Raw genomic sequence first — 288358 nt, forward strand, 5'->3', positions numbered from 1 at the left:
CTTTGTTAAAAGCTGATGTTTTAGAATAAACTGGCTTCTCTCCTTCAGACTTCAAAGGTTTACTCTCAGCACATCAATTTACCAAAATGAAGGCATTTGGGTAAAAATCCAATTCATTCTACTTCTGTGCCGAGATAAGGCAGCCCAACTTGTTTAAGAAGAACAGTTGTCTAGACAGCTATGATGGGAGTTAGTCTTCTATAGGAACATAAATGCAAGAAGCCAAATTCATCTCTGGTGTAATTCAATTTACCTCAGTAGAGCTAGGCGCAGGTTGAATTTGTTCCTGTGCATTTAGATTCCTTTAAAATTAAATTAGAATAAATCTTCATTTTATAATTTGTTTTCAGTTTTTAAAAATATCAACCCATTTACTGATAATCATGATCTGATTTTAAAATATTCTAGGCAAAATAGCTCCAAGAACTTTACCAAGGATAAAAATGGCCCTCTGTTTTATGTACTCTGTAGATACATTTTGACTGTATATATAATACCTTTTAAATGAGTAATAATCCACTTCCAGGGAAATCCTCGCAGAAGTCACACAGTTTTGGGGTGCTAGACAGCTTTGACTTGCTCTCTTCCCATGCTCCTCAGACATCATATCTCACTCCGGCCCTACACCCTGTCATGTGGAATTCCTCACTCATTCCTCAGCTTCAAGTGGAAGCACCTGCTGCAGACATCTGTTACTGTATGCTCCATTTACAATTAGATGAATAATGCATCCTTTATCAGACATTGTCACACCAGCAACTTCAAACAGAGCCTTTGCGTGAAAGAGATGGAGAAGCTATTTTAATGACTAAATAGCTCACATTTATTTTGCAGTTCAGCAATGGCTATGACTGACATCCTTTCTGCTAAAGATATTCAAGCTGCTCTTACCAGCTGCCAGGGTAAGGAATGGTCCCTCTGCAATGAGGAGACATACATTATTTTTACATCTTAATATGACATGGCTAACATTTTCTCTGTAGATCCCTTCCCTGTAACATCTCTTTGTAGCTGCATTACAAGGTAGCCGCCTGAAGTCAAAAAGACCTACAACAGGTTATTTTATGGGTACCATTCCCTTAAATGTGCAGCAGCAAACTGGAGTTAAAGGGCCAAATCCTCAGCTGGTATAAATTTGGTGTCGCTCCACTGATTTCTATTGCACTATGCCAATTTTAAACCAGTTGAGGATTTGTCCTTAAGTATTCATTCATTGAGGTCCTGCCTTGCAGGATTAGGTCCACATTTATGTATATTCCATGAGACAGTTGAAGACCCTGGACGAAATTTATTTTCTCTTGAAGCCTTTGCCTGTGTAAGGACTGAGTGAAGCTGGAGTAAAGGCTTCAGGGTTTGGCCTAAAGGCTTTATGTCAGAGACACATACTCTACATGTTTACTGACAGGTTTCAGAGTAACTCCGATGAAGTGAGCTGTAGCTCACGAAAGCTCATGCTCAAATAAATTGGTTAGTCTCTAAGGTGCCACAAGTACTCCTTTTCTTTTTATATGTTTACTGTAATTGCCTGTGAGGTAGATTGAAATAAGTTTCAGGGGCTTTGCAGAATGTCCATTCTAACAGGAAACACGAATCTCGCCACAGGATATCCAACCATAGGCCTACAGTCGTTAGAAGGAGAAGTTCCTTTTAGATCATGTCTAGTCAGGGGTGAAAGTAACTTAAAGGATTTACCGGTATGCCAGAGTCCTGATTGGGGGCGTGGCCTCAACAGGAAAAGGTGTGGCCTCAACCGGAAGAGGCAATTTAAAGGCCCTGGGGCTCTGGCTGGGAGCCATGGGGCCTTTAAATCACTCAATTGCAGAGGCAGCTGGGAGACCTGGGGCTCAGGGGTGAATTAAAGGGCCCAGGGCTCCAGCCACCGCAGAGCTCCGGGCATTTTAAATCCCTGCTAGAGCCCGGCTGCCAGAGCCCCGGAGCTCCGGCAGCCAGGCTCAGGCAGGGATTTAAAGGGCCCGGTGCTCCGGACACTGCAGGGAGCCCCCACCCGAGCCCCACTGCCAGAGCTCCAGTGGTGCTGTAAAGGGTCCGGGGCCCCCCACAGTGGCAGGAGCACTGGGCCCTTTAAATCCCCGTCTGAGCCTGGCTCCGGCAGCTGGGCTCCGGCGGTACTTTAAAGGGCCCGGGGGTCTTGCCACTGCGGGGAGCTCCAGGCCCTTTAAAGTGCTGCCCAAGCCCCACTGCCGGAGCAGCCGGTCCGGTCCGGCACGGCATACTGGCTCTTGCCGGTACGCCGTACCAGACCAGACCGGCTTGCTTTCACCTCTGTGTCTGGTGTGCTGCACTGGGAAACAAAAGCAACAGGAGCTGAATTGGAGCACTGAGCCTGGCACACAGATATTATGGGGATGGGTGCTTTAGAAATACGTACAACAGTAATAGCCTCAAGAGAAAAGGTTTTAAACAACGGGTTTTTGTTTCTTCCAGATGCTGACTCTTTCAACTACAAGTCTTTCTTCTCCAAAGTTGGTCTAAAAGGCAAGTCTACTGACCAGGTAAAGACAATTTTTGAAATCCTTGACCAGGACAAGAGCGGCTTCATTGAGGAAGAAGAGCTTAAGTAAGTATAGCTTAGCTAGTGTTACTTGTTAGAAAAGGTAGGCTTCTGGATGTTCTCTGCATCCTGTTCTCTGCTGCTTTTAAATAAACTCGAGCATCTTGGCTGTCTCTGAACATGGTCTTAACATTGGCTTGTGAAATAAATTTAGGAATTTCCAATATATTGATTAGACTTATTCATTTGTGGGGTTTAGGCTGTTAAATTAGGTGAGAAAGAACTATCAAAGCCATCTCAGAGAACAGTGTGTCACAGAACTCTGTGTACGGCACCCAGAAAGATGGGGCCACATCCTGACTGTGGGCTCTAAGCACTTCCCTAATACACATAACACTTAGTAATGTCTCTGTTTTATTTCAGGCTGTTCCTGCAGAATTTCTCCTCAAGTGCCAGAGCTCTAACTGTTACTGAGACCAAGACTTTCATGGCTGCAGGTGACACTGACGGTGATGGCAAAATCGGAGTGGATGGTAAGTTTTTCAATGTGATCTTCAGTAAGTTTTGGTTTCTTCAAATATGTATTTTCAGGCTGAAAGTAAATTTACAGTACTAATAATTAGGTGGAGTAATAGGGCCCAATTTCCACCTGAAACAGGTTTTACAAAAACGTAGCTTCATTGGCTTCAATCAATTTACTCCTATTGTCACTATCCATGGCAGAAGAATTAGGCCCTAGATGGAGCCTGATCCTGCATCCACTGAAGTAAATGATAGCTTTCCCATTGCTTTCAGTGGAGGCAAGATCAGGCCCATTGACTCTAGGGGCCTGATTTTTCAGAGGTGCTGAGGACCAGCAGCTCCTATGGACTTTAATTACAGTTGTGGGTGCTCTGCACATCAGACCACAGGTGAACACTCGACCTATACTCAGTAATACAGTAAAAAGATTGATTGTGATTTTTTTTTAAGGATGCTACAAATGCTGTAATGCATTTAAACACCCAGCACTCATTCAGAGTTTGTCTGACGATATTTGTGCTAGACAATAATCTGATCAGTGCAGGTTTCACTGGGCAGCACTTCTATGGGAAACTAGACCAAATTACTCTTAAAAAACCCAAGAGGAAAGATATGGGCTGGCTGGGCAATTTCTTTTTGAACTTGCAAAGAAGCAAATAGGGCATCATGGATCATGTACTGGAGATAAAGTTGCTGAAAACTGGGCCAGACTAAGACAGGTGGCAACAACCCGAACAGACACACGTGCTAATCTTAGCTGGAGTTCGGGAGGAGAAGCAGGAATGTGCTTCAGCAGCAGCTCTTGTAGCTTCTACTTATAAACCCCAAATAGGACATCATCTTACACAGATCTCAGGCAGCGCCTTAACGATAACACTTCTGACTCTGAAACTATGTCACTGCTAACATTCACTTGGAATGTTAGCCTCATTTGGAAGCTACAAAAGCAAGAAAATTCATACTGAAAGTGACAATCCTGTCCTAATCCACCCTCTTTCGTTTTGGCTATTGCTCACACTCCAGCTGGAAACCCTGGTACAGTGGATTAAATAAAATTCAGTTTTAACTCAGGATTTCCTAAGAAATATGAATTTATAGACATTCCTCATCTCAGCAAACAATCTGTTTTAAGGAATGAAGATCTGCTACACGCTCTGTGTTTCAATTTAGCAGTAGCTTCAAGTAGTTTGTTTCGACAACATGGTGGGCCCTCGTTTAGGATTTTTGGACAGTTTTCTTTCCAAAGGCTTTAATAACCACTTTCATCTAGTTTTATTCCCTGCTTTTCTCGTTTTCTTTCTCTAACAGAATTCGAGGCTCTGGTGAAGGCATAAAGAGCATTAGACCAAAAGCAACAATGGACAGTCTCTTCCAATTCCCTCCTCCAACAAGCACCTCACACTCAGCACATATTTGTACATTTTTATATTGTCTCATGGCATTAGTAAAATGCCTGTATGTTAACTCCACATATGGGACTGTGAAGAGATCTTGCAATGTACATGTATTTTGGTCATGTGGCATTGTTTTCAGTGTAAAAGCAGGCACTTTGTGATTTTTCGACCACTCACAATGTTGAAGTTGTGGCTGGAAGAAGGAAAACAATTATTAAAAAATTCTGCAAAAAAACTTCGTCTTTTATTTTCTCTTCTCATATCTTCCTTTCCCAGTTCCCCAGCCCCACTTTCCAGTCCACCCACCACAGACACACTTTTGATGATCTTAAACAATATGACATCTTTTAGCGCTTAATTGCTCTGATTTGGTTGAGTTTTGTTTCTGCTTAATTCTATGATCCTTGAGGAAAAGGGATGCTAACAAGATATCTAAAAATAATCTATTTTCAGTCCCAGCTGTGAGACTTTTAGAGAAAAAATGTAAGAGGAGTTGACACATGGCTCATAGCAGGGAATAAATTCCTGGTTAATTTAAAAAGCAAGTGGTAGGCTATAGCCTATATTGTCAAAAAGTGCTAATGGCCTAAAATGTAACTCTCTCAAGAGGAATTATCTTCCTTTATCTTTATATTAACATCTACTGTGCGGCAGCCGCATTTTAGCAGGATTGGGTAGCAGGAAAGCTAGGTATTAATCCCAGCTCTGCCAGTATCAAAGGCCATGATCCTGCAACGAGCTACATGTGGGTGGGCCACAGGATCAAGGCTTTGCTGTGTAACCATGAGCATGTCACTTAATCTCTCTGTGCCTGTCACCCAGCTGTAAAACTGCTATGTTAACCATTTCCTGCCTTGTAAAAATGCTGTGCTTGCTACAGATGAAAAAGTGCTCAGCATCATTCCTCAAGTCTGTTATCCAATGCCAAATGGTAAAAATATCACCAGTGATACACGAATATAGAGTGGTTATTACCCAATTCCTTCATTTATCATAATGAACACTGACTGATGTACATTAATATTAGTATCCTTAATCGTATATCCTTAATATTAGCAGTTTAGCTTATGTCTGAAAATGACTGAAGCTACTCATTCCTTTGATAAATGTCTTACAGCACATGTACTGGGATGTTGCTAAGTCTCAATTATTTACTTAGTCCATTGATAAAGTGTTATGGTTAAATACAGGAAGAGGAGCATTTTTATATTTTCAGAGGGGTGCGTTAAAAATTTCCCCACCAACATTTAGTTACTTATTTTCCCATGACTTGGTTCCAGACCAAAAGTACACTGCGGTTTTAATATTCCTTGCTGAAATCGGATGATAACTATCACCTATTTTTGGCAGCTGTTTTGAAAAACTGCAGAAACAGAGCATGTTGGAACTTTTATGTAATTTTTGGTGCAGGCATCTCCATAAATTGCAAGCAAATCATGTAATGCATAGCATAGCTCACTTACACCCAGGCATGTAACTGAGCTTTTTGGCAGATGTTAAGACTGACTGCAGAAGAGGAATCCTTGCAATCAGTCTTGCTGATGCATTGGCAGTCGAGCATAACACAAAGTTATCCTGAATATAAATCCTAATTCTATCCCCAGTTGCTTTGGTGTTAAATCTTGGTTTAAATTACTGCTGGTGTTAATTGCTAGATGGCAATATTGCAAATATTGAAGAGACTACATAGACTCCTTCTACCTTTATTCATTCACCTATCTATGGAAGACAAAGTGCATATCCATATCTGTAGTAGTCCATAGACACAAAACTGGCATTACTGTTAATCAGTACAAGTTAATGTACATTTTTCATAAGCATAATAGACATATATCACCAGCATACACAGATCAAGGGCCTGCTAATGCATTCCTTGCCTGCCAAATCTCCCAGTGGGTACACAAGAAATGCAGGTTTGAGCCTTGAGCTAACCTCAATTTCAGGGGTCCTGAGCAACAACAGCCTTCACTGAATTCAGTGGCAATAAGGGGTGCGCAGCACCACTGTGAATCAGGCCACTCGTTTATATGCTCCTACTCCATGTCAAAATTCCTGCCAATGTAATTGTTTTCAAGAGAAAATCTGCTGCAGTTATATAGTCATTTCTGACAATGTGGCAGATTTTAAACATTTAAAAAATGTTAAGTGGCCATGCCACCACTTTATCAGTGAGAAATCAAAACAAAACGCCAAGAAGCCATAGACACTGTGCATGCAGGATCTACGCAAAATTAGTGCTTTATTCTCTACTGACTGGCACTGGGATCGGTATTCTCAGAGCTATGTTAATAATGCAGGTCATGATGCCTGTTACCTATCTACCTATTGATAGAAAAGAATCATTTCACTGAAATACATGGATAGACAATTACTGATTGACAGACGCATTGACAACTGACAATGCTGCACTCAGATTTCATATTCCCAAGTACCTATCAATCTGGGCACTAGAGAGACCTGGGTAAGTACCAGCAGCAACTAAATGAATAGAAATTAGAGGCAAATATAACTGAGCCTTAGGTTTCATGCTTTGCGGTGCACTCAATGCATGTACTAATAGCTTATTGCTACATTAAAAAGCTAACTGCAAGATCTGAAGGGAGGGATCATGTCTTCTTCCATATCACAACGGAAATGAATAAAAGATAAAGTAAAATAGTCTTAAACGGCCTCTTTCAGTGAGTTTCAATTCAGCCCGTGACAGACTCTAATTTCCTTAATGGGCGCAGGAGGCAGCGCTCTCCAAATTGTGGTGACCCAAGATCTCTGGGGAAATCACATTGATGGCAGGGCATCTAAGCAGAGGACCTTCCCCTCTGAACTGCTTCCTGAGCCCTTTTCAATGCTGGAAGTATGACTTCCACAGAAGTCCTTACAAAGAGATTTTCTCAAATTGTAACAGGTTGCAGAGGCTATGCCTGACAACCAGTGAAGATTAAACTCCTGCTCACAACTCACAGAGGTGCATGAGGTAGGGAAACTAAGTAGGGCTAAGCCCTCAGAGGGAACCCAGAAAACTATGAGCAGAGGGAGAGGAAATCCAGAGGAGACAGAGCTCCCCACAGTTGTTAGACAGTTGGGCTGTAGCACAAGAAGAACTCTTTCTATGTGATTCTATCCTTATGCAGTTCCAGGGTAGTTCAGTGTTGGGGTAGAATTGTACATTAGGTAGAGTAACCAGAGCAGATCTGTGTTCTTGCTATTCTTCTCCATTGAAGTGGTTGATAGTAGCTATTCCATCGAAAGCACAAGTTAGGGCTGCCCTAACCTGTTCTGGGGCACTGCACCAGCCCCACAACTCCTGCAGAGGTGAAGTGGAAGCCACCTCCTCTCTAACTCAGCACCAATTACTGCACCAGTGTAGGGATTAATCTGGTCCAGGGTCTTAAAGGAACTGTGCCTGAGAAAAGACCTGTTTTATCTGCTAGACCAGCTGTCCCACTCACCAGCATCCAAAAAAATGTTTATCTTCTTAAATAACATACCCAACATTTCCCTTATAAAATTTATTCCTTCTGAAATATAAAACAGTACCCCAGTCCTGCAAGCCTTCCTCAGTCAGGGCTCATTGGACTGTAGACTGCTGCCGAAAGGACAATTGGGGAGAAAAGAAGAAGGACCTGGTGTCTCCAACTCAATGGGAATTTTGCCTGAGTAAATACTGCAGGTTCAGGTCCTATGTTTATTCATTTGTGAGGAATAGAGAAGTGAACGTTATTGAAAAGAATATGCATTAAATACATAGCACCATCCTGTACTTAGATACATTTTTAGCAGTGCCTTTTCTCAGTGTATTTTTAATTGTTTATCTGTCACAAAACCGGAAAGGATCGATCCACACACTCCATAACACACTGATAGCCTGTTCTCAGCCTTTGAAATCAGGCCATACCACTGCCTAAGACACCTTTCTGTGGGCCCCAGGATAAAGGATGTAAAACCATGGTCTTTATATTTTACCAAATAAGAAGCAAAAGTGGGCTGCAAGATACAGATGACAGATCTGGATTTCAGACACCTTAAAGTACAGGATCTAGCTGTCTTAAGGCACATCTATACTTCAATCTGGAGATGTGAATTCCAGTTTGAGGAGACATACTTACACTAGCTCTGACTGAGCTAGCACTCTAAAAATAAAGCGGAGCTCCAGCGGTGAGAGAGCTAGCTACCCTGAGTACGTCCCTAGCGTCTTGGACAGCATCATATTTGAGGCAGCTAGCCCCTCCCACTGCTCATGCAACTGGGGCTACATTCTATTTTTACTGCACTGAATCAATCAGAGCTATCACAGGTATGTCTCCTTGAGCTGGAAATTACACCTCCAGTTCCAGTATAGACATACCCCTACGTACTTATATGGCCCCTGTTACCATACTATCTGAGCACCTTAATCTGTAATCCCTCACAACACCTCGGGGAAGTAAGGAAGTGCTATTATCCCTAGTTTACAGATGGGGAACTGCAGCGCAGAGAGATTACGTGACTTGCCCAAGGTCATACAGGAAGTCTGTGATGGAGAAGGGATTTGAACCCCGGTCTCCAGCTAATGTCCACTGAACTATCCTTCCTCTCAATCCACAATTTGGGGGCCAGGCTTTTCAAAGAAGTATAAGGGAGTTAGGGGTCCAAGCCCCCTTGAAATTCAGTAGGAGTTGGATGTCCAACTCCCTCAGGCTCCTTGGAAAATCTCAGCCAGGGGGTGTTTGAAAAGTCAGATCCAGATTTGGATCTCCAATACCCATAACATTTGGTGGCGTTTTGCATGGGACTCATCTCTAATAAGAAGAGAGGGGAAATAATGCTAAAGTGTTGAGCTGAGGAGAAGAAGAGAAGAGAAATAGAAAGAGTATCTGAGAAAATTCAATCCACATTCACACCCAGAGTGGTAGTTTCCTCTGCATCAGCAGCCTGCCCATGTAAAAAAGTTTTGATGTAGCAGCGCCACAGAAGCCTGGATCTCTGCATACAAACAGAGGGGACAGAAGGATCAGAGGGTTGGATTTATTTCCTGAAATGAGCTACTGAAATAGATACATCTTGTTTGAATATTAATTCTTTGAATGGAGACAGACTTTACAGAACTGTTTTCATGCTTGTTTACATATGTTAAACATTTTAATAAGCAGAACCTGTGGAATTGGGACTAATTTAATGTTTCAAATTTTATAAAACCCTCTGTATTTCTAATTCCAAATTATTTTACTTGCAAGCACACAGAGATTGCATAACAACAATTTAGGGTAACTGGTAGCCTATTTGTACATCACTTCCACTGAGTACACTGACTGAGATAGTCAATGGGAAATGGCTGCTCCACAGCTCAGGATTTTCTTCTCCCGGTGTACCACACCCTAGGTAGCAGGAAAAGGAGGAGCTGCTGTAGGTACAGAGGGACTGTATCAAGGCCCAGTGGAGATAATCCACATACCATGACAGTTACATTACCACTTGGGAGCCTAGTAGATGCCCTTTGACAGTTACTCCTATTAGGAGTCTGAAGGTATTGCTGTTCATATAGCCTTTCAGGCTGGTTGTGATAACCCTGGCAGCATCCATGGGGGAACCCAGACCAGATTCAGGAAGTAGGAATGTCTGCCTTCTGAAGGGAGAACACTGTTTAATCAGATAGAAGCCCTCTGAAGACCTCCCAGGAGGCACTAGAACTGCTGGTTAACTAACTAATGGGCTTCTAAAACAAATCAACCTCCTGCTTCCAGTGATTTCCCTTGGACGGACCTGTACACCTCCTAGAGCATCTTCAGTATCTTGAAGAAAGGAGTCTGGCTGGTCATTCTGTGAACTTAAGGGGACTTTTTTCTTTTCAATCTAAATCCTCTAGTCCACTTTGTATTCTCAATGCTGAATTGTTACAATTTGAAAATTATGTATCCCCTATGTACTTAGGGCTTAATTTGAAATGAAAGAGGTGCCGGGGCTCAAGCAATTTTTTTAACTTTCATAACTGACATGGCAAACCCAGAGGTGCTGAGGCTATGAACTGCCAAGCCTAGAGGTGCCAGGGCCCAGCCCTGGCAAACCTGGCACAAATTAAACCCTGTATGTACTGCCCAAATCATACAAATTGGTTTTATTTTGTTTACTCTCATCTTATTTTTTCTAGACACTTTTGGCATACTTTAGAAATGCAGTTCCCAAGTTCTTCCATCTCTTATTTAGGCTAAATGTTCTCCAGAGAGTTTGTGGGACAGCTGGACTTGACTGCCTCTGGTGCCACCTACAGGGCAACTGGAGTTAGTCACTAACCTTGTCTCATCAAAACATGACTTTACAAGCTTTATTGGTAAATGCTTCTTTTTTAAAAAAGAAACAAAGACAGTGGGAGTCAACAAAACTTTGCAGACTTACATCACATTTGACTTTTTGTTTCAATTACAATCCCTAAATAACAACAAAGGTTCTAGTGTTGACAGGAGTTCTCAACCTTTTTCTTCCTGAGGTCCCCTCAATACGCTATAAAAATTTCATGGCCCACCCGTGCCACAACAACTGTTCTTCTGCATATCCAGTAGATTAAAAGCCAGGGTAGGCTTTAGCGGGCAGGAAGCAGGGCAATTGCCCGGGACCCCATGCCACAGGGGGGCCCTCAAAGCTAAGTTGCTCCAGCTTTGGCTTCAGCCCCGGTTGGCGAGACTTGGGGCCCCAGGCTTCTGCCCCACATGGTGGGGCTTCAACTTTCCACCCTGAGCTCCAGCAAGTCTAATGCCAATCCTGCTTGGTGGACCCCCCGAAACCTGCTCACAGTGCCCCAGGGTGCCCCGGATCCCTGGTTGAGAATTGCTGGACTAGAACTCAGCTGCCAGATCTAGGGGCACTCACAGTTCTTGTGTAGTGTGAATTCCAGGCAGGAGTGGTACAGTAAGTTCCTTCTTGAATGATAACCAGCTCCTGCCATTACCCCAGCTCTTCCCTGAGCACATGTGTAATTCCAATTACTGTTAACAGGAGCTGTTAGGACAGGACTAGGATTATGGAAGTTAGAGACAGGGAAGACTGATTAGTTCTTCAAATTCATCCCTCCTGCCAGTTCAGGACAAGATGCCTGAGAAAGGACACATTCAGTATTAAACTGATACTACAGAGCCCCCAAATCTTTGTTTCCAGGATGCTAACTGTGCCCGCAAGAGCAGGGGGGAGATACCAGCGAAAGGAGGACACTCAGGCCTAAGAATAGTAAACTACGCTTTATTGAAGGAAGGAAGGAAGGAAGGAAGGAAGGAAGGAAGGAAGAACTTACGCTCCAAACTGCGTGAGGAGCCCCTAGGATGCGCGGAGGGGCTGCAAGGGACTCTGGCCGTCCGGGACAGCTGACCAGGCAGGACTCCGCCGTGGGGCGAGTCCTCTGCGGCGCTATATTCTCCGCGCTTATCTCGGGGTTAATTGAGGTCACAGCTGGTTACATTCTTATATGTATGATTTATACTTATTACATAAACTAATTTGTTTACAGGCAAAAATATGCTGAGCTATGCTACAATATCTTTTGGCCGGGTCTGTCGGACAAAGTTCATTGAAACTGCCTGCATCCTCCGCTTACATCCAGTCATGTACTCAGTCCACCACTTAGCTCCTCGCCAATCTTCCACAACCTTGCTCCTACACTTAGTTTGCCACATAACATGGTTTTAGAATTATACAATTAGCTCCTTTTTAAAATGTAAACAGCACTGCAGAGGTAACTAACACAAGCTGACAAATGTAAGGTGAAGTTTCTGTCTCCGTCTTTGACTCATGCTATTTTAGAAAGAGGTTGAGGGGGCAACTTCATGGGATAACAGATAAGTGTCAGTCTTTATTTTACCGACTCTTCCCAAACATCAAATTATTTTCACTCCCTTTCTTAAACTGCTGTATATTCCTGTGCGACATTAAACAACTGACACACACCACCTCCAGAAGTGGCTGCATTTATTATTGTTATTATTATTTAAAGTGTATACGATGCAATGAATTTGCACTGACCTTTACAGAAATGAAAAGACAAAGTCTCTTCCCCCTGAAGAACTTACAATCAAAATGACATGTTTCAGTAACAGATTAACGGAACTCTGTATCTAGCTTGTTAAAAAGCATTTTGGGATTCTTTAGAAGGAAAGATGCTATATACACTTTACACACAAACTTTACTCGTGTGAGCAGTCTCACTTAAGTCAATAGGACTGCTAACAGGAGAACCATTACATACATAAAGGTTAGCAGGATCAGGCCTTAAGACTTCAAAGTCTAGCGGTACAGACATATCTATCATTAACTGTAGCCTAAGCAATATCACATTGTTGAAACCTTTTTCATCTGTAGTTCAAAAAAATCACTTACTTTGCTAAAATTAGGTACAAGTGACCAGAGTGGGTTTACCTTGTATGGCTCTAAACCTTATAATATTGTCTAAAACACCATGTACAATCCTCTATGATATAAATATCAATCTGATTAGCTAGCAGCTATAGTATCTCATCCCCTCTGACATCTGAGTCCTGACATGGTTCTACTACTTCTGTGAAAGGTCTTTCAGGTCTAAACTAAAGCCTGTATGTCAAGGTCTCTGCCAAGCAAAAAATCAAGCCAAGAGCACTATTATTTTTCTGCCTCCTTCTCTTCTCAGCTTGGGAAAAATCCATCAGCAGGGTGCATTGAGCTTTTTGCCTGTTGTTTTTGGGTTTGGGTTTTTGTTGGTGGTGGTGGGTTTTTTTCCCCAGGCCTCACACTGACCCAGTCAAAAAAACCTACTTGGATATAACTGTGTATCTCAAACTGAACCTCAAAAGCTGTAGTTTTTACAGGGTGCTTGGCTTTGTGCTGGCATCATCAACCTGAAGGATCAACTGGAGAGAATCCACTACAACCTATGATGAAAAACACGTGGCCAAATGAAAGGACTTGCTAAAGGAAAGAACCACATTCAGTGCTTCAGGGGAACACCTCCCTTATGCAAGACTGTGGCCTGTGTTGCTGCTGCCTCCTGCAGATCTAAGGACATGTCCCCATCTGGTAGTGGCAGAGACCAATACGCCAAGATCAACATTCAGTGTCTCTGCAGGCCATTGCTGGAGCTGCAGTCTTATCTCACACTAAGCTCTCCAACAGCCTGTACTTGAAAATAGTACTTGCCCATCATCACGGTTTGTTTGTATTAGCACCAGCTTATTTTGTTTTCCTCTTCCCTGTAACTTTGACATGGCCCTCACTGGTCTCCTGAATGATGTTGAAATCGCTGCTGGCCTACAGAGCTGGCACAGTAATGCCTGCCTTTTAAAAGCCTCCTGCCTTTTCTCTTTGCCTTTCAAATTCCCATTTCCCTGCCATCCAATCACTCAGTTCCAGTAGAAACAGAAAAGGCAACCGGATAGCCTGAAATACCCTAACATGCTTTATCATCTCTAGTGTCCATGACAAGGTTCTCTCTCCACATTTGTTTTACAATCTACATTTCTACTTGTATTCTCCCCCCAATAAGGCAAGGAGGTAGAATACATGTGAGTTTTAACCTGTGCTCGGCCTAGGGCCTAATTCCCCCAACACTTATGCATGTGAGTCACTTTAATCAGAAAAATAGTCACAAGGGAGGAAATCCTGGGCTCAGTGAAGTTAGTGATAAAACTCCCATTGACATCTGTTGGGTCAGGATTTCACCCACTGAGTTCAGTGAAAATTACTTATATGAGTGACTTCACTACTTGAACATGTAAATCTCTGCAGGAATGAGTCCAGAGTCATTCGCTTTTCTCCCTAAGCTTAAGAGAGATCAATGATTGAAATGTTCAGCTCATCTGAAATAGACTAAAAAAATCAATGAGTTATTGAGGAGCTTCATTGTGCTGAGTAGCAAAACAGTCTCTTTGCAGTTTGGTGAATATAACAAATGGAAAAAACTGGGGTGTCTTTTCAGGTTCCTAATCTCTAACCTCTCTTCTCCATCACTTCTTGCTGACCTCCCTCAGATGCAGATTCCTTCAGTTACAAAACCTTTGTCATCAAAGTGGGTCTGAACTCCAAGTCCAAGAACAGCTGGCCAAAGTCTTTGGAATCCTTCCCCTTGATAAGAGTGGCTTCATTGAGGAAGATGAGCTGAAGTAAGTGGATCAAAACACTACAAACAAGTTTGGCCTTCACAATCACAAAATGCACTGCAGCATGGGATTAGAAATAGACTTATTCTGATCTGTATTTTTGAAACCTAGGCTGCAATTACTCACTTTTTTCCATCTATGTTTGGGCTGAAAACCACAAGAAAAATATTTAAGAAAAAACACTTGGGTTCCTGGTTTATTTTATTGTCTAGTGTCCACTGCAAGAAGAGAACAATAGGAAGTCCAAAAAGGGTGGAGCACAAGGACAAGTCAGTTACATAGTTCTGAAAATATTTATTTTGTATGAGGATAACTAACAGGCTTTTAAAAGAATGAAAAACAGTGGTTCTGCTGCAGTTTGGCTTTTGTGCTCTAAATTCTAATGCTACTGACTTCTTAAATCCCTAATCTTAAAGAAGCTAATCATATGAATCTCATTTTGAAATAAAAGTTAGGATGGCTAAATTGTTACTGGTCATATCATCAGTCTAAATTTCCAGGGATGATATCCTGACCCCCTGAAGTCAATGGGAATTTTGCCATTGAATTCAGTGGAGCCAGGATTTCAGCTAAGGACTTTTCATACTTGGATGCAAATAGCCTCTTCCTCCCCTAAAACACATTTGTAATTAAGTTTCACTTCTTTTTTTTATCATTGCATGGTAAACTTCTCAGGCAGACATGTAAAATTCTGTTCCAACTGAATTCAATAGGAATTTTGCTATTGACTTCAATAGGAACAGGTTTTCACACATGGTGTTTTCCTCTCTGTTTTGTATAATACTGAGCACAGGGATAGAGGTCCACAACGATAACACATATTAAGTCCGTTCTGCTTTGGGCATATATCTCACTGATTTGTCCTCTCATCTTTGACAGGCTCTTCCTGCAGAATTTCTCCACAAGTATCAGAACTTTGACTGATGCTGATGACTGACTTTCCTTGCAGTTGAACTCTGGTCTGCTGTGGACCATGCTAGGTCCAAGCACCAGAACTGAAAGCAGAGAGACTTTCCTTCCTGTGCTTTCAAAACTCCTTTTGCTGAGCCCATGCAGCCGCTGCATTCAAATGCAGAGAGGTGAACCTGGAGGTAGAGAAGACCTGGACAAAGTGTCTTGGGGCGAGGGGGCTGAACCTGGAGGCTAGCAGGAAAGAGAAGGAAACTGGGACTGAGAGTTGAGGTGGAGGGGAGACTGACATGGGGAGCCAGATTGGGGCAGACAAACTGGCTGGGCAAGGAGACTGGGACTGGGAACCAGGCAGGGGGAATGGTAGGGACTGGAAAGAAAGAGAGATACCATTGTAGTTGTTTTTCCTTATGAGAGGCACTCAGATGCTAGGGTGATGGGGATCATACACAAACCCTAATGGATAGCTAATTCAAACATAATCAATCTTTTGCTGACTTTGTGTTTAGTATTTATTTACACTTTTTTCTTTTACTGTACCACTGACCATATGGATCAGTACATTTCAGCATGATGGTTACTCCTAAATACATCTTTTCACTTCAGAAAGTCATTTGATCCTGCAAACACTTATGCACATGCTTTACTTTACCACTGTGAGGAGTCCCATCATGGTAACAAAGTTGTCTACTTATGCTAAACAATCAGTTCCACCTTGTATTGAGCTGTGACACTCTCAGTACCTTTCCCAGACCCAGACCTTTTGTGTAGCTCAAAAACTTGTCTCTTTCACCAGCGGAAGTTGGTCCAATAAAATATTTTACCTCACCCACCTTGCCTTGGCAACAAAGTTAGACATGTGCAGAAGTGTTTGCGAAATCAGGGCTTTAATATCAAAAATATGTTGCTGCTAAAGAGGGCATTGGAGCAGGACAAGAGATTATCATCATACATTCTGCAGAAAGAGGAAAATGATTAGAAATAATAGAATGTTAGGAGATCATCATCATTAATGAATCAAGCAATCTGACTGGCTAATGTATAAGGCATTAAATGCGTGATCCAATGCCCATAAAAGTCAATGGGAGTCCTTCCATTGACTTCAATGGACACTGGATCAGACTCTAATATTTTAGAATTTTCCTGTACATTTAAACAGCATCTTTTGTCACACAAACTTATGTGCATTATTCCTTTGCACCTCAGGAGAGTAATATAACTGAAGTGTTGGTATCTCCTAAGGATCAAAGGCTACAGGCAAATCATGGGGCCAACAGCTCTTTCTATGCAATCATTTATCTCCAGGATATGCCCTATATCTCAGTCATTATTATAATTTATGCTTCCAGTACCCAGCAGTTATTCTCTGAAGATCTCACAGAGCTTTACCAACATTCGAACACCTCACAATGCTCCTGTATTACCATCCCCATTCTACAGCCAGGGTAACTAAGGCACAGACACATGAAGTAACTTGTAAAAGGGGCACACAGTGAGACAGCAACAGAACTCGGAGTAGAACCAGAACTTCTGACTTCCAGTCCTGTGCTATCACTTCTAGGCAGCCTGTTCCATTGCTTAACTATTTACATTTATTTCCACACAGATTATCCTGCTAGCAATATAAAAATCTGAGCCAGTTTCACCACTTACCATTCCATTAAGAACTGTGAAAATTGTATGATGACAGGTCCAATATCAGCTTTAGTGATCATTCCAGAAAGTTAAGAAGAGCAAAGAAGAGCTATAGAGCAGTTTTCAGACCTTTCCTTCTTTTAACCAGGTTTCAGAGTAGCAGCCGTGTTAGTCTGTATTCGCAAAAAGAAAAGGAGTACTTGTGGCCCCTTAGAGACTAACCAATTTATTTGAGCATAAGCTTTCGTGAGCTATAGCTCACTTCATCTTTTATGCATCCAATGACGTGAGCTGTAGCTCACGAAAGCTTATGCTCAAATAAATTGGTTAGTCTCTAAGGTGCCACAAATACTCCTTTTCTTCTTTTAACCGTATTGCTGAGCAGTTAGTGGAGAAAATGTTTGATTTGTTTTTTACAAAGACGATCTTGCTGTCTCTCTTTGTTCTGAAAGCTGCCAATTGCTGCCTTCAGAGTGCATCTCAAATAAGCCCCATAGGCCCCACACCTGAAAGGAATTCTGCATGAGCAGGCTCCTACATACGCAAAGAGCCCCATTAAACTTAAGGGGGCTCTGCATGAGTGCTGGGGTCTATGTGGGCAGAACAACTTGTAGTATTGGGGCCATAGACCCTGATTCAGAAAAGCACTTAAAACGTGTAAATGTATCCCTATTCAGCATGTGCTTAACTTTAATTTCACTGGCACTTCAGCACATGCTTAAAGTTAAGCAAGTGCTTAAGTACTTTGCTGAATTGGAGCCATAACTGAGCACTATTTTGCTCCACTGTTATTACGAGACCACATCTGTTAGCCAAGTGATTTTTGTCAGCTCTCTGGGTGATTACTTATGACATTGGTCACTATATAAATATAGGGTATTTTTTTACATTATACATCATTTAGGATCTGAGCCTGGTCTCATTGCAGACAACAGGATTTTTGCCAGTTATTTCAGTGGGAGCAGGACTGGTTAGTTAATAAGGAAATAGCTGGAACTACTGCAGTGGCATTTCTTTTATTTACCACCGTTCTTTATATTGTTGGTCATTGTGAGATGGAACTATTTGGAGAAGAGAACTGGGTCCCCGCAGAAGCAACTAGAAACAATATACTGTAGCTCTCTCTATATCTGTTACATATACTAAAAAGCAGAGTCCAGGCTCTTAAACATCTTCTAACCTTTAGGGCAACATTACTGTTGAAATACAGGAAAATGTGAATAATGCAGGAATGCAAGGATCACACTACCTGATTGTGCAGCTGACAGCAACCAGAAACATCTTAAACCATCATGTGTAGTGTCAGGGTTATAATATAGCATTACTTGGTCATGATGACACTAGACAATTTGTTTAATGATAATCATAGAGCATATCAAATGTTAGCAGAGACGGCATCTTGAATTGCTTCCGCTTTTTAAATGAAAAAGCACTCTGGACTAAAATATTTAGGAAATAATTCTGCTGAAGTTCATGAAAGTATTTATTCTGCTATTATATTTTATTCAACAAATTATTCTTTACTAGGAATGGGAAAGTACATAACCCTCATTCTTACCACAGGACAGTAGGGGAAAAATAAACTTCATTCTTTAGACATTTCAACTCTTCAGAATATATCCTCCATTTGTCACACACCCTGAACTGCCACTCAAAACTTTGGCTGATATCCTGACCACATCGTAGTCAATAGAGGTTTTGCTATTGATACCTGTAGGAGTAAGATTTCATGTTTGATTTTTCAGTGCATTGTCATAGTGGTCATAGCAGAAAAAAAATCGAACATAAAATAGTTTATTCCCCAAACGTCTCTGGTCTATTTCCTTGAGGGTCCATACCAAGTACCAAATCCCACCTGATGTAAAGGCTTTTGGAAACTTCCTCGATGGGACTGAATATTTATTTCCTTATAATGGAAACGGATGCCCTGGGAGAGCACTAGAAGTGACATATTATTACTTGGTTCATTGAGGGCATGATTCTCATTTACTCTATGGACCCTTCACACTATAAGTTACAGTTACATCCACTATTAGTTACACTGCCAGAGTTGTGTATAAGGCTTTAGTGTAAACGAGGACCAGACCCTATGGACTGCTGAGCTTCTAACTCCTCGTGACAAAAGGGAGAGCCTCTTATTGAGGATGATGATACCACAGCACCACCTCTGACATGAGTGGAGTTTGAAGATGGAGTTGTATGGATTTTAGAACGGCTGTTAGAGCATCCATTTACACTATTGTGGTCAGTCTCAGATTAACACTTCTCTAGTCTCACCTGAGACTGCTGTTGAAGCTTCTCTTGTATCTGCTGGTGTTAATGTCCTAGTTGGCTGTCACTTGCTAATTAATTCTATGTAGCTTATAACAAACAGAAGACAAAGAGTAAAGGAACAGCCTGAAGAGTGTCAGTGTTTTAGTGTAATGCAAGTTCCCCTATGCTTATGGAAGAAGTTAGTGGAATTAGATTAGGAAATAGCTCTGTAAATATTTTATCTACATATGCTTTAATACTTTTATTTAGACTATACTGCAAGCAGATTCATTTCATGGTTAGAACTTCACAATATGAATTGCTTTGTATTTGTCTGAATTGCACTTTTCAATTTAATTCTGAAATTTTGAAGCCAAAAAAGCAGTTTCTTCCCAAAAGCACTGTGTTTAAATCGGTGCAGACAGTAAAACAAATGTGGAGGGAAAGTTATGTACCAGGTAACTCTCCAGAAAGACAAGCCAATGGGGGGTTTGAAATATACCTATTAAGCAAAAGGAAACAACTAACATTTCTTTAATTGTTTTCTGGACTTAATAAGAAAACTGGCCAAGCACTTCTGAAAACAGAATTCACTGCTCTAGGGCCAGATCCTTAGCCAATGTAAATCGCCGATTGCTCAGAGATAGTTTCATTATTTAAAGTGTCATATGTCCACTCTATACTTGTACGCTGACTGCACATTATTTTTATAAAATATCTCCCTTTGTCCTTTTGGTTTAGTTCATTTTTATAAACACCTTACACTACTAAAATGTAAGCAGTTGGGTTAAGAGAAAGAGATATCAGATAATCTGAAAACAACAACATATTTGGGTATTGTAGAGTAATTTATTTATTTAAAATACCTCTTTATATGATACACTCCTCCATGATGATTTCATTCTAACTGTAGTGGAGGGAAAGCAAATGAAGAGTGTCATTAATAAATAAATAAATACCAGTAACTCTAGATTTTCACCTGTATCACTATACAGTGACATCAACTTCATTCTGAAATTCAGCTCTTTTAGGCTTTTGTAACCCATCTTTCAGACAGGATTAGCATCACATTTGGTCTCAGTGTTGAATTTCAAACATTACAGAATCCCATCTTTAACTGTTGCAGTCACTCTGTGTTAGCCATTGCCCTACTTTTATTTTATATCTTTTACTGCGCTGTACAACTCATTTCAATTACTTTACTGCTTATGAATATTTTGCTTGGGGTGAATGGTTTTTAAATGTTGTGTTCTCTAAGTGGCAGAGTTTATGAGACAGCCAGGCAGAGTCCTTTGAATTTTTGGTCCTTAGATGTGGAGTTGAACATGGATGTTATACAAGCAAATGTCTATGTGGTGGTCTCCCTAAGAAATTTAATCCACTAGTATAGTGTTTTTGCTAACTGCAACATTAAAATAGATTTGGTTGATTTTTTACACTAGCTACATGACATAATTCAGTGTAAAGGTGGGGAGGGGAGAATGTTTGATTTGGTAGCTGTCAGAACACCAGAAGTCTTCCAGATCTTGTCAGGTCTTCCATAATAGCCTTGGTCATGATGTTGTCTTCAATACAATTTATATTTCCTTTTCCTTGCAAATTAGTAACCACAGGCAAATCAAATGCTTAAGAATAAAAGAGTTCAGCAAGCAGCATATTAGGAATCCAAATGGAAACAAAGGAAGCCCGCAATAAAGTCCCGAGGTCAAATCCTGGCCCCACTGAAGTCAATGGCAACACCTTAGCAGATTAAAAAATACGGTGTAAGTTCTAGCAAGAAAATGCTTGGATGCTGAAATAGATCCAAACAAGATTTCAGAAGCAACCCACTAGTACATGAAGAGAAGGAAGCTCAGCAAGGAAGTTATAATGTGAAACTTCACATGATCTTGAAAAGACATAAAAGAGGACCTAAAATGGAAGATACAGAAGAGGATGCAAAACCCACCTGAAAGGGAAAGGGACAATTTATGAGAAAAACCTGCAGAAAATACATAGTACATCAGTCCCAGCTTCCTTTGACAGATGGACTATAACAAATTTTAAATGGAAGACTAACATGAGTATGAAATACTGAGCTAAAAGGATGGATAGGCAGACCACAAAATGCCACGGGACAAGATCTTCAAACGGTGAAAATCAGCATAACTCCATTAAAATAATTTGATATACATTGATTTGCACCAGCTGAGGATCTGACCCATGTTTCAAAGTGTGAGCCATGATTATTACGAATAGCTTTCCAGTTGACCAGAGACAGGAAAAGAGCCTGCTGACTGCGTTCAGTATTTGGTATAGTTCATATGAGACCCTTTTTATGGAGATGAATCCTGAAATCTATATTCAGTTTTACTTAGTCCTTATTGAGGCAATATTCTCACTGACCTCAAGGGGAATTTTCACTGAATATGGATTGAGTAAAGGTTTCAGGATTTAGCCTACAGTGCAATTGTTCATATTCTAGCCATGGTGTATAGAACTGACCCTGTTTATGCAAACAATAAAATTAGTCCCTATACAACAATATTTGAGTAGATACTTTGGGTTAGATCCTCAACTGGTGGAAATGGGACTTAGGTCATTTCATATCAACTGCCCCTATTCAAGCTGATAGATCTTATTTTGTTACTAATTGTGCAAAATTAAAGAGGCATTTAAAGCAAGTGTCTAATTATTAGTGATTTTAAGACTTCTTACAAAATGTATGGCAATAAAGAAAGGAAATGACTATTAAAGTATTATTACTTTTTTATATTGGTAACACTTTATATTTCTTGATTCCAAATTCAGGTACACAAAAATTATAATTAATTATATAAGTCTAGGCTTGATTCTCATCTCATACTGGTGTAACTTCATGAATGTCAGTGGATTTACTAGTGATCTACATAGTATTAGTCAGAAGAGTATCAGGCCAGAGTAATTGCACCATAATTTTTGTGTACCTGAATTTGGAATCAAGAAATATAAAGTGTTACCAATATAAAAAAGTAATAATCATTTAAGAGTCATTTCCTTTCTAATGTATGACTTTTGTCTCCTATGAAATATATTCTCTGCTCAGCATGTTAAGCAATTCCTACCAATACTAACAAGAGTAATGCATGCACTTAAAGAGGATAATATATGCATAAATTAATTATTGTACTAAAATCTGACAAATCTGTAAGTACAAACTAACACTTCAAGTGCTTTTACTGTGGTCTTCATCCTGTAACCCTTGCTCACATGAATAATCCTTAATCACATGAGCAGAATCTTGCTTGAGAAGTGTAACCTGAATTCTGCAGTTCCAGGTTTTCTAACATTTGAGAGATTTCTTTTCAACTCTAATGTTCTTGAAAGTTAATATGGACTCAAACCACTATGTGCCTGCAATTCTAATTTCACTTTAAGGAAATTCCTTGTGTTGTTTTTTGTATAGGTCTATAGGCACACTAAGATCCAATCTGTCATTTGTAAAATACATCTGTTATCTATTCCATGTGTTTAAAATGATTTACATATGGATTATTTAGATAGGCCATCCTGTCTTGCAAGGAAGAAATGGATAACAAACTAACCTGTTTACTTTTACCCTGGTTTAGCTGGCTTTTGCTGTCAGGGATGGTTTTGGTCTCCCCGCTGTCCCTTTCCAGGGATAGCACTGTAATTCAGAAATGGCTCGGACATGTGAAAATCCAGCTTGCTGTGGAAAGATCATCCCAAAGGACGTCTTCCTTTCCCCTATCCTAGTGAAAAGTTCTCTTTGTCAGACTGACACATCACTTCAGTTCTTTCATCTCTCACTTCCTCTGAGCCTCCCCAGAGTCAACAGACTTAGGGACACCAAACTGGCTTTTCTTTTCTAAGGATCTGACAGTTGGAGTCACCTTCCAGCGGGTGACCTTAAAATCTGGGTGCTATTTGGAAACCCCAAGTCCCTGGAGTTTATAGACTATGTCTTGATAGCAGAGTTGAAAATTTAATTAAGCACATATGTGGATTTATTAAAAATTTGCTGCTTTTGTTTGTATTCTCTTACAATATAAATAGAAAAAAAGGTTATTTAGTTAGGCAGGAAATTGGAGCTCGGTCTCAAATCGAGCATTTGATCCATGACAAGGTAACCTAAGTAGTGGTTATTGTCACCTTTTGAATCCTATATAAGACAGGCTGGCAAGCCAGACAACACTACTGTTTTGTCTCATATCTCTTCAGCTATTTTTTCTTCACCTACTTGGGAAAATCAAAAAGGTGAGCAGCCAGCTAGAGATTAAAGAGCAGATCTCTGCAAGAGTGAGCCAGTAGCAAGTACAGTAGCTCATGGTGTAAGATGTCCAGTTTTATCTCTGGAGGTTCTATAAAGATGGAGCTTATGTAGATAAGTACTGGGTTTTGTTTTATTTTTTAGGCTTGCTGGTGGAGGAAAAAAACTTCTTTTGTTTCCTTTTTCTTCTGCATGCCCTATTATTGTGTATTGCTAAATGCCACACATTCCAACAAACTAGTGGTTAGGTTACTTTGACTATTACATGGAGAGTTTCAATCCGTCTGACCTGCCTCAATATTAAGTCGGTAACAGATAAAAATGTGTCGCCAACTTAAAATGATGTTCATGCAAGCAAATTGATTAAAATAGGGATATAAAAAATGTTAAGTAACAGTAGCTTCCATGTTTACTAATTAGCTTCTCTTCCCTTAAAATACCCCTGTTACAATATTTAATTTAAAAATGGTCTGTTATAAAACTCTAAACAAACAAGCTTACTGGGGGGACGTATTTACTTGTGTATGTGTTTGCAATTCACTTGTACTTGTCTATAATACATTTTTTTTTTTTTTGGTGACCAGGTTTAAGATGAGCATCACTGACCTCCTCAGCCCTTCTGCTATTGCTGCTGCCCTGAGGGACTGCCAAGGTAAGAAAATCTATAGGTAAACATAAACCTATTATTCAGTAAAATATGTAACAAATTTAATTCAGTCTTCAAGGAATATTGAAGACATGTTTCCAGAGAGTTCACGATGAACAAGAGATTTTTTTTTGTTGTTGTCTTAGTGGCTGGCTGAGTTAATTTGTTACTGCTCAGGTGGTGGGCTTAGTTTATATGTTATCCACACATGATTTTTTTCATGTTTCCCGACGCTCATTTATTATGTTGTAAGATTAACTAAATTGTCAGGGCACCTAGAGCTTCTTGTATTGGCAGCCCCCCCCCCCCGCCCCTTTTAACTACTGTTTACATCTAAAACAATAAAATTAAAATATCAAAGTAACATGATCAGACTGTTCAGGATCTGAAGCTAATACAAGGAGTGCTAATGGAAATGACCTGGGTCATCCTGGCTTTTATTGTTTATCTCCAGCCCCTGATTCCTTCAGCCACAAAAAATTCTTTCAGCTCAGCGGAATGTCCAAAAAGAGCAGCAGTCAGATCAAGGATATCTTCCGGCTCTTAGACAATGATCAAAGCGGCTTTATTGAGGAAGATGAACTCAAGTAAGAGTTTTCTTTGTTTCTTTGACTAGTAAGAGACTTTCACAGAGGTCAGCATTACTTTGTGTGCTAAACCATCCTCTGCTGAAGCTGAAGGCGGGTCATACTGAATATAAGTATGGTAAATCCTTGTACTGATTTTGAATGATGTCCTATGGGAATCTTTAGAGAGAAAACAATAAGGTCTAAAAACTAGCAAAATGGAGAGAGAAGGTACAGAAAATGTCATTCCTCAGGGCTGCGCTTTGGCAAAGCGTACAATCAAACATGCCCAGACTGCACTTATCAAGCAGAAATGTATTAAATGAAGCTTTAAATTCCAAAACAATACAGGCTCTTTTTGGATGACTTGGCAACAAGGTGTAGATAATCTGTTTATAGAAACTGACTGGCTTGATAATGCACTTGGCATAAAAAGAATTGTCTTCCATGATAAACACACCCAAAGGATATTTTCTTCTAGGTATTTCCTCCAGCGGTTTGAGTGCGGAGCCAGAGTATTAACTACTTCAGAAACCAAGACTTTTTTGGCAGCTGCAGATCATGATGGGGATGGCAAAATTGGGGTTGAAGGTATGAAGTTATTTACATATTGAATAATGTGCAGGAGAATGTGTGATTATGGTGCCTCATTCTTCTCTCACTTACTCTGGTTTTATATCAGTGTCACTCCACTGACTTCTGTGGAGTCACGCGTGATTTAGAACCTGTGTGAGGGGAGAATGAGGGCATGATGTTGGAGACCCATCTTTGAAATCTCTTCTGCAGAAGTAGGCTGAAAAGACCAGACCACACATCCTATGGAACCTAATAATTACTGCTCACTCAAAACTCCTGTTTACTTCAATGGGAATTCTATGTTCAGAACAGTGGATGATTCTCTTCCCACTTAAACTGGTGTGAATCAGGAATGACAACATTAGTGGACAGGTTTCAGAGTGGTAGCCGTGTTAGTCTGTATCAGCAAAAACAACAAGGAGTCCTTGTGGCACCTTAGAGACTACACTGACATTAATGTAAAACCTGAGAGGAAGACTCAGACAATGGCAGGATCACCACAGTATCACATACAAGTGGGCTCATTTACACTAGCATACACCAGCAATAACTCCATTAATATCAGCAAAATTATTCCAGATTTGCAAAAGTTTAACTGAGAGAAGTATTTGAACCATTGTCTGTTTTGCACAGAAGAAATGCAGGGTGAGTGTAATAGAGGGCAGAGACAATCAAGTAGCATCATCTCCCTTCCCCAGATCCCACAAAAGGTCCTCTATGTGTGGGGTTTGGATGCTGTGGATTTCAGGTAGAGTGTCTGGGTGAGGATGGGGTCTGACCTGGGGGAATGATCACCCTAGGCCAGAAGTTCTCAAATTTCATTGTACCGCGACCCCCTTCTGACAACAAAAATTACTACACGGCCCCAGGAGAGGGGACCGAAACCTGAGCCTACCCAAGTCCTGCCAAAGCCCAAGCCCCACCACCCCAGGCTGGAGGACCAAAGCCTAAGCCCAAGGGCTCCAGCCCCAGGTGGGGGGCCTGTAACCTGAGCCCTACCACCTGGCTTTGGCTTCAGCCCTGGGCGGTGAGGCTCAGGCTTTGACCCCAGACAGTTCAGCTCAGGCTTTGGCTTCAGCCCCAGCAAGTCTAGTGCCAGCCCTGGCAACCCCACTAAATGGAGTCGTGACTCACTTTGGTGTCCCAACCCACAGTCTGAGAATCGCTGCCCTATGCAGTAGCATCTTTCCCCAATACCTGGAGATTCCAATGTGATTTAATGCCCAGTGCAGCAGTAACTTCCACATGTCCAGGTTCTGTGTCTTCTATTCCCCTTTTGGGACAGGTGGTGCACAAAGATGGACAGGTATCTAATGGCAGCTTGGCTGAAGAAGAGGACAGGCTGCCAAGGAGAAGGGGCCCTAGAGAGCAACATAAAAGGAATATCCTTGTGTGCAGGTTCCCCAGCTTGCTGCATGATGGGAGAGCCACAACTCTCCCGTTCCTTCCCGTGGAGCAGGGATGAGCAAACTACGGCCCACGGGCTGGATATGGCCCACAAGCTGTTTTAAGCCAGCACAAGCTCCTTCTGGGGAGTGGGGTCTGGGGCTTACCCCACTCTGGCGCTTCAGCCGGGGCGCTGGGTCACGGGCCACACCACGCTGCTAGGCCCTGCTCCGGCACTCCAGCTGGGGTGCAAGGTTGGGGGCCGCACCACGTGGCTCCCAGAAGCCGTGGCATGGCCCTCTCCAGCTCCTACGTGCTCTAATGGCCCCTTCTGGCACTCCAATGGGAGCTGCAGGGCAGTGCCTGAGGATGGGTCAGCGTACAGAGCCACCTGGCCGTGCCTCCATGTAGGAGCCGGAGTGGGGCATGCCACTGCTTCCGGGAGCTGCTTGAGGTAAGCGTCGCTGGGAGCCAGCACCCCTGAGCCTCTCTCCACACCCCAACCCCCTGCCCCAGCCCTGATCACCCTCCCGCTCTCCAAACCCCTCGATCCCAGCCCAGAACACCCTCCTGCACCCCAAACCTCTCATCCCCAGCCCCACCCCAGAGCCTGCATCCCCAGCCAGAACCTGCACCCCTTCCCACACCCCTGCCCCAGCCATGATCCCCCTCCCACCCTCCAAACCCCTCGGTCCCAGCCCAGAGCATCCTCCTACACCCCAAACTCCTCATACCCAGCCCCACCCCAGAGCCCGTACCCCCAACAAAGCTCTCGCCCCCTCACACACCCCAACCCCAATTTTGTGAGCATTCATGGCCCGCCATACAATTTCTATTCCCTGATGTGGCCCTTGGGCCAATAAGTTCGCCCACCTCCTACCCTAGAGGGAATGAAAGCTAGTACCACAGAAAATATGCAAGGGTAAGATCAAGGGATTTCATGAATAGTTTATCTAGTCCCATGTGGATGGGACTGAGGGATCCCCACAGAATCTAAGGGCCTGCAAGGTTCTAAAAGCTGTCATGTTTCTCTGAAGGCCCAATACTGTATATCAAACCCAGGCAAAATTCTAGTAGGATTTTTGCCCAAGGACTGAAATATCATGCTCTAAATGAACTAAAAAAAGTCAATTAAAAAATAGGGGATGGTTGAACTTATTTTGCTTCATTTAAAACCCACTCAAACATCATGGCTTCAGACGTTAACTCAAACTAACATATTATTGGGTTCCTACTTCATTTAGAAGAGATTATGAAAAAGAGGGACAGAGGGAATTGGGAACAATATTAATATAGTATAAATACCACAAAGAGGACATTCAGTTGTGCCAGCCTAGCTCGTGGTGGCTTTAATACATAACACAGATTTTCCTTGAGATAGGAAAACGTGTATTTCTTTTAAAAACGAAAGCAACCTTGGGGAAAAGGTGTGGGTTTAAACTACAGGAAAATGGGCTTGTGAAATTAGTCTGGTGAACCCCCCAAACAGTCCAAAAGGTCCATAAAATAGTGAACCTCAAGAGAAAATTTTCATAACTGTTTTCTTGGACGCATTAATCTGAGAGAAACAATTTAGGTAATAAACCCCAGTACTGGTGACTATGGTCCCAAAATTACATGACTCAGGATGATGCTTGTCAGTTAGTCTGAGATGGAGGAGAAACCTACTTTATAACGATCAGGAGGCTTGTTCAAAAACTTATATATTTATTCTATTTTTTTACTTCCCATCTAGGCTCCTTTTACTTGATTGTTTTATGCTCTTTTCAGTTGCAAAGCTCTTGAAAAGGCTGTAGTGTTCAGTTTTTTTCAGTGTAATGTTTTTATTAATGCTACTGTTACTTCTCCATTATTCTTTGGTAGAATTCCAGGAAATGGTGCTCTCCTGAAGGACTGAAGGCAACAGAGAAAGAAACAGAAAGGGGAGGGGGGAATGAATCTCCAAGAAATGATACTCTAAAACTCTGTAAATCAGAGAGTCCCCTTGTTTATTTATTAAATCTTCACAGTGTCTGTTATTTGTTTGCTGCTCTAATGAGGTACCAAAGCACCAGTTAATAATGATTTTTGGTAACGTGGACCATTTTACCATGTTCTAGGAACACATTTCAGCAGACACTGCCCTTAAAATTATCCAATAAAAATAAATTTCTCATCACATGCTGCTGCCTGTATTTGATCTTTCTGACCACCACACTGGAACATGTGTGAATTCTTAAATTAAAAATGTTAATCTCTGAAAGATACTAATTCCCACTGCCCCACCAGCCCTCCATGGGCAGCCCTTCTGTTGAAGTCAATGGAAGTTCTCTTGTTGGGTCAAGCCCAACATTTTCAACCAAACTGTTGACTGTCAAAAACTTAGTCCTGGAGCTTTTATTCAGGAGGACATGGGGAAAAGAAATCTTAGACTGACTTCCAATTAAAAAACATTCTTGGACTTTTGCCTAAGAAAGAGTTTCAGGATGGGGCTGTCACAATACCATGCAGACCCTTGATAAGGACAATAAACTATCCAAATAGGAGATAACAGTTTTCTGCTTGATTTTGTTTCAGTAATTTAGGCTCAGGACCATGTTCTCCTGAGGAAGGGACAAAGTCAGAAGAAAACATACACGTACTTGAGGCTGCAGAGAAATTGTCATATCATGGAGTCTTCAAAATCACAGAGAAGGCAAATGGCCCTCCTAATCACGGATTTGTGAGAAAATCCCTCAGATACAGCCCTGTTGTACACTACAAACTTATGTTGGCATAACTATGTCGCCTAAGGCTGTGGAAAGTCCAGTGTTATATCAACAGGAGGTCTTCTCCTGTGGACATAGCTATCACCTCGTGAGGAGGTGGAGTACCTATGCCAACAGGAGAAGCTCTCCTGTCAGGACAGGCAGCGCTATAAGTGTAGACAAGCTCATAGAAGCCCAGACTGTACTCCCTACCTTTTACTCTAAGGCTGTAGTGCTCCAGTGCCTTCCCGCTGGTGGCTGGCCTTTAGTTTTCTCCAGGGAGGATGGCTGAATGTGTGGAGGAATCTATGGGGAATTACTGCTGACATGGCTCAGGGCTCCTGTATACCAATCACAAGAGACTTTCAGTCTCTGCCTGCAGTGTCAGAAAAATGCCCTTCCCCAAGCCTGTTATTTTATGCACTGCTAGAGAAATACTTTTATGAACAAAAATCATCCATTCTTTAGGAAAACAGGACAGATGGATTAGATCGGGGTTCTCAAACTGGGGATCGAGGTTATTACGGGGGGGGGGTCACGAGCTGTCAGCCTCCACCCCAAACCCCGCTTCACCTTCAGCATTTATATATTTTTTTTTTAAAATTAATTTATAAAGGGGGTCACACTCAGAGGCTTGCTGTGTGAAAGGGGTCTCCAGTAAAAAAGTTTGAGAATCACTGCATTAGATGGAGTATATCTGATGGACTCATTGACTTTCACAACTCATCCGGTTCAGTGTGGCACCTTTTTCTTCAGACTTGAACTGTAAACCTTTGTCTTATCTACTCAAAATGCTTAACATTCAAAATTAGTAATAGATTAGGAACCAAATTCTATCCACAGTCATATCTTCGAAGCCTCACTGGAGGCTGACCTCAGCAACTTCAAAAGGGAATGTATGAGTGGGGCTGATAAAAGAATCAAGCTTAAAATTACATATTTGTTTATATTTTAGAATCAACTACTGTATTTGCAAATCTGTTCCCCACTTTACTGAAAAGACCTGAGTTCAGGATTCCATGCTTTCCCCCCCGATGTCTGCAATGGTTGATGACATTACCAATACCAAATACATTGAGGGAAAATGCTGGCTAGAGCATTTGTGAGGTAGTCAGTTGTTGCAGAGGAAGGAAATACAGAATCTTTGACAGCACCTAGGAGAGGGAGCTTTGTACATCTTACAGCAGCAAAGTCACAGAAACTATCAAATTAATCCAATTTACAAGCACTTCTACTTACTATTATTGGGATGTTGTTTTGGGCCACACACATATTATCTTTCCCTCCAAGCAGTATGTTGCCAATCTAAAGTAATATACTGGAAAAAATCCCAATGGTTTCAAATGCATTTCACACTGAAACACAAACTTCTACACAAATTAAGCTTTTCCTGGTACTACATGAAGGTTTTTTTCTGGAGTCATCTCATTCACAATGTCCTAAACCAGCAGTACTAATACAAATTCAAATATAATGCACTTTTCCAGTGTTCCTTTTTCTCCCACCTCTCTAATCTCTTCTTCCTTTGGGAGCACAGTATCATACAACCAAAGTCATCTTATCCTTTTTAAACAGGCACACAAATTCAAAGTGCTGCTTATATGGTTGGCTGAACAGCAGAATTATTATCGCAGCTTCATTTAATTGTTTGAGCAGCTGGACACTGTGTACACATGTGGAGGGAGGATAAGGTTGCCATGTTTTCCCCTTTATTGTTAATACATTGTACTAATACATTCAACAAGAAATGGACATTTATTTAACTAAAGCACTAGCATTACAATATTAAGAAATGTGGGACCAGATCCTTACCTGGCCACCACAGCTTCATTGACTTCAACTGAGCTACTCCTATTTACACCAGCTGAGGATCTGGTCCATGGAGTTTTTGATAGCATATGATGAATGCCACATGACAATCACAAGAAAAAGAAATGTGTCTTGGCAGTGGAATCAGTCTGATGACAGAAGAACACTGGACTAGTTCACATGTAAGTAACAAAAACAAACCCATTCTCCATTTTACTGGCAATAAAGTAAAGTGCCCTGATGTTGAATAATCATATTATTCTGGCCCAAGCAATAGATGTAAAATAAAGAACATACCCTGCTGCCATTGCAGGCCCCAGCTCTGGTTCATCTCAACCTGTAGGATATGCATTACAGACCCAGACCAGAAGAACCTGAGGGCACAGTAGCAAATCCATTATTCCCCTCCAAACTCAAATGCAGGAGAGGATCCCTCAGAACTAAATGCTTTGAGTGTGTCCACATAATATTTGAGCCCAGGGACAAGACCAAGCTCGTCAATCTACAGTCATTCAGACACCAAAGTCTTCACAGAAGAGCTGATCAAGACAGTGTCTGAATGATGACAAAGTTTACCAGGCTTGTGGTCTTTGGGGATGTCAGCATCCACGCAGACAATATCTTTAACTCTGTGTCACAAAATCTCCTACGTGAGTTCCCCAATTTAGGTTTTTGACATGCAATTTCCAGATCCTCACACACATAGCTGACCATATTCTAGACCAGCTGTTTCCAAACTTTATTGGTTCAAGTAGTACAACCTGAAAATTTCTCCTTTTTGTGCACATTTATTTAGGCCTTAATAGACTTAGCCTAAGTATTTCCAGATATTACAGTAAAATAATTGCCTAAGGAACACTAAAATGTTCAATTACATCCTTTTTAAACACCTCAGGTTTTTAGACAGTACATTAAAAGAAAACACAATGGTTCACCCACTATTATTATTTATGTCTTGGGTATTATTCAGATCACAAGGCACAACTACATGTTACAAATGACATCTTGTTATATTTTGATATGCCACTGAACTACATTCAGTGGCTTGACTCTTTAAACGTGTCTCATGTAACTTCAACATTCCTGCTAATTCATTCTCTGGATTATTGTGGCAGATGAGCAAAAGTGCCCTTTGCTTCCCTTTGTACAAAACTGAAATCAAGAAAAATACGAAACATTTTGAGTAGCCCTTAAAGAAAGTAAAAAAATAGCGCCCTTAAGGAGAAGTAGGTGCCTGGGTCAAACGGCGGGGGTCTGGGGTGAGTACATGAAGGAGAAAGAGGAGCTCAGAAAGGAGGGGTGCAAGTGGGGAAGTCTTGGCTGCAAGTGAGGCTTTACCTGGGCATCAGGCAGCTTCAGCTCCAGGCCTCTGTCTCCTCAGCTGCTCCAGCTCAGCCCTATCCCAAGCTTGGCCCGTGGAGGCCTGCACTGCTGGGCAAGCTGCACATGGGAGGGCTGGGAAAGCTGCTGGGAGGCAGCTCAACCGGCATCCAGCCAGCTACCCTGCGGCTGTAGCCAGACTTTTATGGTGCTGCCAACCCGAGTGATTTTTTGTGACTGACAGGATTTCAGAGGGTACTGGAGCCCCTCTGGTGATGACGCAAGAGGCATCAGCCCCCTGGCGAATTCCAGCCCTTGTTTAGAAGCCATCAAAGTCTCTCCTCTCTGCCTTTCCCACAGGAGAGAGCAAAGAGCCCAGCTCAGTTCCCTCCTTCCCGACTCTGAGAAACCTGGACAAGACAGCGACTCAGCTCCTCCCCCATCCAGCACCTCATCTGTGAAGGAGCTGAATAGGAGAGAAGAGCAGCTGGAGCTGCTTACCAGCTTGGGATGTGGGAGAGGGGACCCTGCTGTAGCCCCGCAACAAAGGCCTGAGGGGGGGAAAAAACCCAGAAGGAAGAGAGATGAGGCTGATGGGGGCTGAACTGAAGAGGGGAGCTGATGGAGGCTTGAATTGATGGGTGGTGAACTGATGGTAGGGGCTGAATTGAGGGACAGAGGGGATGGCAGGGTGGGAAGGGGTAAATTGATGGGGGGACTGAGGGACAGGATTAATTGCTGGGCAGGGAGCAGGCAGATGTGTGGGTGATAGCTCCTGCAGCAGGGGCCAAAATCAGTTTACCCAACACACTTGGGAGAGTGGACAACACTAACTGCCACATAGCCTGGGGAGGGGAAGATGGAATTCAAATATCAAAAGACAGACTGGAAAAAACACAATCTAATCTTTATTTATAAATCATTTTTTTTGAACCAACCAAATGATTTTGCAGTGTTCACCTCATGATTTTTTATCTCTTGAGATTGTCAACACTGCTTTTACCTACCAGACCCAACCAACTGCCTCCACCCTTCAACTTCCCTGGAGAGACAAGAGGGAATTTCCCATACATCCCCCGACTCCCAGCCCTATAAGGAACAGACTGCAGCCTCTGCAAACCAAAGAGCTCAGATGGAGCTCCCACTTGGCAGCAGCTTCCTGTGTGGGGGGCCCTCTGACGTCAGGGCTCCCTACCTAGTCGAAAGCCAGCCAGCTGAGTGCCAGATGAGAGTACAGCACCCATTTGCACTGCCACAGTGCACAATACATCGCTAAACACGACTTCTATGGAACGGTTGATGAGACTTATTCATTATGTCTGAAAGCAGCCATTAAAGAATATTTTGCATCTTGGCCATTTTCTGGTGCTCTGCAACCTGCGTGACAACCAGTGGTGAGCTGGAGCCAGTTCGCAACGGTTCACACGAACCGGCTGTTAAATTTTGAAGCCGGTTTAGAACCGGTTGTTAAAGGGGTGGGCAAACTCCGTCCTGTCTGACCCGCCTGAGCTCTCAGCTGGGGAGCCTCCCCTGAGAATCCCTTTTTAATTTTTACTCACCTGGCGGCGCTCCGGGTCTTCGGCGGCAGGTCCTTCACTTGCTCCGGGTCTTCAGTGGCATTTCGGCGACAGGTCCTTCAGTGCCACTGAAGACCCGGAACGACTGAAGGATCTGCCGCCAAAGTGCCATCGAAGACCCGGAGCGAGTGAAGGAACCGGTTCTTCAGTTTTTGGCAGCTCATCACTGGTGACAACTGTTCATTTGAAACAAGGGTTTTGTCTTTGTCTGTTTTTCAAGAGTTTTGGGTGTACCGCTTCCACCAAACACCTGTACTACACTTTGGGAACCCCTTCTCTAGACTAGATCCTTAGCTGTACATGCATGTAAGACACACAAACTACCCAGGGTCCTGGTCAGACTGCTCCCTTCTTCAGGTGGGAATCAGAACTGTCTGTGCCTCCAGGTAAGAAGCAGCTATTAATATGGTCCACACCAAAAGCTCACCGATGCAGTCAAATTTCCAAATGTACTTGTGCCCAATTGAGAGGCCAAGGAGTAGAAAAATTCATGAAGCACTGCAAGCTCTGCAACCGCTCCTTGATTATTGCTATTGAGAGCAAGCACTGAAGTGTGCCCTCCCCTTGACCAATGTACCAGGACTGTGAAATGTCTGAGTGTATAATCTTGCTCGGAATTACCAAATGAAAACTTACTTTTTAATTTGATCATATGCTTCTTAGTAGTTCTAATTGGATATGGCTCACAGGACATTAAGACACCAAATGAGAGAGGATAAGATACAATATCTCAGCATACTCCGAGACTATCTCCAAATTCCAGTGTTCAAGGCATAAGCATTCAAAGAAACCTTTGTATAACATTTCTTTGAAAAATCTCTATAGTATTGTTTAGTGCAACCACTGTGTCTTCCATTTTGAGAAACATTACTGGTTCCAGTGGGAGCCTGCATTTTACGTAAAGAGAAACTGGTAGAATTTTTTGAAATGGAGGAAACTTTTAAAGTCGGATCTCTCTATCACAGTTTTACATCCTCTCCAAATCATGCTATTTATTGCTGTAACTTCATAGGGAAGGATGATCTTGTGTCTAAAACAGGGGTTCAGTGCCCAGTAGTACCACAGACCCACTGTGGGACTCTTAGACAAGTCACTTAAAATCATTCTGAGCCTCTGTCTCTCAACTGTAAAAGAGAAACAACACTACTTCCTTACCTCACGGAAGCATTGTGAGGATAAATTAATGTCCATAAGGTGTCTGAATTTTGTTTACCTGTTTGTATTACAAGATTACTTCTTTTCTTTATATAGGCTCTTGATTCAGCAACGTATTTAAGCACATGCTACACCCCCAGTTAGGACCATATTGTGCATTCTCTCATTGAATATTGTTGGCATTCTACTTAAATGGGGGAAAATGAATGCAATATACCAAAGGAGAGAGAAGAAGCCCTTCACCTTAATATTAGTAGACAATCCGACTTCCTCCAACCATATCCGAGAGAATCTAAATATTGATTTATAAGCAACAATTTATAAGCTTACTGGATTTTCTTCTTATCATGCAAACACGAATTTCAGTTGTCTTCAGACATATACTGGTTGACTATTTTCACTTCTCCTGAATATATCAGATGGTTAGTATTACTGATCAGTTGTCATTTAGAATGGGACAATTTGGGTTTCAGATCTGCATGTCCAACTCTCACTGAAGTCCACTCCACAGAAGATACATGCAGGTGTATGGGGTTAGAATTTGGTGCTGCAGTCATACATGATATTACAGGGGTGGACAAACTACAGCCCGAGGGCCGTATCCAGCCTTCCAGACGTTTTAATCCGGCCCTCGATCTCCCGCCAGAGAGCGGGGTCCGGGACTTGCCCCACTCCGGCACTCCAGCGGGGGAGCAGGGTCGGGGGCTTGCCCCACTCCAAGCAGCTCCCGGAAGCAGTGGCATATCCCGCCTTCGGCTTCTATGCGTAGGGTCAGCCAGGGGACTCCACGCACGGCCCCTACCCCAAGTGCCGCCCCTGAAGCTCCCATTGGCCAGGAACCACGGCCAATGGGAGCTGCAGGGACAACGCCTGCGGACAGGGCAGTGCGCAGAATCGCCTGGCCGTGCCTCCACGTAGGAGCCAGAGTGGGGACATGCCGCTGCTTCTGGGAGCTGCTTGAGGAAAGCACCGCCCAGAGCCTCCACCCCAACCCCCTCCCATGCCCCAACCCCCTGCTCCAGTCCCGATCCCCCTCCCACTCTCTGAACCCCTCGGTCCCAGCCCAGAGCAACCTCCTGCACACCCAACCCCTCATCCCCAGCCAGAACCCTTCCCTCCCGCATCCCAACCACCTGCCCCAGCCCGGAGCCCCCTCCCGCACCCTGAACTCCTCATTTCTGGCCTCATCCCAGAGCCCACACCCCCAGCCAGAACCCTCCTGCACCCCAACCTCCAATTTTGTGAGCATTCATGGCCCGCCATACAATTTCCATACCCAGATGTGGCCCTCAGGCCAAAAAGTTTGCCCACCTCCTGTGTCTTGCATGTGTACCAGATTAAAACTTCATGCAGATTTGTTTTAGATTTCATGTATAATTATTACCAATAAATTGTAAATCTGTCTTAAAAGCAACTAGTGCCAGATAAACATGAAACAAAAATTAAAATAAATATAGATTTGGATTCCTTAGACACAGAAAACAGGATATATGGATTTACGTCAGTAAGTAATTTGTTAACCTTCTGAACACACCGCAAAGCTCATCTTTATTTCCTCTTTGTTAAGGCTGCTGAGGAGGGTGTGAGCTGAGGTGAATATATTGAAATTTATATTGTAATTCTTAGTCTACTACATAGGGACCCAGTGCACTGGATGGATACCAAGAAGGGATTTTAACATTTTGAAGAGATAATTAGTGAACAGGAATAGCAGTTATATAATTTATTAAACAGTGAGTCATCAAATTAGAATGATGAACATTTATTGGAGATGTTATAAGGAACAATTTTGTATACCACAAACACATTACACTGTTTAATAACTAAATTTCACTGCCTGAGACTGGATTCTTACATTTGGGTCTTCTTCCTCAATACTAAGCATTTATATAATCATGACAAAGCTCTGGTGTTAACTCACTGATAAGCTTAAAGAGAAACATATAATGGTTTTACCCTCTATCGACTTCAGACTTGTAAAGAGATTATATAATATGAGCATTATTATGAGCAATACCTAATAAAGACCCTTCCTTATGTGATATAGTCAAATGGCTGTTTTTAAATCCAACAACCCCTAATTCAAGCTCAGTCAGCCATGATAGATTTAATACAAATTCAAGCTTTTTCCCTCCACATTAACAAAGCAGCAATTCATTGATTTGCACAGTGAAGGATATTTTTGTAGTATAAGCCAAAAACTACATTTAAAAAAATATAAAGTGAGGATTTTGGAGAATGAAGCAAAATTTGTTGGAAGACTAACACTGTGAAAGCCCACATATTTCTACACCTGAAGATTTCTGTTGCTCATTATCTTTTATCTCCTAATTTCCTCAGAACAAATGTCACAGAAATCAACAGAAGGGGTTGGAATGACAGATCAGCCCCATATTGGGCTTTACAAGGGAAACAGGAAGGTTTCTGAATATTTCTTTTCATTATCAATATTTTTCTTTTTACTTTATTTTTACAGCTTACCACTTCCATCTTAGTAAAATTAAAATCACACTTATGCAAAATGTTGGGGAGGCAATATCAAACTGCTGACTCACCCACTTTTGGTTATACTTTTAGCCCACAGACTGTCAATTAAATAACTATTTGACCTGTCAGCTGTATTTATTTACAGCTGTCATCTCCAACACCCAGAGTGATTTATAGTATTCTTTTTGTTAAGTCTGCTATTATGCAGCTGACAGAGATGCTCAAAATAGTAGCAAGAAACAGTCAACAACTCTAAAAGTATGACATGATAAAAAAGATTCCTATTTCCTATATCAGACTAAAGGTTGTGTTTTTTTATGTATGGTAAAACACAGATAAAGTTTTTAATTATTTCCCCATGGATGCTGGGATTAATCCACTGTCACATTTAACTGCAAATGCACTTGTACAATAGTTTAATTTTATGTAATGAAGGGCTAGGAATCAGATTTCAAACTCACAGCTATCTAATAACACACTGCAAATGCCAAGGAGTGGTATTACTGTGCATACAATTAAGAAGATGGAAACTATTATTGTGGTTCCAGTTTCATCCTATCTGCCTTGTTAATGTGTACACTAGGACTGTAGTAATTTACATTATGTTTTGACCATTATCACAGACTCAACATATATTTTGATAAATCCCTCACAAAAAACTTTGTTGAGTTATAGTTAAGATTGTGGAAGTGCATTTCCTGTCAATACAATCACTAGACATCTAGAAAATCACTAGTTAAGGAAACATTAGTATCCATACCACTCACATGCTACCTATCTCAGAAATCACACATAACCATACATACCCACATTCCTATCCTATATGCTTCTACAACATAGTTCCTTCCAGTATTATTATTAAATATTTGTATTGCTATAGTGCTTAGGAGCCCCAGACATGAACCTGATCCCCATTGTGCTAGATGCTGTACAAATGCAGAACAAAAACACAGTACCTATCCACAATCTACTAAACTTTTAATAATTGCATTGGTGGAAAATGCACTTGATCATACTTCAGTGTGAGTTACCAAACATATCAGCATTGGAATTTCCATTTTTATTTTTAAACAAGCAATAAAGGGAAACGTTCATCCCATCTGACTTGCTGTTCCAATCTCCACCACCACCTACTATGCTCCTTTGGGATGTTTTTTTGGAAATATTTGATTCTGACTATTTCTAGGCTGTGTCAGATCCCTCAAATGAATTGGCAGCTGCAACATTTTGGAATGAAGTTTTTAATGTTAATTTTTTTTATAAGTGGAAGAATAAGGAACTGGAATGATCAGCCTTTTTGATTACTTACATTTGGTACTGGATATCTTTTTCATATGTTTGGCCAAACTCTCAGATCCTTATTCGTCTTTACTCTGGCAACTCTACTCAGTGCCACTCAATCCCTGAGTGTTTCTGTAGCCCTCATGCCCAGCTTCCTCTCCTGCCAGTACTGAAACATGCTCAAGATGAGCTGAGAGAGAGAGATCTGCATGGAGGACCTGGCATTGGAAGAAGTCAGTCTCCCCTTGCTTCTGCTTCTGTAACACCACAAACAGCAGTTTAAAAATCTGCTGAGGCTCACTGGAAGTCTTGGGTCCTTTGCTAAGATTTGGGTGTACCAGAGCATTACTACTTCTCCTCTCCTAATTGCAGCCTCGACTGTAGGGAAAATATGGTCACAACTCTTTAGTACCTCTGGTGAAATATTTTATTGTGGAGGTGTCAGTAGTGACAACATAGTTAAGTTTGCATTAAGATTTGCACTTCTAATGGATATTACATTCCTTTCTCATATATAAAAAGTAATGTGTATTAATACCACATTTACAACACTTACTTAGGGTCTTCTTCTTAGCGTATATGCAACATACTTCAGGTGGCACATGACCAGGATTCATCACCGAATTTGGTCCGCTGGTTAGATCATTAGCTTCCCCAGCCCGGGCACTAACGGGGAGCGCAAGGTGAATGCTGATCCATGCCCCTTACTTAGGGTAAAGACCGAGGACTTGATTTAACACTACATTACTGCAGCTTTATGCCTGCGTAACTCCACGCTGGACTAATGAAATGGTGAAACAGCTCCTGTATTTTTAGGGAAACCATCACCTGCAGTTGAGCATGACTAATGCTATCCAGACTCACTCTGACAAGTTAGACAATCTGGACAAAATAGTAGAATAGATTAAGACAGCACACTACACAACGATGAAAGTAACTAACTGAGAACTTGAGGGGAAACAGACACAGAAAATATGATCTTCTTCCAAATTTAATCCTGCACAACTTGCTTGCAAACTTACAGTGCAGTACTCTGTAAAAATGGCATTGTGGGGTACCATGCTTATTTTTGTTTACTCCAGATCTGCCTACAAGCAACAAAGTGGGCTTTTTTTTAAATGCCTGACTCCTGAACACAGCTTGATTAACTGAAGCTGGGATTTTGCCATCTCAGGCATCATCACACGTAATAAAGAAACTGGAAAAATTCTGCTCTTAATTACACAATTAAGACCAGAAAGGACCATATGATTATCTATTCTAACCTTCTGCAACTGCAGAGTCTATCAAAGAAATTTCTGCATCAAGCCTAATAATCTGTAGTTGAATGAGAGCATCTCTTAGAATAGCATCCAGTCTTAATTTAAAGACTTTAAATAATGGAGAATCCACCACATCTCTCTAAATTGTTTGAGTAGTTAATTATCTTCACTGTCAAAATAGTCCCTTTATTTGCAGTTTAAGTTTGTCTAGCTTCAACTTCCAGCCACTAGATCTAGTTCTGCTAGATTAAAAAAAAAAAAAACCTAGCTTCAGATATCTTCTTATACTAACACACAGTGGTCAAATCATCACTTAATCTTCTCTATAAAATATACAGATTGAAATCCTTAGTCTGACATTGTAAGGCATGTTTTCTAGACCTCAATCATTCCTGTCGTTCTTTGCTGAACACGCTCCAATTTCCAACATACTTTAAAAAGTATGACTATCAGAACAGGACACAGTATTCCACTTCTGATGTCATCAATATTGTATATAGAGGTAGTATCAAGTCCCTTCTCCTACCTGATATTCCCCCCAGAGATAGGCCAGTGTGGAAACAACAGGGTTCCAGAAGTGTACTTGAGGACAGGAGTTGGCTCAGCACTTTCGGAACTTACTAATCACATTCATGTGTGAGGACAATATTGTAAGCTCCTGACTGGAAGCTGTTTGGGACAGGGACAGTGTCTACTTGTACATCTAGAGTGGAGCTCAGTGGTTTTAATAGGAGCCTTTGGCCACTCCCACAATATAAATAATTAAAAGAGGAGAAGAAGAAATAAAACCACAAAGACCTTTTTCAAATGTTCAAGTTCATGAAATCCTGGTCCTGCTAAATAACGGCAAAACTCCCACTGACTTCATTGGGGCCAAGACTTCACCCTCTATCTTTATCAAAGCTTAACCAGGGTTGACTCTAGAGCCACCCGACCGTGCGGCTCTGGATATTTTTAAGCTTCCTTAGTCCACACAAAGCACATGTCAAAATCCCTGCTATCCCTGAAAGCGCCACGAAGAAATGCTCACCCAGAGATCCTCACCATCCCACGACAGCACGAAACGCCACTCTCCAGCTGCGCTGCTCAGGCCAGTCCCCCACCTGAACAACCCTTACCAAAGCCACACACAGAGAGAGAGAGGGAATCGCTCTTCCCGGCAATGCCACTTTTCAAGACCAGCACCACGGCCTGAGGCAAACGAGCCCGCCCGGGGAGCATCCCCCGCCACCTCGGTACTTAGCCCCCCCGCCCTGTCGTGCCCGAGCCCCCCCCAGCCCGTGTTTCACAACAGCGATATGCCTCTTTCCGGGCGGCCGAGAAGGGAGCTAGCTCAGCTCGGGCTTTCTCCGTTTCCTTCGTCAGGGCCTCACAGCCCAGGAAAGAGACAACAGGAGCCACTGGGACCCGCTGGCTTCTGCTGAGCTGCCCTTGGAAACGGAGCCTGCCCGCGCAGCCGCTTCCAGCTCGCTGGGGATCCCGCCCTCGCAGGGGCCCGGGAAGATGCTCGGTTTCCGCGGGGGCTGGGCGGGGTCCCCACTGAGGAGCCCCGGGCGAGGGGACGCCGGCTGCTGCGGAGGGAGCGGGAACGGGGAGGCCTCCGGCAAGTGCCCTCCGCTCAGCGGCGGTGGGGGTGGCGGAGCTGTGAGGGGGTCGCGCTGGCGGCTCCCGGCTGTGCCGCCCGCGGGCGCCGATAGAGCGGGTCCGGGTCGGCGCCGTTCCCTTCCGGGGCAGGGGGGAAGGCGGAAGTGCCGTGTGGGGCTGGGGTTGGTGCCGGCTGAGGGCCCCCGGCTGCTCCCCGATGGTGTGTGGCGGCTGCCAGTCCCAGACTCTCTCGCTTCGGGCCCAGTATGGCGGCGGCGGGGGGAGCCGGGCAGGAGAAGCAGCTCGCTCCGGCCCTGCTTAGCTTCTTCATCTACAACCCCAAGCTGGGGCCCAGGGAGGGAGAGGTACGTGGGGCAGCCTGGGCTCGGTGTGTGCGTCCGCGCAGGTCTGGCTGGCGTGGGAGGGGTGATGCCTATCGGAAGGGGGGGTGTCTATCGCTGCAAGGGAGCGTGTGGGGGTGTCTGCTCCTCTTCACTTGAGGTCGTTGTCTGCCGGGGGGGGGAGGGGAATGTCTGTGTGTCTGGATGGGGTAGGGAGGGGCTGTCTGAGGGGAGAGGAGTGGGCCACATCTGTGTGTCTGTCTGAGGGGCGGCGGGGGGGGGGGTTCCCTCACCCATTGTTCCCTCACCCATTGTTCCCTCATCTTTCTAACATTCACGTGGTGATTCCCAGCCCCACTTTCCGCAGTTCTAGGACCCCGGTGAAACACCAGTGATGTTGCCTTGCGACGCAGCTGCACCACCAAAAGACATTCTGACTCTCACGCTTGCACTGTCAGGCAGGCTAGTGCAATACAGCTGTCAGGTTTCCGCTCCAGCCGTTCTCTTTATCCCTTGACACTGGACAACAAAATGTCCTGTAATATTAATATCCTTATTTATGGAGCACCCATGGAGAAGGGCTGTTCTTAAGTGCCTCACAAGCTATAAAGGGACGCTTTCAGGTGAAAAGTATGAGCTAAAAGTTTCCAGTATTACAACTGTCCTTGAATCACCTTACCAATATTTGTGGTTTTACAATGACATACTTCTGTTTTTAAAATGATTTTTCCTCTGGTTTGTTGCCCTGTAAAAGTCCCACACAAAAGACAGGGGAAACTGAAACTGACTAAGCAGGTGCAGCTTTGAAACTGACTAGACACAAAGTATGGTTTCAAAGAATAAAGTAAACTGAAAAATAGAGAAAATGCAGCTACAGTTATCTTAGGTATTTACTCTAACAATACATTAAAATATTCAGGGAAAAGTATGATTTTAAGATGAGGGGTTCCTATAGCTAAAACTTTAGCATTTAGAAACAAGGCTGCTTGACCCATTAAATTCCTGCAGCAACAAGGTTAAAAAACTCTCAACATTTCCCAACATAAAATAAATGCATGCACATAAATGCATATGCAGATAAGTGAGTTGGGATCCATGGCACAGAAGTTGTTCTGAGCACCTGAGCTTGCAGGATCAGGGCTTTAGAATTTTAGGGTTTTTAAAAGATCCTTCAGAAGTCTTTCATCTGCTTAGATGTTCCAGGTGCATACAATAATGCTAAATGTTTATACAGCACTTTTATTTACAAAGTGCTTTGTAAACATTAACCCATTAACCAACATCCCTGAGAGTAGGTATGCACATGATGAATCCTTTCTGCTTTCACAAAAGGTGTCTGTTAACAACAGTGTTTATGTACTACTTCTGAGTGAGTCAAATTGATATCAAGATGTAAATATACATACTGAGCATTTGAGCAGCTAGATGAAGCTAGTAAGTTAACTGGCAATAGTAATGGAAGACTGATCTACCAAGCTATCACAGATCAATACAGATGACATACTATCTTTAAAACAGCCATCTGATATGTTGTAGTCTATGTATCTATCTTCCTGTAGTTTCATTTGTTAGATTTAGGATACTGATTTAATCTATGTAGGTACTTGTATGGCCCCAATCACTATATCTGATGAACTGTTGTGGTGTACTGTTAAACAACTGCCACATATCTCCAGATTTGTCTCCACTTCAACAGTAAATGAAGTAATACCTTAGTATATTTTGTGCATTGGTTATAAAGTGCTGTGGGGTGTAAGCTGCTATATTAGCAGTAGTCGGTTATTTTTGTCAATGCAATGATTTGTTATAAGGTACTTTTCCAAATATTTACAACAAAAAAAGTGGAGCATTTAACTTTATTAAATTTAATAGTGTCCACCTCTAAAATAATGTTTCTAGAATGTACTTGTTTACTAGAATTTATTTGAAATGTCTAAAATCGAAAATTGTAGACAACAGCAAATTGCATGGCTAACATCACAGTACTAGCTTTCTGTTTATAAATTCTGCTGAATCCTGAGGCTAACAATTTAAAATAAGTGTGCTTAACTTTTGTAGTGCACCTGAATTCTTTGCTAGCTAATGAGAAAAATAAAAAGCTTTCTTCTGAGAAACAAGGCAAACTTTAATGTTTGAAGGGGTCTATTTTCTTCTCATTGTGAGTGTGAGTTAAATATACATATTGAGAAGCAAACTTATTTTAGACTTCCTGCCTTAAATATGTGGTGTTCCTGTGTACAACTATACAGTTGCATTTCACTTCAGCTAAATTCCAAAGGAAAATGAAGTGATTCTTGTGCGTAACTTGTATAACATACTGCATTTGTAAAGAACTTTGAGATCTTTTTTGATGGCAGGCCTTGTTAATGTGCAGTGTATGACTTTTATTTATTATTATATAAGCCTGTTTGGTAATAAGACAATTTTTAAACTCTGTTCAGTAAACTTAAGGAAGCTACAGTTTATTTTGAAAAATTACTTTATTTTGGATCTCTGCTATTCTATTTAAAATTTAGTCATCTTTATTCTTATTTCAAATTGTAGGAGGAAAAGAAGATTCTCTTTTATCACCCAAATGAAGTAGAAAAGAATGAAAAAATTAGAAATGTTGGATTATGTGAAGCTATAGTACAGTTCACAAGGTAGTAAAGTATTACTGTTTGCATAGTTTATTACAGTATAACAAATTGTATGTTTCCTAAAATTTTGTTCCAAATATATTATTTTTCCAGGACCTTTAGTCCATCAAAACCTGCAAAATCTTTGCATACTCAGAAGAATAGACAGTTCTTCAATGAACCTGAAGAAAATTTCTGGATGGTCATGGTATTTATATGCATGATATATACCTTCCTAAAATGTTAAAAATTGCTAAATACATTCTGCATTGTCTGATGCCAGTTTGTTCCACTTTCTAGGTAGTACGGAATCCCGTAATAGAAAAATACCACAAAGATGGAAAACCAGTCATAGAGTATCGAGAAGAAGAGTTACTGGTAATGTTTAGTTATTCTTTCTTTCTAATTTCCCATTACTTTTCTAATTAAATATTTTAGTTGTAAATTTAAAAAAAAATATAGCTAGCAGTGTCTTTTAGGTCAGCTTATATCTATAACATTTGGCTGTTGTAAAACTGATTTAAGAATATGACTGCAAACTGGAAATAAAGTAGAACAGAGCATTTTGCAACAAACTCTAAAAGGGAAGAAAGAGACAAAGATATAGGAAAAAATATCCAAAAAGGAATTTAGAACCACACAATAAGAACAGCAGTGAAATTATGTAATGAAATGTCATTAAAAATAACAAATTGAGAGATCTATTGAAATTTCAAGGAACAGGCCAATACAATTAATGATCCAACATTGATTTAATTTGAAGAGTTTATAAAGAAATCTTCCTTACTACATTTAACTATAGCAGCTTCTGTTACGATCCTAAGATTATTTATTGATCATCTTTGTTGGAAAATCAAACATATCATGTCTGCCAGGAGGCTTCATTTCAGCATTGTAATATCATCATTTCACTTTAACTGTAAGCAGGCAGAGTAATTGGCCAGATGGCATAATTTTAAAAAATGTTTGTTCAGGCTTCCTGTGTTCTTTAAAGTTTGTGCATCATGTTTTTATTCCTCATTGTGTTCTTAAAGAAATCATTCCAATAAAACAAACCAGTCTTACTCCTCTTGCCAGAAAACAAATTAAAAACCTAGTCTGGGTCAACATGTCAGCCCAGTGATGACTAGATGTGGAGTCCTCCCCTACTCTTAACTCCTCACCTGCCCTGAATTCCTATGCAGAGTGAGGGGAAAGCTGATTTTGAGCTAACTACTCTTCACTAATGACCAGCTAGTGCCCAGCACTTATCACAGTTATAGGTTGTTACTTTAGTCATATTCCTTTTTCAGTACATATTATGGTTTAATAATAGTAATACTGTTAGGTTTACATTTTACAAGGAAAGAGAAGTAGAAAATTAATTCATGTGTATACTGAGAAAATACTTCATAGGAGTACTGTCTATAGTTACTTTTTTCAGCCATAGCCAGTAACTGTTAGGAGCTTTTGTTTTTGATTTGTGTAAGAGATGTTCCAGTCTTTCTTTTAACTACCACATGTAAGCCAGAATATAGAACGTGCATGGCATTTGTAGGTCAGTCATAATATTTGGAACTGTGCCTATTCTTGTAATGATGACCTATTATTGGCTGTTTTACAGGACAAGGTTTACAGTTCAGTCCTACAGCAGTGCTATAGCATGTACAAGGTAAGGGTAATAGATTTATAACAAGATTATCCTTTGAGAGAGGGAGATAGACCACCCTCTGCACCCTACTATCTGAGCATAAACAAATTACTCACTCCTTATGGGGTGCCAGTCTGATCCATACTGTCCATTTCTTTCTGAGTTGTAGTAGTGGCAGTGGGGAGGATATGACAGAGTGCTTTTGCGGTCCTCAGTGCTGTTCTTGAGTTCACTGTAATAGGAGTAGTAAAACCATTCCCAATTTCTGTGAAAACTTAAATTAATTCCTTCACATAGTTACAGATCTTGATTGACAGGAGGTTATCTCAAATCTGCTGAGGCTACACGTCGTCTAGGTTAGTTAGTTTGTATGGAATTGGGGAAACAGGAATTATGTGGGTAGCAGTTTAGTTCTTATTTTTCTGATTTTAATCAAGTTATGAGTAACTGTTGTGCTGTATTTACACAATTGCCCAACTAAGATTGCTTTTTTTTTTTTTTTTAACCTATTAGCTTTTTAATGGTACATTCCTTAAAGCCATAGAAGATGGAGGTGTAAGGGTTCTAAAAGAGAGATTAGAGAAATTCTTCCATCGGGTAAGTTCTTACTGTTTATTATTAGAGTACAGACAATGTGTTTGATACCAAAGAGGAAACAAAATGCACAAGTGCCTGCACGGAAGAGCTTCTACTCTGTGTGTGTGTGTGTGTGCGCGTGTGTGTGTGTCTCTGTCTCTCTCTCTCAGCAATGGGAAGACTAGAGTGAATGACTAAGAATGTTTGAAAAATGTTTTGTTTAATATTATTATTGTCTCGCATCATGGAAGACTCTTTAGAAGGGATTTGAATAAACAGAGTGATAGCTTGAAGGACTAGAATAGGATGATCATCTGTTACAGATAAAATCATCTTAATATCCATGTTTAGAAAACCATTAAAACCTTAATTATAATCAAGTATGATTGAACTTTTTCTTTAATAGAGTTATTTGCATGACATAATTACAAAGCCTTTGGCAAATCACATCCACTTAGTTTTGTCGGACAATGGCAAAGTGTGTCTCAAATCCCCATGTGGAAAAGAACACCATACTACTGTTACCAGTTAGTCCTCTAGCTCCAACCTTGCTGATAATACATGCAGTGATGGAATTTCACTGATGGGATTTTTGTTTTCAGATTACTTTCAAAAAATGTGGGAGAGAAGAGACAGAATGTTCCCTTCAGTTTAAGGCACTGGACCAGGACTAAGGAGAGCAGTTTTCAGTTTGGCTCTGCCACAGACTTCTTACCTGATGCTGGGCAGGGCTATCTTAACACATGGATGGAAGAGAGGGGGGGCTATGTACAACTATAACTCTTGCATCCCCTACCTTTGTGTATTTGATTTTTCAACTTTAATGTTTATAGTGTAGTTTTTTGGATTTCATATAATACAGCATTAGATGTGATGTAGAACATCATGTGTATGCTGCAGGGTTTCCCCAAATAATACTTCTGAATATCAATAACTAGAAGAAATGGTAAGGTAGTGAAATAACTTCTAGGATCATAGAATCTTTTGTTCCTTGTGAGTAAACGGAGCACTGCTGTGTAACTTTCAGCTGTGTACCCAATTTTTTGTGCCGACTAGAACAGTCTGTGTGTTTTCTCTTGTGATAAATGTAATGTGCCATATCCCAAGCACTTCTGTAAGTATGACATTTTGTATGCATTTACATATTTGTTTTTATACCACAGAACTTCAAATGAATAAAACAACTTCAATGTATAACATGCTTAAGTGCATTGTGGGATAGTTCATCACAGACACAATTGTCATCAGATCCATTCACCTGCTAATGTGGAATATGTTGGCGGATTGTTTTGTAGTGCAGTTGGTCATACTGTTGGATGCTCTCTGGTTCCATGCTACCTTTGTATCACTGTTCTCTGGCTTTTCTGAAGTACCCTGAACAATCTTAATTTGGCTTCTTCATGTGATCTTAGATCAGCACCATTACTCCCTACTTTGTCTTTTTAATAATATGGATAATAGAAATGCTGAAACAAAGATGCATATAGTGCTTAAAAAGTAACCAACCACTTCTTGTCAAGTCTTCGCATGCCAGTATTTCTGTATGGTTTATATCATAATCCATTATTCTAATGTATGACCTGCACACAACACAACTAGAAGAAAGAAGTGGAGATTCACTCAACACCAAGCTCTTCCAATATTTTTCCACATTTTCAAAAATACGTACAGTAAATAAATTTTGTTCTGAGCCTTCTATATGTCTTACTCCAGCAGGTTTCTCTTATGTTTATACAGTAGAGGAGTTGCAGTGGACAGCACATTAGGGTTTCAATTCCTTTAGGATTATTTTTAAGCAAAAAGAGGAAAAATGTTGCTTGATGCTTTTCGAGGTCAGGCACTTAGATTTCAGTTTGCACAAGTTGTTCCAAGCAGGTGGTCCCCTGCACCTGCACAGAACCCCACTGAAGTAATTGGGGGCCACACATTGGTACAGGGGAGAACTACATACAACAACTTACAGGATTGGGGCCTTAGATTTTTGGATTTTTGGGGCAGGGAGTCTGTCTTTTTATTTGTCTGCAAGACATTATGCACATCTTTGCTCCTCGCTAAAGATTCTGGTTATCATTGATCACACTGAATGTGTATAAATGAGATTTAGCTAGGCTCTATTTTCTCCATGCCCCCAAAATGGATTTGTGAACTAACATCGTAAATAATTGTGTCAACGTGCAGTATGATATATAGGCTATCACTTAAGGTTTTGGTACAGAGCAAAAGCGCCCAAAAATTAACACAGAAAAGGTTAAGTTGAAATGTTAATTTTAAAGGCTTTATTATACCTTTTAAATATTCAGAAAACCATTAACTACCCTCCTTTCCTTTATATTTGTTCCTTCAGTACTTGCAAACACTGCATTTACAGTCATGTGACCTGCTGGATGTTTTTTGTGGAATCAGCTTCTTTCCATTGGATAAAATGACTTATTTGAAAATCCAATCATTTATTAATAGGATGGAGGAAAGCCTAAACATAGTCAAATATACTGCCTTTCTCTACAATGATCAGCTCATCTGGTAGGTATCAGACTAATGGGTGGGGGGGGGGGGGGACGTAATATGCATCTTAAAATAAATGACAGTGCTGTATTTATTATTAGTAGTATTTTCATAGAGTGCCGAGGAGTCCTCATCATGGCTCAGGACTCCATTGTGCTAGACACCAAAAAGACTGTCTCTGCCTCCAAGGAGCTTCTGTAGGGCAGACCTTTCATGTTGTGGGAGAAGATAGAACTAAGATTGCTAGTGATAAATGAAACTAGATTCTCCACGTACGTGGGAGTGATAAATAGTGAAGAGGACAGGTCACTGACTGAGAGCAATCTAGATTGCTTGCTAAACTGGGTGCAAGCAAACAATATGCATTTTAATACAGCTAAAAGTAAATCTATACATCTGGGAACAAAGAATGCACATCATACTTACACAATGAAGAACTCTATCCCAGGAAGCAGTGACTCTGAAAAAGATTTGAGGGTTGTGCAAGGTAATCAACTGAATACGAGCTCCCAGTGTGATGTTGTGGCCAAAAGAGCTAATGGAAGCTGGGATGCATAAACAGGGGAATCTTGAGTAGGTGTAGAGAGGTTATTTTACCTCTGTATTTGACGCTAGTGTGTCTGCTGCTGGAATACTGTGTCCAGTTCTGAGGTACACAATTCAAGAAGGATACTGTTGGAGAGGGTTCAGAGAAGAACCATGAGAATGATTAAAGAATTAAAAAACATGCCTTATAGTGATAGACTCAAGGAGCTCAGCCTATTTAGCTTAGCAAAGAGAAGGTAACAGGTGACTTGATTAGTTTATTAGTATCTACATATGGAGCAAATATTTAATAATGGGCTCTTCAGTCTAGCCAACAAAGGTATAACACAATCTAGTCTCTGGAAATTGAAGCTAAACAAATTCAGATTGGAAATAAGACATTTTTAATGGTGAGAGTAATTAATTGTTGGAACAGTTTACAAAGGTTCATGGTGGATTCTCTATCACTGACAATTTTTAAATCAAGATTGGATGTTTTTTTAAAAACAGCTCTAGGAATTATTCTGGGGAAGTTATGTGGCCTGTGCTATTGTGCTAAATGATCACAATGATCCCTTCTGGTCTTAGAATCTATGAATATAGAACAGGTGAGTATAGAACCTTTCCTAGTAGTTGTGGATAGTTTCCATTTTGAGAAACATGCACATTGAAATTGGAAGAGCTGGCCACCCATGGAAAGGTCTTTCACTTACAATGTGATCTGGAGAATAAAAACTGTGGCAATAACTCAAACAATGTGAACATATTTGGAGAGGACAAACAAGTTTTTCTTGTCAAGCAATGTTTTCTACAGAATTATTGAGACAGAGACGCAGTTTTAACATAGTTCAAGCTCACTGTGTAACTTCGTAGGCATACTTTCTTTATTTTTTTAAGACTTCTGTAATTTTCTTGGAGAAAAATCAGTGATGGTTAAATATTTGCATTTATTCACTTGTCAAGAATGTCACAGTGGACAATTTGAGTGTCAACAAGAAAGAGAAGCTGAGTTGCTTTACGGATGCTGGAGATTACAGTTGATAAGTGAAGAGACATGGAATTAATATTTTAAATGGTTTCCCTTTTTTTCCTAAATATTTAAGGCCCACGCAATCTTTCCTGAAAGGAGGATCTTTCTCATAGATTGGAATGACCAGTTAAAATGTGCATCCACATACAATGTATAAACAATGTGTCATCCCTTTTAACAGTACCTTATAGTCATTTCATCTAAGCCATAATGATTTCAATCAGTAATGATGGGCTTAAATCCTGGGGCTTGGTCCAACTGAGTGGCTGAATCAATGGGAGGTGATGGTAGTCAACACCAGAGAATTTTTGGTCTGTTACCTTATAGTCAGCGTCTGCAGTGAGGATGTTGATTGCAGTTGAAACAGATGTTGCATAGTTCACTAATGCAGAAACCTTAAGCACACAATATGTAGGGTTGCCAACTTTCTGATTGCAGAAAACTGAACACCGTTGCCCTGCCCCTATCCCGGGGCCCCGCCGCTGCCCTGCCCTTTCTCTGGGGCCCCGTCCCTGCTCACTCCATTCCTTTCCCTCAGTCCCTTGCTCTCCCCCACCCTCACTCACTCATTTTCACCAGGCTGGGGCAAGGGGTTGGGGTGCTGGAGGGACTGGGGGATGCAGGCTCTGGGGTTGGGCTGGGGCGGAGGATGAGGGATGCAGAAGGGGCTCCAGGATGGGAGGTGGGGCCGAGGGGTTCAGAGTGTGGCAGGGGGCGCCGGACTGGGGCAGGGGGTTGGGGTGTAGAAGGGGGTACCTTCTCTGGGCTGAGGGTGCAGGCTCTGGGGTGGGGCAGAAATGAAGAGTTCAGGTTGTGGGAGGGGGCTCGGGCTGGAGCAGGGGTTGGAGTGGGGGGGGGGGGGGAGTGAGGGCTCCGGCTGGGGTTGCAGGCTCTGGGGTTTGGGGTACCAGAGGGGGCTCCAGGCTGGAGCCGAGGTGTTCAAAGTGCGGGAGGGGGCTCAGGGCAGGGGGTTGGGGTGCAGGAGAGGGTGTGGGGTGCAGGCTCTGGATGGCGCTTCCCTTAAGCGGTTTCCGGAAGCAGCCAGCATATCCCTCTGGCTCCTAGGCGCAGGAGCGGCCAGGACCCGGGGGCTTTGTGCACTGCCCCCATCCGCAGATGCCGTCCCTGCAGCTCCCATTGCCCGCAGTTCCTGGCCAATGGGAGCTGCAGAGCTAGTGCTCAGGGAGGCGCCTGCGCTGCAGGCAGGGACAGCACGTGGAGTTTCCCTGGCCATCCCTGCGCCTAGGAGCCAGAGGGACATGCCAGCCGCTTTCGGGAGCTGCTCAGAGCCAGATGGTGCAGCAACTGGACTTTTGTATACCGGTCAGCTGTGCTGACCAGAACTGCCAGGGTCCTTTTTCAACCAGGCGTTCTGGTCGAAAACCAGATGCCGAGCAACCCTAATAACATGGCCAAGGGAAAACACTATGAATAATAGGAGTTTTAAATGAAGGGAAGGAAAGTTTTGAGAAGTAATTCATAAACCTCATAAATGTGATAATCTGACATTAGCATTCAACATAAATACACTCATTATGTTAAACTGCGTGGGGCCATATTCTGAGCTGACTCACAATTTGTAGATCCCTTCTGACTTCTGTGGAGTTGTAAATCAGAGCAAAATTTGGCCACATGCTCTTAATGTGATGTGTGTGTTTGTTACAAAAAACAGAGCTGACTATCACTTTCTAATGGATGGTTTCTTTCTAATAGTGTGAACCAATATACTAAGTTAATAATTGCTGAAGATTTGAAACTGATAATTTCCATATCAAAAGTGAAACATATAATGGGGAAAAGGACCTAGTCTGAACAAGATACTACCAGAATTACCATAATGTCTGAATTATTTTGTATTGAATCTTATTAATCATTAGGGTTCTTAGTAATTATTCACATCGTTAACACAATTAGCAGCTTTTAAAAATACTTTTTAAAACTAAAGACAAATTTACGAATCCATATTTGATTTTACAAGCAAGTTATATACAACCAAAAAGTAATATTGAACAGCAGTACGTTTTCAGCTAATCAGAACTACTTTTGATGCATCCTGACTTCATTTGCAGAAAATATTACAACAGATTGCATTTTTAGTGGAAACAAAGAAGTTTATGGAGTTTGCTGCATCAATGTAATTTAAAACGGACAACTCCTCTTCAGCTGTGTTTGATTTTAGGGTGTTTATTGACATGGCATACCTGCTTTTAGCATACTATATCACTTAAGAGTAGCGAGGCAAGGTTTTCCTATTCAAAGGCTCTTAAGAAGTGAGGAGAGAATGTGCACAATGTTTAGGTGAGAAATAATTTATAAACTATTATTTTAAAAAATCAGTCTTCCTATATTTGTCTAGATTCCAGTATTTACTGCACATAATTTGCTTGTGAAATCAAATATGGATTCATAAATTAGGAAAAGCCTTCTTATAGCTCATGATTTTATCTCTTTGTTAACTTGGATATGTTATTAGTATTGTAGGGGAATGAGCATTCTATTAAAAATTAAACATATACTGGGACTGTCTGTACAAAAGAAATTGGTGTATTGTCATGTAAGAGAACTGAGTTAATTCTCCCAGAAAGCTCTAAATTGTGGTCTGTCCAGCTCTTGGTTAGAAAGGTGTTGGCCATGAAGGAAGGCCATTAGAGAAATTGTTTTTCCTGCTTTGCGATCTACATTTTAACTTTTTTTCCCCCTCTCTCATTCCAGGAGTGGATTAGAACAAGATGACATGAGAATTTTATACAAATATCTCACAACATCCCTCTTTCCAAGGCACATAGAGCCAGAGGTATGGATGTGTGGTTTTTTTTAACAGCACATATACTTTGCACAGATTTCTTGTACCGTATACACTATAGCAATAAGTACTTGAGCTGGAGCTCCTTTGATATAGAAGAGGGGAAGTTTCTGAAAGTGGTTTCTCCAATTTAGGAATTAATTCTTTATGCATACATTCCAGTCCAAAAAAAGCCCAAATTGATTGGCCTTTAGGGCACACTACAAAGTCTTACTTTTTGAGCAGGTATTTTTTGGGAGTGCTTTTTTTTGTAATTTGAAGATGTAGTGATATATTGATTTTGTTTTGTAATGACTCTGCCTAGTGGTTGCATGTAGCCAGTGGAGATCTGCTGCTGCTCAGGTTCTCTAATGGTTTTGTAATATATATTTAGCGGATGGTAAGTGTACTTCGAGTCCAGGATAGGTAGTTCTTTAGGGTATGTCTATTTAAATCTGAATAAATATTGTCATAGAACTGTCAATACAGTTCAGTTGGTAACACTCTAGCTTCCAAGCCAGAACATCGTGGATTCTAATCCTATACCAAAGCTTGGGATCATATCAAATGCTAACCATACAGTGAACTAATATAATGCAGTACTGTATTCATATAAACTTCTTTTATATGAGGCCTTAATTTTGCCATTTTTGGTGACTGGCCAGGTGAATGTTAAAGAGCTCACAAACCCCCCTTTTAAAAAAAAAAAAAAAAAAAAAGTTAAAGTGCAGAGCTTGGGCTCAGAAAATCTGAGTTCGCTTCCTGTGTGACATTGAGTAACTCATACCACCTCTGTGTCTTGGTGTTCCTGTCCATCAGATAAAGAAGGTGATATTTACTGTATAGTTGTTGGAAAGATTAATCCATTAATATTTGCATAGTGTTCTAGCTCTTAAAATGGATGGTGCTATGGAAATTCAAAGTGCTGCGATAAGATTGTGATCCTTGCTCACATTCCCTTTCTCAGTAAAGTTCATGCCAAGAGTGTGAGCTGTGATGGAGTGTGTGTGTATATAGATATATGGTATATTTGCCTATCCCGTTGATGCACTCTCAAGTATTTAATTGCTTTCTAGTAAAGTGCTTTAGTATAGATGGAGTATAAAAGGCACTAAATTAAATCAAGTTCAGTTCTCAATCTAGTCATGATAATTGGTTAATAGCAAAAATACAGTAAACAAATAAGCTTTTACTTTTTTAGAATAGGTCTGAACAGAGGCATTGTTAACGAGCAAACTAGAGAGCAGCACATGACTGTTGCCAGTGATCCAAGCCTTTGTCACCTCCAGCATGGCTGTGTCTGAAGACCGTTTAGAAACTTCAGCTAATGCAGAGTTTGGCTCCCTGCTTAATAGGTAGTATCCTACAGGGAACTGCTCATGCTCTGTAGTATACAATAGTTTCCAATTGGCTACTATGAAACTCTAACTATTCGTTTGAGACCTGGCTCCCTCAAACTGCCTTTCTTCTCATATGATGTCATCTCAGTTACGATTAACAGATGCATTTGTTCTAACAGTCCCCTGCTTTTGATAAGAAGGTACTGGTGTTTTCAGTGAATTGGACTTGCTTCTCCCCTTTGTCCAGGTTTGCTGACGTTCAATATTTCTATGCAAGAAAAATTATCTGTGTTTATAAAATTGTATATGTGCCTAGGTGTTATATGCATTGAGAAAATATCCAAACAGACAATGCAAGTCTGTAGATTCCTTACAGCAGAACAGTTTCTGAATAGCAGCTCACGTTGTCTGCCAAGTGGAAATCAATCTTCTTGATTTTCATTTGTAAATCATTCGTCATGTTTTTACAACTACCACCTGAATTAAAAAACCATTAAACTAATCAGATTTGAATTTTCTATATAGAGAGAGCAGAAAATACTCCTTTTGTACTGTTACAGTACGAGTTGCTGCTAGTAATTGCTGTGTCTCCAGTTTTGCAAAACCATCTCCATTCTGTAATCCCCTTGTTTCCACACACTTGTAATTTTCCAAAACATTCATCTTTGGGGATAGAGTTTTCCATCCTTGGCATCACCATTAAGATGACTTGTTTTAACATTTTAGTGAAATCCATTCACTTGATTTTGATTAATTAGAAGATGAAAAATATATTAAAATTTTCAAATACATTTGAAAGGTCAGCCTTAACTCTGCCTCTTTGCGCTTAAAATGTGTTTTCTTTATGGGCCAAGTTATACTCCCACTGCATCCAGTGAAAGGAGGAACAGTCCCAAATCATTTATAAATGATCAGTTAGTACAGTATGTCGTTTATCTTAAACAGATTTTCATGCAGTAACTTTAAATATACTATGTGTAGTCTTCATACTTTGCATGATATTTAAGTTTCAGTGGGATGCACAAAACAAATCTGCAAAGATTTCTTATTTTGCTTGGACTTCAGCAACTGTGAATGAGTTGTTCATTTCTCTCCCCAAGAAGGGGGGGGGGGGGGAAGGTGGCCAGTTTTGTCAAATGAATTCGATGGTCTTGAACATCTGTTCATACACATGGTAAAACCACCACACTTATGTGCGACCTGCTGATGGCCCATGAGCTGTGCAAGGTACTGCTGTGCAAGGATTGCACAACACCGACCTGCATGCTCCATAATTATCTCTCTCCTTTTTATGAGGACTAAATTCACTCTAATATAAACAAATAAAGTAAATCCTTATTAAGAATGGCTAATGGGACTTAAATAATTTGCATTTCTACTGATCTTTTTTTGTATACTGCAATTACATGTGAGAACAGCATGTCATTGAGCATAATTTTCATGTGGAGTTGTTAGCAAATAACATGCACTTAGAGTTAATGCTGCTACAGATTAATCTGATGCTATTGTTTTCAGCCACCTCTGAGATTTTAATAGGCGTAATGGTTATATACAAAAAAGTAATATGTAATTATATAGGTACATGGACAGGGTATAGTGAAGAGAGTATAATTTAAATAATACTTTACATTTTGTATAACATGAAAAATATATAGCCTCCTAGGCTCAATACACTGCACAAATATTAATTGACTTTAGTAGAACCTTGCCCAAAGCCTGTGGCAGGGCCATGCTAGCATACAGGTCTCCAGACTCCAGTTCTTGTACCTTCACCACAAGACCATCTTTCCTCCGATAACTGAATTAAATGAGCTCTTGTAAGGTTTTAGAAATTACAGAAGTGAATGTTTCAGAAAACTACAGATTCTGCTTTATTTAGGTTCCTTGTGAGTCTGCACTACTGGCATCATATTAAGAAAACGAGAGCTGGGATAGCCCAGTACTTTCCCAAAGGAGTTTCAGAAAGGCTGCTTATCTGGGCCTTGGATGTCACTGTTGGTGTTCACAAGCGGAAAAGGAACAGTATTCCCTTAGCAGTAGAAAACCTGAATGTTAGAAAGCAGTAAGGATTCAAATTGTGCAGCAGGTTACAACAGGTACCTCAAAAGGGAGCCAACTCCCCTGCAGGCAACAAAAATGTTGCAAATATGTAGACTTGACTATAAACAACAAATAGGAAAATAACGTAGAATATTCAACAACTGAAAATTAGAGATGGATAAACATTATGTGGATGTTGAACTACAGCTATATTAAAACCACATCTGTATTAAAATTGCAGTTTTGAAATCATTTGAGGGTTTCCTTTAAGAGCTTTAGTTAGGATGGTTGACTAGTGACCAATGTATTACCTAGATAAAATGCAGTTCAACCGTGCACAGCTTTACCAGTGTGAGATGTAGCCTGTGCTGTGGTTAATATAAGAAATGTTAAGGTATTAATGAGGAAGCAAGGATGGTCTTGTAGTTATGGCACTAGACTAGGACCTAGGAAGTGTGGGTTCAGTTTCTGGCTGTTCCACAGACGACTTGTGTGACCATGAACAACTCACTTAATCTTCTTCTGCCTCAGTTTCCCACCTGCATAATGAAAATGCTTATCAACCTGACAATGGTGGTGTGAGGATAAGTTCATTAGAGTTTGCTCAGATACCATGATGACAGGAGCCATAAAATTACATTAAAAGAGCTATATATCAAAGTTAAAACTTAACTCATGGAACTTTTTTCAGATTAATAAATGTAAAACCAAAATGCCCAATTTTCTAAATATTGTTGTCATTTATTCTTGCCCCACCCATTATGCATTAATGGTGTATTTCCTAGCAAGAGAGGTATAGTCTGCAGTCTGTCAATTGTGGACAGTTTCTTTAGCTACTGCAGAACAAAGAGAAATGGAAAGAAATGTCCCAAACTGTTTGTTTCCTGTTTGTTTTCAGTTAGCAGGAAGAGATTCCCCAATACGTGCAGAAATGCCAGGAAATCTACAACACTATGGAAGGTAGTTTTTATCATCTGTCATACGCTATACTGTTTCTTCGCTTCAGAAGGAAAGCTAGGCTCTTGGTGCACAGAATAAAAACTGAATGGTTTGTTTAGGTAGGAGTGTAAATGAATTCCTGAGACTAATTTCTACACCCAGTTAATCCCATAGGCTTCAGTGGGGTTGCACAGAGGATAAATCCATGTAGATTTTTGGCCTGTGATGTGAAGAACCTGCTTTAGATCTACTGCATACCTATTTCCTTCTTGCTGTTCTTAGCATGTTGTACAGAAAGTATTTTAGTATTTCTCCAATTCCTTTTCCCCAAGCAATAAGATTTGTCATACAGGAGCAAAACAATGGTCTGTCCAGTGACTTGCGTATCACAATGGCCTATATATTAAGTGCATCAGGGGGAGACTTTTTGCATTTGGCCAGTGTGTGACCTTATTCTGAATGAAGGGTTAGGTCCTTCTTGGCCCCCTGTTTCCAAAGCACAAAATGTTGCTTTCTTTAATAAAAACCCCGGTTTAGTGTTTTCCACTTCTTCAGCGTGAGCGTAAAATCAGGGTGGGTTCTAGCTCGCTTCAGTCTTGCAAAATTCTGATGTTTTTCACATTTGTATATATTGTTAGGGAGCAGAAGAGTGAGGTTTACCAGAGAGTACATTCTGTAGTCATCACTGATAGGGTATTCCTTTTGAAAGCTACTGGAGAATTTATTGGGTTTCCCTGATCATCTACGTATTTTTTATCTTTATTTTTCTAGCTCCAAATTATTTTGGTGCTAACATAATAAGTTTTTTGAGGTTTTTTTTGTGGGCCTGTTGGTAAGTACTGTTGCTTCCCTGAGCAGTAGTCACCTTTGATCAAGAAAAGGCTGTTGAAAGGCCACTGATCACTTGCAATTCAGTCTTGAATCACAACATTCTGTTTATCTTGATCTAAAAGAACCCTCTTTCTGTGCATTCTCACAAAGTTTACTCTAGACTAAGGCCCTGATCATTCAAATTCTTACTCACATGCTTAATTTTAAACATGAGTAGTCTCTTTGAAGTTGGGACCTAAGTCTTTCAGTTAATTTGAAATTAGTAATTTGACATGGACACATGTTCAGATACTACGGTGACAGGGAGTTATATAAGTAACTGGGTAGACAGAAATTCTTTGTGTTCAAATGTATGCATGTATTTAAAAAGTTGTTTTAAAAAATTGTTCATGTGCTCATAAATTGTTTTTTTATTGAATATAAAAATGAATTATATCTGTCGTGTTTAATTCTGGTTTTTAGGTTTCTTACTGGACCTTTAAATCTTAATGATCCAGAAGCAAAATGCAGATTCCCCAAAATATTTGTAAACACAGATGGCACTTATGAAGAACTTCATTTAATTGTTTATAAGGTACGAAATTCTCTCTATTCCAGTGTATTATGAATCCAGCCAGGAGGAAAACACTGCTGTTTTATTTCTGAATCCATGCAGGAAGGTGCATATGGCACGACCAGCTTAGAACAGTGAGAGAGGGAGCTGTCTGAAGGTTCAAATTTAAAACTTCAAATATTCTTTTTTCTGAATTCTCTGGGTGTCTTTTGGAGGCTTTGGTTTAATCCAAATGATGCAAACTTGGCAAAAGTCTGTCTGTATTCCTTCCATGTTGCTTTACCAGCAGTGAACTCAGAAAGCAAAATATGCTAGCCATGTGTAATATTTTCTCAGAGCTCCTTACCCTGGTTTCTGGCTAGTGCCAACCCTAAGCTAAAAAGGTTATATTTGTGTTATAAAAAGGTTTACATGTGGGTTTGGACTGGTTTAACTAAATGGATTTTAAAACTGATTTTACTTAAAGATTTAGTAAGATTAAGTGCAAATTTTGTGTGTAGGCAATGCCCTAGCCAGGTTACATTTAAATTCCTGCAGAGTAGCACAGTACTTCTCAAAGCCCTCATGAATAGCTGATTTAAAAACCTTGTGTAGGACTGATGTAATATGGAAAATTGGGTATCATATATAGGCTCATGGGAGCAAAGGTTTTACTGTTAACATGCTAGCTTTACTGTGACTTAAGGCATTTTCAAAATTTAACTGGTATACAATAAATGACTTCTACAGTGAATGTATTGGTGAAGTTGAGGGAAGAAAATTTATTTTGTAATTGTTTTTGTTTCGGTTTGTTTCAGGCCATGAGTGCAGCTGTCTGTTTTATGATTGATGGTAGGTATATATTTGTATGATTTGAAATAAACCATGGAGATTAAATTCTTTTCTTTTGACAACTTTGTTTTTCTGTACTATCTCCTTACCAAAACATTATCAAACATAAATCTAGCCTGATTTTGCTATTGCAAACTATTCATTTGTTATAGTCTTGTATGTTAGTTTGCTCTGTGTGGATGCTTTCACCAACTTCTTAGTCAATTAGATTATTTATACTGTGTTTTGCTTGATGGTATAAAAGGGATGCTATTTTGCCCTCAGTTACTCCATGGAAGCCCCCTGGATGTTGATGAGATTTCTTGGGTGTAACTGACAGCAGAATATGGTCCAAGATTCTTATAAATGTTTAAAGTTAGCTACAAAAGAACATGTTTGCCTTTTTGGAACAAAATAGTATAGACCTCATGTACTGTTAGGAAAAAACTCATTATCTTTTTAAAACTGCTTCATAGCCTCAATGCAACCTACACTGGATTTTTGCCGTAAACTGGACAGCATTGTTGGGCCTCAACTCACAGTATTAGCATCAGACATATGTGAACAATACAACATCAACAAAAGGATATCAGGGTTTGTACTATCTTTATGTTCCTATTGCAAACCTTCACCAGGTAGCTCAAAGTCTGTTTTAATGACTGCTTCAATAAGGGTAACAATATGAGTATATATTTTAAGAGCATTCTCTTTGAATTAACATGTATATTTTATAAGAAGTTATATCTCTCCATATGTATCTTAGACATTTATAGAGCATCCATTGTCACGTATTTAAGTGCCCTGGGGGAACTGCACTAGTTTTTATAAAAGTAACAATTTTATTTAGGTGCTTGTGTGGTTAAGGTTCATTTTGCTTTTGGCAAGGCCTTTTGCACATGTTTATTCTTACAATCTTATAATTGCTACTCTTTTCCTACCCAATTAATTATCAAAGTATTAACCATTTTAAAGGAAACCTGCAAATAATTAAAAGGAAAAGTCCAACAACTGTAGAATATACTGCCTACCCCAAATAGCTAGGGCAGAGGGGCATTCAGACTCAGTGGTCAGGCAATTCCTGTGAGGTTTTGTGGTAATTTTTCATGTGCAAACAGAAATTACCTGATCCCAATAGTCCATTTTTAGTCTGCAATGAGGGTTCTGTTGGGGTGTGCAACATTAGCAGCATAACAGACATTGATGTATCCTCTCGAGTGGGAGCAGGAGAACGAGGACTTATTTTTCCCCCTTCCCATGTCTTGCAAATTTTAAATTGAGTATGCATCTCCCCATTCCCCTTGGTGGAAGTATCTAGTATTTAATTCTAAGGTCCTATCCACACTGGATCAGAACCAGGACTCTGGTTGTACCTATTGTTGTTCTGAAGCTAATGTGGACAGGACCTAAAGTAATTGGAAATTCTTCAGATCATTTTTAACAAGGAGTCTAAATAAAAGTAGATTCTGTAACTTCCGAGAAAATCCAATTACTCTGAAGGAGTTTCTGTCTCTGATTCTTTGCAATAGGGCCCATGGAATGCAGCAAAGGGGGGGGCAGGGGCATTTTAACTTTGATTTCCTCATAAGTTTGAAAAAAATAAAATTGCTGAGGCTTAGGTGCTACCTAATCTTTCAAGGTCTTAGATATACAAAATAAGCAGTTTATTGGCACCTTTTACTAGAAAATATACTTGCCCAAAGGCTGCTTCAGCTGTGGGGCCCCATCATTATTTGGGCAGACAAGAGGAGGTTTTGTTTAAAAGGTAAAGGTGATAATGCCTTGACAATCTTATTTCTTCAGGCACCCGACTCATGGGCTTGATAAGAGAGTATTGCCTCCGACTCCTATCCTTCTATCCAGCCAAGCTGTGTTAAGTGTAGGGCCCAACTGGGAGCAGGGTAGAGGCATTTTAAACCACTTTTGTATTCCTCTGATCCTTTGGGCTGCTGGGTAACATTTGACGCCTGCTGTAAATTACAATAACCATGGTACCATTACACCAGCCGGAGTGCAGCAATGTTCTGGCCATCCCTGTGGCTGAAGGGGATAGAGTGTGTCATAGAGCAGCTGATGCCATCTCTGTGCTTCCAGGGGAATCCCCAGCTGCCTGGCTAAGGAAGCTTTAAGGGCCCATTGTGCTGCCTATACTTATTCAATTCATTTTCCTCTACTCCACCTGCAAAAAAAAAAATGGAACTGCTAGAGAAGATGTACTGATGTGGCGGGGTGTTTTCTTGCAAGACTAGAATTCTAAATGGATCATACAAATAGAGATCAGTGTAGACGATAATCCTCTGCTCCCTCAATGCGCTGCATAACGCCAGGGTCACTTGTAGAAACTTATAGACAAAGAGTGAGAGGATTTTCTTGCATGGGCCACATGCTGTACATTTATTGTCTTGTTCCTCCACTTTGTGAACATTTTTGGCTGACTTCAATGAAAACTTAGTTTGCCACTGAAACATTGTGTGAGGATGGCTTGTTCTTGAACATCTTCCCAAAGGCTAACCCCAAAACTGGAAAGGAGCCTTTCTGATTACCTACCTTCATCACACTGCCAGTGTGACTGGTCCCTTTAAGTGGGAGCAGGTTCCAATGCATCTGAGGCTGATTAGCTGCTGCCCAGCTGGGCTGAAGGGTAGGCACCCGAGCCTTATAATGGAGGAGAGAGCCGCAGGGGAAAGGCTGCTACCTGTGGACTTCTCTCAGCCCAGGGAGGTAGACAGGAGAACAGCTGCTGCTGTCTCTCCCTTTGTAAACCCTTCCCTTCCTTTCGCCCAGCAGGTGCCTTCCCGTAAGCCCAACTGGGCAGCAGGTAGTCAGTCATAGCAGACTATAGACAATGTAACAAGTTTTGTGGTGACCTTCCTCTTGACTTTCTGAGACTTTGTTTTTCCCAAACTGATGGTGTATAGTGTAAAAAAATACACTGGGATGATATTTTTCATTTAGGTAAATAAGGGCCATGACATTTATATTTTTGAGTAGACAAGGTGAGGACTTTCAATTTAGGTAAAATATATTGGCTATGTAATTTAATTTATTACAAATCCATGGATATGCACATGCAGACAGTGTAGTATGCAGTATCAAGATCAGAACCTGGGACGTTCCTCTCTACAGAGAGGAGGCATAGCCTTGTGAAGAAGGCACCAGGCTGGGACTCAGGAGACCTCAGTTCAATTCCCAGGTCTGCCACAGGCTGTCTTGACACCTTAGACAAATCACTTATTTATTTATTTTTTGTGCCTCAGTTCCTTATCTGTAAAATGAGAATTATACTTACCTACTTCCAAGAGGAGTTATGAGGAAAATTCCTTGTATGTATCAGATGCTCAGATATTATGATGTGGACCACATTGATATTAGAAGGACCACTGCCACTGGAGCTCAAGAAGAATATTATCTCTGAGTAGTATTAGGCATTACCCTACATAGGTCAGTCTCTCAAGGGTGGCAGCTGCAGATATCTGACATTGTATGGAGTAGAAAAAAGCAGCATGCACATTAGCCAGTGCATTACATAACCTTTCCCTGTATATTGTATATCATGTAGACACAAAAAATCGATGTTAAAATAACATTATTTAGGTGGCAAGTCAAGCACTCAAAAGTTAAGAGATGCCAGAATTAAGGTTGCCTCTGCAACCTTAATTCTGCCCCTTGTACGTATGCATTATGCTACTGTCTTTAATTACATGATCACATACTGTTTTTTCCACAGGCCCTCTACCCCTTTTCCTAACTGTTTAGTGCTTGACTTTGCAGCCTTTAATGTTCTTTTAGCATTTCCTAGGTCTTTAAAAAGCAAACTGAAAAAAGAAATTCCATCATGTGGCATCCTATTGAAAACTACCTGGATGATCGGCAGGATTGGAACGTTTAGATCCACAACACAGGCCATGTGAGCTAACAGAGTAACAGATAGCAGTAGTAGTTTGTCATTTTGTATGTGAATCAACATTAGAGGGAGGTGGTAAGCTTTGCCACTGTGTTTCATGTACTTACTGCCAGCAGAGGAATGGTGAGACTGAGGACTCTTAGGTTCCATTCCAAGCTCTGGATGGAGCGTGTCTAGTGGGTTTGCACTCTCTTCTGCCCGTTCGTCCCTCCCCACTCCTCAGGCTTGAACCCTTCTACTCTATCCCCTCCATCTTGTCCCAGTCCTGTCTTCTCCCTGCCTGTGGCTCCTTATCCCAGTCCCATTTTTCTCATTTAGCCAGTCCCAGTCTCCACTCCTCAGGCTTCTCATCCCAGTCCTAGTCTCCTTGCCCAACCAGTCTTAGTCTTACCCTTCCAGGCTCCCATTCCAGTTTCCTCCCACTCCCAGTCTGTCTCCTTGCCCAGTCATTCCCAATCCTCCCCCCCAACCCCCTTAGCTCCTTGTCCTGAATTTCCTTATGCAACCAATAACAGTTCCCCTGCTCTCGCTCTTCATCCAATCTCTCTCTCTCTCCCATTCACTGACCTCTTGCTGCTGCTGCCACCTCCCACATCCACACTTGGCTCCAAGTCCCAATCTCTCTCCCTAGACTCCTTGTCCAATCTGTGTCCCATTCTCCGCCCACAGCCCCGTGTCCCAATTTCTTTGCTCTGCCAATCTCATTTCTTCCCCCACACCCTGGCTCCACATTAGATATGTCTCCCTTCCCCCCCTCACCTCCTTCCCTTCACCTATTGGCTCACAGTCTCTTTCCCCTCCCTGTTTTTTCCTCCCTGGCTCCAGGTCCTAGTCCCCTTGCCCAGCCAGTTTGTCTCCCCCTCTCAGCTTCCTGTGGTCTTGTCCAGCCAATCCCAATCTTTCCCGTCCAACCCCATCAGCCATCTTCCCTCCATCCCACGGCAGGCCCAGCTCTTACCTACCCTGCATTCGAGTCACAGCCTCCTCCTCCGTGCTCCCTGAGCCCAGCAGGGGTGGTCACTGAGAGCACAGGAGGGACAGTCTCCTTGCTCTCTGTTCATGTGCCCAGACCCAGCATGGCCCAGAGCTGCAATGATGTGGAAAGTCCAGCTTCACTCCTTCAGCCCTGGACTGGAGCGTGCCCAGTGTGCAACTGACTCTTCAGGGAATTTAGCTGCTAAAAATCTAAGCCTCTTTTGAGCATATGCAAACCACAGTTTTTCAAAGGCTTATAACTTGGTCAAATTTGGACAGATCTTCATGGGGATGGTAAAAAGCACATCACTAACACAAAGACCATTCCCTGCCAAATTTCAGTAATTTCTCAAAGAAAAGGTTTCCAGAATTATTTTAATGTGGGCAAAACATTTTTTCCATACCCTCTTTCTTGGAAACAGCTGAACCAAAATTTTCCAGTGCAATTCAGATTGAGGCAGACACTTGACGTAAAATTTCAGTCCAAATGGTTAAAGTTTGGCAAAGTTATAAGCAACTTAAAACAGCATGTTATAATGGGAAGTGTCAGGCAACCTTAATATGCAGCTCTATAAGCCTCATCTATAACAACATGCACACTAGCTCAAAAAATTTAGATGGTAAAGTATAAGACTTGCAGCTGTATTTTGCTAAGAGTACTGTGCCATCTTGCAAGAAACTAACAGTTAAAGGCTATAGAGGTCTGGGACTCTGTTATTGAAATATTTATTCCTTTTGTCTAATTCTTAAAAGCCCAGGGTAAATCATTGCTGGATTTTACATAGTGGGTTTGCTTTTCTCTAGTTCCTTTTGTGTTTTATGTTAAAGAAAAGTGCTGTTTTATATAATAGCACCACTCTAATCTACTCTAATGGAGTATTTGTTGGTTTCCTACAGTATTGCTGTTCTAAGGATGACTCAATCATACCAAAGATACATACACACTTACTTTGGTGTGTGGTGACTGTACTAAACTGGCAGAATTGCAGTGAGTCAAATAAAATATGCTTGCAATGGTGCCAACCATTTAAATCATTAAATACTTGTTTTTTTGTGTCATTGAGGGATTAAAGCAAAGGAAGATCATCTTATTAACTCTCCCTTAACATTTTAATGCAGCAGTGCCCTGATAACCTTATATGGTTTCTTTTTACACTAATGCAGTTGCGTGACATAATAGGGATCAAGATATCCAGATGTTTGAGCCATTTGCTGGTCTGCTAAGGTGATAGTGAGTAAACTGCCATATGACGCCTAGCCTAGATGAGACAGTTCCAAACAATTGAATATGTAACCTGAAGTGCCAACTGCTGCAGCAAACCTTCCCTGATTATAATTGTTGAAGCCATCACCAAAACCAATATCAATGACTTAAATTTAAGTCTTGACTTACCAAACTGGGAAAGGGAGATCATCTCATGCCCGAATCCACCAAGGAGGGTGAAAAACTCTCGTTGGCTTGGCCATTCTGGGAAGGAGGGGAAGCTTTTCCTGATATCAAATATGAGAGTCAATGAAACACTGGTACAGTTCTAGGGAAATCCCTTATGAAACAAATTAGTGACACAGCACCCAACCAAGTCAACAGTTGACTCCTCTTTAGGGAGGCAGCAAGGATCCCCACTCCCTATGCTGTCTCCCCAGAGTAGCCAACCAATCCAGCAACCAGCTGGGGTTCAAACCCACCAATGGTGTGAGATCATGGGCCCAGTGGGAGAACTCAAAGAGCTAGTGAAAGAGAAAGGGAGATGTTCTGATGTCCCCCACCGGTGGGTGAGTCCTGGTAAGAGCAGAAAATGCCATTAGGCAGACGTAATTTTATTCTCTTTCCTGTACTAGGAATTTATGTAGGTCTCTCTTATGGTGTCAGTGTTTTGGAGGTCTAAATGTTTTTTCATTTCAATGGCTATTCAAAAACAGTCTGTCAACCCTGCCACTGGTCTTGAAAAGTAGTTAGGCATGGCAGGATTCAATTTCAATTGATAGAAGTTGGTAAATCAACTAAAAAAAAATATTGATCACTAAAAGTTGGCAGAATTGCAGCCTTGCCCCCTTTTTCCCCGTCACCAGCACTGTGGCAGCTCAGGGGGCCCTCTGCAGCCCTGCTGTCATGTGACAGCAGGGCTGCGGGGAGCTCCCTGAGCTGCCAGAACTGGTGACACCCGATCCCTGGAGGCACAAGGTGTGGGGAAGGGTTCAGTTCTGGTGGGGCAGAGCAGAGACCCCCAGTCAGGACTGTGGTGAGGAAGAAGCAACAGACCCTGGCCATGGGGGAGGTCACCCTGCTGCTGAATGGCTCCATCCCTGGTCCGGAACTGTTCAGCAGCACCCTGTGGCCAGGGTTTTGTCATCCTCATCACAGCCCTGGCCTGAGGTCTCTGCTCCCCCGAGCCACGGCCGCAGCCTCCCCCTCACCTTGCATCCTGGTGTCATGGGCCTCTCAGTTGTGCAGGGAGCCCCCTGCCAAGCTGCCCTAACTCCAACCCTTCACACATGCCCCCTCAATTTCCAGCAACAGTTAAAAAAAAATCTTAAAAATAAATGATATAAATGGTCAAAATTAGAAAAAAAAGTAAATCAAATTCTGCCAAGCCTAATGGTAATGTATGCACAATGTCTCAGTATGATGATAAGGTACCTGATCATGGATTTCATGTTGTGCATGGATTAGTGATCTGTGACTTACGTACACACATTTCACAAAGACCACGTAGTCACCATTTTCTTTAACTTGTTTTCCTAGGTCTGAGAAGGAACCTCAGTTTAAGTTTATCTATTTCAATCATATGAACTTGGCAGAGAAAAGTACAATTCATATGAGGAAAACACCCAGTGTATCCCTCACGTCCGTTCACCCTGACCTCATGAAGATTCTAGGTGATATCAACAGTGATTTTACTAGGTAATCTTATTTACATTTTTCCTTCTGTCAAATAGGCCTCAACTTTTAGCAGTGTTCAACTACTGAATTATCCTGGTTTTTCATTTATGTATATATACATACAATTACTGAATATATAAAATTGGGGAATAAGTGATATAGAACAGATTTTTCTTTTATCTGTATCATTGTAGCCAGTTTGATACATTGAAATGTCTGTCCTATCCCACCCTTCTGGTCTGTTTCTTTCGTGAATTTTCATGTCCCTGAGATGTTGGGCTAGATTTCAAAAAGGGATTGGATACTTCTGTGGATATCAAGAACATCCACAGTTATAATTAATAACCAATTTTGGAAGGGATTTAAACCTTATGCTTCAGGCTTTAAGTCAGTCTCTGACTATTAGAGATCAGGATGAAACCTAATTTTGAGGGTATATTATCCCACATTTGCCTACTAATTAACATACAAACTCTTTAAAATAGTGCTTATAATAAAACACTAAATCCAAGTATTTATTTGAAAAAAATGTATTAGTTTCTCCTGTGATGGTGGAATCAACGCTTCTCTGTGTTTGGTGTTCTGCTGTTCCATGTGTTGCTTGGAGCTATTGTATTCCATGCTATATTCCCATCAATGCTCTTGAAGAAAGCAGGCCACAGGTAGGAGGGAACAAACAGGAGCAAAATTTACATGAAAGAGGAGTGTGAAGAAGAGACAAAATGGGGAAACACTAGCTAGCAGGTGGGCAGCAGAAAAGAGGAGAGTTTTTTAGAGAATATGTTCTTACGATTTTCAGAGTTGGGATGTTCACATACAGCAGAAAAGATGGCTGGAAGATAAGAATGTCTCCACATGAATAAACGGTGCAATTAGGATGACCAGATACCCCGATATGGGGAGAGGGATAGCTCAGTGGTTTGAGCAGTGGCCTGCTAAACCCAGGGTTGTGAGTTCAATCCTTGAGGGGGCCATTTAGGGATCTGGGGCAAAAATTGGGGATTGGTCCTGCTTTGAGCAGGGGGTTGGACTAGATGACCTCCTGAGGTCCCTTCCAACCCTGATATTCTGTGATTCTATATTAGGCGCTTTATCTTATATAGGCAACTATTACTCCCCACTCGCCATCTGGTCACCTATGTGAGATGGATTTGAAAATAATGAAGAGGAAGAGAGGTGGTGTATTATAACTGGCCTTTCTAAGTCTACAATTACTGTAGAAAACTATGTTGATTAACACTGTGTCGTATGCCAGTCTTGTGTAAGACTGTAACCAGCATCCAACCTGCTTTAATCCTGGTTTAGCGATAGAAAATTCTTGAATGCTTATTTGCTTTTTTGTCTCTTCCCTGTTCCCACTATCCATATGAAGCTGATATAATGCTGTGTATTGTATACAGCAAGCACTGTTTTCCTTTTGGCTGTAGAGACACCAACAGACACACCAAACCCATGAAACCGCGGAAATTGAGCTTGTTTTTGGCTTAATTGGCTTGTGAGGTTGTAGCTTGTTCCTTCGTTTTTTTGATCGGCTCCCGGCAAGCAGAGGCGTGGGGGGCAAGTAGGGGCTAGGGGGGAAAGAGTCAGGGATGCACAGCGGGGATCCACAGTCCCAGACTGCACGCCAGGGGGATCTAGTCACATAGAGTGTTGGGGTTCTTAGGGATTGGCTTGTTTTGGCCTTATTGTGAAAGTCAGAGTGCTACCACGTGAAAGTTGGCAACTGTGGACACCAAGCAGCTTCCTTCAAAGCACTGATGTTTGGTTGACTAGTAGACTAAATAAGTGATTGGCTTACTTCCTCGTGATTAATGCTGGCACTGGCTTGCAGTATTTATATCTCCTGAGTTGAGCACACCTGCTCATTTTTGATTTTCTATCAATTATACAATGTCACAGCAACCTGCGAGATCAGCTATTCAGTTCACATATAGTTTATTCATAACCCTTAGGACAGTTAAACAATTACTAAAGCTGCTCTGTTTGCTGGTTTTCTTGTTCTTTACCTCAATATTGTTGCTTGTAATGTAAGTTATTTATTTTGCCTATCGAGTCCATTATTTTTGATGTCGCTACAAATTTTCCTAAGGTTTGTTTTATCCAATTTCTCTCAGAGTTGATGAGGATGAGGAAATCATTGTGAAGGCAATGAGTGACTACTGGGTGGTTGGGAAAAAGTCTGATCAACGGGAACTGTATGTTATTTTGAATCAAAAAAATGCAAACCTGATTGAAGTTAATGGTAAGGATTTTTTTTATTTTTGCTATTTTTAAATACTGTTGGTGTTACTAAAATGCTTATCAGTGGATTTGTAGTTTTCCATTTTATATAAGATACACTTAATGTGGGATTTTTTCTATGCTAGACCAGATCAGCTTGCCTAAGGCTTTAAGTCTCTCTCTTCCATGTTTTGCATGGCAACGAAATCATCATAAATATTCAGCAGACTTTAAGTTGATGTTCTTAACGATGACTCAATGCCCATTATTTTATTCCTTGCCATTAATGGGAGTGCTCTGTTAAAATTTAATTTTGGAATATTTAATAAATGAAGTGCTTTATTATATTTCCAGGAGGTTCAAATGCCTACTTTTCTGAATTTGTCTTTTATAAGTCAAGGCAAAATATGTTCACAAAGGGAATTCGTCATTAAGATTATTAGTATTAAAATTCTGTTTTTCTCCCAAAGTGCTTTTCTGCTTCTGTTTTACACTGTAATTTAAGATATACCAAGTACATGAAGAAACATGCATCAATATTACCTTTAGCCCAATTTATTTGGATAAAAAATGAGAACATTATGGGGCAATATCAACTTGAAAACTAGACAGGTTTTTTTATGAGATAAAAATAGTTTGTTTCTACATCTGCCCCTGCCTGACCTTCCTGCTAATTATTCTGCTTTTACAGCCCTACTTCTCTATTTATAATTGTTTTTTCCTCTCTCCTTGCTTCTGTGCGGAAGATGCACAGAAATGAGGGAGACAAACTTGCTATACCTAAAGTGCTGTCAAATGCACAAAGTGTATAAATGATCTGGGAAAAGGGGTAAATAGTGAAGTGGCAAAATTTGCAGATGATATAAAATTACTAAAGATAGTTAGGACCCAGGCAGACTGCAGAGAGCTACAAAAGGATCTCTCAAAACTGGGTGACTGGGCAACAAAATGACAGATGAAATTGAATGTTGATAAATGCAAAGTAATGCATATTGGAAAGCATAATCCCAACTATATATATAAAATGATGGGGTCTAAATTAGCTGTTGCCACTCAAAGAGATCTTGGAGTCATTGTGGATAGTTCTCTGAAAACATCCACTCAACGTGCAACAGCAGTCAAAAAAGCGAAGAGAATACTGGGAATAATTAAGTAAAGGGATAGTTAATAGGACAGAAAATATCATGTTGCCTCTATATAAATCCATGGTACGTCTACATCTTGAATACTGTGTGCAGATGTGGTCGCCCCATCCCAAAAAAGATATATTGGAATTGGAAAAAGTTCAGAAAAGGGCAACAAAAATTATTAGGAGTATGGAATGGCTTCCGTATTAGGAGAGATTAATAAGACTGGGACTTTTCAGCTTGGAAAAGAGACAGCTAAGGGGAGATATGATTGAGGTCTATAAAATCATGACTGGTGTAGAGGAAGTAGATAAGGAAGCGTTGTTTACTACTTCTCATAACACAAGAACTAGGGTTCAACAAATGAAATTAATAGGCAGCAGGTTTAAAACAAATAAAGTATTTCTTCACACAACACAGTCAACCTGTGGAACTCCTTGCCAGAGGATGTTGTGAAGGCCTAGACCATAACAGGGTTCAAAAAAGAACTAGATATATTCATGGAGGATAGGTCCATCAATGGCTATTAGTCAAGACGGGCAGCAATGGTGTCCCTAGCCTCTGTTTGCCAGGAGCTGGGAATGAGCAACAGGGGATGGATCACTTGATGATTACCTGTTCTGTTCATTCCCTCTGGGGCACCTGGCACTGGCCACTGTCAGCAGACAGGAAACTGGGCTAGATGGACCTTTGGTCTGACTTTGGGGGCTGTGGGAAGCGGCGCGGGCCGAGGGATGTGCTGGCTGCTGCTTCCCGCAGTCCCCATTGGCCTGGAGCAGCGAATCGCAGCCAGTGGAAGCTGTGATTGATCGAACCTGCGGACGCGGCAGGTAAACAAACTGGCCTGGCCCGCCAGAGGACTTACCCTGGCATGCCTCATGCCAAAGGTTGCTGATCCCTGGTTTATACCGTAATTATAGTGCTGCACCTAAATTACAAAGCAATCGCTAAAAATATTGTACTGGAAATTAATCTTCTCTGTGAGAAGGAAGTAGGGGAGCACAAAACAAAAGACTTAAATCAATTTCCTTACTGAAATAATATTGATTAATCAATGTTTCTTCTAATCCAGTGGTTCTCAAACTTCGTTGCACTGCGACCCCTTTCTGACAACAAAAATTACTACATGGTCCCAGAAGGGGGGACCAAAGCCTGAGCCCCGCCCCGGGCTGGGCAGCCTGTAAACTGAGTCTCACCACCCAGGGTGGAAGTCCTTGGGCTTTGGCTTCAGCCATGGGCCCCAACACTCTAATGCCAGCCCTGGCAACCCCATTAAAACAGGGTCATGACCCACTGTAGGGTCACGACCCACAGTTTGAGAATCCCTGTTCTAATAATTAAGGAAGTCTTGTTTAACAAGAAAAGTTCTTTTTTTCTGTGAAAACAGGATAGAAGCTAACTCCATATTTGGCATGAAAAGACTGATATGTGAATTTTCAGACTGGGCCTGCTGAACAAAATTGACCCACCCTTCTCTTACTAAAAATAGAAATAAGGAGTTGATATGCACCCGGACACTTTTTTTTTTTTTTTTTTTTTTTAAGAGTGAGAACATGCTTTAAAAGCAGAAAACCCTAACAAATGTAATTTTTTCCCCTGGATACAGTTAGTGTTAAGTCTTCTTTCAAAATCAGGGTGTTTAGATAATATGTTGTGATAGTGTGTGCAGTTTCTGAAATCCCTCTCTCCTTTTTTTTTTTAAACAGAAGAAGTAAAGAAGCTTTGTGCAACACAGTTCAATAATATTTTCTTCCTGGATTGATCTGCAAAGGGCTGATTTAGTGAAAAAAAATCTACAAATGTCAGACACATTTTTGTTTAACATGAAGGGTTATTAGTCATATTATTGACTGGAATAATGACAATAGTAAAGCAATACTTGCTTTGTAAGAATCAAATTTCTACTGAAGCTGTAAACTCTGATCATAAGATTTTTAGATTTTAAAATATTTATGGGCAAACTAATTAAAACCAGTCTGATAATTCAACTGTACCATTCCATTTCTCTAATATTGTTATGTTAATATTTTACTGGACAATAAAATTAATAATTGTTACAATTTTAAGGGCCCTTTTGTTCCCCTTCTATGCTCACTTGCATAATAGAGTGGACTTGAGTGTGGGGATTTAAATTGTTTTTCTACACATTAGCATGTAAAAGAGAGGGGGAGGTACTTGATGTTAACTCTATCATCTGAGTCTGAAGTGGCACCCACAGTAAAGGATACTGAGTTACCTAAAATGATGGTCTCGGAATCATAAGCATGTAAAAGCTACACTGCACCAGTTCTTCCATACTACACGAGTAAACTAACCTGTTCCTCTCCCTGTATAAGTTGACAGAGGCTGCTGCTTTAACAATAAAAGAAGTGAAAAGGATAAGGGCCTGATCTTAGTAGTTGTCCCACTGAAATCACATGATGCAGGATTAAGCCCAAAGGTTTACTTTACATGAGTGAAATATCTGGGTTCCTTACATGCCAGTGTACATAAAATCGGTGTAATAAGCAAAAACCTCATGCAGGTTGTATAGTTTTAAATTCCATTCAGACTATGCAGACACATGGTTACAAGAGTTAGCCAACAAACAAACTTGAAACGCTAATGATCTTTTAACTTTTAATGGAAAAATGTCTCCTAATATGGCATATAGTACATTTATGGAATGGCTTTGTATGTTCAAAAGGCATATAATCACACTCCCCAATTTCTAGGGGGCTCAGGATATCAGTAAATGGAGGTGTGGGGGAAGTTTGGATGTGGGGGAAGACTATGGAGAGTTAAATTTCCCTCCAGTGTAAACAAATACAAATAATTGTATTGGCCTTCATTTCTTGGAACCTATATTTTAATGTTTAGATTTTACAGACCTAGAAAGGAAATCTAATACTTAAAAATGTTAACAAGCACAGACTTTACTATTACAACAGTCAGCCTAAGTTACTTTTTCTTTTTCTTCACACCTGCAGAAACCTTGCTAATGACTGGCTGAGGCAGAATCACTACTTCTTCCTTTGCAGGAAGTGGAATCTGTAGAGCTGAATCCTCTGGCTCTTTAACCACTCCATTATCCGTCTCTGCTTTTTCTGCAGCAGCGGCTTCTTGTTTTTTGGCCTCTTCTGCTTCCCTTATGGAGATAAGCCTAAGATCACACACACAAACAAAAGTTTATACTTGTTTACCACTGCAGCAAATTCATGCAAACTTATCCTAGGCTAAAATGATTTTGTTTTGCTTAAGTAACTATAGCCATACTGCAATTACATGCAGAATGAATTACCTAATGAAAAATGTGATCCTTTTAATCCTTTCCTAAAATGTGTGTTCTGTGTAGTTGCTACTTCACAATCAACTATTGTTAAGCTTCATGTATCATTGCATAATCCAAATTTTTCTACTCAAGCACATTCTTAAAAGGAAAAGGAAAAAGTTATTTCCCTGTGATCCTGGTTCTCTGAACATACCATCTCGTTAGCACAAGACTGCCACCCTAGCTCTCCAGTTGCTGTTTGACCCTTGAAGGTAGTGGTAGCTGTGGAACATGTGAGGTGGGCTTCCCTAATAGTCATCCTGTGCTACCCAATGTAGAGCATAAATACTACTCTCTGAATGGTCCAGTCAATTCTTTTGATTATGCAGAAGGCAAAGCTCCCATAAAAGAAAACTAATGCCAGATCAGTATAAGGGCTTATCTCCACTCAAAGTTGCATTTGTTTAATTAAATTGTTTGATTAAACTAGTGTAACTGTGTAGACAGTCTTCTGTGGGTTTAACTTGCACCTGTAAATGTACAGTTGCAAGCTGAACCAATATAAGCAGTTTTAAACTAAAGTGTCCACCTGGTTATGCTGGTTTAACTAAATCCCCATAAAAATCACATTAGTTATCTCAGTGGTTAGCCTGGGCATACTTTTTTTTTTTTTTTTTAAGTGCTTCAGTAAAGAAAATGAAAAAGGTACAAGGGAAAAAATGTCAATAAGTAACCACCAAGTTCTGAGAGGAAGTCGGCAGATGAGTGACAATCCTGCAAGATATTTTCAGGGAAGCAGAATTACAGGTAAGTAATTTCCCCTTCTCTAAAGAGACCTTCTGTACAGGAGTCTCACTCCTTGAGAGATGTTCCAAGAGCCAGTGGACCAGGAGGGCTTTTTGGGAGAGAGGACTATTACTTCTCATCAGGCACAGACTATAAAGCTGTAGAATAAGCCCACACCACAGAAGCAAATGCCACGCAAAAATATTTGACCAACTGAAAATGAAGGATGTCCTGAAATTAAAAAAATTTCTTATGAAGGTTAGAGAGTTTGGTCTCTCCTACCTTGGAAACAAGGGCTGGAGCACAGAGAACCTCAAAAGAGAATCCCTTTTGGAGCCTTAATTCAACCAGTAATGCTTTGCAAACGTATGAAGAAAGGAATGTGTAGTTGCTTTGCCTATGTCTGTGATAGGCACACCTATTAGGCAGGTATGGTGGACATAGACTCTAGGTCATGCCAAGGCTCACTCCATTTCAAACCAGTTACGTCATAGCAATGCAAAGCACTGAAAACATTGGGTAAAATTTTCGTAAGTCCCTAAATTCCATTTTCAAAAGAGACTTTGGTATCAAATTGAAAATTAATGAGACTTAGTGACTTAGGAGCTTTAGGCACTTATGAAAATTTTACCCATAGTCATTTCCCACTTAACAGCTGTAAAAAGAAAAAAGTTGTGTGGGCTTTCTCGGTGCTTTATAGAATCATCAAAATGTATGGCTGGAAGGGAGCTTGAGAAGTCACCTAGTCCAGCCCCCTGTGCTGAGACAGGACAAAATAAACCTAGACCATCCCTGACCATTATTTGTCCAACCTGTTCTTAAAAACCTCCAATGATGGGGATTCTATAACCTCCCTTGAAAGCCTATTCCAGAGCTTAATAACTCTTACAGTTAGAAAGCTTTCCTAATATCTAACCTAAATCTTCCCTTGCTGGACATTAATTTGTGTCCTACCTTCAGCAGAGACAGAGAACTGATCAAAGTCCTCTTTATAACAGCCCTGAATAGGCTGGAAGATTTATCAGGTCCCCTTAGTCTTTTTTTTCAAGACTAAACATACCCAGTTTTTTTTTAACCTCTCCTCATAGGTCAGGTTTTCTAAACCTTTTATCATTTTTGTTGTTCTCTGCACACTTTCCAATTTGTCCACATCTTTGCTAATGTGTGGTGCCCAGAACTGGACACAGGACTCCAGCTGAGGCCTCACCAGTGCCAAGCAGAGTGGGACAGTTACCTCTTGTCTTGTATTTGACACATTGGTGAATACACAGTGTTTTTTGCAGCTGTATCACACTGACTGCTATTCAATTTGTGATCCTTTTCAGCAGTACTATTGCCTATCCCATTAGTCCTCATTTTATAGTTGTCCATTTGATTTTTCCTTCCTGAGTAAAGTACAGTACTTTTCACTTGTCTCTATTGAATTTCAGCTTGCTGAATTCAGACTGATTGTCCAAAGGGCTTGCAACCACTCCCAGTTTGGTGTCGTCTGCAGATTTTATGAGCATACTCTCCACTCCATTATCCAAGTCATTAATGAAAATATTGACTAGTGCTGGACCCAGGACTGACCCCCTGTGAGACCCTCCTAGATACACCCTCCCAGTTTAACAGCAAACCATTGATAACTACCCTTTCAATCAGCTGTGTACCAATTTATAGTAATTTAATCTAGCCCACACCACCCTAGTTTGCTTATGAGACTGTCATGTAAGACTCAAAAACCTTACTAAAATCAAGAGATACCATAGCTATTACTACCATAGGCCAGTAACCCCATCAAAGAATGAAATTTGGTTGGTTTGGCATGATTTATACTTGACAAATCCATGCTGGCTGTTCCTTATAACCCTGTTTTCCTCCAGATGCTACAAAATTGATTGATAACTGGAAAGATACTGGAACAAATTGTTCCCCTCTTTAAAGATAGTACAATGATTGCCTTTCTCCAGTCTCCTGGAACTTCACTGATTCGCCAAGTGTTCTCAAAGATAATTGCTAATGATTCTGATATTGCTTCACCTAGTTCCTTAAGTACTAGGATGAATTTCATCAGGCCTTGCTGACTTGAATACATCTAACTTATCTAATTATTCTTTAAACTGGTCTTGCCCTATTTTGGCTTGCATTCCATCCTCCTTGTTGTTAATATTAATTGCGTTATGTGTCTGGTCAGCATTAACCTTTTCAATGAAGACTGAAGCAAAACATAGAATCATAGAATCATAGAATATCAGGGTTGGAAGGGACCCCAGAAGGTCATCTAGTCCAACCCCCTGCTCGAAGCAGGACCAATTCCCAGTTAAATCATCCCAGCCAGGGCTTTGTCAAGCCTGACCTTAAAAACCTCTAAGGAAGGAGATTCTACCACCTCCTTAGGTAACGCATTCCAGTGTTTCACCACCCTCTTAGTGAAAAAGTTTTTCCTAATATCCAATCTAAACCTCCCCCATTGCAACTTGAGACCATTACTCCTCGTTCTGTCATCTGCTACCATTGAGAACAGTCTAGAGCCATCCTCTTTGGAACCCCCTTTCAGGTAGTTGAAAGCAGCTATCAAATCCCCCCTCATTCTTCTCTTCTGCAGACTAAACAATCCCAGTTCCCTCAGCCTCTCCTCATAAGTCATGTGCTCTAGACCCCTAATCATTTTTGTTGCCCTTCGCTGGACTCTCTCCAATTTATCCACATCCTTCTTGTAGTGTGGGGCCCAAAACTGGACACAGTACTCCAGATGAGGCCTCACCAGTGTCGAATAGAGGGGAACGATCACGTCCCTCGATCTGCTCGCTATGCCCTTACTTATACATCCCAAAATGCCATTGGCCTTCTTGGCAACAAGGGCACACTGTTGACTCATATTCAGCTTCTCGTCCACTGTCACCCCTAGGTCCTTTTCCGCAGAACTGCTCAGCTTTCTTGATGTCATCAGTTATTAGCTCTCTTTCCCCACTAAGTAGAGGACCTACACTTTCCTTTGTCACTCTTTTGCTTCTAATATATTTAAAGAACATCTTATTGCCTTTTATGTCCCTTGCTAGAGGTAACTCATTTTGTACCTTAGCTTTTCTGATTTTGTTCTTATGTGCTTGTGCTATTCTTTTGTACTCCTTAGCAATCTGTCCATGTTTTCACTTTTTGTAGGATTCCTTTTTGATTTTCAGGTGATTAAAGAGCTCCTGAGGGAGCCATATTGACCTCTTATTATATTTCCTTCCCCTCAGGATAGTGTATGTTTAATATTGTCTCCTTGAGAAACTGCCAGCTCTCCTGAACTACTTCTTGTCTTAAGTTTTCTTCTCATGGGACCTTACCTCCCAAGTTCCCTGAGTTTGGTAAAGTTTGTTTAGACCGGTTATACGCAAAGTTTGAGTGGGCATAACTATTTTGGCTAGGGGTCTGATCTTTTTACCAATCTAGTGTAGTCCCTAGTGTAGACAGTTATATTTGTGTACAGGTCCTTGTGTACAGGTAGAATATACAAGTATAGATATGCCCACACATAGGGGTTATATCATCTTAACTGTACCTGTGTAAAGTGATACAACTTGTGTGTGTGTAGACAAGCACCTAGTCTGCTCTAATTAGAACACCAGTGACCTTTCAGCACAGAACAGGGCCTCATCATGATCTATGTGGGATGAACATTGGCAGGACAAAAGGTTCATTAAAGTGAAATGTTCACATGGCCATGGAAGGAAAGTCAGCTGGATCTGCAATGCCCCCTTATCCTTAGAAGATATGATACAATGTGGATCAGTTGCTAGGGCCTGAAACTCATTCCTTCTGTGAGCTGAAGTCACTGCCATTGGGAAAATAATCATCCATGTAAGAAACCTAAGCCCTGAGGAACTGACTGATGTCAAAAGTAGCTGAGTGTTCTACAGAGGGGTTTGAAAAATGTTAAACCCCATGTGAACCCCTGCTGACAAGGGGCTGCTGTGATATATTCAGATTGCAATGAGCTAGGATAATTGAGACTAGCTCCTGATAGGCAGAAATAGCTGCCAAATATGCTTCAGAAAAGAAGAAAGTAATCACAGAGTTCTTATGCAGGGCCTTTCCCCTAAGTGCCAGGGGTAGTTATGTGTTGTACGTAAGCATTTTCTTTTTCATCTCAATTTCTTTCTGAGGAAACCTTGGTAACATTCTATGACAAATGAAAAGAAACTGATTACTGTAATCTACTGGTTGCACTATATAAATCAGTCATCCAATAGAGTATTTTGAAAGTAGCTAGTGGCTTTGATTTATCAAAGAGCAGAGTGACAATTTCCTAAATCTTCAAGAACATGGTATTCGTGTAGGGCCTTACTCTAGATGTCTCTAGGTGTAAAATGAAGCTTTTAAATTAAGACTCACTTTGCTTCCTCTTTGATTTTCAACTGTATGGCTAATTCAGCATTCCGTTTCCTATTTTCTTCTACATTTTCCTTCACCACTTGAGCATGCTTGTAGGCAGCAAAGAACTTGTTCACAAAAAAGATGTACATCTGATTCAGCCACAGGTTGAGTTTTTCCTTCTGTTCGTTTTTTGCTTTCTCTAATTTATCTGTAACAGAACCAATTACATTTTAATTGTAGTTTAAACCTACTTAAGAATATATTTGGCTCACTCTAAATTTTAATCAATATATCCCAACTCCTCCCCATCCAGGATGTTCCAGAATTCTGATATGGCTACCACAATAAAAGTGTGTTCTGTATAGCTGCTAGGCTACTATCTAGGTCTCCAGGCTCATAAAAGGCATATGCTTTGTTCCTCTGCATGGTATGGAAGGGAGCCATGTTGGAGGAAATGTTCAAAAACACATGGGGTAGACTGTGGCAGCTATATGGGTCATTCCCTTTGCTGCATAATTGCCACTTGCTGACCTCTGTACTGAAAGGCCATGAATAGAGTCAGACCCTATTGTTTCCACTTGAACTCCAGTATAAATGTGTTAGTTTAGTATTAAATTACTGCTAAGCAATTCCATATCTACAGCTGTTAAACGCACGAGAGGTGAGTAGGAAAATTATTGTGTTAGGATGCCAGGTAAGACAAAGTGTGGTAGGTCAGAAGTGCTGCAAAACAATGGACATAACTCTGTCTTCAGCTGATCCTATAGAGCCCAGCCTCTGTTCCTTTAAGAGGCAAATCCCCTTTTCACTTCTGCAGGCATTGGGTCCCAGAAGACACAATGTGGCATGGAAGAGCAACTGCTCTTTTCAGGCAAGTACCATCCCTTTCTGCACATTCTTTTGTGAGAAGGAGATAGTATGGTCCAGGATATGGTGAAAATCCTGGTGGCTTGGTGAGGTCAGTTTTTCTCCTGCTGGCACTTGCCCCTCTAACAGCAGTGTCCTTCCCTTAAAAAAAGGTATATAAATAAAAACATACGGAGAATTCAAAAACACCTAAAGCAAAAGTAAAATTAACACGGATGCTGAGTTCTTACGACAACACAAAATGCACCATGCTAATTTGGGATTCTGGTATCCAATCTCAAGTCCAACTTGACTTGCTCATATGCAATAACATGCTACAGCTGTTATAAAAAGAAAACAACAGAGATGGTTGCTGAACCACCTTGTCTGCTTGTACTTTTGGGTTTATGCCCACTCCCCCACCCATCCGTATAAGACTTTTATAGTTAGGAAGAACAGAGATAGGACTCCCTAAGCAGGCAAGAGGGAGTCAATGTAGGCAAGTGAGAGATGCAAGGATCAAGAGCGGCTCATGAGAAGTGCCATGTGGTGCACTAACTGTAACCCCACATACAAATTATTCTTTTCTGTCTGACAGATTATGTAAATACTGTGATACAGAGACCCCCTGGCAAAAAGTCCTCCATTCTTTGTAAACAGCTCTCACTTCAGATCTGACAAACTCATTGCACCCAACACAGATCTTGCAGAGTTTTCATCTATATACGATATCATGTGAGATATCTACAGAAAGCTCATAACTTGTCAAGACAATCATTGGGCAATATATGTAATGGTAATATTTAAGGAATAGTATATTTATACTGAAAGTATGCTTTATGGACTTGGGTATAGAAATGAAATAACAAAGGGGTAATGTGTCTGAGGCCAGGTCTAAACTAGTTATAGCAGTATAACTGTGTCATTCAGGGATATGAAAAATCCACATCCCTGAGCAACATAGTTAGCGCTGTCTACATTGGGGGTTAGGTCAGTATATGTCGACGGGAGAGCTTCTCCCGTCAGTATAGCTACGACCTCTCACTAATGTGGATTAACTACACCAACGGGAGAGGCTCTCCTGTCAGTGTAGGTGTGTCTTCACTTAAGCACTACAGTGGCACAGCTGAGCTGATGCAGTGCTTTAAGTGTAGACTTGCCCTCAGTGATGGGGCATTCAAGCAAGATGGAGTTGTCACTCTTCCTTAATCAGCTGGTGAGGTAATGAAAGGCTCAATTCACTACCCTTGCTCCCTCCTACAACTATCAATGGAAAATCATTAGCAGCACCACCAAACAATCAAAACCCGTTGGAGGTGGTGAAGGAACATTACAACAGACAGAGCCTGGCCCAGACCTTGAACAGAAACAAAAGGCTGTTTTCAGTACAACACAGAGAGGGAGAAGTACTCTGGATCCAACGCTGAAGAAACCCCTGGGGAGCAAGGCTGCTTTCATAAACGTTTGGGTCCTGGTTCTTGTGAAACCAGCCAGCTCTGCAGAAGACTGAACTTTTGGGGGAAAATCTACTTTATTAGCTAGGAAAAGTAACTATTGATACGTGTAGACCCAGGCTTGCGTTTTATGATTCTTTTGTAAACACTTGTTTTCACCACTCTCTCTTGTTTCTAGTTAAATATTTATGCTCTCTCAAATAAGCCGCCTTCTGTTTTATTATACATGGTCACAAGTGCTATGTAGTTTACAGGAGGAATGGCTTAAGGCAAAACTGGTGAACTGGGGTGAAACACTTCACCTTTGGGTGCAGAGGATCTGTAATTTCGGTGGGTAGCCAGTGTCAGGGGCTCGATAATACAAGAGTAACAATTCAAAGGGACTCAAGGATTAGGGTGCACTTATTGTTAACCTGCAAGGTGAAGTTAGCCCAGAGGAGAGTGCTTGAAGGGCTGGTGGTGTCAGGGAGCTGACAGCCAGCTACCACAAGAAAGACACCGTTTTGCTAGAGGCAGGGGGTGACTCTCAGTCCTGGGTACCCTGAGAACCACCACAAATGCCCTTGGGTTTCTTATATGGATTTTCTTCCTCTAGACAATGATGATAGAACAGTCCTTTACGTGTAAATAACAATATATTCCTTCAGTGAGAATGGCAACATTTTAGGTAAGTTTGGAGTACTCTTCTTTAAAATGAAAACTAGGATTTTTTAATTGTGGAAACTTTAAAACATGGAAAGAGAACCTTAAACATCTTATTTCTTTTTTTTTTTTTTTTTTTTTTAACAGTGAAACTCTCTCTATTGTGTTAGGTGTTCTTTTACTGCCCTCTTGTGACAACAACCTAAAGGATTAGGAGCTATTCAATTAATTTTTTTTTCCATTGGTACCAGATCTTCAAAACTACTTTACCTGCAAATTCTTTCATGTGGTTGCTGAGCACTTGGTCATGTTCTGCATCCAAATCTGGCAAAGCCTGAACTAACATTTCATCTTTGTCATCAGCAGACAGCTGATACATTCTGTTAGAGGAGAATGTGACATTTGGAACTGCAAGGGAAGAAAATAAAATTACATACTGTGACCCAAGAACCCCTGCTGCCAACTGGCAGAGGGCACTGGGATACACAACGCAGGTTCTGTCAACGCAAGGTCTTTAATGGTAAACTGTGGAACACTGCTCCTTTGGGAACAGAGGATCTGGGATTTCTGTGGGTATCCAATGATTGTTTAGGGGTTGGATACCAAAGGGGGACACAATGAAGGGACTCAGAGACTGGGATGCATCTGTTGTCAACCTGCTAGGCTGGTGCAGTCCACAGGAAACGGCTTGAGTGGCTGACAGGCTGGTTGTCTTAGGGAGCTGTCACCCAGCTAGTACAGACAAGATTCCCTCACATTGGAAGCAGGTGGTAACAAGAGGACTCTCAGCCCTGGATGCCCCAAGAAACATCACATATACTAAGTCGTCATTTAAATACTTTAAGAACCTTTTATGTCTCGGTATTAGGTAAATATAAACTGCCACCTATCAGTCCAACTAATGCTACGGTTTGCATAGAATTTTGTACTGGGGAAAAGCTAATTTCTCTCAGAAAACAACTGTGCTGGTTTTACTTCTGTTTTCATCTCAAAGTGGCTGGGACAGAGAAAGAGGAAAAAAAATTTTCGCTTGAAAAGTATATTATTTTACAATGTGCTATTTTATCGTTAATCATGAACCTTACAATACTATTTATGAGCACAAGCTTCAGCTCTGTGATGCTCAAGAGCTGAACTGACAACAGAGTGGTACAGAAGGCAGTCTCAAACTCAGGAAACACTTGGAGGACATTTAGCTATAGTATTTGAACAAACTCTTGCAGAGTATCCAGATGTGCTCTTGCAAAAGGCTTTACTACTACTCGTTCCAGGAGGTCAGTAGGTGATGTAAACTGTAAGTAAAGCATGTCCTGTTTGTATTAGGGATCTGTGTGTTTTTTGATGGAAACAAAAGCGTTGTAAAGATTTCTACACAAACAAATTAATGCAAAGTTAACGTTGCTCTAGTGAATTTCCTAGCAACACAATCCCTGAAAGTCAAGGAAACCACCAGGTAAGCCAATGTGACCATTCAGACCAGCCCTTTTTTCATAGAGCTTACCACCCCATCATCAAACAGATTCAAACACATGCACTTGGACTAGTCACTTCTGTAATATGTTCCCTTGCCCTTCAGACAACCACCCACGATGCACACATCCAGCCCTCAGTCGCACTGAAAATCTTAACTCTGACCCCAACCAGATTAATATATTTGATCAATACATTAAAAATTCTGAAGTCTTGAGTTAAGGGTGTGCATGCAAGTATGATTCAGAGGATGTGTGCCCGTACAGGTGGCTATTTGCTGCAAGCGAGAGGGTGGGGGGGCATATCAGTTCAGCTGGCTGGTTAAGGTATGTCTAGGCTGGTCTAGACGTTAACGGTGCCATTAACTGCCTATTTCCTGGATTTTTAGTGTTTTGGTAGGAAAAAAATGGTAAAAGTATGCTGGGTAAGAAAAATCAGGGAGGGGGGGAATTCAAGAGTGCTGGCGGGGCTAAGGGGGCAGAGCAGCACCTCCAGGCACCAGAGATGATCTCTAATGGCTTGCTGGAGCGTGATGCGGGCAGGGGTGGAAATACCCTGTGCTGTGAACCATAGCAAGCAGTGGAGGGGCATTTTAATCTCCAGAACCTAACAATTCTCAGGCTCCTCAGACAGCTCAAGCTGCAGCCCACAAGCACTACCTAGTTCATGGACTGGCTTGTGCATAAGGAGCCAGGGACCTGCTAGTTCTGCAGAAGGCATGCCCACTGCCACCCACCGTGCCCAGCTCAAAACATCAGGACTCCATGGGGTTCCACTCCAAGTCCCTCAGGTGGAAAAGGCAGGGAAATGTTAGTGTTTCCCTGCGGCACAGAGATGTTCCTCAGCCCCACCTCCACTTGCCCCCTCCTCCTCCCTGCATACTCTGTGGATTTGCCCCGGCACCCAGCTGTACCTGGCTCCACGCCCCTTTCCCTTAGGTGGTCTCTCTCCCTAGATGTCCAGACAAACCTCTCTCCAGACAAACCACTGACCAGCAGTAGACCTGAGGAAAACTTCCCCAGTCCTCCACCAGCACCTGCCCCCACCTTGCTGCCCATAGCGAGCCTTCCTCTCACCTGTTCCAGCTCCTTCCTTTGGTGCCCAGAAGCCTATGGCGGAAGCATGTTCTACAATGGCTTCTAAGGTGAAGATGAAAACAGTAAGTGTGGTCATTTTGTCTAGACAAAGGCACACTGAGTTGGTGCAGGATTAGCTAGTGTGGGGAACGAGCAGCCTGGAGTTGTTCAGACTCACTCTAGGGATCTGAAAGAAACATTAGACTCACAGGGAAAAGTTCAATAAGGAGGGATAGGATTCTGAAATCACAACTCAATGTAGTGTGAAAAGGAGCTTGGAAATTCAGGCTTGTCCTCCTGATTGAAATGGTACAAATGTGTGAAATTAAATGTTAGATTAAAGGATTTAAACCCCACTTTAAATGTAAAACTGAATGCAGCCTTTCACTCCATAATAAAATATACCCCACTGTACGAAGTCTAAGATACATTTTTAATTAACTCGGGGGTGGCGGACTGTTCTTGTGAGCGCCATATTCTCTTTCCCCCACTATCAGTAATAGATGCTAACAGCTATTCTGTAGTACTCACCTCTCTCTTTTTCAGTGGATTTAAAAGTCTGTCTGGAAGTTCTGTATTCTACTGCAGAGTCCTTGGATTTAAGCTTGTGTTGGAATGAAAACAGAAATCACAAATATAATCCATGAATTTCTACATTTTTCTCGCACATGTTTCCAGCCACAAAGCATTTTGGAATAGCGGCAGCTACTACATTAAGACACAAGATGCCCCCAGTACAGCCAATTCTGCAATCCTGCCTGCTGTAGTCAATATTTAATAATACTTGGAACTATACATGTAGTGTTTTACATTTTCAAATTCTTGTACAAATATTAGCTAATCAAACCTAACAATATCCCTGTAATATCTTACAAGGAAACAGGATTATACCTGTTTTACAGAGGGGGAAACAGAGGGATTAAGGCCCCAGTCCTGCAACTGGCTCCATGTGGACACACCCCAGTGCCCATAGGAGTCCCGCTTAAATTGCAGGGATGTGTCTGTGCCAAGCCAGTTGCCAAATCAGGGCCTAAGTGACTTGTCCAAGGCCACACAGTAAAACAGTGGCAGAGTTACGAAGAAACCACAGAAGTACCTGATTTCCAACTCTATCCTCAGTGCACTAGACCATGCTACCCTACCAAAGCAGCCATCTACAGTAGCTTTTTCATAGGCTTTTCAGCTGACTCTTCTTGAACCACAGGCTCACAGAAGATGGCTGCCATGTTCCTTGGAGCCCTATTGAAAATAGAGGTCCTGTCCTTACACATGTCCTTCTGAGGTAACTGATTGATACCATTAGTCGTCCTGTCCTGTTGAAGTAAAATAATGAATCTCCACTACTGATTATATTACTCAGTAGGAGAAACTGCTGTCTCCAGAAACTCTTTACAAGTGCAGCTAAGGAAAGAGAGAGATTAGTGGAGGATGTGAAGAGAAATAAAGTGAGTGAGAAAATATGATCTTCCTCCTTCCAAATTTCATATTATGCAGCTTCTTTATCTTGCAGCCTTACATTATTGTCCTCCCCTCTGACAAGCAACTGTAAAATGGCAATGAGGAGTTCCATGTCTATTGTCTCTCAGTGACTCTCTATGAAGTTTAGACTGCTTACTAAATGCCAGAGCTGCAAACATACCGTAGGATCCGAGAGTCAAGTGGAAATTTTTCCACCTCATAATATAGGGGGAGGGGTTATTATTATTACTAAAACTCATACTCATACATCTTTACATGAACAGTAATAAAAATTCTGCAAGCCAAATTCTGCCCAGTTACAGCAGTGCAACCGCATTGGAGACATAGCTTTGTGCAGTAACAACAGAGTTGCAGAGGTTTTCTGGGGCCAGAATTTGATCCCGCCATTTTGGAATGTAGTTTTGGAATTCCTTCTCTGAGAGAATGAACATACTCCTGCATGTGCACCTTTATTAACTCTGTAGTGTTAACAGGAGGAAAGAATAGTAAAAGCTTATTTTTTAATCATTAAATAAGCAGCTGAGACCCAAAATATACACAGGAAACAGATGTGGTGAGAAGGTCCCATTTTCAGAAATTAAACATTGAAAATGTAATATGTGCTATCAGAAAGACCAACAAATTAAAATTAGGGTGATCTTACTTGATGCCTCCAAGTCTCTTTGACTAGTTCCCAGCTCCCTGCGTGCAACTAAATCTAAAGCTTGGCTCCCCAGTGCCACACTAGTCCCAGCTATAACTTCTGTGCCCCACAAAGGTTTATCTATAATTTAACTCTTCAATGCTTCCTTCCTGCTTTAGTTATTATGTCATCAGCTGCTCTAGAGGAGACAGTATTCTAAACACAGGTCTTTGGAGGTAGTAATGGAAGCAAATACTTTGTTTAACAAATGTAAATGTATCTATTTTAGATCTACACATGCACGCAGGCCCACACGTATATTCTATTAACGACAGATGAAATCCTGGCCCCATTAAAGTAAAGGGCAAACTCACTTTGACTTCAGTGGGGCCAGATTTTCTTCAAATATGTTTTAGATCTCAAACTACATACAACTTTTAAAAAAAAAGAGTCAAGCCTGTCTGCCTCCTGCCTGAAAAGGCAAAAAATGATGGTCCTTTCACTTTCCTTTTCAGAGCACCTGTTTTACCGACCTCAGGTTTTTTTATTCTATTATTATCAGGTGACTGTGCTAGCTTGCTTGAAGACCTTGTAGAAATGTAGCAGTGATTTGTCTCAGAGGGTTCATAGCTTACCTCAGCACTGGTCATGCTTCTGCTATGAATGGACTAATACAAAACAAACACAAAAGAGATGGTGTTTTCAGCATAATCCAGTACAGTTTTGAAAATGGTATTGTAACTTTATCATGTTAGAAATCAAACTCAAGCATGAAATTACATGGGCAAATGGTTTATACCTTCTGAAGCTAGAAACAGCTATGACAACAAAGCATCAAATGGCTAATGGAAGCAATAAACATTCTGTGTGTCTAACGTAGCTATTGTGTTTGGGTATTACATACAGTAGAACCCAGGGGTGCTGGAACAATTTGTATAGTGGGGATGCTGAGCATAGGCGCCAACTTTTCCCAGTGCCGGTGGGCGCTCGACCCCCCGCAGATCCTTGGCCCTGCCCCGACACCACCCCTGCCCCAAAGTTCCCGCCCCAACTCTGCCCCCTCCCTGCGCCTATTGGACCCTTTCCCCAAATCCCCGCCCTGGCCCCACCTCTTCCCCAAGCGTGCCGCGTTCCCCCCTCCACTACCCTCCCTTCCAGCATTTGCAGCCACGAAACAGCTGTTTCGCGGTGGGAATTGCTGGGAGCTAGGGGGAGAAGTGGGGAAGGCGCACTCAGGGGAGGCAGAGGCAGAGGTGTGCTGGGGCGGGGAGTTGCTGGTGGGTGCAGAGCACCCACCAGTTTTTCCCTATGGGTGCTCCAGCCCCAAAGCACCCACGGAGTCGGCGCCTATGGTGCTGAGAGCCACTGAACCAAACTGTAAACCCTGTATATAATGGAATCCACTTCAAGCCAGGGGGTGCAGCAGCCCCCCCAGGACCCCTAGTTCCGCACCTATGGTGGAACCCTATTCTGGTGAAGTCCTTTTTCACAACACTCTCTAAAAATGTTATTGTGGATTCCATATTCATGGTCTCCCACTAATTTCCAGGTAGAAATTGCTCGCTTTGCAAGTAAAGAGGGTTTGTTTGTTTTTTCCTGACAGCATTGCAAATTCAGCCTAGGCTCTGAGAATCAAGCTGAGTTCCTTCTGCATTGTGCATCATTGCTAGTAATAAAAGATTCTACAGACCAAATTATGCCCTCTACCAAATTCTATAAACCAAATTATGCACTGCTACCCCAGGCCATCTCCACTGCTGTCAGTGTTTTTGCACAGGTGTCACTGAAAGCATCATTTGATCTGTAGAATCTTTAACTGTTTTCTAAAAAAAAACTATCTAGCTGTCTGTGTAACAGTGAGACTAATGCCATTTTTACAGGGTCACTTTTTAGAACAGAGCTGCACTTTACGGAAGATAAGCACTTGTCTCTTGTCATGTAAACTTCACTCTCCAACAATGTCCACCCATTTGTCAGCTGCCCACACAAATATCTGTGCCTTTTTCCATGCTGCCAATTACACCCTCTCTGAACTAATCTGAAAGGCCACTTTCCTCTGCCAAAATATAGGAAATCAGCCAATTAATAGTGGCTTAAGGGGCAGATGGGCTGCACATACTTTACATATGCAGAATTTATCAGGAAAAAAGTGTAAGTGTATATAAAAATTGTATACATTTGCTTGGATCCCTTTCCTCCCAGCCTTTGTGTGTCACTTATTTTCTTGAACTGTAACCTCCTTGGGCAGGGACTATATGTTTGCATGGAATAGAGGGATCTACTTCATACATGTCTGCATGGAACCCAGAACTATTTGGTCCATTAATGAGACCTCTAGATGGGTACTGTAATATAAATATTAAATTATAACATAGCATACGAAGTTCTACATCATTAGTACCTGAAATGAGGAGTATTCTGGGTGCTGCAGAATATGCCGTGCCCCTTCTGTGTAATCTTCAGTTCTATAACCATTTCCTTCTTGATTTACAAGATCTAATTGCTGCTTAATCATATCATTGGTAACATATAACAGGGCGCAGTCAAGGAGAGCTTCAAAGAATTCAAGAAAAACCAACTAGAGTAAAATAATAATAATAATAATTACTTCATTTCTGTAGAATCTCCTCTTTGAGGACTAAGCATCTGATCCAGCAAAGCATTTGAGTAGATGCTTAATTTTAAGCACATTAGCAGTCCCATTGACTTAGAATCATAGAATATCAGGGTTGGAAGGGACCTCAGGAGGTCATCTAGTCCAACCCCCTGCTCAAAGCAGGACCAATCCCCAATTAAATCATCCCAACCAGGGCTTTGTCAAGCCTGACCTTAAAAACTTCTAAGGAAGGAGATTCCACCACTTCCCTAGGTAACGCATTCCAGTGTTTCACCACCCTCCTAGTGAAAAAGTTTTTCCTAATATCCAACCTAAATCTCCCCCACTGCAACTTGAGACCATTACTCCTTGTTCTGTCATCTGCTACCACTGAGAACAGTTCAGATCCATCCTCTTTGGAACCCCCTTTCAGGTAGTTGAAAGCAGCTATCAAATCCCCCCTCATTCTTCTCTTCTGTAGACTAAACATCCCCAGTTCCCTCAGCCTCTCCACATAAGTCATGTGTTCCAGTCCCCTAATCATTTTGGTTGCCCTCCGCCGGACTCTTTCCAATTTTTCCACATCCTTCTTGTAGTGTGGGGCCCAAAACTGGACACAGTACTCCAGATGAGGCCTCACCAGTGTCGAATAGAGGGGAACGATCACGTCCCTCGATCTGCTCGCTATGCCCCTACTTATACATCCCAAAATGCCATTGGCCTTCTTGGCAACAAGGGCACACTGCTGACTCATATCCAGCTTCTCGTCCACTGTCACCCCTAGGTCCTTTTCCGCAGAACTGCTGCCTAGCCATTCGGTCCCTAGTCTGTAGCGGTGCATTGGATTCTTCCATCCTAAGTGCAGGACCCTGCACTTATCCTTATTGAACCTCATCAGATTTCTTTTGGCCCAATCCTCCAATTTGTCTAGGTCCTTCTGTATCCTATCCCTCCCCTCCAGCGTATCTACCACTCCTCCCAGTTTAGTATCATCCGCAAATTTGCTCAGAGTGCAATCCACACCATCCTCCAGATCATTTATGAAGATATTGAACAAAACGGGCCCCAGGACCGACCCCTGGGGCACTCCACTTGACACCGGCTGCCAACTAGACATGGAGCCATTGATCACTACCCGTTGAGCCCGACAATCTAGCCAGCTTTCTATCCACCTTATAGTCCATTCATCCAGCCCATACTTCTTTAACTTGCTGGCAAGAATACTGTGGGAGACCGTGTCAAAAGCTTTGCTAAAGTCAAGGAACAACACGTCCACTGCTTTCCCTTCATCCACAGAACCAGTTATCTCATCATAGAAGGCAATTAGATTAGTCAGGCATGACTTGCCCTTGGTGAATCCATGCTGACTGTTCCTGATCACTTTCCTCTCCTCTAAGTGCTTCAGAATTGATTCCTTGAGGACCTGCTCCATGATTTTTCCAGGGACTGAGGTGAGGCTGACTGGCCTGTAGTTCCCAGGATCCTCCTCCTTCCCTTTTTTAAAGATGGGCACTACATTAGCCTTTTTCCAGTCATCCAGGACTTCCCCGGATCGCCATGAGTTTTCAAAGATAATGGCCAATGGCTCTGCAATCACATTCACCAACTCCTTTAGCACTCTTGGATGCAACACGTCCAGCCCCATGGACTTGTGCACGTCCAGCTTTTCTAAATAGTCCCGAACCACTTCTTTCTTCACAGAGGGCTGGTCATCTCCTCCCCATGCTGTGCTGCCCAGTGCAGTAGTCTGGGAGCTGACCTTGTTCGTGAAGACAGAGGCAAAAAAAGCATTGAGTACATTAGCTTTTTCCACATCCTCTGTCACTAGGTTGCCTCCCTCATTCAGTAAAGGGCCCACACTTTCCTTGACTTTCTTCTTGTTGCTAACATACCTGAAGAAACCCTTCTTGTTACTCTTAACATCTCTTGCTAGCTGCAACTCCAGGTGTGATTTGGCCTTCCTGATTTCACTCGTGCATGCCCGAGCAATATTTTTATACTCATCCCTGGTCATATGTCCAATCTTCCACTTCTCGTAAGCTTCTTTTTTGTATTTAAGATCAGCAAGGATTTCACTGTTAAGCTGGACTTAAATTGGATTGTTCATGTGCACCATGCTTAAAGAGCTTACTGAATCAGGGCCTATCAATCAATAATGATCATGACCCTTCTTCTCTGTGGAAAACTAATCATAACCAAAGTCCTATTACATTACTATATTCCATTATGACATTAGCAAGTAATATACAGTATTTCACATTGCATACAACTGAATGATAATACAGTATTGCATCATCCTCCTGGCTAAGTTTTTGCTACACGTGGCATTAAGGCTCAGGGATATTTTTCTATCTGGTGGACAGGGGAATGGTTATATTTTTGTCTGGAATGGACGGTGTTTTGTTGTATGCATTGTGCCTAGAGTCTACAGTAATGGGCATGTAATGGATTATTTAATAATAAAACAAACTACGGCCACCCAAGCCACCACAAACAGGTATTTATAACAAATTCAATAATGTAGATTACAGCAGACTGCCGTTGGGTGAAAACTAATACCTTAGGGGAGAAATTCACCAACCCTGCACAACGCTTGAGTGCAAAGATTTCTACAGGGATTGAGGGGATGGAAGTCTCTACCTGCAGGCTGGCTGACAGCCTCCACAGCCACTACTCCAGCCTTGTAGGCTGGAAGTGCAGGCACTGCTGCTTCACACCCCATGTTGAGGGTTCCTGGGCCAGCAGATCTGCATGACTGAGGATCTCACCACTCAGGTGATGATCCAGTCTAAAGGCTCCTAAGTAGCAAGAAGTCCAGAGACCTCCCAGTGCAGCCATTCCATCTGTGCACTCCTGTGCAATTCCCCCGTGGAAAATAAGTGGTGCAAATAGTCCTGCACCAGACTGAGCTGAATTTCATTCTATGCACGGTTGTACTCTCAGAAAACATCCCAGACATCCAGTGTGCAGTCATAGGGCGTAGAGAACACACTTGCAGCTAACTGTTCAGTAATTGGAAGGGCATGATAACGAGCAAACCATGGAACAATGAGAAATATGTGAGATAAAATAACCCAGATGATATATGATGAACAAAGGAATATCAAGATGGGATGCTTAATGATCAGCTCCATTTCTTGAATATAAACAACACTATTTTTTTTCTCTTCTGGAAGGTATGATGGTACAATTCTACTTGCTGACAGCTTCTAAAAATAATTGTAATTGATCCTGTAGCAATTAATTACCTACTGACGATTTGCATCATGAACTGTTTGTACTTTTTTCCTTATATACCTCATGCTGTAAGTTGCTGTCATCTCCGTCGCGTACAAAAGGATTGTCCTTCACCAGTATTTCCACAATTTTTGTAGCAGTTAATTGTTTGCTTAGCATATTTAAATCCTGTATGTCAAAAAGGTCAAAAATTACTAGTATTTGAGACATTTACAAATATGGACCTGATCTGGCTCCCTTTGAAGTCAATGTCAAAATTCCCCTTGATTTCAATGGAAGCAGGATTGGTCTCTCACAAAGTAATTCATGCTATACAGGATAAAATCGGGGCCTCACTGAAGTCAGTAGGAGTTTTGCCATTGACTTCAATAGAGCTAGTACTCACTTATACAGTATGTTAAACCCCAAATTCAGGGAAGTTCATCAATTAACTATCCCCTGGCACCTGCTGACTTTGATACACCCAACAGCTACCCATTTCTCTGTCTGCCAGTTTTATTTTTTTTAATTCCACTCTGCATAAAAGAAGGGGTGAATCAGTAAGTGTTCCCCATAGGAATGCAGAGGAGTCTTGCAAGCATGCAGCTGATTTCCAGAGGTGTAAGCAGGCTTGATTTTTAATCATTAAGGGCCTGATCCAAAACCTACGGATATCAGTGGGAGACTTCAATGTGATTTGGATAAGTCCCTAAATTCCAGGGCTCTGGGAAATAATCCTGTGTCAATGATGCTTTACCATACTTCAAATTACATAAATACATCATTTAAAAATATTGTTTATTGAATGTTATTTTATTTCTGAATCGGTCAGCCTTGGACTTCTGCAGACATTAATTTTTAATCAGTAATAATTAGTATCTACATTTAAAAAAGTGTCAGTGAAAATATTTAAATTAATTAAAAACATTAAATACTCAAAATAGGTTTAAGACATAGAGGAATCAAAGAATTTGGAATTGGATCCTCTATACAGTTAAGCATGTGAGCAACTTTATTCTTGTGAACCATATCTTTGAGGCCAATAGGATAACTTATATGAATACAGTTACTCAAGTTCTTAAGTGTTTTCAATGGCAGGCCATTAGTGACAAGAGTTTAAAAATGTCATTTTGAACTAGACAAATAAATTAGTACCTAGACACACAAATAAAAGTATATAAGATTGTTACTTTCAACATCCAGAGGAAGTGTCTCATTTTCATTGTGGGTTCATAAGGAGGTATGGTGCTTGGTCTACAATAAGTCCTGTATATCTCCCAGCATTTATCTATGTAATTAATTGCACAGACAGTTTGTTGTTGTTCACAGAATAAAATGCCTGTAGAAGTGAAGTGGGAAAATACAGAAGTTCAAATAAAACTTGTTTAATTACTTCTAACAGCAATTGATTCTGCTTAGCACACAAAGATGTTGCATTACTTACCTTGTATATGACAGGCATTGGGAATAATGTTCTTCATCATCATTTTTGAGAAACACTTAAACAGATATGGACCTTTATCTCTACAGTTAAAACAAAGTTTTATATTACAACTTCCTTTTTTGCACAGTACGTATTGTTTGAACATTGTTTGATTCCCAGGTGCAACACTGGATATTTATCCAGTAAAAGTTATACTGTGGATTTTTCATTGACAAATTCTTCAGTGAACTATGTTCTGTCCTTAGGGACTATTTGCAATGCTGTCACATTGTGAAGCTCCAGAAGATTTATTTATTTTCCTGAAGCCCAAAGCAATGGATGTCTTTTATACAATTTACACGCATATCCGATGGGATTTTCAAAAATGCCTAAGTATCTTAGGAGCACAAGTCCATCTGAAAATCAGTATTTTCTTTTTCCTCCCTTCCTCTGAACAGATTATCTACTATATTTTACATAAAGCAATACAAATTAAATTTTGTATGATTACCCATTATGAAGTATTACTGACCAGCCAAAGGCACTCATATGCCAATGATATTCTGGGACTTATACTATATCTGTATGAAGCCTGTGCTCCACCACCCTTAGGAGTAAGAATTTTAAGGTAAGCTGGGAATTTTTTTTTATTTTATTTTTTGAGGGGAGGGTTGCATGGCAGTGCCACGGACTGAAGCCAAATCACAAGGCCAGACTCCACTATTCAATTGAAACTGATGTATGCATGCCATGTACCGTCCCTAAATAATTCAATAATAGCAAAAAAAAAAAGTCAGAAGAAGGAGGGGAGAACTTTCTCCTGAGATCTGAATCCAACCACTCACCCCAAGGAGCTGTGGACAGGGCATTAGCAGAGGAAGGAAAGAGAGAAAGGACAGAAAAAGGAGAGGGGGCAGAGGAAGAATAAGACTGATCATGCTTATTCTGAGACTGGCTACCATCTAGCAATTATATAATAGTCAAACACTGAAACTCGGGCAACTCTCACTAAAACTAAGTAAAAGCACTTACTTGTGGTCTTTGTCATAGATATGGACCGCTAGATGAATAATGTAAGTCAAAAATGTTCTTAGCAACAAAGTCTCATATGGAGAATGCACCTCCTCAGGTGATGTTTTATCTTCTAAAACAACAAGATAGAAGAAAAGAATCTCTATTATCAGTCCTAACTGAATCAGTTTGATCTACAAATAACAAAAAGCTTATCACCACGTGTGCCAGTATGCCTCTCTCATCTTCCTATGATCTCCCACATTGATCCAACATTCACAGAAGAAACAGATTAGAGGTAGCACTACTTCCAAGTCAGCAAGCCAACAGGGCATCACCTACCAGGGTCATGAGGGAGGGGAGAATTCAAAATGCCCCTGTAGTCTTGGGCAAATCACTCAGGACCTGGTCCTGAAATTGGACTTGGATGGGCAAAGCCCCATTGATTTCTGCCTTTTCAGGAACCCTTCTTAGAGCTCTTCCCGTAGGCACATGAGCATAGGGCAGGGAAAGCAAAGCTAGAGCTAACCCCTTGTGTAGCAAGGATCAGGTTGTGCCTCTGCAACTTGTCACAAAGACCCACAACAACAACAGGTGAAGCTGACCGATTAACTGGCTATGCAGGAGAACAGTGACACATACGATACTCAAATTGGTGTTGAACACACGAAGTAAACAAACTGAACAAAAAAAGAAAAAATAAGATTTCTTTCTTCTTTAATCTCTTTCAGTTATAGTCACCTTAAGTGTTACTTGTAACAATAACAGGGAATATAATTCAGACAGAAGTATGATTTTTAAGATAACGCTTTAAAACAGTTTTGATGAGTGTTATTATTTTGTGCTTATTTTTGCCTGAGGATCCCAAAGCACATGAGTGAATCTTCTTATGCCTATTTCACAGATAACAGGTAAATTGCCCAGGGGCACCGAACAAGTCAGTCACAGTGTTGTGTACAGAACCCAATTCTCAGACTCCTAGTCCCTAACTCTAACCATTATATGCTTCTGATAGTCAATCTACAGGCATACAAACCATTCAGTATCCTGTCCATATCAGCAAGGGTTATATTGTAATGATGAAACCTGCAATCCTTTAGAAATCTCCAGAACTGGAGTTTAGTCATCAGGAAGGTGTTGTCAAGAGATTGATCACAGCCTAAACTGCTGTAAAAACTGTAGATTCTTCTCAGTTCTGTAATATGTCTCAATACGGCATATTCTACCTACACAAAACAGTAAATGGCATGCATTAGTTTTAATCTCATGACAAGTAATAACCTCAGCTCAGCTGATGTATTTACTAAATCCAGCCAGGGACAGTACTGCCAGAAGTTGTTAACATAGGATTGCCCTTTGCTGTCCTATGAGAAATGAGTTTGATCCTCTTAGTCCATTTCCCAGTGGAAAAGTATCCACATCCCAAAACCTACCACTGCTATCTCACTATCTGGCAACCTTTCTGGCAATTGCACCATAAAGACTACAAACTAGGTAGGCATGGAGCCTGAACTATCCTCTCGCCGCCACAGGTCAGGGACAAGAGACTTTGTCAGGGAATTGTGGGGAAACCTGCCCTGCTGTTGCCTGAACTGCACCAGTTTTGTGGATAGCTACAGGACTTTGTGTTATTTGTATGCATTTCAGAAGCCCCAATTAGGGACCACAGTCCCACTGTACAAACACAGAATAAAAGACAGTCCCTAACCAAAAATTTAATATTCAAATTTGTCAATCTGACATAACATGGCTGACCGTGTGGAGTTTTATGCTCCTTTGGTACCATTATGGAATGTTACCACAAAGGCCCCAACCTAACCTCTCCCATGTCCTGTAAGGGAAATATTGAATGCCTTTTCAGTAAATTTAATGTGACCTGTTTAATTGCCTTTTATGGGACATTCAACAAGACAGAACACCACCTCTTTGCCATTGCTCTGTCCATTTGCTTCTGTTTTGTTTTTTATTGCCTGCAGACTTTCAGATCAGAGCTTAATAAAAAGACTTGTATAGAACACACAAATAAAATAAAGTAAATAATGTGAAACATATCAGCAATAAAACTGAAAAAATATCAGCAGTGTGCAGGCTCTTACCTGTTTCATTTCTTCCTGTCTGTCTTTCTCTGGAAACAAGTTCAGCAATGAAGATATGTCTAGTTCAATGTTTGATCCCAACACAGAGGTATTTCCTGGGCCATCAACTATTCTGATGGTTTCTACCAAGTAACAAAAGTAACAATTTATCTTTGGCTAATAAAATAAAAATAAAATATATACAAAGATAAAATAATATCCTCATTTATCTTGTTCCCAGTTCCATTGACTTAAAGAAAAGAAGAATAGTACCCCCAGCTGGTAAAATTTAACTGTTTAGCATTATCTTAACAGAATACATATTAAAGACCCACATCCACCTTCCATAAGTGCAACAGAACATGTTAACATCATGTCTTGTTAAATTTCCATGTTGCAGTGTTTCCAAATGCATCTAGATGCATTAAGGATGTGGCTTGGATGAGAACTCACTCATTTTAAAGAATTTTCCCAACGCCATGGTATGGAGCAAAAAAAGCATGGAAGTAAAGAGGAATACATAATTAAACAACGTCATTTCCTAGGTGTAAGCTGGGTGGAAGAAGTTGACCTTGTTAAAAAAATCTTTGTTAGGAAATCGTATTTTAGAAAACTATTAAAAGGGAACTGCAAAACGTTATGAAAAACAAAACACTGTTTACACTCCCACATCACTGAGAGAATATAGGCATAGACTCAAAAAATACAAATTTATCTGAAGGGGACCCATACGTACACAGCGGCTGCCAAATCAGGACAGTGCAAAGATGAGCTTTAAATCACCTTTGCACGCACATACTGACCTTTGCCCTATCCAGTTTGGCCACACCTCAGGATTTCCCCCCCTAATCTTATGCATGTGTGTTACATCATTCTCTATCTAGGCATTGCAAGGTCCAGAACAGAGTGGGAGCCTTAGGCCTGGTCTACACTTAAAATTCTGGTGTACATGAAAAATTCACACCTCTAAGTGCTACAGCTATGCTAAGCTCTGGTGTAGACACGGCTAAGTCAATGGAAGAATGCTTTCACAAACCTAGCTACTGACAGTCAAGGAGACAGATTACCTACAGCAATAGAAAAACCCCTACCAGCCTTGTAGGAAGCATGTACATGACAGAGCTACAGCGGCATAGCTACAGAGCCATAGCTGTGCTGCTGCAGTGACCATATAGTACAGACAAGCCCTTACTTTTCTATTTCTTAACTGAGCAGCCAGCCAAGTAGCACTTTTATAGGAGGAACGATAACATAAGAGCTTTGCTTTTTCCTGTCACCACTGTCTGGGCTGGTACAAAGGAACTTAGAGAAACTAAACCAACAGGAAATCAATTGTCATTTATGATGTTAAATTTTAATTCTTTTATGAACACATTACGATTTAAAACTGCAATTTCCTGTGAAACCTTGTGTTAGTAATTAAAATTTCTCATGTATCTATCAATGAGCCTTCACAGGGAAATGTGTATGACTCTTCCGTGAATACAGAACAGTCTCACACAATAAATGTGTAACTTTTATAAAATGTGAACTATCCGACTAGAAATTATCTACTTTCCTCACCATCACTTCAAACTGCTTACCAGTGCCAAAGGGACTTTGTGTACGAATGCCACTCAGATCCTGCGTATTCATTGCATCCACTTGAAAAGCTGGGTACTCTGCTATTTTATCATTTATAAACTCTCCTTCAAAAATACGCCCATTCTTGAAGACGAATCTCCCCTGGGGGGAGGGGAGAAAGAGGGAGGGAGGGAGAGAGACTCTTTTGTTTCATTTTGATATAAATCTGCACATTTAGTAAAAGATCATTAGAAAAGAAATATGTTTGCAAGCACTTGGATTTCCTTCTGATCTAAATCAGGTTTAAACTGCAATATATGAGATAGTGCAAAGTGAAGGATGAAACTTATCTGCATGTGTAAAGTACTTTGAGATCAACCAATGAAAATCTGCTGCTGTGCTATATAAGTGCTAAATGTTTTACACTGAAACATCTGAGGAATAAGGATCTTTTCACTATGCTTAAAATTGTTTGCAGCTTTTCAACGTACTTTAACAGTCTGTCCCCAGATTTTTTCCCTTTGTGACCACCATAGCTGGAAATGGAAACACCCTATTAGCTGGAGTCCACCCCTGTGCACAGGCAGTTTGAAGTCCCCTGTGAGAAGGTGCATCAGACATTAAAAGTGACCTTAGCCAGAAGGCCAACAGAAGGCAATGGTCATTTATCAGCCAAAAGGCTGATAATGTCAGAAACACCTATTACACTGAAAAGCTTTATGTTAAAATACATTTCACCATATACAAGCCATGCTCCTCCACTTGGAACTTATCCAGTGTCCAGTGAGGTCAGTGGAAGGGCTCCTATCAACTTCATTGGGCATGGACATCAATGTGTGCATTCCAATAAACTAAGGAAAACATGGTTTTCCTTACAGAAACCTAGACTTTTGCTATACAGAGCAGACTGAGACCTAATTGCATTTTAATCTTTTTCTTCCATCACTTGTCGATACTCACAAGGCCATGTTTTTTATTGCAAACCCATTCTCCATCATACATTGCTCCACTGGCATAGAAGAACCTTCCACGTCCATGACGATCCCCATTTACAAAATCTCCTACATATTCATTCCTCAAAGGATACTGAGACCCAGGTATTCTCTTCAGAAACCAGGTGTGAGTACCATAGCCATGCTGAAAAAAGACAAGCCATTACAAGAACTTTCCAAAGAGCTACTATTGGTGCAGATCTAAATTCATACAAAGGAATGGAACTACCTAGACTTTTTTTTGTTTTGTTTTAGGGTGACTGTTGCTAATTCAACTAAATGGGCTTGATTTAGCCCCAGGTTACCTTAGCTCCTACCAGGTAACTCAGGGCACAGAGTCCACCAGGAGGCATGGTAGCAGCACTCGGGATGAACTAATTCAACACATCCTGGTCTCCTATAGAAAATGGGCCACAGTTTAGAGACACCATTCCCTAGTCCGTGTGCCCTGCCAAGCAGCCAGGGCAGGGTCCCAGAACCAGTTCTTAGGAGACCTGCGCTGCTCTGGAGGCCAAACTCCCTGCTCATTTTATGTGCGGGTGAAAAAGAAGCAGCTCACCCCCACGCTCACCCCAACAGAATGACGGGGGAACACTCGGTGAGGGGAATCTAATGGAGTTTTACACCAACCCCAGCCTACTTCCATGGGTTCTTTCACAGGAGGGGACACTGGAGAGTTAGATCTTCAGGTCACCGCTTAGACTAGGTGATATTTTCACTTTTAACAGTCTTATAGCTTAGTATATAAATTCAGTATTTTAAGAATTAATTAAGTGAGGTCTACATTAGCATAAATAAATCAGCTATACAAATGACCTATATATGTAAACAATTTTATTTTCACTGAAGTTTATATGAAATATAAAAACCTGTTTCTATATAATTAACTGGGGGGTGGGGAGAAACATCACCGGGTAGACTGGCCCTGTAAGAGAGTTAGGCTCAGACCCACCTTGCCAGCTGCCTCCCCAACATAATAGGCTTTAAGACTGATAAAAGGGAGTTTCAGTTCAGCTCAGTTCAGGAAGGGAGGGAGACCTGCAGAGAGTATGAAGACTCCTGAAAGGGACCCAGGGTCCGGGGAAAGGACTTTGAAGGGGGCACTCCACACCAGCCAGATGGAGAGGCAGGAGCAGAAGTCTCCCAGGGAAGAGGTCTGAGGAAACATCAGGCAGCAGAAGCTGGGTTTTGAGAAAGAACAGTTGAGTCCAGCCTAAGGAAATGTACAGTCAGGGAAATGATTTGTTTTGATTTAAGTTGATATTTTATGATGTTGTTTTAATAAAACAGACCCCAAGAAGAGGTGTTATCTGACTTCTGAATGGCTGGGTGCAGTTTTAGGGAAGCCCAAGAAGGGGTAACTGAGGTAGTAGCAGGGTCCAGTGCTGGATTGGGTAAGGCCCTCCTCTTACACCAACCCTAAGCTTTCACTTTAAAGCCTCTTTCTAAATATCCTGCAGCCAAAAAGATTTGATTTTTATTATGGGAAGGGTTTATATTTTTTTTTGGTTGGTGTGTAAAATTAAGTTACCTTTTCATAAAAACAAGTCAGCAGCTTGGTTTAATATTGGACTTTTGCTAGTTATAACTAATAACATGAAAATCAATTTATGAGTAAAACACTCCTGTATCTACAATTAGCAGAATCACACAGAGCTTCTTTACTTCTGTATGAATCAATGCAGCTAAATCGTACCAGTGTGAGAGTCAGGTATTGAATTAAAGTGGTGTAATACCTGTATGCCATTTACCCACTGCCCAGTATACTCCTGGTTCGTCGTCAGCCACCGCATCCTGCCTTCCCCCTGGCGCATATTTTCTTCCCATTGACCTTCATAGATATTTCCAGATTTATAACTACAAGAAACCAAATGAATCAGGAAGTTAATTACTCAGCTATCATATACACAAACAATAATGGACAAGATTTTCAAAGGTACAATGGCAGTGAGGTGCCTAAATCCACCAACTGATAACGAGAGTTACCTGTTGTTGCTGGGGAAAAAAGAGTAATACTGGGAAAAAGAACAGGAGGACTTGTGGCACCTTAGAGACTACAGCTCACTTCATCGGATGCATGCAGATGCATTTTTCCACTGAATGCATCCGATGAAGTGAGCTGTAGCTCATGAAAGCTTATGCTCTAATAAATCTGTTAGTCTCTAAAGTGCCACAAGTCCTCCTGTTCTTTTTGCGAATACAGACTAACACGGCTGCTACTCTGAAACCAGTAATACTGGGATAGATTTTCAGTGTTGACACTACTACATTCTGATTTTTCCTTTGTTTATGATTGCAACATATACTACCTAAAGGAAAACATTCCCAGTTGACTACACTTAATAATAAATATCAATGATAATACATTAGGACTCCAATAATTTAAAGGTCTCAGGGGACAAGCAAAACTTCAGGACAGCTGGCTTAGCAGACTTTGAAAACTGGACTCAGTGTGTATCTTTTGAAGTCAGACTCCAACACACACAAAAATAGGGACTGACATCCTGCTTTGTTGGCATGTCTTGAGAAAGCTAACTCGCTGCCTATAACTGGAGAAGGTGTCCAGTAGGTTTAGAAGTCTGTGCTCTGGATCAGCTAACAGAGTACAGATGTAAAAAATGTAAACATTGCTGATTAACTCCCCCAATTATCAATTTATCCACATCAGCATTTGTGCGGTGAAGTCTGACGTCAGTGCATGAAGATTTCACAATCTGTCAAACCTCAGAAGATAGTACCAAAAATCTCAAGTCATCCTAAAATTTGTCTGAGGAGAGCATGCCATAAACAATCAACCAAAACACTCTCTCATGCACAATCCCACAAAAGAATTCATTTGTTTGTGACGAGGGGGTGTTGGGAGGAAGGGGAGCGGGTGTTACCATGCAATCAAGAAGAATTCTTTTAAAAAGATGTTTCAGTTTACTGCTGCCAGCCTTTGATTGTTTTATCTTTAATTGTTTTCTTTATAGGAACGAAGAAGAAAAAGGTTTACCCAAGTAAAAATTAAAGCCATATACGAGGAATGGTTCTTCACTGTTCTTGCACTTTATATAATCATTTACTCCTGTGCAAAGAAGGGCAAGAGAAATATAAAATTCTACCATTCTGAGTTGGTAGCATTTTCACCTTTTTGTATATCTCTGAATGACTACACAAACTGCAAGGCAGTAGAGAATCAGCCCAGTACATGGAACAAAGGATTAGACTGTGTGCCAAATAAAAATAAATTAATTCTAAAGATGTGCTGAACAAATATGTTATACCTACCATCTTATCCCCCAGCCAGCTCTGATGTTGTTTACCCAGTCACCTTCATACCAGGAAGTACCTTCCTGATTATAATAAATGGTACCCTGAAACAAAGAGTATGAGCGGTTTAATTAATCAATACCTAAATATTCACATGAATGCTTTCACATAACATTATATACCATGGACGTAGACAAGTGGGAACTTGGGTGGGCTTCAGCTCACCCCAAAATTTAGGGATTGGATTAAGAAAGAAAAAGCAGAGTTTGAAATAAGAAGCTTGTTTTCCCTCTCTTTATTAAAAGTGGACACATTTAGTTATGGTACAGAACTACCCAAAGTGATATTCAAGAGCTATAATTTTATTATTTTTTAATTCTAACCCCTCCCCTGCCATAAAAAGTTGTCTTCACCCCTGTATATGCCAAATATACCAATTACCACTTGTATTCCAACATTCTCTCCATAGTCGCTAAGAAAAGAAGACTCAATTTATGTTAAAAGCAACTGAGAGTCTAAAATATAAAAAAACTAAATCCTGTTATTTTCACCAACATTAGCTACATGCTAAGAGAGACCAAGCATTCAGATGTTCAAAAATGTTAAAAATTACATTTAGCCAAACAAAAATGGCAAGTGTCCTCAAACCCTTTGGAAATGCTTTCACCAATCTATTCTATTCTATATACTGCAGGTTCTTATACTGCCCTTATCACCACAGAGCAGCTTTCAGTAACACATCAAGTGATATGAATGACATTGGTTATGTGTTTGTTCTCGCCTCCTCTCCCCACCTGGAGAAGCATTTGCAGTGCAACGTTTTCTTTGGGTAGGGTTTTTTTTTTTTAAACATGTGTTACTATGATTTATGTTAGAGAAGGCAAGGTCAAAGGTTTTGCTTGGAGCAAAACGATGATCCTTAGTTCCTGGGGGAGTTCAGTCCACAGCTACCAAGAAAGTTCTGTCTCCCACATAGACAAGCTCTACTCTTACTCAAAGAGTTCCACTGTGCTCGAAGAGACTATGGTCTGCATCCCAGAGCTTTAGGCATTGTTTAAATATCTTAGGCCCAGGCCATGGAGCGCCTTCAAGATAAGGACCAAGACCTTGAACTTAATTCAAAATTCTGTAGGAAGCCAGCATAGAAAGTGAAGGACAGGTCTGATGTGCTTGCAGTGACCTATGTTGTGGAGGAGACACTCTGTACGGTTCTGCACTAGTTGGAGTTCCTACGTGCTGAAAACTTCATGCCCAGGTTTGTCACACTGCTGTAGTCCAGCCGAGAAGCGAGTAAGGCATGAATAACTGAGGTCAGATCATCATCTGCCAGTCTCCTAGCCAACTGGAGATGACAGTGCAGTGAGAGTGCAGCATCAGCAAGTAACCCAAGAGTATTCCTAGACTACAGACCAAATTGACTATTTGTGGGTGTGTATCTTCAACCAAAAGAGATTACACCATGGCTACGGGCTCTTCCAAATGCTTTCCTCTACCCACCAGCATCACTTGTCTTGCTTGGGTTCAGCTTCAGCTGGCTGTTCTTCATGAGTTGAAGGCCATCTTGGTGGTAGTGGTGTAGTTGTATGTGGTGAAGAATAGGTAGAGCTGTGTGTCATCTAGATATTGCTGGCACCTGAGTTCCTGATATCTGACCACTTCACCTAGTGATTGCATGTAGATGTTGAAAAGGACTGTAGAGAGAGAAATTATCCTTCTGGGACTCCACAAGCAAGAGGACTAGTGGCTGGAGGTGCAGTTTCCCCATCACTACACGGTTTGAGTCCTCCAGGGAGAACTCAAACCATATCAGCACATTACCCTTGGCCCCTGCAACGTCTCTCAAGTGAGACAGCAGTACCTCATTGTCTGTTGACTATTGCAGACAGGCCCAGGAGGATGAGAATGGACATCTGTCCTCTGTCCACTGACAGGAGGAGATCATTCATCAGTGCCACTAAAGCGTTTTGAGTTTTGAATGAAGTCGTATGGCCCGTGTTATGCAGGAGGTCAGACTAAATGATCACTGTGGTCCCTTCTGACCTCAGAATCTATTAACTACAGTAAGCAGACAGAGAGAGCAGCTATACTCTGACTCATCCAGAGTTCCACATTAACTTCTAGAGCCAGCTCTGCAATGGCATCCTTCGGAAGGCAAAGGACACAACTGGGATGCTGCCTTAATTGTTCTGTTCTCCTTCTCTGGACAGTTCTATCAGTGTCATTTCTTCCTCCATTATGGTGTTTCTGGTCTGCTCAGTTATCTGCAATAGGTACTTTTAATAACAGATCTCAAATGTACCCCAGAATCCTTTGTACCAGTTATAGACGTGCTTCAAATGAGGCAACATGACAAATGTCACAAAGGATTCTGAGACACATCTGATACTCAAAGATTCTCATTGCTCATGACTGAGCAGAAACAGGGACAACATTCTGGAAGGTTGGATAATAAATAAATAATAAAATGTAGTCCTTATAGAGCTTTACATATTTCAAACTCTGTACAAACATCCACTGATACATTGTTGTAACACCCTCAAGAAGTATGATTATGATAGACCAAAAACTCCACAGCCATACAGAAGTGAGCGTCCAGATTGGCCTGTTGGTAAACAGCTAGAGCAGCCTCTGCTATTCAAGTGCCCCTTAGAGATGATGCGCAAGGGCCTAAATTTTCAGAAGTGACCAGTGATTTTGGGTGCCTCAACTTATTGGTGTCCAACTTGAAACATCTTAAAAAGGCCTGATTTTCAGAAAGTGCTGATTTTCACCTCTTACAATAAGGCCAATTTAAGGTATCTGAAGTTGGACACACAAAATCACTAGCTTTTTTGAAAATTTAGGCCTGCATGCTAATCCCACAGTACTTAGACTAAAGACTTAGCTATTGTCATAATTATTATTAGCATACTTAAGCTATTATCTTCAGCACATTTGAGGAGTGGGATTTGGCTAACTGTTCTTTCAGCAAAGTATTTTGTGCCATTATTGCCACTATTTAGGAAACAGCCTCTGGTTCTTCACCTCTTGATCAGCTTGGTGACCATCTAATTAGAGATTCCTAAAAGGGCAGGTAACATATATATTTACTAGTTAATATTAAAGCAGAAAGTTAGGGTGTTGCCACAAATTATCCCTTTTAATACAAAAGAAGGCCTTGCACCACCAGGACCACTAATTTTAATTAACATATTCTCCATCAGAGATATTTCATTAGGATAATTCAAGGCTTATGTACCAACTGAGTTCCACTTAAGTTCCCCACATAAGTGATGCAGAAGCCCTGTGCTAGCCCTCTGTATTGACTTTCATCTTAGATGCCACTGGTCCAGATGATACTTTCATCAGTGCTTTTCTTATTTACCTTTCCATGTCTTTTGCCTTCACACCATTGGCCAATGTATGAAACTGGATGGGTGCCACACTTGTACATGCCAAAGCCATGCCTGACTGCATTCTTCACCTCTCCTTCATACATGCTGCCATCAGGCCATGTGTAACGACCATTATACATCTGAACATTCTTAACAAAGTTCCCCTAAGAGATTAAATTATAAATTGATTACTCGCTCAAGTGAGACAGCAGTACTCGTTACGTTTGCAGGAGAGAGTATCTAGGGTGTGGGCTGAGCTGTCCTAAAGGAGGGGCCCTAAGAGCAGCCAGGCCCAAGGAGAAGTTCTGAGTTGCACCGTATGTTATCTTATTGTTGATTTTTTTAAAAAAAAAGCCAAACCACAGGAAGGAGGCAAGTTTGGACTTTACAGTGCATGCCCTGTGTTTGTAGAGCAAGCTGGGAAAGGCACCTGTTCACAGTGCACAAACAAGAAAAACACAAACTAACTCTAGTTACATTTTGTGTGTTCTTTAAATTTAATACACAGCCTCTACAATATGTTTGCTGTTGCCACCTGCAATCATCTAACCTACATGCTTTCCTATAAATTGCATGTATAGATTGTAATTAGCTGTATGATACTTTAAAATTATTTACTTTGCACTTTACCTCATACTTCACTCCATCAGCCCATGCATAAGTCCCGTGTCCATGCATGAGTCCTTCGGAAAACATGCCCTTCAAAATAATACACATACTATTGTTTTTATTCCTGTATCGCAACTTACATCTATAGCTATTAAGTAGTTTGAGGAGAAGTAACATGTTCTAATTAAAACCCCTCTAACTATCAGCATTAAAAGAACTAAGTTTTGAATGTCTGCAGCCCTTAGAAACTACGGAATCCACTATTCAATACACATAAATTTTAGCTGTGCGGTTCCCAATGAAGTCAAAGGGAGAAGCAGTATGTCCTCTTCCAGGGGAAGAATTTGTCCCATTACATTTTGGGTACATTTACACAGCAAGCAGCAGCAAGTCTCCAATCCTGGGTCAACAGACTCAAGCTCACAGGGCTTGTGCTTCCACACTAAAAATAGCTGTGTAGACCTTGTAGCTCAGGCTGGAACTCAGGCACTGCAACCCATGAAACCCACCCCTCCCGAGGCTTCAGGGCCTGAGCTGCAACGTCTACGCAGCTACTTTTAGTGCTGTAGCACAAACCCCGCAAGCCCAAGTCTGTTGACCCAGGCTTGGAGCCTTGCTACCACAGGCTGTGAAGTCGTACCCTTAGTGCCTTGCCACAGATGTACCCATAAACAGAATGCTGATCTACTCACTCTGTATGTATTTCCTCCCTGAAAATGCGCTACACCTTCTCCATCATATAATCCATGGACTTTTTCTCCTTCATAGCTACAAAGAAAACAAACTAACGATGAAATAATCAAATCACTACAAGTAAGCCAGAAACAACAAAAGTTAAAAAATGATGACTATTACCAGTATTTTCCGACAAAAGCCAGATTACATTGTTAGCACCTGTTAGCTCCCATTCTGGAATAGGTAGGGTGAAAGCATATACTGTATCTTGCTACTGGGTGGAACATCAGGCTTGCTCCGCTTTCATGACCAAAAGTACTGGCAGGAAGTGGACACCCCCATGCACATTATGCACCGCACGCTAAATGTTAAGCAGCACCAAATATTATGTAATTACACTAGTGTATTCACTTTATATAGAAAACTGCATGTACACTTACAGCGAAATTCATTTTACCCAAATAAAGCAAGAGGAATCAGGCTTTATGCAAGTGAAGTGTGAATGAGATGGGGAAGCAAGATTCTAGAGCCAGGGCACAGAGCTGCAATACAGCTCTCCATCCATGATGAGCACTGCTATTATGGGGTATTAAGGCCACGTGAACTATAATCATGTGGACCAATCCCCATGGGCACTCCCTTTTCAGTAACTTATGCCAACACCCCTTGCACAGCCAGTCTGCTGGTGTTCTACCACACTGTGGGTCTTAAATGGAGCAGGCGACTTTGTGCATACACACACATCCTAAGTTACCACTACCCTTTGTCTTGCAAGTGCATTTGTGTCTGATGTCTATCTGCCTTTTAGACTGTAAACTCCACAAGGCAGGAGCCATGTCCATGAGTATGTTTTGTATAATACCAAGCACACCACAGGTACTTAAATTGTAAATCCTCAGCTAGTGGATGTGTTTTTAACTAAACTGACATGTTTTTAACATACTTTTCTACAATAAGTTGAGTGAGAATAGGCTCCTCATAATACTGAGCTGCTTCTTGGATCAGAGGTTCTTCCACCTCTTTTGATTCTTCTTGGGATTCTAAAGGGCTTGCTTGTGCTTCCTCCGCTTGATTCAATGATGTCTGGACATATGACGGCTGAACTGAAGAAATACCTTCAAATGAAGTCTCAGGTGCGGAAGGAGGGGCAGGTGCCAACTTTTCTGTTTTTTTGCCATCTTTCTTCTTATCTTTAGCCATTGCCACTGAATTGCCTCAAAGCTACGTTTTTCTGAACAAAAGGCTTTAGCTTCTTTTGCCTGTTTTTTACGTCAGAGGTTTAGTTTTCAAAATCTGAACTCATTTAACTGAAAAGAAAACATAAAAAGCAAACATGATAAAAATCTGATTTCTCCTCCCTCATTGCCCCCCAAATAATATTTTAAAAGTTTTATTGCTGTATGGTAATGGCAACAATTTCCTAAAAGTATTCCAAGTAAAAGTGTTAGATATTTCATGAGCTTCTTGGGCAGTGGTTCTCAACCAGGGGTGCCCTAGGGGTACATATAGGTCTTCCATGGGTACATCAACTCACCTAGATATTTGCCTAGCTTTGAAACAGGCTACATAAGAAGCACTAGCGAAGTCAGCACAAACTGAAATTTCATACAATTACTTGTTTATACTGCTCTATATACTATACACTGAAATGTAAGTAAATATTCATATTCCAATTAATTTATTTTATAATTATATGGTAAAAATAAGTAAGCAATTTTTTAATAACAGTGTGCTGTGACACTTTTGTATTTTTATATCTGACTGTGTAACCAAGTAGTTTTAAAGTGAAGTGTAACTTGGGATATACAAGACAAATCAGAGTTTTGAAAGGGATACATTAGTGTGGAAAGGGTGAGAGCCACTGTTCTAGGGAAATGAGGGTGGCAGGAACGCACTAGATTCCACTAATACTCTTTGGGAAAATAATGGGTTACAGATTCACCTGATATCTGTAACAGACAACATGACAGTTTACGGAAATAAGGTAATGCCACCACATATTTGTGACCCCAAAGGATTATGTGAAAACCACGGAACAATGTGGTTGTCTAGAATCATGACTCCATTGTTTTGTGGTTAAATCTTCATGGCTTAGTATTCCTGATTCGGTAAGGCGGTAATATTACACACTCTATTAGGTAGGAATGATTCGGGAGGAAGGGGGGGATTAAAAACCCACTCATTAAACCCCCATGGGTATTTGGTTAAAGCAAGTGTAAAATTATATTAGTTAAAACGATGGTGGTGGACTGAACACAATTACAAACCTCCTGCGGTTCTGTTACAGCTAGCGGGGTGTGGAGATTCCGGGGACTAATTTCTCCAAGCTAGAAAACTTCTCTGGAAGGAGATGGCAATTTAGCCACGACACCTGAGGCGACTGTATCGTCACTGGATTCTCCGTCCTCCCGCACCCACAACAAACCGGGAAGGAAAATTATGACGGGGTGCCTAGGAACAGCTGCGCCCGCGGGTCTCTGGCGGGCGCGCTCCGCACGCAGCGGCCCCCAGGACGGCTGGCCGGGCAGCACGACGCTCCGGGCTCCCCGCCACGCTGGCTCGGTCGCCCACCACCCAGCGGGAAGCCAGGGCCCCCCCTGCTCAGTCCCCAGCGTTCCGGCCACCGCCCGGGGGCGCCTCTGGGCAAAGCGGAGGTGGTTTCGGCGCCCGTCCCTCCGGCTGCTGCCACAGCGTCCTACGTCCGGCGCCTGTAACCATAGTAACCGCCCGCAGGGCAGAACGCCATTCACTCGTCATCTTAAAGGGACCGCCGCCCACTTCCCCCTCCTGCAAGTACCGGGACAGTACAACCCCCTCCGGCGGGCGGGCCTACGACAGCGGCCCCGGCCTGCTGCTGGCATGGCCACGCCCCAGCCTGCCGCTGCGGAACAGCCCCTCCCTAGGTGCCCCGCCGCCTCTGGGCTGCCAGCTGGCAGCAATGCCCAGGGCAGCTGCGGAGGCACGTTTTTTTCTACCCCGGAGACTGCAGCACAGCTGGTGCCAGACAGGCGCCAGGGGAGGTATTTTTCTTCTAGAGGTCCCACATTTCCTTTTGATTTGCTTGCACCACCCTGATGGTTTTAGATTATTTCTGCAATACAGGGCAGGAGGCCTGAAGTTCTACAGTAAAGGAAGCTGGCTCTAGCCCCCAACCTGCCTTTTGGAAGAAGTTTGGATGGATTATATTCTCCCCCCTTTAAACTGTTCACTGCTTACCCTGATAAGCTCATAGTACTTATTCATGGTACCGCATCATGCCCACATCATATGCAGGGAAACTTGTATATAAGGTGCAATAGTATATAAACTTCACACAATTCAATAATATAGCTACAAAGAGAATGCACTTCTTCTCCCTTGCATTCCCACATGCTATCCATTAGCAAGGACATAAGCAAGGTTGCAAACATCCTCCTCTATAAATATAACAGATATCTGCGTACTAGCACACTGCTGTAAACAGAAACACTATTTTCTTGGTTTCAGAGTAGCAGCTGTTTTAGTCTGTATCCGCAAAAAGAAAAGGAGGACTTGTGGCACCTTAGAGACTAAAATTTATTTGAGCATAAGCTTTCATGAGCTACAGCTCACTTCATTGGAGAGTCAGAGTTTTGTCATTGACTTTCAATAAGCACAGGATTTGGCCTCCTGGCTCCAAAGTAACCAATATAACAACTGCTTTGTTTCTATAGTGAAAGAAGCTCCAAATTTTAGAATGTCCTTACTTATTCCTTTCCATTGGTGGTGGGGGGTCAGATAGATGGTTGCTTGCTTTCATTCTCAGAAAAGGAATATTTTCTTGAAAGAATGTTGATGGAGTAAGGCTCAGTAAGATGCTGCTTAAGAGGCAGAGGCAGATGTCAGAGGACCATAATTCATACCATAGAATCATAGAATCATAGAATATCAGGGTTGGAAGGGACCTCAGGAGGTCATCTAGTCCAACCCCCTGCTCAAAGCAGGACCAATCCCCAAACAAATCATCCCAGCCAAGGCTTTGTCAAGCCCTCCCCCACTGCAACTTGAGACATCCTCTCCTTAATACCAGTGTTTAACGTTTCTCACTACTAAACATCAGAAAAACCTTGACACTGAATTGCAATTAATAGTGAAAAGAGAAAATATGATTTAATACTTTCACCTATACATCAAATGTGATTTATCTGAAACGGTTACACAAGAGGCACTATAGCCTAAGATATATAATTTTACTTTGTCATACCATAATACACAGTCTCTATAAAGAGTGTTCACCTAAAGTTTTGAACTTCCATATAAAAGAGTTTATTTTTTAAATCTCAGCTACCAAAAAAAAAAAAAAGTAATATGCAGGGCCAGCCATGACAAAAGGAATGTATTTACAAGTAAATTCTGGTATGTCTTTATATAGGAGTAATAAAGAAAGATTACAGGATACCTGTGTTGTTCAGGTAACATTTAAATATGCAAAATGGTAATATTTAAATATGCAAAATGATGGCTAAAACTGTCACTTCTTTGACAAAATAAAAAAGTTTTATGATAAAATCTGTAATTCAAAAAGAAGTGGATTAATAACATTGCCAATGAATTAAGAGTAAAAAACACGAATAAAATACACACAAGGGTCTGCTATTATTGAGAAATCATATCTAAATTGGCTATGTGCCTCATAGTTGGCCTTCCATGGGGACAGTTCCAAGGATGCTCAATCTCACCCATGTGGGTGATCAGTTTCTTCATCTCATTTACAGTAAGTGCAGTTCCAATCATCACCTGTGAACAAAAATGCAAACAAAGTTTAACAATGATATTTTCTCTTTCTCCCTTATGGCAAATTGCTCACAAAACCTGTACTTCTCCAATTACAGCAGCAGACAAGATACTGTGCAAGACATTAAAATAAAGAGACCTAGAGGACAATCAAAATCTCATTTAAGACCATATACAAAGGGCCCAATTCTGCCCTTAGCTGTACTAGAACTGGTCTAATTAGAGACTTCAGTGAAGTTACTCTTGATTTACACTGGAACAAAAGAGCAGGATCAGGACCAAGGGTGTTAGGTGTCAAAATCCACTAGCAACATACAGTCCAATTAAATATACAGTGTATACTAGTAAATATACATCAAATGCAGCACTTACAGATTTTCTACAAGCTCGAGAAGCAAACATCTGTCTGACCCTAGAGGGCCTACACATGACTCCTGGGCAATCACTTAACATGAAGATCAACTCCTCTATGTCCTGTGGACCAAAAGTCCAATTTTTGCTTGTTGGCAAGGAAATCAACTTAACCCTTTCAGTTACAGGAGCTGAAAGATTTTTTTTTAAAAGCAAGATAGTTTATCAATGCAAGTGAACATTTCATTTTGTTTATTGTTTGACAAATAAGTAAAAAATTAAACATGCTCCTTCCATAAGTCAATCCATAATGATCCCTATGTGAGTACTAAAATTTAATTAGCAAACAGTCTTTTGAGAGATTTTCTAATTTTACAAAAATTCTAACATTTTAAAAACTGGACAGCTTGAAAGAGCTGACTGTCTAAAGTTTCTTTTGAAGTTGTGTAACTAAAAATAATCATCAAACTTTTACAAACAAAATCTAATTACCATGGCTATTTTAGGCAAAAACAAAATAACAACCCTTGAAGATTTCTGAAATTTAAAAATGCGTAATGGTGAATGGCATGGCCTGTATGTTCTTGAAAAATGCCACAAGGGATAACAGACATTTTCCTCTACGGCACACAATACTTTACACTACATAGTGCTTTTTGTTCTGAGACTCTGAGATAAACAAGTATTATCCCCATTTTTACAGATAAAAAATTAAGCACTTAGCTATTAAGTGATTTGCCCAAAACCACAAAGCAAATTAGTACTAGGGCCAAAAAGAGAACCCAATAATCCCAACTGTTAGTTCCCTTCTCTATCAGATCATTTGTTTGCCTATATGTAACCCTGTTACATATAAAACAAGGGTTTTACTGATGCAATGCAAGAAGAATAAACTCAATATCTCTTAGAGTGGCAATTGGGTCTGTTAGGTCACTACCACATGCTAAGAAGAATTACTGGAGGAGTCTATATAATTCTTTATCAATCCAATTTCTTAAACAAATATGCATTCTATAATTTTCCACTAAATATTTTCAAGAATCATAAAAGAAAAACAGTATGCATTGAATATGGCAAGTCAATATTTAAGACCTTATTTTGCAATACTACTGACAAGTTCTATCAACTTAATATTGTTTACTGAGCGAGAAGAAGAAAACTGTAAACTTTTCTAGTTCCAGTGATTCTGGATCCAAACTTACCATCTTCATCAATGACAAAATCAAACCCATTTTTTCTAAATATCTCCAAGTTTTCAATCAATATAGTTTCATTTACAGCAGTTAAATTAAGATTTTGTGGCCTACGAGAGAGGAAAAAAATAAATATATATTTTAAACCAAATTACAAAGTTGTGTAATATGACAACAGAATTAAAAACAATTAAATCCTGGCTCTGACACTTAGGCACTATGTCCTTAACCATGTCCCCATAGTTTCTCTGGGTTTTACCCAGGTTTATGTTCAGCACTTCTAAGAGTGAGCCTGGCCTATCTTAAAGGGTGTTGTAGGAATTAATATTGATAACACATTTTGAATATGTAAGGTGCTACATAAGTATGATTATTAAAATTCCTGTGAAACATTGCATTAAGCTTATAAAATTCCAAAATTCTAATAGAGAGTGACCAAGTCTGAAATTCAGCAGAAATTTGGTTCTGCAACTGCCAAGCCATGACAACTGCTATAAAGCCTACTTCAGGAGATTTAAAATTTTTGAGAACTGCAGAAACACAGTACCAGCATTTGGCTTGCCTTATCCTCTCTAAAGGCCTGACCAAAGGCAAATGAGTTCAATGGACAGACTCTGAGGACTTTGAATCTGGTCCTATAATTCCAATTCAGCAAAGTACTTACACACATGCTTAAATTTTAAGTATGTGCTTAAGTGCTTTAATGTATTGAAGCCTAAAACTCCCCTTTCCTCATGCACACTTCTCTTCTGTCAGATTCCAGCGAGACTTTTCTATAAAATGTTCATACCAAATGTTTCTTTCTTGACGTATTTACTTAAGATTCTGCACTAATCTTCAGCTAAACTTGTCCCTTAAGCTTCAAGGCTTTTCTCAAATTATTTACAACATTTTGATATCCACCAGACAACCGGCCGTCACAGCCTTGATGGGCCATTAGGAAGAAACAATAAGACTGTGAAGATACTAATCTCTCTCCTTCCTGAGACACTACCAGGTCAGGTGATAAGAACACCTGATACAAAATACCACCTTGGACACTGCTGGTACTTTTCATCTGTAGGGGGATGGGGATCAAACAAAGGTTTCCCCCCTTAGGAAAATCCCTTTTAAGGCTGGGGAGGAGGTTCATTTGGACTCTCCTCCATTGCCTACCCAAGAAGGACTGCTGAAAGAACCTGAAGGGACAAAGGAACTAACCTGAAGGGAAAGGCAGGGGTGAGTCCAGACTGAGACAGGAGTCCAGTCTGTAAGAAGAAATAACTAGAACTCTAAGCTACTGGAACTCTGCAACTTACCTAAAACAACATTTACGGTGAGAAATTACTTCTTGAAACCGGTCTCTGAGATCTTAAGCTTAGTATGCGTGTTTTGTTTTATTTGCTCAGTAATCTGCTTTGTTCTGTTTGCTATCCCTTATAATCACTTAAAATCTGCCTTTTATAGTTAATAAATTTGTTTTGTTTATTATTAAACCCAGTTTGTGCAATGTCTAACTGGGGGTGGGGGCAAGAAGCTGTGCATATCTCTCTTCATATTGAGGGAGAAGGTGAATTTTTATGAGCTTGCACTCTTTTTATACAGTGCAAGACAGTATTATTTTGGGTTTATTCCCCAAAAGGGGTGAGGACGTGAGTGCTGGGTGAATCCTCTCACACAGCGCTGACATCAGTCTGTGTCTGCAGCTGGGTTTGACCGTACCTGGGTGTGTGTGCTGCAAGAGGCCGGAGAGCCTAATTCAGCAAAACAGGGAGAGGGAATCCAGGCTGGTGGAACAGGTGCAGCTCATGAAACCCCAGGACATCAGGTGGCATCCCCGAAGGGATGCCCATCATACAGAAGTTCAACGTGACTAAAACTGTACTTGACACACTGAAAGTTCCAGAGCATTACAATCTACTTCACTGGAAGTGGAGTTTCACTACATCCATTTACTATACTAGGTTCCAGCTGTTTCAAACCAATGTTAATAGTAACACACTAAAGACACTTACGCTATCAGCTTCTGACCTTGGAGAATGTTGTGCTGTTGTAACATCTCAAAGTTGTATTTTTCATCAGTAGCATGTTGGTCAATTATGAAGAGATCAGAGTTCAGCTTGGCTACTATAAACCCTAAATTGAACTGACCTATGATTTCCATTTTTGCAAACATCTCTTTACTGTATAAAGAAAAACAAATAAACAGATTATAAACTATAACTCACATGTAAAGATTTTAGAGCTATCTGCCTCCTTTTCAATAGGAAGGGATAGGCCTCTCTACACCACTGACAACCAAAATATTTACTGTCAAGAATATCTGTGTCTCAGACCCTCACTGTCCAGTCCCCATCTGACTCAGTCCACCTCCAAAGCTGCTCCACCCCCAAACTTTACAGTATTTTAGAAGAGGCAACATGAATAATGGGCTCCACTCAGCAGAATACCACCAGAGAAATACCTCAATAATTGTAAGTTTGGTGTTTTTTTGGATACACCACTTAACATACTCCAGATTATTACTAAAGAGGAGTTTATAAAATGTGAGGCACTAGCTGTTTATTATGCACATTACCATATTCTACATGGACCTATATGTTTGCAGAAGCTTGAGTTACCTGATGAAACAAATTGCCAAAAAGGTGCTGACACAGTAATGTAGGTTTGTCATTCATATATAAACCTACATCTCCAAAATTAACAAACAGATCAAAGCTCTCTTGTAAATACTGTTAACCTATATTTTTCATCAACTTTGTTTATCATTTGGTTAACATACCTTAACAAGAAGGTGCAAAATACCTGATTTCTTTTCTTAATTCATCCTCTGCTGTTTTATTGTCTCCAGGGCTAATCTTTGCTCTAAATCTTCTATAATTCTGTGTTTCTGCCTTTTTCTGTTGCTGCTGTATTAGCCTTTTTACTCTTTCTGCTAAAGAGCTCATAGAGAACTCAAGTGGCACAGTTTTCTTTTTAATTTCAATTGGTACATCAACGTGTGGCACTGATGCACTGTTCTCAGCACTCCTCAGTTCTGGACAGCTGGCTGCCTTTAAATTAGCTTGCTCACTTTTAAAACGCTTCACATTTGGGGGAAAACTATTGGCTTGCTGAGGTAACTCACTCAGTTCATTCTGTTCACCCACTTGGGTCAATTCATGTTCAACCCCTGAAAATTTGGCATCATATTCCAATGATTCCTCACTAAGTTCGACAGTTTCAAGACATACACTTTGAAGCTCCTCTTTTGAAATAATGAACTCTTCTTCAGGTGAACTGCCTGCACTTTCATTGCTGAGGCAGCTACCAACTTCTGGAGTACTAAAGCTAACATTTGACTCTGCAGAGGTGCTACCACATTCAGAATCTGTGTCATTTTCTAACTTCCTCAAATCTCTGCTAGTAACTGAGTATGTATTTGAGTCCATCTGCCTCCAATGTTCAGACTCCTTGCTGGAGATGGACTTTTGACTCTTTACAGGACTTGAAGTGTTAAGAAATGACATAAGTTTTCTCTTCCCCGGGGAGTTGTGTTGATTTCCGACATTGTTAGGGCTCTGAAAGCTGCTCTCTGTCATTTGATGGAGAGAGAATGACTCTCTTAATTTGACAATAGTCATTGCTCTTTTCTCTTCTCTCTTTGGATTCTGGGCTGCAGAATCAAGCAGCATTCCTGTCTGAGGCTTTTCTGTTTCTTCTGCTACTATCTTTTTGAAGTTACCTAATAAAATATGAATGCAGTAAATTGTAGATTTTCATTAAATGCAATTTAAAAAAACAAAACAAACATCGAATATTTGGGGGACTGAATGACTCATTTGGGGGAAGGGATGTGGAAAGGGAGAGATTGGTAACAAGCCACTATAGACAAACCCTTAATCTCTGGGTCACCAGATTGAACGTAGCCCTGGTTAGCAGTGCTGAAAGCTGTTACCATTTGATGGCTGTTCAGTAGCTTTTTTTTTTTTTTTTTTTTTTTTTAAATAAATCTCATATCCAATGGAGGGCAGTGAGGAATCTGGCACCACAAATGCTTGTGCTACACCTGATCAGTGGATAATTAAGGGACTTCATCTCCCGAGATGCAACTAGGCCAGCACCAAATTTACTTAAAGGCAACCAAAGGAAAATATAAAAAAGAAACTAGGCTTGCACCCAAAGCTGCTTTTTTATTATGTATAAAGGAAGCCTGAAAAGCTTTTGTGTGATGTGTATGTTTATGGTGATAGTGGTGGGGTTTGTTTGTTTGTTTTAAACTAAGGGCAGATCAATCTTGACAACATACTCTGCATTGCTGGAGTCTGACTACAAACTGTGGACTAGAAATCTGGTAATAAGCTTGTCAGTTTCATTAGTAGGCATATTTGCTATCAGAAAGTTAAGTTTAAAAATACATCTTTTTCATCGTTCTGAGCTCTCCAACATCTGCCACACCCACAGGGACTTCCAGAGTTGACATTAATGTACCTGTAATATCCAGCAGTTTTTGATTGATGTTAAGTTTGTTGACATTGCTACCAAACATTCCCACAAGAGAGGTCTTTAAAATTGCTAACAAAACCTTCTCCTGTTGCAGTAAAATTTGCCTCTTGTCAGGAGTTACATTGATGTCAACACACTCTAAAAATAAAGAAAAGCTATTAATTATATTTCAGATTAAATTATACTATATTTTTGTTCTTTCCATCCTTGGACTGAAGTTCCCTTATTTTTGCCCTCTTTATTTCACAGAGTAAAACAAAAGCCACTGGTAATATGGATAATATGGCTGCAAATACAACACTGCAAAACTACCAGTAGATCCAGCAACCGTGGTGAAAAATACTGCTTCTGCATAGCAAGACATTTTAAGTTCCACAATATTTAATACTACCCAGCAGACTGCCTTTTTCACCCTGGTCTAGACTGGCATAGAAAGTTACTTCTGGTTAGTGTGCAAACAATAACAGAACATGTTCCGATAGATCAGAAACATCTTCACAACACAATAATAAGTACTCATCTAGGTAGTTCAAAAGCTACCTAAAACCCCAATGATTCTAAAGCTATGCAATTGCATATGTTATATATTTATTATTTCTAGCATTTTACAAAGGTTAATGGAGATTGATTAGAAGAACTCACCAGAATCTACACAAATGTTAAGAACGATAAATGGATATTGGTGCTTATTATACATGTGGTAAACTTCATTCACAACTTTGGAAATCTGCACAGAACACAGAGAACAAGTGATACCATTACTTACTTCTATTCTTTACTGATACATGTTATCTAATGCAGTAATAAACAGACTTCAAGCATGATCTCGCAAATTCTTATTCACATTATTAGACCTTTACTCACACAAATAGTCCCACTGTAGACAAAGAAGCTAAAGTGAGTAAGTATTTGTAGGATAAGACCTATATGTACAAGTTTCTAATCTGGTCATTTCCTGGGACTCTTGACCAACCACCAGACATTTATGTCTTTCCTTTACTAGATCAATACAAAACAAAGAAGTAGTAACAACAATTACTAGGTCTAAACTGGAAAAGAGAAACAAGGAAATCAAGCAACTATAAGCAGGGTTGGCAGAAATTGCTTTTTTAAAATAAATTTTGACACAATATTATTGATGTTTATTTTAAAGTATTTAATTTTTATCGATTAAAATTTTCACAGTTATACAAAATTAGGAGTTTTAAGCATTTATTTAGATTTTGAGCTACTTAAATTTTCACATTTGCAGAAAGTTATGGGGGGGATCAGACAATTATGGGAGAGTGGAGGCTGAGATTTAAAAACTTAAAGCTTCATAACCATTAAAACACAAACTGTCAAAATATATGAAGTAAATATCTTTAAATGACACTAAGTTCTCAAGCAACATTTTTCTTATTTTGCCTATCTGTAAATTCTGATTATTTTTTACGGAGTTTTTTGTATTGGTTTGTGTATGATGAAATCAACGTTACCAGCTTCTACTGATAAAAATCTAATCCTTCCAAGCCTAACTATAAGCAATATTATTAAGAATTGTACCTTTGATTGGTCACATGGTCGCTGATTGACAAAGAAAAATTGTCTCTCTGTTGTACTCCTTCCAACACCATGATCACAATGGGAAACGAAGCCTGTAATACTGTTTAACATTAATATTGTAAGGGTAGGGCTCAATAGAAGAAAGGAAGAATAGAAACTTTTGAGTCAATGCTAGTTCTATAGAGGAACATTTCTGACCAGACTGAAAGCCAAAACTATTACATGTTTTCAGTAAATACTTACATGTCGCTTTGCTCCTCACCCCAGCTTAGCAAAGGCTAATAGTTTACCACTAGCAAGCTCTCCAGCCAACTGAAAGAGTAGCATTCACTGATTTCAGAAAAAGCTGCATTCATACTTTTTCTGCCTTAAGGAGAGTCAACTGTGACACTGATTTTGAGGACACGGTAAACCCAAGCATTTATATGGCTGTTCACAAATCTCTTGTATATTAACCATTATAAATTCTAAAAAACTGCACTTTTTAATTTAAAAGAACTTCTTTACTCAAGTTGGACCATATTCTACCTTGTCTTACACCCAGGCAATTGTACTGACTTCAGAGATGATGTACAGGTATAACCGAAGGCACAATTTGACCCATAATGTATAATTATTCAGAAACTACATGTGGTGACTAATTCAGCAGAAAATTAGGGTAAACCAAGAAATATTAGCCCCATCCCTCCCTCTCCACACACATTTAACTGGTTACATCTTAATCCTGAGTTGTAACATGGAAACAAACTACGTAAAACAAGCTAGATTATTTATTTCCACAGTTGTAATGTGATAGGTATCAACTGTGCTTTTCTAAGTTTTCTAGTCACTGCAAACCACCTGAAACCTTGGATTTCCTTTAAATCAATTACCATCTCAAAATGCATTTCTGACAGCAGTGGCTTCCTACTTACGTATAAAGATTCTGTGGCATATCAGTGGAGTTGAGGCCATATTCTTCACAAACAGCTTCACTAGGAGGTAGTTGAACAAAGGGAATGAGGCTTTGCAACTGAAAGAAATTTAAATTCATAGCTATTCCTTGGTGCAAGAATATCAAAGATCATTTTAGTGATTTAAAGTCAGTGGGTTTTTCATTCATTTTTGCCTTTGTTAAAGTTTAACTTCAGTCAGAACAATTATAACTATGGCCTTCTTTTCAGTTCCTTGTTTTATTGTCAGGATCACAACCAACTTGGCACATGGTAATTATATTTTTTAAAAGTTGACTGGCCAGATTGAACGAAGGAAGTACCCTCAAGCACACAACAGGTTATAGTTACACTGTTAAAGAGCACATGCAAAAGTATAAATCCCTAACAAACTCTTCCTCTTAACCTGTATTTGACACACAACTCCAATGTTAAGTGTTCTGGTCCCCGTTTCATGCCAACACTCACTCACTAAACCTATTTAAGACGGAAAAAATAGTATTATTTATTCAGCTTCAAACTTCCGAGCCATAAATGAGCCAATCAAGATTCATGCCATATCAGAAGACAACGTCATCAGATAAATTTGTATGTTCTGAATGAATGATAATACAATTGATAAGACATCCCATTTGAAACACAAGGTACCTGAAACACAGATATAATTTTCTTCAATAAAAAAAAATCTTAATGTAATAAATGGGTTAGTCTCTAAGGTGCCACAAGTACTCCTTTTCTTTTTGTGAACGCAGACTAACACGGCTGTTACTCTGAAACAAATCTTAATGCAGTTTCTCAGTTAGGACACACATACTTTTTTCTGTTTTTGATTCAGCACTTTGGTCTTAAAGATGCAGTAGTATATAAATAGATACATGTAACTTAACATTTTAGTTGGCTGACCCATGGAGGACATCCAATTACATTTTGGTCTGGACACTCACTCTCAGGAGGAACAGGAGTTAGCAGCATTGCATGGAATAGCACAAATGGGCCCCAGAATAGGAGGAGATACTTAGTACAATATCACTCATTAGCAACCCCACCAGCCAATGGAGTAAAAATGCTTGATAGCTATGACATAGGGCTGGGGGCAAGAGTGCATTTACTGCTTTTGTCTTCCTTTTTCTACTTCTTTCCACAAGACTGAAAACTGATAACTGTTTTATTTATAGCAAACATTTATTAAGCATCAAGCTGCAAATGTCTACATCTGCTGACTGCTATTCCAGTTTGGAAGATAGCCCACAACTTTAAAGAATAAGCTTCTAAATTTCATAGCGAAAGGCTGCAAAACTCAGACATCTTTCTACTTTCCACCCTGCAAAGCGAGTCTTCCACAGCACACCATGCTAACATTTTTATAATTATGCTTTTGAGGATTGGAGAGGATACCTGTGGTCCATATGTCACAAAAATTAACAGATAACCAAGCTTAATCTCTCTCAAGCACTTATTAGAATACTAATTTTACCAGTCTCAACAGAGGTATTAAGATTTACGCTCATCCCACCATTCTGTATCTCTCTTTCTGCAAAGAAGATAAAACAGTGACAACAAACAAAAAAAGCAGTCTGTGGAAACTGCACTCTCTTATTCAACCTATAGGGTGTGCTAGAGCACAATGATTATTACACCCTTCCTCCTATACCTTAAGACAGCTTCCTGCATAATGGTTTATACAGCATCTTTACTCATACTGTATTTAATTAGATTTTAACATATTCTTGCAGCTGCTTTTTCTCCCTTTCCTACAGTATTACCTGTTTTTGCCCAAATATTGCTCCAATGTTTTCCTTTAGACTACAGCTTCCAGTGGTACACACCACTGAGTGTTTTTTCCCTTGGCCAACCTGATTGGTGCAGTTAATTCGAACTCCCGTTGAAATGATACAGTATGCTTGTAATATTTGGACCATTTTTGCATATTCCTATTAAAGAAACAAAAATTGAATATTTTTATGAAACAGAAAACACATTAATAGAGTATCCTATTTAGACATTTTAAAATGTCTATCTTTGCGTACATCACATTTTTTTCCTCATTTCCAAACCGGGTTGTATAGCTTTATTCTGAGATTCAGCTACAACTTCCAGAAACCCTGCAAACAGTTTGATTTTTACATGCGAAAAATAAGAGGAAGATTAAACCATATTTACAAGATATATATTAAGTAGGTAATTTAAAACACTACATTTTCAAATTTTAATTATGCAATGCTCATTCCTATCTTGCTTTCTTTCTCAAATTTGAAAGTTTTGTTAATGTAGTTCTACATAAAATCTGTGTAAAATACGTAAGGAAGGCAAAAGGGAGAGTCCATTTTATTATTTCACAAAGATCTGTATAATTTTATAATGTAAATATAGAGTCAATAGATGAAAAAGTATGCAAGATTTAGATGCATCAAACCAACGCTTAAAGTAAATGTTAGTACCACTAATGAGAAGTTAGATTGAAAAGAGAAGAATCTTAGACCACATCTTATTACTTATGTTGAAAGAGATAAAGTTCTAGAATAAAATGTCTGAGCTAATCAACTCTCTCTAGCACTAAGGTATACCAAGATATAAAGGAAAGAATGATTTAAATTATATGTATTTATTTTTTACAAGGTTTAGATTTGCAGGTTATCACATTTTTTAAAAGCAGAATTTCCAGTTCACTACACCTTTTTAATATTTCGTTGAAATTCCTTGTGCCGCACTGGCAGGGTATAAAACAATTGCTGCACGCTAACAGTTGTTCCCTGTTGTCGTGGGTAAGGAGTTTTCTGAGTAATTTTTCCATTGTGATCAAATACCAGACGAGTTCCAACCTTTGCAGATTTGTGACAAGTAAAAATGGTAACATCACTGGAAGAGGGAAAAAGAGGCAATAGGATTATTAATTAAACAGTAGCTTTTCTTTATCCCGTCTATAGTACCGAAAACTTCAGGTATTTCTATTCACATTATGCCAGCACCATTCACACAACTTTAATTAAGGTTAAATCAGAGTTTACATTATTAACTCCCTTTTGTAACAATTTTTAATAGATAAATATTTGTTCTGGATTGAAACTTCGTACCACAAATAAGTTCTCTAAGAAGCAAATTTCACTTCCCCTTCAAGATTTTTAACCAAGAGTATTCATAAAAACACAAACAACACTGTGCAGACCTTCCTAATTTTCCTAGTTACAATGCAAAAATCTAAGTTTTTATCCCTTACATACATCTTATAGATAGACCATGATGTTGGGCTTTTGATTTTGATTTCATGCTACTTGGATACTACTTTTCTAATGCAATCACAAAACACTGTAATATTTGTGATGCACAAGACTGTATGGGAACACTGCAGTTATTTCCAATACGCAGCTAATTCAAGAGAAATTATAAAACAAAGTTTTAAAGAATTACAAACTACAAAAAAGCAAATGTTTGAAGAATAATACTTTGCCTTTGCACAGCACCTTAGGATCAAAATGCATTGCAAAACATAGCCCTTGCAAAACCTTATGTATGTGCTTAACTTTAAAACTGTGAGTTTAATAAGACTAATCAGATGCTTCATGTTAAGGAAGTGCATATGTCTTTGGAGAATCAGGGCATCAGTTATGTGTTATCTGAACAATTTGTTTCCTTTATACAGAACTTACAGCTAAAAAGGATTGTGGATGCTGAATGGATTCAGGCACTCTTTGCAGTTTGGGATAAATCTATGTCAATTTCAAAACATTATTTCATCAATCACTGATATTTGGATCAATTTATTCAGCCATGTAGGTTTATACAGAATGCTTTGCTGAGTCCTACATATTTCAATAGATTCCTGTAAATTGCGAAAGTTGACCACTTCTAAGTTAATAGGAGGTTATTCACAATTAAAGTGTCTCTGGATGCTGGGAGATCACAATAAATATCTAACTGTTATAACTGCAGGAGTCAAGATACTCAGTCTTCAATAATTGCAGAAGCCTCCACTAATTTGTTATGTTTACATGATAAATCACTGTATTTACAATGAAGGATACTGCACATTAAAAGAGCCAAAGGACATCTTGGGGTTTTTTGCAACTAGAGTATGAACAGTCTTTTTTTTTCTTAATGTAGGCCTGGATTCAGGAATGCACATCCACACGTCCTTCAGCACTTTACTAGATAGGGATGCTTTAAAAATTGACAACCTTCCACCTAACCATAGCTACTGCTGTTCTAACATTGTACTACTTATTGGATTTTCCATTTAAAGTTATAGTTATTTGTGGTAAGAAGAAAAATCACTGCTTAAATGGATTGTCCCTGAACATATATTCCATAGAATATCTATACAAAACAAAATAATTTTAACAATTGTTAATTTGGTTGCAGCTCAACTGAATAACATGAGACCCAGCAGAGTTTGGTCTCATCCACGTGCATTGTAACCGCGTTACAAAAATATTCTTTAAACTAGGCAGATTACTATATCAAGGTAAACTTGTTTTTAACCAAGTTATAACACAATTTAATCCAGCCAGATTTGCTGGGTCTGGATCATTAATAAATTAAATATTGTAAGTAATAATTTAACAATTTAATAAATTAATAATTTAATTAATACATTAATTAAACTGTTATTTTTGTATTGCAGAGAGATCTTAATTCCAACAAATTTACCCAGTTAAAAAATAAGATAATAAAGGAGAAAAACAAATAATTGGGTTCTTGTTTAGTTGAGAAATAACCCAATTACAAGTTTCCAAAGTCTTGTTTCATTAATAACTAATGAAGGACAATATTATTACCTTAACGCACACAGTGAACTCAGAGCTTCACCTCGAAATCCAAATGTTCCAACATGCATTAGATCAGAGAAATCTTGTATCTTGGAAGTATAATATTTCAGAGCTGGAAAAATGTATTTAAAATATGTGTAATTGTATCATATCTTTCCAAAATGACATTGATGTATGAAGGTATATTTTGTATCTTCCCAGAGAAACAAAAAACTTTGATGCTTATACTATATTTTATGTAACTATAGTAGAGTCAAGTAGATAATTAACCAACTATTCACTATTTTTGCCCCCGTTTTCTGCTTGCAAATAATCTGCAAAATTCTCCAATGTAATTCCAAATTATTTATGCCTTCAGTAAATAAATTTTAGTCTGCAGATTCTTTGCAAACAGTTTGTTGAGAATATTTGCCATTTTTGAAGTGTTGGTTAGTTACATAAGTCACATGGTATTGTTTCTGCTTCCTGTTTGGATGACTTAATCTACAAATTGAAAATTTTACCGTCAAATATACAATTTCAAGCTCGCTTTCAGCAAATATTCAAGCTTCAAATTCATTTTTCATTAATAGTTATACTTGTAAAATGTGACTGCTTGAACTTTTAAAGAAAGTGAACATGAAAGAGTAATGAACACAGCTGAATCAAAATTTCCTTGAGACTCTGAATAAGCATATGCAACAATTTCCCCCACCCCCCTCCACACACACTGTTCACCCCACTCTAAGGCATAATTAGGTTCCGGTCTTCACATGTTACATACCATAATCATAATGACACCAGGATGGATAATAAAACTAGTTTTACCACAACTCTTGCAGGAACATGTGTCATTCTAGAAAGGTTAAGTAACATCTTAAAGAGATTAAACTTGAATTTTATAAGAAAGAAGTGGTTTTCTCACTGCAGTTATCAGTTTGACAGATAAATCATAGTTTATACATAATATAAATATTGTCAAACATTTAGAACAAACATAAATTGTGAAGAATTTAACTTACTTAAGCCCTCAAAGTTTTCTTCCTCTACTCCACAACCATTATCTGAAACTTCTATAAGATCTGTTCCATAATCTTTAAGCTTTAGGTCTAAAAATTGTAAAAAAGATTGTTTTCATTCAGTGTTCATGAGCAATATTTAGAATGTATAGCATCACAAAGTCAATAATGCATTGTAAACTCTTCAACAGCCATTTGTTTTCTGAATCAAATTAAACAAGATTCACAGCTTTCAAGAGTTAAGTTATTCAATTCCAAATCAACCTGTGCTTTCTGCTAGATTAGCTCAATTTTTTAAAATTTTCATGCACGTATTAGAGTCTTCTGCTCATAAAAGTTGCCAGCCTGGACCCTAAAATCCTCTATTTCTTGGAAGAGGTTAAGAATAAGCAGCAACACAAGCTTCCTCATGCTGCTTTGTTAATATGTCTGAACTCTAACATGGAGGAAGCACTTCACACATGATAAACTAATAGTTGAGTCTCCATCTCCATCCAGATCCCTGGCCTCCTTGCAGAGACTTGAAGAAGAGCTCTGTGTAGCTTGTCTTTTTCACCAGCAGAAGTTAGTCCATAAAAGATATTACCTCACCAACCTTGTATCTCTGATGAGAGTATCAGTTAACGTTAATTACGGCTGTAATTTTTGTGATGCGGAAACTTGTCCATTGGGAACTAGACTTAAACCAAACTAATTTCTGATAGTCCACTGAACAGCCATCAAATGGTGGTAACTAGGCTGGACTCCATGTCAGATTCCGATTACATTTGGTTTTCTAGCAGTGTAGGACATGCTGCAGCAAGCTTCCAAAACAGGCCTGATCCCGCAAACTTTTATGCCTATGCTTAACTTTACACAATAGTAATCCCATTAATTTTATATAACATTGGGTAACTCCACTTTGGACCCAGCCATGGAAATAAAGTAGTGCAGCCTCCACAGATCCAACTGTAGAACTGGGACCCCCAAGTGCTCTATGCCTTAGTTTTCCCACCTGTAAAATGGCTATAAACATACCTGGTCAAATGCAAAGCATTTGTCCTGAACTGTTTGCAGGTGCAGAGCACTCAGAAGTTACAAAGCAGTATATGAGTACCAAGTGATAGTCTCACATGAAATTAAAATAACAAGTTTACCAATATTAGTAGCTCCAGCATCTACACTGTTTTCCACCAATTCCTTCACCGCAGTGCCTAGATTCAGTACAACCTGTCCTGAACAGATCTGGTGAACTGATTTATGATCTATAGGCTTGATGGCTTTAGCAGGCTGTGCACTAAAAGAAAAAAAGCGATTAAGAATTAGATGTGAAAAAGGTTGCTATCATTCAGTACTACTTCCCTCACCACAATTATGGCAACTAAAAACACACAGTTAAGAACCAAGTAAGTAGAGGCTGCCAACTACAGTGCAGTCTCATGAGTGTTAGGGCTTGTCTGCGCAAACATTTAGTTTGCAGCAAGCTAGGCTGTGAACAGACCCTGCACTAGCCTACCACAGACTAAGGGTATATCTATATTTAAAACATTTACAGCAGCACAGCTTCAGCAACACTACCTACACCAACAGGAAGGCTTCTCCCATCCATAGAGGTAATCTGCCTCCCTTAGAGTTGGTAGCTAGATCAACAGAAGAATTCTTCTGTCAACCTAGCACTGTCTACGCTGGGGGGTTAGGTCAGTATAGCTATGTCTCTTAGGGGTGTGGATTTTTCACACCCTGAGAGATGTAGCTATACTGATATAAGTTTCTACTGTAGACCAGCGCTAAATAATTAGATTGACTCAGGGCTGTGAAAAATTTCACCGCATGATCACCATAGTTAGGTCAACCCAACCCCAAACTAGAAACACCTGTGTCAATGGAAAAAATCTTATACTGATCTATCTACTGCCACTAATGGAGATGGATTAACTACACTGACAGAAAAAGGAATTCTGTAGACATACTGAGCATCTACATAAGAACGACCACACTGGGTCAGAACAAAGGTCTATCTAGCCCAGTATCCCGTCTTCCGACAGCGGCCAATGCCAGGTGCTCCAGAGGGAATGAACAGAACAGGTAATCATCAAGTGATCCATCCCCTGTCACTCATGCCCAGCTTCTGGCAAATAGAGGCTAGACACCATCCATGCCCATCCTAGCTAGTAGCTATTGATAGACCTTTCTTTTTTGAACCCTGCTATAGTCTTGTCCTTCACAACATCCTCTGGCAAGGAGTTCCACAGGTTGACTGTGCCTGAGGTGAAGAAATACTTCCTTTTGTTTGTTTTAAACCTGCTGCCTATTCATTTCATTGGGTACCCTCTAGTTCGTGTGTTCTGAGAAGGCGTAAATAACATTTTCTTATTTACTGTCTCCACACCAGTCATGATTTTATAGCCCTCTCTCATCTCCCCCCTTAGTGTGTTCGTCTGACTGGCTGATGCAGCTTTAGGGTGCCAGAAGGGCATAGTGGGAGCACGGCACGGCCGCGCGCCGCCGGAGGAGGGCCCCGCGCGCGCCTCCCCCGAGGGGAAGATGAAGCCACCTCCGGGTGCAGGGAGAGGAGGCCTCAGACGCCTCCTAGTCACGAGCACCTCCCCCCACCGCGGGGAACGGGCCTCACCAGGGTGCCGGGGCCTCCATAGAGTCTCTGCTCCCGGCACGCAGGCGGCCAGGCAGGACTCCTGGGACACAGGCCAGCAGCGCGCCAACGTTAAGCCGCCTGGGCCAGAGCCCACAGCAGCACAGCTCCTGTAGGCTCCACCCCCGCGCGATCATTGGCCACTAGGAAATCATATTCTCCAATCGGAAGCAAGCTTCATTTTCCCGCCTACCGATTGGCTGACCGGTCTGCCCAATCGGCAGAGGGATCTCTGCTCTTCGCCCTATTGAGATCCACCTGGTTGCATCAGTCACTCATTCTGACCAGTGGGATGAGGGTAAAGGTGCGGGGCGGGGGTTCTAGTTGGACCAATAGCTTGTGCTTTGGTGTGACGGACTTGTCCGTGGCCCAATGGAGGACAGGTTGAGGTGGGCGGGCAGCTTCTGGGCATGTGCGTGCTGCGGTGGCAGCGTAGTGTGATTGACTCAGTCAGTCGGGGTCGGCGGTAGGTGCGGGGCTGTCGCGATGCCCATGTACAAGGTGAGGCCCTTTCACGGGGCGTCCGGGGCGGGGCGGGCCGAGCAGCTCCCCACCTGTATGTACCCGCTGCAGAACCTGCACCGCGGCCCCGCGGCCGCTGCGCCGCTGCACCAGGTAGGAGCCGAGCGGGAGGAGGGCTCCTGAGGAGCGCGGCCGCCGCACGCGGGCGGAATGGAGGCCTCCTTGCGGGGAGCGGCGGGGGGTGGGCTTCTTCTAGGCTGGGGCGGGTGGCAGCCATGGCGACTGCCTGTCCCTGCGCCGAGAGGGAGCGGTCTCTCGGCCCGCTTCCTCCCGGGAAGGGTCTAAGCGGCCCCTGGAGCTGGGCCCTGTGGACTCTTCCCCGCAGGGAGGGACCCGTCTCCGTTGGGGACGGGGGCGAGAATCCAGGCAGCCCGCGGAACCCTCAAGCCCGGGGGGGGGGGGGGGTCTCCTCAGTTTCTGCACTGGGGGAAGCCAACCGTTGCTTTGTGTGGCCACTTCCGGGAAACCTTCGTCTGGTGGAGCTCTGTCCCGGCCTGCCCGGCTGCGTGCTCTGCAGCGCCTTGATAACGCCGGGCCTCCTTTGTCAGCAGTGAAGTTTGCCTGCCCGTAGTCGCACGGGGTCTGACTGTGTGAACGCTGAATGTTGTGGGACCTGTACTCTCAAAGCCCTCTGCGGATCGTACTAGTCTCTGTTTTACTAGTGGGGAAACTGACAGAAGAAGGTAAAACGTCTTTCTTGGGGCCACAGAGAGTCATAGGGAAAGCCTTTGGCGTTCCTTGGCCTGGACTCCATCTCTCTTTGTGGAAGGGTGTTTCAGAGTCTGTTTTATTTTTTGAAATTAAGATGTTGTGTCTTGTCTTTATGGCTGTGAAGGTAACCATAGAATGTGAATCAAGTGTAAGGTGATAGCATTGTTGTCCTGAAAAAAGAAAAGGAGTACTTGTGGCACCTTAGAGACTAACCAATTTATTTGAGCATAAATGTCCTGAGTTTGGTACCAGTCTGCAACAATATGTTTGAGAGATGTTAATTCCCTGTGCATCTTAATGGATTATCTACTCAAAACCTAAATATGGCAGTATAAATGTCAACATTGTCAACTATTTGCTGATTATTTTAGCAGACATCAATTTTATGTTCTTTATGCACAGTCTCAACCAGCTTGCCTACATGGGTGCCAAAAGTTCCAGCTCTTCCTTTCCAGTTGCCTGACCCTTCTGTTTCCCTGACATCTACAAAGCAGTTATGAATTGTCAGTACAAAAGTCTGTGGCATAGCAAAAATGGGACAGTGTAAAATAAACATAGTAGTATGTAGATTAAATATTAAACCTGGGGAGTCATAGGTGGGATGTGTGCAAAGGACCAGCTGGTTCATGAGGGAATATTTCAGCGTTCTGCAGAGCAGAAAAAGTTGGAGAATTATTAGTTTATTTACTGTACCTCACCCTCTCTGTTTACATGTCCTCTACAGAAATGCGGTATTACTACACATACTTGAAATAGCTATTTTTATGAAAATCAGATTTAATTGTTAGGTTTGGTGTCCACTTGCACTAAAATACCAACAGGTATGAATTAAAATCAAAATATGGGTGTTTTGGTGAAAGGATATGCAGACCAGCCCATACAATGTATTTCATACTGTTCTTGGTGAAACCTCACTTTTAGTACTAATAGTAGCTTTTTCTTTCCTCATACTTAGAAGAGTTAAGGGCCACACCTTAGATAACACACAAGGATATACATTAGATGTTTGCCTTTAGCACCAAAGTACTTTCATTATGCATTGTGTAGGCTGCCTGTTGCCATTTCGCTTTTTTTAACCAGTAATCTGGATTAAAAATTAACATGAAACAATCTTGCATATCTTGCCTGGTAATAACTAAAACTTTTACTGACACTTTTTTTAAGGATCTTCAAAGTACTTCACAAAGATAGGTATTATCCAGCTACCATGGATGGGTAAAATAGTTTGCTCGGGTTTGTATAACAGTTCTGGGAAGAACCAGATCTGACTTCAAGCCTTATGTTTGAGCACTAGAACTCACTTTTATTTAAAGCTTTTTGATATTGTAACATCAGCATGAGTTTCATCACTATGAAAGTCACTTGGTGAAGTAAGTGGCTGGCAAGTCATTCTTGGTTCTTTAGGCTTCTGTATTCATGAAGTCCTTAAAATCTTTAGGGTTTAATTTTGAATTCTTATATGTAGATTTTCAGTTTTTTTATCTGGTTTTGATTAGATCTTGGAATCACTGTTTTGTAGATGGAGCTGTAACATGTGGATCAAAAATCGTTAATAAACGACTTAAGATATTTTAACCAATAGGATTTTAGTAAACCCCATCCGTTGAAGTGAGCTGTAGCTCATGAAAGATTATGCTCAAATAAATTTGTTAGTCTCTAAGGTGCCACAAGTACTCCTTTTCATTTAAATAAGGGGCATATTTACAATTCATTTTGCAGTCATCTGTTCACGTAAAGTCAGTGGAAATTACATGGGGTACTAATAAGCTTAAGAATTTCCTTTAGGATATTTTTAAAACTTCTCCATAGTGTGTTAAAATGAAAGGTTTGATGTGACTAGTGTCAAAATAAATTCCTATGAAACTTGTGCCCAGTTCGTTCAATGATACACATTAATTGTATTGATGTATTGGATTTGAGTGAAAATTAATTTAATCTAATTCTTTCCCTCTAGGAAGAGGTTGACCCATCACTTCTAGCACTTGAATCCCGCCAAGAAGAGATCTTAAAACGCTTGTATGAACTTAAAACTGCTGTCGATGGGCTCTCAAAAATGATACAGACACCAGATGCCGACTTTGATGTAACGAATATAATCCAAGCTGATGAATGTGCTCCTTTGACCGCAAACACAGCAGACCTAGATTCAATGCTTGGGAAGGCAAGTCCAGACTGGTATATTATCAATATACATGTGTCCAGTGAATGAATTACCTTTCATGAAGAGGTCTCTGTGATCAGTAGTTAATTTGTTTTGCATCCAGGTTTGAATAAGAAGGGTAAAAAACTGCAGGCTAAGTAAAATTTGGGATACTCAAAACTGATATGTACAAAGACCTACTACTGCTCTTTAAAATAAAATCTGTTCAGTTTGGGTTATTTGAAACCTCCGGATCACAGAACTGTAAGCTGGACTAGTTGATCTTGAAATTATGGCCATGACACTAAATCTTAGTTCTGCTGAAGTTAATGGACTCTTTACCTTGGACTTCAGCTAGAACCAGGTTTTGACTCATAATGAGCACTGTTTTTTATTTTAGAAATATTACTCCTTGGTAAGGAAGTTGCTTAAGCAGATATTGTAAATGTTAAAAAATAAATGGAATGCTATAAGTTTTACAATATACAACTACATGGCCTGATAAATTTCTTGTTCCACACCAAAATGTACTTATTGAATGTCTCTGCAGTGCAATGAGGAGTTACACATTAATGTCTGCTAAATATTATTTACTTTTGATGCAGGATTATGGTGCTCTGAAAGATATTGTGATCAATGCAAACCCTTCTCAACCTCCATTGTCACTGTTAGTACTGCACAGTCTGCTGTGTGAGCGTTATAAGATTTTATCAGCTGTTCATACACACTCATCAGTGAAATGTGTGCCAGAAAATCTCTTGAAATGCTTCGGTGAGCAGACTAGGAAACAATCACGTCACGAGTACCAGTTGGGCTTCACTCTCATTTGGAAGAATGGTAAGAACAGCATCTAATTTACAGAAGGGGAGTGTTGGCTTGCAAATGGTTAAATAGTTCTAATTTCAGGCACTTGCTTCAGATGAACACAGCTTTTAAAGGGTCATTCAATTTGAAAAATCACACTTCCATGTGAATTTTCTACCTACTATTGCTACAAGTAATTCCTAGGGTTACTAAAAGAGAAGTATCGGAGCCTTTTTTCTGTGTTTCCTTTTGACAGCAGTTTGTGTACGCTCAAATGTGTGTTGTTCAGGTGTATCCCTCATCTGCTGCTCTGGAAGGAGCTTCCACGAGCATGCTCTTCCTCAGCTAGGAAAGAAATGTAGGTTTCGCCAGGAGTCTCCTGGAATCACACTCGATCTCCGGAGGCTACTTCAGCCAAACCGGAAGATTTTGGGCACTAACAGTCTGGCACGGCAGCAGGGATAAGGCAGGCTCCCTACCTGCCCTGGCTCTGCACTGCTCCAGGAAGCGGCTGGCACCATTCCTGTGCCCCTGGGGTTGAGGGAGGGCAGGGGGTCTCTGCGTGCTACCCCCGCCCCAGGTGCTGACTCCGCAGCTCCCACTGGCCAGGAACTGTGGCCAATGGGAGCTGTAGGGACGCTGCTTGCGGAGACCCACTGCAAGAACGATGTGCTGGTCACTTTTGGGAGCCGCCCGAGGTAAGCTCTGACCCCCTGACCTCTTCCTGCACCCCAATCCCCTGCCCCAGCCTAGAGCCTGCACCCAAACTTCCTCCCAGAGCCTGACCCCACACCCCCTCCCTCACCCAAACTCCATAGGTGCTGGAACTAGTAGTGCTGGGGGTGCTGGTGCATTATACACATTATATACAGGGTTTAGTTTGGTTCAATGGCTCTCAGCACCCCCACTATGCAAATTGTTTCAGCAGACCTGCCAAACTCCCTCCCAGAGCCTGACCCCACACCTCCTCATGCATCCAAACTCCCTCCTAAAGCCCAGGCTCCCTCCCACACCCTAGCCCCCTTCCCTAGCCTGGTGAAAGTGAGTGAGGGTGGGGGAGAGCAAGTGATGGAGAGAGGGGAGGATGGAGTGAATGGGGGCGGGGGCTCAGAGAAGGGGCGGGACAGGAGCATGGCCTCAGGGCAGGGGTGGGGCAAGGGTATTTGGATTTTTGCGATTAGACAATTGGCAACCCTATATACCAGTAACAGCAGCAACAAAGATGAAACAGCAGAGGCAGGTGTGTGCACACAGAAAAGTTAGGAAGGAGTAGGCTTGAGTTGAGTGCTGCTCTTGAGCATGCATGAAAGATCCTTTAATAGAGCAGGTGAGCAGAATTTTTTTGTTTAAAGAGTGATTGAGCTCATAAAATGCATTTTGCCCTCACTGTTACTTGATCTTATCCATTGATGGACTAGTCAAAGGAAATGAATTTCACCATTTGGAGCCTCAATATGTGGTCTGCCACTGGCTATGTAGAGCTAAAGTTAGCTTCTAACAGCAGGTATTTGCCCCACTCTTGTTAGGGGCAACAAGGAACCTCTCAAGTGGGTCCTAGACTATCCTAAATTAGATGACAGCAGGTGTAATTGCATCTGCAACTGAACAGGGAGCTATCCAGAATGAGCACGGGTTCTGTTCATCCCAGCCCATGCCTCTCAGCTGTTTCTGCTCTAGCTGGAAGATTCCTGAAGTAATGCTTATTGCAGTAATCAAATCTGGGAGTAAAGTTGTATGGGATAGGAATCCAGAAGAAGAAATTAATCCAAGAGGAGCCAAAGACTGCAAGCCTTATTAGTGATATTATTTTATACCTTCAATAAATGAGGCATAAAAGCCTACTCCTCTTCCACCACGAACTTCCATTTTAGCCAGGCTGAGTTGGAGCTAGCTCCCTTTCAGTTCGTATTCTTATCAATTTTACAAAAAGTTATTAAACTAATTTAATATTTTCTTGTTATTCTGAAAGTCTTTTTTGTAGTGAACTGCATTCTCATTTGATGATTCTCTAAATATGAATAAGGGTCAAACCCTACTGCAATAGTAGCATTATCCAGTTAGGGAGATGGTGAAACAATGACAGAAAGTAAACTTATTTCATACTACACAGAAACTACATTAAAAGAACATTATTAACATTGCAAAGTCAAGCCCTTAAAAGTTAGGAATTTTGCATCGGCAGCCTTAATTTGGCCCCCTTGTGTGTATGCATTTGATGGTCTTTAATTGCATAATCACATACTACTTTTTCACAGGACCCCTGCCTCATTTAGTGCACAGGACCTGCTGTGGGGATGAGTGAGGGGTGTGCAGTGGAGACTTGTCGGTAGGACCCCTGCCTCATTTGTTGCAGATATAGGAAGGTGTATAGTGAATGAGTCGGGATTGCAGGAAGAGAAAGGACGGTCTCATGGTTATGGCAGTTGAGTGCTGCCTTTGGAGTCTATCCAAACATTTCATACGTTATTAATTTTGTGTTTCTCGTTTTCTGGGTGCCTGTCTTAAGTCCTTGGGTTCTGATTTGTAGAAGTGCTAAGCACTCAGATGCAACTGAAGTCAGTGACAGCTATTTTGAATATATAAAAGTGCTACAGGTCCTAGGTGTCTCAAATTGGGCACCTGAAATTAGTGGATACTAATGATCTTAATCTCTTGTCCTTAGTTTCTCCGTCTGTAAACTACACCCTGGTTCACAGGGTTGATAAGTTTCAGAGTAGCAGCCGTGTTAGTCTGTATCCGCAAAAAGAACAGGAGTACTTGTGGCACCTTAGAGACTAACAGGTTTATTAGAGCATAAGCTTTCGTGGGCTACAGCCCACTTCATTGGATGCACAGAATGGAACATATAGTAAGAAGATAGATATATACACACACACAGAGAAGGTGGAAGTTGCTATACAAACTGTAAGAGGCAAATTAGTTAAGATGAGTTATTATCAGCAGGAGAAAAAAACTTTTGTAGTGATAATCAAGATGGCCTATTTAGGCAGTTGACAAGAAGGTGTGAGGATACTTAACACAGGGAAATAGATTCAATATGTGTAATGACCCAGCCACTCCCAGGCTCTATTCAAACCCAGATTAATGGTATCTAGTTTGCATATTAATTCAAGCTCAGCCGTTTCTCGTTGGAGTCTGTTTTGGAAGCTTTTCTGTTGCAAAATTGCCACCCTTAAGTCTTTTACTGAGTGGCCAGAGGTTGAAGTGTTCTCCTACCAGTTTTTCGATGTTATGATTCCTGATGTCAGATTTGTGTCCATTTATTCTTTTGTGTAGAGAGTCTGGTTTGACCAATGTACATGGCAGAGGGGCATTGCTGGCACATGATGGCATATATCACATTGGTAGAGGTGCAGGTGAACGAGCCCCTGATGGCGTGGCTGATGTGATTAGGTCCTGTGATAGTGTCACTTGAATAAATATGTGGACAGAGTTGGCAATGGAGTTTGTTGCAGGGATTGGTTCCTGGGTTAGTGTTTTTGTTGTGTGGTGTATGGTTGTTGGAGAGTATTTGCTTCAGGTTGGGGGGCTGTCTATAATCGAGGACAAGATCTGTGAGAGTGAGGGATCATTTTTCAGGATAAGTTGTAAATCTCTGATGTGCTGAAGAGGTTTTAGTTGGGGGCTGAAGGGGATGGCTAGTGGCGTTCTGTTATTTTCTTTGTTGGGCCTGTCCTGTAGTAGGTGACTTCTGGGTACTCTTCTGACTCTCAGTCTGTTTTTTCACTTCAGCAGGTGGGTACTGTAGTTTTAAGAATGCTTGATAGAGATCTTGTAGGTATTTGTCTCTGTCTGAGGGATTGGAGCAAATGCGGTTGTATCTTAGAGCTTGGCTGTAGACAATGGATCGTGTGGTGTGTCCTGGATGGAAGCTGGAGGCATGTAGGTAGGTCTAGCGGTCAGTAGGTTTCCGGTATAGGGTGGTGTTTATGTGACCATCGTTTATTAGCACAGTAATGTCCAGGAAATGGTCCGCTTGTGTGCATTGGTCTAAGCTGAGGTTGATGGTGGGATGGAAATTGTTGAAATCATGGTGGAATTCCTCAAGGGCTTCTTTTCCATGGGTCCAGATGAAGAAGTCATCAATGTAGTGCAAGTAGAGTAGGGGTGTTAGGGGACGAGAGCTAAGGAAGCGTTGTTTTAAGTCAGCCATAAAAATGTTAGCATACCGTGGGGCCACACGGGTACCCATAGCAGTGCCGCTGATTTGAAGGTATACATTGTCCCCAAATGTGAAATAGTTGTGGGTGAGGACAAAGTCACAAAGTTCAGCCACCAGGTTTGCTGTGACATTATCGGGGATACTGTTCCTGATAGCTTGTAGTCCATCTTTGTGTGAAATGTTGGTGTAGTGGGCTTCTACATCCATAGTGGCCAGGATGGTGTTTTCTGACATCAGGAATCATAACATTGAAAAACAGGTATGAGAACACTTCAGCCTCTCTGGCCACTCAGTAAAAGACTTAAGGGTGGCAATTTTGCAACAGAAAAACTTCAAAAACAGACTCCAACGAGAAACTGCTGAGCTTGAATTAATACGCAAACTAGATACCATTAACTTGGGTTTGAATAGAGCCTGGGAGTGGCTGGGTCATTACACATTGAATCTGTTTCCCTATGTTAAGTATCCTCATACCTTCTTGTCAACTGTCTAAATAGGCCATCTTGATTATCACTACAAAAGTTTTTTTCTCCTGCTGATAACTCATCTTAACTAATTTGCCTTTTATAGTTTGTATAGCAACTTCCACCTTCTCTGTATGTGTGTATATATCTGTATCTATCTATCTTACTATATGTTCCATTCTGTTCATCCAACGAAGTGAGCTGTAGCCCACGAAAGCTTATGCTCTAATAAATTTGTTAGTCTCTAAGGTGCCACAGGGTTGTTAAGATAAATTGATTTGGGAAGGCACTCCAGTATTATAGTGGTAAGCACCATGGGAAAGCTCATAAGGAAATGAATCATTCTTTTTTTAAAAGCAGTTCTTGAATAGCATGCAGTAAGGCAGGCATGGGGCCATGCACTGAGCAATAAGAAAACAATATTGAAGAGCTGCTTAGAGTACTGAATGAAGCAGGGATCCTGTGGGGAAAAGTGTGATCATATAATTAAAGACTACCATAATATATATGTACAAGTGGGCTGAATTAAGGTTGCAGTATTCAAAAAGCAAGAAAGGGATACACAAATAACCCCTGAAAACAAATTTTTAGATAGCATCATCTTGAATCCATGCATTATTCATCAGTAGAGCTGGAACCCTCACATCTGCCTCACAGACCTCTGCCCCTGGAGTTTATGGAGTAACTGATAGAAGTAGTAGGTATCCTCTGTGTACCAGCCTGAGAGTGGGGTGGGATGGGACACTTTGCCTGAAAGCTGCACAAATATTTGTTGACACTCAAGCATGCTGGGTTTCATTCCAGGCTCTGTAGAGTGGAGTCTAGTGGGCAAAAAGACTCCTTTGCCCCTTTCCTAGCCCTTGGCACTCTTCATTGGAATCAACCAACTGTCACCTCCACATTGCCTAGGCTCAACGAATCATGGAGAGCACGAGAGAGAGTTAGGTACCTGCTCTTAGGCAGGTTCCTGGACCTAGCACAGTCCAGAATTCACTACAGGGAAAGTTCTGCTCAGCCTCAAACTGCAGCATGCCCACTGAGAACAGAATCTTCAAGGAATTTAGCTGTTAAAATCTAAGTCCCTACTGAGCATGTGGAAACTGATTTTGCAAAGGCTTAGAACTTGGCCATATTTGGATGTATTATCACAGCAAAAGCCCTCCTCTTTCCCAAACTTCAGGGCCCTGCTCCATAGTATTGGGCAGTGGAGGAAGGAGGTGGTGCTAGAACTTCTTCCTGAAAAGGTAGTCTGAACTTAACAGAAGCAAAAAGTATTTTTTCCTAGACTCATTCTTGGAAACAGCTCAAATGTGGTGTTTTTTTTAAAAAAAACAAACCCTTGAGACTGAGGCAGACACCTAGAATGGAAAACTTCAACCTAACAGGGCAAGTTATAAATAACTGAAAAAAGGGTCTTCTAGGGAAAACTTTAATAAGCAGCACTAGCAACCCTGCCTCTACTACTAATGAACCTTCTCCCTATATGTAATGTAAACATTTGTGATGCCAAGTGTTCTTATTTTTGTCTTAATTTCAGTTCCCAAGCCCCAGATGAAGTTCAGCATTCAAACCATGTGTCCCATTGAAGGAGAAGGAAATATTGCTAGATTTTTGTTCTCCTTATTTGGCCAGAAGCATAATGCAGTCACTTCAACTCTGATAGACAGTTGGGTGGATACAGCCATCTTCCAGCTGAAGGAAGGTAGCAATAAAGAAAAAGCAGCAGTCTTACGCTCCATGAACACCACCCTTGGCAAGACATCCTGGCTGGGGGGAAATGAACTCACTGTAGCAGACATCGTGGCGTGGTGTGCACTTCAGCAGACAAGTAGCTCTAATGCTGTCCCAGCCAATGTACAGAAATGGATGAAGTCTTGTGAGAATTTGGCACCTTTCAACAGTGCCCTTAAACTATTAAAATGAGTTTGCACTCTTCAAAGGGGTATTCTGTAGTTTTATTCCACCTCATGCCTGCTGTGAAAGTCTCTTCTAAAATGTATTTTAGTGAGATTGTTTTTTGAAGTCTTTGATCAATTGTAAAATCTTATACCAATAAAGACATCACAGTTGCCTTTTGCTTGTAATCTTATTTGTATGAGATTAAAATAAACACAATAGACTGGGGTGCCACAGCTGTATGTTACAACCACTAGTCTAAGTGTTGAGGGAATGTTTTGACCCCAAGCTATCCTGCACAGGGATCTAGGAGGAGGCTTAGAGCTAAAATGCTAGATGTAAACATTAGGTGCTCCCCTGCACTGGCAACTGGGGAGAGGTGTGTGATCAGAGGCCACTAAAAAACAGCTCCAGTCACACAGTGCCTATGGGGGGGCAGGGGATAAAGGAGGAGGGGGAGGCTGGGGGCTAGAATGGATAGTAACCCACTAGGGGAAAAGGGTACAGCAGGGGCATAGACAGGGTACAGTGGGGAGCTACTACTTAAGGGAGAATACCAATACCTAAGGCTACATTTGTGACCTCTCCATGACTTTTACTATATACTCCTAACTAAAACTTGGGCATAGCTCAGCTTTGTGCTAGTATGGCCAAATCCATGGCAGTGGCAATTGACCTGGCACAGAGGGTCACAGTGCCACTCAAACTTTGGCCCAGTTAGCTCCCCACATCATGATGGAGGCACGGTTAGGCCAAGCCTGAGCAGGGCTGTGACCCCTTACACCAGGTTGCAGTGCCCAGGCAGCCCCACAACCCAGTGATGCATTCCAGCAAGCTAATTTTGGAGTGTTTTGTGTTCAGAATTCCCTCTACCTACTACATAGACAAATGTACTTAACATTTACATCTTATAAAGAAGCATGACATGTAATTTATAAATTTCAGAGTAGCAGCTGTGTTAATCTGTATTTGCAAAAAGAAAAGGAGTACTATTGGCTCCTTAGAGATTAACCAATTTATTTGAGCCACTACAGCTCACTTCATCAGATGCATTCAGTGGAAAATACAGTGGGGAGATTTATATACATAGAGAACATGAAACAATGGGTGTTACCATACACACTATAACAAGAGTGATCACTTAAGGTGAGCTATTACCAGCAGGAGAGCAGGGGGAACAGACCTTTTGTAGTGATAATCAAGGTGGGCCATTTCCAGCAGTTGACAAGAACATCTGAGGAACAGTGGGGGAGGGGGGTAATAAACATGGGGAAATAGTTTTACTTTGTGTAATGACCCATCCACTCCCAGTCTTTATTCAAGCCTAAGTTAATTGTATCCAGTTTACAAATTAAATTCATTCCAATTCAGCAGTTTCTCGTTGGAGTCTGGTTTTGAAGTTTTTTTTGTTGAAGAATTGCAACTTTTAGGTCTGTAATCAAGTGACCAAAGAGATTGAAGTGTTCTCTGACTGGTTTTTGAATGCTATAATTCTTGACATCTGATTTGTGTCCATTTATTCTTTTACGTAGAGACTGTCCAGTTTGACCAATGTACATGGTAGAGGGGCATTGCTGGCACATGATGGCATATATCACATCAGTAAATGTGCAGGTGAACGAGCCTCTGATAGTGTGGCTGATGTTATTAGGCGCTGTGATGGTGTCCCCTGAATAGATATGTGGACGCAGTTGGCAACGGGCTTTGTTGCAAGGATAGGTTCCTGGGTTAGTGGTTCTGTTGTGTGGTTGCTGGTGAGTATTTGCTTCAGGTTGGGGGGCTGTCTGTAAGCAAGGACTGGCCTGCCTCCCAAGATCTAGGAGAGTGATGGGTCGTCCTTCAGGATAGGTTGTAGATCCTTGATGATGCGTTGGAGGGGTTTTAGTTGGGGGCTGAAGGGGTTTTAGTTGGGGGCTGAAGGTGATGGCTAGTGGCGTTCTGTTATTTTCTTTGTTGGGCCTGTCCTGTAGTAGGTGACTTCTGAGTACTCTTCTGGCTCTGTCAATCTGTACTACACCTCCAGAAGTGACCTTACAGTAACAGGTGAAATGACAGAGAAACCACATCTGACAGGGCATAACTAAATTATGCGTGAAAGACAAATACCATTAAAGTACAGACACAGGACAGCTGTTTTGACATTTATATAAAAAATTTTACATAATTGTATAGGTTATACTGAGCTACTCATGTATATACAGTCTGACTGATACTCTACTTAAACTGGAGAACCAAGCCTCTTGTGCCTATCTTCTCTCTCTTTTTCTCTTGAAAGCAATTTTATTTTCTCCTTAAGCTTTTCAATTTCTGCCTCTTGCTGCATCACCTTCTGCTGTAGACTACAAATAACCTGAAAGGAAAAGTCAGTTTAAGAAAAGTCATATTGGAAGAATCCCTCTTAAATTTGCTTGCCACTAGCTAATACACCAAGCCAACTAAATGTTTTCCCCCTTGAAAATTTAACTTACTCTACAGACAGAAGAAATGCAAGTTTCACTGATGATAGGGATGGCAGTAGCAGACATTTGTTAGCTACAGCACTAGGGGATGGATTTTTCCTTCTGCTACAATACCAAGTGGCTTATGTTTTGCAGTCGTGTCTGAACTTTTCCTGTCACGTGCCACCTGCTCCCTGTAATGGAATCTGTCCACATTCCCCCTCCCATTACTGCACAGCTGGCATAGGTGCTGGAGCTGGTGCTGCTGCACCCCCAGCTAGAAGTGGTTTCCATTATATACAAGGTTTACAGTTTGGTTTAATAGCTCTCAGCACACTCACTATCCAAATTGTTCCAGCACCCCTGACAGTTGGCAGAGCTGGGGGCTGAACTGGGCATGGGGGAGGAGCTAGAGCAGGGGTGAGTGGCGCTCCCTCCCCACTCCCATGGGGGCTAACTTGGGCCTTGCCACATGCCCTCCCCAACCTTTGCATGCCCCTGGGGGAGAGTGGGGGAAAACATCCCACAGTTTGGGGACCACTGTTTTAAAGGGAGATGACAAACGTTCTGAGGTTAGAGCATAGCCCTTGAACCAGCATAGCAGTGACTCAAAAGATCAAAATTCTAAAGTGGTAAGTTTCAGAGTAGCAGCCATGTTAGTCTGTATTCGCAAAAAGAAAAGGAGTACTTGTGGCACCTTAGAAGCTAACAAATTTATTTGAGCATAAGCTTTGCATCCAATAAAGTGAGCTGTAGCTCACGAAAGCTTATGCTCAATTAAATTTGTTAGTCTCTAAGGTGCCACAAGTACTCCTTTTCTTAAAGTGGTAAGGGATCTCCTGATAGGCTTTGTGGTAGAAGCACAAGAGTGAGAATCCTGAAAAATTATGTCTTCGGCAAAACAGATAAAACTAACAAAACCTTGTATATGTTAATTTATTTTCATTGTTGCATGTTAATTTGTAAAACTTTATGATTAGAAACACTGGTGTAACAGCCCATTCTCATGCAGTGGTCCTAAGCACAGTAATCGGAAAAGCACTACATTTGTTCCATCATTCAAACCATCCTTAAGTTGTAAAAATAGCAACAAGGGCATGCAAACAGGCAGAGGGAGAACAAAGCTCTGTCAGCACAATGCAATTTTTTATGTTCCTCTTGCATAAATGCATTTTTTCAGCTGTATGTTTTCTTTATCTTGCACTAAAATAACTTACATTTTCTGTATTATGAAACAGTTCGCTTTCAAGAAGCTGAGCAGCAGTTGGTCTCTGTGATGACATCTCACTGGTTAGCAACTTAACATACTTGGTTTGTACTGGCCATTTGCTGCTAAAAGAACTAGGAACATTGCCATTTCTTAAACTTGTCAGAATTTTGGTTCTTTCCATTTCTGTTCCAAATGGCTGAAAAAGTTCTAGAAGAATTACACCCACACTGTACATGTCTGACTGGAAAAGGGGAAAAAGGTCTACAGTTACATTTGTATTCAAAATAAAATTTTCAGTGTTGTACACAGTTTCTAGGAAACAATATCAGGTGTTGAACACAGCATCCTAAAGGCTAACAGACTGGCACTTTGCTAAAGAAAGTCTTAGCATACACATTAACTACCTCATCACAGGAGGTGCACAACAAAAAGGCAGAACTGAAACCTATCTGTCAGCCAGTAGTGAGGAAACTTTACTAGCTACAGTGTAACTGCCCAGGAGGCGGCCTAGAGTTTTGTTTCTACTCACTAACAAGCATTTCTTTTAAAAACAAGTATACATTTGTTTCATTACATTTAAGTCATTCATTTTTAATCTTTTCTTTTTAGAGAAATGTTGCTCTTAAAATTAAGCTCTGAAAAGACTCAAAGCCATATGATTTCTTGAAAAAGATGTATTTAAGGAGCAAAGACAAAGGTAATCACGATGTTAACCTAAAGAAAGTACATCAAAATAACAAACGCTGGGCAGATAGTACTTCACACTAAAGTATTTTTAAAACTCTATAGGAAAAAACAACTGTCACTACCTTGAAATCATAGTGAGATCCTTGCAACTGTTCAGGTGAAGCATACAGACAAGTACCGACTCCTGAAGTATGTTTTAGTCCTACAAAAAAGAAACAATTTAAATTGCTTCAGTGTCTCCAGTTTCATTTATAAAAATTGATAATGATTTAAACAATCCTTTCAATAATGCATTGCTAATTTTTTAATTGAAAACCTAATGTGTTTTTTTAATTACCATTTATCTTCTCTGTTGTTAACCAGTGGTTTGGGTTTTCCTGTATAAGATCTCTGCAAGCCAGTCCGAAATCTCCTATTTTCACATGGTGGTCTGATCCATGTAGAAAGACATTTCTGGGCTACAAAAATAGACTGTATCAATCTCTTACTTTAAAAAAAATATTTTTTTAAGTATTCTGAAGTAACGTTTCTCTATTTAAGTTCCACAAATTGTAATATTCCTTGTAGTCTTCAGGATGATAAAACCAAACAACACCTGTAATAGTTAATTACTAATTATTTAACATCTGCATTAATGACCTAGTAAAAGAGAGCAAAAATGAAATTCACAGGTGTTGTTATATCAGATGATGATGCGAACACCAGTGGAGGCAGACATGCAACACCAGAGGCTCTAGAGAGAAAAAAAACATGGGCAAAGAATAACAAAACAAAAATTAACATTGGAAAAAATACAAGCTTACAGACTTGAGGGGAAATAATATTAAACTGATCTTCAACAGGAGGGGGAAACCTGACAAACAGAGATCTAGCATGATAGTGCACAGCAAATTTAGACCATTTAATGTATGACATGGCAGCAAACAAAAAAAAATGTGGACTCTCTATACTGAAGCATAACATAACAGTTCCTCTTCTCCAAATGGCTCTAGTGACCACATCTCCAGTAGGACATTCAATTCTGGGTAACTCATTATCAGAAATACACTGATAAATTGCGAAGAGTCTAGCAAAGAGCACAAGGGCTTAGGAGGCAGAAAGTATTGATATATGAAGAAAGATTAAAATATCTTAATATGTTAAATTTAAATTTGCCTATATGACCATTAAGATAGAAAATGCTAAAAAAAAATTAAAATACCTGCAAACTAAACCAAGAAAGGAGAATTATTTAGTGTGTTAGAAGAGTATGGTATGAAATTAAATAGAAAATTTAGGCTGCATACCAGAAAATAATCTCCACAGTGAAATGTATTAGGATCCAATACAATTCCCCAAAAGGGAAGTAAAAACCCTATTGCTTGATAAATGAACTATACAGAATAATCCTGCCCTGGTTGGGGTGAGGGGGTGGAGCCGTGAATGATTTAACGCATTGTCCACATTTATTATCTTGATTATTTTATAGCAACTCTAAAATGTTACACAAGCACTGAGGGAATGTTATATACTTAGAAATACATCACAATAATTATGTCCGACAAACATATGAAGCAGACAAATATCAATTAGTATTCTGCTGGTAGTTGTAACTTTAAAACCAGACTTCAAATCTGTTCTAGAACCAGACATCTTGCAACATCACAAAGAGTGATACAGTTCCCATGGCAGAGTCCAAAATTCTGCCTTTCCTTTGGGCCATGTATTCTCACTACAAACTAAATTTATCTTACCATGGGTAACATAACCAAGGGAGCCAGCACACCCACAACTGACTCTGATCCTTTCACTTACTCCCTTTCTTCCTGTAGGCGGAAGGGATTTAAGCCACTCCAAGCAAAACTATATGAAGCAATAATGAAAGATGACAGCACCAACATTAAAGCTTTACTAGCACACCAACCTGTCAATGAACCACTGATTGTTTGGGATAACTCTGCGTGCAGAAGAACACTGTCAATCCAGGTAACCATTTGACCTAAATTATCATTATTTTTAAATCCACAGAGTTAAGATGCTATTTAAAATTCACAAAATAAATTCCTCAGCTAATTCATTAAAAACATCACAAGGTTAATACTAAAAAATGCGGGCTTCTAACTCTATATTTGACTGGTTAGATCCTACTGAGTGTTCAGCTCTTCATAACCAAGACTATTTATTTTGGGTCTAAAAATATGGATTTATGGAGTGCCTGAAATTAGGCTCCTCTTTTTAAAAATTCCTGACCGAAACAAAGCCATCTGACATTCACTTTCCATCCATAAAAAAACCCCATTCATAAATATATGAGGCAGAATAAATCCCACAAGCTCCACAATCCCAGAAAGTAGTTTACTATGACCCAGTGATTTGACTCAATTGTATGGTCAAGTAATTAACAGACTAGCTACAAGACATCTGTGAAATTCAATACTATACCTTCTAAAAAAAATGACCGATCATAAAAACAAAACATCTTAGGTTTGCTGGTAGAGACCCCACTTACAAATGGGAATTTTATCACTGTAACTGGTTTGTCATATTTTTCAGAATCAAGAAATGTATTTAAAATGGTATTTCTAAGATATGTTAAGTTTTGGTGCCTGTCAAACTCAAGGGCTACTTGATAGTGTTCATCTAAACTAACAGCAGTGAAATTCAGAGTTAAAGCTGCCACTCACTTCATCATTAATAATTCTGTCGTAAGTATTGCAGAAGTCACCGACCAGCAGAAATCTTACACACAGTACCTGTTTGCTCAAGCTCTCAGACACAGGCTGTATTCTGGCCCTCTTTTTTCCTCCCTGCTGCTGCAGTATAAGAAGCCAATTGAGTACTAAGACTGTGATAGAAGAAAATCAGCCAATAAATACTCTCCTTTCCTTTCCTTCCCTTTTTCTTTAATTAATTTGTATTCTGCAATTCTACTGATTAAAATATTGTAAAGTATGAGTTTTAATTTAAAACCAGACAATCGACAAGAACATCTACACAAAAAACTCTCAATCTCAGCTACGAGGAGGAAGGGTCAGGAAGCTCCGCCTTTCTCTCAACTTTCTGGCTGCACCCACACTGCCAAGTGGTTTATTTCACTAGCAAACCTCCCAGTTTGCCTGATGCCCATGACCAGCCCAAAGCATAAATTAAGAGAAATCACTCCCAACAGCAAGGAAGCTGTGGTACAAAGTTCCCACATGAAAAGCCAGATGAAGATGGGAGAGACTGGACTAGGTTGTCAGAAGCCACATATGTGGTAACCATACATATGTTGAACAGTGAAAAAAACCTCAATTAAGCTTCCAAGAGTAAGATGAATGGGTTAAAAATATGGGTGTAATACAGTATAGAATTAGTGATAACCATCAGTAGAGCTCCAGTGTTTCTAGGCTTACTAATCCTGTCCCCTTCCTTTTCATCGTTTACCTAGCCACAGCTCTATCCTGAACAATCATTTAAGCCTGTACATACTGTCATGAGATAGTAGTATGTATCCCTGTGTAGTAAGGCATCAACTCCCCAAAAAGATATGGGCATCATGAAAAAGAGATTGCTTAACTGTGTTATTTTCCCTCTAATTATGAGCTGTTAGTACAAAGGATTCCCAGTTAGCCAGTGTGTTTGTAACAGGATGTGCTGACTCAGGAGTTATCTCTGTCATTTATATTAATTGAGCTCTAATTGAAAGACAGGCACTTGGCAGTGGCTAATTAACCGAGTAGGGGTACAGCCAAGGGACTAACAGGGTAGAAGTAATCCCAGCAGTTAGGCCTGTATAAGCACACAGGAAGGAAGTACAGGAGGAAGAGTTGGGAGCCTTAAGGAAGGCAGAAGTAGGCAGGACTAGCTGCTGCTACTGTACCCTTCCCTAGAAGCAAATGGAGCTGGTGACTCACTGTCAATATGAAATACAACAAAATTCAGTGGTGGTGATGGAGACCTGGAGTGGTTAAGGCCTGAGGGGACTCTCAGGGGACCACCCCAAGACAGTGTTTTATGCATTTTTACAATAAATTCCAATTAAACAGAAGGCAGCCATTTTCCATGGAATGTCTTCATTAGGAAGGGATGTCAGAACATACCAGATATGTACAGGAACACAGCACAAATGCACTACTATAGTCAGCCTGGAACTCATTAACTGTACTACCCATAAGAAATGTATGAACTTTCCCATTCATATTAAAAATAGGGTATTATTTATGTAGCAATTTACCATCATGCCAAATAAGTAAAAAATTCTGCCCACGGAAAACTTAGTATCTGAGGATACAAGTGAATACAGTAGATAGAATTAATACAAAACATGATGGGGGCATTTCAAATGGTATGCATCAATCTAAGTGGCTTTCTAAGTGTTGCCAAGGATGTTTTGGCCAATATTGATTGGAAGATTGTCCCAAGCATATTGGGGAGCTTGAAACAAAGCAAGAAGTCAGAAGCAAACACAGGGAACATTGTTGGGTGATGGTTTCTCTGCCTTCCTAAGAACAAACAAATGCTGTTATTTCAGTCTGCATCTGTAAGATATAGTGTACGCTACCAAGAAAACTACAAGACTGTCAGAAAGAATTGGGGTGAAGACAACTACTATTAAGAACAAGAAAGGTGAATAGTTAAAATCCTTATTCGGGAAGAAATGGACAGACGGGATATTTCTTCCTAGTCTTCTTTAATTACAATGTTGTTACCGTTATTGCTTTATAATAAGAAAAGCAGAAGCGTAAGATGTAAGTCAATATACTCCTAAATCTGTAGGTAGCACAAACCCACATATAGCTCACGGAATCAGCTTGACTGAAATCCCAGGAAGGCAGTCTGTCTTTGACAGTTTCGGGATGGTATGTTTACCCCATCTGCTCATTAGACTCAGACAGATGCACATGCACAACTTTATATCTAACACACACACACACACCAGGTGACCCAAATTTCTTGATTTTATCTTTTTCAAACAATGAATGATTAGAAATCTTAAAAGCCCAACTCTAGAAAAATAATCAAATTTCTAATATTCAATCCTTAACTACTATAATTATGGACACACTTGACTACACTCTTTCAAGTAAATTAATATTAAAATTCAAATGTTCAATAGGCAGATAAATCAGAATTCTTTTAAAAAAAATACAAGGTTCTTAAGTATTATTTGCAACTAAATTCTTCAGAACATATTCTACTATTGGTTTGATGCTTTAGTGGACCAAATTCTGCAATCTTAGATGTAGACAGCAAGTATGCCAACATTATTCAGGCAAATGCCTCCCTCTGCTCTCATTTATCAAGGGACTAAGGAAGACTGGTTACACCTAACCTAATCCAGCTAACACGTGCTTGTCACAAACTGTACTAGATAAAGTAATTCACCTTCAAGCAAAGTCAGACAGTATATTACAAAACTCAGAAATATATTAACAAATATGTATTTTTGGTTCCAAACAGGATCAGTCTATTCTTCCAATTCACTTAGCTGCCAAACACAGAAGAGAAAAGAGCTTGCGTTGTTTGCTGGAATCTGGTGCTGACCCAAAAATAAGGTAGGGCATTTGTAGTCACTCTCACGTTGCACTCCGTCAAGAATATGCACAATTGCATATTAAAGTGGAATATAATTTTAGGGCTCCCTTAGTGATTAAGATCTTATATTTTTTACAGGTGTTGATGTGCAGGATTTTCCACACTATGTGGCAAGATCTCTGGAGGTCATAATTTTGAATGTGGAGTTTTTTTATTTTTAGATCATTTAACATATGCAGAAATACATAACTGAAGGGACACAGGATAACATGGACACAGTACACAAACTAGGGTAGAAAATGTGAATATGCTCACTATACTGCCAGCTACTGTGGCTACAAATAAATGAAGGAAGAACAGATATATCTCAAACTGAAAACAAAGCGGGAAAGACAAAGGACTGGACAAAAATGGGTTAGTCCCAAATAATAAATAATGTAAAACAGTGGTTCCCAACCTTTTTTGATGTGCCACTCACAAAACAGCCAAAGAATCATCCCATCCCACAATCTTTTGACCACAAAGGATTGTGGAATTTAGGTCGTGAGTATGGTAGAGTTTCTGCCTGCCTCCCCACATACTCCTCTTTATGCCCGCACTTTGCTCAACTCTGGGGTAGCAAAGATCCTAGGTGCTGTGAAGTCTTCTCCCTTCCCAAACTCCAGAGTTGAGCATAATTAAGGCAGGGAAGAGAGAAGCGGAGGAGCAACTCTGTGACTGGCTGCCGGGGTAAGTAGGGAGCTGTTCTGCCTGTCACCAACCCCAGCTACTGGGTTTTAGTGACTCAGAGATTTTGCTGTTCTCTCAACTGATGGCATGGAACCCACTGCCAGGTCATGTCCTACCAGTTTAGCAATGCTAGTCTAAACTGTTTTCTCTGTTTAAAATGTTTTACTTTGATATCTTTACGTAAGCCACTTGATGTTTACTGAAGTTAAGAGAATTGACTTATTACATTTTTATATTTTAGAGATAACAGAGGATACACAGCACTTCACCTCCTACTACTACACTGGCCAAATATTTATATAACTGGGACAGACATCTTGACCAGACTTCAGAGAAACCTGGCAATTACACAGAGTAATGCAGAAGAATGTCTTCGTATCTTGTGTGAGAAGGGAGTTCAAACAGACCCTGAAATGGATAGTAACTACAAACACAGCTCCTTGCATTTAGCCTTACACTCTGGAGCCTCTCGAGCTATATCTATTCTAATTGAGAATGGTGCCAACATAGATGACAGAGATGAGTTTGGCAAGACAGTGCTTCACACTGCTGCAGAGCATTTGAACAAGGAGGTAACAGAAACTTTAATCACCTGTGGAGCAAACATTAATTGTACTCTTCCAACTTATGGAAAAACTGCTCTTCAGCTTGCAGTGTGCACTGCATCATCTAAAGCAGGCACAGTTTTAGCTGCTGATATAGATTGCATCCGTTTACTGTTAATTAATGGAGCAAAAGTAAATACTCAAGATTGTGAAGGACGAGCAGCTATTCATGATGCTTGCTTGGGAGGAAGAAAAGAAATAGTTGATCTCCTCGTAGATTACCATGCAGATGTTAACATTTTAACAAGACAAGGGCAATCTCCCCTTTTTCTGTTTCTTCAACACAGGTCAAATCTAAGATGTATATCACTGTTAAATAAGTTGTTAAACCTCTCATACCCATTGAAGCTAACCAATAATCAAGGAGATCTACCCACTGGACTTCTGCTCCGAGAATTTCAAATACAAAGAGACTTTCTCATAAGATTATCACAAAACATGTTGTCTCTGCAGGACATCTGCAAAATCACTGTCAGAAGAATATATGGGGAAAAAAACAAACAATGCTTGAAAAAACAACTTCCCATAACTGTGTGGAATACTGTATACAACTACCAGGACTACTCACAACTTTGGTAAATAAATCTCATGACTTAAACAGTCACAAAGATAAATGATTCTGGAAGATTTGATTAATGTGTGTGACATATGCAGTGACACACACCTACATGAGAAAGTGAATTGAGAAACTGCTGATTCTGAAACTGTGTAATGAAAAATTAAACATGAATCAGGGATGCATATTAATACTGTATGTGTGTTTTGAATCAGCTCTTAACTTCTCTCAAATGTAATTTTAATAATCAAGGGGTTTTTTTAAACACCTAATACTTTTCATGTGTAATCACGATTTTAAGTACAATATCTAGAAAGACAGCCAATGAACTTCCAAGAGAATGGGACGGGGAAATTACACATTCAGTCTATTTCTTTATGTTTTCAGTTTAAGTAGGAAAAAACCAAGCAAGATATTCTACAAATTCTCATAATTAAAGCCAATTAGTCAACAATAATCTTATAACTGTATCTATTGTCATCAATCAAGGTTACTCAGGAGGATGTAAGGACAAAAGTTCTAATTTGTTAGATTTTTTTAAAATTTGGCTCTCATTGTTCTTAATGGGAACAAAGTCAAGCTGCCCTCGGGGAAAATGGTGAACCCTTACGCGGTCTGGAGGCAGAGAGGTGTACTGTGAGAAGACGGTGAATAGAACCAGGGGCCATCTTGGTTAAGGGCAGCATGTGGCTTCAGTGCCATTGAGAACAATAGTAGATAACCATTTTGAAACAGAGCAATTTTTGGTGAGTTTCTCTGAAGACAATAATTTTCTTCCTTAACAGAGTCTGAAGGAAAATAAACAGAAAAAAAATGACCATTAATACTAAAATGTAGTTTCAAAAGATACCCATTGGATCAGGTCTATTCAAGATTCATCCGTCTGCTGGATAAATAAAGCTGTGAGTTTGTCACGGAGGTCACAGACTCTGTTACTTTCCGGGACTTCTGCAGAGGCCAGTGCAGCTGGCCCAGGGGCTGCCTGAACTGCTGAGGATGGCCCCGTGGCCAGCCACACCGGCCATTGCTGGGGCAGTCTCGGGCCACCGCCCCAAGCAGCAGCATGAGTTTGGGTGTAGGAGGGGGCTCAGGGCTGGGGGTTGGGGCACGGGAGGGGGTGAGGGCTGTGGGCAGCGCTTACTTCAGGGGGCTCCGCAGAAGCAATGACATTCCTCAGCTCCTAGGCAGAGGCACAGCCTTGGCACTCTGCGCACTGCCTCCATCTGCAGGCACCGACCCCAAAGCTCCCATTGGCCATGGTTCCTGACCAATGGGTGCTGAAGAGCTGGCGCTGGGGACAGAGGTGGCACACAGAGTTGCATGGCTGCACTTCCGCCTAGAAGCTGAGGGAGGGGGATGTCGCTGCTTCCGGGGAGGGGTGGAGACAGGTAGGGAGCCTGCGAGCCCTGCCTAACACCTCCCACACACCATGCCCCAGATTTAGGGGTATATAGTACAAGTCGTGGACAGGTCACAGACCGTGAATGTTTGTTTACTGCCCATGACCTGTCCATGACTTTTACTAAAAAATACCCATGACTAAAACGTAGCCTTATAGATAGAAAATGCCTAACCTGAGATCATTTGGGACATATAATATTCTGACAAACAGTGCTAAATTTCTTAAAGGAACCTATTTTAATTAATTTTAACTCTAATTAATTAATAAGTTTACTTGTAAATTTTCAGCAAATTCATTCTGACATAAAGTGCTGTAATTTTGGGGATGGTGCAGTATATTCTTCATACATGAAGTGGTTGAATCTTCTTTTTAAGTGCAAAACTCAGCTCAGCCTTAGCTATGGAGCCACTATCAGCACCTCCATAACACAAACGGTCTTTCCTGTCTTTAATAATAATACCTAGTTATAAGACATTTTTCAAAGGAAGTCAGTATCAATATTCCATTTTACACATGGGGAAACTGAGGCACAGAGAGCTGAAATAAGTTGCCCAAGGTCACCCAACATGCTAGTGGCAAAGCTGATAATAGAACCCAGGTCTTTTGAATACAAGTGCAGTGCTCCATCCACTAGGCCACACTGCATCCTCGAATGATAATTTTTCAACTTACTTTAATGTCTCGATGCATGACTCCCTTGCTGTGTATATAGTATACTCCTTCTAGTAACTCTTGAAAAAATTTTAATGTCCAGCTGACGTCCACAAGGTGGTAAGGACCTTAAAACAATTTAAAATTTTTAATTATTTCAGCTGATTTTGCTAAAACTAAAATGCCTTATAAATCTATGGTAAAATGGTGTGTCAGTTTATCTGCAAACATGAAGACAGTCTAAATAAAATTAGCATAGGTTAAAAGTGATTTCCCATGGTGTAAATAGGAAATTTCTTCTTTAAGATAGTGGTTGGTGTATGAGCTCTAAAGAAAGACCGCTTATATCCTCTCTCTCTCTCTCTCATCTAATTGTGAATGTGCTCATTATTCGCATGTCTAATTCTCTTCTGAATCTTACTAAGCATCAATGATAATTAGCTTATGGAAACTGTCAAAAGTTATGACTTCTGTAAAAAAAAGTATTTACTTTTATCGGTGTTAAATTGGTTGCTTTTCGATTTGATTGAAATGTCCTGTGGAGTTAAAATCATAAAAGTTCCTGGTCCTCTGGTTCCTAAAGAGGATCCAAAAATGTTGTATGAAAGAATAAAAGTGAAAAACTTCCAGGTAAGAGGTTATTCTCTCTCCTAGAATCATGAGTTGAGAGTTTCAAAGTAATGCAAGAGATTTAACCTCACATCCGCTATTATTCATGGAGGAGCTATGGCTAAATCCCTGTCACTGCTTTGAAATTCTCAACACTGATGTGCCTGTCTCACTGATCTCTGCTCCAACAAGATGGTGCTGAAAATGGCTGACATCTTTCTACCATTCATCATTCTGTATACCCCTATCATGTTCCTTCGTACTTGTCTCGTCTCTGAACTACATAATCTGTTTTTTCAGTCGCTCTTCATTCAGAAATCTTTCTGTGCCTTCAGTCATTTTCACTGTCCTTCACTGAGCCCTTTTTATTTCTGCTATATCTCTTTGAGATCAAGTGACCAGAACTGAACACAATATTCCATGTAAGGGCATGCCAATTTAATATAATGGCATATTTTCTGTATTATTTTATACTCTATTCTTTATAGAGCCTAACCCACCTATTATCATACTGCCTATTCTTGTATCATTTTTCGGTTTTCAGATTTCTCTAGCCTTGACTAACCTAAACAGTCACCTACAAATTTTGCCACCTCATTTTGTTCAACTCTTTTTCTAGATTATAAATATATTAAACACTGCTCCTAGTACAGAACCCTGAGGCTCCCCAATATTAACCTTTTGCTACACTCAAAACTGATCATTTATTGCTACTCTGTTTCTTAGTTTCTAACCAATGGTTGTAGTTTACCTTTCACCCTATAACTACTTGGTTTCATTAACATCCTCTTGTGTGAGTCTTTGTCAATGTTTTTTCAAACTAAGAATAAATTATACTGGAGTTCTTCTATCCAATTCTCAAACAGGCCCAATCTTGCTTAATTTAAGAGACCAAAAAGACTAGTTGTAGGGAGGGAAGGGTGGAGGGGGAAACAAATAAAAACCAAGCAGGTAGGAAATCTCACTCCATGCAAAGAATGTAACAAAAAATTTGTTCTCAAAAGTGATCTGATAAGACATCAAGTTAAAGACACATTTTCATTTCAAGATTTACAGTTCTATAGAACAATCTGTGTTAAGTAGATTTCTTTTCACACTAACTATGAAAGGGTAGAGCATATCTTTAATGCTCTGTCCTTAAAAGACCTGTCCCTCTAGATATCAACAGTCAATGAAGCCTGCTGACATCACCATCTAAGAACTCCTCTGATTGGGACCAGATGTTAAATCCACTATGGTCAATCAAAATAATGCTATAGGATGTTTTTCATTTTTCCAAGAACAAATTTTAAAGCTTTCAATTGCGTTGTAACCCCACTGCATTAGAGAAATCAACTATTAAGCTATCTCCTTGTCGTTGAAAACTAATGTTTAACAGACCAAGCAACCACAATTAAGAATTATTACACCTGCTTTTGGAACATAGCTCATTCTGATCAACTTTGACATTGTTCTGGAAAAGGAACAAAATCTACATAATCTAAACTGCTCATTGAAAAGGGACAGGCCTTCTCAACAGCAGCTCTATTTCTCCAGATTAGTCCTATTTCTCATGCATAGTTTCACCCTTCACTTTTGGGTGAACTTTAAGTCTCTTCTACAAACACCTCACCTGTACAGACTACACACATTTTACTAAATTACTGTTATTCTGATTGAATGAAAGGGGGAAAAAGGACCTAATAACCAAAGTCCATGTTATTAACTGCTGTCAATAAAGTATAAAATCTAACATATTGACTTCCAAATAGAAAATCAAAATACATTTTTTTTTTTTTGCCCTGTAAGTATTTATATTGTAAAAATAAACTATAAATCTTACTGGAAGATTCCTCTGTTCGCTCACCACATCTTTTGTTTCTGTCAACAATCCAGTCCCACAAGGAGATATCACACAGTTGCATCTGTATATGAAGCATCAGACAATACTCCATCTAACAGGAAAATATTGGTACATATTTTTTCACTGTAATATAAGGGATGATCACTTATACAATTTTGTTTCAAGACAAATGATCTGCAGTTTTAAACTAAGATTGAGTACGGAGTGGATGGCAGATAAAGTGCTATTAAATGTATTGTGTTTTAGGTGAGAGAAGAGAATGTACCATTATTTTGCTTTCCTTATTCCTCAAATGGTATTAAGTAATAACTGTTTAAAAAGCATAATACAAGCCGTATACAGTGTAGTTGTAGCCATGTTGGTCCCAGAATGATGATGATAAAATAATAAAAGCTAACACAACATGACAGATATTCCTAAGATATCAAGCGTATCTGGGTAAGTCTATGGAAAGATTTTAGTTTTTTTTTTTTCTTTTTCAGATGGACTATGTAGGGAAGCATTCTGACCAAAGAAAATAATTTATAAGAATATCAATATTGGAAGATATATTTGTTTTGATAAATGTAATACCAGAATCAAGATAACACTGGATCTCACTGCCTTTAGAGCAAAATGCATTCAGACCGAACTAATCAATTTATTTTTTTCCCTTACAGTCAGTTTCATTTTCTGATGATGCACTAGTACAACCCTGCAGTGGTTGGGTGCGATCACTGTTGAATTGAAATGCTATTTTCAATTACTGTTTTCAATTTATGAACTATTTATCAATTTCATATCCTCACAGGAAAACCCTAAAATTGGACCTCAACTACCCAACAATGTCCCTTTAAGATATTAATGTCATATTTGATAGATACCCAGCTGTAGTCCATACCCCAACTGATAAAGAAAGACACTGTAGTAGGTTCCATACAGCTGTTGTATCGTATTATTACATAGTTTCTCCGTCTTTTAGCAGTTTGATCCTGCACCACTGAAATCAATGGGGGCTCTGCCAATGATTTCAATAGGAGCAGAAACAGGAGAAGAGCTTGTATTATTTATTAGCACATTGACTATGTAATTACATTTTCAGTTTCTCAAAGTGTGTTAGTTCATTTGATAATTAGATGATTGTAGCAAACATCTTTAAAAACTTTCACAACAGATATTCTGAAAAGCAAGACATATCACTGGTTTAAAGGTAAAATGATCAGCTTTAAATAGCATTTTAATTTTTTTTTTAAATGAAGTTTTGTTATTAACAACACTTTGGAAACTCAAAACAGAAATCTACTTTCAAATACTCTCTCCACTTTCACAACATTTTTTAATAGTGGTGGTTTTTTTGAGAAAATGGGGATAGAATTTATATTTCCTGATGTTTGTGGATTCACTTGCAGCCCACATGGCATATGTTCATCTAGCAGGATCTGCTTGGGAAGCCCACGTGCACTTTTGAAGGGTGGAACGAAAAAGAGCAGCATTTTGTACAACTGAACACATGCTAAGTCCTCAGAAGTATGAATATTAAATATACAAAAAAGAAAAGGAGTACTTGTGGCACCTTAGAGACTAAGCTGTAGCTCACAAAAGCTTATGCTCAAATAAATCGGTTAGTCTCTAAGGTGCCACAAGTACTCCTTTTCTTTTTGCGAATACAGACTAACACAGCTATTACTCTGAAACCTATTAAATATACAATTAACGTGTTAAATAATAGTATCTTCTATTTGGTTTATTTTACATATATAAAACCTTTGCTTCCTGTCCTGCAACTGCTTCCCTGATAATCCTCCAAAAACATGGCCCATGTCGGATTCCTTCTCTCCAACTTCCTACTCTCTACCCCACTTCCTGAAAGTCCAAATTTCACCCATGTATCTCCCAGCACCTTTAATCAAGTCATTTAATACACATCAACTTCATGCCTCACCCAACTCTCTCGCTTTCGATGCTTCCTGTCCCCTGAAGATTACTTCCCACTAACACAAGCCCTAATCTCTCCTTGCCCTCTCCTCAATTCCCCTATTTATGCTCCCTCTTCACCATTTGCAGCACAATCTAAACCCAGCCCCACTAAATCTTAACCAGCTAATTTCTACACACATAACACCCTCTTTCCTAGAACTCTTGGCTCCTGACCCAGCCTATCATCACTAGCCAGTAAATTCTGACACAGCCACAAGTACTGCCCCTTATCTTCTCTTTCCTTGCATCTCCCTTCAGGAATTCCAGAGGACACTTCCATAAAAGCTGCAGATCTTTGGAAACAACCCTCCCACGTCAAAATGAGGATTTCATTATGTGGGAACTCTGACAGCAGCAGGCCTTGAGACCTTCCTGACATGGCTACGCAGCTCCACCCCCATCCCAGACGCTCAGTTGTCTCTTTCTCCTCAGTATTTACACTTCACCAAGAGGTTCCCATTTTTCCATGTGCTTCTGCTTCCCTCTTTTTCTCCATAAGTGACACTGCCTGACTGGAAGATAACTGAAAACTTGCACACACTCCACATTTAGGTGCATTCATCAGCAATGTTTGGATTGGTCACTAGTGCAGAATGCTGGAGGTTTTTTGGTTTATTTGGGTTTTGGTGGGTTTTCTGTTTTGTTTTTTGCAAGAATAGCGTTTCTGATTTTTAAAATTATATGTATGATTTTAACTGAAGAGAGCCAAAGTGACAAATATTATAGACTTTTCTTTAATGCTAAATTTTGGCAACTCTTGTGGTGAGCATCCCTGTAATTATGTTATCCACTCAAAAAAGCAACAATTGAGATAAAATTACTCAACTTTGGCTCCAATCCCAGTCATACCCTTTATAGAATTCACTGTTATAATTCAAGGGCACACTTACTTAAGACTACTCTGCACACATCATTACATCAGAGATCAGTTAACTGTATTTAAAGAAAAAAGAAAAGGAGTACTTGTGGCACCTCAGAAACTAACCAATTTATTTGAGCATAAGCTTTCGTGAGCTACAGCTCACTTCATCGGATGCATACTGTGGAAAGTGCAGAAGATCTTTTTATATACACACAACGCATGAAAAAATACCTCCTCCCACCCCACTCTCCTGCTGGTAATAGCTTATCTAAAGTGACCACTCTCCTTAAAATGTGTATGATAATCAAGGTGGGCCATTTCCAGCACAAATCCAGGGTTTAACAAGAACGTCTGAGGGGTGGGGGGGTAGGAAAAAACAAGGGGAAATAGGTTACCTTGCATAATGACTTAGCCACTCCCAGTCTCTATTCAAGCCTAAGTTAATTGTATCCAGTTTGCAAATGAATTCCAATTCAACAGTTTCTCGCTAAAGTCTGGATTTGAAGTTTTTTTGTTGTAATATAGCAACTTTCATGTCTGTAATCGCGTGACCAGAGAGATTGAAGTGTTCTCCGACTGGTTTATGAATGTTATAATTCTTGACATCTGATTTGTGTCCATTTATTCTTTTACGTAGAGACTGTCCAGTTTGACCAATGTACATGGCAGAGGGGCATTGCTGGCACATGATGGCATATATCACATTGGTGGATGTGCAGGTGAACGAGCCTCTGATAGTGTGACTGATGTTATTAGGCCCTGTGATAGTGTCCCCTGAATAGATATGTGGGCACAGTTGGCAACGGGCTTTGTTGCAAGGATAGGTTCCTGGGTTGCTGGTGAGTATTTGCTTCAGGTTGGGGGGCTGTCTGTAGGCAAGGACTGGCCTGTCTCCCAAGATTTGTGAGAGTGTTGGGTCATCCTTCAGGATAGGTTATAGATCCTTAATAATGCATTGGAGGGGTTTTAGTTGGGGGCTGAAGGTGACGGCTAGTGGCGTTCTGTTATTTTCTTTGTTAGGCCTGTCCTGTAGTAGGTGACTTCTGGGAACTCTTCTGGCTCTATCAATCTGTTTCTTCACTTCCGCAGGTGGGTATTGTAGTTGTAAGAATGCTTGATAGAGATCTTGTAGGTGTTTGTCTCTGTCTGAGGGGTGGAGCAAATGCGGTTGTATCGCAGAGCTTGGCTGTAGACGATGGATCGTGTGGTGTGGTCAGGGTGAAAGCTGGATGCATGTAGGTAGGAATAGCGATCAGTAGGTTTCCGGTATAGGGTGGTGTTTATGTGACCATCGTTTATTAGCACTGTAGTGTCCAGGAAGTGGATCTCTTGTGTGGACTGGACCAGGCTGAGGTTGATGGTGGGATGGAAATTGTTGAAATCATGGTGGAATTCCTCAAGGGCTTCTTTTCCATGGGTCCAGATGATGAAGATGTCATCAAAATAGCACAAGCAGAGTAGGGGCGTTAGGGGACGAGAGCTGAGGAAGCGTTGCTCTAAGTCAGCCATAAAAATGTTGGCATACTGTGGGGCCATGCGGGTACCCATAGCAGTGCCGCTGATCTGAATGTATACATTGTCCCCAAATGTAAAATAATTATGGGTAAGGACAAAGTCACAAAGTTCAGCCACCAGGTTTGCCGTGACATTATCAGGGATAGTGTTCTTGACGGCTTGTAGTCCATCTTTGTGTGGAACGTTCGTGTAGAGGGCTTCTACATCCATAGTGGCCAGGATGGTGTTATCAGGAAGATCACCGATGGATTGTAGTTTCCTCAGGAAGTCAGTGGTGTCTCGAAGGTAGCTGGGAGTGCTGGTAGCGTAGGGCCTGAGGAGGGAGTCTACATAGCCAGACAATCCTGCTGTCAGTGTGCCAATGCCTGAGATGATGGGGCGCCCAGGATTTCCAGGTTTATGGATCTTGGGTAGTAGATAGAATATCCCAGGTCGGGGTTCCAGGGGTGTGTCTGTGCGAATTTGATCTTGTGCTTTTTCAGGGAGTTTCTTGAACAAATGCTGTAGTTTCTTTTGGTCACTCTCAGTGGGATCAGAGGGTAATGGCTTGTAGAAAGTGATGTTGGAGAGCTGCCGAGCAGCCTCTTGTTCATATTCCGACCTATTCATGATGACAACAGCACCTCCTTTGTCAGCCTTTTTGATTATGATGTCAGAGTTGTTTCTGAGGCTGTGGATGGCATCAACCGCATGAAAAAACTTGTACAGATACAGATAACGTTTCCTCAGCTCTCATCCACTAACGCCCCTACTCTACTTGCGCTATATTGATGACATCTTCATCATCTGGACCCATGGAAAAGAAGCCCTTGAGGAATTCCACCATGATTTCAACAATTTCCATCCCACCATCAACCTCAGCCTGGTCCAGTCCACACAAGAGATCCACTTCCTGGACACTACAGTGCTAATAAACGATGGTCACATAACCACCACCCTATACCGGAAACTTACTGACCGCTATTCCTACCTACATGCCTCCAGCTTTCACCCTGACCACACCACACGATCCATTGTCTACAGCCAAGCTCTGCGATACAACCGCATTTGCTCCAACCCCTCAGACAGAGACAAACACCTACAAGATCTCTATCAAGCATTCTTACAACTACAACACCCACCTGCGGAAGTGAAGAAACAGATTGATAGAGCCAGAAGAGTTCCCAGAAGTCACCTACTACAGGACAGGCCTAACAAAGAAAGTAACAGAACGCCACTAGCCGTCACCTTCAGCCCCCAACTAAAACCCCTCCAACGCATTATTATTATTAAGGATCTACAACCTATCCTGAAGGATGACCCAACACTCTCACAAATCTTGGGAGACAGGCCAGTCCTTGCCTACAGACAGCTCCCCAACCTGAAGCAAATACTCACCAGCAACCACATACCACACAACAGAACCACTAACCCAGGAACCTATCCTGCAACAAAGCCCGTTGCCAACTGTGCCCACATATCTATTCAGGGGACACCATCACAGGGCCTAATAACATCAGCCACACTATCAGAGGCTCGTTCACCTGCACATCCACCAATGTGATATATGCCATCATGTGCCAGCAATGCCCCTCTGCCATGTACATTGGTCAAACTGGACAGTCTCTACGTAAAAGAATAAATGGACACAAATCAGATGTCAAGAATTATAACATTCATAAACCAGTCGGAGAACACTTCAATCTCTCTGGTCACGCGATTACAGACATGAAAGTTGCTATATTACAACAAAAAAACTTCAAATTCAGACTTTAGCGAGAAACTGTTGAATTGGAATTCATTTGCAAACTGGATACAATTAACTTAGACTTGAATAGAGACTGGGAGTGGCTAAGTCATTATGCAAGGTAATCTATTTCCCCTTGTTTTTTCCTACCCCCCCATCCCCCAGACGTTCTTGTTAAACCCTGGATTTGTGCTGGAAATGGCCCACCTTGATTATCATACACATTTTAAGGAGAGTGGTCACTTTAGATAAGCTATTACCAGCAGGAGAGTGGGTTTGTGGGGGGGGGTGAGAAAACCTGGATTTGTGCTGGAAATGGCCCACCTTGATTATCATACACATTGTAAGCAGAGTGATCACTTTAGATAAGCTATTACCAGCAGGAGAGTGGGGTGGGAGGAGGTATTTTTTCATGCTTTGTGTGTATATAAAAAGATCTTCTACACTTTCCACAGTATGCATCCGATGAAGTGAGCTATAGCTCACGAAAGCTCATGCTCAAATAAATTGGTTAGTCTCTAAGGTGCCACAAGTACTCCTTTTCTTTTTGCGAATACAGACTAACACGGCTGTTACTCTGAAACCTGTATTTAAACAGGGGTTTATTTACCTCACACTGCCTGTGCACCGACATACGTTTCTGGAAGCATTCGTCTTCAGTGCAAGAATCACTTGAAATGATATCTTTATTCAGATTAGAATGAAGTCCATGTGATAGATGACTTTTAAAATTAACTGGTCCATTGGCAGTACTATCTGTGCAACTTTCTTGTGAGTCAGTGAGTGGTTCACATTTATTCGTTTTTATTCTTTCTTCACCATCTCCACTGGTAAAATCTTTCGTTATATCCATATGCTGCACTGATTTATTATCTTGATTCTCAAGAAAGTTATATCCAGAGGATTTAATTTCTTCTGAGGTATAGTCAGCAAAGATAATGGAACTGCTGCTTTCCATATTTTGAATATGACACTGGTCTCTGAAGAGAAGGAATCAATAAGTATATACAGTTTGTATGTTACCTACTAAACACCACAAGAGGCGGACATCAGAATTGCACTTCAGCTTTTATTTTGGAAATGTTATAAAAAGAGATATGGCTATTTCAAACCTTGGTAAAACTGGGATAATATCCAATATTTGTTTTACCCTTAGAAGCAGGAGTTCTGCCCCTTCCCTACAAAAACCTTACCACTGCCCAATTGCCATTGCAGGGTCACCCTTTATAAGACTCTTCTGAGTGTTTATTTCTGATAGCTGACCTTTTCAGTTTGGCAGAGACAAGCAGCTACAGCCCCACGTGATCATTTGACAGATGTCTGTTGCATCTGTGTCCCTTCCAGCTGGTAAGTGTTGCTTTTACATTTCCCCCCTTCCCACCCACCTCATCTTTGAGGAGATGGCAAATCCTCACATTTTTCTGTTGAATAGAAACCCTCTACCTCCCTAATGATGCTAAATCTGAACTGAATCTTGTTGGTGAATAGTACAAAATTTGTGAAGTCTGTATGTCTAGTAATAATGTTAGATACTATTGTGATAGACCCTATTAACTCCCAAGCTGGAGGAATGTTAGACCTTTTCTCACCCTCAGATATCTGATGAAAGGGGGAACAAATACAAGAATAACTGATGCCTAATAGTTCACTACTTGATACAAGGAAGTAATATTGCTGTAATACAAGTTTAAGTCTACAACATTTAGTGTTACATGGAGAAAGACCCTATGTTAAACCCAGATTAATATTATCATTTAACACTGCAATACTTACTCGCCACCTTCTTGGTCAGAAGACTTTTTGAGTGACTGCAACTTCAGGACTGTCTTATCTATTAGATGAACAGAAAAAGTCACATTTTACAAAACAAGAGAAACACACATTTCATTGCATATTAACATTACAGGTATAGCTACTGATTAAACTACTAAAACTTACAACGAAGAGCAGGGGTTTTACCTATACATAACCTCATTCATCCTTGCTATATTTTTACCCCTGGAAACATAGTGATAGAGGGCATTTCTCAACCAACCAACAGCCCTCAAAAGTGCAATATTTTACGCTTCTCTTTTTTAAAAAAATAAATAAATAAGAAAAACCAAGTGTTATAGGGAAAAGGAACTCTCACTGTAAGGGATGTATTGAATTCTCGTTTATATGTTAAATTTAGTTTTCATATTTAGGAAAGCATTATTAGTATGTCAGCTAATGCTGAAATAGGGGGATTTTAATTAGTGAAAGAGATGGGAAGCAACTGAAATTTGTACACCAGCTAACCCTGTATTTTATTTTGGAAGTAACTTTAATCAAACACCATGTTTATGAAAAACAGTAACTCGGTGGCTTACCATACATAGAGGTTTCTGAGACAAATGTGGAACATCTATTTTTCTAAGCTGATGGAGACCATATAATCTATTAATCAATCTGGACATTTATATGGTCCGCATCACTGTTGTAAGGTATATCTCACAAGTATTTTAAATAGAAATAACAATTGGTAGTCTCCATCTCAATGAGTAAGTTGCCTGTGTGCATTCCTGTGGCACCACCTTCCAGGGTATTCTTTCCTACTGGCATTCTTCCCTCCATGCCTGTAACACACACACATACACAGGAGTGCTGCTATGCCAGGGGTAGCCAAACTTTTTGGCCTGAGGGCCACATCGGAGTTCCAAAACTGTATGGAGTGCTGGGTAGGGAAGGCTGTGCCTCCCCAAACAGCCTGGCCCCCGCCCCCATCTGCTCCCTCCCACTTCTCACCCCCTAACTGCCCCCTCAGAACCCCTGACCCATCCAAACCCCCTGCTCCTTGTCCTCTGACTGCCCCCCTCCCCGGGACTCCCCACTCCTAACCAGCCCCCGGGACCCCACCCCCTATCCAAGCCCCTGTTCCCTGTCTGCCTCAACCCCTATCCACACCCCCACCCCCTGACAGGCCCCCCAGGACTCCCACACCTATCCAACCCCCCCCCCATTCCCCGTCCCCTCAACGCCGCCCCCCAAACCTCCACCCCATGCAACCACCCCCTGCTCCCTGACTGCCCCCCGGGATTTCCTAACCCTTATCCAACCCCCGCCCCTCCCTGCCCCCTACGATGCCGCTCAGAGCAGCATATCTGAGAGCTGCGCCACCCAGCTGGAGCCAGCCATGCCGCAGCACTGCCTGGCAGGAGCTCGCAGCCCCACCGCCCAGAGCACTGGCGGCACGGCGAGCTGAGGCTGCGGTGGAGGGGGGCAGCAGGGGAGGGACCGGGGGGCTAGCCTCCCCGGCCGGGAGCTCAAGGGCCAGGCACGGCAGTCCCACGGGACGGATGTGGCCCATGGGCCATAGTTTGCCCACCTCTGTGCTATGCGAAGGAAACAGGATCATCAGGACCTCCTTGCCAGAATGATGAGAGGGTTGTGGGGCTATGACGCAGGCGTTGTAGAAGTAATGTGGTGAGAAGTGAAAAGATAGGGAAAACCAAAGAAAAAGGAAAACAAGAGGAGATGCATAGTAGAGAAAAAGTGGGGGAAAAGAAACCGAGAAACCGTGCCTTCCTGTCAATGACAGATGTTGATGTCTCAAAATCAGATTCTGCCAACAGAAAGCTCAGAAGCTACAGAGAAGCCTCAATTTATCTTACCAAATATTTTTAAAACCCTAATATGGAAAACAAAGTAAGAGGCAGTTTACATTTTCCCATTAAAACACTTCTGGACTGCATCAATTTTTCTCAAGTTTTCTGAGGCAGTTACGAAGAGGAGAATGTTGGAAAGGGATCGCCAGATTCCACCACAGATCTGTGATTTCAGAATCTGTTAGCAAATGAACTTCTTTCTCAACCTCCTTAATACACAGTGCTTTTCCTCCAAAGGTCTCAAGTGAGTCCTTCCCCCAGGATCCCTTCTACAACTAGCCACACTGCTATGCTTTGCCTGAGCTTTTTTTTTTTTTTTTGGGGGGGGAAACTGGATTCAACTGGAGCCTATGCAGCACCCAAAATCCTACTCAAATATTTTAATAGGTAGATTTAGATGTCCTGCATTGCTAAATTAACCATTATACCCCCAATAATCTCTTGATCAGGACAATGCAGTAGGTAAGGGCACCTGATGGCCACTGTCATGCTTCCTAGAAAAACTGTTTGGAAAAATCTCTGGTTCCTTCATCAATTCTGAGAGTTGAGTGTTCTGCAAATTAATAGAACAGACATGCTTATGGGAAGTATGAAGTTACAATGATAACAAACAATACTCCCCTTTTGGATATGCTTGTTGAACATGTTCTATCCAAGCAGTGTGATAGCCTACAATATTAGGATGTTGCAGGCCAGCCAACACTTTAACTTCTCGTAATACCTGAAAAAAAGACAAAAAAGCAACTTTATGATCATCCTTTAATTTGACTGTAAGATGAACTCAAAGGGGAAAAAAACCAAAGGTTTCTAGATACAGTTATTTTACCTCTTACTGGAATTTAAGAATTTGAGGACAGATTATTATTTTGCAGCATTAAGGATAATAAAATTCAGATCTTGCAGACTAATGTTTTATATTAGACTCAGATTGGGGTTAAATAAACATACACTAAAATAATATAAAACCTGTTTAGAAAGATATGATGAGATACAAAATTCATAAAATAGGAGATATGCCCACTTAGTACTTTGCCATAACCATCATTAATGCCACTGCTAATTATATTAGGAACCAGTTACAGTAAGCAGTGAGTTAAACAGAGAATCTGAACATGGAAAAATAAATTCATACCTTCATGCAATCTCTTTTGGTTGCTTTCTTAATAAGATTTTTTTTAATTGCATAGAACTGACCATCTAATTTGTTTCTGACCTGAAAATAATTTTAAAAAGGGAAAAGTCAGAAAAAGCAAATTTCACAAATTTAGATCAATATGTCAAAAACTCATTTGAACAACAGTTTGTTTCCTAAGAATCAAAATCTTACACTCTTTATTCAGATAACCTCTCAATGACATTAGAGGAGGTCTTCTGGATTTGGCCCTAAATGTCTCATGCAGAGGTGCCCAAGTTTTGCCTAATATACAGCAGCACAAAAGTCAAAACTTACATAAAATGAAATAGACACCACTGCAGCCATCCTTCCCATCAATATGGGGTGCTGCTCACTGAGACTACAGATCCCAGCCCACAGCGTTCCTTCTTGATCTGCATGGCCTCACCAATGATATATTGACAAATGTTTTGTATTTTTAACTACTGACTTTGGGCTGTAACATTAGAGAGGTAACATTAGATAGGAAATGAGTTATAATAATAATTAATTATAATAATTATATTTATAATTATAATAATTATAATAATTGCTTATTTTTACAATGCAACTAAATATTTTTAAAACAACTTTGGCAAGTAGTACATGACTCAGAAAGACAAGGAGGGTGAGGTAATATCATTTATTGGCCCAACTTCTGTTGGTGAGAGAGACAAGCTTTAGAGCTACAAAGAGCTCATCCTCAAATCTGGGAAAGGTATTCAGAGTGTCACAGCTACATACAAGGTTGAACAGATAGTTTAGACAGTTACATGACTTATGAATCTGAAACTAAATACTTTCATTTTCTAAAATATATTTTATTTTAGATTTATAAAATATCCACCCAACATAATAATATGGCTGACAGAGGAAACGAGGTTAGTTACTTGACACCTAATTTTCAGAAGAACTCAGCATCCGCTGCTCCAAGAGAAGCCAGCATTAACTATGGGTGCTCAACATTACTGCAAATCAAGCCCTAAGACTGTAAGCTCTCTGGGAGGGAAGAACTATCTTTCTAGGCATTTATATAACACTCACTACAATGGCACCTCTGGGCACTACTACAATATAAATAGTTAGTAAAAATAATAGTTACTATGCACCAGTGGTTGGTATAACCCACATTCAAAATTTAAATAATTTTTTTTTAATCAACCACAGTTAAAACAAAATAAGCTTCCCTTATTTTATATAGATAAATTCAAGTACTTCATATGAGAAGTAAGGGTTCTCTCATATTTAAGATATAAGAATAAGACTGTACATGAAAGTGAAACATACAATATATTCTGTTTTAGACAAAAATGCATTGAAGTCTTCAGAAAGCACCCTTCTGAAAGGGAAAACTAAAACCTCTTACACAGTTTCAGTTCACATTTGTTTTATTGCCTATTATTAAGAACAAAAACAACCATGTGAACTATTTCCATCTCGAACAGTTATTAACAAAGCTGTTAAAATAGAGGATAAAAATACCTTGTACACTGTACCATATCCCCCTTTTCCTAGTCTTGCAATCTCATGAAATTCATTTAAGTAGCGTGAAGTTTGTGCTTCAAAGAAAACTTCTTTTTCACTAATTAAAAAAAAAGTGTATTTTATGACTGGTGAAACTAAATCACAAGCTAAAATTAAATAAGTCACAGATAGAGATGACACAGAAACTTCATTTACATTGTGAAAAATAGCTAAGTACTATGACACTATCCCTATAGTGCAAACTGAAAGCTAACAGTGTGTGTGAACAAGAAGGTTAATGTTCCAAACAGCAATACTTTGTGAAGTTCAAGGGGGAGATTTCGGCTATGTCTACACTAGAGACCTTACAGTGGCACAGCTGTATTGACGCAGCTGCGCCACTGTAAGATGTCCCGGGTAGCCGCTCTATGCTGACGGAAGAGAGCTCTCCCACTGGCATAATTAAACCACCCACAATGAGCAGCGGTAGCTATGTCGGTGGGAAGAGCGTCTCCTGCCAACATAGTGCTATCCACTCTGTTCTGTAGATATAACTTATGTCAGTCAGGGGTGGAGGTGTTTTTTCACACCCAAGAGCGACATAAATTTTACGGACAAAAAAGTGCAAGTACAGACACAGTCTTATTGAAACAGTGGTGCAAGATGACCTGCTGAAGAGATTACATTAGACTGAGTTAACACATAAATGCTGTAAGCAATACAGAAAAAATATATTTAATTAGCATTAATGACTAGGAAACCCATTTGCAGATTAGTTACTTGCTATTCTGAAAAATTTGGTAAAAAATTTCAAAGGATTCTGCACCACAAGGTGAACTTTGGTCCTATTTTGACAACTTTAGTTTAAAATATTTATCATCATTGTATAGTAAACTAGAAAATATTTTACTGTGTATTTTAGGCAAAGTAGCAAAGCCTTTACTGAATAATGGTGGTGAAAGTTTGGGGTGAGGAGTGGGCACGTTACATGAGAATTATTTTTTACAGATTAGCAGAGTGAGAATTAGAAATGGTTTATACTGTTTATATCAAAAGGCCACTATCAGCAATAACTGTTTTCCCAGAATGATTTCACAGAATCTCTCTCAGCCACAACTCTGCAACAGCTGGAGGAGCAAAGCTTGCTATTTTCTCTTTAATGATTCAGTCCCCTTTTTTCAGCTGCCAAGTAGGACGTTTTGACTTTAAAAAGAAAAGCTTCAACAACTTTTGTGAAATTTATCTCACCCCGCTTCAAAGAATGATAGTAAGGGGAGAACCCTCATCTGATCCAAAAACCGTTTCAAAATAAATACAGAATGTCTTTGTCTCCACTGAAAACAATACTCTAGCCACTATTGTTATAATACATTCCAGATGCCTGAAAAAGCATTCCCTAAGATGCAAGATAATGATAATCATGCCCATGTCAGAATTTCAGCCTGCACCCAAACTCCACTGAAATTCTAAAGTTAGCAGGAAACATTTATAACAACTCTTATTTTATTTAATGGAAAAAATGAATGGGACTATTTCTCCGGTAGTGCCAGGAGAAAAGTCAGAAGATCCAGCATGGAGTTTATAACCTCCAGCTGGTGGTGCCTCTATTTCCTTTACAGACCCAGAAATTTATCTGTGAATCCCATACGGAGAACCAAGCATCATCAAAGGCCAAACTCAAAGGGGGCGCTTTTGCTCCTGGCAATGGGCTATCATGTCACAGCTATTTAAAAAAAATTAACTTTAATACAGCAGCCCAAGTAAAGCCCAATGCCCTACACGAAGAAAATGCAATATGAAATCTCTCTCCATCTTTACCCTTTTAAAGAGTAAGCTTATGTTTTTGAATACACTTTATCAAATTTATAACACCCAAGATCGCAAATGCAATATTTTCATGCAAAGCTGAATTCTATTATTTTTATAGTGCAAAACTTCAGACAGAAAGTTAATCTTAATACTTGTCACAGCACTTTGGACACATACCTGACTGTGTGAGAATCTCCACCGTCAAGGTCCTATAAAACAACAAAATATAAAACTTTTTTAAAAAGCTATTTACAGTCAGAAACCTGATGTGCAGTTAATGGTTAAATATGAACTTCATTACGAGAAGGTAAATCAGCAGCACAGCAATTCCAATTATTCTCCTAAATGTTCTAAATAAGAAAACATGTAACAAATTTAAATCAATATGTCTAAATTTCGATCTGAACAAAAATAAAGCTTTGACCTGATAAAGCAAGAATACTGTAGACTTTGTTACTATTTGTATCTACAGATCTAGATATTTCCCCTCACACCCACCCAAACTACCAAAGTGTAACCAAAGCACCATTTTATATGGCTTCTGAAAATACACAATCCAAATATAAAAACAGTTCCATAAAGAAAGTTGCTTCAGAAATCCTAACATGTAGGTTCAGTAATGTAAAGGTTATTAAAGAAACTTAAAGTATACCTCAAGTATTTGTTGATTGGCTGCTTTCATTAATTGAGTAATTGCTCTATTATGTTGCAATCTTAAAGTACTAAATTCATCACAGAAGGCAAAAGAGGAGAGCAAGCCCATTCTAGTGAATGTCCGACAGATTACTGTAAAAAGAAACAGGATAGAGGCTATTTAACAGGAAACCCAACTAAACAATTGCAACTTTAAATAAAAAGAAAAGGAGTACTTGTGGCACCTTAGAGACTAACAAATTTATCTGAGCATAAGCTTTCACGAGTATACCCAGACTATACATTAATCCTCATTACTTCTTAGCCTGGTCCAATTTATAGTAATCAACTGAATCAATGAACAAGAACAGTAACTAGGTACCCAATTGCATTTTAAGTCTCTATCCCACCCAATATAAATAAATATGAGCAAAGTTCCGAGCAACAATTACTTGTATTTTAGCACAGGGGAGGGAACAAATGCCAACACTAACACCACATGTGGGTATTTACATAACCATCTTGACCTGTACTTTTTATTCAGAAGTAAATGCTTTATTATTGAAACTGAAGATAATTTATAATTCAGTCAACATGGAGCTTGGAGTGCACGTGGTATAACGGTCGCATAAGGAATTCTTTTTAAACAATAATCAAAAGAGATTCTGAATCTGAAAAAAAATGCATTCCATTACATGTATCCTAACACCTTTTTCCTCACTCCTGGTGAGGAACCAAACCAAAACTAATTACACCCCAACTACAGCTACCCTGTAGAAATCCCCTCCCACCCACCAAATTAATCCACATTCCTTTACCTCCTACCTTCAGGGTGAAAGTCTCTTGTGTCCATCTCCTTCCTTTCCTAACTGAATAAACTACCTGACCACCACCCCATCCACTTGGCTGCCACAAATAAAGCATCCTTGTTGTATTTTCAGAGTTCAATGCTAATAGCATTCCAGTCTGTTCACAATTATGAGGACTCATATTACCATGGGCTATCAGCGCTATGCTATTAGTGAAGAGTGGCAGTATCAACGTTTTTGCTAATTCCCCCAGTATGTATGCACATGTATATGCATGTACATGTAAATACACAAAGAATGCATTGGTCATAGCTCCACAGTTAAGCTAAGGTCAATTTCTCTCTCAAAATTGTTCATTATGCAGTCCATTATGAGGAATAAAAAACTGGGCCTGATAAAATTACTACATACTGGAAGAGTAGGGATGGAATTTTGGTGACAGTTATAAACAAAAATATAAATATATATATGCGCACACACACACACACTTAGAACTGTTTAGGAGTTCCAAGGAGTTATAACTGTTTAGGAGTCCTAATGAGCTAAAAGGGACTTATTTTGGAAATACACTGAGCCTCTTTCTTTGCATCACTGTAGCTCAAAAACAGCCTGTTACCAAACCCAGCAAACTATCCATATAGATACATTTCTTTGAAAATATGTACATAAGCTATATTTACAGAAATTACATTGTAATTAATGGAAGTTGAACAATTGTTGAATTTAATATTATAGTTATAGGCAGGACTCTGGGTCACTAAATGGTGCACTCTGATGAGGTAACAACCAATCATTTCCCTTCCTCTCCAGTTCATTTGTAAACTTCACCTCTATTGGATGAAATTAATGGGAACTTTCCACCTGTCAAGAGTTCTTAGGGGTCAAGTGCTGGATTATCAATACACAAAGAACACTTGATTGGGTCACAGTAGACATAGTGACAGAGTACTGGGTGTGTGTATTTGTCTTGACAAAGAGAAGGAGAGGTAGAGAACTTGTGGTTATTTACCTTGGGATAGACAGTAGAGACACTGGTATAGTACTGATAAACAGATCCTGAAATAGATATTAGAAGTAGTGGTAGAACACTTGCTTTTATTTGTCTTGATATAGAGAATAAAGATAGTGGTGTAGGTTTAGGTACATTAGTCTTGAAATAGATAGAGGAAGTGTACTGTGTAGATTTGAAGATTTTAATCTAAGAGGAAAAAAACCAATAGTCTACAAATTATCAACAATCACAGTGTACTGCTTTGTCCAAACACACACATGTAAATACAAAAAAATATATATACTCTTATTTCAACAGTTTATTTCTATAGTCTTGTATATGAAAAACATTTTTAAAAATGGCATTTCTTAATTGCGCTAGTATTGTGTTTAATCAAAGAAAATATTCAAAACAAAAGCTACATGCACAAAAAAAGGAAGATTTCAATCAAAATGTCTTGCACCAAAATAAGGGGAGCACTTTTAAAAACAGTTGTGTTAAAAGGCTAAAACACAAAGAATAGAAGGGTATAATTAGATGTAGTCAGAAATTTTAAAAAGGAAAATATTCGTCTTTTTGTTATTTTTTACTATTTTAAGAATATGCTTAGGAAATGCATAGAAACATAAAATTCTATACCAAAAATATCAATGATACATTCAAGTAATAAAATACTTGAATTGCTACATACTAGTGCTGTGATCCTGCAAACACTTATGTATGTGCTTACCTTTACTACCATGAAAATTCCAATAGGAAAACACCAAAAGAAATGGAATTTCAGCTCCAAATTTGAGTTTAACCATAACCTGTTTCCTATGTTTCTAATGCTTCGTGTGTTGTTTGTAGTTAAATAAATGTTACTGAAAATTTTTTTATGCTTAGGTTACTGTAATGTATTCTCAAAACTAAGGTTTTGTCTAGGGATAGAGTTTTCACACTTTTTAATCAGGAATATTTTTGTATCACTCCCCTTGTAAAGCCAGGCATCTTAATTATCAAGTCAATTCTACAGTGAACTATTAAAAAGTTTTACAATTGGCCTAAAATTGCTTTCCTATATCTATAAAAGTGTCAGTCATTTTAGGTCTGATGTTTTGGATCCTGGACCAGGAGTAAGTGCTGAGACCCCACTTTTCCAACAGCACTTCAAGCTACGCACAGTCATCAGATATCAAGCTTTAAATCTGGCATTAGTGCAGATCTGAATATTGGCCATCCTGGGACTGAGGTACATTTTGCTCAGAAATTTCCACATTTGAGAGGAAGGAGAAATACTTCTTTGTCAGTTGTTTTTGTTTTTAAATGACAGTTGTTTGAAAGCTGCTCGGAGATATGGAATATTAGAAGTTGTCCCAAGTGAACTGGATTAATGGGAAGAGGGCAGGTGAGATGGTAAAAGGTTCATGATTGCATACCACATGGATCCACAATGTGCATCACTTGGCTCTACAATTTAATCACCATCACATATAGGGGGGTGCATATAGACACACACAAAAACACTGTTCATGGGAAATCTAATTCATTTTTTTAGTTCAGCACCTTCCAACAATAAGCAGAGCTGACAAAGTAGAAAAGTTATCTGAATATTCACCTTGGAGTAGTGTTAACTAAAACTAGATGATAGAAATTGGAGAATAGAAATTAAGGGTATATTCTTACTGACTTTTTTTTTTTTTTTTTTAAGATTCCTTTGATTTGAATCCTGTTTTGATTAGCATAATACAGGTACATTTGTTGCTTTTGCATAATTTGTATTGAGAATTATACAATTTGTGTACATTTATGAATATTTCTATTACGTTATATTCCTTTCCTATAGCTGTGTTTTCCCCGTTTTTATAGTTCAAATACCAGATTTTAATAAAGCCTGTGGAATGAGTTCAGAGTCATCTTAGTGATATCACCTGTTACCTCTCTTGCACTGTAATAGGAGGCTGGTGAAACAAAATTGTTAGTAGAGTAGTAATAATTCTCTGCAACTTGATCCTGCATATTTCTGGAAGGTAGAGAATGCCCTCAACTCCTAGTCAAATTGAGGGTGCTCCCAACCGTCCAAGTGGCACTCAGCTACGCCCAGTATCAGATTCACAATTTTCCAATAGTCCAATGTAAACTGACAAACGGATCTCATAACTCAGAAAACAAACATAGCATTTTATGTTCAGGCACACATGACAATAAATCAATTTAAGGTAAAGTAAAAATTGTAGATACTCTCACTAACTTTGGAACAAAGATCTTGATTGAACAGGATTTTGTGCATACACTTGGCAAATATGTTCTAGCAGAGAAACAAGCAGTAGCTGGTTTGCAATTGTAGAAGTGAAATAACATTTTTCTGAACCATTCACAACTCGAAGTTCTTCTGGTACATCAGATTCTGAAAATAAAACAAAACAATTTAAGGGTCATCATATACTGACTTTGTGAAACACGATAAAAAATGGTTACCAGCAGCAAACTTTTTTGTTGTGTAGGCTGACCCCTAATTTTAACTGTGTAACCAGTTTGGCCAGTTCCTCATTACAGCTTTCTGTACAGGACAATGTCTCAGAGTGCACTGTGCAGAGTGCACTGCAGAGCCCGGCCTGACCCGGTGCACTGAGCTGTGCAGTGGCGTGGCTGGCTCCAGCTGGACGGCACGGCTGTAGCACCGCCAGCCAACAGTGCTCCAGGCAGTGCGGTAAGGGGGCAGGGAGCAGAGGGGGTTGGATAGAGGGCAGGGGAGTTCAGGGGGGTGGTCAGGGGGCAGGGGTGTGAATAAGGGTCGGAGCAGTCAGAGGGCGGTGAATGGGGGGGTTGAATGGGGGCAGTGATGCTAGGGGGGGCAGTCAGGAAGGAGGGGGGGTTGGATGGAGTGGCGGGGGGCAGTCAGGGGCAAGGGTGCCAGGGGGGCCTCAGGGAACGGGGGGGTTGGATGGGGCAGGAGTCCCGGGGGGGGTGCCGTCAGGGAGCGTGAAGAGGGGAGGGGGGTGGATAGGGGGCGGGGGCCAGGCCACACCGTACCTGGCTATTGGAGAGGCACAGCCTCCCCTAACCAGCCCTCCATATAATTTCTGAAACCAGGTGCGGCCCTCAGGCCAAAAAGTTTGCCTGCCCCGGCATCGACCATTCCTTATCATTGGAGCAGTAGTTCTGTGAACTGCTGGCAGCTACTAAAAGACAAAGGAAAAAAAATATATCTATCTAGGCATTTTAAATGTGCCTTTCACCATAATATTTAGGAAACAAATGTTCTCTGAGGAAAAAAATACTTTTTAAAAACCTTCAGAGATTACTCATTACTCTTAAATGAACAGGAACGCTCGATCCCTTTAAAATGGAATTTATAACAGCACAGTAAAGTCAGTTTAGGACCCACCCACACTGGAAGTCTAAACACACAGAGTTGTCTGCCCCATGGTTACAAATGTATTTTTTAAATAAATATAACCTATATCTACTTTACTGTAGCATATGTGACAACACAATCATCACAAGGCTTTCCCAATCTGAGTGGAGATACTAATTTAATTACAAAGCTTCCTTTCCTAATATTTGTTTAGTATACAATATAAAATTGAGTTTTCAAGAACAGCCTTTTAGGCCAAGAGCCCTGTTTTCAAGTGAGACATGATGCAACAATTTCAGTACAAATATTAACAACAAAATCCTCCTTCTTAAGATAAAAAATTTACTACATTTGGAAATGAAGAAAGGTAAATAGTGTCCCCTAGGGATCTGTACAGAGACCAGTGCTGTTCAACATATTAATAAATGATCTGGAAAAAGGAAAGGAGTACTTGTGGCACCTTACAAACTAACAAATTTATTTGAGCATAAGCTTTCGTGAGCTACAGCTCCCTTCATCAGATGCATAGCTCACGAAAGCTTATGCTCGAATAAATTTGTTAGTCTCTAAGGTGCCACAAGTACTCCTTTTCGTTTTGTAGATACAGACTAACACAGCTGCTACTCTAAAACCTGGAAAAAGGAGTAAGCAGTGGGTGGCAAAGTTTGCAGATGATATAAAATTACTCAAGATAGTTAGGTCCAAAGCAGATTGCAAAGAGTTACAAAGGGATCTTAACTAAACTGGGTGACTGGACAACAAAATGGCAGATGAAATTCAATATTGATAAATGCAAAGTAATGCACATTGGAAAACATCCCAACTCTACATACAAATTGATGGGGTTTAAATCAGCTGTTACCACTCAAGAATGAGATCATAGAGTCATGTGGGTAGTTCTCTGAAAACATCTTCTCGATGTGCAGGAGCAGTCAAAAAAAGCTAGCAAGCAGAATGTTAGGAACCAGGGTGGATAAAAATCAATTTTATTTTTTTAAACTGATTTTTTTTATTTAAATCGGATTTTTTTGGATAAAATGCTTTTTGAGGAAAAAAACCTAGCTAAAGATAGTTTTAATTAAGATACATTATAGCTCAAAGATCTCTCATCATGGAATAGGGATTATAAATTCTAATTCTATAGTATGAGACAATATATATTCATGTAATGTTTAAGAAAAGTTTTGTAAATGAGTTCCAATAGTTCATGGATTAGGAACCCAATTTTATGGAGTTCCAGGGGCTTCTGTATACATTATTTAGATTAATCTTTCGATCTACCCAATGGGACTCAGTGCTAAGTCTAGAAGATACCTCAGAGCTGCTTAGTTTTGCAGTTCTCAAACTGTGGATTTGTGTCTCCAGAGATAACATGCTTGTTAACAGCAAAAATGGTAATAAATAAATATATAGAGGTGAGAAATAATAGACCTCAACCCTATTGTCCCTCTGCAAATTTGTGTACACAGAGTCAATCCCTTACCTCTCTCTGAAAGTGCAAAGTTTCAAAAAGTTAAATGAACAGAAGATTGTTGGGGGCAGAAAAGATCTGGACAAGAAGAAGTCTGGAGATAAATGTGAGAAGGGAGGGACAGGCAGTAGAAACAAAAGTGAAACTGTTTGAGCAGCATATTCCAGAAGTCTTGAGGTCTTTCTGAATGTAGCCTTCATTGATTTGAGATCTACCATACCATTCTCTCACTAGAAGGGAAAACCTATAATGGTAGCAGGCCATAAAAGAGACCCAGTTTGGGAATATTTTAATGAAGTTCCTCTACCTGTGGGTAAGACAGGCCTGCGTGCAAAATACAAACAGTGCAACAAAGAAACGCAAGGCCTGGTTGCCTGAATGAAACAACATCATGAGAAGTGTTCCCTCTCAGGAGGAAGCTGCGCTGAAGATGATGAAAGGAACATGTCTGAACATGCAGGATCTTCGGGTTGGTAAACTTTTTTATTTCATACTTCTTTCTTAAGGACCAGCTGTCTTCTTTCTGGACTATTCTTGAATTCCCATGTTTGAACAAAAAATATAGTAGTTACTCTATGGTATTATCATTTTAGATGCAGTTGTGATAAAAAATAAATAGCTGAAATAAGCAGATCTTCCTTTTACAAGTTCACCTTTAAAGTAGTACTGTGTGTCAATGAATGCAATCAGTAATACTAAATGAAGTATGGTAATAATAATTAAATAACTGTATTGACTTATTTTGTTTAGGAGAATCCATCCTCAACATACAGGATTCTGAAGACTATCCATCTTCAAGATCACCATCATTTTCTACAGTTTCAGAGTTATCTGCCAAAGATAGCGTTTCAATCACATCATGTATGTCACATAGCCACAGTATATCACCTGTAGCAAAAAGAAAAAAAAATCTCCATCATCCAGAAATCACCGTAGATAAGTTTGTGATAAGAACCAGCAGATTACAGAAAGAGGTAATTGATGAAAAAATTGCTTGGTTTGTTTATGCAACAAACTCTCCTTTCCGTATGATTGAAAACCCACACTTCATTACCACGGTTTAGTCATTAAGACCAGGATAAAGTCCACCCAACAGAGCAGATGTCGCAAGCAAATTGCTGGATAAAGTGTAGGAAAGAGAAATTGAGCAGTGTGCAAACCATCTAGAGGGTGAAATTGTTAACCTGAGTCTTGATGGGTGGAACAATGTCCACAATGATCCTACTGTATGTGCTTGTGTGACAACAGAAGAAAGGAATGTCTTCCTTACAGAAACAACTGAGATATGAGGAAATGCACAGCAGAATACTTACAGGAAGTAGCAGTAAAAGCTATAACAAACTGAAAAAAAATTCAAATATCTAGTACGTAGCTTGGTCACAGACAATGCTGCAAACGTATTCAAAATTAGAAGAAATTATTTAGAAGAGATCCCAAGCTAACGACATATGGTTGCAGTGCTCATTTGATGCACCTCCTAGCCAAAGACTTCAGTGTTCCAGAAATAAAAGCTAATGTTGTTGAAATTGCAAAATACTTCCGTAACAACTACTATGCAGCAGCTGCTCTGAAAAAAGTGGAAGGAACCAAACTAACGCTCCCCCAGGATGCGTGATGGAACTCAGTAGTGGACTGTTTTGAGCACTATATCAAGAACTTGCCTAATCTGATGACAGTTTGTGAACAAAATTGGGAAAAAATGGATGTCAATGTCACAGATAAAGTTCTCAATATTGGGCTTAAGAGAAATGTTGAACACATGCTAAGTACCCTGAAGCCTATTTCTGTAGCGTTGAACAAAATGCAGGGAAACAGCTGTTTTATTGCTGACGTTGTTGAAATTTGGAAGGAACTGAGTGAGATCTTAAAAAGAAAAATATGCAATGACAGAGTTAAATTACAAGCATTAAAAAAACGACTGGGACAAGCACTATCTCTAGCTAATTTTCTTGCAAATATTCTCAATACTCGGTACCAGGGTCAAACCTTAACTGCTGAAGAAGAGGAGTTGGCTATGACATGGACATCCAGCAATGATCCCGCCATAATGCCAACTATAATAAACTTCAGAGCTAAGGGTGAACCATTCAAGAAATATATGTTTGCTGATGATGTTTTAAAGAAGGTCACACCAGTGAACTGGTGGAAGTCACTTAAGCACTTGGATTCAGAGACTGTTGAAGTGATAATCTCACTTTTAACAGCAGTAGCTTCTTCTGACGGTGTAGAAAGAATATTTTCTTCCTTTGGACTAATTCATTCCAAACTGAGAAATCGTTTGGGACCTGAGAAAGCAGGAAAGCTTGTTTTTCTTTTCCAGATTATGAAAAAAACAGGAAAATGAAGGAGAAGATGACTGAGTTAGCTGCAGAAGCCAATATTTTAAGTTTCTCACGTTGACCTGGCTGACATAGCGGATTTAATTTTTGTTCTTTTTTAAAAAAAAATATTTTAACTATTTAGTTAAAAACAATTTTAACAAAAACAAACCTGATTTTAAAAAACTTGAATGTTTAACTAAATTCAAAAATTCATATGTTTGTTTTGTTAAAATATTATATGTTTGCTGTTGAAGAAAAAAATCCAGAATACATAACATTGTCATTTTAGTTCAATAAAACAATTTAAATGTCTGTCTGGTGATGTTCTCCTCCTAATACAGCATGGTAAGAAAATCCTCCAAATATTAATGATTAACCTGCTGAATTAGAGATAGTTCACCTCCCAATGACTTCATAAAGATCTGCTTCAATTTCCTTTGGTAAATGAAATAACCAAACAGTCATTCATTTTCTGATATAGCTGTAAAACTAATCTGAAAAGTTTTCAAAATAAATCTCTTTAAATATGTATAGTGTGTACCTTCTAAAAATGAAGCCTTCATCTATCTGTGAGTTGTGAAAAATATGTATTAAGGTTATAACAACCAACAAGAATGCACTTTTATGTAGAAATCCATGATTAAATCAAGTCTTCCTGACTAGTGGTTTAAATCAATTTAATTTAAATCAAATCCACCATTAGGCATCGTGGAGGTAGGAATAGCTCAGTGGTTTGAGCATTGGCCTGCTAAACCCAACGTTGTGAGTTCAATCCTTGAGGAGGCCACTTAGGATCTGGGGCAAAAATTGGGGATTGGCCCTGCTTTGAGCAGGGGGTTGGACTAGATGACCTCCTGAGGTCCCTTCCAACCCTGAGATTTTATGATTAGGAAAAGGATAGATAATAAGACAGTAAATATCATAATGCCACTATATAAATCCATGGTATGCCCACACCTTGAATACTGTGCACAGTTCTGGTCACTCCATCTCAAAAAAGATATATTGCACACAGAGAAGGTACAGAGAAGGGCAACAAACATGACTAGGGATATGGAACAGCTTCCATAGAAGAAGAGATTAAAAAGACTGGGACTATTCATCTTGGAAGAGACAACAAAGTGAGGAAATATGCTGAAAAATCATTAATGGTGTGGAGAAAGTGAATACGGAAATGTTATTTATTTCTTCACATAAGATAAAAGCCAGGCGTCACCCAATGAAATTAACAGGCATCAGGTTTAAAACAAACAAAAGGAAATATTTCTTCACAGAATGCAGTCACCCGTGGAATTCATTGCCGGGGCGGTTTTGAAGGCCAAAAGTATAACGGGGTCCAAAAAAAGGATTAGATAAGTTAATGGAGGATAGGTTCCTCAATGGCTATTAACTAACCTCAGGTCAGGGATGCAACCCCATGCTCTGGGTGTCCCTAAGGCTCATACTGGATAATAGAGGCTGGATCACGTGATAATTGCCCTGTTCTGTTCATTCCCTCCGAAATACCTGGCACTGGCCACTGCTGGAAGACATGATACTTGGCAAGATCTAGATGGACCATTAATGTGACCCAGTATGGCCACTCTTATGTAGAAATATTACAAAGCTTTCCCTCCCCCATTAAATACTGTTTTCGGGGGGGGGGGGGGGAATCTGCTTAATTAATGAAACATTCACAATGCAGCTCAGTAACACAGTCTCCATTGCTTTGTAGAATTCACAATAATCTTATCCTTCAAAAAGATCAGGATAATGATTTTGATAGAAGATTTAAATACTACTCAGGAGAATCAAACAAACAAAAAGCACCCTACACAAGCCAAGAGGAGAGTGGGAAGAAAAGGAAAATGGAGGAAAAACCAGAGACCCAAATAACCCTAAGGGGGAATGAGAAATAACGATCTTCCACATTAAAAGTTTACATCAAACATCCAGATTCCCAGAGTCATCCCTACTCAGAGGAAAGACACAGCGAGGGGCCCCGGAGACCCTACAGAAAACACACAGTCTCCAGGATCCCCTCAGAAATACTTCAGGAGGACAAAGTGGGCAGACACTTAGTAAAATTGGGAATTAGGAATTAATGATTGACAGCTGTGCTGCTCTTGCATCACCCTCCCTACCACCAGGCACCTGACGCCTTGCAAGAACTAGGGGCCAATTTCATCATCATCCCCCGCCCCCACCAGCCAATGACAGGGGACACGGGGGGGGGGTGTATCATCCCCCAGTGGGGCCCACGGGGGGCGGAGGGGCGGGTACCCCACTCGCCTCAGGGGAAGGGGCGCAATTTCGCCCCACCACTGTGCGGAGGGGGTGGGGAGTTGCACTGCTCTCCCAGTGTGCCCCAGGAGCTTGGGGGGGGGGGAACGGGACATTAAGCCCCCGTTCCCTGCCCCCGCAGGGAATATCCCTCTGGGGCGGGAGGGGGCCGCTGCGGTGCCCTTCCCCCCTCGGTAGCTGGGGGCACTTCCCTGCCCCCCCCCCCGGGTTCCTGCCGGAGTCGGGGACGGCAGCTCCCCTCACTGACCATCGTACTGCGGCTCCGGCCCTTCCTCGGGAAACTCGATAGCGGGCGGCGGCAGGTTGGGCCCCGTGGCCTTAGGCCAGAGCCTGGGCCGCCGTTCCCCCGCAGCGCCCCCGCCACCTCTCCACATGGCCGGGACCTCTGGGACTCAACTTCCCGCCGCAGCCTGGCAGAGCGAGCCGGGGCGGAGCGGGCTGGAACGTACCGGCTCCTTCCAGGCCGAGCTCGCCCAGCTGCGCCCTCTACCGGGTCCCGCCGTGACGCGCCAGGGGTCTGCCTCGGTCGACCTCGTGTGGAGTGGGGTTGCCGGACGGCCACCCCCCGTAGGGGTCGCCGGACGGCCACCCCCCGTAGGGGTCGGGGGCGCTGACCAGTTCCCCCTCTGCCCCGAGGTGCTGGAAGTAGGAGTGCTCAGAACCCCCGCTATACAAATTGTTCCAGCCATTTCCCCCCACACAAACACACACCCCTAGGGGCCAGGGCCCGAACACATCCCCACAGGCCTCTGGTGGATAGAGGCTCTGGCTAATTTGATTCCTACACATCTGGGAGGCAGGGAGCTGGCTAATTCCCCTCCTCCCTCCCCCCCCCCCTGCACTCCTTGGGGTGGAGAGATTGACATGCAAATTATACTCACCCTATATTACATCCTGTAATGCTGGGGGTTGGGATATCCCATCCCATACTGTGTCCTTCAAGGGGCTTGGGCATCAGAATAATTCCAGTGCAGGCTGCATTCATTGGATCTGGGGTACTGAGATACAGACTAGTCCCACTCACACCTGAGAATATAGATATTGACAGGTCAGTTTTTAAATTGTGAGATCTTCAGTGCATGAGGTATTCCTTTTTATTTGGAAAGCACCTAGCACATAATGGGCAGTAGCAGAAATTAATAATACATATAACCATTATAATATTTTCAGAGTTCAATGCATCAAAAAATTGTGAGGATTATTAGTATCTGTCACTCCACAAAAAGTGGCACAGAATCTTTTTTACCAAACACCTGGTGATGTCCTGAATCAAGTGGAACCATGTTCCCAAACGGAACTTTTCCCAGTTTTGAGCACACAATTATTTTAAATTGCTAACAGCTTAATCCCTTACAAATTCTAACCAAAATGATCATATATAATCTTATTGTAAACAAATGCAGTATAATCTGTTACAGTGTGTATGGTAACACCCATTGTTTCATGTTCTCTGTGTATATAAAATCTCCCCACTGTATTTTCCACTACATGCATCCGATGAAGTGAGCTGTAGCTCACAAAAGCTTATGCTCAAATAAATTTGTTAGTATCTAAGGTGCCACAAGTCCTCCTTTTCTTTTTGCGGATACAGACTAACACGGCTGCTACTCTGAAACCTGTCAATTATAAAAATTTCCCTCTGATCCCAAAAAAGGATCAGTGCCTCCAGTAACTATTAATTACAGTGAATGTTTCCTTAATTATCCAAAATCATGCTTCAATTAATTTAATTCAGCATCCCCAGCAATATTAACATATGCCAAGGTATTAAACATTATGGCCTTATAATAATGAGAGGTAGCGAGCACCAACAGCTCCTAATGAATTTACCACATCTGTACAAAAAAAAGAAGTATTAAAAGGAAGACACAAAACCTTGATTTATATGCTGACTAAACAAGATTGTGGTTCAAGTAAACAGCATTACAGTATGAAGCACAGATAATTTTCAACTATGCACAGATTACAAGCATATGTAATGTACTGGCTCCTGTGTCTCTCTCTGTGTTAGTACTGCTCTCTGTTGCCCATAATAAATCAAACCTACTCAGGCCAGGTCTACACTACAGAGTTAGGTCAATGTAAGGCAGCTTACGTTGACCTAACTCTGCAAGAATCTACACTACAGCATTGCTCCCGCCGATGTAAGTCCCCCACTACACCGACCGAATAACTCCACTTCCACGAGAGGTGTAGCACTTAGGCCGATGTAGTTAGGACAATGTACTGTCTGTGTAGACACTGCATTACTTATATTGCCTGTCAGCACTACATGGAGCTCTGAGCTGAGAGCCTGACTGCCCAGGGCTGAGAGCCCACTCTGTCGGCTCTGTGCCAAGCCCGGGCTCTCAGTTCCCCGTACTGCTCCACTTGTTACTCTTGGGAGAATTCTGTACCAAAAAATTAAAAACTCTATGCCAAAACAAAAATAAAAATTCTGTGTACAATATTTTAAAATTCTGCAACATTCTGTATATTTTATTTGTCAAAATAACACAATATAATCAAACCAGTTTCAATTATTTTGGTAATTTATTTCATAATACCTGTCAACAAGTATGTCTGTAACAATACAGATAACAAATATTCAGGAAATATTTTTTGACAAATAGATTCCGTACTAGCCATATTAATACAGAACTTTGAGTAATAATTCATTTAAACTACAATACAGGTTTATTTTCCATACCCCTCAGAAGCAGTGCAAAGGCTTCGGGAAGTCAGGGTAACAGAGGAGCTGAGGGAGAGGGAAATAATTGCTGGGAAAGAGCCTACGAGTGAACCTGGAGGGTTGTTGGGTATGGGTGCAAGAACTATGGAACAGGTTTTTTTTCAGGGGGTAGGAATTGTTAGGGAGTTGGGGAGCTTCCCCAATGCAGACCCTTAGCCTCTCCCAATCAGTCAAGCACATCTGCCCCTGTCCCGATCTGTCCCAACACCCTCTCCCCATTCCCATGTGTCCCTGCACCCCCACTTAGCAGCCCTTCCTCCACATCCCCATGTGCCCCTGCTCCCTCCTCCCCATCCCCATGCATTCCCTTATTTCCATGTATCCCTGCACCCCCACTCAGTCATCACATACCCCCCACACACCCCTCCCCATCCCCATGTGTCCCCACACCCCCATTCAGCCACCCGTGCTCCCATGCACCCCCCACCCCCATTGTCCTTGCACCCACACTCAGCCACCCCTGCTCCCATATGGCCCTGCACCAAAACTCCCATTCAGCCCCCACCCCAATCTGTCCCCCCAATTTGCCCTTCTGAATCCCAGTCCATGTGACCCCCAGCAGCCTCCTGTGCCCCATGCTGTCCATCTGCCTATATTCTGTGCCTTCTCACCTTGCCCTTCTTGTCCTCCCTTATCGGCTGCTGATGGCTATGGCCGATGATGAGCTGGCTGCCCTCGGTTCTGGCACCGCAGCAGCTGCCCCCTACACAGATGAGCTTTATCCTTATGGTAGAAAGTTCCATTGTGTCAGGGGAGCAGAGGTGTGGACCACAGTCTTCATCACAAAAGTTTAGGTGATCTTTTAGATATGCTGGGTCCGGGCTATTGAGAGCCTGGAAGATAAGGACCAGGACCTTGAACTTGACTTTATATTGTATTGGGGCTTTTGTAAAGCATTTTGACACATATTATCTAAGTGCTAAGTAGTATTCAGAAGGAAAACATTTACCAATAAAATAAAGACAAAACCACAGCATTGATTCTGATGTAGAGAACATATTTACATCTTGTAAAATCAGGTGCTATATGCAGAAGAAGGTGGTTCTAAAGCTGACCTTCAAAAAAAAAAGTGGTGGGCTGGGTGGGACTTGCACTTTTTTTTTATTTGTAATCTACAAAGAAGGCACAAAAGATTTTTCTATTGTTTGTTAGGAAGGTGGTTTTCTGTTTGTTTTTCATATTAAAAATGTAAATTATGTCTACCCTATTTTTCCTGGAAACCTTGTATATGACTGAAAAACTATTAGATTTACAACATTATGGACACCATCCAAGTGAAACTTGATTAACTGATAAGGAAAGTTATTTGTATCCATACTGTTTAAAATTCTTTTGGTTTTTGTTTGTTAACACCTGTTTTATTCAAACATCTAATAGACAATTGGGAGAAAAGGTCTTGTGGTAAAGTTTTAAAACATCTGCCCCTTCAATTCAAGGCTGAGAGTGTTAATCTTCCTCTCTGAGACATGCACTGCATTTTTTAGCAAAACCAGGGAAGACCAGAATTTACATTCCTGAAATTTCAAAAGTAAAAATCTAAGCAAAAAATAAATAAATATTTTTTTGAGGGTGAACAAAAAAAAATCCCTTTCAGATCTTTGTTCAGTATAAAAAAACAAAGTAGGCATAAGCATTTTTTCCATTATAGGTCACCTTCAAGAGAAGACAAAGGTCATTAGAGCTATAGTAAAGAAAGACAAAACAGAACATCAGAATCAGTCAGCACTGATTCTTGACAAATGCACAATTTAGTGGAGAGGCTGGCAAGAGTTGGGAAAAGGTTAAAAGACACAGTTTTCACCCCTTATTTATATATATTTAATTTATATAAACATATTTAAGTTGTGCCCATCCAGAGGGCAAAAACAAGGATGGTGTCATGGTAGGGGGTCTACGACAGACCACCTAACCAGGAAGAAGAGCTTGATGAGGCTTTTTTTAAACAACTAACAAAATCATCCAAAGCACAGGACTTGATGGTGATGGGGGACTTCAACTACCCAGACATCTGTTGGGAAAATAACACAGCAGGGCACAGATTATCCAACAAGTTCTTGGAATGTATTGGAGACAATTTTTTGTTTCAGGAGGGGGAAAAAGCTACTAGGGGAGAGGCTGTTCTAGATTCGATTTTGACAATTAGGGAGGAACTGGCTGAGAATTTGAAAGTGGAAGGCAGCTTGGGTGAAAGTGATCATGAAATGATAGAGTTCATGATTCTAAGGAATGGTAGGAGGGAGAACAGCAAAATAAAGGCAATGGATCTCAAGAAGGCAGACTTCAGTAAACTCAGAGAGTTGGTAGGTAAGATCCCATGGGAAGCAAGTCTAAGGGAAAAAACAATTGAAGACAGTTGGCAGTTTTTCAAAGAGACATTATTAAGGGCACAAGAGCAAACTATCCCACTGTTTGGAAAGATAGGAAGTATGGGAAGAGACCACCCTGGCTTAACCAGGAGATCTTCAAGAGTCCTACAAAAAGTGGAAACTAGGTCAAATTACAAAGGATGTGTATAAATAACTACCACAAGTATGTAGGGACAAAATTAGAAAGGTCAAGACACAAAACGAGCCCAAACTAGCTAGAGACATAAAGGGTAACAAGAAAACATTCTACAAATACATTAGAAGCAAGAGGAAGACCAAGGACAGGGTAGGCCCGTTACCTTCAATGAGTGGGGGGGGGGGGGGAATAACAGAAAATGTGGAAATGGCAGAGGTGTTTAATGGCTTCTTTGTTTCGGTTTTCACCAAGAACGTTGGTGGTGATTGGATGTCTAACATAGTGAATACCAGTCAAAATGAGGTAGGATCAGAAGAGGCTAAAATAGGAAAAGAACAAGTTAAAAAAATTACTTAGACGAATTCGATGTCTTTAAGTCACCAGGGCCTGATTAAATGCATCCTAGAATACTTAAGGAATTTACTGAGCCATTAGCGATTATCTTTGAAAAGTCATGGAAAACTGGAGAGATTCCAGAAGACTGGAAAAGGGCAAATAGAACGCCAGTGTATAAAAAGGGAAATAAGGACAACCTGGGGAATTACAGACCAGTCAGCTTAACTTCTATACCTGGAAAGATAATGGAGCAAATAATTAAACAATCAATTTGTAAAGATATAGAAGATAATAAGGTGATAAGTGATAGTCAGCATGGATTTGTCAAAAACAAATCATGTCAAACCAACCTGATAGCTTTCTTTGACACAGTAACAAGACTTGTGGATGGGGAAGCAGTAGATGTAGTATATCTTGACTTTAGTAAAGTTTTTGATACTGTCTTGCATGACCTTCTCATAAACAAACCAGGGAAATGCAACCTAGATGGAGCTACCATAAGGTGGGTGGAAAACTGGTTGGAAAACCGTTCCCAGAGAGTAGTTATCAGTGGTTCACAGTCATGCTGGAAGGGCATAACAAGTGGGGTCCCGCAGGGATCTGGTTCTGTTCAGTATCTTCATCAATGACTTGGATAATGGCATAGAGAGTACACTTATAAAGTTTGCGGATAATATCAATCTGGGAAGCGTTGCAAGTGCTTTGGAGGATAGGATTAAAATTCAAAATGATCTGGAGAAATTGTCTGAAGTAAATAGGATGAAATTCAATACGGACAAATGCAAAGTACTCCACTTAGGAAGGAACAATCAATTACAAACATACAAAACGCTCTTGCAAAAAAAGTGAACATCATTCTGTAGGTGCAGGTGTGTTGTAAGCAAGACACAAGAAGTAATTCTTCCGCTCTACTCTGCACTGATTAGGCCTCAACTGGAGTATTGTATCCAGTTCTGGGCACCACATTTCAGGAAGGATGTGGGCAAATTGGAGAGAATCCAGAGATGAGCGACAAAAATGATTAAAGGTCTAAAAAACATGACCTATGAGGGAAGATTGAAAAAATTGGGTTTGTTTAGTACATAATAACAGTTTGCAAGTACGTAAAAGGTTGTAAAAGGAGGAGAGAGAAAAATTGTTTTTCTGAACCTTTAGAATAGGACAAGAAGCAATGGGCTTAATTTGCAGCAAGGGAGGTTTAGGTTGTACATTAGGAAAAAATTCCTAACTGTCAGGGTGGTTAAGCACTGGAATAAATTGCCTAGGGAGGTTGTGGAATCTCCATCATTGGAGATTTTTAAGAGCAGGTTAGACAAATACCTGTCAGGGATGGTCTAGATAATACTTAGTCCTGCCATGAGTGCAGGGGACTGGACTAGATGACCTCTTGAGGTCCCTTCCAGTCCTATGATTCTATGTATAATACACCTCCATACTACCCCACTTATTCCCCACCACATTCACACACACACAAAATTAATTCTAGAAAATAAACCTTGGTCTTCACATTTTTGCTGTAGTTGTCTTTTAAAAGAATGGAAACAAAATCATATATTCCTATAGCAAAACTTCTACCTGTGTTAATAACAACACTTGGAACGACTAAACCAGAAAGTATGTTTTTAAATCTAGTTTATTTTTCCCTAATTTATATAGTTTATTTTTTTAATTTCTCTTAGTTTGAACAGTATTTGTAGTTAGTTTCTTTCTTTCTGACATGGTAGCACAATACTCTAATGTTTGGGTTGGAAATACTGATGGGGCATGTTTAATCTATTAAAATCAGCAAGCAAATAATAAATATTAATAAATAATACTTTCCCCAAAACTTTTATAAAACTTAAATTTAACCTAAACTGCCTGATAGTTTAACTATGTATTTCTTAGGGTGTTTTCTTTAATTAAAGAAAAGTGGCTAGTGATTTGTGTTTTTAGAAATCAGAGAGGAGCAGGAACCTTATGTAGTCCTCATCAGCCATCTGTATCAAGCTACACAAGCAGCTAATGGGACCACCACTTTCTCTGGGGACTATTCAACTTGAAAAGTCAGCAGATAGCAAATGGAGAAAGTGACTAATTAGAACACTTTTGCAGGACCCTGTAATTGAACATTACAACTAATGGCTTGTGTCTTTTCATGGAACATTATACAGGTTCAAAATGGGTACTCTGGTTCACTTTAATGTTCACACTCAACAGATTTTTTTTTCTGACAGGGAGCTTACTGTGCCCTGTCAGAAACCTTCATCCTTCAATGTGCCTGCTCTGTGATATTGTAAGTCTTTGAAAATGCTGCAGTTTAAAAATCTGAATTCTTCTGTCATCCAAGAGCTGCCATTCCGAAGATCAAAACAGCCATTAGCTGTTTGAACTGTAAGGTTATCATGTAGAGGTCATAGATTTTGGGACCATCTGCAGAGTGGCATCAGCAGGATCCCATTTATCCATGCTAGCCATCAGATGTGTATGTCTCAATGAACTGGTGCATTACCTCAAATTTTGGAAGCTGCCTGCTGAAATATTGTATAAAGTCCCCTTCAAAACTCTAATATAACATTTACAGCTAAAAAGAAAATCCTCACTAAGAACATATTCTTTTCTGCACCATCCCTCCACTCACTTCACTGAATTCGGGAATTCTCTTCAAATGAAAAGCCTTTCAGCTTCTTCTTTCATGTCGTCTATTGTTATATTGCTGTAAGAAGATAGCAACAGACAGATGTCATTGCTGGAAGTTAGTTTTGTTAAATAAATGCTTGTACATTAAAAGCCTGTTGTTTTGTATACAACTGGAGACTTCTGTGTACCTGGACAATAGAGAGATACTTAAACTGGCTCTACCTCCACAATGTGAACAAATATCTTTGAAGAATGCTCCTCCATTTAAATTATCTTCAGAGAATACTGCTATTTTTTAGTAATAATTATTGTTGATATGTTGCAATATTCCACAGAGTTTTAATCAAGGATAATATTACTGTCAGACTTCTAAAATGAATGCTTTGCTGTAACAGATTGAAATGACCAAATCAACCACTAGTAGGCCTTTAAAATGGATCATATTACTTTGTAAAGCTGTACCATTGTGAAATTACCATAGCTGTACGGACATACAACAAACTGCTGTTCACAGACTCCTGTTGCAGCTTGCCAAGTAAAAACCTTTTCTAACTGCCATTCAGTGGGTCCGGATTGAATTCCAGTTTCCACAAAACTGAGAGGATGAAAGTACTGTGAAGGCCATGTACTTGTCTCTCAAAAGAACAAAGATGTATGCTATGTCACTCAGCAGTGACTGCCAACCAACCAAATCCACCTCTCCAAGAGGCAGTAACTAGGTCAATGAAAAAATTCTTCCATAGACTAGCACCATCAACATTGGGACTTAGGTCAGCTTAACTGCATTTCTCAGGGGTGTGAATTTTTCACACCCTTGAGCAACATCGCTGGGTCAACCTAACCTGCTAGTGTAGACCAGCCTGAATATAAAAGAAACAGCGCGGTGCCTCATCAGTATATTATTGCCAAAACAGCCTGTGGCATCTCATGATATCCCCTAGGATGTACAAAAATGTTGACCACTGACAAGATTGAACCCTCTGCAATTCCACATGTCAAAGCTCTTGGGGGAAAGGGACAAATGTCCATCATAACTCTTTGGAGAGGAAAGAAAGAAGCCAGTTGAGCACAATAATATTGATTCCTGCCATAGCACACCAAAGAGTCAACAGAAGTTCATGATCAACAGTGTCAAAGGCTGCTGACAGATCTGGAAGTATCTGCATTGTTATTTCCCCTTTGATAATTGCCACAAGGTCATCCAGTGCTGTTCTGTGCCATAGCCTCACAGGAAGCCAGGCTGGGCAATACAGGATGCCAGCAGAAGCCAGTGTTGCTAGAGTTTGTTCACTATCATCTTTTCAATGACATCGCCCAGGAAGGAGAGGTTAAACAGAAGATGGTAAATTTACTACATTGTTGGCAATCAAGTGTTGTTTTTTAAAGAGCAGTCTGGTTTACTGAATGTTTTAGTAGTGTGTATAAGGAAGAAGGCATTCACTATTTCTATCAGTAGTGAGCCAAGGTATTCCCTGTCAGTTTTGACTACCCAGAAGGGGAGCAGATCCAGGTTACAAGTGATAGCAACACACTTGTGGACAAAGACTATTCAGACAAAATGCAAACAAAAGATAAGGGGATAAAATCCTGGTCTTGAAGTAAATGAGAATTTTGTTATTGACTTCAGTGGAGCCTGGATTTCACCTACGGTTTTTAGCAGCCTGGAACCCAAAATCTGCTGTCTTGTAATTCCACAAAATTTCCACTCAGGATGATAGAATTACTCTGAGTTTTCACTTGGTATAAGTGAGATCAGAATCTCTATGAAAGTCAGGGATCAGATTGGGAAAAAAAAATGGTGATGGAATTTTTCTAAGCTCTGCCAACAGAATAAGCTCTGCCCACATGAGACACCACTCATGGTAGATTGTGCACATGTTCAAAATATGATCATGCATGCTCTTTGGGCTTCTTGGGCTCAACTCCCGCTCAGTGGAGTCTGACTACACCTATAGGTTACGCTCGGTGCAGCCAGACCAGAGGATCTGGTCTATAATCTCTATAGACACATGGACACTGGAAAATGGTAAAGTGGTGTTTTTTTTTTAACATGAAAAGTATGGTCAAAGTTAAAATTTTGCATTTGGGTGATTTGGTATGAATCAGGGTTTTGAAGCTGAATACAGTAGGTAGTTGTGGTGGGGAGTGAGGCTGTTGCGGGTAGTCATTTTGAGGAGTGGGGTATGGTGAGGCATGGGAAAAAGCAGGACTATGTGGTATGATAATATTTTTTTACTTACTTTGCATAGGTGTAACTGGCTACACAAGATGTAGAGCAGTGGAGAATCAGTCCGTGTAAATGATCCCCATTCTCCTCAGTGATTGTGTATGTGGGTGAACTCTATTTCCCAACACCCAATTCTCCTCAGTGTGTATCTGAATTCTATTCAGGGCCTGAATTTGGGGGAGGAGTAGTGGTGCTCTGCACACAAACCAAGCTCCACTAACTTGAGATGCTACTTACAATGGATAGTGCACATGTTCAAAATATGATCATGTGTGCTGGGCTCCTTGGATCAACTCTCTCTCATGGGGATTTGGATACACTGAATTGAGACATAAAGATAACAGGCATATGGTGTAGGGCCATGGCTCCTGAATCATGCGATGACATCAGAGTCCGAATTTTAATTTAAAAAACGTATTTATAACTGTAAGTTTCTAGCCTTCATGATAGTGAACATTTTTTTTGAAAATGTGACCCGTGATGCAGTGATGTCTGCCTGAGACTGCAAATAACTTCCAACAGAGAGAATAACAGCAGCCACTAGAACCAAGGAGAAAGCCACCTGGACTCACACCCACTACCAGATCAGATTAGGCCCCTGCTGCACTAGTGTGAGGATTGGGTTTGTTGTGAAGTTGTTAGGAATTACAATGCCAGGTTGGACTCTTTGGGACTGGTTTGCCCTTGATGGGCCTCAGCTCCCTCCCGGGCTCTGACTAAGGTTACCAACTTTCTAAATGCAGAAAACCGAATGCCCTTGCCTCGCTCCCTACCCCGCCCCTTCCCTGAGGCCCCAGCCCCCACTCACTCCAACCCCCCTCCCTCTGTCTCTCTCTCTCTCTCCCACCCTCACTCACTCACTCATTTTCACTGGGCTAGTGCAGGGGGTTGGGGTGTGGGAGGAGGTGAGGGCTCCAGCTGGGGGTGCAGGCTCTGGGGTGCAGCTGGGGATGAGGGATTTGGGATGCAGGAGGGGGCTCTGGGCTGAGTCTGAGGGGTTCGAAGTGCGGGAGGAGGCCCCAGGCTGGGGCAGGGGTGCGGGAGGGATGAGGGCTCAGGCTGGGGTGTGGGCTCTGGGGTGGGGCCGGGGATGACGGGTTTGAGATATAGGAGAGGGCTCCAGGCTGGGGATGAGGAGTTCAGAGTATGGGAGGGGTCTTTGGGCTGCTGTGGGGGTGTTTTAGTCGAAAACTGGACACCTGGCAACCCTGGCTCTAATCTTCTCTTCTGGCCTTTTGGCTTTACAAGTCAGACTAATAGGATAAAAGTGCCACTATCTCCCAAGCACCAGCTACTTGTGACACCAAGCTGTCACTCACAAAAGGCTGTTCAGATCTTCATAATGATCTCTCTCTCTCTTTTCTTACATGTTCTGGTTAACAAACATCAGTTAACACTGATATTTAAATTATTGTAATTCATCTGAATTAATACCGTATAGGCATGTCTACACTGTAGCTGGGAGGTGTAATTTCAGGTCAGGTAGACGTACACATGCTAGCTCTGTTTCTTGAGCTAGTGAGCTAAAAATAGCAGTACCCCAAGCCACTGCAGCCACACTGCTATTTTTAGCATTCTAGTTCAAGTAGAGCTAGCATGTGTATGTCTACCCAAGCTGGGAATTACAGATCCCATCCACAGTGTAGATGTACCCATAAAGAGGAACAGGACAGTTCTCCTCACTGCCTCTGAGCTATTCTTTCAGGCTCTCTCTGCAAATTCATATATATGTCATTGCATTGGTTACACAAAGACTAGAGACTGAAAAATGAAAGCTGAGAATACTATATTCTCAAACAAACAAAAAAATTGTAGTTTTGCACCCAGCAGGATCCACCCCAGTTTGAGCCCCATTCTCCACTCTTTGTGAACCCCTCAGAACCCCATTATCTGCTTCATGTGTCTGTGTGTATATGTGTGAGAGAGAGAATGAGAACTATGCCCCATTTTGTTCAGTGCATCTGTAAGTATGCTAAACTCAGAGCCCCATTTTCTTCAGTAGCTGACATCTCTCATTGTTTTCAGTGGGACAGAAGCCAGGATGCCACCAACAAAGATGGCTTGTCCCATGGTGCTCTAAGGTTAGGAAACTTTACAGGAAACTGTGAAGGGGCAAGGGAATGTGAGGAGGAGGAGGAGGAGGAGGAGGGAGACTCAAGGGGCATAGGAGAATGTGGGGAGTAGGAGAGAGTCTGCGTGAAGAGGGTAGAAAGGAGTCTGTAGGGGTGCCAAGGGAACAAGTGGACTAGCAAGAATACAGAAGAGGGATGTTGGGGAATGTGCAGGCAAGAGAGAAACTGAGGGGATGCAGGAGAATAGGGTGGGTCAGAAAGGAAGAATGTAAATTGTAGGAAACTGATGGAAAGGATGGAAAAATATAGAGGCAAGTGAACACAAAGGGCAGGTGAGGAATAGGAGATTGTATGGGAGCATGAAACAGTCAAATCTGGAAAAAAAAAAAGCTATTGGTGCTCTGTGCCCACATTCACAATAGATTATGAATATATATTCAAACTATCAAGATGCATGGTCTCTATGTTCCTTGGGCTCAACCTAAAGAACTGAGGCTTTGTCCTTAGTTATATCGGCATAGGTACATTTGTCAGGGGTGTGAAAAAATACATATCCCTAGCTGACATAGCTAACCCAGCAAAACCCCCACCATAGACACAGCTATGCTGATAGAAGGGCCTTCTGCTGATGTACCTAATGCCATTTATGGAGGCAGTGTTTCTACAAAAAAACGCCTTCTGTTGGTGTTCACTGCATCTACATTAGTGGGCTATGCTGACATGGTTATGCCAACATAGTCTCTGTAGTGTAGACACAGCCTGAGTAGCAACCAAATACACCAATGAGCTCTGCTTAGGCTGACTTCTGAAGCTTCTGTGCTCCACTGGGCTTTCTGAGCTTGACCTGCTCTTACAGAGCATCAGTAAGGCTACGATTTAGTTATGGGTATTTTTAATAAAAGTCATGGACAGGTCACGGGCAATAACCAAAAAGTCACGGGCTGGTAACCTGTCCATGACTTTTATTAAAAATACCCCTAAGTAAATCTTAGGTGCTGGGGGGGGGGGTGCTTCAGGGGACACTGCTGATCCTGGGGTGGGGGCTCTCTGGGCCCTGCTGCTGCTGTGGTGGGGAGGCCGCCCAAGGCCCCATGCCACTGTGGGGAGGATGGCCTGAGGTCCCCCTGCCACCGCTGCTGCTCTGTGTGGGGGTAGCCCAGGGCCCTGCCGCCACCACTTCTGCTCTGGGCAGGTGGCGGTGCATCAGGGCCCCGCTACCACCGCTACTCTGAGTGGGGGTGGCCCAGGGCTCCACCACTGCTGCTGGGGACGGGGGTGCAGCCCCGGGCACCGCTGCTGCTCCTGGACTGCTACTCCAGGGCAGTGCCTGGGACCAGCTGCCTGGGGCTGCCTGAGCAGCAGCCGGTGCAACTGGCCATGGGGCCGCCCCAGCTTCTCTGGAGGCCCTGGGGTCAGCCGCAGCAGCCGCTGCAGAAGTCATGGAGGTCCCAGAATGTCATGGAATCCGTGACTTCCGTGAAAGACTCATAGCCTTAAGCATCAGATACCCTGCTGGGCTCTGCTAAGGCTTGGTCTACACTACAGAGTTAAATAAACTAACTAGTTTATTGGGGTTGGCTACTTTTTGGGGAAAGGAAGATGGTACTTTCCAGAGCTCACTCATTTGTGTGTTAAAAAAGTAATTAATTATGGATTGTAGATATTTCTAATATCATCCTCCCTCTCTTTTCTTACATGCTTTTATGAGCAGTGAAATAGTTGACATTTAAACGTATTTTGACAGTGTTGACATGCAATTTTACTTGAGCATCTGTGTTAGAACCCTTTGAAATGAATGGTGCAGTTCACACATCTCAGAGCTATTGTTTCAGGTTCAGTTAGCTTCAAAAATGTGAACTGAGTGTATGGCAGCAACTTGAGTAATGGTAAGCACTTGAGACTTCCTTTTAAAAGAAAATAAAAACTTAGATTTTGGAGTACAAGATAGCAGCATGAAAGAGATGCTGGTACACCTAGTCTCAGCCCTGAATGGAGGCAAAATGTGAGGTTAACTGGGAGGAAAGTAGGACAGAGATACAGGAGAAGGATAGAATGGTAGCTTCCCAGCTCAGAGTTTAGGAAAAGCTAAGTGGAATCCTCATTCAAGTAGCCAGCAGTGAGCCCTGCATTTATGTATGTGTATTTAAGGCTGAATTATAAACCTGAAATGATACAGTGCAAATTGGGGATAGATGGCTCCCCTCAAACTTCAAAGGCTTAAAAAACTGAACACATATTTTAAAAGTTGTGATTTCTTTTAAAATCTCATAATTTTAAAGCTCATCATTATTTTCAAGGGGTATTGGATTCACTTCTGTCTGGTTGGGGTTGGCAATAGCCTCTTTCCTTAGCACGTGTTTGTGGTTCCCTGCAGTTCATACAGTTCCCGTAGTTTAATCATGGCCTGTTAACAGGCATTTACGGCTCCATGCTGACCATACAGCTTGGCGACGGTCCCTAGGGGCGTGTTTGCGGTCCCATGTTGCCTTTATACTTTGGTAACGCTCCCTTAACTGGAGTTTGCGAGTCCCTGAAGCTCCAGCCCTTTGCGCTCCCTGCAGCTTTGAGGACAGCACCTGGGCCAGATCGCTGCAGCGCCCCCTGGCGGTTCTCGCGGGAGGCGCAGGGGCGGTGCTGGTCCCTCTGTGACCCGGAGGAGTTCGCCCCCCCACACCCCCCGGCCGGCGCCGGGCCCCGGATGCAGGAGGCCGGCGGAGGGACGTCATTGTTCCCCGACGGGCTGGAGCAGGAGGCGGAGCGGAGCGGCCGGGTTGAGGCGGGCGCTGCGGAGAAGGGGACCCGGCAGCACGGAGCCGAGCGGGGCCGAGCTAGGTAACGGGGCCGGGGAGGGAGACGGGCCGCGCCGCGGCCTTTCAGAGCCCGGCAGTGCCGCATGCTGCCCCCTCCCTGCAAATCAATGGGCCGGGGGAGGGGCCGCGGCGGGCGGGCGGGCTGGCTGGCAGGCGGGGGCCCGGCCCATCCCACCCCCGGAGCAGCGGGACCCGGCCCCTTCCCCCTCCTTGCGGGCAGTAAAGGGGGGAGGGACCCCTGGGCAGGGCAGGGCGCCGCCCCTAGGAGCGCGGCGGGATCCAGCTCCTTCGCCGCCGCCAGGCCCGGGGGGACCTGCCCCGGCGGGTGGCTACTCCCCTTTCCCCGTCGGGAGCCGGGTGTCCCGCTGCTCGCCGCGCTCCCGCGCCCAATTGCCCGTCCCCGCTCCCCTCGTAATGGGGGTGCGCCCGAGGGCGGGGGTCATCGTCCCTGCCACAGGGGGCTGGGAGATTCGGGTGACCGCCCCCTCCTCCGCCAAGTCCAGCGTGGGGCTCCCGCCTCCCGTCCGGCCTTGTTACCTGCTGCTCCCCTTCACGGATGGGCGGGGGTCTCATGGTACCATCTCCCCCCGCTTCTGGCGTTACCCCGGGCCCCCCATCTTAGCGATGGGCGGGTTCTCTCGTGACCCCCTCCCCATCCCATTCTTCCCCTCGGTGTGTGAAGGGGGGGCGCTTCGCTTGTACTGTTACCGCCCCGCTTGGTTGCCATGGACACTGTCTCTCAAATGGGTGATTCCTTTACAGACGCTTCTCCTCCTTCCCTCGCTCACTGTCTGGGCTTCAGGCCCTAACGTGGGGGGGAGAGGAACAAACTGAGGCCGGCGCTCGGTATTTGGTCCATCTGCTGTTACTAGGCCCAGAGCTTGTGCCACCCCTTTGCCCCTCTCCCCTCCCCTCCCCCCCCCCCTCCCGAAAGTAGGCCAGGTGGCTGCTACTGAATTTGGAGAATGGGGGGGGGGGAATTTGTCCCCCATTTGACTCTCAGACACAGATGACATCGGGACTGCAGTGTTCAGGGTTTGGTGTGGGTGATTTCATGGCACCAGCACAATAGAATCATGATGGGCAATAGGGTTGGAAAAGGCCCATTAAACCACCCAGTCCATCTCCCCAGCTGCTGCAGAGCATAGGCCTTCCCAGGGAATCTGTGTCTGTTGTTTTTGATATTAGGAATATATTACTGATACTGGGATTATATATTTTGGGGGGAAAGGAGAGAGAATTGTAGCTATGTTTTCTTTCCGAAATATTTCAATGCAATGTCTAGTGTGCCAGCTGGTTGGCACCCTCTACGTCTAGAGGTGGCTTCATTTCACTAGTGCTTTATGTACTGTGTGTAATTGGGAAAGTACTTTGGGCTGCATCTTTCATGCACGTTCTGTCCTCCCCGAATACTTTTTACATAGTAGGACCATGGATGTAAAATGACCCAAAACCCTGATGTTAAAAGTCTATGGTGTGAATAAATGAAAATATTCAGGCCAGTAATGAAAGCATAAGGTCATTCGTGGAGGGAGTGAAATTGTAAGGGAAAAAACATGTTCAGCTGAGAACTGAAGTCAGAATGGAGATACCAAGATAGTCATTTTGGATCTGTTTGGAAGCAAGTTGTAGCTTTGGAATGGAGGTGGAGAAAGACTTCAATTTGTACCTTTTTTCAGACTTTCCCATTGTGTAACTTGCACAGCCTTCATACAGGTGATGCTGTGAGACCATAATGCTTTCAAGTGAAGTATCTGTGTGCTTTACAAGACAGAAAAATGTTTTTTTCAAGTAACTCTAAGGTTGTGACCCATAATTGGCTTCCAGTTAGGGATGGAATAATAGCCTTAATTTTGTATTTCTTAGCTTTGATGGTTTGTTGCTTCTTCCTTACGTTTATTTATTTACTGTTTAAAAAAAATCCTGACTTTTAAAATCAGGCTGAGACTAGAATGCAACTTTCTTTCCCCAGTTGTTAGATGGCTATAATGTAAAGCTCTTTTTTGTATGTCAGTAGTATGTGGTTCCACAATGTTAACATATGTATATTAAAAATCATGAAAAGGTGTGATACATACCAATTTTCCGTCATTACCATTTTATGTTTTAATTTTTTAAGAGTGCACTCTAAATTAAAAAAAGGTTCTTGCCTAGTAAGATATATAGATATAATTTAAATATCTGAAATTAAAACACTTTTTATGTTGCATTATTTTAAATAGGGCCAAATCGAGTTTTGTAAATATTGGTTTTATATATTTTATATATGTATATACTGTATATAAGTGTTCCTGGGTGCTGTGATTTGTGTCAAGTATGCAGCCAGACCAATGTTTACAGTCAGGTTAAACTGATAGTGGTTTCTAATGGAACTGCTGACATGATCTTAACAACAGTGATGCAAAACTCCATGCTGCTTCTAGTGGAAAGTAATTATATCTGTTCTTACTTTCTTAATACTGTGCTGGGGCAGATATTATAAGACATTGCTTGTATAAGGAAATACATTTACAATAGCAAGTGGTTTCAGAGATAGAAAAATTTGTAGATGTGTGTGGAAGAATGTGTGCAGGAGACAATATAAATATCAATAGTCCTTAGGTCAATAAACTGAAGAGCACAGAAGTTATCCTGAGATAACCATTTTAATTTGGACAGTAGACGTTAGACATTCAGAACAAGTGATGGATTTAATTTATTAGTAGTAGTAATAGTGCCTAGCAAATCTGTAGTACTTTTCACCAGGAAATTTCAAAGCATTTGTCAATCACTAATTCTCAAAAAAGCTTAAAAATAAGAAGTCTTGACTATAGTGTTCTTATTTTGTTTAAAATACTCAGTTTGTATTGGTGGTATTCTTTTCTTTTTCATTTCCTTTCACTCTTGTCCTCTACCCCCCCCCCCCCCCCCCCCCCGTATTGATGAATATTATTGAAGCATCTTTTGTTTTGGTTGAGAACATGAAAAACTGACTTTTAAGGGTATGGCACTTGCACATTGTGTATCAGGGCTTGCATCTGCAACTTGGTGATTGAGAGAATCTTATCTGAGACACAGGGAGCCAGGGACCTCAATCTAAGTCATCTTTTAGTATCAGGATGGCTCCACTTCTCAATAAAATGAGTCCATAAAGTCTACTTAGAATTCTTTAATTTCAATTTTATGCATTTTCTTCTTAGTAATGGTGGATGGAAATGTCTAAATGTTGGGTGAATCCATTAGCATTCAGAGCCCACCCCCCCCATATAATTAAAAATTGACCCTATTTAAAATAGTTTCTCACTATAATTCTGGTATATTACCAAGCATACTTGATAATCTTCATGTAGAATGAGCCCTGTAATTTAATTAGGACTCTTACTCAGAATTTGTGGTTTTGTGTGAGAACCTGGACACTCTCTGTTAACATAGTTTGCTTTATTTAACCTCCTTAATTTTTTATGAAAAAACACTTCCATCATATATCTTAAAGTTGTTTAAGACATACCATCTCATTCACGTTACAAGAACAAATACAAATGCTGCCATCCTTACTTATGTTAAGCTAATATGGCTGCTTATGTGAGTAAAAGCTGCAGGATCAGATCCTTTGTGTTGAAATAAGATAATGTACAGTCTTGCTACAAAACTTGTTTTGATAGAAAGTGGTAACATATTTACTGCACATGCTCAATAGCACATATTTAAGGGACAACATTGCAAAATTTTTAAAATATTACTTTTTTAGTTACTACTCCTGTATGCAAGTTTCCCTGACAATTTGTGGTTTTAATCACATTTCCTTAATTTTAAATAGGTTTCTTCTGTTCTACAGAAAAATTAGCACAAACTAGTGTCAAATGCGCAAAGTAAACAAACTGGAAAAAGAACTACCCTTTGGTCTAATCTTTCAGTTTACAATAATAGGTGTAACTGTGGTATGTTAAATTGTATGTTAAAATTGTATTTGTTTGCAAAAGTATGTCCAAACAAATATTTCTTTGAAGGTCAAAAAAAATCCTAGAAGAAATAGGTATATAAATCTCTTTCTTCCCCCACCCCACCCCCAGAGGGTGTTCCTCTGGGTATGTCCCATTCTCAAAGTCCCTGTGATGTGTGGTTCTCATAAATGTTAGGTGGGTAAGACATAGCTTCTTCTGCAGCCCGTCAGCAGTTCTGCAGCAGACAGGCAAATAAAGATGTTTCTTTTCCCAGTATCTGGGCTTGAGCATATTAATTCTGTAGTGCTTCCAGATTTTGCCATCTTGAATAAAAGGAACTAAGCTCAAGATAAAAATACTTAGACGCTTCACCACTAAATAAAACTTAGTGTAGTTTTTAAGTACCGTTTGTTTGTATGCAAGTTTGTTATGCTAAATATAAAATGGCACAAGATACCACTAGATATATAGATTTCCTCTTCAATTGGTTTACAAACTTTTAATGTCATCAAATGCAAAAATGGCTGACCAATTTACACTTTTGTGCAGAAAATACTGTTGCAGTCAAAGCTGAATGAAAGTTTTCCTAAGGTATTTTCACAAGGGTTTGCTATTAAACAATGCTGGTTACTGGAAAAAAATCTCATGAAAGTCAAAAGTGGTAGTAGTGTAATTCAGCTGGAAAACTTTGTTTAGTGTGTCTTAGTGCATTTTTGAAACATTCACATGAAAGACTTAGTCCTCTAAATTATTTGTAGAAAGAACGAGGAGTACTTGTGGCACCTGAGAGACTAAGCAGTTTATTTGAACATAAGCTTTCGTGGGCTAAAGCCCACTTAATCAGATGCATGCAGTGGAAAATACAGTAGGAAGATGTATACAGAGAACATGAAAAATTGGGGGTTGCCATACCAACTCTTAACGAGACCAGTCGATTAAGGTGGGCTATTATCAGCAGGAGAAAAAAACTTTTGTAGTGATAATCAGGATGGCCCATTTCAAACAGTTGACAAGAAGGTGTGAGTAACAGTAGGGGGGAAATTAGCATGGGGAAATAATTTTTAGTTAGTCTAATGACTCATCCACTCCCAGTCTTTATTCAAGCCTAAATTAATGGTGTCCAGTTTGCAGATTAATTCCAGTTCTGCTGTTTCTCGTTGGATTCTGCTTTTGAATTTTTTTTGTTGAATAATTGTGACTGAGTGTCCAGGGAGGCTGAAGTGTTCTCCAACTGGTTTTTGAATGTTCTAATTCTTGATGTCTGATTTGTGTCCATTTATTCTTTTGCGTAGAGACTGTCCAGTTTGGCCAGTGTACATGGCAGAGGGGCATTGCTAGCACATGATGGCATATATCACATTGGTAGAGGTGCAGGTGAATGAGCCTCTGATGACGTGACTAATATGATTAGGTCCTATGATGGTGTCCCTTGACTAGATATGTGGACAGAGTTGGCAACGGGCTTTGTTGCAAGGATAGGTTCCTGGGACAGTGTTTTTGTTGTGTGGTTGCTGGAGAGTATTTGCTTCAGGTTGGGGGGCTGTCTGTAATCGAGGACTGGTCTGTCTGCCAAGATCTGTGAGAGTGAGGGATCATTTTTCAGGATAGGTTGTAAATCTTTGATGCGCTGGAGAGGTTTTAATTGGGGGCTGAAGGTGACAGCGAGTGGCGTTCTGTTATTTTCTTTGTTGGGCCTGTCCTGTAGTAGGTGACGTCTGGGTATTCTTCTGGCTCTGTCAGTCTGTTTCTTTACTTCAGCAGGTGGGTATTGTAGTTGTAAGAACGCTTGATAGAGATCTTGTAGGTGTTTGTAGATCTTGTAGGTGTCCAACCCCTCAGAGACAACCCCCATTTTTTCATGTTCTGTGCAAATGTGTGTGTATGTGTGTGTGTATGTAATATAATCTTCCTATTGTATTTTCCACTGCATGCATCTGATGAAGTGGGCTTTAGCCCACGAAAGCTTATGCTCAAATAAATTTCTCAGTCTCTAAGGTACCACAAGTACTCCTCATTCTTTCTGCTGATACAGACTAATACAGCTACCACTCTAAATTATTTGTGTGTCACTGGCAAAGATAATTGGTTTCATTAAGGGGAAAGTGTAACTGTTACCATTCTTTTCCTTGTTGAGTGCTTTTTCATATAATATTAGTTCTCATATCAAACAGAACTTTCAACTCTATGTTTCAGAGATGAACAATGACCATAGTTGACAAAGTATCTGAGTCTTCAAACCCTGCAGCTTGTCAGAAACAGCCTTGTAGTTCCGTGGTACCCTCTACTGGAGACATGGACTCAGCCTCTGCAAGTTGGGGTGCTGTATCATCTTTGGAAGTTCCAAAGCACAAGATCACTTTGGGACCAGTACCTGGTGCTGCAGTTTATTCTAGTTCATCTGTACCTGATAAATCCAAACCTTCAGCTCAGAAAGATCAATGTAAGTATGTCCTGTACCCCCCCCCCATGCAAATTATGAAAAAATAAAACCAGTTGCCATTTAGTAGTGTCTGCCATCCTCATCTTGCAGTTCTTACTCATTGGGGTAATCCTACTGATATAAAATGGGACTATTATGATTAAGGACTGCAGCAGCAGACTCTAATCTTGTGAACCATGTGAGACAGCTCAAGTGGCCAATGTTGTGAACTTAATTTGAACATGTTTATGAGCAATATAACAAACTTTTCGGGGCGGAGGTGGTGGTTCTCCATTACTTATAGTATACTTATTTACTCAAGTGTTTATTTCTGTAGAGAAGGATGTGTTTTTTCAGTGTTGCTTTTTGTGGCCTGTATTATTTAGAGTTCTCCGAACATAACATTCCTCCTAAAATACTTGGTGTCAATATCCACATCACAGGAGGAGAGTGAAAAATTATTCTTGTTAACCTCTGAGGATAGGACAAGAAACAATGGGTTTAAATTGCAGCAAGGGAGGTATAGGTTGGACATTAGGAAAAACTTCCTGTCAGGGTAGTTAAGCACCGGAACAAATTGCCTAGAGTGGTTGTGGAATCTCTGACATTGGAGGGGGGCCTGTAATCTGAGCCCTGCCACCCAGTGCTGATGCCCTCAGGCTTGGCTTCCGCCCCGGGCTGTGGGGCTTGGGCTTCAGCTTCGGCCGTGGGCCCCAGCAAGTCTTAAGCCAGCTTTGGTGACCCCATTAAAACATGGTCGTGACCCAGTTTGGGGTCCCAACCCACAGTCTGAGAACCCCTGGTCTAGTTATTACATAGTCCTGCCTTGAGTGCAGGGAACTGGACTAGATCAGTGGTTTTCAAACCTTTTTCTGACGACCCAGTTGAAGACAATTGTTAATGCCCGCGACCCAACAGAGCTGGGGATGAGGGGTTTGGGGTGTGGGAGGGGGCTCTGAGCTGGGGCAAGGGGTTGGAGTGCAGGAGAGGGTCAGGGGTCTAGGCTGGGGGTGCAGGCTCTGGGGTGGGGCCGGGCATGAGGGGTTTGGGGTGCAGGAAGGGGCTTTGGGTTTAGGGGGGACTCAGGGCAGGGGATAGGGGTGCGGGGTTGGGACTCAGGTTTACCTCCTGTGCCTCCCAGTCAGCGGTGCAGCCGGGGTGCAGAGGGAGGCTTTCTGCCTGTCCTGGCACCGCGGACACGCTGTGCCCCGGAAGAGGCATGCAAGCAGCTCTGCGGAGTTCTCGCCTGCAGGCACTGCCCCCCAGCTCTCATTGGCCGGGAACTAGCCAGTGGGAGTGCGGAGCTGGTGCTCGGGGTAGGGGCAGCACGCGGAGCGCTGTGTCCCCCTTGTCTAGAAGCTGGACCAGCTGCTGGCCACTTCCGACACCGCGCTGCGCCTTGGAACAGGTAGGTACTAGCCTGCCTTAGCTGGGCAGCACTGCTGACGGGACTTTTAACGTCCCGGTTGGCAGTGCTAACCAGACCCGCTAGGGTCCCTGGGTGCTGAGCAAGACAACCCAGTGCCTTACATGCCGCGAGGCAACCCGAACTTTGAGAAACACTGGACTTAATGACCTTTCAAGGTCCGTTCCAGTCCCACACTTCTATGATTCTATCGTTAAGAGCTACTTATTGTGCTTGTTACTTGCTTACTTTGGTATCCTGTCATACTTACACTTTTATGGTTTAATAATTATAAGTTTTCCTTGTAATTTACAATAAGGAAAAAAGATTAATTTGAATTATGAGTCAGATTGAGGAAGCTAGATAAAAAAGGACTTGCTTAGTTAGGTTACTGAAATCAGGACAATAATTAGTCTTTGTTGTATTGTCCCACATTAGTGCATTCTACTGTCTTAATTTTTTCCAGTTGGCATACAAAACCATATCTTTTTACTGAGCTTGAGTTGACTTGAGAACTTGCTTTGTGGTACTGAGGCAGTCTTTAATACGTTACTCACCAAGTAACTACTAGAATGTAGATTATTATAATTAGTTTGGTTAAAGTTCTTCTGGATGCTCATGCATAAGGTAATGTTACTTTAGCATGATTTTAAAATGAAACAATTTTAATATCTTTAAAATGTGTTGGTATTTTTTGGCAGCTATTGGTGATGGCATTGCTCCGCCACAGAAGGTTCTTTTTCCAGCAGAGAAGATTTGTCTGAAATGGCAGCAAACGCATAGAGTTGGAGCTGGACTCCAAAATCTTGGCAATACATGTTTCCTCAACTCTGCTCTTCAGTGTTTGACTTATACACCCCCTCTTGCCAACTACATGCTTTCTCATGAACACTCTAAAACATGTGAGTACTTTTAAAAAGTATATTTTTTAAAAAAAAAAGTTTTGTCTTAGCTCTAAAAGTGAAAGGACAGCAGTAATTCTGGAAAGGAAACTCCTGATTTTGCTATTCAACATCAAGGAGTGGATTTTGAATGTCAGATGGTCAGTGGGCTTGTGGAGCAATCTATGCAAGATACTTAAACTTCAAAGTAAGGAGCATTTCTTCCCTTGTGTGAATTGTCAGGTGCACTGGAAAGTTATATGCATAATATTTGTCATGAGTCTCCTGCTGGTAGCCACAATTGTGTTAAAGGTGACATAATTTAGAACACTGGCCACATGTCATCTCAGTGTTGCTGCATAGTCTAGTTTCCACTTTTCCTTACTGTTATACCAAGCAGAATTAAAACATAGCTCTTTAACACACAAATAAAATGTTCAGTGTCTCTACAGTTAAACCAGTAGACAGCAAGATGGAAACCGGCTTATCTCAGACATAGGCTCCATATTTATCCTAATACATACGTCAGTGGGATGGTGTTCAGAACTTAGGAATCTTTGTTCTTTGCCTTCATTTAAAAAAAAATCTTAATTCAAAATATTTTTCCTGATTTGGGTTCTTGGAGTTTATTAGTAATAGGTATGATGCATCCATTAATGGCAAAAGCTACATTTTTACTGCAGGTTTTCTTATGAGAATTTTTTTTTATTCCAATACCTGCATTATTTGTAATTGTATGTTGGTGTAGTAGCCTCCTGTTATATTCTGTCTTCCTATATGCTAAGAAATGCTATCATGTAGCTCTAGCTTGGGTTTCTTAGTTACATTTATATGAATTAATACTAAATTTGCTCCTTAAATAATTTTTTGGGGCCAAAATAACTTTGAAGAAACCCCGGCAGACTCCGATGGAGTTCACATGAGCCCTGTACCATGCGGTTTCCAGACTTCAAAGTGGGCTAGATGTAGCTCCCTCTGGTGTCCATCACGGTACTTCCTCGGTCTGTCAAATGCTTCTTTACGCCAGAGTTCAGTAGTGTGTAATGTTCCCAGTTCCTGTGAGCCTGGGAAAAAAGGACCAAGCTCAAGACACAAACTAGGGTTCCTCACCACTAAGTAAATCTTAATATAGATTTAAGCATATTCCCATTTATTTGTAGACCGCTTTATGTAATAAAATGGCATAGGCTGCTATGGTCATGGGTCTGCTAGTAAGTATGTAGATAGAAAATGAGCATAAGAAAGGAAGGCTTAGAATGGCAGCTGAATGTTCTAGGTACCTGAATAGTCAAGACAACTAAGGCAGGTCAGGGCTTAGATACACACGTAACAGAATTTCATAAAAATACAGTATACTTTAGAAACTACAATTTCTCCAGATATTGGCACTTTTTATGTGGTCGAAGTCAGTTGGCTTCACCTTCATCAATCACAGTGCAGCTAAAGTGTCCAGGCGCCTGCTATAACTCTCATCTTTTGCATAATTAAATAATATTTTTCTCGATTTGTATTAGATCTTATTTTTCAAGAATTACAGTTTCTGCTATCACTAGAATCTGATAGTTGAATGTGGCCCAGAATCTATATTCAGTAATAAACAAAGACCACATTGGTTAACATAACTTCTATATACCACTGAGCAACTTGTTTCATTTTAGTCATACATATTTGTTGTGGTTTATATAGCACCCAAAAACGTAACACACTTGATATATATATAAGATGACGGGTCCCTGCTATGAAGATCTTATACTCTAAATAAGCTATATGCAGACAAAAGCGGGAGAGGGCAAGAGATGCAACATAAGATTGATTTTTTGGTTTTGCATTTCAGTTTTTTTACTCTATCTTAAATTATTTCCTTTTGTGTTTAACTCATTCCTAACTTTACCTATTTCTGTGAACTGAACTCTTTTTAATTTCCATTTTTTAACCTATCATTATAGGTTTTCCACCTGTTCTTGTCAGCTGTTTTGAAAAAGAATAATTTTTGTGGAGATTGTTCCTATAACCTCCAGATTTTTTGAGATCTTCCGTAGATAAATATTTTATTAATTTGAGATGCAATGTTGCTTCGCTCCTTAGGCCATGAACAAGGATTCTGCATGATGTGTACAATGCAAGCTCACATTACCCAGGCACTCTCTAACTCTGGCAATGTCATCAAACCTATGGCTGTCATCAATGATCTTAGACGTAAGTCATGACAAATAATCTATTTGTAAAATGCCATCTTTGTGTTTAGATATTTTATTGGCTTGTTTATTTGTCTGATTTTAATTGTAGTTTATAGAACTTAGAGTTTTTTATAACTTTATGAAGGAAAGTTTAAAAAAACCTTTATTTTCATCCATTTTCACATGTGAGACATATGGTGTAACATTTATATTTATTTGTTAGGGATAGCAAAACATTTCCGGTTTGGAAATCAGGAAGATGCACATGAATTTCTACGCTACACTGTTGATGCTATGCAGAAAGCATGTTTGAATGGAAGCAACAAGTAAGTGCCAACAAAATAATATTTGAATATGCTGTCATTCCTATTCCTGTTTCCCTGTAAATAGAACGGTACTTGTTCTGGGCTTTCAAAAGAGGAAAAATTCATAGAAAAAAATAAATTGACTTTAATCTTCTGATCACTGCATAATTTATTTTCAGATTGGACAGACATACCCAGGCTACCACACTCATCTATCAAATATTTGGAGGGTACTTAAGATCAAGAGGTACTTTTCTAAAAAAAAAATTTTTTAGGAATGGTTTTGGCCTTATGACTGTATTATATGACTGAAACCAGGGTTAGTCCAGTTATTTTTTGTTTTGTTAATTTCTTGGTCAAGGTATAGTCAAGGTCCAGACTCCACAGAAAATAATAATAATAAAAAAAATTATGATAATAAGTAAATACAAAGATTTCAGAGTCTGTTCAAAAGCGTCTAGTGGTCCAGATTTGGCACAAGGTCTGCCTGTTGACTACCCTGACTTAAATGCTAATTAAGGTAATGTGTGCTAATACTTTAGGTAATAGACTGACTATGCTTATTGTGTTAAGTATTTGTACTTTGATTTCAGTAAAGTGTATGAACTGCAAAGGAGTCTCAGATACCTTCGATCCGTACCTTGATATTACATTGGAGATAAAGGTAAATTATTTTGTTACTCTGGCTGAATAGATTTTAAAAAGAAAACCCCTTAATTAACTGCATAGCTTTTGAAAATTTAAAATGTAGAATTTAAGTTGATTCTACTCATATAGTTCCGTGATGGATGTGATTTATACTATACTTTGTCCTTCTATGGTACCTCTTATCAATATAAATGGTCTGTGTATGGTTTACTTAATCTGGACAAGTATTAAAATAGAACATCATTCTGAAGACTTGAATCCACAGGCATGGCAATGCTATCTCGTACTTCCCAGTGCAACAAAGATTTAATTGCAGAATGTTATACTGAGGGTCCATATTATTAAAACATTATTACTTTTACAATATATGTACTACAGATCAATTAGTAGTGTACTACTTTTAGAGTATGTACCACAGACCTATTACTACTGTACTATGAAATATTATAAATAATTAAACCTCATCTATATTTGTCAAAGTGAACAGAGTACATTTTGTGATGTAATATATTCTGCAGTCCGTGTCTCCTCCCCCACCCCCTTGTTCACAAATTCAGTAGTCTGCAGTGGATCTCCCTTAAAATCATGTTAGTTCATGCTACTGTAAGCTCAAGTGAGCAAGTGGTGTGTTCTTATGATGTTTCCTATAACTCATGGAGGATAAGTCCATCAATGGCTATTTAGCCAAGACGATCATGGATGTAACCCCATGCTCTGGTGTCCCTAGCCTCTGACTGCCAGAAGCTGGAAGTAGACAGCAGGGAATGGGTCACTTGATAGTTGCCTGTTCTGTTCATTCTCTCTGAAGCACCTGGTATTGGCCACTGTTGGAAAACAGGGTACTGGGCTAGATGGACCATTTGTCTGACCTAGTATGGCAGTTCATATGTTATGTTCTTATGTTCTAATGCATTGCACTGTTATCTTACTGTTTTAGACCGCTCAGAGTGTAAACAAAGCTCTGGAACAGTTTGTAAAGCCTGAACAACTGGATGGTGAAAATGCCTATAAATGTAGCAAGTAAGATGAATATTAATGACTTCTTAATACTAGATGCTTGGTTCTATCTATTGATTTATTATTGCATGTCATTTAAAAACAGTTATTGATGTTTTGCTTAATTTAGAAACACAGTGTAAGGTAAAATATCATTTGTTGTACCCAAGCGAGTATAATACAAAACATCTAAAACTTGGAAAATCTTTTTTTGGTTTTTTTTTGTTTTTGGGAAGGCCAGTTCCCTAATTGTTCTTCTGGGAGGGTTTGGTGTGGGGAGATATTTGCTAAGAGATGCACTCATTTTGGCTCTCAGAAGTGTTTATTATACTATTATTGTCTATGCACAGTACTTTGTTCATGTTACTGAATCACACCATTTTAAAAGTGAAAAAAGTTGATTATAACTTACTGCTATTTTAAATAAACTATCCTAAACCTAATCTGCTATCGCTGAGCACACAGCATGTCCTAGATAACACAGAAAGATAAATAAATTGATCAAACTTCCTATTTGCATCTTTAAAATAGATTGCGTGTTTAAAACATTTGGATAAGAACAATATACAGTAGAAAGGTACAAAGACAATATACAGTAGAAGTTGTTTTATCCAGCATGTTGGGGGAAATGGGGGGTGCTGGTAACTGAAAAATGCCAGTTAACTAAGAGGGAGGAAGTTTTGTGTGGGAGAGGGTGTGGGGCAGGGGATTGGGGCACAGGAGGGTGTGCGGAGCACAGGCTCTGGGGGGAATTTGGATGCAGGAGGGGGCTTGGCAGCGGATTGGGGTGCAGGAGGGGGAGAGGGATGTTGGAGCCGGGGGGCATTCACCTCGGGCGGCTCCCCGCAAGCAGCGACCTGTCCCGACTGTTCCTAGGTGGAGGCGGGGCAGGCGCCTCCGCCCGCAGGTGCCGCCCTCGCAGCTCCCATTGGCCGTGGTTCCCAGCCAATGGGAGTTGCGTAGCTGGCACTGGCGGGCGGGGGAGCAGTATGCAGAGCTGCCTGCCGCGCCTCTGCCTAGGAGCAGCCAGATCCCGGGCAGGTCGCCGCTCCCCAAGCCCCCTCCTGCACTCAAACTCCCTCCCAGAGCCCGTGCTCCACACCCCCTGTCAGCCTCGCGCCAACCGGATTATAAACCGGCATTTCAATAAAGATCAGAAATGCCGGTTTATAGAGTTTCCGACTGATGAAGTGCTGGATAAAACAGCTTTTAGTGTAGTAGCAAAACAGGTCATAAATTTTAACTCAGTGTAGCTAAGCAAAGAGATTTACTAAACTTTGTCTTCTAATGTTCTTGTCTTGTCTCTAAATTATTAATGTAACGAAACCCATGTTCTGCCACTAGAGGTAGAATATTAATGGCTAATTAGTAAGGTTAAGATTTTGTCGCAGGTTTTTTTAGTAAAAAATACAGACAGGTCACAGACAATAAACTAAAATTCATGGAAGCCCACAACCTATCCCTGACTTTTACTAAAAATACCCGGGGTGGGGGGGAAGGGGGAGGATGACTAAGAGCTGGGGGCTCTGGTGGTCCTCCTCCTCCTCCTCCTCCTCCTCCTCCCTCCCCCCCCCCGGCAGCTGGCCCGGCTTCGCTGCTCTGGTGGGGCTGAAGTCAGAGATCCGTTAAAGTTACAGAATCCTTGACCTCTGTGACAAAATTGTATCCTTACTAATTAAGTGCATTTGGAGGAAAATGTTGGGTATCTCTTTTGTTATGCTAAAATAAGGTATAGAGTAGATGAAATAAAAAGGTTCAAATCCAAGTTTTCCCTTGTTGCTAGGATCTCCAGTCTACAAACACAAAATGTATTCTGAATTGTGATGGTGTAAAGATCATAGATGGGAAGCATATCTAACAACCATGGGCTTAATGAGTATCCCATTTCTCCGTTGTGTGGTCCTCCATATGTATAATCTGCAGGGGTCTGTAGTCTGGTCAAAGTTGAGACCACAAGCTTCCCTCTTCTCAGTGGGGTTTTAAAAAAAAAAAAAAAAGTACCCTGCTGACGTACAGGGCTTTTTCCATTTCTGGGAACTTTTTTTTTTCTACTTAACTCCTCTGAGGAAACTCAGATATCTTCTTAGTTTATGCTGGCTAGGTTTATACTAATTTTGAAGCCCACCAACTAGAGTGAGTTTGTTTTATCTAACCTAAGTTTCACAGAATTATATACAAAACTTTCTTGACATTCTGGTCAGTAAATGTTCTTCCTGGGTAGGAATTCCCCTCTCCAGTCCAGTATTTTAGGGCATAAATCTAGAAAGATAGCCTTTTCTCTAATTACCCACTCCTTGTGGCCAAGTCATATTATTATTATTATTCTCCCTTCCTTTGTGGTAGCACCTGGATCCCACTGGTTAATCCTGCAGATCCGGTCATTGATGAGTAATGATCCATCATATTTACATTCAGGCTGTTTGGGAGTCATTTTTCAAAGGACATCAGATGCTTCACTCTCCTTCCTCTCCAGGTAGCCTCAGTACAGGAAGGTAGTGGTCACAGTCCTGATTGTCAAAAGTTCTCATAGTGTAGGATAATTGTTTGCCTGTTTTTATTGAAGATAGATTAGATCCATTTTGGAAGTTCATATGTGCTCTTCCCAGCCCCAGATTGAAGCCGATGTTCCCTTCTTTCAGTTACACTTCTGGTATTCTGCACTGTGGCAGAAAGCTGAAAGGAGGTAGCCTGAAGTCTGATTTTACTTTTTGTAATATTAAAAGTGCTGCACCTTCTTACATTTTCCTAAACTATTTCCAAAGAACGTGAATGCTGCAGTGAGAAGGCTGCTGCTTGCTGCATTGTGAGAGTTGCTGGCAAGCTTTATTTTTTGTTGGCATCACAGAGATCTACAATGTGTTCAAGTATTAGTTTGAAAGTCAAAAGATAAGTTTCTAGATTCTGTCTTCTATTTGTCCTAGAGAACTGCCCTAATGTATTCTGCTGTCTCTTGTACTAGCTATGCTGAAATGTTGTGTATGAACTTCTGAAAAGCAAAAACATTGCATGTAAAGAAATACTTACTCAAATAATGTAGACAAGTGTCTGAGCCATGGAAAACATGATAGAAATGCTTAAAAATCCACATAAAGTTAACCAATTGTCTTTTGTTTGCTTTTAAGGTGTAAGAAGATGGTTCCTGCTTCAAAGAGGTTTACAATACATCGGTCTTCTAATGTTCTTACACTGTCTCTGAAACGGTTTGCAAATTTTAGTGGTGGAAAAATTACCAAGGTACATAAAATGGTGTTACAACTGCATCTTTTTAACATTTAGATTTTCCAAATACCAAGTGACCATACAAAGCCAATTAATGCATACACATGGCACTCTAGTTTGTAGATGCCAGCTGTTAAGTAGAAAAATAAACCCAATAACTTAATCTTCTCCTCCTCTCTTCTGGTAATAGCAGAGTTCCATTTTAACAATAAACATGAAACCAACAGTAAACATCCTCCTCTGCCCTTTGAGAGCTGCCCCTTTAGCAGACCATTCTGCAATTCAGTATGCTATTAAGTGCTGGACATTTTTCAACCTGTCATTTTCCAGATGAAACTGAATCCTCACTTTTGTTTTGTTTGTGTGTGTATATTTTAGAAATGTTTCTATCTCAGCATCTGAAATCTTTCTCAAACTTTCTACAATAGTTCATAAAATATTTCAGCAAAATTTGAACCTTCTCTTCTGTCTCTATTTAGGAAGTGAAATATCCTGAGTATCTGGATATTCGACCATATATGTCTCAACCAAATGGAGAACCAATCATTTATGTTCTATATGCAGTCCTGGTGCATACTGGTTTCAGCTGTCATGCAGGACACTACTACTGCTATATAAAGGTAAGATAAACATCTTTTTCTTTAAATAAACAGATTTCAAAAAAACCCACAGCCTTTCAAGAATAAGCATTGGGGACATTAATTTTTCATTCCTCTCTTCACCAGTACAGCCTTTACTCTGAGGAAGGGAGCTGTTCTTGAAGGCAGGCTGTTTGGATGATCTGTCTTGGTAGGTTCCCATCCATATAAGGATGCAGAATCTTGCATATGTTTTTTGTCACCCTCCTAAAGTCCTTTTATTCCTTTTTGGATGGGAATTCTCTCAGGGGAGTCTTCGCCCAACCTAGATATTGCCTTTAACCAAAAACCGTGAGTCTTCCCCACTGTGTGTTCTTTTCAAAGCTATTTTGGATCATCCTATTGCTACTGGAATGTCCTACTGACCCCTTCGTGGTTTTCTGTGTAGTCTTTAGTGCTACCAGGACACTTCTCCCTATCAGTTGGATCATCCCAGGAAGTTCTGTCTGTCTAGAAACATTCTTTGTTGCAGAAGGCCTGTTCTGTTAGAAACCGTCCTCCTCAATCCTGGCTGGAGATGAAATTCCTCCTTCATTTAATTAACAAGGCTTCTTCTGTATTGTGCAAGTGTGGATTATCAGTTATAGTAGCAAGTTTACAACAAAGTTCCCACTCCTGGGATTTTCCTATTGGAAGTTTTTCAGATGCCCACAAATGCTTGTCAGCAAAATTCTGTGGACACTCTCTTGATGGATTTTCCTGTTTTGTTTAAAGAGGATTTTCTAAGTTAGCAAGATCCTCTGCCTGTGCTTGTGTCTATCCTTTGATAAGATAGTAAACTCGTTGGGACAGGGATGGTAACTTCCTTTGTGTCTTACAGAGCATAGTCTGTGTGCTTCACAAATAGTAAATAATTACTGGTGATCCTTTCACCATGGAACTTCAGAAGCATCCAGCAGGGACCATCTTAGTGCCCTTCATTAAAACCAGACAAAGCTAAATAGAAATTGTAACAGGATGAATGAGAGAGAAAGCAGGGTAAACTGAACACTGCTCCATCTACCTCTATCAAACCACTGGGTGGGGATAGACCGTGGATGAGAGATGGCTTTTTTTTCCTTTTCTATACATGACTTGATCCTTATTAAGGTACAGAACAATTGGGAGAACCTTGATTGGCAATAAGGGCTTTGCCTTTTCAGGAAAAGTTTTATCCTAGTACATCCTTGCATACAGCTATGTTTGATGCTCTAAAGGTGGACTCTTCTTTAGTAGTTTTCGTTTATAATAGCCTTCCATCTGAGCAATTTTCCTTGCAAAACTAACTAGGCAGCACCACAGAAGCTGAGGCTTTTCAGCTCTGAGTGGATGGAGTTATGGACTTAGAGGATACCAGGCTAATACCCTGACTCAGGTAGATATCAAAGCTGAAGCCAGCAGCTTAGCTCATTAATTGGCTTTATTGCTGAGTCTGGCCAATCTGGGAAGTGTGTGGACGCATGGTCCTTGAGGTCTCTGTATGAATCTTATGGCTTCCCCAGGGAGGTAAGCCTGAAGTCTCAGGTACCTGTCTCAGTGTGCATATAGTGTTAATGGCCTTATAGATTAAGCATGGAGCAGAAGAGTGGGCTTCACCCAAATAAGTCGGGCAACAGATGTGCTTGATTTGGGGAAATATAGAGGTGCATGTAGTGCACCTCTTAAACTCTCTGCAGGGCTCTGAGATGGGCATCACCTTGGCACCAGACTGAGCCATTGGGGCTGAAAATATGACTTCTCTCTGAGGAAAAATTTCCTAAAATTATCAAACTAAGAAACTTTACAAAAACTGAACTGAGTACAGCCGAAGATTTGTTAAGGCAGATGACACAGCATACATCCCTTGTGCTGTGAGGCAGCAGAGAAAGCACTGAGGTAGTTGGGGGCTATGCTTCGTTGAATAGTCTTGTGTGCTGAATGGGTGCCGTTACAAGGAAGCAGTCCTGCAGCCCCATAAGACACTGCTTTAAAGAGGATTCTGCATGCTTAAGGCATAAGGACACCATCCCTCAAATGGGAATCATGGAGGCCCTCAAAGAATAAATTGTTTAACAAGTTCCATCAGGCAGCTGGCGCAACTAACTTTCTCAGTGTATTTTCATTTCTGCTGTCTTTGCTTTGTTGTTTGACTGTGATGATTTTTTTTTTTTTTTGACTGAAAAAAATTTGTTAGGGTGTCTGTCCTTAATATCACTATATAAGGCACTTATAGCTATGTAACGGGATAATTGATGTTGTCTCTAAATCTTATTCTCACTAACCTGCACTTTCCTGTTGATAAATTATTTGACTCCATTCTCGGTAAGACTATTAAGGAGGTTTCTGAATTGTGGAAGATGATTCTCCTCTGTAAATTCAACTCCTCTAGGTGCCATTGAGTTTCCTCCCTAAAATAGAAAATTGCTTTTGTCCATTTCTTTGGATAGTTTCCTGCTATTGCTTCAAGAACCAGCCCGAGAATCCAATATTTCTGCCAAACCAAATACCTTAGGAATCTAAGGTCAAAACCACCTCATTCTCTCCCACTATAGGGCAGGCTGTCCTGTTGTTTGCAAGGCGGGGTGGGGTGGAAGGACCTCTTCTGAAAATTTCAAGTTAACATAAAGCAGCCTTGCAGATAGTATCTTCAGTTTTACTTCCGGACCAGCATTACTAATTTAATGTCTAGCCCTTTTGGAACTCTTCAGCTTCATAGGTTGTCATAAGTCTTGCTAGCCCTGTTAGTGAAATTTAGCAGGTTAGAGTATTTTGTTACTTTGCAGTTGGTTGCAGTTGGAGAAACCTGCAGTAATAAGCCAGTCACCCACCTTTATGGCAAAGACACTGAAACTATTCATAGATTGTGGGTTTCTCATCATTGAGCATTTTTCTCTGGCATCCTAACAAACTATAGAGCACCTGCAAGTGTTTGAAACCACCCAATGAAAAGTTACTAGGTTATAGACAGTCTTCAGCAATACAAGTTACTTGTTATCTAGAGAGGCAACCATTGCATATTTCATGATAATGTAGGCTTGACTACTTCAAATGTGACATCCTTTGCACCTGAGAACAGATCTCTGGACTATGAGACTTGAATCTTTATTTCTCACTATATCAGTAGTGAGTAGTTGTCTATGTTGACTTTGGGCAGTATCTTGAGGTTCTTTGACCATGTGATCATGGTCGCATTAGCTGCCAACAGGGAAGGTCTGTAGACCCCTTCTGGATGCTTTAGCCACAAACATAGGGCAAGAAATTATTTCTGTTGTATTAAGTAAGAGTTCAAGTCTGTGTTTTGTCCTATAGCACATTCCATCATATGAGTGTAAATGAGACCTGCTTGAACGCACACTACCAACATCTGTCAGAGGAATCTGGATGTTAGCTCTGAACCAGGAAATTGATGAGTTGTACAGATTGTTGTACTTTTTTTAAAAAAAATTATTCTGTCCACTATGAATCTGCCAATTTTAATTAATTTCCCCTTGTTTCTTGTATATGAGAGTTGTATGGATGGAAGTTGAATGAATTTTTTTTTCCTCTTGCTTTATGGATCCAACTCAAAGCCATGCTGTAGCACGGTGGTTCTCAAATGGGGGGGTCACAAGGTTATTATGTGGGGGGGGGGGTTGTGAGTTGGCAGCCTCCACCCCGAACCCCACTTCACCTCCAGGATTTATAATAGTGCTAAATATAAAAAAAAAAGTGTTTTTAATTTACAAGGGGGGTCACACTCAAAGGCTTGCTGTGTGAAGGGGGTCACCAATATAAAAGTTTGAGAACCACTGCTATAGCACAAGTTATTTTCTGATAAACTTTCTTTTATTCTCTGGGATCCCCAGTGTCCTTATGCAAGCCTGCTCATCCCAAACCTCTGAAAAAACTAAAACAACTCAGAGCTTACATTATCCTTCTTGTACTGGTCTGGTCTCAATTCAGAGAATGAAAATTTAAAATGGCTAGAGGTCTGGGCTTTAGTATAGCAAATTCTGGACTAGTATTATAAAAAAAGGCAAGATGATACTTGGAGCAATCTGATTTTAAAGCATGTGTCACTTAACATTTTAAAACTTTTTCATTGTTTTTGCAAACTTGTATGTGTTCATGTCACCACTGTGACTTCCTCTCCTGATGAGGTCCTAAACTGCTGCTGCACTAAGCAGTTATATATTCAAAAGGATCTGTGAAGTTTAAGAAGTGGTCAGACTCTGCATGCATCTGATGAAGTGGGATGTAGCCCATGAAAGCAAATGCCCAAATAAACTTGTTAGTCTCTGAGGTGCCACAAGGACTCCTCATTGTTTTTAATAAGTTAAGAATCATTCATGTTATAACATCCAGTATCTCAGATTGTGGCACAGAGAAATGCTTTGGTAGATGAGTAGACTTTCTGGACTAGAAAACTCTTCCACACAGTAGTCCTGGACCAGTTATCCTGGTCCAACAGTGTCTTTCACTCTGTTTCCTTTTGAACCTTTGGCTCAGGATCCTGGCTCTAAATGAGAGTTTCTTGTCCTTCCTTCCGCTGGTTCCATTACTTTATCGTACCACTGCTGTGTCTGTAGTTTTGCATAAGATTAACAAAAGCAGTTTAAAGTAGACGAGAACTCTCTCTTGCCTTCCTATAACACTGTAAAATGCTGATGTAAATTAGCCCCTTCTGTTTGCTTCATACATGGTTATACTCCTGGTTAGAGACTCTCTGAAAATCTTCCTCTTACAGTAATTTTTTAAATAAACATTCTTGCAGAGTTTGAGTATTTGCTAAGCAAAAATTTTATCTAGTTTCACAGAATATTTATCCTTTTAGTTTTGTTTTATCATGTGTTCCTTTTCCCCCGAAGACATGACTGACTTTTATAGTTCTGCTTTCCTTTTTGATGAGGAACAATTGAACTTGAATCTAAAATATAATTTCTTGCTTCAGCTCTCCATGGCTGGCTGTAAAAAGACTCTTCCATAGTCACACACTCAACAAAGATCCCACTTGTATAGTGCAATCTTAATTCTGCCCCTTGTCAGAACTAATAAGGTTGCAGTGTTCTTTTGGCTAATTACCCATAAAACGGTGTGATAGTTTATGTGATAGGATTTGTGAACATATAGTGGACAGCTGTGAAACAACTTGCCCATAACGCCAGTCTCTTCCTGACCCCTATCAGTGGGGTTGGCTTATGCTATGAAGCAGAACGGTTTATATCCCTTATAAAAATGTTTATTCTGTCTGTTGTATCTGTAGGTATTCACGTAGATAGAAATCTTGATTTCTTTTTCAAATTGTCCTAAGCTCTTGGCCTCTATATCTTGTGAACATGAATTCCACAGATTGTTATACTTCTATTAGTTATAAATTTGTTGCCAGTTTTATTTAATGCCCCTTTATTCTTGTAGTATATGTGATTTGTTGTGTGGATCCTTGATGGGACAGTGTTTTAGCATAACAGGTCCTCTCTAAACAGTAAAACTGTTTCTGAGAACAGTTCCCTTGCTAGAGTAAAGTCTGCACTGGTGAAGGGGAACATTCACTAACGGATGTTAGCGGTAACAAATCTCTGTAGATAAGGGATTTAATTTAAAAAAAAAAATCAGTTGTGTACATTAATGAAAATGGCTATATTTTGGAGTGCTCTTTATTCTTCTGCAGTTGATTAGTTTTCTGTGTTTTTCTAGCAGATGTTGTAACTGATTTAAAATATGTCATTGACTTATTTGCAGGCCAGTAATGGGCAGTGGTACCAGATGAATGATTCTATTGTGTCCAACAGTGACATCAGATCTGTGCTTAATCAGCAAGCTTATGTGCTCTTTTATATCAGGTAATATCAAGTACCAAAATGCGTTCAAGATTCAGTTACTTTCTTGTCCTTCATAATTTTTTTTCCCATTTGTGTTTTTCCTCTCCTGGGGAAAAAATCCAATTTGGTTAATTCATCTCTGTCTACCCTAAAACTCCACTTATAGTTTAAAGCTGTAGAAGTTGTCCTTCCGTGCCTGTCTTTTTGCTCGTGTAAGTTAAATGTCTGTCTTCCGACACCCACCACTGAAAGAGTTACCTACAGAGTGAAGTGCTGCTTGTGTAGGTGGAGCATTTTGCGTCTTCTGGATCCAATGCTGCGTAATTGGTTGACTTCAAGGGTGGGAGATTGAGGTGATGGGTGTTGTGAAGTTGAGTTGCGGCTTGGGGTTGGGAAAATATAATAGGAGGTCTGTTATCTAACTTACGATTTGTAGCCTTGGTTAAAGTTTGTTTTAAAAAAAAAACCCAAAAACACAGTTCTGTGAAGTATTTAACTGTGGGATGTGTCTAAAGCCTGGGCTAAGCAAAAGAACAAATATGAATGAATGAAATACTTATTATCTGTTGTTTCTTCAGGTCCCATGATATGAAAAATGGAGGAGAACACCCCCATTCCATTCATACACCAGGACAGTCTTCTCCCCGTCCAGTTATCAGTCAGCGGGTGGTTAATAGCAGGCAGGGGGCATCAGGTTTTATTGGCCCACAGCTTCCTCCTCACATGATTAAGGTAATCTTCATATGTAGATAATGGCATCAACTTGATAGCAGGAGTTTTGTAAACAGCCTTTGTTTATTTTTTATAAATGTTCAGGATCTCAGATTTCCTTTCCCCACAATACTGCTCTGTGCGCAGTGCTCCTTCTGCAGCCTAAGCAGCTAGAAACACTTTAATAAAGACAAACGCTGAACTGTGCAAATATTACTTCCCCATTGCTTTGAACTTCAAACTAGGTGCCAAAAGTACTCAAAAAAGCACACTGTCAAAATATTTACTTTAAATAATATTTGAATTTATTAAAACTGAAATAATTTTAAAAATCCAGTTTTATTTTATTTTATTTATGCTGTTTCTTCTTTTGCACTGGTGAAACCAGACTGGCTTGTTCTCAGTTATTAGTATTGTGCAAATGTTCTAAGGTTTGCATATAATAGGGTTTTTTGTTTGGGATTTTTGTTTTGTATCTTGCAATCAGCAAAGGATTGCAGTTGGTGTTAGCTTTTTAAAAAACAAAACAAAATGTGAACACTGAAAATCTGTGAACAAAATGTGAACACTCAACTACTGGCAAGATTTTTATATATAACTCACATAGGGGTGTTTTCTGCTTAGTCACTGGGGCAGTTTGTAGAAATATCAAGTAAGCCCATTATGTCTTGGGATATTAAATGCTGTCTATCCACATGCACACATTTTCATAGTGATTTCTTTGTAATTACAGAATTCCAGTCATTTAAATGGAACTGGATCACTGAAAGAAACTCCAAGCAGTTCTGTGGCAAGTGCTAGCAATGTTACCCTAAACAGACCAGCTTCAGCTCCACCTTCAACTTCCATTCAAAATTGGACAATTAACAGACCCATTATTCCTGACCCTTCGAAAAAACAGAAAATCACTATCAGTATTCACAATAACAAATTGCCTACTCGCCAAACTCTGTCTCAGCCCAACCTTCATAATTCTTTGGAGAATCTCAGCAAACCTGTTCCTTCGTCCACGATTACGAATTCCTCTGCAGTAAAGTCTACCTCAAATGCACCTACAATGTCAGTTGCTACTAAAGTATCTAAACAAACAGCTCCTAGTGACTCTTGTTCTAAGCCATTAATGAATGGCAAGTCTAAACTAAACTCTAGTACGTTGGTCCCTTACGGTGCAGAATCTTCAGAAGAATCTGATGAGGAGTCGAAGGGATTAGTTAAGGAGAATGGCCACTCAAAATCTTTTAATGGAATTTTGATTGGAAATGTAGTTAGTACATTACAGAACTCTTGTTCTTCCTGTCAAGATGCTGAAGAGGCTGTATCCCAGCATGAACTGCCAAAAAATGTTACAGTTAATGGTGCTATTAGTATAGATAGTGATCCTGAAGAAAATGGATTGAAATTTGAAGAATCCACTTGCCAAGTCAAGCCTGTTAAATCTACAGAAATTCCATTTTCTAAAGTGAATGGATTGCATGGAAAAGTGAGTTTTATATTTGTTTGTTCTAGAATGTGTCTCTTCGTGGCAGATTATAAATATGACTGTGATGTGTTCAATATTAAAATGTTCCTCATTCAGGCAAAGTTCAGAGGAAAATATACAACACAGGCTGTCGTCATAGCACTTTGTGCTGCAGTCCCTTAGATCTTGCATGCTAAGCAGGGTTGAGCTGAATCAAAACTTGCTAATCTCATTTCTATATCTGTAAGATGGAGAGAGGATGCATCTCTCAGTGGTGTCTTAAAAATATTTAGCATTTATGTAATGTTTTGCAAACACGAACTATTCTTCTGAGGTGGGTACAGTAAGCATTATGTTGTGCTCAGGTACCAGAGAGGTAGGTGTGATAAATACCTGGCTATAATTCCATCTGGTAAAATGGGGAAACTGAAACATGGAGAGGTTAAGTGATTTACCTGAGTCTGTATAGCAAGTCGGGCTTAGGATCTGGGTCTACAAAACCACACTGCTTTTTTATTAAGGCTGATGTTGATGTAAAACTTTGAGGTAGTAAGGTGCTCAGTGGTGTTGTCCCAGTGCATGTTGGGGGGCATTGTGGTGTTAGGTGTGCAGTCTGTCAGATGAGACAAAACCTGTGGTGCTGACCATCAATGAGCCTATGTCACTCTTTATAAGAGGAGTGCTGTTTCTGGTATGTTGTCCAGATTTCATCTGACAGTTGTATTCTGCCTGTCTTAATTCCCCTACAGTTTAAAGTGTGTAGTGTTGTACTTACTTTTTCTTTTTCTAAATTGGTGATGTAGTATTGTTGTGTGCTGTTAATGCTTGCAATATTGAATGTTAGGGTGCAGTGCCTACAGTGATCCATGTGTATAGTTCGTATGTCCGATTATGATTGGAAAGTGCTCTAGGACTTTTTAGGCTGAGATGCTACGTAAGTTTGTATGATTGCTATCATTCTGTCTGTTTTAACTCATACCTTTTAATTGTAGATAATACCTACAGCTTTGCCACCAGTTCCTGAAGATAGAATATTAGAGTCTTTCCGATATAACCAGTTGAAAAGCTTGTCAGAGGAAATAAGGTAAAATACACTTTGTCCAAATTAAGATTCCATACAAATTTTATTATGGGTATACTAACTATTAATAATACTTAAATGGAAAGATTTAGATCACTGAAGGAATACCATACCATACCATACCAAAACTAATGGTAGTGAGAACAGAACTTATGTTTGGCATTGTGCCTATTCTTCTAATATTAAAAACCTGTTGATGCCTCATGGAAAACTTTGGAAAAACATTCTATGTAGAAACCATTCTGTTGTATTGTCTATATTTTCTATATTCCTCTTCCCCTTTTTTTCACTCCTAGGGATGCATGCATGAACACGATATCTATTTATTAGTGTGGGTATAAGTATTTTTCGGTCTACCACACTTCTAAAATATGGGCAGCTCATTAGGAGTAATCCCAGCTGCTCTGCTAGGACACTGACCAGGTGAGTGTAAATTCCTGCCACCTGCCTTCCCTTGCCTCGGGAGGGAGGGAGAGGGAAACTCACTATTACAACGTTTTTATTGTGGGGAAGGGCAACCATAGCGAGTATGGTCATGAGTCATCGCAGCAGATAGATGGAGGGGGAAGTAGGAGAACTGACAGGGTAGGTGCTCCTGAAGTGTTGCACATAGAAAAGCAAGCAAAAGAGATTCCCCATGAGGAGGGAATATATTATAAGTAGATGTGTTTCTAAACAGAATGTCTTTCAGAGTTTTCCAGGAGTCAGATGTTTACTGATGAAAAGGATTTTTACTCTTAACAATCGTCATGTAGATTATTTCTTATTTCTGATGAAAGTCACAAATATATTTCTATTTTGTGCAGTGCAACTGGACTTGAAAAAATTTCTGAAAATGATGGTCCTGTAGAAACTTTAGTCAGTGGCAACAATACTGTTTCCTATGAGAAGTCTAGTAAAGTTCCCGCTAACCTTAGCTGCAATGTCCAGAATCCCTTTACTACATCAGATCCTGAGACCATTTCTACCAAAGAAGAAATTGCCGAAAGTATTGTATCAAAAACTGATCATGCACATTCTGATATCAGTGGTCAGTGTAACACTACGAAAATATCCCTGGGAATTGATGATGAATTCTCTAAACAGTGTGATCCTAAGGATTATGCAGATAAGATAAGAGGAACACAAGAGGTAAAAATGACTTTGAAGGAGAGTCCTCTGCACATCAGAGGGTCTGCTGAGACTGCAGAGAAATTGGGGCAAAGCCCCTTCATAAAGTCTGACAGTGAATGTAGTTCTAAAAAACTTGCAGCTCTAAACATTATAGATAAATGCCAAGAAACAAAGGAGAGTGCTAATAATTACACAGATGTACCACCTACTAATGACTCTTCTGCTACAAGGTTGGATAAAGTTTTAGAGAGTCATTCTAAAGAAAACGATGGACTGGATGGTAATGAAATATGTGAAGAAAATAAGGATAGGCAAAAATTTAAGTCTCATTCTCCAATTAAGGAAAAAAATTGCACCCCCAAAAAAATTGACAAAGGGCATTACCGTACTAAAAGAGAGCGCTCTGAAAGTGAAGAGCAGGAGAAGCAAACCAAAAGCAAACCAGATGATGATTATTCCAAAAAAAGGCAATCCTACAGCAAGGAGAGTATGAAGCAAGATCGCTATAAGCTGGAGCACTGCAATGGAAATAAGTACAAACTTATGCATAGTGAAAGAATCAGCCCTGATAATGGCAGAAGTTTAGGAAAATACACCCATTATAGATCCCGAAGTAGAGGGAAAACTGATCAGGAGAGGAGTAGATATTACCATTCTAAAAGGGAAAGATCTTGGAGTAGGGAAAGATATTACCAAGATATGCCAAGGAGATGGGACAAGTGCAGATATTACAATGATTATCCTTCTTATGCAGCAAGAGATGGTAGAGACAGAAAATTCTTTCATGGGGACAGAGACTATGACAAATCAAGTCAGGTTTACAACAGTAGGTCATATAGGGATTATTATTACACAAGCAGATGGAATCATGAACCAGTAGCTAAAGAGAGAGAGAAACATCATTTCGGCAGCTCCAAAATAGACTTGTATAATTGCTCAGCTCCCTCTCAGCACTCTGAAAAATATTCCCATGAAAAATGTGCATCCATGTCTGAAGAAAACAGTTCAAGTTTTGAGACGTCTTGCCACAAATATGAATATCTAAAAGACAGAAAAAGAAAATGTGCTAGTCTAGAAGGTAGTGACAGTGATATGGAAAAGAAACAGAGAAGGAGTTTGCAGAGTGAGCCAACGGACGAGCAAAAAGTGAAAAAACACAAGAAGTCAAAGAAAAAAAAGAAGTCCAAAGATAAACACCGAGAGAAAGATGATAGGTAAGCAAGAGAAACTTTTATTTGCAATGTTCTAAACAAACTCCTCTTTCTAATTTATCTCTGGCTGTTTCCCTGCTCTTCCCCTTTTTTCCATTGCTTCTGAGCCCATTGCACTGTAAAATCTGTCAGGGGAAATCATGTTAGTTTGATGTGTGTTGCATAGATGGGATCAAACCATGTTGTTGAGTTGTGTGAGAGCTTTGGAACAAGATGAAACAAATCATGTTATAATCATCTGCAAACAGACCCTGACTAAGTTTATTGCACACTTTTCAAAACAGGCTATGGTCAAACTTGGGTAGGCAGGCCATGACATAACTTTTCCTCCCAAAGTAGAGATGCGCTAAATTTGTTTGCACCAAATGGTAGCCTGGAAGAGAGAGGTGGAGTCATGTAGCTCTTCTTTTAACTGAATGGAAGCTGTATGTGTCCTGTCACAAGTCTAGATGGGTGTGCAGTGCAAAGGACCAGTTTATGTGTATAGGAAAAGGAGATTTGGAGAGACACTAGTGTTTCTCTGCCTTCCCTATCCAACAAAACCACCTGTATTTTTGTTAGAGGGGAGTGCAGGTGCAGTGAAGTACAGCATGACAGTAAGGTAGAGAAGGCAGGGAAATACTAATGCTTTCCCTCTTCCTTCTTCTGAACCCTTGAGTTGATCCAGAGGTCCTCCACCTGGACTCCACTAGTCTTAGCAAACCCTGTCCAAGAAGAATCTCTTCCCCCTCCATGAGAGAGCTCATGGTTGCACTGGGATTCTTCCTTGCACAGGGCAGCAATCCCAGTCAGCACAGGAAGCCACCTTTATCCTACGGCCCCCCAACTACACTCATCTGCAGGCCTGAAACCCGTTCTGTCTCCCACGGAAACCAGTAATATCCTCTGTTGGTTTTTATTGCAGAAAAGGAAACTTATAGCAAGTCATAACTTTACTTAGGCTTTGTGAAATAAGAAGCCTGAGAGTTTGTTCAGAGGCCCCCCAAAAAGTCAGAATCACAAGTGAAACTTCAAAAAGGTGGGATTTAAAATTGCTTAGAATTCCTACAGTACAGAAGTATGTGTTATGAAAACAAGGTAGAAAATTAGTTTTTCTTCCTAAGTGATCTGTGTGAAGCTTATTGCTAATTTAAGGGAGTACAGCACTGGTTTTCTTGTGTTTGCAACTTAACTAAACTATATGATAATGCTTCCTGTCAGAGCAGATGAATTACATCATGTTCTGACCCTTCTACTGACAGCCTCGTGTTTTAGGTCCACTTCCATATTTATTCTTAATTGCTAATTATTTATCATTTGATTTTAAATATTATAAAACTCAAAGATGGACCAGTTGAATCACCTGATGGACTGAACTCCATGATTATGGCTGGGAGTGAAGAAAATGTACTACTTTGATGAGTTGCACTCTGTTATATAGTTCCTTATTTCATATTGTGTGAAAGTGACCTATGGATACCTTGGTTGCCAGCAACTAGTGTATTTCGAGTGTTAGAGCACACAGGGCCATGGTTATATATATCGCACAATGGGACCAAATTCTATGGCAACAGTCACTGCATTCCACAGCAATGTTAATTTATTCTGTTGTCTTGACATTCTTTTCATTCCCATCTCCCACCCACCCCACACATTACTATGGTTCATTGTTGGAATCTATTTGTTGACTTAAAATTGGTGGATGATTACGTTCAACAGTGATTAGATTTGAGGATAGTTTTTGCTTTGATCACCAGGTGGTTCCTCTCCAAACCCTGGGGCTTGGCTCCTGCACTTTTCTCCAGCCAGCCCAGTTAATCAATCTACACTTCTGATTCCTCCCATTCCCTTGCTGCAAATTGGGCTCTAGCTCTAACACTACTACCCCTGCTGCCTGACCCTGTGAAACAATACAGGGAGCAGGCACTGCAATCCAGTTATCCCCTCCGCAGCTGATCTGTTATGCAAAGTGCATTACCTGATGTATTGAGTATTCCACTGTTTTCAGCAGAGCAGCACAGATGCTGGAGTAGAGAAACAGTAGCACAGCTGTTAAGAAAATAAGATGTGCTCTTTATTTTGAGCTTTGGCCAGCCAGATTGCATATGTATAAATAAAGCGTAATACGTTTGTAACAATAGTATAAGCATCACATTTGTTTTCTTATTCACTTCTACGTTTTTTTCAGACATCACCAGGATTCAGACTTCTCTGGGGCCTGCTCTGATTCTGACATCCACAAACATAAGAAAAAGAAGAAGAAAAAGAAGAAACATACAAAGAAATCTGAGGGGTTTATTGAATATTTAGATCCTAATATCCAGAAGGCTGCTGGCTCTGAGGCTAATAAGACATGGGAGAAAAAAGAATTTCATTGTACAGATGATCCTCCATCTGAAGAATATAGTAAACATGGGAGTAAACGGCCTCATGAGGGAGGGGATGCTGATTCCTGTCATAAAACAAAATACATAGGAGGAGGCCAGGAAAATAGCTATCACATATCTAAAGAGTATAGCAAAGGTAAGAGACCATTAGAAATTAATGGGATTTCTATTTTTTTAAATAGAGAAAAATATTTAAAACCATTTTAAGTGCTTTGTAATACATATACAGTATGTCACATCTTCCAGACACCAAGCAACCCCGTTATGTTGGATTTCTTCAGTTTTGTATATCTGTGAAATAAAGTAGATAAGATTAGTGATTTTTACTTACCCTGGGTTATTGACTAGGTAGTTGCTGTCATCAGCATGTTTGTTACAAGAAATCCTTGGGCAGATCATATTGATGAGTTGTAGTATGAGCTTACAGCAGGTAGGGAGGGGAAGAATAGCATTGTTGCTATTGTCCATTCTGCCTGTGTCAAGTAGGCTTAATTTAAATATTTGTGCCTTTTGTTTTTTTTTCCTGAGCACAGTAAATATTTTTATACTAATTTGTGTCATATATAAATTGTTTTTGGTGAGGGGAGGAGGGGAAGTCCAAAAAATTTTGGAATTCAGTAATCCTTGACCAACAAAGTTTCTGCACAAAATCATTCCTTATATATAGGGCCCTACCAAATTCATGGTCTATTTTGGTCAATTTCACAGTCATGGGATTTTAAAAATCATAAATTTCATGATTTCATCTATTTAAATCCTGAAATTTCACAGTGTGGTAACTGTAGGCGTCATGACCCAAAAAAGAGTTGGGGAGGGTGGGGGTTTGCAAGGTTATTGGAGGGGGGGTTGTGGTACTGCTACCCTTACTTCTGCGCTGCTGCTGGTGGTGGTACTGCCTTCAGAGCTGGGCAGCTGGAGAGTGGTGGCTGCTGGCCGGGAGCCCAGCTCTGAAGGCAGAGCAGCTGCCAGCAGCAGCACAGGAGTAAGGATGGCCTGGTATGATATTGTCACTCTTACTTCTGTGCTGCTGCCTGCAGAGATGGGCCCTCAGTCAGCAGCCACCACTCTCTGGCCACCCAGCTCTGAAGGCAACAGCGCAGAAGTAAGGGTGGCATGGTATGGTACTGCCACCCTCTCTACTGCGCTGCTGCTGGTGGGGCACTGCCTTCAGAGTTGGGCGCCTGGCCAACAGCTGCCGCACTCCTGCCGCCCAGCTCTTAAGTCAGTGCAGAAGTATGGTGGCAATACTGCAACCCCCCAAAATGACCTTGTAACCCCCCTGCAACTGCCTTTAGGGTCAGGACCCCCAATTTGAGAAATGCTGGTCTCCCCGTAAAATCTGTATACTAGAGAGTAAAAGCACACAAAAGACCAGATTTAATGGGGGGAGACCAGATTTCACGGCCCGTGATGCATTTTTCATGGCCGTGAATTTGGTAGGGCACTAATCATATAAAAACTACCAATGGATGTGTTTACCTACATTATCATGTGGGAAATTGGATTGTAATTCATCCCTTCTTTTCTGAGCAGGGAAGTGGGAGGAAAGCCTTACATTGCTCTGTAATAACTCCTCTGGCCATGTTGGAAACATTGGTGACTGGCTAAGGGGATAATCCCTTGCATAAGAGAGTGGATAGCACTATGTAGTTGTAATTAGTGAATCTTGTGACTAAAGGAGATGAAATAAGGGTGGATGATTTAAATCAAAATAACATCACCAACTCTAATCTTTATTTAAATCAGCAAGCAGGAAATCTTGACATAAATTACAGATTTTAATTTTGTTTTACATTTGGGACTGGACTTGGATTTATGAGACCTGGGTTCTATTCCCAGCTCAGTCACTGGTCTGCTAGGTGACCTTGGGTACCTCATATCTGTAAAATGGGGAGAATGATGGTTACATCCTTTGTCAAGTGTTTTGAGATCTACTAATAAATGCTGTATAAGACCTAGGTATTTGCACTTCTAAGTTACTTTCCTAGAGAAAGGTTCAGTCTCGTTGATTAGTATAACCATTTAAACATGCTAATTTGCAATCAAATATCACTTTTTACACTAAATTTTATACTTTTGCTAAACAGGAGGATAAACTGCATCTATACATCTTGAAATTATTTAGCTTAACCTATATATCAGTTTCTTAATTATTGTATTTTTGTTAGAAAATGAAAAGCTAATTTCTATATTCTTTGTATCAAAGTGCATTTGGATGGAATTTTAACTTAAAAAACATTAAAATGTTTTTAGTTAAATAAAACTACTGTAAATGTGCTGGATGTATAAAGTTTACCAAACTGTGTAAAAATGTAAAATCATTTAGAACTGATTTTATTAAACACAGGAAGTTTGTTATCACTGTGGGCCAGATTTTCAAAGGTATTTAGGCACCTAAAGATGCAGATAGAGGCACAGTGGGATTTTCAGAAGTGCCTAAGGACTAGGTAGGAACATAATGCCCATTGAAATTAACAGCCAATGAAATCAATGGTTGCTGTATGCCCAATCTGTTTAGGTACTTTTGAAATCCCATTAAGCCCCTATCTGTATCTTTAGGCCTAAATACCTTTGAAAATCTGGCCTATTGTCCAGGTTTTTACAATGAGTAGATCTCCCCCTTTCCCAGCTGGTTTTTATTTATAGAGCGGAAGAGAAAAACAAGCTTTTCTGCTTGTCAGTTCCCATTCAGTTTCTCAACTTTGAATGAACTAGTCCAGAAGAAAATATTCTCTGCATTTGCTAGCTAAACTGAAAGTAATTAAGGTAAAAGCTTTTCTGCACAACAGAAACTGAAAGTACTGATATTTGGGAAAATGTAAATCACTCCATTGTAAAGACTGAAAATAATAGCTACTTAATGCAGTACATATTGTTACAAAGCTTGAGTTGGCCCCAACAGTTAAATATTTTCCTCCTGATTCTGTATATAATTAAAAAAGTAGCACCCTTTAGATCAGGGGTTCTCAAACAGGAGGTCGCAAGGTCATCACATGGGGGGGTCACAAGCTGACAACCTCCTCCCCAAACCCCGCTTGCCTCCAGCATTTATAATGGTGTTAAATATATTTAAACAGTGTGTTTTAATTTATTGGGGGGTTGCACAGCGAGGCTTGTGATGTGAAAGGGGTCACCAGTAAAAAAAGTTTGAGACCCACTGAATAGATGCACCATATATTTTGTGTTGTTTTAATAGATTATAGCAATTTGAGGCCTTAACTTAGATTGTCTTATAGAATAAAGTGACTCGTGGCCATTGCAGGCCCATTGCACTTCGTTCTCGGGTTGTATGCTGTTTGCCTATGAACTTGTTATTAATTTCCTATATTTTAAAAAATATTTTACCGTTATGGATACGCCAGTTTGCAAACGCAAGTCGTTTTCTGTCCAAGAGAAATTGTATGCCCTGGATCAACTAAAGAAGGGCAAACAACAAACTTAACTTGCTAGAGATCTAGGAATTAGCGAGACCACTCTGCGAGGGTGGAAAAAAGAAAAGCTCTGTAACCTACCCTGCATTCTTGAAGAGGAAACTGGTTTACAGCATAAAAAGGTCAAGTTTGCTAACGATGAAAGCCTAGATTCAGTCTTGTACCAATGGTTTGTCCATGCTCGCTCAGAAGGAGTTCCCATTTCTGGCCCTATTCTGAAAGGTCAAGCAGAGAAATCTGATCGCCTTATCAATGGAAATTAATCCAAATGTAAGGCGAGTAACGGCTGGCTGGACAGATTCAAAAAAAGGCACACTATAAGCCAAGTTCTTGTGTCTGGGGAAATCTGCTCAGCTGATAAAGAGGCTGCTGATTCCTACCCAATTGAGCTTAAAAAGTTGCTGGAGGAAGGTTGCTATACAGCCGATCAAGTTTACAACTGCGATGAGACTGGTTTATTCTTTAAAATGTTACCCGTTCGCACCCTCGCAACCAGGACTGATAGTCACAAATGAGAAGGCTTGCAGAGGAAGGACCAAGTCACTCTCTTGTTTTGCGTCAACAAGTTTGGCAGCCACAAAGTCAGATCTCAGATGATCGGAAAAGCGAAGTCTCCCAGATGTTTTCATCATGTTAATATGAAGGCCCTTCCCTTTGAATACACCAACAGCAAGAATGCATGGATGAATAGCTCCATATTTGAAGACTGGTTCCATAAAACTTTCGTGCCAGCCGTTGGGGCTCATTTGTGAAAACTCAAGCAGGAGCAAAAAGCTCTCCTCCTGCTAGATAATTTCCTTGCCCACCCCCTAGCAGAAAATCTTGTCAGTCGTGATGGCAAGATTAAAGTCTCTTATCTCCCGAAGAACACTACATCAGAAATCCAGCCACTGGACCAAGGCATCATATCGGTATTTAAGCAAAACTATTGTCACAAAATGATCACGCGGATGGTAGCGGATAACAACTCCTCCGACACATCACTGGCGTCACTCAACTTGAAAGAAGTCTGTCACCTTGGCAGGAAAGCCTGGGATGCTATCTCTACACATTGCATTGAACAGTGCTGGATAAAGGATCTTGGTCCAGCTTTTCCGTCATCTACACACAATGATGGTAACAACGACGAGCCTGAATTTACAAGATTCGCTGAAGAAGTACTCAGAGAATATGAGCACAGTCATCATGATATCCTCAACTGGTTTTCAGCAGATGACATCTGCCCCATATATGAACACATCTCAGATGACGAAATTGTTGCAGATGTCAGCGGGAAGAATGAAGCTGCACCATCAGAGCCCGAAACCAGTGGCACTGATGATGGCACCTCAACTTCCCCACCAAAAATGTCCGAGGAAGTAAAGCACCTAGAAGCCAGTTTGAGGTGGCTGGAAACTTAAGTCGTGGACAGCGTCAAAATCCTCCAACTCAGAAGCATTCTTGACTTTGCTAGAAGCCAACAGTCTGCGGCAAATAAACAGACCACACTAGATAGCTTTTTTTAAGAAGTCATGAAATTTAAAATTATGGAGTCATGCAACCAGATTGACTTTGCGCTCTGCGCAATTATTAGTATAGTCGATTTCATGTTTCTTTCATGTATATGTAATTAAATGACTACTTTTGTGTTTAAAACACGCTGGGATAACCGTTGTGTTTTGTTTTTTTTACAAGACGTAAACTGACCGGCTTGAAATGGTAAATTTTCGTGACCCCGCTATAAAGCAACACCGGATTTATCACGATCGAGTTTTTTTTAACCTCAGTTATCGCGTTATAGCAGGGTTTCACTGTATTAGTAGTTTTATTAATTACTGTATAAACTCAGTTAAGGTCCTTGAAGTAGTAGTTTTTTAATAATGCTTTGATCTTATCATTCTTTTTATCTGAAGATTTGAAATTACTTCATAAATCTGGATCAGTATCATGACCATACTGCAGATAGGGAAACTGAAGCATAGAGGTTAAATGATTTGCCCAAGGTCCTTGCAGAGCTGGGACTTGAATCCAAATCAGACTTCCAGTCCAACTTTTTATCCACTGGACTATACTTTTTTGGGATTACATGAAGACAGAATTGTAGTTTGACAAATTTAGGATTGCGGGAAGTATTTCATGCAGAGGGGTGGCATGGTCAAATGCACATAGATGGAGGAGATTAACAAGGTATTGAAACTGGTATAGTTAGTTGGTGGAGGGTTTGAGTTAGGGGATGAGGTCTGAAATGTAGGTAAGGACTTTGTGAAGGGCTTTGAAAGGTACAAACAAGTAGTTTAAACTTGATGTGGTGGTTAATTGGAGAACCAGTGAAGGAATTCAAAGAGGGCAGTAAATTCACTCTGATCAATCAGGAAGATAATCTGGAAGCTGCATCTTGGACAGATTGGGAAGGAGTGAAGTAAGGGAAGAAAATTTCAGTAATCAAGATGGGAGATGATGCTATGTGACTTCCAGGTACAGATTAGTAGCATTCCAATAAAACATCTTATTAAAAAAGGCTGCCAAAACGAGTCACTTAATTAGCAACGCTGCCCCAGTAACAATTTGTTTATGCTAAGAGCGCTGACTTGTTAATCAAAATAATGCTAGTTTGTGATAAGTGGATTTTGTTAACATTGAAATACTTTTTGTTTCAGCTATAGAGCTACCTTGTCATAAGGACCATGGACACACAGTCATTAAATCTTTGGATGGCAACTTTGCATACACAGATGAAACCAGATGGAAAGTATGTTAAATTCCTGTGATTCTATTTCATTTTAGGTATAGTAATACAAAGAAATTGGCTGCCGCAGGCTTTTTACCGTAGTGGACAGTCCAACCTTTTCCCTATTTTTATTAACATAAGGGATCAATTTGATATCTCCCATATAGAACAAAAAATACAATCCTAATTTGGATTCTAAATATAATTCATTTTGGACTCTCTCCTACTGCTCTCACCTAACATCAGTATACCATATGGTTTTGAATTAGTCTTTTTTAACCCTTCGGCATCAGCTGTAGACTAGATGAACCCCATACAGCTATCAGTGGCTGAAAATTAAGTTCTTGACACAATTTTCTTGTTTTAAAATAACTTTTTCTTATGAAAATGTTCATTAACTATTTAGTACCATTGTTAGATAGATATAGTTCCAGGTATCCAAATACCAAATGTGTAGAGAGAGATTAATTTCCAAGTCTAATATTTATTTTTACTTGTATTGCTGTAGATTGGTATAGATTAAGAGTGATTTCCAAAAACTAAGCACCAATTGCTAGACACTAAAAATCAGGGACTGAATAGAGACAGTGGATTTATGGTTTATTATGGGGATGGCCCAACCGTGGCTCATGAGCCATATGCGACTCTTTTACAGTTAGTGTTGCTCGTGAACCCCCTAAGCCCCCCCACATCTGTCTACCACACTTCGGGGGAGCTAGGGGCTTCTGTCCCATAGGAGGCGCCTGCTGGGGCTCAGGGCTTCTGCCCTGCGCAAGGCCCCAAACCCCACCACAGGGCAGTAGCCCTTAGCTCCTAGCCCCAGCAGGCACACCTGGCTCTTGTACTTCTGAAAATGAATTGTATGCAGCTGGGAGGGTTAGGCCACCCCTGGCTTATTACAACAATCTGTAACCCACTAACACCCTAGTTTTGTCCTATGACTGCAGAGGTGTTAACAGACCACTCTATCTTGAATGGTCCCTTAGAATCAGCCCTAACTACTTATGCTAAACAAACTGTTCCACCCTGCATTTAGCTGTGACGCGGAGGGCTTGTCTGCACTGCACTTTACAGCGCTGCAACTTTCTCGCTCAGGGGTGTGAAAAACACCCCCTGAGCGCTGCAAGTTTCAGTGCTGTAAAGTGCCAGCGTAGACAGTGCACTAGCGCTGCAGCTGTTCCCCTGGTGGAGGTGGGGGGTTTTAATAGCACTGGGAGAGCTCTCGCCCGGTGCTATGCCGCGACTACACAGGCCACCGGCAGCGCTTTAACGTTGCTAGTGAAGACCTGCTCTGAGTATCTTTCCCAGACCTGAAGAAAAGACTCTGAATGGTTCGAAAGCTAGTCTCTCTCCAACAGAAGTTGATCCCATAAAATATTACCTCACCTACCTTGTCTCCCTAATATCCTGGAACCAACAAGCTACAACTACACTGTATACACCAATTGTAGGACTTACCCAGGATTTTGTTTTTTCTCATCACTAGCACAGCAGTGCTCTGCAAAGTAGCAACTGAATTACAGTGGTTTTATAACAATTGAGATCTTTCCAACCTGTTTTCCTGTCTTGTAGGTGAGTGAAAAGTAATCCTTGCAGAAAAAACTCACTAGCCACAGGCAAGTTGTATTTGTCAAACTTCAGTATTTTTTATGTCCTTGGCAATTGGGTGAGGGGAGCTCTGTTGCTAACAGATAGTGGGCTGAAGATGCATATAATTTTGAGGTGAAAAATCAGCATCTTACTGCCCACTCTAATGGTCAATGGTCTAATGGCAGTGTCATTCCAGCATAGATAACAAGGGAACTTCAGCATCTCAAAAATTTTGAGCTGCATTGTGTGTTACTGCTGGATTATTAACACAGGGAGAAATTCCTTTAAGATTGACTTAAATTGTGGTGATCTGCTAGTCTTGCTATTGGAATGACTTTTCATTTATTTAAAAAAAAAAAGCAGCTGTTTCTATGGCTAATGTAAACTGCAGTTGCACTAAGGCTTTGTCTACACTAGCACTTTTGTCGGCAAAATGTTTGTCGGTCAGGGGTACGAAAGGAAACACACTTCTAACCAATATAAGTTTCAACAAAAACGCTGGTGTGGACAGTTCTGTGTTAGTGGGAGACGCTCTCCTGCTGACACAGCTACCACTGTTTATTGGAGATGGTTTAATTATGCTGGCGGGAGAGCTCTCCCCCCAGCATAGAGGGGCTACATAGGAGACCTTACAGCGGCACCACTGTAAGGTCTGTAGTGTAGACGTAGCCTAAGAGGAGCTTTCTGCACTGAAAAGTCCCTTCAGGACAAGAGATGGAGGGTAACTGTAGAGGGAGAAACTACTAACGATGGAAAGGGCTATAAATGGGTTCATAATTTCTAGAAATATTTTGAGTGAGGATATTAAAACAAGGTATTTGTAGATCTCGGTATCTAGGGGCTGCCTTTAGATTCCTAAAATTTAGGAAGCTGATCAACTGCAGATTTCTATTGCTACTGTCTACATTCCAGCAAGCCATTTCTGTCCCTCTGCCAAGGAAGCGAAGCAGTACAATACAGCTCTTTTATATTAATTTGACTGAAAAATCCAAGTCTCTATATACACTGATAGTTACCACAGATAGGTAACATTTTAATGATATCATTTCCTCTTCCCAAGAATTAACTCTTATCCCAAATAGCACAGTTTGAGAAATGTGGACTTTTTAATGGGAAAAGTGTAGGTGCAGTCCTCACTGTTCCAAAGCCCATATATTCCTGTTTTAGATAAGGAAAACAGAAGGCAGAGCACAGAAGAAAAATAATCAGAATGTAAAGAATTTTGTCTGTAATGAATGTGAGCTGGCCAGCAGGTGGCAAAATTGGTTCAGTACAGACAAGTAAAATCTATGGTAAGGAAGAAAGTGTGTGTTAAATAAATCACCAAACACATTGTTTTTGTGTGTGTTGCGATTTATTGTAGGGCAGAAATGTGTTATAACAAAATTTTAAAAAATTACATTCCATCCTCAAAATACTGCCCTGCACAACAGGCAGGATGATACTGTTGTGGTGACAGTGCTAGGCAAAGTAACCTCCTAAGTCTGAGGAATCTTAACCTTTTCATATACTTAAGGAAGACAGTTGGCTTTATTTAGACTGTAGAAAAGATGAGAATACAAAGCATTAAGCAGTTTCTGAATGATGAGTTATCGCAAAAGAATGGAACAATGCTTGGAGAGGGTATGAAAATCAAACCAAGTTATAGGGCTAACTAGCTGATGGGACAAATATATATGAGTACAAGACAACTGTGACAGAGGAATTAATGGAGCCATTATCTTGGGTTGGGATCTTGTCAGATTTAATAAACTAAATGGCTGAAGCTGGCTAGTGATTGGACTGGAGGCTTAAAAAAACTCCAGGTGCTGCATAAAACAGAACTTTTGACTTTAAGTGGCATTTTCCCCTGTCATTCTTAAATCAGGGCCCTAGCAAGTTGCTGGAGGTGTCATTTTTTGGGGACAGCTTGACCATGAGATCATTAATGAAACCAGGGCATTTAATGTTAAGAATGTCCTGGCCAAATTCTAACCAAGTTTGCTTACCTAGGATTAAATTCAGCAACCTTGTAAGTTGAGGACAGAATTGGTTGCATTTCAGTTTTGAAATCCTTCTGCTTTAAGTTATGTGGTTCAGTGCTGTAGCTACACGTGATAAGGCCTGAAGCTGCAGGTGCTCCATAACTGCTGTCCCCCCTCCCCTGCAGCTGCATGAGCAGCACAGCTTGTGCCTGCCCACCTCCCAGGCTTTCCAATAAGCCTGTCCTGCTGCTCTGAGTGGCATGGTAAGGGGGTAGGGGGAGGGGAGGTGGATAAGGGCAGGAGGTCCCAGGGTGAGAGGGTGGTTGGATGGGGCAGAGGTTCGGGGGGGGGGGGGGGCGGTCAGGAGACAGGGAGCAGGGCGGTTGGATAGGGGGTGGCAGTTAGGGACAGGGGTCCCGGGGAGGGAGCAGCAATCAGGGGACAAAGAGTGGGGTGGGGATTTGGATGGGTCTGGGGGCCTGTCAGGGGGCAGGGCAGTCAGGTGTCGCGGAGCGGGGGTTGGAGAGGGGGTTGGGGGTTCTGAGGGGGGCAGTCAGGGGGCACAAAGTGGGAGTGGGCGGATATGGGGCAGGGCCAGGCTGTTTGCGGAGGCACAGCCTTCCCTACCTCCCCCTCCATACCATTTTGCAACTCTGATGTGGCCCTTGGGCCAAAAAGTTTGCCCACTCCTGTTCTAGGAATTATTTCAGGGAAGTTCTGTGGCCTGTGTTATATAGGAGGTCAGATTAAATGGCCTTGGAATCTGCTTTTGTGTTGAAATTTCATATCAGGAAATGTTTCAGAGTAACAGCCGTGTTAGTCTGTATTCGCAAAAAGAAAAGGAGGACTTGTGGCACCTTAGAGACTAACCAATTTATTTGAGCATGAGCTTTTGTGAGCTACAGCTCACTTGCATCCGATGAAGTGAGCTGTAGCTCACGAAAGCTCATGCTCAAATAAATTGGTTAGTCTCTAAGGTGCCACAAGTCCTCCTTTTCTTATATCAGGAAATGACACTTTCTCCTCTTATCTTTCAGATTCAAAGTGTGTTGATGGAAGCCATCCCTACAGTTTAAACTCTATTTATAACAGAACAATTAACTCTTCAATCCATAAGTGGTGCTTCAGAATACTGTACAGGATTTTACCATGGAAGAACTTTTTTTAGTTTTTACCTTGAGACTTTTTTTAAAAATGTACCCATAATCCAAAAGGATGGAAACTTTCTACAACTGCTGAACATTGTAAATATCACACTGAAAATAATGCCCTGGAATAGAACATCTCAAATGCTGCTTAATTACAGACTCAGGTTGATTATGTGTTATTCATGTAATATTACTCCACGTTAAACTTCTGGTGCAAGCGACTAGAAAACCACAACTGACAGTCTGTATATTTAATTTAAATACTTATTTAAAATTTCACAAGCTTTCAGATAACTAGAATATCTCTGATATCTGACACTAGAAACTAATTTACTTCACACTTTAGCTGTATTCAAGCTTTGAAGGAAAAACGTACAGAAAAGTTCTGGTTTGGAACTTTGTGAAACATACCACTCATCATACACAGTTCTGAATGTATCTGACTATTTGTATACCCTCCCATATGTTTTTGTTACTTTTTTATATAGTGTCACTTGTCTTGACTGATTGGTCTCAGTTGTCTGTTTTGTCCCTTTAAAGTTACAGACAAATTCATACTGTGATTTTATTTTTATTATGAAATGCTATCAAACTGTGATACTTCTTATTCACTGGTCCTGCATCAGGAGATGGAGTGGGGAAGCTGTATTAAATACAGTTCATCTGTATAATCTGTCTGGTTTATACAAGCTGTGTTGTTCAGAGATGTCTAAAGTTTGATCTTGTTTTTTTTTAAAGATAAAGCACTTGCCCCACTGTAAATATATAGCATGTAAAATTTATATAGTATATAAATACAGGAAAGTCAAAAGAGCTTTTTACACTGTTTACTTCTTGAGTTATTTATTCAACTTCTACCCATTAGAAGAGTGCACTGAAGGGCTGAAAAGCTTAACTGTAGCTCTGCCTTAATGTCAGATGACAAAGGGGGTGTGGTCAATGCTAAATTATTGCATTGATTGTTAGCAGAGGGGAATGACAATTCTTCCACCTGTTCCTAGTACCATTCTATTTTCCACCAAGTTATGACTGCCTAATGTGCTCCTGCTGTCCCCTGTGGAAGGCCTTAAGACAGAGCTTGTCATAAATACACTTCTGACTCTCCACACCTTCCTTGTGGCAACAAAAGTAACCTGAAAAGTAATAGGTCAGTTGTGAGAAAGTAAACCTGTAGCTGCTTACTGTTGTTCCCCAAGCCCCATATTTTGTATCTACGCTCTTCTCCAGTAAAGAACTTTGTCTTAGTACAGACTCTCCCCTTATTAGGAATGACTGCTACTGCTCATCTCTCCAGTTTGTCTGTTTTACCTTACTGTTTGTTCTGAATTCAGTTTCTTCTTTAGTCAGAAAAGCCTGGAGTTTTAGCTGTTTTCTATCTTTCAGCATCACTAAAACTGGTCCTTAGAGCTGCGGCTAAATACCATTAGCCTAGGGTAAAGTTTTGCATTTTTGGAGAAAAATTAAATACAGAGTAAGTTTGTGGTCAGGTTTCATAGGAAACTATGCATTTGCCTTTGACCAGCTTTGTAAAATAGCCTGCCAAAGGTAGCTTGCAAAGGAAAACTCAATTTGAGCAGTTTTATTCCTTTCATGTAGAAAATAGACCTATTTTTCCTGAAAGATTCTGGATGAGTAGAGAATTAGTAGGTTTAAACAGGCACCTGATGATGAATGTGATTTTTATTCAGAGTAGTTACTTTGCTTGGCAGGAATTTGAGTTTAATATAAAACACATAGGCAAAAGAGATGTCTATTACATCTTTAACATGTACTCAACCTTTTCAGTTTAGGGCTGACACCTCTCAGTCTGCATATAAGATCAAGGAGGCTGCAATCCAGGTCATGCCTTGCCATGCCTGATATTTCAAAGCAGCTGAAATTTTAATTCTCTGGCTTTGGATACATCTGCATTTTCCTTTTCAATGTCTCTTATCTGATTAAAGAAAAAGAGGTCTTCATCTTTGCAGCCTGTCTATCAAGAGAAGTGAGCAAACATCAGTTATTACTTTGCCCTATTTAAAGCCCAAAATGAGGAAAGTGTCTTCAGGTTAGCACTTACACGCTTAAGTGGTTTACGGAATAATGCCTAGGTCAGATATTAAAGAAAATGTCTGGTTTGTAAGGCAGAATGAGCAAAAGTTAAGTAATTTAAAGAGTCATTATGACCAGAGCTGGGACAGGGGAAATTCTGGATTTGATAGCCACTTGCATAGTAACTGCTTTTGGAGTAAGATAAATCTTAATCTGTATCAAAATCTTGAGCAGGTGAATCCCTTACTCTGTATTTTTATCCTTAGTAAATGAAAGGAGCTAGATGGCTGCATAGTTTCATACTTTATTTTATTTTTCAAAATGAAATCTCACCACAGTTTAATCATCTTACTGGTAAACGAGCCCATTAATATTTGCAATGGATTTACACAGCCATAATATTACCTCAGACTTACTTGATACATAATTTTCATGCAAATTGTGTACAATGCGTAACAAATCAATACATAGCTGTACAGTATTTACAATAACTTTATAGTGAACTGTAAATAGAAATGCTTTCCAAGAAAATATAGAAATAAACTGGTAAACCACAATTTATAGCTTCTCATCTACAAGAGACCTAACTTTTCCAGCAAGCATATCTAGATAGATATGTAATAAAATTTAAAAATATGCATTGCTCTATATATGAAGCATTATAAATGCTGAGTTTAAAAAGGTGGTTTTGTACCATATGCTTCAAAATGTTAAGTGACTGACTAAAAAGAGCTTTTTGTCAGGTTATGTAGCCTTTAAATCAGTCCAGCTGATCTTCAGTATTATATACATTTTCTTCCCTAGATGACACTAACTGAAGTTGAAATTAGTAGTGACCTAGGGCCATGAAAGTTATGGATGCTGGCAGGGGCCAGAAAAGTAGCAGAAGCAGCAGTCTGTTGCCAGGATCTCTGCCTCCTGTCCCTATGTTGCTTAATGGGTAGTATAAAAAAACAACTCTGCTATATGAGAACCTCTTAAGAACTGAAAAATAGGAAGATTTTTCAATACAAAAACAGGAATAGGGAAGTCAACTGCAATTAGATTGCTTTTTCTGAGGCCAGGCCAGCAAAAACAAGTGGTGCTTTAGGCCATAATGGTGGCTTGCCTTAAACTCATCCTAACCTTAAATCCTCACAAGAGAGGGCTTTTCATCCCCTCATGGACAGTACTTAATCTGGCCAAAATTTTCATAAACCATTTTTCCTTGCAAATTAATTCTTTACTAGCCTTAAGGCCAGTGGAAATGTTGGCTCAATTTCAATCCCTGTGAATAATGCTACAGAGAACAATTGAAATAAAATATTCTTACACAAAAATGCTACTGGCACCTTTGGTGGTAAATTAATTATATTGAGCACCATATTTAATCTTTCATTCAGAATAAAAAAATTGACATAAGTTGCTGCTTCTTAAAATGACTTTTTTAAATGCTAAAGAATAGTATATATATTTCTTGCTATAACATACCATAGTTACACACCATTCCTAGTGTTAGAATTACAGGGTATGAAAAGTTTCAGACTAAATACAGCAGATCACATCTCTTAAGGCATTTCCTTCATGCTTATAGACAAATATCCTTGACAATAAGAAGACTGTTTTCAAAGGATTGTGTTTTTCAGGGATGTAAGGACTGGTACAGAAAGTGTTCATAGCCCATCAATGCTTTTGTAACCTTCTAGACTACTTTAATGATTAAAATGATTTGTTTACAGTTTTACATCTTAACAACCATGGTTTGGATTTGTAATAGGAATGGTGACAAATCCAAATGTTTCCAGCCAAGCCCTCCCTAACACCCTGTTCTTAACAAAACATACTTTTTAGGGCTGTCAATTAATTGCAGTTGACTCGCTCACATGATTAAATTTTTGAGTTAATTGCGATTAATCACACTGTTAAACAATAGAATACCAATTGAAGTGTATTAAATACTTCGGATGTCTTTCTACATTTTTATATAGATTGTATTCTGTGTTGTAATTGAAATCAAAGTATATTATTCTTGATTACAAATATTTGCACTGTGAAAGAAAGTATTTTTCAATTCACCTCATACGAGTACAGTAGTGCACACTGTGTCGTAAAAGTGCAACTAACAAATGAAGACTGTTACATAACTGCATGCTAAAACAATGTAAAACTTCAGAGCCTACAAGTCCACTCAATCGTCCTCCTTGTTCAGCCAGTCACTAAGACAAACAAGTTTGTTCACATTTACGAGAGATAATGCTGCCCTCTTCTTATTTACAATGTCAACAGAAAGTGAGAACAGGCATTTGCAAGACCCGCTACAAATGTGTCAGATATGCTAAACATTCGTATGCCCCTTCATGCTTTGGCCTCCGTTCCAGAGGACATGCTTCCATGCTGATGATGCTTGTTAAAAGAATAATGCATTAATTAAATGTGTCTGACTGAACTCCTTGGGAGAGAATGTTATGTCCCCTGCTCTGTTTTACCTGCATTCTGCCATATATTTCATGTTATAGCAGTTTTGGATGATGACCCAGCACATGTTGTTCATTTTAAGAACACTTTCACTGCAAATTTGACAAAAGGCAAAGAATATATCAATGTGAGATTTCAAAAGATAGCTACAACACTCGACCCAAGATTTAAGAATCTGAAGTGCCGTCCAAAATCTGAGAGGGATGAGGTGTGGCGCATGCTTTCAAAAGTCTTAAAAGAGAGACACTCCGAGGAGGAAACTACATAACCTGAACCACCAAAACAGAAAATCAACCTTCTGCTGGTGGCATCTGACTCAGAAGATGAACGTAAACATGCGACGGTCCATACTGCTTTGGACTGTTATCGATCAGAACCCGTCATCAGCATGGACATATGTTCACTGGAAAGATGGTTAAAGCATGAAGGGACATTTGACTCTTTATTGCATCTGGCACATAAATATCTTGCAACACTGGCTACAACGGCCATGAGAACACCTGTTCTCGCTTTTAGGTGACACTGTAAACAAGAAGTGGGCAGCATTATCTCCTGCAAATGTAAATAAACTTGTTTGTCTGAGTGATTGGCTGAACAAGAAGTAAGACTAAGTGGACTTGCAGGCTCTAAAGTTTTACATTGTTCTATTTTTGAATGCAGTTATTTTCTGCACATAATTCTACATTTGTAAGTTCAACTTTCATGCTCAAGAGATGGCACTTTGGTACTTGTATTAGGTGAATTGAAAAATACTATTTTTTTTTACAGTGCAAATACTTGTAATCAAAATACAAAGTGAGCACTATACACTTTGTAGGGTGTTGTAATTGAAATCAATATATTTGAAAATGTAGAAAACATCCAAAACTATTTAAATAAATGGTATTCTATTACTGTTTAACAGTGCGATTAATTTTTTTAATCGCTTGACAGCCCTATCTTAAGTTAGACTTTTTTAAAATTAAGGGGAGCGAAAGGAGAAACAGGCTGTGATATGAGAGTTGTGCAGTTGAATACTCTAATTTTTAAAGTTCCAATTATGCACAGAGTCCACAACTGACCTTGAAGTCCTGGCTCCATGGATGGGAGATGCCATCCCTCCTTCATGGTTTCAAAGCTGTCATAACTGAGCATTAATCTTAATACTCCTTTTAAAGAAATAACAGAACTTCCTTTTTTGATTTTTTTTGTGTGGGGGCTTCTCCTCTGTTCTTTTTTATCAGCCCATCTGAAGGCAGACAGTGCCCACAGTATTCACATGCTGCTCTTAGGTTCCACACAGCACAAGGCAAGTTAGTAAGATGGAAGCCTTGGCTTTAATTGAAGTTAGAGATGAAAGACTTGTAGGTAATCTTGTCCAAGTTTCTCCCAGTGCAGAATAATTCCCTACACTGTAGTCAAAGTTGCTTTTGTACGTTTAAGTCAACAGTTGTGTTTTGTTTGTCCCAATATGGAAGCTCTAAAGCACTAAAGGCACAGATGCCATGGCGCAGGTTGAAATAATATATGGAAAGCTACAAGAGCATGAACACAGGAGCAGGGTCAAAAAAATATTTTCCATCGTAAAATTAAGGATTTTACCCCAATCAAATATTTTTGTATAATTTAAAAAATAAAATGTTTCAATAAAGCAGGCTAGATGATAAGTTTGTGTGTCTTAGAAAATGGATGTTATGAAGCAATATCTAATCGAATCCTACAAGAGACATTCAACCAGTTATCTCAGATAACCATTTACTTTCAAATATCTTGATAAGGATTTTAGTAGAGTTGATGGCATGAGATCAAACATTTAGATAATTAGGGTTTTCTATTCTCTCTTCTCCCCAGTTTTAAGCCACTGAGGCACAAATGTGAGAAGCCATGTTTAAAAATAAAACAGAGACATTCAGTTTGCTTTATTCCAGGTTTTTGTTAACCAAGTAAAGGACCAAATTCTGCTCTCTTTACTCACACAAATAATCCTATTGACTTTCATGGGGCTACATCCACAAATAAGAACTTAACACTGCCCCTTCTTTAAAGAAAACAGTTTAACTGTGGAGCATTTTACCGATACACAAATCAGAGATTCTCAGTAATAATGCAAATCCTTTAGCAACAAGTTTAGCCTGCTTAAGAAAAACTATCTGTCCTCAAAGTCACATCTGCAGCCCATGAACCCTTGCCTTTGTAGCTGCAATATTTTCAGTGCACATCCTACTGCTTGGGCCAAGGAGTTAACTGTATAGATAACAGTCTAATATTAAAAGGTATATTTTAAAGCTACTATTATTCACCATTTAGGGAGAAATTCTAAAAGCTCATCACATTAGCCATTCATTTTCTACAAAGGAAGGTTAGAATGCTGCTGCATTGCTAAGGATATGTTTTCAAAACTAGTATCAAGGTTTTTTTGTATAAAGAAAAAAAAGTGCTGAGTAGCCCTGTACACCAGTTCTGAGTGCTGTATTACAGTGAGGTGTTAGTTTGTCAAAGTCCTTACGACAACATCTCCTGTTATGAGCAATATGCTCAAGGAACAGGCAGAAGAATATCATATTATCCTGAAATATTTTCTCCCCAGAAGGGTGAAATTGCAACAAATAAAAATGCACATAAGGCTTCTATGTTTTCAGTTAGTGTAAATGAAATTCCATTACAATCATTCCTTGCAATTGTCCCTTGAGAATTTTGCTCCAGTCCTGTATGCAAAATAATAATAATCTTGGATAATCTTACAAAGGGATATAATGTAAGAAAATGTATATATTTCTAATAACGGTTTTCATTCAGCTTGCTTCATTTTTACTTTACCTTATCACTTGACTGATCCATTTATACATTAACTAGTGCAGGTCCATAAGTGGCCCATGTTAAGTGCTATTTTTTATTAGCAATTCTTCTCTTTCTTGTTGCCAGCATATCATAAAAGGGATCCCTGCTGATACTTGCTCTAGTGGAAGGAAGAGGAGATATCAATGTAGTTTATAAAACATGCATTACCCAAACACATTTGTTTACCTTTCCTTGTCTAGAGACCCAGAGCTGTAATATGTTGGTAGGAAAACGCATCCTTACAAAAATCAGCAACAAGATTTTCAGGTAGTTACCAGAGGAACATACTGCTACATTCTTTTCTCTTTAGCCAACTTAAGTTCTCTCATATTTTCTTGATTTTCAGTTCATAGTAGCCAGAACAATAATGTCTCAAAGTGCTTCATTTGGCTTGACGCATCTTGCCCCAGCAACCCCTTCCAGCTAGTCATGAATCCTCAGGAAAGGCCCTTGCCTATGGCTACTGCTTAAATAGTTCTTTAAGGCATGTTCCTTAGCACAGCACACATTCCCGGATTCTTTATTTGGAAAGGAATTTATATACAATTTACACTTCAGCACTTTTGAAAGACATTTAAGACTTTGAACTCACTTAATAGATTTGATCCACTCTTCCTTCTCTTCGGGGGTGGGGGCAGATATCCTGTACACAACATGGTTGCCTTCTACCACTCTACCATCAGCTTCAGTTTTACAGGCTTTAATTACTTGACCTTTATGGCTGGGGTTATAGAGCTCAAAGCAGTTCTAAAGATAAAGAAATAACCAAAGCTTGATACAAGGAAGAACTGAAGATCTGCATGTACAATAAACCTGGGTACCCTGGCTGTTACTTAAAATAACCCATTTACTAGGCTCATTAAAAGGAAAAAATTCTTACTGGTTTTCTTGGATCCTCAACTTCTCTTATACTAAGATTTTCTAAAGGAATAATTCCTCTAGGTTCTTTGTCCTAAAAGACAGGAAGAGTACACATTACTATTTAGTTATACTTTTTACTCCTCGGGGAATTCTACGCCAAAAAATTAAAAATTCTGCATATTTTATTTGTCAAAATAATATAATCACACCTGTTTCAATTATTTTTGGTCATTTGTTTCAAAATACCCATCAGCAAGTATGTCTAACAATACAGACAACAAAAAAGATTCAGGAAATGTTTTTTGACAAATAGATTCCTTACTAGGCATATTAATACAGAACTCTGAGTAATAATTCATTTAAACTACAATACAGAACTGTATTTCCTACACCCCTCAGAAGCAGTGCAAAGGCCTGGGGCAGTTCGGTAATGGAGGAATGAGGGAGAGGGAAATAAATTGCTGGGAAGGAGTGTGGGTGTGAACTTGAAGGGTTGTTGAGTATAGGTGGGAAAGGCATGAAACGGGTTTATCTGGGGGGCAGGGAGGGATTGTTAGGGAGCTTTCCCCCACGTAGACCCTGGCTGACCCCTAGCCTCTCCCATTCAGTCAGGCACATCTGCCCATCCCCATGTGTTCCTGCACCCCCACATGTCCCTCCACCCCCACTCAGACACCCACTCCCCCATCCCCATGTGGCCCTGCACCTTCCCCCTGTCCCCACTTGACTCTCTCCCCCCTCCCCATCTCCGCGTGTCTCTGTGCCCCCACCCAGCCATTCCCCTGTCCATATGTAGCTCTGCACCCCTCCCCCATTACCATGTGGCCCTGCACCTCCCTCCCAACTGTAGCCCTGTGCCTCCAACTCCTATTCATCCCCTAGTCTGACCCCAATCCCCCGCAGCACCCCAAGCTGTCTGTATCCCCATAGTCCATGTCGCCTGGCCTGACAGGCACTGCAAAGAAGGCACTACAGGCTTTGGTCTATCACCACAGCGCCCTCCCGTGGGCAAAAGGCAGAACTGCAGCAACATTACGGCAACAGCTTTTTTTGCACAAAAAATTAAAAGTATGCGTGGCTCGTTAATTATGTGCATGCGCAGTAGGGCAGAATTCCCCCAGGAGTAACTTTTGGATTCCAGACACAGGTTCACAGCAATATATACTTACTGTTGTGTATTCAAAATAATACAGGCAATTATCGGTCAGAATAAACCATCTCCGCTTCCATGTTTTTACTCTTCCCCCTATAAATAGAAGACACCACTAACTTAAAACTGTTTTATCATCAAGATTCTAGGCTACGGATAAGACAGTAATTTAGTCGTTACTTAATGTTTAATGGTTTTTAAAATATGGCTTAAATGCTTAGTTGCAAATGGATAAGACACAGATGAGTTAAGGTTAAAAGGAATATAAGTTTCCTGGTAAATATACCAATACTAAAGGACAAAATCCTGAAGAAACATTAACTATGGTGATGCTGACACACCACCTTACCAGCTTCTGAACTTAGTGTTATTCTATTCTTAAATAAGTCCACGTGAAAACAGTACTTACTGAACAGATCTGCTCCCTGTCTGTGTTCAGTCATATCTGCTTACTATAGCGACAAGTATAGTATTAATAATATTTATCCATTACCAGTACAGCATCAACAACACTTGGGGAGAGGGAGCTGGATCATCTATTGAATTGTTTTCTAGGTTCCAACTGCAGGACCAGATTCTCAGATCCGTGCAACAATGGGGTTCCACAGGTGTAACTAAGGGCAGAATTTGACCTGCCATAGCTTTTACTCATGATGATGCACAAGTCATTTAAGAACCCAGACTGACTTTCAGATCCCAGGTTGAGTGCCCTGTGGCTGACAGTTAAAAATGTTTGCTCAGCCCTCAAGTAAAAATTTCTGTAATTCTTTACAATTCCACTATTTTTTAAAATCAGTTTCCAGAAAAGAACTGCAGATCAGGCATTGGCAAGTTATTAATATCCAGGTTGAGTTACAGCATAGTTAAATGATTTCAAAGTTATATCACCACATATGCATCATCCGTTCATCAGTGATTTAATCTTACTACCCCACCCTCTCAATATCGTTGACCTTGTTATTGAATACCCTGAGCACAAAAATCTATTACCACCAAAGACACCCTCAACCAAGGATTAATCATTTTAACATCAATCATGTAACTAAATCCAGCACATAAACATAATTTTTATCTGTAGCTCTTCCTTACTCAAGAAGGTTAAATTTTTGTTTAAACCATTAAAAACATCTGAGGCTAGAGAACAATTGTAGAAATGGCCTGAATATCTTGGAACTTTATCAATTCGCCTGCTGGGTTCTTGTCTTGCAGACTGGGTACTATTATACATCATATCCTCCTTTTGGCTGGTTATAGGACCCGCAGTAGGTAATCCACTGCTAACACTATGTAACATTCGCATTTACTCAGCAAATTGTACACTTCCACCACACACATACACGTATTTTAAGGAAACAATTTGAAAGTGGAAGAGGACAAGAACTAAGAGACAGGCAAATGCAAGATGCAGAAGCCAAGACAGAATCAATGGTGGTACAGTGAGCTACAAATGCAAAGCATGAGGGAAGAAGAGCAGGTGTCAAGTGGTGAGGGACATCAGAGACAGGAAAGATCTTAATTTCTGCATCTTGATGACAATGTTTTAATGCATCATAGGTCTGTTCCGGCTTCCATCAAAGTCAATTGAAAGGGTTTAAGCTAGAAGTGGAAAAGCCAAAATAAACCTTAGCCTGACTCAGTTCTGGATCCATGAATGAGAAGCAGCCAAAATAACTATTAGGGCAGTTCTACCTTGTTGTCATTGTGACATTACATATTTTTCACATTATATAGTGTAAATTCCAATTATTTTAGCTCATGTTCTGCCTTGTAAGTTGGCCAAGTCCTTGGCTTTGTTTGAGTTTGACTACCATCAAAAACTTTACAGCTTGCCCAGATCTATTATATGAAGAGATTCAGTGGGGCAGGAAGGTGTAGAGCAAAATGGATAGGAAGATATTAAGTCTCAGAAAAACAAATAAGCAGGGAAACTGGTAACCACTGCAAAGACATCTTAGACTGAAGATAACGAAAGGAGAATTATGAACTCTTATACAAGGTCAGATTAGAATAAAAGGCAGATAGGAAACTATACACATTGTAAGAAGGCCTGCACAGAGACTCCAAAACCAGACAGGGCAGACTTCAACAACACTAGTAGTGTCCAGAATTAAAGTAACAGTAGTTTGGGGGCAGATTATATGCCATTTGACAGCTGATAAAGGACAGCGGGCATTCTGCACTCACCAGTTTATCAGGTGAGTCAAGAGTACCCACCACAATATCACAGGACTAGAAAATAAGATGCTCAGTATGACTTATTGCTCATAATGTCACATTTAAGATTACTGGGTAGTAGTAACTATCACATAGCAGATCTTTTTCTTCTTGGTTTCAGATGCCTTAGGCTGCCAGAATGATGATATAGCACTTTGAATTAACTTTCTTTTATATCACACTCCTGCTGTCAGTTTAAAAAGATACATTTTAAAGGGTATTAAATTGTCAAAAGAGAGACTGGAAACAAAGTATGAAACCATAAGTATTTAAAGAACAGATCAAGATATAATCTACAAGTGCGTCACAAAGACCAAGCTAATAAAGTAAAATAAAAGGAACAGCACCAATAATAAGCAGCACAGAGCAGAAAGGCTTAAAGGATCCAGTAAATGGATAATCCAAGGGCATCATCCGGAAATTCTACATCAAGTGAATATAGAGAAGAGAAAAAAAATGCAACAGACCAGCTCTTTTCACTTATATAATCAGATTATAGGAAATTCTCTCATCTCAAAGGGAACTAGAAACCAGAAAACAAAAAGAAAATTTCTAGGGGAAAAAAAGATGGAGAAGTAAGTAATAATTTACCCATCACAGTTAATTAAAAATATTAAAGGGTCTTAAAATTGCCTAAGCATCAGAATAAGACAATTATGTATTTCAGGTGTAAAAAAAGCTTTTTTTTTAAAAAAACCCCAGTAATGTCAGCACATCCAGCTCAGTCAAGGTGATTTAGAGAACTAGAGAGTGGCTAAAATTGTCATAAAAAAAGACTTAAGAATGATTTTGGATTAATTAATGACAGTGCAGTTAAATGCAAAGGTTCAGAAGCTAATTTAGTGCCTGGAAGAGTACACAATGAATATGTGTTTCCACACACACAAGAAATTTGTCCAGTAATACTGTACAAGACTAAAATCACATCAGCTATAAAGGGAATGATTCAACTGAAAGGAGTCCCACAAGCCAGTTTCCTAGCCACCAGTCCCTCTTTCAAGAGAGGGGAAGAGAAGTAGCACCCTCTTTAGAATGCTGTGCTAGGGGCAAGTACCATGTACAGAGTGGACTAGGAAGTCTGGGCCCTTTGAGAATCCTTTCACATGCACAGCGAGTTGCCTGATATTCTAGTATAGGAGCAGCTGCTTCTGCGGCTCATGGTCACGTGTCCAGCTTAAGTCACTTCCCTCTTCTGTCAGTAGGATATATATTTGTTTCCAAGTATCTATTTTTCTCCCTCTAACCAGAAAAAGGAAATGATTCAAGCCACATTAATTGTAGCTTTTTTTAGTACGAGACATTTTGGGTCAGCTATTTGCCAACAGAAGCTGTTCTTAGAAAACACACACACATGCTGGCACAAAAGAATTATGTCCCAGGCATTCCCTCCATCAATGCTCATGTCCAGCTTTAAATTCTTAACTGGAGAGGGAAGGGGTTCTCCTTGCACCAACAATTCCTTTATTTGGCCCATAATTAATCTTTATGCAAATCTTGAGAACAGTCCCCAAAATACTAATGTCTGAAGCTGTTACAAAGGATATTTGATTAGCATTCACCAGTCTTCAGCCACTTTACTTGCCACCTAGATGTTCATTGTACCACGTTAGACGGCATACAATCTTGTGAGTTACGAGAGCAAGTTGAGTACTTCCATACAAATGCACTGGTTGAATCCACACCAATGTTCTAAATCAAAACATTACTTCTTGAAATCCAGTTCTGGCACTTAGATTTGGCAGGATTTTATTTACACAAAGTCACCTCTGAACAGCTTTCCACAGGCAAGCCCTCACAAAAACAAAGTGTTTTGCAGGCCAGGGACTTTAATTACATTATTAGGATGGTTTCAATGACACTATTAGGATGGTTTCAGAGCCAGACTAGCCTCTGGAGACCTTGGAGTTTTTGGGCAGATGAACTTTACAAAAAATACTAACATAAGAAAAGTCATGCTCTTGGAGAGAGCAGTGAAGTGAGCAGTAGTTCCAAGTGAAAGAAAACAAGGAAGCAGACACTATAACAAGGCAAAACAGAAAGCACTAGCTTGATATACCAGTGGCTTCTTCCTGTTCTGATCTCTTATTTTTTCAGAAAACATATTTTCTGTCTTCAAGAGTAAAGCAGATAACAGCACAATTGATAGTCTTCATTTTTTCCTACTCATTATACGAATCAAGACTCCTTAGTATTTTGATAATGAATGTTTGAGTATTCAAATCCTTCTTTAGGCAGAGCCTCACTAATTTAGGAATAATACAATGTGCTAAGAGAGAATGTGACTTAACACTGGGAGTTGGAATAGCCCCCGACATCATACTAATATATTGGCCAAGCTTCCCAGCAACAAGAAAATTGAAGGGATAAAAGAAAAAAAAATCACAATGTTTATTTCTGTTCACTGCATTCATGGCTCTATAGCTTACTAACTTAGCAAAAATATTTGTCTGCACCAGTCTGTGTCTATTGATGAAACACAAGTCCTTCAAGAAACAGTTGGCTTTACATATTTACAGTCTAATTCACAGGAAAATTACTGACGTTTCACCTCCCTATCCAATTAACCCTTGTGCTGTGGGCATTTCAACAGCAGCACCTTTCAGTTTAATGCATGCTCTTATCACTGGGACTTCGTAGAATTGTTTGTTTAGTCGGCACATAAAGATGAAAGCTTGGGGTTTTTTTGGTTCATGTGTCCCTGGAGCCACAGGTAGAGCACCCAGAAATAAATGGTGATTTTATTGATTTATTGCATTTTTCTTAAATTCGTTTGCATCTCTAATTTCTTAAAGCTCTCATTCTTTTTTCATTGACTATTTCTTTTGCAGCTGATGCTTTACCACTATCCTTCAATTTGTCCTTTCCCACTGATTGACAGTGGATAAGAAATATTCATGGCATCACTGACATGCTCACATCCAATTGCTTTTCTTACAAGGTGATATTTTTAAAAGTAAAATATATATAGTTGCTGATTCCAGATCTTTATTTTAATTTCAAGAAAAACACCCGTATTTATTTTTACATTTATGTTTCACCTTTAAGAGATTTATTTCCGTTATGAGCTATTTCTCAAAGGTTGGCATGTATAGCACTTTTTCATGTAGAGGAGTCTGATTAACTAAATATCTTCTATATTACACAATTCAGTTATAACAGTTTTACTCCTTGGAGTAATTTAAAAAGGGAGTTACTATAAATTAAAGTCACTACTGGTGAAGGTAAAGTTATTGCATAGTAGTATTTGCAAGCAGATTTTTGTATATATTTAAAAAACATCATCAAAAGTTTTAGATTTTAAAAAACTGTAGATAATATTAATATTGAAAATAATTTGAGTAGTAATAGACTTATCTGGATGGTTTTTGTACTAAAATATTTCTCGTTCTTGAAGTCTTGTCTTAAGAAATCCTTTCAGTTGAGGTGAGCACTCGCACATACTGTTGAATGGATAAATGTATCAGCTCTTCAAGTCATCTTTCAAATTGTCTCAACTATGAATACTGTGCCTCTTAAGCCATTTATGTCTTCAAACATCAACAGGAAGACGCTCTGCTTTTTTACTTAGGAACACAAAGAGGGTATTTGAGGATTTTGCAGTGTTCGTAACATCTGCAGATGAAGTAATGGAGACAACCAAACAGCAAGTCTTCTGGCCATAAGCCACATAGCAGGGGGTAGTGGGCGGGGGGGAACACATAGGCCATGGCCCAACCACTTTTTGGCCAGGCCAAACCTGACAGGTGCTGTAACCCCACACACCAGCTTGCAACTCCACTTACTCAAAATTGGAGGAAGTGCGTATAAGGCTCATGGGAAGGAGGGCCAGGCTGCTGGTGGGGGAGGCACTTGAGAGGGAAAGAGAGGGGTCAGGCACGGAGGGCAAATTTATGGGGGCCTCCACTTTAAATGGCCTTCTGCAGCCCTTGCTCCCGGCATTGTGTTCTCCGGGCTCCATTGCAAGAGGTGCCAAGCACCCCCAACTGATGCCAATGGAAATTGAAGGTGTTTAGCACCTGAAACTATGGGGTCCTGAAGTAGCAAATTGGCAATGTCTCCAATAGCTCTCCCCCAAGGCTACAATATTTTTGAGGTGGCCCCTGAGCTTATTAGAATGTATTCTTAATAAACTGATACTGCCAAAGCACTTGTGCCCATACACTCTTCCGTTCACTTGGTTGTTACTAGCGCAGAAGTAAAGAGTTGAACAACTGAGTGAATTTATGGACTATGGATATCGCTACATTATAGTTCCTATCAATATTAATACATCTATCTACAATCCACAGCCATTTTCACATCAGTTCCTAAGATTTAAAAATTAATATAAACCAGCTGTTGTGGTTGGAGGCATTCTGCCTACAGGGGACAGAGAGGCTGGGGAAGCACATGCAGTAGCTATCATTGTTACATCTTTTTCAAGGATGCCACAACCAGCTGTCACAGATTCACAGGTCCAGTGCTCTTGAAGAGCTCTGGAACAGCCCCTGCGAGTGTCTCAACCCTCGTATTTCCTGCCAGTGCCAGCCTCAGCCTCAGCCCCAACATCTAGCTGGCATGGACAGAGGTGAGCCTTTGCTCTGCCAAGTCCTGCTGGCTGCTCTTTAATTCCCGCTGACCTTGCACTCAGGGATCATCAGGATTCCTGGCTGCCTCTGAGCTGGAGCAAGGTTCCTCTTATACAAGAGCAGCCAGAATCTGGCTCTGACATTGAGCAGATTTTGGTCTTTAAATCAGTGTTTTAAAACAAAACAAACAAAATTTTAAAAAAAACCTAAAACCAAGTTTTAGAGTCTGTTCTAATCAGAAAAATGACTACCCTTTGCAGCTGGCTGCCTCATTAAACTCATTAAATGGATAAGCAAGCCACATCAACTTCAGAAGTGTCTGCAAACAAATCAGAGCAGCTTAGAGTTGCAGTGCTAGCATGCTACCAACTGCCGGAGGCTTCAGAATCCTGAACTCTGAGGTGTTTTTATATTTAATTAAAATAAACTGAACATAAAAAAAACCCACACAAGAAAGTTACTTTGGAATAACCAGTCTTTTTAGCACATGCACATTTCTGCTAGAGGCTATTTTGTTTAAAATAAGCCTTTCAACATTCTGACAGAAAATTTTCATACAAGTAACAAAACACATTTTAGAATGTGTGTTACAAGAATAAGATAACTGCACTTCTCTGCTGCGAAAAGTACTCCTCTCATTTGTATACCTCAATGAGCCTGAAGGATGTTGTGAAGCAATCTGAAACACTAACTATCATTGTGTTGCTTTACAAAGTATATATTCTTATTTTGTAGAAGAATCTTATGGGGGGAGATAGTAAATTACTAACACCATAATGTACAAGCATACATTATGTACAAGTAGAGTCCCACTGGGGCTAAAGTTAGTGACATTACATGAGAAGCGCAGTGCTACAATAAATTTGATTTAAGAAACAAACAAAGAAGAAGAAAAATAAAAAAAGAATGAGCAACTGAACAAGGGGGGGGAGGGAGCTGGAAAGCCATCAGGTACGTACCTCCTAATGCAGAATAAGCAGAGACAGCCAGTCACAGAACAGAAAGGTGATAGGTCATAGGCCATAAGGAAAACAAGAAGGCACATTTAAACCACTCATTAAAAATCACAGCCAAAACCAAACCAACAGAAACTCACAAATAATATGGAAAAATGGAGACATACAAAAACAACTATTTGAAAATAAATGCATTGCTTTTTGTGCAGAAAACTGAGCTGAAGTGATTGTACAGTTTTCTGGAATGGTTTCACATAGATTTGTTATTTTTCAGTCACTGGGATTTGTAAACAGTAAATGGAGCTTCCTTTCTGCTGCTGAGGTTTCAGTTCTCAAGTACCAGAAATCAAACTCCACTTCAAAATTCAAGTGACAAGATTACGTCTCCTTTTTATACCTGTCAGAATTAGCAATTACACAAAACAGTGTAAAGGAGTTATTGATTTTTAGATCATATGTTTTTAAGCAGGAATTATTGCTAATTTAATCCTATTAGATTTACAACAAAGCAGTTAGCAAGGAAAGTGGCATACACATCACTCAGACACAAAGCAAAGTATCAGAGAAATTGCTCTTCTACTAACCTAATTTCAGTAGCCAACCTTCTCTGTCTGGATTAAAAAATGTATGTGTTAGATCATTCCCGTCATCTTCTGGAATTTTAAATGGCTCATTTTTAATACTTTCATACAAATTCTGGAAGAAAACAAAAAAAAAATTCAGCAACACGTACATAACCGATAACCAAGAGATTCCGTTCTCTCTTCTCAGACTACTTATATAAAAATGAACTAGGAACATCTCCCACAGAAACTGGAACCATTCCTCCTCTAAGCAGCATTCACCACAGTCTATAAATAAAGTTAAAAGCAGATATAGTTTCTTTTTAAATAAGTGTCCCCTTTTGAAGATTTCCTGTGTATTTCTCAGTAAAGAAATAGCTTTTCTTAAGAAGTTTGGCACTCATTTTTTCCAGAGCTTTCATATTTTCAACAGTTTTGTTCAATACAAGCTTCACTAAAAAAAATTGTTTTTGAAAAATATTAGACATCACTAACTTGAAAATCACAATCAAATGTCTGACATCTTTGTAGCATTACTTTTCTTCCACAGTAGGTCATGATGGCTGTCTTTGGAGCCTCAGTGATCTCTACTATTTTCCCCCCTTTATTCTCCCCACACTCAACCTGATGTTGAACAGAGCAGATTCCAGTCAAGACAGACTGGCTGTAGCGATATATCCAATCAACATTGCTCTAAAAGCCAAAGAGGTTGCTTGTTGAGTGAAGCAAGGTGTTTCTTCCTCTCAATCCCTCAAGGGGCTGAGGTATGTTGCAAGCTCATGGTACTTGGTTGTCAAAGCTGCATCACACAAAATGATCTTGAGACACTAATTGACAGATTAGTCTGAGAATCCTTGCACTTGCTTCTAAGCCCCACTTCAAAAACCATGAGGTGCCACCTGGTCATCTTAATGCAACTTACCCGTAGCAGTTCTTCTGGAAGGTCCCCACCTTCATTAATGCCACGATTCATAGATATAAACCGCTCCACTGTTGGTTTATCTCTTACATTATGGTTGTGTAGACTAGTATTTAACATAATGATTGCAAATGATAGCACATAGCATGTATCTGAAATAACATTGAAAAGAGTTATTGCTCTGTGTACTGTAGTATACGGTAGCCTGTAAAAGAAACCCCAGGCAGTTCTGAATAGCAAAGAAAGGGAATTATGCACGTCTCCTCCTCCCCACCAAAAAACAACAAAACCCTACATACAAATACAAGAGTAAGTCTTGAGTTCTTTGGTGTTAACCATGGACATATATGGGAGGTCTAAAAATAGAAAATGACCTAAGGATCCAGATCAGGGGAAAAACTTTTGAATGCTCCCTCAGAACACTGGACCTGTTAACTTTCAAATATGCCATCTATCAGCTGAGAGTTTGTATTTGCTTTTTGTGACACAAACCACGTAGGTTATTTGTGCACATTTTATCTTCAACGTTTTTGCTCCAAGTTACCCCCCTTGTTCCTTCAACACTGCGCTGTGTTTGTAAATCTGTTTTAAAGAGTCCAGGTTTAAATGTTAGGTTATTTTCCCCTCTTTTTTGCCAAGTGGGTCTCCTAACGTTAGTCCCTTGAGTTTTATTTTTAACGTGTTTTGCTTTTGCATTTTTGCTTCACACACAGATGATGAGGCATAACATTCTGGCATTTGCAGAAATTGGTCCCCACCCCAAAAAATCATGAAATCTCAGAAATATTGCTTATTTTGATACAGCAGCGTTCTGCTGTAGCATCTTCTACCTTCCAGTTTGTCCCATTTTACTACAGACCTTTGGAGGCATTTGTATGATATGTTGCACTTTATTAATAGTTTATTTAAACCATTGTTTTAACACAGCTAGGAAGAAAGATGTTTTTGATCCAATCTTGCACCGCTTACTTAAAAATAAGAAGTAGTGCAGGATTAGGCCCTTTGTTTTGCCCACACCTCAGAACATTCTTGTTTTTCATTTCACATACTGTCTTAGCCTGGACTTCCAAGTTTGCCGCTGTGATAAATGAAGTGTGTGTGGACGAGTAGCTCCCTTTGATGGACACCCACCCAGCCCTCTTGGTAGCTGTTCGCTACTAGCTGTTCTCTACTTGCTTTACCTGTAAAGGGTTAAAAAGTCCCCCAGGTAAAGAAAGTACAGAACAGCTACCAAGAGGAATTTTACAGCTAACTGGCTGGCTGGGTGTCCATCAAAGGGAGCTACCCCGCCCTCCCCCCCACACCCACTTCATTTATCACAGCCGCCTCCTCTTTGAATTCAAGACAGTTTAACACATGATCTGACAAATGATATAATAACGGTGATTCTGATAGAAAACGTATCATGACTAACCTGTAGACTGAAAGACTCCAGGGTTACAAAGGCAATAGCGTGAAGCAAAAGCTTCCATCATACGATCAATTTTCTGAGCCTCTCCTGGAAGTCTGAAACTCCATAGGAATTGCCTAGAAAAGGGAAGCATAAACCCTTCAGTAAAATAAGATCCATTCCAATATTTATACATTAGACATATACTGGCAATAATCAGCTTTTAAGCAGAAATTAGTCATTTGTAAATAAAATGAGAAGTTATTTTAAAACAAATCTCAAAATTCAACTCGTAAGGAATTAGAAAATATTTAACTCAGCACTCAGCCAACAGCACTGCATGTTCACAGGCAAGACAACGTATTCAGGCAAGACCACATAGTCTGGTACTAATTTTGCAATTCTCTCCTTTTCCATGTTGGCAGAAGCGGGAAATACGTAGGAGTCCATGCTCTCTAACAAGCTGTACCACAGTGCTTCTTCACTGCTAAAAGGAGTATATTCTTCTCAGGACTTTGTTGAAAGGAAAAGAGGGCTGTACTATACATAATAGCCCAGAACAAAAAAGGTGGACTAAAACCCAATATCTTTATTTGAATCAACCAGACATGATAAGTCAATGCACGATGGATAAAGGGACAGACTATGCTACCATGGCCAGATCTTAAAAAAGGAAACATGACCCCTCAATATCACTGTGATGGGATTTAAATTCAGATACAGGAAATAAGTGTTCCTATTACAAGTATGAAATAAAAAAGAGTAGGTTTTGCCTTCTTCTTGGATTGCTCTTTAAAAAAATAAATTGAGTTGACAGGGATATAAAAGCTGCAATAAAATGTTAAGCAAAATGACTGCAAGAACTGATCTAAAATTAAAAGCACTATAGATTACAAATGGTGATTAAAACAAGATTCAAAATAATAAAATTATGAACAGAACAGCAATATTGGCGTTAAGACAGAGTTAACACAGGAAAATGATGTTCTCAAGTGCTGTACCACATAAAAAAATTTTCACACTTCCTGTTGGCATAGCAGTTTAGGAATTGTTAGTCGTGTTCTTAAGTCCAGCCATCAAAGCTACAACTGTAAGGCAAAGTTAGGGCAGACAGCACAGCCTCTTGTTTGTGGCTCTACTTCTTTGAAGCTGGCCAGTTGAAATGATTTTGTGTTCATAAAATAGGAAGTAAATATCCACATCCATAAGATGACGACGTCAAAAAAAGAAACTGACGATTAGGTACAAAAAAGTGCAGTCTAAAAAAAACTTCCAGTGGCTGATATTTTTACAACACTTCTGTAGAGGGACTGAATCTGCTTTCAGTAGGGGTGCCTTGTTGACATTTTAACATTAAGCTTCCCAATTCATGAAAGGGAAGACCAAGAGTATTTGCAAGCAAAACAGAGTATCTAAGGATATTTGTAATGGGTCGCAGAACCTTTAATATCCAAGCTGCCAGTTCTGAACCACTCCAGATTAGCAGTGACTGAAAGAAGTTGCATCAGATTACTGTTTGGTAGCATAAATGAAGTTAATTTTAATGGTCTAAAGCTCATTCCTGGTGGACATGTGTGTCTCAGCACAAATGGGCCTCTTGCTGGCAGTCTCAGAGAGAATGCACAGTTGACTGGGCATGGAGAGTGAACTGACACTACCTATGCTGCACCTCTTCAGTGCATGAAATGAAAAATTTCGCCTCAGAACCAGCAATCCAACACGTGCCATGTGTTCTAAATAGAACTGGTCTGAGAAATTTGGATGGAGCCATATTTTGTTGAAATATGCAGTTTTGTCAAAATGCTTCAAGAAATCAAACCAATTTTGCACAAATTTTGTTTACAAAAAACAAAAACAGGAAAAAGTCCTGACAATGTCAAAGAGTCAAAATCAAAAACAAACATTTCCATTTGTCTAAATTTGAACAGTCTGAAAAAATTCTTTAAAAGGAATTTTCCTTTGGAGAATTTTGAAATTTTTGGTTTTCATTGCAATTTGGAATGAGGCTAAATTTCAAAATCTTTAAATCCTTCACATAGCTCTAGTACTAAATTCACTTACGGCATATTTTAGGTGCCAAAACCAAGCGAAAGCTTGCCAGACAGGTTAATATAAAACAAGAGAGAACATTTTAGGTAAAGGATGCATGAAATCAAGCAGTTTTCTAATTGTTGTACTATAATTGTTTTGTTATTGCTGGTTTGTTTGTGTTCGGTTTGAAAACTTTATGGATTTGGTACAACGTAACTGAAATTTTGCTGCAATAAATCAATGTTGGTCAGTTTTAGTATCTTCCACAGTCTTTCAGTTTCACTTATAAAATTCAAGATTTGTGAAAACTCAAGCAAAAATACTACTGCATATATAGATAAGTCACTGTACTCCCCACTGTCCTATATCATAAAACAAATATTTTGCATTCCCTATATGGCATGTAAATTGAATTTTCATTCTCTGGGCAACTTCTGCTCTCAATTACTCGGGATTTACATTGCTGTCTCTCCACTGGAAATTAGATCAAGCAAAGGTGGGTCCCCTGAAAAATTATTTGACCAGTCCTAAGTACAAAGTCTGTCTCCTTCCCACAAGCCCCAAACTGCTCTGCCCAAACAGCTGGATATTGTAGGGGAAACCAGTATGAAATAACTGCAAATGGTGCACTTCTGGAGACAGTTAAAATCTCTTATTCATTTGCATCTTTTAAAAAAGCCATGCCCACATTCACATTGCTAGGCCATTTATTAACCAGGTGTTCCTCTCTACAGTACCTTCCCCTCTGCCACGTTTTATTGTGTGTGCTACACCCAGCTGTTTCCATCTTGTCTTTAGATTAAAAAAAACAACACACCTACTGAATTTATAAACTATGTTTGTGCAGCTCCCAACACAATGGGGTCCAATCCTGATTGAGGATTTTGGGAGATACTAGAATAAAATAATTAATAGCAGCAGCCTGCGGAAGAGTGGATTGAGGTTTGCTATTAAGAGGCAGAAGGAGATGGAAGTATCGTGTATTCCAGACAGAACCATGGAGCCAGAGGAAACATCCTGATTCCTCAGGCAGCTCAAGTTATCACCACTACAAGCCTTAGTCAGCATAAAGCTGCTCTTATGACACACCACATGAGAATGTAGCATGTGTAGGAAAGACCATATCAACATTTTAACCTGTCTGTTTTGGGGTGGGAGCCCCTTCTGGCTACAAAATTGACAGCACACTCTAAACCCCAGCAATTCATTGGAATTAATCTGGATTTACATCAGGTTAACAACCAGATTCAAGCACTACATATTTTAACCTATCTGCTGCCAACCTGTGAAAAATTAGAAGTCTACTATTTATTTAACAAGAATAAACACGTTAAGAATTTAATTCTGAGATGATGGGAAGGAATCGATGGGGAAAAGTAGAAGAAATACTTTGCTTTGATAATATTTTCTTTACAATGGAATCTAACCGCCAATTCACAGTCAGGGACTTTTTTTGCTTATCACAGAAAATTTGCACTTTTGCGCTATTTGGCAGGCACATCAAGCATCATTTCATGGAGGATAGGTCCATCAATGGCTGTTAGCCAGCATGGGCAGGGATGGTGTCCCTAACCTTTGTTTGCCAGAAGCTGGGAATGGCAAACACAGGATGGATCACTCGATGATTACCTGTTCTGTTCATTCCCTCTGGAGCACCTGGCATTGGCCACTGTCAGAACATAGGATACTGGGCTAGATGGACCTTTGGTCTGACCCAGCATGGCCATTCTTATGTTCATCTGAGACTAGTCTTGGGCCCTTTGCATTTGTGTGAAATCATTAATTTCACGTATTAAGAGTTCAAAGGCAATGTACATGCAAACAAAAGAGTGAAACATTAAGATTTGTTTACTAACAAGATACAGAGTAAATCATACATTCAAGTAAAAGATCGGCTGCTTGAGTGAATCATCATCATCTATATACTTAGATTTAATTAAATATGAAGTTTGATAAAGGCAATTATAATGCACTCACCTTAAGGCTTGTACAAGATTGAGATCAGCAAACTCATGGAGTTCAACAAAAGCCTGAAGAACTTTAATATTAAATTCATCTCTGAGAAAAAAACAAAATGACAATAGAGAATTACTACATCAAACCATAAACTTAAAGAACTGCTTCCTATTAATGCAAAAGATAGAAAGGAAGTACGAAACTGACCAGGCAAATAGATACTATCAATCAAATGAAGCCATCATTAATATTTCTAACACATATTTAGGTTTGGGATATTTTAAGTGCAAGATTCTTCTCCCAATTTTGCTAAGATGAAATTTAACCTAGTAGGACTAGAAAGTGCTACTGCTGCCATTGAAAACAGGAGCTGGCAAGAGCCTGTCACTCCACATTGATTTTAACTCTATCTAAATGATCTTCAGAATGACTCATTCTCTTTGCTCAACAGTTACTGTTGCACCCGTCTTGAAATGGGAACCTCAAGCAGTCTGGATAAATGAATGGAAAGACTAGAGAGTTTCACGGTAGCTTTTATACGTTCAGCTATAATCCTTTGCCGAAATGCTATTTTGTAACTTCTTACACCAATATTCCCAGAGAAAAAACGGTTACTAACACAAGCAACACAGGCTTCCTCCTTTCCCTGGGGGTGCTCAACCCCTGCTCAGCCCCATGCCCCATCCCTGTTCCACCCCAGGCCAGGCCTCCACTCCACCCCTTCCCCCAAGCCCCACCCCACCTCTTCCCATCCAGTTCTGCCCCCTCCCCCAAGCACGCCCAGTCCCTACTCCTCCCCCCTCCTGCCCCCACAGTGCCTCCTGCATGCTGCAGAACAGGTGATTGCGGCGGGCAGGAGGTGCTGGGAGGGAGGGGGGGAGCTGGCTGCCAGTGGGTGCTAAGCACCGAGCACCCACGGATTCGGCTCGTATGGTTACTCACCTTCCATCACTCTCGTTCTTAGAGACGCATTGCTCACGTCCATTCCATGCTAGGCGTGGGCGTGCCGCATGCACCATTGCCAGAGATTTTCCCCTTTGTGGTATCCATTGGGCCGGCTCCAAGACCCTCTGGAGCCACATCCTTATGCGCCGGTATAAGGTGCTCCACTGGCCCCACACCATCTCAGTTCCTACTTGTCATTAACTCTGACAGAGGGGTAGGAGGGTGGGTCATGGAATGAACACGAGCAACACATCTCAGTTACAGAAGGTTAGTAACAGTTTTTTCTTCTTCAAGTGCTTACTCATGTCCATTCCATGCTAGGTGACTCACAATCAGTACCCCAGGAGGTGGGCTTGGAGTTTACGGACATGCTGATTTTTACACTGCTCTTCTGAAACTGGCGTTGTCTCGGGCCTGCTGGATGATGGCGTAGTAGGACGCAAAGGTATGCACTGAAGACCAGGTCATGGCTCTGCAGATGTCCTGGATTGAGACCTGCGCGAGGAATGCTGCTGACGAAACTTGGGCTCTTGTGGAATGAATGGTTACGATGGCTGGAGGCAGGACATTCACCTGCTTGCAGCAAGCCTGAATACAGGCTGTTATCTAGGATGAGATCCTTTGGATTGACACAGATAGCCCTCTCATCTTTTCTGCAGTTGCTACAAAGAGTTGCATGAATTTGCGGAAGAGTTTAGTTCAGTCAATATAAAAGGCAAGGGCCTGCCTAATGTTCAACGAATGAAGCAGTGATTCCTCAGAGTTCTTGTGAGGTATCGAGAAGAAGACAGGAATATGATCTGGTTGTTATGGAATTGTGAGGCCATCTTTGGCAGGAAGGCTGGATGGGGCACAGTTGGAGCTTGTCCTTGAAGAACACCGTGTAAGACGGCTCTGAAATAAAGGCTTTGATCTCAGAGAGGTGATCAGCACCAGGAAGGGAACCTTCCAGGAGAGAAGTAGTAGGGCTACTAACGGCTAGATGGGGGAGGCCCCATAGAATCATAGAATATCAGGGTTGGAAGGGACCTCAGGAGATCATCTAGTCCAACCCCCTGCTCAAAGCAGGACCAGTCCCCAATTTTTTCCCCAGATCCCTAAACGGCCCGCTCAAAGATTGAACTCACAACCCTGGGTTTAGCAGGCTCAAACCACTGAGCTATCCCTCTCTCTAATGAGCTTTGACAGGACCAGATTTAAGTGCCATGGGGAGGGTTGGTTTGCAAACTTGAGGATACAGCCTTTCCAACCCCTTTAGAAACCAGACCGTTATTTCATGTACCTTAACAGACGAGAGGGCCGGGCCCTGCTGTTTTAAGTGGAGCAAATAGCCCAAGACAGACTGAAGGGAAGATCGAGATGGAGAGAGATCACATTCGGAAGCCCAAAAAGCAAAACATTTCCAGTTGGCCAAGTAGGTAGCCTTGGCAGAAGGCTTTCTACAACCTAGCAAGACCTGCCAAACCTGTTCCAAGCAGGGCTGTTCTTCAGGGTTCAGCCATCCAGCAGTTAGGTGCAGGGAGGCGAGGTTCAGATGAAGTAACCAGCTGTGGTCTTGTGAAATCAGATGCGGAAGGAGTGGGAGAGAGAGTGGAGCTGCCACAAGAGGTCCAAGTGCATGCCGAACCAATGCTGGCACAGCCATGCTTGTGCTATCTGGGTAACTCTTGCCTTCTCCAGTTTGATTTTTAGAAGAACCTTGTGAACCAAGGAAATCAGGGAAAAGGCGTACAGTAGGTGACGTGCTCACAAGAGCAGGGAGGTGTCGGAGAGGGAGCCTAAGCTGTGCCCACGCAGCAAGCAAGACTGCTGACATTTTCGGTTCTGCCTGGTGGAGAGGAGGTCCACCTGGGGAGGCCCCCTACTTTTGGAAGATGAATCTGGGTGAAGGGACCACTCGTGGTGAGAGGAGAAGGATCAGCTAAAGTGACCCACCAATACATTCCGGCCTCCCAGGAGATGCGATGCCTCGAGATGGAGTGTCTTGTACTGAAGTCCCATAGATGGACAGCCTCCTGACACAAGGCTGAGGATGGAGCCCCTCCTTGCTTACTGCTATAGAACATGGCCACTGTATTGTCTGCCAGGACTTGTACCACTGTGCCTGAGATCTGGGGAAGGAACAGTTGGCATGCTAAGCAAACCACCCTGAGCTCCCTGATGTTTATATGCAGGGAGAGTTCTTCCTGGGACCAAAACCCCTGAGGTTGTTGAGGTGGGCTCCCCACCCTAGGTCTGCATCTGAGACTAAGGATACTGAAGGTTGTGGGGTAACAAAGGGCACCCCTATCATTGTCGACTTTGAGTCTTTCCACCAGTGCAGGGAGGGACTCTTGGGGCAGGGAATCTTTGCATTTATTCAGGGAGTCCCATAGATAAAATCCTATCTCCCCAGCAACGCTTGCTGGTTGGAGATATGCAACTGGAGGCTACCAGTGGAATAAACCTTTCTTCTGAAAAAGTCCAGTCTCCTGGCATCTTTCTGTTTTGAGGTAGCACTTGACTGGCCCTGCCTGTCCCTTTCACTCACTGCAGACATCACCAGGGACCCTGGGGGATGCGAGTACAGGTATTCGAACCCACTTGCTGGCACTTAGTACTTCTTCTGTGCCCTTTTTGAAGTGGGGGGACAGAAAAGAAGGAGTTTGCCACCGGGCCTTGACTGGTCACATCGCTGCCTCATTGGTGTGCAGGGCCACCTTGGATGGAGCTGCTGCAGCCAGGATATCAATAAGGCTGTGCAATGTCTCTTTGAGCTCCTCAATTTCCAGGCCAACGTTCGTAGCAACCTGCTTTAGAATGTCCTGGTGGGCCCTGAAATCATCCTGTGGAAGCAGGCTACTGGGACCCATGCCAGCCTGGTCTGGGCAAGAGGAGGAGGGGGCTTGCACTGGTGGAAGGGCTCCTTCCTCTTCGTCTGCCTGGACTATGTCCACCGGAGGCAACAGGGTCAGTATGGGAGTCGAGCAGGAAGGAGCGGTAGCCCATCCTTCAGAGACCACTGAGTAGGAGCAGTGGTAGGAAAGATCCGGTACCAGGGGGGAGGGGTGGGGTAGGAGAAGGGGAAGAACCCCCAGGGGTCCATTAAGGCCACTGCTTCGGCCAGTAACTCACTGACCAGATGCCTGCCGGAGGACTGGTACTGAAGCTTCATGGAGCACAGGCTGGATATTGATGGTGGGCTTTTGGCAGTACATAAGGTTGCCCTTCGGACTCCAAAGAGGATTCTTCTCTCGGTGACCACAGTGGAGCAGTACCCACTTCCGCCTCCATACGGTGACAGGGTTCCAGGGTCTGGTGGTGTCCTGGAGATTGGGACCCTGGGATCAGGTGGGGCTTTCCCCTCAATGGTGCCCAGGGAGTTGACGGCGCCGACATGGATCCAGGGGCAGAAGAGTGGCCAGGCCTGGGTCTCACTCAACTGCCTTCTCCTTGCTTCTCTCTCTTGTGCACCAGTGAGCACCCTCTCTTGGTTCACTGCTTCTTATGCTTCTTCCTTGGCACCGGAGATGAAGAACAGCACCTGGAAGAGCTCATTGCCAGGGGAGTACTTCGCACCGACGTCGAGGTACTCAGCACCGAATCGGAACAGCTGAGCTCTGAGACAGGTCTGAGAGCGGCTTCCATGTGGATAGCCTTCAGTCTGATGTGCCCGTCTTTTTTGGTGCGGGGTCTGAAGTCCCAACAAACCTGGCTCTTGTCCTTCACATGAGTTTTGCTCAGGCACTTTAAGCACCTGGAGTATAGGCTTGCCACAGGAGGTGCGAGGCTTGAAGCCTGGGGACCGGGGCATGCCTGGCCACTGGGGTAAAGAAGTCCCTCATGATAGGAACTAACTAACTATATATACGCACATACTAAAACTACTTAAAATAGAGACACTACACTATGATAATTATGAACATAGAAAAAATTCAAAAACCACTAAGAAGAAGCCTTGCCAAAGCAAGAAGGGTTGTTCCAGCAACCATCATGGGCAGTAAGCGTCATGGGCCGGTAGCGCCCCTTATGCCTGCGCATAAGCACAGGGCTCCTGAGGGCACCAGCGCCGGTCCAACGCCGGTCCACTAAGGGAAAAATCTCTGGCAACAGTGCAAGCGGTGCACCCACACCTAGCGTGGAATGGACATGAGCAAGCACTCGAAGAACAACAACAACAAATGATTCTGCTTTCTTTAGCAATAGCACACTAGAGGGGGAAAGAGTCGTGTTCCCCCCCGATCCCCTTCTCTTCCAAGACAGAACCATCACTATCAAACTGTTAAATCAACAGCTATCAATAAGGCCTACTCCCTAAATACAAACCTAAAAAGGAATAATAAAATACCACTTAACGCGTATAGTATCCTTAGTCCATTCTGAATGCTTATGTTCCAAGGTCACTCTAAAAACGTAATAGGTATTGATTTTCATTTCCCTTTGTATGTCCCTTAAACTTCTAAACAAAACCAAAGTTTAAGTAGGCAATATGGTATGCAATTTTTGAAATGGAAACAGAAATTTAATATAACAAGAACAACCTGGGTCCACATGCAATTTAATTTCAACGCCAAACCTGACAGTAGTGCAGTCTATAATCTAGGACTTTGGGGGTGGAGGGAGAAGGAAAAATCAAGCTGTGGTGTTGTTTACCTCCTACCTCACCAGTAATAGTAACTGACAACAGTTTTAGCATGGTTCAAGGGACAGAATAGAATAGAATGCACTTCACTTTCGCATAGCTGAACTGACAACATAGCTAAGAGAAGTAAAAACTTGATTACTTTATTAAAGTTAGATGTACACAGCATGCAGAAATGTTGCATAAAAATTAGCTTTTTTTTAATATCCACATTTCTGACTTCACGCTGGATATTTTCCATGGTTTTCTGGCCAAATATTAGCCACATATCATTGCAGTCATATTTTCAGTTCTTCTAATGTTTTAATTGCCACTCTATAGATTGACACAAATTTCTGAGTTGTAATTTGACATTTAATGTTGGTAATTATATTAGTCTGCAGTTAACTGTTCAGAATTCAAGAAGATGGAAACTGAGTTGTGTAGACACAGTATACTCAAAAAAACTGAAACCAATGAAATTTTAGGCATTAGTTAGGGAGAGACAAACACCGCAGCTTGATTTTTTCAGATCCTAGATGAAGACTGCAGTGTTGGCAGGTTTGGGATGGGAAGAGGTGGGAAATAATCTTTTGAATTGTAAATTGAGCTAGTTTGCTATGATCCTGCAAAGACCAATTCATGCAAATAATCATAGTGACTTCAGTGGCACTATTGGTGTGAACAAGGACTAGTTGCATGACTAAGGGTTTGAGGATCAGGCCCTGAGAGGAAAAAAGATTATTTCAAGATCAGATGCCAGAGTGTCATACATTTCTCTTAAAAGAGAAGAAACATGGACTACTTTACACAAACTCTATTATAATAATGGAGATTAAGTTAATAATGCACAGTGGAGGTATAGCTATCTCTAAAATCTTCATTTTCATTACTTGTGGTTGAAATATTCAAAATGACGTTTGGAATGTTTCTCAGAGGTCAAGTTCTCATGTTTATGCAAAAAAGTTGAAATTCCTACATACTGTGCACCATGTTACAGTATAAACTTTCATTATAACTACTTAACTCTAAGGGCCTATAGCTAACTGCAAGCTAAGACCTCAATCCTGTAAATAGATTCCATGTCGGTTTAAGGGAGTTATGGTAGAGAAGATCAGTTTACAAGAGTAGGGCCCAAGTGACTACGCTATTAAATCTCTAAATAACTGGCACCTGATTTTGATAAAAAAGAAAATATAGGCAAGAGTTATGTCTGTAGTCTTTTCAATGACAAAAGAGATTAGTTTACAGGTTTTACCAGTGATACAATTTTGCAGCTGAATATTTTTTTTAAACAAATAATTTCTGCACTGCATTACAACTGGAGTAATCTGCATATTTATTGTGCCGTACATGATAAAAGCTAAGATGCATTCTCCCCTTTAGGTGCCTACTTAATACCCATTAACGTTAACAGGATGTGTATGTGCAGGGAAGAAGACAACACTAAATAAAAACAGCTTACTATCATTAGGCTAGGCACCAACCTTTTGAATGATGAGCAATTTTCTCATCATCTAGTTATTAACTTCATGAAGCATTCTTTGCTGGGCAGACCATTAAGAACTACTACAAGATTGTTGAAATATGATTCTGAAACCTTTCAGAAGTTTATGACATTAAATCTTGCACAATAACTAAATCTAGAAAAACTGTAGTTTATTTTTCAGAGTAATGAATTGTGATCAGTTAAGCAATGTGTGATATTTTCATAATTCATCCATTTTTAAAAAAGCTTCTTATAGCACAGTGCTTTTACTTCCCAATATAACTTTTATTTTCCTCAGGGTAGAATGTAACTCATGCAGCCAGTGAAGGTGAGACACACACTGATAAAAAGTGTAACTCCTCTCCACTAGAGCAGTCAAGTGATTAAAAAAATTAATCATGATTAATGGCATGATTAATTGCCCTGTTAAACAATAATAGAATACCATTTAAATATTTTTGGATGTTATCTTCATTTTAAAATATATTGATTGCAATTACAACACAGAATACAAAATACAGGGCTCACTTTATATTTATTTTTTATTACAAATATTTGAACCGTAGAGAACAAAATAATAGTATTTTTCAACTCACCTAATACAAGTACTGTAGTGCAATCTCTTTAGCATGAAAGTTGAACTTACAAATGTAGAATTATGTACAAAAAAAACCGCATTCAAACATAAAATAATGTAAAACTTTAAAGCCTACAAGTCCACGCAGTCCTACTTCTTGTTCAGCCAATCACTAAGACTAACAAGTTTGTTTACATTTACGGGAGATACTGCTGCCTGCTTCTTATTTACAATGTCATCTGAAAGTGAGAACAGGCGTTTGCATGGCACTTTTGTAGCCTGTGGTGCAAGGTATTTACGTGCCAACTACGCTAAACATTTGTATGCCGCTTCATGCTTTGGCCACTATTCCAGAGGACATGCTTCCATGCTGATGATGCTCGTTAAAAAAATAATTCATTAATTACATTTGTGACTGATCTCCTTGGGGGAGAATAGCATGTCTCCTGCTCGGTTTTACCTGCAATCTGCCATATATATTTCATGTTATAGCAGTCTCGGATGATGACCCAGCACATGTTTGTTTTAAGAACACTTTCACAAAAGGTTTGACAAAACGCAAAGAAGGTACCAATATGAGATTTCTAAAAAAAGCTACAGCACTCGACCCAAGGTTTAAGAATCTGAAGTGCTGTCCAAAGTCTGAGCGGGATGAGGGGTGGAGCATGTTTTCAGAAGTCTTAAAAGAGCAACACTCTGATGTGAAAACTACAGAACCCATATCACCAAAAAAGAATATTAACCTTCTGCTGGTGGCATCTGACTCAGATGATTAAAATGAACATGCATCGGTCCACTGTGCTTTGGATAGTTATCGAGCAGAACCGGTTATCAGCATAGATTTATGTCCTTTGGAATGGTGGCCAAAGCATGAAGGGACATACAAATGTTTAACATAGTTGGCATGTAAATACCTTGCAACGCAGGCTACAACAGTGCTATGTGAACGCCTGTTCTCACTTTCAGGTGATGTTGTAAATAAGAAGCAGGCAGCAATATCTCCCGTAAATGTAAATAAACTTGTTTATCTTAGCAATTGGCTGAACAAGAAGTAGGACTGAGTGGACTGGTAGGCTTTAAAGTTTTACATTTTTAATGTAACTGCACTCAAAAACAAAACAAAAATCTACATTTGTAAGTTACACTTTCACGATAAAGAGATTGCACTACAGTACTTGTATGAGGTGAATTGAAAAACATTATTTCTTTTATCATTTTTACAGTGAAAATATTTGTAATAAAAAATAATATAAAGTGAGCACTGTACACTTTGTATTCAGTGTTGCAACAGAAATGAATATATCTGAAAATGTAGAAAAACATCCAAAAATATTTAATAAATTTCAATTGGTATTCTATTGTTTAAGAGTGTGATTAATCGTGATTAATTTTTTAAGTTCGTGTGAGTTAACTGCAAATAATCAACAATCCTACTCTCCACACATTTAAACATACTATATAACGAAAGAAGAGATCAATTTGTTTCAGTTTACCTCTCACCAAGGTAATCTCCAATTACAGTTTTATTTAGTCCTTCCCCTTTATAGAGGAACTGTGCAATGTCTTCTGGAGTGTTCTGCAGCAGGTCATTTTCTATAAGAAACTGGATCCCCTAGGAAAAGAAATTTAAGAGTAAGAAGAATTCTTTCCTTTCACAAACATTTATTTGAATACTGTCCAGGATATTTTGGGATGAATACACAGAGATATATACATAACCATACCATTTTCCACAATAAAAAAAAAATCTGTAGACTAAATTAGAGCAATCATTTATCTTTCAGGTAACGAAACTAGACGTCTGTTCAGTCAGGTAGGCAATTTCTAGAATTAATTTACAGATCAGAAAAAGGAATTCCTAAGGTTGGAAACAGCAGGGGGCAATTTAAATTCCTCAGATATAGAAAGATATTTAATTGAGTAACTATTCCATATTGGCCTTGGGAAGCAAACTGAAAGGGGAGTTAGCATTTAACAAAATTCAAGTCAGTCCATGTTACTGCATTAATATCGGGCAGAGAGCATAATCTGTGAGATCACATAAAGAGACACAGGGACAACACAATTTACTTACCATCATACTACAAGATAAACCATCTGTTATAATTTGCAATACCATGACTGAATGCATCAAGTCATTACTTGCAGTAGAAATTATGATTTGAGATAATTAATCCCATTTTGAGAATTTTTGGAAAATCTTGGCATTAGGATGGTAATTAATTTCTGTCACTGCTTGAACTAAACTATTCAAAGAGAGGATCCCATCATGGTGCTTGATCCAAAGCCCAATGAAGTCAATGAGAGTCTTTCCATTCATTCAATGAGCTTTCAATCAAGCTCATTCAGAGATGGTCTGAGGAAACAACAGAGAGTAACCCTACAGAGAGCCAAGAGACAGGAAGGTTTTGGCTTGTCTATCCTCAGAGACCTTTTTAGCCTTTGTACTTCCTAAATAGTCTCATGAGATACAGACTCCTTAATATACAGTTTCTAGGGAAATCCAGAAGGCCTTCTGCAAAGAAAAGAGGAAAGGACATTTTCAAAAACTGTATTAACATTATAGAAGTCTTAAGGAATAAAAGAGGTGCTGTGTTAGCTCTTAAAAGAATACTCAAGTCCCAGACAGATATTTCTAAAAGACAATATTTCTCTAACAAAGGTTTTAATTTTTTCATTGCTTTCACAAAATTGATAACAAACGTTGGGTGAAAGTAGCAATGGCAGCTCCATGCAACTTTGAGGTCCTGAATTCTATCCGTATGTGGAAGAGTTCACTAAATTATTAAAATCTTTGCCACTGAAACACGTCCTGAGATTCCATTTGTTATTTTTAGAGATAAAAGCAAAAAACTTTTCCATTTCTGTAAATGGATATTGTTTATTGTTGATCTCCTCCAGACTTGGAGGACATCCATCATCCTTAAAAAGGTGGGGCGGGGGAGGAAGAAAAAAAAAAACCCACTGTACTACTTCTAATTTTACCTTCCACTGTCCAAGCCATTAGTGGAAACATAAAAATATTCTTATGGTTGGTTGATTTAGTTTGTTTTTGCCACAGTACCCTACCCTACCTGGTAAGGAGGATTAGTTTGCTGACTGCAATCTACTTTAGGAGGGTAAACCTATTGCCATTCAGTCTTGAAGCTTTTTTTTAAATCCAGGAAGACTGTTCACTCTCTTGAAGTTTCGCCATTGGAAAAACTACTTTCAGTGTCAGAATAAAAATTGATATTAATGACTCTCTTTTCAAATCACAGAGAAAGACACATGATTTCATTGCAAAGAAAATATTTCAGTTTTATCTTCTTGTAGCAGTAGCTGTGCCTTCCTCAGACATAATGATCCCCCTGAACTTTGCTTGATAGTTGGATGTGTTGACTACTTAGCTAGACAAAAAGGAGTAAGAGTAGGCAAATAAAATGAACTTTTTGCTTCCAAGAATAAATTAGTACATGTCTGAACTATGACAATTACGAGATTATTCCAAATTAAGGAACAAATAAGGTTAATCAGGATACATACATTTTCAGCTTTAAAAAACACAAACCACCACTGAAAGATATAAATCTGTCAAGCACAGAAAATCCTGCAGGAGTTCTAAAGAATGCACTCCAGAGGTGTCATAACTGTGGAGCTGTTAAAACTGTGTTGATTTTTTTCCACTTAAATCATGATTAAAATCATTACCATACATTTGAAAGACAAAACTACACTATTTAAGTAACACCATAACTCTTCAGAGGACGATTGAATTTTCTATTCTTCTTTGGTCAAGCCTTAGTTTGGCAAAGGAAAGATTTTAAAATGAGCCCTTTTTGGGGGGAAAAAAAAGTTTTTTAATCTCTTATAGCTAAAGAACCAAAGTCCCTACAAACCCCACTGTTTTTCTCTCTCTCTCACACACACACACCCCCCCTCCGGCACAGGATCATTTTCCGAGTTTGAACAGAAACACATGAAATAGAGTTATTCCCCATATTTGTCACTAATTCAGTTCTACAAAACGAAGAGAAAGAACTGCCCAGATTCCCTATTTCTGTTCTCAAACATTATTTTCCTATTTCTCTAGTCCTTGTGCCCGGTTCTCACCTACGTATTTTACTCTATGTATCTCTGGTCCCCCATCTTTCCATGAGTCACACTCTAATTTGTTAAACCTAGTAGGATTATGCTGATTTCAAAGAATGAGCTTCCTTTGATATGACGGCACAGGCCATCCTTTCACACAAGCGTCAGAAACAACAGCTATGTCAGTAATGAAGCTGCAAATTCCCTTTCTTCGGCATCTTTAGCGTCTCATTCTCTTTTATGCATCTATGACTGGGTTCAATTCTGGTCGCCTTATGTATATAGAATATAGCAGAAAGACAATTCTATGAAAAACGATGGAAATTATTAGAGGCCATGAGAAAGCTTGTGTGTGAAGAGAAGTTGAAAAAGTTGTGAAATGTTTACTTTAAAAAGGACATGATAAAGGTATAAAATTAAAGAACAGAACAGAGAAGGTAGATCAAGAAGTTCAGTTGAATTGGAAGGATACAAATGTAACTAGCTTGTTAAACTCATTGCCACACAATATCACAGAGGACAGCAAAATTCAACAGAAGACTGGACATCTCTGTGGTCAGTAAGGACATCCAGAATCCCATTAGTAAGGTTTTTCAAAAACAAGTTCAGCTAAACCCTGGTTTATAAGACAACCTCTAGTTGCAGGAGTTAGGAAGTAGCTTTCTCTATGAGTAGCTTAATCCTTTACTGTCTACTACAGGGCTTCTTATACCGCTCTCTAAAGCATCTAGTACTAGCCATTGTTGGAAATACAATAGTGGACTAGATGGACCACCAGTTTAATCTGCTCTGGCACTTTCTATATTTCCATTATAGACTACAGAATATGTATTCCCATGGGGGACATATATTACCATAGAGGTTGGAATTAAGGTTTTGCATTCAGGTGGGATTGTGAGGAATTCGATGTCTGCCTTTCAGAGTAGCAGCCGTGTTAGTCTGTATCTGCAAAATGAACAGGAGTACTTGTGGCACCTTAGAGACTGAAACCAAATTTACTTGAGCATAAGCTTTTGTGGGCTACAGCCCACTTCATCAGATGCATAGAATGGAACATATAGTAAGAAGATATATATAAACATACAAAGAACATGAAAAGGTGGAAGTTGCTATACCATCTCTAAGAGGCTAATTAACTAAGATAAGCTATTATCAGCAGGAGAAAAAACACTTTTGTAGTGATAATCAAGATGGCCCATTTCAGACAGTTGACAAGAAGGTGTGAGGATACTTAACATGGGGAAATAGATTCAATTTGTGTAATGACCCAGCCACTCCCAGTCTTTATTCAAGCCCAAGTTAATGGTATCTAGTTTGCAAATTAATTCTAGTTCAGCAGTTTCTCGCTGGAGTCTGTTCTTGAAGCTTTTCTGTTGCAAAATTGCCACCCTTAAGTCTTTTACTGAGTGACCAGAGAGGTTGAAGTGTTCTCCTACCAGTTTTTGAATGTTATGATTCCTGATGTCAGATTTGCATCCATTTATTCTTTTGCGTAGAGACTGTCCGGTTTGGCCAATGTACATGGCAGAGGGGCATGCTGGCACATGATGGCATATATCACATTGGTGGATGTGCAGGTGAACAAGCCTCTGATAGTGTGGCTGATGTTATTAGGCCCTGTGATGGTGTCCCCTGAATAGATATGTGGGCACAGTTGGCAACGGGCTTTGTTGCAAGGATAGGTTCCTGGGTTAGTGGTTCTGTTGTGTGGTTGCTGGTGAGTATTTTCTTCAGGTTGGGGGGCTGTCTGTAAGCGAGGAGTGGTCTGTCTGCCAAGATCTGTCAGAGTGAGGGATCATCTTTCAGGATAGGTTGTAGATCTCTGATGATGCGCTGGAGAGGTTTTAGTTGGGGGCTGAAGGAGACTGCTAGTGGCATTCTGTTATTTTTTTTGTTGGGCCTGTCCTGTAGTAGGTGACTTCTGGGTACTCTTCTGGCTCTGCCAATCTGTTTTTTCACTTCAGCAGGTGGGTATTTTAGTTTTATGAATGCGTGATAGAGATCTTGTAGGTGTTTGTCTCTGTCTGAGGGATTGGAGCAAATGCGGTTGTATCTTAGAGCTTGGCTGTAGACAATGGATCGTGTGGTGTGTCCAGGATGAAAGCTGGAGGCATGTAGGTAAATCTAGCGGTCAGTAGGTTTCCGGTATAGGGTGGTGTTTATGTGACCATCAACTTATTAACACAGTAGTGTCCAGGAAATGGACCGCTTGTGTGGATTGGTCCAGGCTGAGATTGATAGTGGGATGGAAATTGTTGAAATCATGGTGGAATTCCTCAAGGGCTTCTTTTCCATGGGTCCAGATGATGAAGATGTCATCAATGTAGCGCAAGCAGAGTAGGGGCGTTAGGGGACGAGAGCTAAGAAAGTGTTGTTCTAAGTCAGCCATAAAAATGTTGGCATACTGTGGGGCCATACCCATAGCAGTGCCGCTGACTTGAAGGTATACATTGTCCCCAAATGTGAAATAGTTGTGGGTGAGGACAAAGTCATAAAGTTCAGCCACCAGGTTTGCCATGACATTATCGGGGATACTGTTCCTGATAGCTTGTAGTCCATCTTTGTGTGGAATGTTGGTGTAGAAGGCTTCTACATCCATAGTGGCCAGGATGGTGTTTTCTGGAAGATCACCGATGGATTGCAGTTTCCTCAGGAAGCCAGTGGTATCTCGAAGATAGCTGGGAGTGCTGGTAGCGTAGGGCCTGAGGAGAGAGTCCACATAGCGGGACAATCCGGCTGTTAGGGTGCCAATACCTGAGATGATGGGGGCATCCAGGATTTCCAGATTTATGGATCTTGGGTAGCAAATAGAATACCCCTGGTCAGAGTTCTAGCCATGTGTCTGTACAGATCTGTTCCTGTGCTTTTTCAGGGAGTTTCTTGAGCAGATGGTGTAGTTTCTTTTGGTAATCCTCAGTGGGATCAGAGGATAAAGGCCTGCAGAATGTGGAGTTAGGTGTCTGCATTGTGGATGGAATGGAATGGCATTTTCTTGTGCAGCACAGGAGAACATAAGGATGGCCGGGTATTGGAAAGGTGGTATAGTATAAGCGCTGAGATTACTGTGAATATCAGTTTAACATATTATTTTCTTGGTTTTTAATGATTGCATTATTTAAAAATGCACTGGCAAAACTAACTGCAAAGTTAAGGACACTTATGTATGCTAGATTAAAAACTTCACTTCTTACAGAAGCTAGAATAGGCGAAAACTTCCTTTTAGCAGAAAAATTATGCAGAAAGGCCATCAATTCAGCATGTAGGCCTTCTAGATCTGATAAAGTAGTCTGTTATAAATAACATTATTTCAATGTATGTATAGTACCTTACAGAAGGCTGAATGCAGTTGTGTGCTGTCTTGTTTTTTCGTTACAAGTAAGTAACAAGTACAGTTGATTCATCATCAGACAATTCTGAACACATACTGACAATGGCTGGGGAGGAGGTTAGTTATAATCTTCAAAACAGGTCTTAATGTATCTATTTTAACTGACATAGAAGGACACCTCATCGACCCTTCCCTTGTCTTCGTGAAGCTTATCAGGTTTCTTAGATCTAATAATACCTCTTTTCTGCAAATCCAAATCCTCCAAAGAAAAGAAATTACCATCCACAGAAACAGTCATCTTAAATACCCTGAAAACCAGGACTCAATTTCATTGTCCTTTGTAGCAGAAAAGAGGTGATAAAGAATTAAGAGGCAAACAGACAGGAAGAGGAGATTTGTCTGGGTCAACAACAGTGTCTGGAAGCAGTCAGTCAAAGAGACCACTTAAATACCCCTGACTCCCACTCTAGACTTTGTCTGTCTCTCTACTGTTTTAGCCTCTGTTGACTAATTTAAGACAGGAGACAGCTGTATTAGTTTATCTTCTCCACATAAAACATGATTACAAAAATGTATTTATACATTCACTACAAATATTAAAACACATATTTTTCTTAGTCAACTATTAATGACTTCAATTAAATCAGCTTTGAATTTCAGTTTATATTTTAGAGTTAATCAAAGTTTTATACCTCCCCAAAACTGTCTTTCCAGATCCACCAAAGACAATGTGTATCAAGCCCCAGCTATGATTTCATACTTCATATTCACATACTATGGTGTTTTTCACACATAAAACCCAAGTGTTTTACAAACTTTACAGATATAGAGCCCTGTTCACATGAGATCAAAGCTAAACTGGTTTTGAAAACATATATACAATAACACCATATAACTGCATCAAATGAAACAGTTTTCAAATCCAGTTCAGTGTATCCATGCAACAAATCAGCAAACAGAGTCAAATATAATAAACTCTTACCCACAAAAGGTTCAGTTAGGATGGGTAACACAGATTAGCCAGATTTGAAAATTGCATAGCAGTAATTTAAAGTAGGAGTTCGCAGACACTTTGAATAGAGTGGACCCCATCCAATAAAAAGATCATTTGGAGAAGTCACTTCCCCTTCCATTTGTGCTCACACAACTATCCCACTCATTTCACATTCCTGATCATGCAGTCCGCCATCTCTCCTATTTGTGAAAAAAACAATATTCCTGTTGCAACTATAGCAAATTACTTCTATGAAGAGCCACATTAGGAAAGTATTTAATGTATTTTTAGCTCCCTTGAATTCAACATAGCACTTGCAAAGATAAGCCAGCACCATATGACCACCCAGCTCTTGCAGACCACCACTGTTCCACGGACCACAGCTTCTGAGTGCTGATGTAAACCCATTTCCCACAGGTAAATAATGTTATAGTAGAAATGTGGCCAGGACTTCTACACATAGGAATAATTTCACCCACCTGTGAAATATAGCCATCACTGCAAGAAAAGTACCTCAACTCATTTTTCAATTTGGCCACAAACCTTCTAGGCAGTAAAACAACAGGACACGTGAAAGCATGGCACCCCAAAACAAAAACAGAAGGAAAAAAAAAACCCAAACACTCACCAAAAGATACAGGTTAAAAAGAGGAAACTATGGCCTATTAATCTAAATAAGATTATTTAGAAAAAAAAAGAATTTATAGGATGATAATAGCCTAAGTAACATACAGAGGTGTTAACTGAAAACACTGCTGTAAATGAACTATTAAGTCATCCAAATATATTCAGGTTCAACATTCTTGAGAAGGAATCGTACCAAACACTAGCACAGTGACCCTAAGCTTTAGTAAGGAAGATTTTGGGAAAAAAAATATGATGTTAATATAGATATCATTCAGCTACTCAAAATCCAATCCTAATGAACCCAGAAAGCAGTAAACAATACATCAGGGGAAATACACAATGCAAATTAGGAAGGGTAAAAAAGGGATCTGAAGAGCAATTAGCCAGATATCTTAAACCAAGAAGAAATTCTCAGTATATCAAGAGGAGGACACCTGCAAGAGAATTGGCAGGTCCTAGACTGCGAGGGGAAAAAGGGAACAATTAAGGAAAATAAGTACATTGCAGAGAAGCTAAATCATGTCTTCACATCAGTCTTAAACCTAGACATACATTTCTTCAAATAATAAGCTAAGAAATACTTTTTTAAAAGTGATGACTAAGTTTCTACTTGCAATTATTTGTGTAAGTACTATTTATGAATGCACAGAATTGCACATTAGCATTTGTGTATATAAATGTAGTGGTTTATATGAGCAGATAATTGTGAGCACAAATTGAAAAGCCAGGTAGGACACTATATAACCAAGGGCTCCAAACTTCTGACCAAACTGTAAAATATTTTTGGGACTGAATTTGGCACATCAACACAGAATATCTCCCATCATGTGTTATCAGGTCTCGATGCAAGCATGCCACAATGAGTATACTGACAGATTTACCTCCTGTATTTAAAATTCTGACTACAAGAAAGATGTTTGTTCAAATGGATATATAATTTACTATTATTCTTTTTATTATCATTGTAGTAAATGGCGGACACGATTAGATTGTGGGCCCATTTTCATGATGATTTTGCAAGGCCATAACAGTGTCCTGATGAATGTTTGGGGAGTTTTAAAATGCACCGTTTAGTTTAACTTTAATTGATTACCACCAGTTTGGTCTGCATTTGCCAAAAAGAATATCATTAACAATAACTTAAATCCTGACAAATATAAATTGCTCTACCTTCTTAGGGTCCATGTTGAATTTCTTCCTTCCCATAGCTATTTGCTTATTTCTCTGTGTAGTTTTGCTATTCATTTGGAAGACAAAAAAAAAAAAAAAAAAAAAGAATCAGCTACTCTGGCCGAACACAATTTTAAATTCTCTCACTTTATTTATATTTTCAACTTTATTTTTGATATTTTATTTTATGGTAAAAAAAAAATCATAGTATCATAGGGCATTTACTTTAAAAAAGTAACAACCAAAAATAGTCTATTATTTAAAATCATGTTACAAAGAGGACCCACTAGTTATCACAGCTTCACACAATCACCGGTATTAGCTATGGAAAATTCTATCAGATCACTAAGTCCTTTCTGCAAGAGCAAAATAGAAGCTGTGTGATCTCTAAATGGATTCTGCAGATCTCAAAACAAGCCCAAGCAAAGATTTATAAATATCCAGTTTTTGGTAACAAAAGCAATTTTTGTTTCCTGTTCCTGAAACACCTTTGCCAGTATCTTATTACTGAGTGGAATGCTTGTCAGAGTTACTTACCTTTCTTCTACACTAGTCAAATTATCAATTTCTGTCATAACCTCTGCTATTTCAAATTTTAACCTCTGTCAAAAGAAGGAAAGGAAAGTAAGTTAACCAACCAGTATTAAAGCATTTTTTTAAAGATATTCACTCTGCCATAAACAAAGTTAATGTGATCAATGTAGATTTCATTTTATTTACAAGTCAGCAGAGCTGAGTGAGAATTGCACAACCAGGCCTTGTTAGAATCTGGCATGAATTAGTACTAAAAAAGGGCAGAGCCCTCTATTCTAGCTTGAAAACTCAATGTGGAAAAGAGAGGCTCTACTGAAAAATCTTACTTGGGACATGCTAATAGTAATCTGACTAGATTAGCAAGGAAAGGAAGGAGGAGAAGGCCACAGATCATGTGCGAAGACAGTGAGCTAAAGATATCAGACTTTTCTAGATGTGGTCCCTACTCTTCCCTTTTATTACTGATTACTTTGCAAAAATGAATCATAATGCAGAATGGCAGTGAGAGTTTTCTGCAATAAACAGCAGTGGCATTTTTTGCGCTATCCAAACACGAATCTATAAAAGCTGTTGCCCATTTGGGATATATGGTTTGAAGTTTACACCAGCATTAATTCACAGATAGACATTTGTATCTTGTCACTAGAAGCTGGGCTCTACTCAGACCATTAGATCCAAAAACCTCCTCCCAAAAGCAACTTATGCTGAGATTCTGTTCTGACTCTGAATCCAAAATTCACTGCTTAGAGCCATCTCTCCTGGCCACTGATGCCAAGTTCTTAATCTTTCATAGTGTATTTCTCTTATCCTTTTTCATAGTCTCATTGCCAATACAAGCATTATACGTTTATTCACTATTTCCCACAATCATCTCCAGTATTTCTGTATATGAAGTATTAACTACACAAATGAAGTGTATGTAAATACACACAATGTATTATACAGATTCAGGGTAAAATTTTCAAAAGCACGTGAATGACTTAGGAGTTTAAGGGCTTGCCTACATAATTAGTTTACAGGAAGCTGGGGTCTGAATCTAGCCCGCACTAGCCTGCCACGGACTAACTGTCCGCTTGTACCCTCCGACACACTTTAATAATTCCTTAATGTGTTTTAATCTATTCCTCTTTGAAATAGGACTAGTTATATCAAAGAGCAGCAACAAACTGTTAGTGCGCGTCAGCACAGTTAGTCTGCAGCAGGGTAGTGCACAGTAGATTCACACCCCAATTTGCCGGGGAATCATTCATGTAGACAAGCCCTAAGTCTCACTAAAAGTCAGTGAGATTTAGGTTCTTAAATCACTATGTAAAATTTTCAAAAGCGCTTAAATAACTTAAGAATCTAAACTTAATTAACTTTCAAGTCACTTAAGCGCTTTTGAAAATTTTACCAAATGTATAGTTATAAATACACCATAACATATTGCAATAATATTAAATGTACTGAGGCAGTCTTCTTTGCATCTTTACCTGACAGAAAAATAAATTACCTCAATATCATCAATTAGTTCTTTTTTCCTGCGACGAATGTTTAAAAGTTCTTCTCTTTCTTCTATGGAGAGATCATCCGGTACTGAAAATAAAGCAAATGTATATACTATTATCAATCGCAGACAAATTAAAGATCAGCAGTATCTATTAATTTGGCTAAGAAAAGCAATTTTTACAAGAAACTGCTTTAGCTAAAAATATGAGGAAAAAATTGGCATATACCCATTGTTACTGAACTTCCACTTTATAAATCATAACTAAGGCAATTAACTGAATTAACATCACCCCCAAAAGATTCTAGCATTCAAAGAAAGCAATACAGCTGTTGGGGACTCCTTATCATAAAATCGGTCTTATGACTTGGGTCTACACTTAAGTGGCCAAATTCATAAAAGAAATAATTGGAATTATACCAGTAATGGGCCAAAGTTGTTCATATTTTTAAAAAGGACATGCTTGAAATTACCCTATGTAAGTTTACAAAATGTACTATGACTTGTAAAGTACATACATTCATCACATTTTTCAGGAAATAATTACAATATTTATATATAAGCTCCTTATGGAGATGTGGTCTGAAATCAGCCCCAGGGTAAAGGACACTATTCAGGATTACATTTTATTTGGTTGCTTTGTATGGCAGGTGCAGGTACTGTACATACAGTACTGATGGCAACTTTACTATCAATTACTTTTATCAACAGATAACATTTTTATTCATTACAGATAAGAACACAGATGGAAAACATTAACACAGCATCTCATATATTCAGTGTTTTACAATAACATTTAAAAAATAAATAGTTTGCCATATTTAAAATAACTTCTCTCATAGAATCATAGAATATCAGGGTTGGAAGGGACCTCAGAAGATCATCTAGTCCAACCCCCTGCTCAAAGCAGGACCAATCCCAAATTTTTGCCCCAGATCCCTAAATGGCCCCCTCAAGGATTGAACTCACAACCCTGGGTTTTGCAGGCCAATGCTCAAACCACTGAGCTACCCCTCCCCCCTCTCAACTGTTTACTTAGCTATACTGAAATAAGAGTGCTACCCTGCTGATAAAAGTAATTGCTACTGAAGATGCAAGCACAGTGCTGTACATATCTGCAGCTGAACCTCAGCCCACCACTAGTCTCCCCTGTTGCCCTTGTCTGGCAGGCAAGACACCTGAGGTATTGCTCCAATAATATCTCGGCTGTTTTCTGGGCAATTAGATATTTCCTTGCCCATTACTAAGCATTCTAGGGCAGGGGCTGAATCTCATTTGTTTGTACTACACTGAAGACATTGTCAGTGCTCAGTAAGCAACAGTATTCACATTTCTTTCTGATTATCATGTACTGTGGTTAACAGTTTGAAAGCTAGCTGTTCTCATGGAAATGTTTTTGTTTTTATTAAGATGACAGAGCAGCTTGCCTCACAAGCTCAATAAAATGCAACTATTACAATAATTAGCAAGGGTTCTGCACCAAGTGAGATGTGTGACAAATGTAGTAATTTTAAATGGCAAAAGCCTTCTCCTTTTCTAATGCACATGCATTTAGCAGGCCATAGAGGCAGACCAGAAACAAAGATTTGGGTTTATTTTTAAATATATTTGAAATTTGAAGTGTATCTTCTTCTGATAGTCAACGGTCAAGCACCAGTTGTAAAAGTTGACCATCTTTTTTAATATATATTCTCAATAGACTACAAAATTAAAATGGCAACATAGCCTATAAGACAGTACTAACAAGTGATCTCATTTAACTATTCCAGGTACAATATATTACTTTCAATTTAGGAAATGGTCAAGTATTCTGTTAAAAGAAAAACAGACCACAATTTATTGCCTGTTTTTTTCCTCTATATATTTCTCACTGGAAACCCATCCCCTCTTAAAATTTCTTCTCAGAACAGATATTGACGCATCTGAAACACAGGATCATTCATTTTACACCAAGCTTTACAAAGAGATGTATTGTCTTTTACATACAAGCCTTCAGATTTAGAACAGCCAAAAATCTTGAGTTTGTTTAATAAGCAGTCTAACACACACACACTCTTCAGATTTAGTTATTTAACTGATTTAGATGAATAAAAATGAAATGAATGTTATATAATCTCAACTATCAGAAAGGACAAATAGTTTTTTTAGCTGGGAAGTTCACTCAAGTCTCCTTAAAAGTGTTTTTGCTGTGTTATATGGTTCCCCATTTTTACATAGTTTGCCAAAACGTATAGTTAGGAAGTCACAGTTCCAGTAACAATTCAAAGCATTAATCAGATTTTAAATTAATGAAATCTAATGTCTATAATTTTAATTCAAAGGGTATGAAATATTTAGATATCCTACATAGCTGCTGCTTTTTATTTCACAGTAAATTACAAAATCATTACATTAGCTGCTTTTATGAGTTCTTTGCACAGCAGAATGGTGCATTAGTCTTGTCACAGTTTCTCTTTGTAGTTTCATGTTGTTTAATATCCGATTGAGAAAGTTAAAGAGTCAAATCTCCACTGAAAACTAATTAAACTTCTACTCTGAATTGTCAGGAGTTATACCTGAATTAAGTACTGTAGGTTCAGGCTGTCCAGTGCAGGGGAAAAAATTACTCCTTTATTTTTGTAAAACCTTCAAATATAGTGTTTTGTTCTATTTCATTTCTTCTTATAGCTCTATAGCAGCAATACAGAGACCACTGTTCCCAGACACAGATTCATCCATGCTTGTATGATTAATGATATTGTCGCACAAGAAGAAAAGTAAACCAGATGGATTCATATTGTTTTCTGCTGCACTGGGAAATCACAAATTATCCATTTGCCGGATGGAAAAGGAGAAAAATCAGCAGGGAAAGAAGATTCTAAACAGGGTAGCTTAAGGCAGTGGTTCTCAACTTATTTAGCATTGTGGCCCACTGCCACAATTGGGCCGGCAGCTCCGACCCTGGACCCCAGACTCCCTGCCGCATGGGGCCGGTCGGCTTCCCACCCTGGATACCTGGTGGTTGCCCCAGAGCTCGCAGGGCCGAGCAGCTGCCCCGGAGCTTGGATCCTGCAGGGCCGTCCAGCAGCCTCGATCCCAGACCCTCGCCATGTGGGGCAGGCCAGCAGCCCAGACCCCACCGTGCCCGGCAGCTGGGAACTTGGACCCTGCCATGCGGGCCGGCCTATAGCACACAGCTGAGCTGGGCCGCAGCAGTGTGCCACTGGTTGAGAACCGCTGCTTTAAGGCATGTCTACGCTGCCCTGCATTTCAGATTAAGGGGGGTATGAATAGCAGTGCACAGAAAAGTGCTGCACTGTAACTCCACTGTGTGGGCACTGCAGGCACAAATGTAAAGGTTTCAAGTTTGCTCTAAAATGGTTCTTACTCCACCACAGACTTCCTGTAGGACTTTGGGCAAGTCAGTTAGAACTTGTCTAGACGGAGCGTGTGGCAAGCTGGGGTATAAATCTACGGCACATTAGTATGACACACACTAACAGTCTGCGTGGATCCTGCTACAGCACACTAGGAGTATCCCATCAGAGCAGATCAATGAGCACTACAGAACTTTTAGTGCATGGTAGCAGGCTTCACACAGACAGTGCATGGCAGGCTAGCACATGTTAGATTTACACCCTAGCTTGCCACTCATTACTACTCATTTTCTAGATATCATCTATGAGTCATTTCTAAATGTCATTCTCCATCTAGACAAGCCCAGAGTCCCTCTGTGTCTCAGTTCCTCACCTGTAAAATGGGAATAATAGTATTTCTGTACCTCAGGGAAGGGTTGTGATAAACTCACTAGAGACTGTGAGGCACTCAGATACTACTGAAATGGGAGGCCAATATAAATACGTAAAATTAGATTAAATTAATTAAAAGACTTATCATAGATAAATCATGTCATTTTTCAATGTGAGAAACACCGAAATATTTCCCTCTGATATCATTCAATTCAAAATAATTAATGTCACACACACACAAAAAATATCTGCAACAGTGCTAGCTAGATCAAAAGTCACCATAGTGATGTTAGAGTCTTCTCAGAACAAAATAGCAGGCAATCTAGTTTAATTTTTTTGAAGATGCCTGCCACCATTATATCAGCACCACAGGCTGTGCAAGGCAGAAAGTCATTTATTCTGGAAAGGTAGCAGGGGCCACTGTGGTATCAACTGCAAGTGGAATCAGCACCTTTAGTAAATTCCCATTTAAAAATAAATAAAATTGCTGTTGTGCTTAAAAGGTTTGAAAATGTCATTGATATTTTTGGCATGCAGACTTCTTGTGCCTTCACAGCAAGCTGACTAAAATGAGCCTATAAGTAGGCTCCAAATCAATGTTACAGTCAATAGACCTCAATGACTCCCAATAAACATTCTACTGTCAAATCATTTCAGCATGTCTAAATAATCCACAGATTTTCTTGACCTGTAAATGAAGAGACACAAGGTGGGTGAAGTAATATCATTTATTGAACCAACTTCTATAAATGAAACTGACAAACTTTCAAGCTTACACAGAGCTCTTCTTCATCCATCTTGTCTCTCTATTATCCTGGGACCAACACAGCTACAACAACACTGCAAACTGTGTAAAATGAAGATGCACTCAGACGAGACTGACTCAAGCAAGCAGCATTTCAGGAACATTCTGTAGTTGAAATTCTGTTTAACTAACAAGTGTTTTTTTCTTTTTAAACTTAGATACAGATATGGAACTATACATAGGCGTATCTCAGAATACAAAATTACATCTTTCTTCTGTATTACTCATTACTGCTCATTTTCTAGATATCATCTATGAGTCATTTCCAAAATGTCTGAGGTTCAACACTTCTGAACACAACGTATACAGGGTGGGAGGAGTGAGGGTGTCCGTTTAAATAATAAAGCTGAACAAAAACCTTTCTGGACTTGTTGATGAAAAAAATTCAGTATAATGAGTTGACTGCAACTGTATCACATTTTGATGTTATCTTCAAATCTTTACACACGGGCAATTTTCCATTGTTAATGTGACCTAGTCATGTGAAAGATATTGTTAGCTCAGATGGAATAATTTGTTATCATGAAGACTCAATCTTGCAGACTAGTAAATGTGAAGTCAATATATTAACTAAATTTTTATTGAAGATTAAAAGGGATGTTCACAGTCCAAGTTATATGCTTAGCCAGTTACTAAAGAGAAGGAGGCAGATATACAGGAAAATATAGAGGAGCTGAGACCCTATAGGTTACAGTTAAATATATATTGCTCTTTTAAAAAATAGCATAGTGAAATTTTTTTAAATCAGATCATGCCCCTTGGCCCATCTTCCCTCAAATCAGTTTAACTGATTTTAAACACCTGAAGTGAATTTTCCATAAGTAAACCTTCAAC

The 288358-nt window shown here is 40.4% G+C and overlaps 11 protein-coding genes across 42 annotated transcripts in view; 7 read left to right on the plus strand and 4 right to left on the minus strand.

Moving 5' to 3' along the window:
• LOC102947375 (parvalbumin beta) overlaps window positions 1-4498 on the plus strand; it is a 5723-nt gene extending 1225 nt beyond the window's left edge. The window contains exons 2-5 of the mRNA XM_007060642.3: window positions 835-902; window positions 2446-2578; window positions 2936-3045; window positions 4343-4498. Of these exons, the coding sequence (XP_007060704.1) occupies window positions 842-902; window positions 2446-2578; window positions 2936-3045; window positions 4343-4368 (330 nt within the window). The 5' untranslated portion in view covers window positions 835-841 and the 3' untranslated portion in view covers window positions 4369-4498. The remainder of the gene's footprint in view (window positions 1-834; window positions 903-2445; window positions 2579-2935; window positions 3046-4342) is intronic.
• Window positions 4499-13620: 9122 nt separating this feature from the next.
• LOC119567289 (parvalbumin beta-like) lies at window positions 13621-15450 on the plus strand. The gene is given in 4 exon segments (XM_037911807.1): window positions 13621-13681; window positions 14385-14441; window positions 14444-14516; window positions 15393-15450. Coding segments are annotated over 4 exon segments (249 nt in total).
• An 8037-nt stretch (window positions 15451-23487) lies between these two features.
• LOC102947154 (parvalbumin, thymic CPV3) lies at window positions 23488-28890 on the plus strand. Of its 2 annotated transcripts, XM_043524048.1 has the most exons (5): window positions 23488-23546; window positions 24144-24211; window positions 24660-24792; window positions 25253-25362; window positions 28597-28890. In XM_043524048.1, the coding sequence occupies exons 2-5, from the start codon at window positions 24151-24153 to the stop codon at window positions 28620-28622; spliced, it is 330 nt and encodes a 109-aa protein (XP_043379983.1). In that variant the 5' UTR covers window positions 23488-23546; window positions 24144-24150; the 3' UTR covers window positions 28623-28890. The 2 variants fall into 2 exon arrangements, with proteins under 2 accessions (XP_043379983.1, XP_007060703.2); XM_007060641.3 differs by lacking the exon at window positions 23488-23546 and having other exon boundaries at window positions 23796-24211; window positions 28597-28889.
• A 13025-nt stretch (window positions 28891-41915) lies between these two features.
• CCZ1 (CCZ1 homolog, vacuolar protein trafficking and biogenesis associated) lies at window positions 41916-73621 on the plus strand. Of its 2 annotated transcripts, XM_037909889.2 has the most exons (15): window positions 41916-42299; window positions 44820-44917; window positions 45008-45101; window positions 45194-45271; window positions 46497-46544; window positions 47037-47120; window positions 49444-49619; window positions 53869-53950; window positions 58217-58278; window positions 59551-59662; window positions 60439-60472; window positions 60928-61045; window positions 68071-68229; window positions 70323-70450; window positions 73262-73621. In XM_037909889.2, the coding sequence occupies exons 1-15, from the start codon at window positions 42201-42203 to the stop codon at window positions 73315-73317; spliced, it is 1428 nt and encodes a 475-aa protein (XP_037765817.1). In that variant the 5' UTR covers window positions 41916-42200; the 3' UTR covers window positions 73318-73621. The 2 variants fall into 2 exon arrangements, with proteins under 2 accessions (XP_037765817.1, XP_037765818.1); XM_037909890.2 differs by lacking the exon at window positions 46497-46544 and having other exon boundaries at window positions 42061-42299.
• A 455-nt stretch (window positions 73622-74076) lies between these two features.
• LOC102930497 (radial spoke head 10 homolog B) lies at window positions 74077-111043 on the minus strand. 17 transcript variants are annotated; one of them, XM_027823065.3, is made up of 22 exons: window positions 110578-111043; window positions 109254-109617; window positions 108328-108403; window positions 107657-107725; window positions 107017-107190; window positions 103671-103756; window positions 102137-102257; window positions 100369-100545; window positions 99429-99570; window positions 97867-97988; window positions 96807-96996; window positions 95792-95903; window positions 94781-94860; window positions 94527-94675; window positions 93418-93525; window positions 89926-90102; window positions 88160-88192; window positions 85955-86027; window positions 85424-85486; window positions 83148-83285; window positions 79954-80143; window positions 74077-74697 (listed from the first exon to the last, which is right to left on the minus strand). In XM_027823065.3, the coding sequence occupies exons 2-22, from the start codon at window positions 109508-109510 to the stop codon at window positions 74496-74498; spliced, it is 2739 nt and encodes a 912-aa protein (XP_027678866.2). In that variant the 5' UTR covers window positions 109511-109617; window positions 110578-111043; the 3' UTR covers window positions 74077-74495. The 17 variants fall into 17 exon arrangements, with proteins under 17 accessions (XP_027678866.2, XP_037765804.1, XP_037765806.1 ...); XM_037909876.2 differs by having other exon boundaries at window positions 88058-88192; window positions 110578-111026; XM_037909878.2 differs by lacking the exon at window positions 107657-107725 and having other exon boundaries at window positions 88058-88192; window positions 110578-111026.
• A 1373-nt stretch (window positions 111044-112416) lies between these two features.
• PMS2 (PMS1 homolog 2, mismatch repair system component) lies at window positions 112417-130075 on the minus strand. 2 transcript variants are annotated; one of them, XM_027823063.3, is made up of 15 exons: window positions 129920-130075; window positions 128445-128584; window positions 127312-127398; window positions 126320-126422; window positions 124220-124403; window positions 123311-123478; window positions 121530-121627; window positions 120616-120715; window positions 119713-119797; window positions 119056-119208; window positions 117391-118309; window positions 116601-116768; window positions 114616-114716; window positions 113435-113604; window positions 112417-113065 (listed from the first exon to the last, which is right to left on the minus strand). In XM_027823063.3, exons 1-15 carry the CDS (start codon window positions 130072-130074, stop codon window positions 112925-112927), a joined length of 2772 nt encoding a protein of 923 aa, XP_027678864.3. In that variant the 5' UTR covers window position 130075; the 3' UTR covers window positions 112417-112924. The 2 variants fall into 2 exon arrangements, with proteins under 2 accessions (XP_027678864.3, XP_043379870.1); XM_043523935.1 differs by lacking the exons at window positions 112417-113065; window positions 113435-113604 and having other exon boundaries at window positions 114652-114716; window positions 116617-116768; window positions 129920-130065.
• A 218-nt stretch (window positions 130076-130293) lies between these two features.
• Window positions 130294-140811, plus strand: AIMP2 (aminoacyl tRNA synthetase complex interacting multifunctional protein 2). Of its 3 annotated transcripts, none has more exons than XM_007060638.4 (4): window positions 130294-130438; window positions 133125-133331; window positions 133916-134147; window positions 140278-140811. In XM_007060638.4, the coding sequence occupies exons 1-4, from the start codon at window positions 130424-130426 to the stop codon at window positions 140661-140663; spliced, it is 840 nt and encodes a 279-aa protein (XP_007060700.1). In that variant the 5' UTR covers window positions 130294-130423; the 3' UTR covers window positions 140664-140811. The 3 variants fall into 3 exon arrangements, with proteins under 3 accessions (XP_007060700.1, XP_037766155.1, XP_027678854.1); XM_037910227.2 differs by having other exon boundaries at window positions 130342-130552; XM_027823053.3 differs by lacking the exon at window positions 130294-130438 and adding an exon at window positions 130959-131142.
• Window positions 134014-152548, plus strand: ANKRD61 (ankyrin repeat domain 61). 3 transcript variants are annotated; one of them, XM_043523557.1, is made up of 4 exons: window positions 134014-134147; window positions 146783-146936; window positions 150393-150487; window positions 151438-152548. In XM_043523557.1, exons 2-4 carry the CDS (start codon window positions 146829-146831, stop codon window positions 152378-152380), a joined length of 1146 nt encoding a protein of 381 aa, XP_043379492.1. In that variant the 5' UTR covers window positions 134014-134147; window positions 146783-146828; the 3' UTR covers window positions 152381-152548. The 3 variants fall into 3 exon arrangements, with proteins under 3 accessions (XP_043379492.1, XP_037766154.1, XP_027678853.1); XM_037910226.2 differs by lacking the exon at window positions 134014-134147 and adding an exon at window positions 144525-144981; XM_027823052.3 differs by lacking the exon at window positions 134014-134147 and having other exon boundaries at window positions 145423-146936.
• EIF2AK1 (eukaryotic translation initiation factor 2 alpha kinase 1) lies at window positions 142766-183322 on the minus strand. Of its 5 annotated transcripts, none has more exons than XM_043523555.1 (16): window positions 183066-183322; window positions 175637-175792; window positions 171626-171759; window positions 171151-171182; window positions 169183-169282; window positions 167680-167760; window positions 167169-167268; window positions 164695-164752; window positions 163532-163901; window positions 156866-156953; window positions 154901-154987; window positions 154432-154538; window positions 145309-145429; window positions 145094-145173; window positions 144292-144525; window positions 142766-142986 (listed from the first exon to the last, which is right to left on the minus strand). In XM_043523555.1, the coding sequence occupies exons 1-16, from the start codon at window positions 183190-183192 to the stop codon at window positions 142855-142857; spliced, it is 2007 nt and encodes a 668-aa protein (XP_043379490.1). In that variant the 5' UTR covers window positions 183193-183322; the 3' UTR covers window positions 142766-142854. The 5 variants fall into 5 exon arrangements, with proteins under 5 accessions (XP_043379490.1, XP_043379489.1, XP_037766149.1 ...); XM_043523554.1 differs by having other exon boundaries at window positions 156842-156953; XM_037910221.2 differs by lacking the exon at window positions 154901-154987.
• Window positions 183323-197978: 14656 nt separating this feature from the next.
• Window positions 197979-240071, plus strand: USP42 (ubiquitin specific peptidase 42). 3 transcript variants are annotated; one of them, XR_005227052.2, is made up of 19 exons: window positions 197979-198137; window positions 204229-204475; window positions 206561-206761; window positions 208826-208936; window positions 209141-209243; window positions 209402-209469; window positions 209816-209886; window positions 210808-210890; window positions 213989-214100; window positions 214565-214705; window positions 220400-220500; window positions 221058-221211; window positions 221924-222670; window positions 223642-223733; window positions 224537-226057; window positions 228222-228556; window positions 234488-234579; window positions 236045-236130; window positions 239150-240071. XR_005227052.2 is itself a non-coding variant. In XM_037910661.2 (19 exons), the coding sequence occupies exons 2-18, from the start codon at window positions 204238-204240 to the stop codon at window positions 236143-236145; spliced, it is 4185 nt and encodes a 1394-aa protein (XP_037766589.1). In that variant the 5' UTR covers window positions 197979-198137; window positions 204229-204237; the 3' UTR covers window positions 236146-236174; window positions 239150-240071. The 3 variants fall into 3 exon arrangements, 2 of the variants coding, with proteins under 2 accessions (XP_037766589.1, XP_037766588.1); XM_037910661.2 differs by lacking the exon at window positions 236045-236130 and adding an exon at window positions 236131-236174; XM_037910660.2 differs by lacking the exon at window positions 236045-236130.
• Window positions 226623-288358, minus strand: part of CYTH3 (cytohesin 3) — a 98796-nt gene continuing 37060 nt past the window's right edge. For 2 of the 3 annotated variants that reach the window (XM_037909983.2, XM_043523629.1), the window contains exons 2-13: window positions 282998-283080; window positions 281509-281573; window positions 280972-281038; window positions 272275-272393; window positions 263192-263272; window positions 259208-259320; window positions 257797-257945; window positions 256896-257007; window positions 248593-248669; window positions 247443-247514; window positions 247155-247309; window positions 241583-246680 (exon numbers count right to left, since the gene is read on the minus strand). In XM_037909983.2, coding sequence (XP_037765911.1) covers window positions 246608-246680; window positions 247155-247309; window positions 247443-247514; window positions 248593-248669; window positions 256896-257007; window positions 257797-257945; window positions 259208-259320; window positions 263192-263272; window positions 272275-272393; window positions 280972-281038; window positions 281509-281573; window positions 282998-283080 — 1166 coding nt within the window. In that variant the 3' untranslated portion in view covers window positions 241583-246607. Of the gene's footprint in view, window positions 228712-241582; window positions 246681-247154; window positions 247310-247442; window positions 247515-248592; window positions 248670-256895; window positions 257008-257796; window positions 257946-259207; window positions 259321-263191; window positions 263273-272274; window positions 272394-280971; window positions 281039-281508; window positions 281574-282997; window positions 283081-288358 lie in introns of those variants that run through there. The other variant, XR_006284194.1, reaches the window with a different exon arrangement.

The sequence above is a fragment of the Chelonia mydas genome, chromosome 10 (assembly GCF_015237465.2).
Source record: "Chelonia mydas isolate rCheMyd1 chromosome 10, rCheMyd1.pri.v2, whole genome shotgun sequence".
Classification (NCBI taxonomy): domain Eukaryota; kingdom Metazoa; phylum Chordata; order Testudines; family Cheloniidae; genus Chelonia; species Chelonia mydas.

Bases quoted from the DNA above. Each gene is read 5' to 3' on its own strand.
- CCZ1 (XM_037909889.2), top strand. From the start codon at position 42,201: ATGGCGGCGGCGGGGGGAGCCGGGCAGGAGAAGCAGCTCGCTCCGGCC. The intron at 53,951-58,216 runs GTATGGATGTGT...GTTTGTTTTCAG, and splicing joins CAAGGCACATAGAGCCAGAG to TTAGCAGGAAGAGATTCCCC. The intron at 60,473-60,927 runs GTAGGTATATAT...ACTGCTTCATAG, and splicing joins TGTCTGTTTTATGATTGATG to CCTCAATGCAACCTACACTG.
- PMS2 (XM_027823063.3), bottom strand. From the start codon at position 130,074: ATGATCGCGCGGGGGTGGAGCCTACAGGAGCTGTGCTGCTGTGGGCTC. The intron at 127,399-128,444 runs GTAAACTTGTTA...TACAATTTTTAG, and splicing joins TGCTGGAGCTACTAATATTG to ACCTAAAGCTTAAAGATTAT. The intron at 124,404-126,319 runs GTAATAATATTG...TCCCTCTTCCAG, and splicing joins AGTTCACTGTGTGCGTTAAG to TGATGTTACCATTTTTACTT.
- LOC102947154 (XM_007060641.3), top strand. From the start codon at position 24,025: ATGGTCTGTTATAAAACTCTAAACAAACAAGCTTACTGGGGGGACGTA. The intron at 24,793-25,252 runs GTAAGAGTTTTC...ATTTTCTTCTAG, and splicing joins ATTGAGGAAGATGAACTCAA to GTATTTCCTCCAGCGGTTTG. The intron at 25,363-28,596 runs GTATGAAGTTAT...ATTCTTTGGTAG, and splicing joins TGGCAAAATTGGGGTTGAAG to AATTCCAGGAAATGGTGCTC.
- LOC102930497 (XM_037909876.2), bottom strand. From the start codon at position 109,510: ATGGCTAAAGATAAGAAGAAAGATGGCAAAAAAACAGAAAAGTTGGCA. The intron at 90,103-93,417 runs GTATATAAGGAA...ATTTTACTCTAG, and splicing joins ACAGCAACTTACAGCATGAG to TTGGTTTTTCTTGAATTCTT. The intron at 74,698-79,953 runs GTGAGTCTTAAT...GTGTGATCTTAG, and splicing joins AAAATCAAAGAGGAAGCAAA to GCTTATCTCCATAAGGGAAG.
- EIF2AK1 (XM_043523554.1), bottom strand. From the start codon at position 183,192: ATGTGGAGAGGTGGCGGGGGCGCTGCGGGGGAACGGCGGCCCAGGCTC. The intron at 171,183-171,625 runs GTATACTTTAAG...GTTGTTTTATAG, and splicing joins CCAATCAACAAATACTTGAG to GACCTTGACGGTGGAGATTC. The intron at 167,269-167,679 runs GTATGAATTTAT...TCTTTTTTTCAG, and splicing joins CCAAAAGAGATTGCATGAAG to GTATTACGAGAAGTTAAAGT.
- ANKRD61 (XM_027823052.3), top strand. From the start codon at position 146,706: ATGGGTAACATAACCAAGGGAGCCAGCACACCCACAACTGACTCTGAT. The intron at 146,937-150,392 runs GTAACCATTTGA...GGTTCCAAACAG, and splicing joins GAAGAACACTGTCAATCCAG to GATCAGTCTATTCTTCCAAT. The intron at 150,488-151,437 runs GTAGGGCATTTG...TTTATATTTTAG, and splicing joins GGTGCTGACCCAAAAATAAG to AGATAACAGAGGATACACAG.
- USP42 (XM_037910660.2), top strand. From the start codon at position 204,238: ATGACCATAGTTGACAAAGTATCTGAGTCTTCAAACCCTGCAGCTTGT. The intron at 209,244-209,401 runs GTAAGTGCCAAC...ATTTATTTTCAG, and splicing joins TGTTTGAATGGAAGCAACAA to ATTGGACAGACATACCCAGG. The intron at 234,580-239,149 runs GTATGTTAAATT...CTTATCTTTCAG, and splicing joins CAGATGAAACCAGATGGAAA to ATTCAAAGTGTGTTGATGGA.
- AIMP2 (XM_037910227.2), top strand. From the start codon at position 130,424: ATGCCCATGTACAAGGTGAGGCCCTTTCACGGGGCGTCCGGGGCGGGG. The intron at 130,553-133,124 runs GTAGGAGCCGAG...CTTTCCCTCTAG, and splicing joins CCGCTGCGCCGCTGCACCAG to GAAGAGGTTGACCCATCACT. The intron at 133,332-133,915 runs GCAAGTCCAGAC...CTTTTGATGCAG, and splicing joins TAGATTCAATGCTTGGGAAG to GATTATGGTGCTCTGAAAGA.